The sequence below is a fragment of the Alexandromys fortis genome, unplaced genomic scaffold (genome assembly GCF_014885135.2).
Source record: "Alexandromys fortis isolate MF-2015 unplaced genomic scaffold, M_Fortis_MF-2015_v1.1 scaffold_9, whole genome shotgun sequence".
In the NCBI taxonomy this organism is placed as follows: Eukaryota; Metazoa; Chordata; class Mammalia; order Rodentia; family Cricetidae; genus Alexandromys; species Alexandromys fortis.
In genome coordinates this window covers 7,975,462-8,223,131 of record NW_026067892.1, presented here as the reverse complement: position 1 = coordinate 8,223,131, position 247,670 = coordinate 7,975,462, and the positions used below count along the sequence as shown (strand labels likewise).

General features: G+C 46.0%; 5 protein-coding genes, 1 long non-coding RNA gene, 1 other non-coding gene and 1 pseudogene across 9 annotated transcripts in view; 6 read left to right on the top strand and 2 right to left on the bottom strand.

The window, feature by feature from the left end:
* Bcr (BCR activator of RhoGEF and GTPase) overlaps positions 1 to 25,117 on the top strand; it is a 117,587-nt gene extending 92,470 nt beyond the window's left edge. Inside the window, exons 11-22 of the mRNA XM_050139908.1 lie at positions 303 to 591; positions 2,393 to 2,497; positions 3,080 to 3,154; positions 6,950 to 7,047; positions 9,261 to 9,392; positions 16,066 to 16,125; positions 17,296 to 17,405; positions 18,957 to 19,096; positions 20,357 to 20,491; positions 21,402 to 21,507; positions 21,833 to 21,995; positions 22,409 to 25,117. Coding sequence (XP_049995865.1) covers positions 303 to 591; positions 2,393 to 2,497; positions 3,080 to 3,154; positions 6,950 to 7,047; positions 9,261 to 9,392; positions 16,066 to 16,125; positions 17,296 to 17,405; positions 18,957 to 19,096; positions 20,357 to 20,491; positions 21,402 to 21,507; positions 21,833 to 21,995; positions 22,409 to 22,498 — 1,503 coding nt within the window. The 3' untranslated portion in view covers positions 22,499 to 25,117. The remainder of the gene's footprint in view (positions 1 to 302; positions 592 to 2,392; positions 2,498 to 3,079; positions 3,155 to 6,949; positions 7,048 to 9,260; positions 9,393 to 16,065; positions 16,126 to 17,295; positions 17,406 to 18,956; positions 19,097 to 20,356; positions 20,492 to 21,401; positions 21,508 to 21,832; positions 21,996 to 22,408) is intronic.
* Positions 25,118 to 44,918: 19,801 nt separating this feature from the next.
* Specc1l (sperm antigen with calponin homology and coiled-coil domains 1 like) lies at positions 44,919 to 148,669 on the top strand. 3 transcript variants are annotated; one of them, XM_050140580.1, is made up of 16 exons: positions 44,919 to 45,053; positions 63,125 to 63,314; positions 73,472 to 73,625; positions 77,635 to 79,268; positions 81,833 to 82,040; positions 92,985 to 93,058; positions 94,156 to 94,331; positions 97,602 to 97,765; positions 99,172 to 99,263; positions 103,875 to 103,965; positions 110,166 to 110,249; positions 112,964 to 113,120; positions 117,097 to 117,199; positions 143,894 to 144,010; positions 144,662 to 144,721; positions 146,131 to 148,669. In XM_050140580.1, exons 2-16 carry the CDS (start codon positions 63,162 to 63,164, stop codon positions 146,218 to 146,220), a joined length of 3,357 nt encoding a protein of 1,118 aa, XP_049996537.1. In that variant the 5' UTR covers positions 44,919 to 45,053; positions 63,125 to 63,161; the 3' UTR covers positions 146,221 to 148,669. The 3 variants fall into 3 exon arrangements, with proteins under 3 accessions (XP_049996537.1, XP_049996545.1, XP_049996531.1); XM_050140588.1 differs by lacking the exon at positions 44,919 to 45,053 and adding an exon at positions 45,337 to 45,355; XM_050140574.1 differs by lacking the exon at positions 44,919 to 45,053 and adding an exon at positions 56,317 to 56,431.
* Positions 62,579 to 62,697, bottom strand: LOC126502878 (5S ribosomal RNA). The gene has a single exon (XR_007592080.1). It is a non-coding gene; the product is annotated as a 5S ribosomal RNA (ribosomal RNA).
* On the top strand, positions 93,537 to 94,040 carry LOC126500588 (uncharacterized). The gene is made up of 2 exons (XR_007591389.1): positions 93,537 to 93,652; positions 93,728 to 94,040. It is a non-coding gene; the product is annotated as an uncharacterized lncRNA (long non-coding RNA).
* LOC126500030 (ATP synthase subunit f, mitochondrial-like) lies at positions 120,952 to 121,203 on the bottom strand (annotated as a pseudogene).
* A 5,061-nt stretch (positions 148,670 to 153,730) lies between the features above and the next one.
* On the top strand, positions 153,731 to 173,490 carry Adora2a (adenosine A2a receptor). The gene is made up of 3 exons (XM_050142301.1): positions 153,731 to 155,437; positions 164,319 to 164,884; positions 171,754 to 173,490. The coding sequence occupies exons 2-3, from the start codon at positions 164,562 to 164,564 to the stop codon at positions 172,655 to 172,657; spliced, it is 1,227 nt and encodes a 408-aa protein (XP_049998258.1). The 5' UTR covers positions 153,731 to 155,437; positions 164,319 to 164,561; the 3' UTR covers positions 172,658 to 173,490.
* A 63,631-nt stretch (positions 173,491 to 237,121) lies between these two features.
* Positions 237,122 to 247,670, top strand: part of Upb1 (beta-ureidopropionase 1) — a 27,290-nt gene continuing 16,741 nt past the window's right edge. Inside the window, exons 1-3 of the mRNA XM_050139893.1 lie at positions 237,122 to 237,276; positions 244,433 to 244,604; positions 246,062 to 246,149. Coding sequence (XP_049995850.1) covers positions 237,173 to 237,276; positions 244,433 to 244,604; positions 246,062 to 246,149 — 364 coding nt within the window. The 5' untranslated portion in view covers positions 237,122 to 237,172. The remainder of the gene's footprint in view (positions 237,277 to 244,432; positions 244,605 to 246,061; positions 246,150 to 247,670) is intronic.
* Positions 241,829 to 242,363, top strand: LOC126501592 (cyclin-dependent kinases regulatory subunit 2-like). Its single transcript, XM_050142350.1, has one exon. It carries the CDS (start codon positions 241,877 to 241,879, stop codon positions 242,114 to 242,116), a length of 240 nt encoding a protein of 79 aa, XP_049998307.1. The 5' UTR covers positions 241,829 to 241,876; the 3' UTR covers positions 242,117 to 242,363.

Here is a 247,670-nt window from a genome sequence, read left to right as displayed (position 1 = left end):
CTCTCTCTCTCTCTCTCTCTCTCTCTCTCTCTCTCTCTCTCTCTCTCTCTCTCTCTCTCTCTCTCTGTGTGTGTGTGTGTGTGTGTGTGTGTGTTCGTGTTCAAGACAGGGTTTTGTGTGACTTATTCTTTTGCACGTGACAGGGAGAGCAGCTGACCAGACTTTGTGAGCCTTGTCTTCTTATGGGCCTGTTGCATAGGTTAGATTCCCATCAGCCCTCACCCTAAAGAACTACCTCATAACCCCTCCCTCCATGTCCTTAAGCCGCACCCCCTCTGCCAGAGTCATGCTCTTAACCCCAGGCATTTCGGGTAGGCTTATGCCGGACACAGGCCTATACTGTGTCTGGGTACCATGGCCCACAGTATAGTACAGTAGAGTGTACAAAAGGTGGTGGTCAGTTTGGCTGCGGGAGAAAAGTGTGTCTCTCAGACTCTGCCCTCTGGGTTCCCCCAGAGCTGATTCATGCAGAGTGGGGAATGACTGGGGTCTGCTCTTCTTTTCCCTCTCTGCAGAGTTACACATTCCTGATCTCCTCCGACTATGAGCGAGCCGAGTGGCGAGAGAGCATCCGGGAGCAGCAGAAGAAATGTGAGTGGGCCCTGTACCCAGAGAACTCGGCCTTCAGCCACCAGGGATGGATGGGTGGGTGGGTGGGTGGGTGGACGGACGGACAGACGGACGGACGGACGGGTGGGTGGGTGGGTGGACGGACAGACGGACGGGTGGGTGGGTGGACAGACGGATGGACAGATGACTACTCAGTGGACAGTTCTCAGTCTTCTAACGCTTCTCCTTTCCCCCGTTTCTCTGCTCTACTCTTCTTTTCAGGGGGGGCTTTAGACTGGGAAGGGGGGATGTTGCATGGAACCCGGCCTAATTCGGAACGTCAGAGGAACTGCCCAGCCCTCTTGTGCCCTCCCAGTGCTCGCCCAGCCAGTATGCCCTTTGACCTTCCTAGCTGTCTGTTCGCACACCATCTACCCTTCCCACCTGTCCTGGCCAGGCCTTGATGGCCTAATCCTTGGGCCTGTTCACCAGTCACTGTCTGACCCCCTGGGGCTCCATTGCCCTCCCTCTCCAGGCAGTGAAGAAGGAGCCGTTGCCTGGACGTACCTCAGGAACCACACCATAATGACCCCACTGTTGCTCACCCCCAAACAAGACTTCATCCTCCCTGTAATGACTCCTTCCTTCTCTAGGCGCTTCCCTCTGTCAGTGGGTTTTTTTCTCTCTCTGAAATTGCAAGCTACACTCTGGGTCCTGGGACAGTGTTGGGAACAGAATGGTAGACCTCACCCACAAGTCCTTGGCCTGCAGCTGCCCAACACCCCATTTTCCAAGAACTGCGTCCTCAGAGAGATCAGCAGCTTCTGCTGAAACAGGAGTTGGGGTTCAGTTTCTACAGATACAGCTGGGGGGGCTCTGCACGCCTCTGACCCCTTCTGAGTTCCTGTCTCTAAGACTCATCATGTATGCTATGCTGAATTAAGACCACTTTTTCCTTTCAGTGCCTGTATGGCCTGGGAGAGACCAAGGGCTTATGCCCCAGCGATTCTTGGCCTAACATGGGATCAAAACCATTTCCAGTATGGCAGCATCTGTCCCTGCTCCAAGTGGTGTCCAGAAATAAACCCCTTTGCTTCAGCTGACTGGGAGACATCACCCACCATAGCCTAGTGAAGGACAAGAGCTACACGGGTGTTTGTCTGGGGAGACCTACCAGGGAGATGCTTCCAGGCCAATCTGTCTATTCCAGCCTGCCTTGTGGCACTGTGCCTGGGCGGCAGGAGAACACATGTGAACATGAGTTATCAGCACGAGAACACGTGTGAACATGAGTTATCAGCACGAGAACACGTGTGAACATGAGTTAGCAGCAAGAGAACACGTGTGAATGTGAGTTATCAGCAGGAGAACACGTGTGAACTTGAGTTAGCAGCAAGAGAACACGTGTGAACATGAGTTAGCAGCAGGAGAACACGTGTGAACATGAGTTAGCAGCAAGAGAACACGTGTGAACATGAGTTAGCAGCAGGAGAACACGTGTGAACATGAAGTTATCAGCAAGAGAACACGTGTGAACGTGAGTTATCAGCAAGAGAACACGTGTGAACATGAAGTTATCAGCAAGAGAACACGTGTGAACGTGAGTTATCAGCAGGAGAACACGTGTGAACATGCGTTAGCAGCAGCATTGCTGACCCTCTCAGGGGCCCGTGGGCCTGGGCTCTTCGGGGCTTTGCATTGCCCTGTGCTATCCCCACATTTCGCCTGGGAGTCAGCAAGGCCCAGGGGGCCTTTCTGACCTTCCTGCCTCCGTGTGTCAAGGGGGTCGCTTGAGAGGGCTAGTACGGACTGACTTGTCCCCGTGCCTGCTCTGCCCCTTCAGGTTTCAAAAGTTTCTCTCTGACGTCGGTGGAGCTGCAAATGCTGACCAACTCGTGTGTGAAACTTCAGACCGTTCATCACATTCCACTGACCATCAACAAAGAGGGTAAGGCTGGGATCCTGGGCTCCGGGTTGATCTGGTAGGAGCGGTTTCAGCTCCTGGGCACCGGGCTGATCTCTTAGGAGCAGTTTCGGCTCCTGGGCACCGGGCTGATCTCTTAGGAGCAGTTTCGGCTCCTGGGCATCAGGCTGATCTTTTAGGAACAGTTTTTCCCCTTGAAGCCACTGCCGGACAGTTGTAAAGACTGACCATGCACGGGCTTTGTCCCTAGCCATACGGTTTGTGACAGCCGGTCAGACTGTCAGTACAGTGGGTGTGAACCCTGAGCAGCACTGAAACCATGGCAAGTTTTGTGTGCATACGGACTCAGTTAACACACACGGGTGTGTATTCAAGCACATGTGCTCCGCTCATACCCATGTCACCCCAACCCCCTCTCCTGTCTTTGGAATTTTGTTTTGGTCACCAGTTTGCCTGTGTTTTGAACCCAGCTAGATCCTAAGATACTAAATACAGCATCCATAGTGGGTACCCACTGTCTGTGATACTACCTCCCCCTGCAGTCCAGTCACCTTACCCTCCCATGCAGGGAAGGCAGAAAGTTGTACTCTGTGGTCTCTCCTGCAGATGATGAGTCTCCCGGGCTCTACGGCTTCCTGAATGTCATCGTCCACTCAGCCACTGGGTTTAAGCAGAGTTCAAGTAAGTGGCTTAGGGAGGGAGGTGGTGGACCCTGTAAGTAAACTTTCCTAGGAACATGTTGGGGTCCACTAGAGGCGCTGTTCCCTGTGGGCCCCTGCTGGATGAAGCCTGCTGGGAATGGGATTGTTTTCTCAGCGTTTGCCCACATCCGTCTCAGAGAACGAAGAACTCATACAGATGACCTGCCACCTGCTGGCAGGTCTTTTAATTACTGGGTCTGGGATTTGAGCCCGAGGCCTGATCGCAAGCAAAATGCCAGGGAGCCTAAGGTCCAATTCAGGGAACTGTAGGGAGCAGTCCCCCAAGTCCTTCAGCAGAGCAGATTTAGCTGGTTCGAGACCACCCTTTCTCTCCCAGCGAGCTGCTCTGGCTGTCTAAGGGTGGCCACACTACATCTTCCCATCTCCTCGCCTAGGTAGGTCCTTCCAGCCCTCAGGCCCGTGGTACTGAAGGGCAAGTAGAGTTTTGATCCTCTCCACACTGCTGCAGAACAGGAAGCCTCAACAAGTTCTGGAATGGGTCCGATAAAGGACTTGCATCTAGAATATACAAGGAACTCTTAAAACTGAGCACTAGGAAGATGCAGTTTCAAACATTTTGTTTTTAAACGAGCCGTGGGCTGGTGAGATGGCTCAGTGGGTAGAAGAGCCTCCCGTGCAAGTCTGGCCACCTAAGTTCAGCGCCTGGAGCCCACGATGAAAGGAGAGAACCTCCTAGAAGCTGTCCTCTGCCTTCCCCACATGCACTGTGAGCACACAAAGACATCCGCTCACACACGTCATGCATACACATACACAACACACGCATTGCATACACACTCACTTGTGTGTGCACATGCGCACAAAAACAATGCTAATTTTTTTAACATGAAAAAGATTTGAATAGAAGACACACCTCACCAAAGGAATAGTACATAGGTAGTAAGTACATGGGGAAAAAAAGGCTTGTCATGTTAGAAAAATGAAACTTAAAACCATGTTGAGATATCTGTTCATACACCCTGAGTCAGTGATCATCGGAAAGATGCACACTCGGGCTGGAGGTGTAGCTCAGTGGTAGATCCCCTGGCATGAATGGGGCTCTGTCTATCTCAGTGTAGAATGCAGTAAGTCCTAGTTCAAAAAATCCCCATAGTTTTTTTAAATGTCAACCCTGCTTAAAAGCCTCAAGTCTCATCTCATCTGAACTCCTATAAAACAAAAACAAGTTACATGTTTCCGACATAAAATTGCACAGAATAAACATTCTCATAGCCAAAGGCCTAAATGGGAGCTATCAAGGAAAGATAGGAATAAAGCAAACTTCAGCAGGGCAAACAGTAAAGCCTGCAGTTTTGTGTCCAGCATCTTGGACTCATGATAGACCTCTCTGAACTCAAGAGGATTGGGTAACCTCTCTGCCCTGCTCCGCCACCTGCAGCCCCTCTCTTTTGCTGTAGCTTCTCCATAGCTACAGTTTTCCTTGGTGGCTATCCATGGTCCTGACATCTTCACCGTGCTGGGTCTCCATTGCAACTTAGCTTCTACCTGCACAGCTTCACCTGGTGGCCTCTTGAGGCCTCCTCGAAGAGACTCCACCTCTCTTATACATTATCTGGCCCAGGTTGCGCTTTGAAAGCGTTGTGCAAGATTCTATGACCTCTTCGATCTTACATCTTTCATGTCTGTAAAATCAGTAATGCCATGCGGACAGTATTACCAGGTTCCCAGCCTGGGATGGAGTCTGGACCCCTGCACTGCATCTGTCCCAGCTTCCCTGAGCTGACCTGGGGAAACACTTCCCCAGCCAGTGATTTTGCAGGAGCAGGGAACCCTTCAGCTGTACCCTAGGTTCAGACTTTCTCCTTTCAAATGAATTTGCATCTTCACACTGGAGACTTTGGGGGTTGGGGTCTTGGCCTCGGGGCGCCTTTTGTTTTGTCCCAGTTGAAAGCACAGGTTTGTCTTTAACAATTACCGCTACATGGTCCCCTTGGGTGTTGGCTGCAGCTATCAACTTGTTCAAGCTCCCTTCCTTAACAAACTGCTCGTGTTTTATGTCTGGATAGCAACCGTGGGCAATAGCCGTGCCACAGCCTGGATGTCATCTTTCCTTGAAACTTCTTCCACGAAGCAAATTAGTCCGTTATTTTTAAAATTCAGCCTCACTCAAGTTCTCAGGAGATGGGCAGAATTCGGCCCGATTATTTGCCGGAATGTAACCAGAATGACCTCTGAAGCCTGCTGAGGTGGCCTCCACCATCCCAATGTCTCTCAGTCTCCAGACTCACACCAGAGTAGTTTCTTCAACTCTGCTCATGGCATCCGAGGGCATTTCTAACCCAGAGTTCCAGGCACTCCACGTTCCTCCAACAAACCAATTCCAAAGTCCTGGAACCACAGTCCTGCTTACCACAGCAACACCCTGCTTGTGGTACCAAGTCCCTGTATCTCTCTCTCTCTCTCTCTCTCTCTCTCTCTCTCTCTCTCTCTCTCTCTCTCTCGTTGTTGTTGTTGTTGTTGTTTGTTGTTGTGACAAATATCCCAACAGAGGCAGCTTAAGGAGAAAAGGGCTAATTCCAGTTCCTGGTTACGTACCATCCATCATAGTGGGGAGGTCACAGAGGCAGGAGGCTGCTAGTCTAGTCACATGGCACCCAGTCAGGAAGAGAGAGAGAGGGGGGGGGGAATACTTAAGCTAGCTTGCTTTCTCTTCTTCGCCAGCCTGTGGAATGGAACCACCCACATTCAGGCTGGGTCTTTACATCTCAATTAACCTAGTATAGATAATCTCTCACAGCAGTCTGTTTGCAAAGATTCGCCATATGTTTGTTCCATGAGCATCTTCCCCTCCCCTTGCCAAGCCTACCCCCAAGACTCATCCAGTAACAGACCAACGATGCCCGAGCTGCCTTCCTAACTCTTGGCTTCTCTCTCCTGACCAACCGTGTTCATTTATATCTGATATTTTACTCTTTAAACTTCAGCTTTAAACCAAGGGTATCACTTGCAGCCTCTGTTGCACTGTGAGACTCCTTGCCGTCAGTCCGGGGCCGTTCTCCATCAGTGTCTTAATCTATACTCCTCCGGACTCTTGACACTCGACTCACTGATAGCTGTCCTGTTCCACTGTACTGTCCCCTTGCCCTGTCAGTCAGATGTCATTATTCATTGCAGCAGCATCTTGGTCCATAAGCATGTAGGTCTTTGGCGTGGCCTTCCCAATCCCCACTGCCAGGCCTCCCTTACTCCTCATCCAGGACTTCCCAAAAATGCAGGACCCCTTCCTGTCATTTACCACGTACACTTGGTCCAACAAGTACCCCCGCTTCTCATCTTTCTCAGCCCTGCACTGGTGTGGAACTTCTCCGTGCTTCATGAAGTTCCTGTCAGGGTCTGCTCAGATCCTCGGAGCTCCCCCTAGGCTCCTGTTTCCACCCTTTGTTACTTCCAGGGTAGGAGACATCTGCTGTGGCCTCTCCACAACGCAACGCTCAGCCCACCCTGGCTTCCAAGGCCACATCCGCCTTTCCCCCTGCACACCCAGCATAGGTCCCCGGTCCCAGAAGGGGCTTTAGCAGACTATTGCCAAGTGCTGTGGAAGTGGGTGTTTTGAGAAGTCCTGTGTCCCATCCAGCTCCTCTGACTGGCCCAGGGGTATTGCCTGAGGGGCCCGTGTTTCTGTCAGCCACCGTTTGGGTTACCTTAAGAAGGAAAGGTCATTTTTTTCCCCTGACGTTGTAATCATACCTGCTCTGACGCAAGCTGGCAATACAGAAAGAAGACCGGTCACCCTCACCCTGTCCCTTTCTCCCAGATCTGTACTGCACCCTGGAGGTGGACTCCTTCGGGTATTTTGTGAACAAAGCGAAGACCCGCGTCTACAGGGACACGACTGAGCCAAACTGGAACGAGGTGAGGAGCCGACCCCCACCAGGATGTTTTCCACAGATCTTAATCTCTGGGGGCTCCCCGAGGGCTTCCCCCGTGTGGTTGCCGGCATTCCTGGAATCTCCTAGAGGTTGGGGGGGGGGGCGTATGATACAGCCAAGAGATTTTATCTCTGTGTTCCTGAGACTCTTACCCACCCACGCCCAGGAGAGGAATAGCCCATTTCTCCAGAGAAACATTTCGAAAGAATACTTTAAAAGGCTTTTGAATCCTGTTATAGCCTATTGTATAGTTGTTAGGTTTCTGGCTTGCCTTTTTCCTCCGAAACCGAAATGAACTCCTGGGGCTATTCTGGCTTCCGGAGTTCTTAGGCCCTGCTTGCCAAGGTTGTGGGCCTGGTTCCCTGAGCCTCCCTGTTCTGTTTCCAAGGGTCCCGTGTGCTTGTCTTGAGGTACTAGCTTGGCGTAGTCTGTTGGCTGTACTCCCCAACTGTGGGCCTTTGGCGTGGCACAATCGTACAGAAGCATGAAGTTGTCAGACTCTGAGTTGTCCCCTCTGGTCTCCGCAGTTGCCGTGACCCTAAACAGCCTTGAGTTAGTTGGCACAGGTGGAACAGCCGAGCTACAGAGCTGCCTCCCACCCCTTGCGCACCAAGGAGTGAACCGTAAAACACCAGGCAGCTTGGTCTCATCTACCTTGGTCATGTGGTTAACAGTGTAACCATGTGGCCAGATCCCTAGTCTTGCTTCATTGTGTCCCCTCATCGTCTGTCCATTATACATGTTGTCTAAGTAGGACGCGGACACGAGGGGCCCAGTAGTTACCTCTCAACTTCTCAGGACAAAAAGGCCAAATATAATTAATCTATGATAGTGGCAGAATAAAACCACGTGAGGCTTGCTTGGTAATACATTCTTGCGGTCCCGGTACATAGGAAGTAGAAGCAGGAGAATTGCCTGGCTTTCAAGACTAGCCCGGGCACATAGTGAATACCAGGCCAGCTCCATCTTTAAAAAAAAAAAAAGAAAGAAAGAAAAGAAAAAAAGCCACATGAAACCCATTGTAGATGGCTTTCAGAAAATAAGGGGACTAGGGGATTGTGACACCCCACAGAGGCAACAAAGATGGATTCTAGGTAGGTTGCAAAAGGCCTAGGTAGGCGTAATGGGGAGTCTCGGTCACCTGATGTGTACCTGCAGGTCATAGAGGGAATTCACATACTCCTAATACAACTTCCCAAAAATAGCTACTATGCCCATCTAGAGCCATGCATGCATAAGCATGGATGGAAAATGCAGAATTCCCTGGAGGCTCTGAAGGTTGATAGAGGAGCAAGTTAACTCCACATTAAGTGGCAAAGCCTTCTGTCTGGCCCTTCCATGGATTGTGGCTTTTCAAAGAGAACGTACGGAAGCCAGAATTTGCACTTGCTGAACACTGAATTGTACCCCTAGCTTCGGTTTTATTCTTCCGCCTTAGTGTGACAGCAGAATTAAGAGGAAGGGCAGAAATTCCCATAGACTCCCCGCTATTACGATCTTATACAATGTAATCTACCTGTATCGCACACCCATCATCGCCCAAAGGCTGCAGTTAGCCGTAGATGTACATGCTGTGGGTTTTCACAGATAAATGACGATATGTAGCGCCACTCTAGCACTACCCAGAACAGCTTCACGGCTCTGAAAATGAACGCACTTCACAGGTCGTTACCACCCAAAGTTATCAAACACCTGTCTCTAACAATCACCCCGAGATTCTGAAGCCGTCAGTATCAAGCCCACTCTTTGGAGACAGATGCTGTTGTGCCACATTTGAGTTAGGTTTTAAAAGGCTTCTAGAAGCTGGGTGGTGGCGGTATATACCTTTAATCCCAGCACTTGGAAGGCAGAAGCAGGCATATCTCTGTAAGTTTGAGGCCGGTGTGGCCTACAAGAGCTAGTTCCAAGACAGGCTCCAAAGGTACAGAGAAACTCTTGTCTTGAAAAAACAAACAAACAAAAGCTTCCAGAAAATTCCAATCAGAGACCCACAGTGTGGTGACAGCAGTGTCCACAGGGATGTTCACAAGGATCCCAAGACCAAGGGAGGAGATTTATGTAAGGTCTGGGTCCTTCTTGGGCAGCAGGGGTACCATTTGTTGTTAAACCGTGGTTCAGACATGATGTTGAACCTGCCACATCCCTGGTTGGACCTGCTTGTTCGTGGGTAACTTTCTTTCTTTTGGGAAACCACAGGAGTTCGAGATAGAGCTGGAAGGCTCCCAGACCCTGCGGATACTGTGCTATGAAAAGTGTTACAACAAGATGAAGATCACCAAGGAGGATGGCGAGAGCACAGACAAGCTCATGGGGAAAGGTCAGCTCCAGGTGAGCCCGCCTCACTCCCACCCCTGGATGGAATGCTCCATGGCCTTTTCCACGTGAGGCTGATAAAACGGCCTAACTCCTGGGATGGAGGATAGCCAGCCCAGTCATGGGTCCTTCCTTCTTTTCTCTCTGTCTGTTATATCACACTGTCTTGTCCCCCAAAGATTTTCTGTCAGACTTGTTCTTGCAGCTGAAGCCGTAACTTCTCTGATGGTTCTAGCAGCCCCACAAGCACTTAGAAAGCCCGTGTTCATTCGGATTGCAGCCCGTGCTTTCTCATGGTGCTTACAGCAGATCTTTTCTTAGAAGGGAGTGAACCCAGGACCTTGCATATGCTAAGCAAGTGTTCTACCGCTGTTCTACAACCCTGTCCCTTCCTTGTGTTAGTCAGAGGCAGAGTCCTACTGACTTGCGTAGGCAGGCCTGAACTCACCTACAGGCCGACTGTCTCAGACTTTTCAGTAGATGGGAGCTGGTGTGCGCTACACCCAGCTGCAGCAAATCTTGAAGAAGGCTCATTTGACGTTCAAGGAGACACCTTCCCAACTATTTCCGGCCCTCTGATGAGCAGTACTGTCTGGAACTTGTTGGGGCTCCAGTTCCCTTCTCCCTCTTGGTATCTGCCCACAACCCAGGCTTTCTTCGTGCATATCCCAGACCCTGGTACCCTCTTGAAGCTCCTGTTACCCAGCCTCACTCAGGGGTGATCCCAAGGATCCTTCATGGTTTTATCAAGTACAGTAAAGAGAAATTCAGGCCTCACTAGTCGTCTTGAACCTCTGGAATCTTGGGAATGGCTGGATTTGAACCAGGACCTCTGAGTACCACCACTGGAAAACTAGGGATCTCAGTAGGAAGAGAGCAGAGCTACTATATCAAACCAAGCTTCTTTGGCACCCCCTTGCTGTGATGCTGCCATATAAACAAAATGTTTCTTGATGCATTTGCTTTTGGGGGGGGGGGGAGGCAGTCTGGAGTGCCCTGCAACCAGCCTAGTGAAGAGAAGAGAAATGTCCAGAGCTGAGAGCAGTGAAGGCGGCAGAGGCAGCTATGTTCAGGATGCTTCCAGGAGGGAAGAGATACCTTTATATAGAACAGGGCTCAGCTCCAGATACAGTGCAGACAAGTGGACATTCACAGCCAAGGAACAGAGTGAAGGTCAGTGGATAGACGATTACTAACGGGAAATGGCTGTGTGTACGGAGGATCCTGGCTAGACCAGCCTACTAGGGTTTTTTTCTGAAGGAAGGGCAGGTCAGCAGACATCACCTGGAGGAAGATAGGAGATAAAGAACCCAACCAGATATCCAAGGTGGCGGTGCACATCTGTAATCCCAGCACTTTGGAGGTGGAGGCAGGAAATCCATGATTCCAGGACCAGTCACAGCCACGTGGTGAATTGTTAGAGGCCAGTCTGGGCTTTATGAGACACAACAAACAAACACAAAAAAGCTAGTATGAGGGCGAGATAGTTGATACAGAGGCTTGAGTGTTACCTCCAACATCCATGTGTGAAAAAGAGGGGACAGGGATAAATGTCCCGTGTGATGACACGCTTCTAATCCCAGCACTGGGAAATGGAGACAGACAGATTCCCTGGACCTTGCTGGCCGGCCTGTCCTTACCTCAATAGAAACAAGGTGGCTGGCACCTGAGGAACGACACCTGAGGTTGGCCTCTGGCCTCCACAAACATATATACATACACACACAAAATAAAGCACCCCTAAGTGTGTGTGTGTGTGTGTGTGTGTGTGTGTGTGTGTGTGATCTCAGCATAGAGGTTTCTAATAATACTGACTTAACAGTATCCTCACTCAGACTGGGTTTCTGAACATGCCCAGGGATAAAGCCATGGTGAACAAAGAGCTGGGAGCCCGGTTAGTATAGTAAAGAAGCTAATCTCATCTCTGTCAGCTCCCCGGCCTGCCGTGCTCTGTGGGACCCAAGTGAGTCATAACCCCGTCACCCTTCCAGCTGTTGTTTCCTTACGTCTAGGCTAGAGTGGGAGACATGATACATCGGGGCTCGGTGACGTATCCCTGGGACCTGGTCAGCATTTGGTTCTGTTATTATTATTTGTTACCGTCATGGTTAGCGAAGAGGAATTGGAGACAGTTGGATGCGCCAGCCCCCCCCCCCCCCGTCACTGCTGTGGCCTGAGATGAATGGCTTCTGGAACCTCATTAAACAGGAAGGAACCCAAATGCTTGTATGGGTCTAGATGACTCATACCCGCCTACACAGTGGCTGCCCTGTCTCCTGGCAACGAGGGCTTGTTCGTGTGATCTCAGGAGGAAGGAAACAGGAGGAGGAGCTGTGACATGGTGATGCTCCAGTCTGGCTCCATCCTCCGGCCTGCTGGCTTTTTCTCACCTGCAGATGCTGTTGTCTGGGTTAGGTGTACCTAGGAGAGCCATCTGTAACTTGTTAAGGCTAGCCTCCCTTAGCCCAGGCTTCCCCACTGGCATCAGTGCCTTCCATGTGTGTCGTGTGGGTTGGATGCCAAGCTGTCCATTTCCTGCTGCTGGGAGTTGATAGGGATGGCAACCTTGGCTCAGACACTGAGTAGAGAGACTTGAGATAGTATGACCTTGCACTGAGATGACGTCACAGTCCTGGATATCCAAGGGAGGACAGAAAGAGAAGTCCAGTCCCAGGGAGGAGAGCGGGGCCCAAGGCAAGGGCCAGAATGGAAGCTGGGACTCTCATGGTATGGTCTATGCACATCCCAGGACAGGAGGTGTCAGATTCTTCTGAGGTTAAGAACCTGCCTCAGCATGCTTTTTGTTCCATAAATGTTATTATCGATCACTTACTTCAAGAATCATAGCCTGGTTGGGCATTTAAGAGCTAGGCAGTGGTGGCACATGCCTTTAATCCCAGCATTCAGGAGGCAGAGGCAGGCGGATCTCTGTGAGTTCGAGGCCAGCCTGGTCTACAAGAGCTAGTTCCAGGACAGGCACCAAAGCTACAGCAAAACCCTGTCTCAAAATCTTTGGTTTTTGCTCTTCCTGAAGATGGAGTTCCACAAGAGAAAGAGTAGAGGGTTCCCTCTTTCTGAATTCGATACACAGGTCAGGAAGAGGGAGAGGTGTGCATAACATACAGCCATTTATCCCCCAAGCTTTCTGATCCAGAGTGGAGAGACTCAAGACTACAGATGCACCACAAGCCAGGGCAAGCCTACTGGCAAGGTCACACTGGCTCAGATCAGGGCATAGGGGAAACCTTCACAGGAAGGGACACTAGGTGTATATCATCAGAGAGAGGCTTCCCAAGGTAATGTCATGAAGTTTTACACCCCAAGGCCGGCAGTAGCCCGGGATTTGTGGGGATACCTGTGCTGGGAGGATGCCATTCTGTAGCCTGGTAGGATGTGGTCAGGACAGGGACAGGATTCAGAGAGCACCATCCTCAGCTAGGGCCACCATTCAAAGGAAACTGTCAGACTCAGCGAACTGGAACTCTTGGGGCCTTGTATCCATCAGAGTTTTCTCCTGCCTCTTCTCTTCCCTCGTTTCCATTTGCAGACTTTCTAAGCTGATGAATTCCCATAGATGATGAACTACAAGAGTTCTTTCTTGGGGAAAAACATCATATCGAGTCATAGGATCTTGTCTTTTCCCATGTTCCCCTCTTGTGCCATCTCTCTTAACCTTCTGAGTCCAGCTGGGGTTATGACTCAGGTTCCCACAGAGCCTTCTGGGTCATAATAGTTTTTGTCTTCAGAGTTTTGTTTGTTCTGCACATTTTATATCAACAGAATCGTGCTAGAGGTAATCTTCCGTGACCATTTTGGTTTTTTCGAGACTGGGTTTCTCTGTGTAGCTTTGGCTGTTCTGGAACTCTTTCTATAGGCCAGGCTGGCCTCGAACTCACAGGGATCCAGCTGTCTCTGCCTCCCCAGTGCTAAGATTAAAGGCGTGTGCCACTACCACCCAGCTGACTGTTGTTTTTAAGGGTTATCTGCTTCTTGATATTATTAATAAGTAACTAAATGAGATTACCCTGTCATGGCCTACAGTTTTGTTTCTCTGATTATTAGGCTATTGTGGTTGGCGCCACTGTGACCCCGTGGCATTGGTATAAGTCAGTATGGATGACTGCTCTCCAACCATAGGCAGAGGAGGTTCCAGGTCCCATTCAGTGCCTGCCCTGGTTAAACTGAGGCATGCCCCTACCTGTCCTGGTGTGTACTAAGCAGTTTTCTAGGCAGGCCCCTGGGTAGCCGTCCACCAGATCCACTGACCACAGCTGTCCTTCTGCGTTCTTCCTGGTCCAGTCCCAGTGAGACAGTGGTGTTACAGGTTGCCCTTCTGAGACCACTGTATGAGCACGCACGTGCTGGCTGCCCAGTGGCTGTGTGGAACTTTGGCACCTTACAGCCCCAACGGCCCTGAGGGCTTTAGCTTTTCCCTGCGCTTCTGTTTAATAGCCCGTGCCCCTCGGTCATCAGTGTTTCCAAATCTCGGTCTCTTGCTTGTTTATTTCTCTGGAACTTTAAGTAACGGCATGGGAAGGTGTGCCAGCCTTGGCTCCCGTTAGCCGGGTAGCCCGTGGGAAGGTGCGCCAGCCTGGACTGCCGTTTGCCGCATAGCCCAGCCCTCCTTATCCTGTTATTCTTTACATGGTTTCTGCTCTGCTAAGCACATTCTGTTCTCTGAGGCAAATCTACTTATTCGAGGCTGCTGTTAGAACCGAGTGTCTAGACACCAGCATAAGCTACAGATGGGGGTCTGGTGTCTGACTGGCCGGATACCAGCAGCTCTGGGCAGTTAATACCGGTAGACCTCGGTGCTTAGGAGTGGACAGGGTCTAGATCAGCAAGGCCTTGGAAGCTCGTCTACAGGGGACAGGGTCTACACTCAGGATGCTCTCCGCTCCAGTCCCATTGACGGCAGTACATGCGATTTAGAACTGTCAGCAGGCCTGGAAGCATTCTAACAGGACCCTACCAGCCTGAAGCGGACTGACCAACAACACATGTTACTCAGTGTCTCTAAATTTGGACACAGGAAACCACCCACTCGAAAAGGAGACTCCAGCATAAGAGGAGACTGTGACATATCGGAGTTCCCGTAACCAATAGGCTCTGGAGCGGGAGCTGTTTTTCCCATATACTGACCAAAAAACAAAAGTGGAATGTGAGGATGATGGGAAGCTGGGACCTTGGCTGGCCCCACTGTAGGGTGGAGCTTCCCCGGGAGAGCCTGTTCAAAAGGAGATGGAGGCTAGGAGCTCGCCACTGTGCTGCTGTTCGGTTCCTCAAGCTCCTGCCGCCTGACCCCCGTCGCCATGCAGGGTTTCATTCGGTTTTTCTACCCCAGCCGGGCAAGCCGCAGCCGGGTAGCCTCTGCTGAAAAACAGCTGTGTGCCCGAGGCACTGCCCTGTGGACCCACATTCGATGTCTGGTGTGCAAGGGCAAGGTGGGCCAGTCAGGGCCTGGGGTCCCAGGTGGGCTGGGAAGGGGGGGGTTCCAGGCACCCATGGCTCAGGCAGCTGCTCTCCTTACCCCGCTGCTCTCTCAGTCTTAGGAATGCCAGCACTCGTGACCTTTGCCTATCCTGGGTCTTTAGGAATGAGGGGGGTCTCCATTATCTGTCCTGGGATGGAAAGGGAAGGTTTGCCTTTCTCAACTTGCTTCTGAAGAAGGAAGGGGCGCTGCTGTCCTTGGGCAACCAAGAGAGGTGGGCCCTGGGATTCCTACAAGGAAGTAGGAGGCAAGGACGGGAGTTTCCCCACACCACAGATTCCCACACTGAAAAGAGGTTAATTCTTTGTGTAAAGAGCCTGGGAAGCCGTGGTGGTTGTTTTTTAATCTCTGAATTTTGGGGTACTAGAGATAAAAATCCAAGGCTCTTTTTGTTCGTTTGTTTGTTGTTTTAGTTTTTGATTTTTGAGACACGGTCTCTCTGTAGCTTTGGAGCCTGTCCTGGAACTAGCTCTTGTAGACCAGGCTGGCCTCGAACTCACAGAGATCCGCCTGCCTTTGCCTCCCGAGTGCTGGGATTAAAGGCATGCGCCACTGCTGCCTGGCGAAATCCAATATTCTTGTACACACCAGCAAGAGCTCTCCCACAGAGCCACCCTCAGTTCATGGTGTGTTTTCAGAAGCCCTCCGGTTGCTTATGTAGCCTAGCTAGTGGCCTCTCCGAAGCTCCCTGTGAGAGCTAAGGGGTACTCATCAGGCAGGGGAAGCAGTGCCATAGATGGGGGCACGTGGCAGTTATGAAGACTGCTTATTCAGGTGACATACTACAGTAGGGTCCTATAGACCGGCTGCCAGACAGCGTTCTGCAGAGGTCAAAGTGGGAGGGTACAGTGAGGCTTCCGTCTGATTTTGGGGTGCCGCTCTATGCCTTGATGCTCTTGATGCTCCGCCCTCCCACAGTCCCCACTGAAATTAGTTTTCATCCCAGACTGCCCTGCATTCAGATCTGGCAGCCCCTCTGGCAAATACAAGGACTTATATTCCATCTGTGGCAGGGGTGGAGAGCAGGGCTCATGGCAGTGAGCTGTGGCACTCTGAGGTTCCAGAACTGTCTGACAGGTCAGTCCGCCTCTCTGGCCGCCATCGGAGAGTATAGGACAGCAGCAGGGGTGGCCACTGCTGGGCAGAGCCTCCAAGCAGACCTGAGGGCCTCTTCTAATCATTCATCCTTGGTTTCAGTTGGACCCCCAAACGCTACAGGACAGAGACTGGCAGCGGACTGTCATCGACATGAATGGGGTGAGTGCCCACGGGGCTCTGTTTGCGCCTGTCTCCCACTGAAAGTTAAAGCAGACCCAGTTCCATCCAGCACAGTCAGAAGACGGCTAAAGCCTGAGATATTAGCTGGAGAACGGGATCCAGAGGAGGCCGTGTAGGTGGGAGGGAGGGGTACCCCCAGGAGTCTCCAGGAGTGCTGTGTACACGGCAGAAGGGGAGACCTCCAGAGCAGACACACCGTACACAGGAAGGAGCGCTGTATCTGGTGGCCGGTTGCTACCCAGACCCTGCGTGTGTTCCATCCTGAAGGGAAAGATCTGTATTAGGGGCCCTGGGACCGCATCTCACAGAACACTTGAGATCCACTGCGGTTGTCTTTGGCTGTCTCAGGGAAATGGATCCAAAAAGATTGGGACTAGAGCAGTTTTAGAGACCCCCCCCCCTTTTTCTGATGATGAAATATTTGCAGGCACATAAGCATTCTTGGACACGGACCCAAACATAAATATGAAATTTACTATTATTTTATATATAACTTACATGCGTAGCTGGGGGGGGTTATTTTATGCATCTTAACTCATTAGCGGGGAGGTCAGTTGGGTGCAGAACCCTGCACGTGCATCACGGAGTTCAGGGACTTTACAGTTTGAGAACAGTTTAGATTTCCAGATGAGGACGCTTGACCTGTTGCTTTTGCTGTGGATCCTTTTTTGAGGGGTGGCGGTGGTTTGATTGTTTTGTTTTCTTTTGCTTTGTTCTGATACTTTGAATTGAAGGCTGTACCTTGTGCATGCTAAGTTTGTGCACCACCGCTGAGCTACTCACTCCAACCCCACCTATTTATTTTTTTAATTATTACTTCAAAAACTAAAGGGAAACAGGGCTGGAGAGTGGCTCAGGGGTTAAGAGCACTGACTGTTCTTCTAGAGGATCCAGGTTCAATTCCCAGCACCCACGTGGCAGTTCACAACTGTCTGTAACTCCAGTTCCAGGGGTCCAATACCCATGGCAAAACACCAATGCACATTAAAAAAAAATGACTCTTACTGACTACAACATCTCATTATGGGTCCTTGACTTATTTGCCCTGGGGGTGAAAAAGTTTCTTGGGCTAGGACCTTCAGGGACCCTGAGAGTTCAGCCCAAGAGGTCCAGAGGGTGAAAGACCCACGCCCTCTCTTTCTATTGCAGATCGAAGTGAAACTTTCCGTCAAGTTCACGAGTAGGGAGTTCAGCTTGAAGAGAATGCCTTCCCGCAAACAGACTGGGGTCTTCGGGGTCAAGATTGCGGTAGTCACAAAGTGAGTGGTGGGTGATGTGGGCTTGTCTGTGAAGGCCTTCTGCAGGCAGGTCTGAGGGAAAGGCCTGTTCTCTCAGTGCCTGGCCCTGCTGGCTGCCTTTTAGAGGAGGGGGGGGGGGTTATGGAGAGAGGGGTAGCCCCAGGGAAGACTACAAGTCTTTGCTTAGCCACCTCCTGTGTTTATTGCAAAACCAGCTCAGGAATGTCTCACCTCCTGGTCAGGAACTGCCCAAGTGCAGGACTTGCTTCCCTCGCTTGGGATATGTTGTGATCCTGAGTTCCTGTTGAACAATTTGAACCTCGGCCCTCTTGTTATGAGCCTGTTGCCAGGAGATGCCTGTTTGTTGGTTTGAGGGCAATTCTTGGGAATACAGGCCACTTCCTCCCAGACTTCAGCCACTTCCCCAGGATGGAATATTGGCTGCGCCATTCATTGTCCAGCACTGACATGTGTCCAAGCACACTCTTGTCCTCTGAGAGATTCCGCTTCCAAGCTGTTCCAGAAAATGAGGATGTGCACTCTCGGGAGGAAGACACGCCCCTCTCTTCCCCCATGTAACTATGGGGTTGGGGCTTGGAAGGGACCTGGTTGTGTGTGTGTCTGAGTCCGGCTATGAGTGAAGCTAAGTTCGTGTCTCCATACAGCAGTGGTTTCTAGCTTCAAAGCATTCTCCTTCCAGAGCTGTACCAGGAGGTCCAGAGGCTGTCGTAAGAGAAAGCCTTTAAAATGGCAAGGTACCTGGGTACATGCAGCATGTCCCAGGATTGCTATTGCTGAGATGAAACACCATGACCAAAGAAACTTAAGGAGGACAGAGTGTATCCGTATCACTGTTCATCACTGAAAGAAGTCGGGGCAGGAACCTGGAAGCAGGGGCTGATGCAGAGGTAGTGGAGGGGTGCTGCTTACTGGCTTGCTCTTCATGGCTTGCTCAGCCTGCTTTCTTATAGAACTCAGGAGTAGAAACACCCACAATGGACTGGGCCCTCTCCATCAATCACCCCATCGATCAGTTAATTAAGAAAGTGCCTTACAGCCAGATCTTATGTAGGCATTTTCTCAATTGAGATTCCCTCTTTTCAGATAACTCCAGCTTGTGTCAAGTTGACTTAAAACTATCCAACACACAACAAATGCACGGTGTTTACCCTATGCAAACCTTAGCTCTCGAGGAATTCACTGTGCAGCATTCAGGTGCCTGGGCCAATACCCTGCCCCACTTCCTGTCTTAGAGGTGAGAGTCTTTTTCAGGACTCCAGGAAGCTTTTGGTCCGTTCACTTCCTGGGGCATTGTTGCCTAGGAAAGCTCCTAGGTTGAAGATGAGCTCAGAGCACTTTCCCAGCATCTGTGAGGTATGCATGTGTGCCCTCCAGCACCATGGAAGAAAATAGCAAAGGCCTCCTGACCTAACCACAGCATTATATATAATTCAAAATATGATTGGCTGCTTCAGGCTCTCAGAAAGTTAAGAACTCGCAGTAGGAAGGAAAACTTGCCCAGGGTTACCTGTGTACCCTTGAACTGTACACACCTTCTTCTCCCCCCTGCAGGAGAGAGAGGTCCAAGGTACCCTACATTGTGCGCCAGTGTGTGGAGGAGATTGAACGCCGGGGCATGGAGGAAGTGGGCATCTACCGAGTGTCTGGAGTGGCCACAGACATCCAGGCACTGAAGGCGGCCTTCGATGTCAGTGAGTATTGCCTAGCAGTGTGGGACAGATGGTGGTGTCCACACTGAGACTCCCGGGGAGGGGAGGGGGGCTAGAACATCAGTCTCTCTCTTTTCCTTTCTTTCTGTTTTATTATTGAGGAGTACAAGGCGGAAACTGGATGCGGCAATATGAGCCTGTGCTTTAACATCCAGGAGGATAAGCCAGGAGTAGCTACTGTCAGCCTGGACTACATGAGTTCCAAGCTAGCTTTAGCCTCATCATGATTTCCTGTGTCAAATAGATAGATGATTGATTGATTGGTTGATTGATTGATTGATTGATGGTTGATAATTAGTACCTATAATCTCAGTATTCATGAGGTAGACACAAGGATTGCTGCAAATTCAAGAAGAGCCTACAGGCCTTTTTTCTTTTCTTTTCTTTTCTTTTTTTTCTTTTTTGTCAGGACAGGGTTTCTCTGTAGCTTTGGAGCCTATTCTGGCACTCGCTCTATAGACCAGGCTGGCCTCAAACTCACAGGGGTCCACCTGCCTCTGCCTCCCAAGTACTGGGATTAAACACATGGGCCACCACCGCCTAGCCTACAGGCCAATCTTATGGAAGAATTTTCTCGGTTGAGGTTCCCTCTTCCAGGTATATCTAGGTTTGTTTCACCTTGATGAAAACCAACCAACACAGGGTCCTTACCCAGCATCCCCAGAGAACAAGAAGATAGAAGCAGGACTTGACAGGACTTTGTACCACTTTCCTGGCCTAGGCCATCAAGCACCCTTTGATGAGCCTTGCTGCACCTTCAGCTTCTCTGGACAACCAGAGCAGGCCTGCTGTCCAGTGCACAAGACCCCCAGTGGCCACCTAAGTCCAAAGAAAACACCTAATAAGACCACAGAAATGACCTTAATAACCCCAGGGCCTTCCTGTGGAAAGAAGCTGCCACCCAGGCAGCTGTTCGGTACGGAACAGAGTTGCCTGATTCCTACCTAGGCTCCCTGAGCTCTGCCTTCTCCTGCCCTGGCCTGCCTGGCTCTGCACCTCGGTGGCTCTGCAGCTGGACTGCCCTTCGCAGCATAGAGCAGAGACATGGGCAGAGGTGTGAGATACTCTTGTTTCCCAGCAACTCTGCCCACACTCCGTCACACAGACACTTAGGAGAAAGTGGACAGACTACATAAAGGGGCCGGGCACACACATTTGGCAACATGATGGTAGTCGCATTAGCTCCGGCAGGGTTGCAGAAGCCCAGCCCGCATAAAGGCTCCGTCTCTATGATCTTTCCAGATAATAAGGATGTGTCCGTGATGATGAGCGAGATGGACGTGAATGCCATTGCCGGCACGCTGAAGCTTTACTTCCGCGAGCTGCCCGAGCCCCTCTTCACTGATGAGTTCTACCCCAACTTCGCAGAGGGCATCGGTGAGCATTGCTGGCCTCGGCCTTGCGGGAGGCGTCCCCCTCCCTCTTCTCTCTACTGCCACTGTTAGGAGAGGGAATCAGGGCCATTCCCCTCTCTGCTCTTCCATATTAGAACCCGACCTAAGAGAGCTGGCTGTGTGGGAGACAAAAGCCAAGCCATCTGTGGGTTGTCCGAAGCTACCTCTCCTCTCAGTACGGCCAGAGGGTATCAGTGTCTCCACTGTTGTGTCCAGCTGTGGGACCCTGATAGAGCAGCATTGAATGGATGGCGTGCCGGGCCAAAAGAAACCCCTAACACTTGAACCCCAGGTCCTGGCCTAGACAAGCAGAGGTTCAAGTCAACCTGAAGGATGGTACTCAAAGTGGCCACTGGCACAGACCAGCATAGCTCCTGCCTCGCCCTTAGGATGACCCAGCCTGTAGGGCCAGTTCACCAGAAGACCTGGACCGTCAGGCCTGAAAGTGCCCCTTGGGTGCACATGAAAATAAGGGAAACTCCCAGGGACTGGGGCAGGGGCCTTTCAACCCCCCAGTTCTCTTTATCCCGACTCTGTGTGCTTCCTTCAGAGTTTGGGCTCTGTAGGTCTTAACAGCAGCAGATAGTGGCCCTGAGCACAGTTCTGCCCACAGGCAGCAGCCGTCAGGATACCTGTTGAACAGGTGCCTAGGGTGCTGTTTACCCTTTGAGATGAGAGAAGGCTTTCCGGGTGTCTCCCATGCCATATAAACAGCCACCACAGGGTCCTTCTCAGTGGGGGTTAATCTAAGCGGTGTGAACCCAGACAGTGATGGGTCTGAACTCCATGGTGTCTTCCCTCCTAGGCTTTGGATACCTCATCTGACATGCTTAGGAGAGGGGTCTCTGGCTTCTGCTATATGACCCTGGAAACTAAGCTTCCTCTCTCTGTAGCTCTTTCAGACCCTGTTGCAAAAGAGAGCTGCATGCTCAACTTGCTGCTGTCCCTCCCAGAGGCCAACCTAGTGACCTTCCTTTTCCTTCTGGACCACTTGAAAAGGTAGTGCCTGTTCTCCCATGCAGCCCAAGACCCCAGGAAACGGGACACCAAGGGCCTTTTCTCCTCCCAGGTCTGCAGTAGTTTCCCACACTAGGGGCCAGAGCCTTTGCCATCTTGTCCCTCTGCACCGTGACATTAAGTCAACAGCCAGAATTGCACTTGAACTTGTCCTTTACTCCCAGATCATGGCCCTAGAGCTATCCCAGCTGCCCATTGGTCTTGAGTTCTCTTGATCCTGGGCTTCTCGGACCCTGGGGTGGAATCCTTACCTCTGCCCTGAGTGTGGGGATGTTGAAACAGGATCCTCTGCTTTGGCCTTACACAGGGTGGCTGAAAAGGAGCCAGTGAACAAGATGTCCCTGCATAACCTCGCCACAGTCTTTGGCCCCACGCTGCTTCGACCTTCAGAGAAGGAAAGCAAGCTTCCTGCGAACCCCAACCAGCCCATCACCATGACTGACAGCTGGTCCCTGGAGGTTATGTCCCAGGTAGAGGAAAGACTGTAGTCGATGTTACCCTAGCTTGACATAGGTGGACTCAGCCTACCCCAGCCTGGGTCTTGTTAGTCAGTCCCAGCTCTACTGCAGAGGCCTACCTCCTACCCCTGAGAGGGCCAGGAACGAAGGACCCTGGCTACTTCGATTCCCTCTGTACCTGACTAGATTTGCAAGGCCCAAGGCCCAGCCCACCTGCTGGTCTTTCGAGTGCACATAGCCTAGGTCTTAAGACTTCATCATGTGTAGTCGGACACCTTCCTTATCCGAGGTGTCTTGATGTGTGGGGCTGTTGTCACTGACAGGATCTCTTATTAACCCCTGAGCTGGGTGAGCCAAGGCGAGCTCCCCAACCCCAACCCAGTGCACCCTCTTACCTCTTTGCCCTCCCTTCTCTGCCGGGACAGGTCCAAGTGTTGCTGTACTTCCTGCAGCTGGAGGCCATCCCCGCCCCCGACAGCAAGAGACAGAGCATCCTGTTCTCCACCGAAGTCTAAAGGCCTGGCATCAGTCGTCTCAGTAAGAGGCCCGCAGAATGACCTGGAAACCTGTGACGAGAGAATCCATCCCCGGAGTGGGAACGGGACTCTTCTTGTGGTGTAATTTAACCATTCCCAAGCTCTGGGCCATCTGTCAAGAGACAAGTACCCAAAGCTGAAGGCCCAAGGGGGGCCTATACAAACCATCCAGGTGTGTCTGCAAGTCCCAGGCTGGCCCCAGACTGTACTCTTCCCTTGTTGCCGCCAGAGGGCACCCCAGGCCAGCCCATCCGCCAGCCTGCATACAAGGGAAAGGTGGCGAAGAGAGTGGTTTTTACGAATCTAATTTATCATAAGAGTTCTAAGGAAAAAAAAAATCTCTACTGGATCATTTGTTCCGATGCACCCTCTCTGGGGAATAGGGACACCACCAGATCCCTCACTCTTGTGTCTTGAATAAACACTGCTGCTGCTTCATATTGTGGGGGCCACAGCCATGTCCCTGTGTGGGTGGGGATATCTCCACTTCCCTGACTTTGAGTTCCACTGTCTGTGTACCAGGGCTTGAGATGCCGAGCCAGCGCTGTAGCATCTTGACTCCTTGCTGCTTGCTTTGTCTTCCTCCAAGGCTGTGCAGAAGTAGGTCAGGCTCCTGTTGGCTGATACTCTTGTTTTTGCTAGCTGTGCAGTTCTCAGGAGTATGCTCCATCGCAGCCCAGAAGTGTCCGGGGACCAGACACAGGGGGAAGGAGGTCCTGGCCGGGCATCTTATGGTTCCTTCTGCAGGGAGAGCGGCCGTGTCCACTGATCCCCATCGCCTGCCTGGCACCTGTCTCCCTTTTGGCTGACAAAGGCTGTGACTTCTCTGGCCTGGCTCTGACTACTCTCTCTGTCCCTTGTTGTCCCACATAAACATCACGTGATCACATCCTTTCCTTGCCCTCAACTGAGCAGACTCAGTTAACTTTTGTAGAGGTTTCTGCTCCGAAGCAGCAACTTGCTCTAGTGGCTTGTTTTAAAACTTTGATCCGAAATAGCTTTTGATACTTGAATATTTTTAAGTTTTATACATAGTTTCTAATTTTTTTCCTAATGGATTCAGACACCTAATATAAGATACTAGAATGTACACCGTGGACGGGCAGTGTCCCATGCAGCATTCTGTCTTCCTTCGGGAGCCAGCTTTCTTTTTGCTTGGAGTCATTTCTGATGTCTCTGGGACATCGGAAACATGGGAAGAAGATAAGGAAAGTCAGACCTGGGGTGGGAGCAGACACCCCAAAGCAGATTGGAAGCCAACCCACCTTCCGAGAACATCTGGGAAAAATAAAGCCTATATTCAGGCAAGAGTTGGGATAGTCTCTTCCTGACCACCCTAGAGAGTAAAAAGAGAAAGGAGACACCACCAGTTATTTTCAAGGAAGAAATCCACAAATCCTTGCATCGCTTTTAAAAAGGTCTTAGAATCCTACACTTGGGAGGCTGGGGCAGAATTGCCGTGAGTTCAAGACCAGCCTTGGCAGCATAGAGCTTATCGGGCCAGCCAAGGCTCCAGTGCAGGGCTGTGGGACAGGGACGTGGAGTAGACGGGGAGAGAAGAAAGACTATAGACTTGAATCCCAAGCTGCTCCTGCAGAAGGGGGTGTATAGATTGCTTGTCACGGAGGACTCTTGCACCTGGTCACATACCCCACGGTCCCTCCCATGTGTGGAAGGTGGTGGGTATGTCCACATACAGCATCTGCCAACTCCATAACCCATGGGGATTCCCAAGAGGCAGGGCCATGTATGTATTCCCCTACCGTCTGCTCTTGAACCTGCCCAACATATTGGGCAGGAAACAAAAGGCCCTGCAGGGTCTCCATCTGCATACAGTATTTGTTTAGTTGGCCTTTTTTTTTTTTTTTTTTTTTTTTTTCTCAGCAGAGCCACCCTTTGGTCTGCCCTTGAGCATTTTTGAACCCAGTGGGCTCCTCTAGTCTGGCTGTCCATCACAGTCCATCTCAGTGGCACTGACCACTGAGATGGGAACCCTGCTGCGAAAAGCCAAACCCAGCTGTTGATTCTGCTCCCTCTGTTGTCTCTTGATTTGCCTCTGTCACCTTGAACTGGAAAGCAATATATCAACGTGCCAATTTGCGTTCCCTCGGCCCTCTCCTTCCTCCGTTGCTCTTTATTTATAGAGGTGTTGTTTGATGATGGAATGATCACTCTTGCATTGTTCTAAAAGTGTTCCTCCGCCATCCGGCCATGATGGCACTGGCTGGGGCTGTCTCTGTTAACCGTCTCACACCCTGCAGGCCTGTAGGCTGGCAAAGCCACGGTGGGGCATGGAAAAGGCATGGTGTTCTGCAGGAGCAGGATAACCTGGCTTTCCCTCTGCAGAGAGAGTGATGGCCCAGAGTCCATCATGACTGTCCACCAAGCACGGCTGCCAGACTCTAAAGGAAGAAGTGGTACTTTCTTACCTTGGAACCTGGGTCCGGGGTACAGTGGGCGTGGCTTCATGGTGGTAACCTGGCCTCCCCAGCGGGTGGATGGTTTCTTAGCTGCAATCTTGCTTTTGAGCTCAGCTGTCTGTACTACCCCTGTGCCGGAAGGACCCACGGACACGCTCATTAAAGTCTCCTGAGACTACTTCAGTTTGTGGTGGTTTCTAGACGGTCAGTTTCCTCTGAGTCTGAACCCCCTGCATTCCTGGGGCTTGACAAAACTAGACACCGCGGGCATAGAGAGGTGCCAGTGGTACAGTTGCCCTCACTGTCCAATCAGGCCATGGGCCAGGGGGGAGGGGGAGAAGAGGCCTGCGTGGACCATGGTGGGAAGTCCTGGTTTAGTGGAATCGGGTGCCCACAGGCAGTTGCCAGGCAAGCAGTTGCAAGATTCGGAGTAGCAGCTGAGTCCTCAAGCATGGGGCAGTCTAGTTTGGGCAAGGAACATAGCCTTGGCTAAGGAGGAGAAAGAGGAACCACATAGGATGTTAGTCCTGACCCTGCAGGTGGGGGAAATGGCAATAGGGTAGCTAGCCAGTCCTGCCTACTCTGACGGGCCCTGGTTCTCACCTATACCCATACCCCCGTTTTAAGCCCCTTAGCCTGCTGGGATTGCAGGTTGGGGCAGCTGGACCCTACCTTTGTATGGCATGTAGAGGAGGTGACACTCTTAGCTGCCTCTAGCCTTGCCCTCAGAACCTGCTTATAAGGAAGGTGAAGCTGGTGAAAGCGGGCACGTGATATGGATTCTTCCTTTGATAGTGGTGGCTTGGGAAGAGCCTTGTCATATCCGACTATCCTTTGACAATACCTCTAGCAAGTCACCCTGCCTCTTCCTAGAACAAGGCTCACTCGACAGAGATTGCAAATGGCCAGCCAAGGAGGAGCGTTGAGCAATACGATGTTTCAGTGTGACTCCAGCCTGCAGGGTTGCTCAGAGTAGATTCTCACTGCTCCATTCACCGATTGGCAGGCTGGACAGTGATCACCCTGAAGGACCAAAAGAGCTGCACCCTCACTCTTGGATCCTGAGAGGTCTCAGATGCCCTAACCCCATTCCCACTCCACAAATACATAGATTGACCTTGGATCTGCCCTTCCCAGGAAGCTGTGTGCACAGTGACCAGGAAGGGCTTCTATTGGTATTTGACTTAAGTCCAGCCCCTAAGAGGTTCCAGTTTATGGCCTCTTCCATTGTCTGCCTGGCCCTGTTTGGGAAACTTACACGCATGCATATATTCATAGCCTGTTTTGCATCTCTTACTTTCAGGCAAAAACTGCCTGCTCACCAGGCTTCTGCATGCAAGGGCCAGGTCTGTCCAAACCCAGGTCAGTGATACGACCCAGGGGCAGGGTAATTCGCTGTACCTCAAGTCTGAAGTTATCAACACTTCCAAGAGCCTTTCAAGAAGAGGTTCTGAACCTGTGGGTCGTGACCTCTGGTGGAGGGGTTAAACAATTCTTTCACAGGACCATAGGAAAACAGGTTTGTATTATGATTCATAACAATAGCAAAATTCCAGTTATGAAATAGCAACAAAATAATTTTATGGTTGGGGGTCACCACAGCATGAGGAACTCTATTAAAGGGTCGCAGCATTAGGAAGGTTGAGAAGCACTACCTTAGAGGAAAATGGAGTAACCCCACTCGACATAGAATCCCAGATCCTGCCTGTGAGCAGACGCTGGGGTCTGTCTTGCCTCCCTGTCCCCAAATGTACCAACTTTCTGCTAGATGAGACCTCCACCAGCAGCCTTGGCCTGAATAGAATGGTGTTTATTGATGGGGGCACACGGGCTGATTTTCCGGCATCATGGTCTATCAGAGTCATAGGGAAATTGCAGAAGGGCTTTCCATGACTCTTCTACCCCCATGTCCCAGTGGTCTTAAAAGATGTTTCATGGGTCTGAAGATGGGCCCTTGCAGATATTTCTGGAAAGATAAACAGAAAGATCAAGGCGGTGACAAACTGCTCTTGAAGAGGTCCAAATGGCCTCTACTGGAACAGGGCCCACAGGCCAGCAAGAAAGGAGCAAGATCCCAGCAGAGGTCAAGAGAGCTGTTGGGGTTTGGCTCCCGCCCATCTGGCTGAATAGGAGTGAGAGAAGCTGACAGGCTACAGTCAACTTCCAGGCAGAGTTCTGCATCACCCCCACTCCTTACAGAAAGGCCAGCCAGGGATGTGACGGGCATGCACAGAAATGAGCTCTTAGAGACACACGTCACATTCGTAAGCAAATTAGAAAAGGTACCAGTTAAGTGAGGAAAAATGGTGCCAGAACTCCCTAAACTCAGCAGCCCGGCCTGATATCAGATGATAATAACATTTCAAGAAAGGCTTCAGAGCTCCCCAGGTTATGTCTCTAGCTACAGAAGTACTTCGGAGGCTTAATCTACATTCCTGTCCTATGTATGGAACCTGGGAAAGATCAAGACAGCTTGGGCTGTCGAGCAAGACCATGTTTCAAAGAACAAACCAGAAAGTACCATGCAAAGATGGAGGGGAAAATTTACAGGTCAAGTATTGTCAAGGTTGCCGGAGGTACCATGACCAGAGCGAGAGGCGGACTGGACCAAAATGCCACCCAGTGCCTCCACCTGCCAACAGATCAACTCGGCACTTCTGGCTTCTAGAACTGAGACATAAGTCAGTCCTGGTTTTCTGGAGCCCTGTAGTTTGTAAGTTTCTAACACGGCCATATAAAGCTAATATTGTCACACACCTAGGAAGTCAAGATGCTTCCATCAGTCCCAGGGCCCAGAGCCTAACGGAGAGAGACAGAAGCCAGCAAGGCAGGCATAAAGGTCACCCCCACCTTGGCAATGGTGCAGCACAGCATGCAGGCAGAGGGCTTGCTGACCTGATCTACAGGCCGTGGCTGCCCCTCTCCAACCACCGGCTGTGCTCACCAAGGCCCCGAGAAAGTGGAGAGTGTCTTCGCCTGCCGTGTCCTCGCTCGCCTCTTCCTGTCTCCTTGTGTTCACGTCCTTTCTAACCTTGAGTTTCTAACCATGAGTCCCACATGGGTCTCAGTCCTCTGCAAGACCCGCTAGTGTGGTTTGGAACTGGCCACCTTTGCCTCACAGACAGCTCCTTTCCCGCCCTCAGAAAGCATGGGAGAGTTGGAAATGTGGGCCAGTGGCTCAGCGCTAGCCTAAGACGCAGCCCCTGGGCTTTGTCACTAGCGCTGCAAAGGGTTGCGGCTGCGAGGGGGGGAGGGGAGGCATCCACCAAGGCAGCTGTTTGCTCTGAATTTGACATCAGGGAAATCTGCCTTGAAGTGGGATGTGTGTGTTGGTGTCTGCTGGGGAATCACATCAAGCACCAAGCTCATTACCATTGAGCTGTAGCCTCACTCTGAAAGATCAATTTTTAAAAGTTTTTATTACATTATATCTCAATTATACATAATAGCTCCATTATGACATTGTATGCATGTATAAAATCTATTTCAATCATACTCATCTTCCATTTCCTTCTCTTGCCCCTCCTACTTTTATCAATACCTTCCTCTTCCCGACTAGTTTCTACTCTTGTCATGTCATGTGCATGTGTCTGTCTGTCAATGACCCTGTGGTCACATGAGGTTTCTCTTTCTCATTTCATTAAGATAGGTATCTTTGCTGGGTATAGTAGTGTGGGCTGACATAGCTTTGCTGGGTATAGTAGCCTAGATTGCGTTGTTCTCTTTCAGAGTCTGAAATACCTCATTCCGAGCAATCCTGGTTTTAAAGTGACTTTTCAAGAAATATGCTGTAATTCTGAAGGGCCTGGCCTTTCTGAGTTGGTTCTTCTGGCTTGTCACTTTCAACAAACTTTGTTTGTTCTGTATATTCACTTATAGCTTAACGAGGGGAAGTTCTTTTGTGGTCTTGTCTGCTTGGTATTTTATATCTCTCCTGTATCTGGAGTGACATCTTTTTACCTATTTTCAACCATGATTTTGTTGAAATTGTTTCTGTACCCACCTTTAGGATGAAATTTGTTGCTCCTTGACCATGAGTCTTAGATTTGTTCTTTTCACAGTGTCCCAGATGTCTTGAAATTTCCATTTACACCATCTGACTAATTTATCTTTACCTTTGTTCTGATTCCTCTCCTCTGTCTTTGGGTTTAAATAGTTTGTTCTTTCCTGGGTCCTTTCTGTTGATGAAGCTTTCATTGTTTTCTGGGTTTCGTTTCCAGTATTTCAGTTTGGTTTTTCTTCAGTATTTTTCTTTATTGAATTCCTAGCCCAAATCTTGTGACATCAGTCACAATCAACTTCCTATTTCATTCACCTATTTGTGTGTGTGTGTGTGTTCTCTTGGAATTCATTTGGGATTTTATTCGTCGAGTTTTTTTTTAAATATTTATTTATTTATTATATATACAACATTCTGTCTGTGTGTGCCTGCAGGCCAGAAGAGGGCACCAGACCTCATTACAGATGGTTGTGAGCCACCATGTGGTTGCTGGGAATTGAACTCAGGACCTTTGGAAGAGCAGGCAATGCTCTTAACCGCTGAGCCATCTCTCCAGCCCATTCATCGAGTTTTTTAAAAGTATTTCTGATCCTTCTTTTGACTTATGTGTCTAAGATTTTTGTCTAATTTACCCTCACTGAAGGTCATTACTGTGGGATTAGTAATTTCTTTTTCGAGACAGGGTTTCTCTGTGTATTCCTGGCTGTCATGAAACTCATTATGTAGAGCTGGCTGTCCTTGAACTCACAGAGATCTGCTGCCTTTGCCTGCCTCCCAAGTGTTAGGATTAAAGGCATATGCCACCACTGCCTGGCCTTTTTATTTATGTTTTGGGATTAGTAATTTTTGAAGGAGTAGTATTATCTTGGTTTTTCATGTTCTTTATATTACTACCACATTAGGTTTTACGTAGCTGGGGTTATTTTATTGCTTGGAATTTTTTTTCCTAAGTTGTATTCTTTCATTTGAAGTATTTGCAATGTTCAAGTAAGATGAGAATGTGATAAAGTGAGGTACAGAATTCAGAAATCACACCCTATCTAGGAACTGTGTGTACCTAGTGTGATATAATCTCTACCAGAGTAGACCATTAACTGTGGGAGCTGCCACAGTGTTGGATATGCCCGCTATGTAAATGTCCTACTAGCTAATTAACAACACTGGTCCCATTGACTTTGGTAATTTTTTAATATTTAATTACTTACTGGTTGCACACACGCATGCCCCATGGGTACCCTAGAATGCCTGCATGTAGAAGTCAGAGAACAACTTGTGGAAGCTAGTTCCCTGCATCCATCATCAAGTTTGGCAGCAAGTGCCCTTACCTATTATCTCACACACCCTCATTAACTTTTGGAGTGAGTGTCTAACACGCCTGTGTGAACAGATCGGTGCAATTATCAAATCCCTCCCTGGTTTGGTTCAACTCAGCTCAGCTCAGGACTGTATGTAGAAGAAGCAAACAGGAGCCTTTGGCTCTAGAAGAATCCACAGTGTTCCATGGGTGTGCTTGTATGGAGGGAGGTGAGGCAAATTGCTGTCAGGTGGATCCAGGCACCTCAGTCCTTCTGGGTTTTCTGCTTCTGTTCCTCTGCTGTGTGGGAAAAGAGGCACTTCCTGGGTGAATTTCACTGCTGCTGCAGCTCAGTTTAACTGGGTGCTGATTTGTGCTGATCAATAGCAGCACCCACCTACTTCCTCACAGATATCTTCACTTGGCTTAACAAGTTCATTCACAGATTTTTTTTTTAAATCTCATTCAGGAAGAGAGATTATTGTGTGTCATCTTGTCTGTTTTCTTTTTCCAAGTATCACGGTTAAGGCTTCTAATCAACCATCTTACCTTGAAGGAACCTTAAGAGGTAACAGAGGGGGCTGGAGATGTGGCTCAATGGCAGAACACATACCTGCTGCGCATAAAAGTCCTGGGTTTGATGCCCAGAAACTTATAGGTTATTCTCCAAGAGCATGTGGGTGCATGGGGAGCCTTAAGGTGGTTCATAAGGGATCATTATCCACCAGCATGTGGGTTCACAAGGGATGATTATCCAAGAGCATGTGGGTGCATGGGGAGACTTAAGGTGGTTCAGAAGGGATGATTATCCAAGAGCATGTAGGTGCGTTGGGGACCTTAAGGTGGTTCAGAATCCTCAGAAAGCCCAGATACAAGAAAGCAACTGTGACTTAGAGGACTGAACACAGAACTCAGAGGCCAAGGTTGAGGTCTCCATCTCAATGTATCCCTCTGAGCCCCGCTTTCTTCACATGAGAAACGAGAGTATAAATGAACATCTGTATACAAGCTAATAGACACGACTTGAGGCCCTCTGAATCATCCTTCCTTTCCCGCGTCTCCACCACGACGTGTGTATAGTTGGTGTCCCGCTTTCGTTGTTTCTCGCCTGTGTGTGCCAACGCTAGGTATGCATGTCATCTTTCTGTTACTGTAACAAAGATCAGAGATAAGTCATGTTCCATTTGTCTCATCATTTCAAAGGTTTCAATCCCTGATAAATTTGGCCTGTTGCTTTGAGTCTATCAGAAGACAGTGCATCGCTATGAGAACACATGGCAGAAGAGAGGGTTTACATTTAAAGCCAAGGACAAAAATAAGAGGAAGAGAAGAGAATCCTACAATCCCCCTGGAAGATATGCCTCTCCCTCCAAGGCCCCATCTCTTAAGGTTCTACAATCTCAACATAGCACCAACCTGAGACTTTAGGCTCAAAGCCTGAGCACTGGCACTCTAGCAAGCTAGGTCAGCCACCCATCCTTAATCCACCCATTAAAAAGAGGCTCCAGTGGCCCTGTTTGGGGTCCCAGTGTGAGGGTTAGATTTAAATGGAGGGTAAGGGGTATGCATAACAAAACAGTCCTATATAAGTGTGCCCTGCTCGTTCCTGAAGCATCATTGCCTAGCACAGGAGCAATAGGAACGAGACTGAACCAAGTAGTTATAGGATACAGCTAAGGCTTTATTTAGCATGGCTTCAACCAGTGGGGCAAAGCTGATATCTTGACCGAGAAGTCTGCTGCTAAACCAAAGGAAGAAAGAAGTAGGCCTTTGTTGGTTTCCTAGGCTGGGTTAATAAGCCCTCTTACGGGTTCTCTATTGCTGTGAAGAGACGCATGACCACAGCAACTCTTACAAAGGAAAACATTTAATTGGTGCTAGCTTACAGTTCAGAGGTTTAGTCCATTATTATCATGGCAAGAAGCATGGCAGCATGCAGGCGGACATGGTGCTGGAGAGGTAGCTGAGATTTGTATAACTGGATCTGAAGGCAACAGGAGGAAAGAGACACTGGGCTTGACTTAAGCATCTGAAATCTCAAAGCCCACCCCCAGTGACACGCCTCCTCCATCAAGGCTACACCTCCTAATAATGTCACTCTCTATGAACCTATGGGGACCATTTTCATTCAAACCACCACACAAGCCATCATCCTCTGTTGTAGGAGGTCGCTTGTTTGTTCCTGGCTGCTCAGCCCCGAAATAATCACACAGAAGCTGTATTAATTAAAACACTGTTCATCCTATTAGCTTATGCATATTTCTAGCTCACTCTTAATCTCTTAAATTAACTCATTTCTATTATTTTATGTTTTACTGCGAGGCTCGTGGCCTATTGGAAAGGTTCCAGCATGTCTGTCTGGGGCGGCAGCTCCATGGCTTCTCCCTGACTCCGCCTTCTTTCTCCCAGCCTTTAGTTTAGTTTTTTTCCTGCCTAGCCAAGTTCTGCCTTGCTATAGGCCAAAGATGTTTCTTTATTCATTAACCAATAAAAGCAACACATAGATAGAAGAACCTCCCACACCAGCTATCTTGTCAGAAAGAGTTCAGGGATTCATGAACATATATGGTAAAACTTGAGATTTCCAGATATTTATGTTGCTGCTGCTACTCCTGCAACCCAAGCAGTGTTTGAACCTCTGAAAAGAAACCCAGGCAACTGTTTTCCTAACCTAGTCAGAGGTTTTCTCTAGCACAAAGCTGGTGAGAAAATAATAGATTGCCCAATTGTGTGGCCTCTAGAATAGTGATTTTTAAGTCAACTATGAGAAAGTAAAGCCAGCATATTTAGGATTTGTGCAGGTAACACGAAGATTTCTGATCTCTTTGAGCCGTGAAGGGCGGTGAATGTACTGGCCTGAGTTTTCCCCTGTGCTGCTTTTGGCTGCCTGTACCTTGACTGGGCACTGCGAGGAGCCTGTTTCAGTTCACAGATGCTGCATTTGGACCACATGGATTTGTACAAGGCAAACAGCTCGTTCCTGTACAGTGACACTTCCTTCCTTGGCTGAAGCAGTGTATTTCCCATAATCCATAGTTCCCTGGTCTTCTAGGGGAACATGTCAAGAATCCCAAGCCTGTGACCTGGTACTCAGACCTGATCACTTGACAATGGTTTGAAACAGTTGTTTTCTGACTAAAACTTGGCCTGCAGCCCCAGCTGGGTCCAGCTTCTCCATCAGTGGGTATAGATGGAGGGAGCTGGGCCCAAAGGCCTCAGTCATAGTGGGGTGGGTCTGAGGGTAGAGTGTTCAGCGTGAGAACACTGAGAAACAGAGGCATTGCATAGCTTGACCCATCCTGAGCGGTGGGGTTTGGCCTAATTCAGAGGTAAGGATGTAGGACAGAGCCAACCAGGCCTGATGGGAGAAGAGATGTCAACTCCTGATTTTGGGGTGCGTGGTAGCATGTGTCTGAGATTCCAATCATCTTGCGGTGAGAGGGGACGCAAAGACAGAATACTGAGAAGTTCATAGGGCAACCAGCCTAGGGCATGCAGTGGGGAAATCTCCGGCAAGGTGGATGCAGACCAACGCCTGAGGCTGTCCTCTGACCTCCACATCTGTTCCATGCCATATGCATCTCTCACTTTCTTGATTTTAAAAACCAAATAAGTAAATGAGATAACAAAGTACTTAAGAGGTATGTTAACTTTGAACCCTTCAGGCCTGTGCTAGTTAGGATCATCTGGGAAGAGAGAACCTCAATTGAGAAAATGTCTCCACACGACTGCCCTGTAGGGAAGTGGGGGGGGGGGGCATTTTCTCATTAATGACTGTTGTGGAAGGACCCAGCCTATTGTGAGTAGTACCATCCTTAGCCCTGTGGTCTTGGGTTGTATAAGAAATCAGGCCAGGGAAGCCATGAAGAGAAAGCCAGTAAAACAGTGTTCTTCCATGGCCTCTGCTTCATTCCTGCCTTTGGTTCCTGCCCTGACTGACCTCAAGTGCTGTAATATGGAAGTCTAAACCAAATATGCCCTTTCCTCCCTAAGGTGCTTTGGGCCATGGTGTTTAGCACAGCAACAGAGATAAACTAGGCCAGTGGTAGAGCAGGGTCGGACAGTAGTTTTGAACCAGAGAGGAAGATGGAAGATGGCCCCTTTGTCCGGGAATCTGGTTGAAGTCTCTTGTCAGCAGTGATTCGAGATCCAGCTGTCTCCATTTCCTAAAGCTGAGATTACAGACACACGGGGCCATCATGTCCAGCATTTATGGGTTCTGGGGATTCAAACTCCAGTCTTCATGCTTGCATAGCAAGTGTTCTCATCCGCCGGGTGGTAGTGGCACATGGCTTTAATCCCAGCCCTTGGGAGGCAGAAGCAAGTGGATTTCTGTGAGTTTGAGGCTAGCCTGGTCTACAAGAGATAGTTCCAGGTCAGTCACCAAAGCTACAGAGAAACCCTGTATCAAAAAAAAAAAAAAAAAAAACCAAAACAACAACAACAAAAAGAACAGATTCAGATGGAATCTTGAGAACAATTTTATTAAAATATGAGGAGGGAAAACAGGGCAGGCAGGCTAACAATCCCAGTGCTTGCCAAGAGGAGGGGAGATGAAGAAAAGTTATGGCTCTGAAGCCTATCACAGAGGTTAGAGAAACAGCATGAAAGCCCAGAGTGTCAAGGAAAATATGCTTAGAAGTGCCAAGTCACAGATCTGAGTTCAGAGTGCTCTCAATCCCAGGCTCTTGGGTCCCAGGGAGGAGAGTTGTACCAGGGACACAGAAATAAACAGAAATAGAGACAGCTCATTATGAAAGAGAAAGCTCTCCCCCAAACGGGAGTGGGTCACTGGGCTGAGGAAGGAGCCCAAAAGTGCTGGGCCACGTGGATCAGTTTTAGGACACTTCCTTGACACCTGGGCATGTCTGCAAGGTCAGTCTAGTAAACACTTAATGAGACCTTGTCTCAAAATAATTTTTTTTAAAGTAAGAAATAGTGCTAGGGATTAGATATATGGTAAAGTATTTGCCTAACATGCTAGAAGCCCTAATTCAATCTCTGTTACTGCAATAATAATGATGGTGATGGTGATGATGATAAAAATTTTTGTGATGCTGAGGACTGAATCCAATGTCTTTCACACAATAGCAAATGCTCTAATATTTCTAGCAGCAGAGAATACAACTTCAACTACTGGCTGTGAAGTCTAAAGAGAATCAAGTATTTCTACGGAGATACAGTTGATTTTTTTTTTTTCCTGAGACAGGGATTCTCTGTAGCATTGGCTGTCCTGGAACTTTTGCTCTGTAGACCAGGCTTGCCTCAAACTCACAGAGTGTCCGCTTTCATCTGCCTCCCGAGGGCTGGGACTAAGTGTGTACTATCACTACAGGCTGGTTTGTTTATTTTTATGTGTGTATGCCTGTATATGTATATACTGTGCACCACATGAGTGCAGGAGCCCAGAGAGGTTCAAAGAGGACACTGAATCCCCTGGAACTGGAGTTATAAGTGTTTGTGAACTGCCATGTGGGAGCTAGGAATTGAACCCAGGTCTTCTGAACAACCGACCAGTACTCTTAACCACGGAGCCATCTCTCCAGCCTCGCAGTTGACATCTTAACTTGGTTTATCGATGATCACAAAGGGCACCTACGTGTTGCAGAAGGAGCTGACTCTGAAGCCATACCAAGCATGTGGAATTTAGAAGATGACTTTTAGGAGTTAGTTCTCCCCCTCCGTTGTGGATCAGGGGGTCAATCTCAGGCCATCAGGTTTGCACGACAAGTACTTTCACTCACTGAGTCAACTAGCCAACCTTCTTTTAATTGTTAAGAGGCACTGCTTGGGGCCACCAAGATGGCTCCGTCGGTAACGGCACTTAATTCGGCAAGTGTGGTTAACCAAATTTGATGCCTAGAACCCACATGAAAGTGGGAAGAGAAGAGACTCCCGCAGTTGTCCTCTGACCTCCTCACACACAACTCCCCCTTATCATGCACATGGGCTTCTATTAGGGCACACCTAAATTTCTTGGTTTGGAGAGAATGTCTATGAATATTGCCAGTGCTCTGGGTTGTTCACCCTAAGTAGATGGCGAGACCCTGTTTGCTGAATAGGGTCGCTCACTTTGGAGGCTGAAAAAAAGAGAAACCAACCTCGACTAACCAAGAGCCTCTCTTCCTGCTGGCTAGCTTCCGGAGTGAAGGCAGGACTCTGAAGACTGCTGTGGGGGAGACGCCATCAGTGATTATACACAGGCCTGGCCCCCAGATAAGCACAATACCAACCTGTCTGGAAAGATGTGTCAACCGGTGAAATAGTGTCATGAAGGTTATGGGGGTGACCAACCACTTTCAGATTGAATATGAGGCTTGCTCCACACGAGATTTTATGGTTAGTACTATAAACGAGGTGGAAAGCCTTGACTGAGGAGATCATATGCTCTGGGGTAGGAGAACATACTGTTATTGCTGTGCTAAATGGTCATGCTGCCAAACTACTTCTGAATATTCATCTTTATATCCATGTGTAACAGCTGTTCTTGGTTGTCAACTTGACTACATCTGGAATGAACCAAAACCCAAATGTCTGGGTACACCTGTGAGGATCTGTTTTTAAAAATTTATTTTATACATGAGTACTCTGCATGTTCACCTTTATGCCAGAAGAGGGCATCAGATCCCACTATAGACGGTTATGAGCCACCATGTGGTTGCTGGGAAATGAACTCAGGACCTCTGGAAGAGCAGCCAGTGCTCTTAACCTCTGAGTCATCTCTCCAGCACCAAAGAATTTTTCTCCATTGAATCATTTGAAGGAGAAAGACCCACCTTAAATCCAGATCTTTCGAGGTGGGAAGATCTACCTTAAATCTGGGCCACCCCTTCAGGTGCAGCCTATATAAAGGACCTGCAGGGAAGGAAGAAGCTCTTGCCCTTTGCCTGTTTGCTTCTCACTCTTGCTGGCAAGTCCATCCCTTCACTGTATTAGAGCCTGCATCTTCGGGGTTCTGGTGTCTACTGAGGTCCAGCCGAGGCATCCAGCCTACAGCCCAAACAACTGCTGGATTCCTGACCTCCCATCAGGAGACTGTCATTGTTGGAACAGTCAGAACACAACCTGTAAGCCTAAATTATATATATTATATAATTATATAAATTATATATGGCATGCGCAAATTATATATGGGATATATAAATTATGTATATATATGGGCTATATAAATGACTTCTGCTTACCCATCGGTTCTGTTTCTCTAGAGAACCCTGACTAATACACCCATAGGTTTGCGTTGCTCTCAGCTTTTGGTCTTTTGGCAGTAGGTGGTGATTAATGTGGAGGCTCATAACTGGCCAAAGTGCTGGGGATCGATAACCGTGAGTGCTTAGCTGTGGATGAATCACAGGTGTCGATCTCCGCTCCCACCCACCTCCGAGGCTGAGGGAACATCAAGGGAAAGGGAGCAGAAAGAATCTAAGAACTGGTGGGTGGGGAGTGGACCTATAAAAATATGGACTCTGGACATGACATAGCTCTTGCACGTATCAACTCAGGGCAGCTGTGGTTACCTGCATAAAACCTACACAAGGTCAAGCCAGTCAACATTCAAGTATGGACACCACCCCTACCTTTGGTGGAGGAGCTAAGGGCAGTTGCTGACTGATAAAAGAGAGAGTCCCTCCCCTTCGAGGATGTGGCTACTGGTATGTTGCCCATGCCCCAGTGGATGGCCCCCATATACTTATGGATATAGATAGCACTCAATAACAACCAAAAGAATAACATGAAGTAAAGTGTGTGGGGTGGGGCTACTAGTAGGTGTTAGAGGAAGGTGGTGGTTGATCAATAGGATCAGACTACATCTGGGAAGGATGAGAGGCTAAGGAGAGGGTATATAGTGATGGGCCTGCTATACTTAAGTCTGAAAGGCTAAAGTCAAGACGTTTTCTAGAGAGAGCTCTTGAATGAAGGAGAGCAACAGGCAGAACTGGACAGGAGAACTGAAGAATTAGCTTTGTGAAGTATTGCTTGTGAAGAACCCTGGCATGGCCCACCTTTTCTGATGACTGGGGTCTATAGGGAATATGGAAAGAGAATTTAATATCTGAGGAGGTTGCCAGATGTTGAGTTATTTTCAAAACAAATGCAGGTACATTGTCAGGTTGTAGAGATAACAGCATGTTAAAAAAGAAGAAATGATTTGAGCTAGAAGGATGCAAGGGGCCTCTTGTGTATCCTCCGATCTAGTGTGGTAAACTATCCAAGCTGAGGAAGTGTCTGTGGGAAGACAGGAGAGGAGAGCTATGTCTTGAGAAAGGTAAGAAGTTGATGTCCCTTGAGAATCGCTCACGTAGGGTGGGAAGGATGTGTCACAAGAGGGAATAGTGGAGTCATGGTTTATATCTGGAGTCATTGATATGGCTTCCCCTTTTTCCTATGTGGAGAACTCATCATTATGGGGGTTTCTGAAACTGCCATGAGCAGCAGAGTAATGAATGCAATCCAGTTCAACACAATTCAGTAGCAAGTGTTCGTTCAAACATCAAGAGCCTGACACCGGGCAGCTTATTTTAAACATATTTAAGTATAGTACAATTTTGGAAAATTGTGTTCTAGTAACAGTTATCTCAAAGCCATGTGCACAATAAAGCTTAAGACATGACTACATCAAAACTCTTTGGCATAGTGCATGTGACCTCTTCCATAAAGAACACCTAAAGCTTAAAGGCCTAGGATCTGGTGTGGTCTTGGCCACACAGATAGTGTAAAGGTCACTAGGCTATAAAGTACGTGTGACATCCCTTAAGGATGAGTTTTATGCTGATCAAGATAAAGGTCTAGGGAGGAAAAGTCTGGGCTAAACACATAGTTTGAGGAACTGGGATGTGGCCTGGGCCGACAGACAGCACAGATCACAAGGTTATTCACAACTTCCATTTCCAGCCGTGTGGGTGGAAAAACTGTATGCACATCCCTTCTGTTGAAGAGACAAGCGGGAGGCATATTTAACATACTTGGTTTCCCCGGTGCTAATCTGTAAGCACAAGGACCTCAGGCCCTCTATACACCGTGGAGTTAGATGGGTTAGAAAGAAACAAAGGTTGGAAGAATATTAGAGTCAACCAATGAAACAAGTTTGAAAGAGCAGACTTTAGAGGGCTGGGATTATGTGACTGGGGCTGGTGTCTGTTCCGCAAGGGTGTCTTTTGGAGTGCTGCCATTGGCGGTCTGATCCAAAGCGCCTTGGTGGGTGTCACAGTAGATGACTGCTGCTATCAGAGGCACGTGGGTGGCTTGAAAGGGTTTATGTATTAATTATAGGTGTCCCCTATGAAGTGAGAGAGAGTTTTCCTCTTGCCAAATTAGGGCATGAAAGTGGAGGATGCCGCGTATGTAGTATGTATTTGGAGTCAACAGTAACCTTTTGGTTTTGGGCTAGTGTGCCAGGGAAGAGCAATGCCTGTCTGCTGTGAGGTGATGTGTAGGGGAGAGACTGAGGGCGGTGTGTCCTGTGACAGCGGAGCATTGGACAGGTGACCGAAAGGTATCAAAGAGTAAAGAAGACCAGGATAGGAATAGGGGTCTTCTGGAAGGCTCTGTAGGAAGGGGGTGGCTGGATTAAGAGGTTGACAACGTTGAAAAGTGATCAGGAGCTGGAAAGACGTCTCAGCGGTTAAGGGCACTTGTTCTTGCAGAGAACCTGAGTTCAGTTCCTAGCACCCACGTGGTGGTTCCCAACCTCAGTAACTTCAGTTCCCGGGGATCTGTTGCCTTCTTCTGGCCTCCGAGGGCACCCCACATGAACATGGTGCATACCTGCCACGCATATGGTACATATACATACATGCATGACAAATCCTCATAAATGTAAGATAGAATACATAAGTTAAAATGATTTTTAGAAAAAGGATATCAGGAGGTTTTGTATAAATCATTTATGTACCGCTGCCTGCAAGAGGGAAGGAGAGAGAGTGGGAAGGGGAGAGACTGGTTAACTTTTGAGTCACAGAGGTTGTGGAAAGCAGGGATGGAAAGGGAAAGGGGTTGATAGTGTCAGTTTGAAGACTTTCTATCATTAACAAAGAAGGTCAACCCTGTGCCATCCAGTCTAAGTGTTTATCAGGGAGGCCACTGTTTTGGCTGAATCTCCATAAAACTGACATAGACTTACGGCTCAGTTATGAGAGGTGTGTACAAACAGGGTGTAAGTTAGAGAGGGGGTTGGGAACATTAAAACAGGAATGTTCTGACAGGCTTGGTGCTTGAAGCATGAGGGTAGGATGGGGTGAGAGGGGTCCAGAGGACCATGAATGGCTTAGTAAAGAGGTTTAGGTAAGACCCCCAAAGTTGGGGCTCTGAGTATAAAAGCAACCTGCTAGCACAGAAAGGAGAGAAAGTCCCATTTAGTTTGGAGGGCTTGGTCCTGGATCAGAGCTTTGCAACTTTAGCTATGATTCAGAGAGAAGGGGTTAGGATGAGGCCAAGGTAGATTACTTACAGGGAGGCCATATTGGGCATAGAACAGGACACTCAGTATCCCTGGGCAGCCAGCAAAGGAAGGAAGGTAGAGGTGTGTTAAAGAGATAGATCATAAGAGGGTTTGAGAGAGAGAGAGAGAGAGAGAGAGAGAGAGAGAGAGAGAGAGAGAGAGAGAGAGAGAGAGAACGTCTATATATTAGAGGAGCGTCCTGGGAGCAACATTGAGGCTTAGCAGGTTGTGAGCAAGGGCCTGGCTAAATAGGAGAGCTATCTCAAAATCTCTGGGGTGGACTATCCAGGTAAACTGAGTGGGTACCTGGGTGTTGTGACTGCCCAGATAAATGCAGAAGGGTCTGGACAAGGTGGATGGATTGAGGAGAATAATAAAGAAAGCGAATGGGAACTGAGAGCTGGAGGAAGGCATATGGGATTCCAAGGTAAAGGGTTGGAGACCACCAAGTGGCTAGAATTACAGCTTTGTTAATTGGGTGTAAACCTTGAAGGGTTGTGGGGAGAGTTAGTAGGCTATAAAATGCAGGCTTTGAAGAGTCTGATAATTATGGGCTCCAGTCTCTCTAAGCCTTTAGAAGCTTGGATGTTGAGCCTGATGCACCAAGGTGGATAGCAACAGTGAGACAGGGTGGGGGCACGGGGGTGGGGTGGGGTGGGGTGGGGACGTGGGGTGGGGTGGGTGTATCCCAAGGGAGTCTGCACGACAGAGTGGTAGAGTCACTTCCACGGGGGCTTTGCGATGGACCGATTGTAGAGGTATGTACGAAACTTTTCCTGAATGTCGTGTTCTGGGTCAGGGGTCAGATAATGAGGAATGTTCGGGAAGGAAGGTACAAACAGGCTGCTCAGTAACGGACCTATCTATCTGGGTTGAGATAGAATGCCCTCTTCAGGAAATTATGGTTGAAAAAAAAAAAAAAGGAATAATCTGCCCCCCCCCCGCGTCAATGAAAAAAGGCACTATCTTGCTAGCGAGGGACAGTGGTGTCCCGGGATTGATAAAAGTGACAGTAATGCGAACGGCCATCTGTCACTTGGTAGCACTTGTCAATCCCGACAAATCCACCTATCTTAGGAGTCTGGTGTTTAAGATCTAGCAAGGACAGAAGCTTAGGGGGACTGGCATCTTTCTTTGCTCTGGGTGATTTCCAGTGTCCTTTTTCCCACACAGAGAGCTGGGGCAAGGCAGTGGCCCCGGACTGGGGCATGTTCTTGCCAGGTGGCCCATTTTGGCTACATTTAAAGCAGGCTCCAGGTGTCTAGTCCTGAATGGGGAGAGTGGCACTCCCATGTTTGAGTCGCCCTGTGAGGAATCATGGTATAAGGCGGCCAGCAGCACTCGCTACTTCCCCCATCTTCTTGAAGGTTTTTATTTTGAAGATCCTTCGGTCACTTCTACACAGCCTCTTTGGAGGGTGGAGAGCTGTCCTCTAGTCTTTGAAGCTGTTGTCACTATCAGGTGCCAATGGAAAGCTGACATGAAGGTGTTGATATCATTTCCCCATTGCTATCCAAGGTCAGGTTGGTCTATTTAGTTTCTGCTAAGTGTTAGTTCCAAAGCAGGGCCCCTTGAAGGCTTCCGTCTACCAGGAACCTTCCTTGGCCCGCCCCAAAGGTCAATTACCTTGGACAAGGGCTCTAGTTCCTGGTCAGTCTGAACAACTCTGTTGGCTCAAGGACCACACCCTGCTGACTGTCCAATAAACTCCGCTTGCTTTCCCACCATTTCCCCTTCTGTCTGCCGGCTGGGAGAAAGCCTTGACAGTTTGATTCCCAATAAACCTTTCTTTCCGCCCCTGGAGAGGTCTTGTTTGGTGATTTCACTGCGCCCTCGCATACAATAAGTGAGAGAAAAGTAAGTCTGGGTTTTCATAGACTCCCTAAGTCATTTCTTTCTTCTTCGTCAAAATTAACCACTGTGAAGGCTGCCACCTTCCTGCCAGCAGGCCAGTAATGATGAAGCCTTGTCTGCGGAGATCATCCAACTTGGACTGGTAATTCAATAAGGATGGGTGTGTGGAACCAACACAGTTCCTACTACATTATGGTATCCTGGACATGAAGAGTGTTGTCTCTGTCCTTGGGAGACAGGGTGGAGGTCAGGGTGACATAAATGTCAGGCCAGGTTTGGCTTAAGGACTGGGTAATATATTGAAATTGTAGTAGAAATGGGTGCCAGACAAGAAGCCCAAACATTTTTCTATTTGAGAGAGATCAGTGAGGGAGAAAGGGACATGGGCACATGGGGGGGGGGGAGGTTCAGGTCCAGCAACCCTGTGGAGTGGGAGATCAGAGTGGGGTGTGTGGGGGTGAAGGGAGGGGCAGACCAAGGTTGATGGCCGGAAGGAAAGTGGGTGAAAGTCTGAGGCTAGGCCTGGGAGGATGGCCCTGGGAATAGGTCTGGCTGGCAGGGAGAAGGGGTTATTGTTAGGGGGAGGCAGTGGCAGAAGAGGAGTCTTGAGGTTACCATGTACCTTGGAATCTTTTTATAATTCTAGGAATTGTAGGAAGCAGTCAGGAACACGCCTGATTCTCACTTACCCTAGGATACCCCCCCCCCCCAAACAGTGGAAAAGCAAGTTTGGCCTCGATTAGCAAGCTTATTTCAATATTTCCAATCGATGAATTTGGTCCTTGAATTCCTTGAAGACAGCAATTCCTTCATTTAATTAACGAATTCAATGAATGAATCCTCTAACCAATGTTTACTGTGTATTTGCACAAGGATCATGATTTTCTGAAAACTGTGCCTGAGTTTTGAGATGAAGGAGGGCCCTATGGCAGAAAACCACATTTGTAGAGCGTCTGAGGGTCTGGATTCAATTCTGAGCATCAGAATAAAATAAAATAAAATAAAATAAAAACTTCCTTAAAAATAAAGATCCTTGCCGGGCAGTGGTGGCGCACACCTTTAATCCCAGCACTCGGGAGGCAGAGGCAGGCGGATCTCTGTGAGTTCTAGGCCAGCCTTGTCTACAAGAGCTAGTGCCAGGACAGGCTCCAAAGCTACAGAGAAACCCTGTCTCGAAAAACTAAAATAAATAAATAAAGTTCCTGGGGCTGTAGGCGAGGATAGCTGGTTAAATGATAAAGGGATTCAGCCAAATGGCCCATTCAGTCTCCAAGTTCTGGGTAAGAGCAAGGACCCGGACCCTCTCCTGGCTCTGTCATTTCCTAGCTTGTAATTCTGGGCAAGTGACATTGAGTTTTGTTTTGTTTTTCGAGACAGGGTTTCTGTGTAGCCAGGGTCTGTCTTGGAACTCGCTCTCTAGACCAATCTAGACTTGAACTCAGAGATCTGCCTGCCTCTGTCTCCAGAGTGCTGAAATTAAGGATGCGTTACCACTATAACATTGAATCCGAGCTAAATTCTTAAAAAAGAAAATACCAAAGATTAATGTTTTGGCTAAGTTTGGTCAGTTTGATCTATATTAAGAGTTATCTGGGAAGAGGAACTTAAGTTGAGAAACCGTCTTTACCAGATTGTCTGTAAGCGAAACTGTAGGGCATTTTCTTGCTTAATGATTCAAGTGGAAGGGGCCCAGCCCCCCTGGGGGCGGTGCTACCCTATAGAGGTAGTCTTAGGTGAAGCAAGGCCTGGAGGAGTTAGCCAACGATCTGAGTCCCTCTAAAGCGTCCCTGATGGAGTGTGGCCTGAGACTTGTGTAAGCCCTCCCCTTCCCCAAGTTGCTTTTGGTCGTGGTGCTTTATTACAGCAATATAACTAAGACGAATTAAAAATGAAAATAAATCCACTGGGGGACTTAGATGAACGTATAGTCTCATTCCCTTCAGGAGGGTGGGTGGGGACAGGTGCTGCTCGCCCGTTTTTTTTTTTTTTTTTTTTTTGCGTTCCCTCATGTGCACCAGGAGCATCTGTTAAGTGCATTTTTCTCAGCTGTCGCGTTCATTAAGAGCAAAGTCCTCAGCACACTGTAAGCATATATTTCAACCGGAACAGACTTATTTGCCTGCGAGAGAAAACCTGGAACTTAGGGCTTGCGCACGTAGCACCCAGGAACCCTTACCTTCCTAGAGTGCACCTCCAGCTACAAAAGCGGCGACGGCGCATGCGCAGCCCCGGACCCCTGCGCGAAAGACAGCAGGCGCCTGCGCAGTGGAGGGCTGGGGTGGCGGCGGACACGGCGCGTGCGCGGGGGGGGGACTAGTAAGGGGGGGCGGCGCCGGCCGGCCAGGGGTGGATAAGGGGCGGGCGGAGGGCGGGAGCCGCAAGGGAGACAGGGCGGGCCGAGGGAGCGGCGCCGTGGGGTTGGCTGCTGCCCTGAGGCCGGACTCAACGGATCCGGGCCGCGCCACCGGGCAGGCGAGCTCGCCGCCCGGCCCCAGCCCGGAGCCAGCGAGTGAGCGAGGCGGTGCCGTGCGGTAAGAGCCAGGCCAGGGCAGGGTCTTCTCCGCTTATGCCGCGAGCATGCTCGTCTCCTCAGCGCCGCCCGCGCGGCCAGGCCCGGGCGGCCCCGCAGACCCTGGCGGCGGCCCCGCGCCTGCGCTGTCCCCCCCCCAGTCACCCCCCCACCCCCAGCCATCGGCGCCTGCGCCGTGTCCCTTCCCGGGCGGACCTCACAGCTTGCCGGGCAGACGCCCCCTCCCCCACGCCGCCCCCCCTGGGAGCCCTGGCTGGCGTGGTACCCAGCTAGCCGGGGATCTCATCCTTGCGGAGAGTCTAGGTGCGACCCTCGTGCTGGAATCCTTGTGGTGCCGGGGGAGACGGGACTTTCACCCTGGTCCCTTGCCCTGGGCTGGGACAGGTTGCCTCCCCGTCTGGAGGATTGAGGGTGGGGAGCAGGGGCGGGAAGCGGAGGAACCCTCCCCCCCCACCACCCCAAGGCTGCGTCCTACTGTTAGGACCTGGCCGTTTGCAGCTGGCAGTGTTCTTTATTCTTGAGACTTGGCTAATTGTTTCAGGTTGGATATGTGTTGTTGAAGAAATGATGCATTTCCAAGCAGTGGTTACGTTTGAGACATCCGTAGTTCTTTGTTGTGTGTGTGTGTGTGTTGTTTCTTGGTGGGTTTAGCTATTTATAAACCAAATGAAAATGTCGGTGATCATTCAAATCCAGGCAACCTTGATTTCTTCACTCTCTTGAAGGATCTGTCTGTCCTAAAGTGCAGGTGGGGAAGAAACCCCATGATAAAATGGAATATTGACTTTGTCATGGGAAAGAACCTTAAGCTTTGGCCCATACCTGTAATACTGGTACTTGGGAGGCTGAGGCAGGATGAGCTCAGAGTCGGGCTGCAGAGTGAGATACCTTGACTCAAAAATAAATAATAGACGGATCGTGGAGCCCAACAGGGCTTGCCCTTCAGGAGCTTAAATCCTGAGGTGAATTCAGCTGTGGACCACAGGCAACAGCAGTTCTTTCTAAAGATTTGGAACGAGGGACCTGTGTTGTTGCATAGGCGGTTCGGTCCTCCTTCAGTACATTAGGGAAAAGTTTGAAAAACGGTATGTCTGTGTTAGAGTCTGTGTTAGAGTGTGTTGGAGATTTTTCCCTATCCTTTCATTGTACTGGGTTAATATAAGAAACTATTAATGATTGAGGTGTACTTTGGGATTAAGGGCATGGCAAATGGCTAGATACATGCCTTTATAGCTAAGCTATACTAGCCTCTTAACCTTTAATTGGGAGATAGATGGAGGTCAGACCAAGTATCCCAGACCGCTATAACCCTCACTTTATTGCCACGCAGGCCTGGAACGTTCAGTCCTGCTTCAGCCTCTTGAGTAGCTGGAATTCGCTGCAAGCCTACCCCACACCACCAGCCTAACTCCATCATTCTGTAAGAGACTCGAGTGTCTACCCACTTTAGTTCTCTCCAGGGGGCCTCTCATGCCCTGTGCAACCAGAACAAGTGTAATTTTTTTCTTAATTAAAAAATATATAAGTAGTGCATCTATGTTGCAAAATAGTCAAACCATTGTAGAAGGGGATATGGAGAAAAAGAATTGGTTTCGTTATAGTTTTTCCTATTGAGAAAGAGCTGGTGTCCTCCTTCCCTTTATCTCCCATTAAAAAGTCCCATTTCCCCCTTTGGATTCCAGTGTACACCAAACAGTGTTCTAACCTCAGAAACTTTAGATAGCGTGAGAATGTTTTGTATGTTTGCCTATATATATTTCCTATGTATGTAAGGATGTTCTTTGATGTATCAGTAAGAAAGGTGATTGTCGTGCCGTAGAAAACTGTATCAAGCTGTCTCTTGGTACCAGTCAAAAATATCCGAGCTGATGCAGAGCGGACAGCTTAAGTGAAGTTTGCTCAGGCTGTGACCCTGTATTTCGTTTTCTTGACAGCACGTGACTTCTGAAGCAGGGGTTGGTTCACTTCCTAACTGACTCGGTGTAGCTCATTTGGTCAGATGACTCGGGTATTGCAAGGGTCAAAACTCTTGTCAGGGATGGGTTTTCTTCATGCTCACGACTGGCTAAATAACCATATGCATATTCAAGTCACACGTCTGACTTGCACCAAGTGTTCTGCAAACATCTCACCCCGATAGAGGAATGGTGACGGTCTCACGAGGTTGGAAAGATTTCTTTTGGCTTTATGTCTTTGGGCAAGTAAACCTTCCTTTCTGGTTCTCACTTTCTCCATCCTGTGTGCATGCATGCGAAGGAGCTCTTGGAGCTTGCCTGCAGTTTTCGGCAAGTGTCTACATAATGCTATGAAGTGTGGAATTATTCTTTTATCAATAAAAGCTCGGGAGTCAGATATGGGGGCATCTGTATGATCAGAGAAGCGGTGGAGAAGCAGCCCTTGACCCCCTTTCTCATCCTTCCTTAATCCAAAAGGCTGAGAATATTTGTAGGCTGCTCCCTACTACTTTCTGTGTCTCTCTATGTGTTCTAGGTTCTCCAAATCTCTATGGCTAATTTTGGTCAGCTAGTAGCTAGCTCTACCCTCTGATTCAAGGTAAACTTTATTGGCAGAATCAGGAGTGTGAGAGTGTGATCAAAATATCCCGCACAACACTGGAGTTTCCTCAAAAATTTGGGTGACGAGCCAGGCTATGTAGTAAGGTAGGTGAGAATGAATTTGGGACCCTCTGGGGTGAAGGAGTATTGAGTAGTCCTTTATATAATAAGAAAAACAAGGACAGTGTTTGGAGTTTTAATGATAGTGAATTCTAGCCAATTTAAAGGACCGTCATTTCTAAAAAAGAAAGTAAACCAAAACCACTCAGTTTCTTGGTGATAACTTTAAGCATTCAGGGACTGGAGAGTTGACTCAGTGGTAAAGAGCATTTGTTGTTCTTACAGAGGACCTGGGTTTGGTTCCCAGCACCCACATACATGGTGCCTCACAACCAGCTGAAACTCCAGATACAAGGGACCCAAAACCTTCTTTGACCTCTCTGGGCACCAAGCATGCATGTTGTGCACATACATACATTCTTGCAAAGCACTCATACATACATATAAACCTAAAGCAACCTTAAAATTCAGCATCTAGTTGGATATGACTTTACAAGCTTCTAGTTTCAGTTATTTTGGAGACTGAGGTGGAAGGATTGCTTGCTCTAGTCTGAGGCCAGTCTGAGCGATATAGGTAGGCCCTGGGTAAAAGAGATTTAAGTGTCATTTATGATGGTGTGTGGTGATTGCAAACGGTAAATACAAGATAGTTTGTGGATTTGAGTGTAGACCTAGAGAGAGCATAAAGTTGTGTTTTGCTGTTCTTGAGTTTAAGGGAAAATGTCTGGGCTGTTGCTTTTAGGAAGATCCAAGTACAGCTGCAGCCCTCAGGAGGCCCAGGCAGATGGAGCTCCAGGACAGCTGAGACTACATTAAAGAGACCCGGTCTCAGAACACCAAGGGGAAAAAAGAAAAAAGATGTACATTCATTTTGTCTGTTTTTTTTTTTTTTTGGCTTATTTTTGAGACTGTATCTTTTGTAATTCAGGCTGCCCTTGAACTCACTGTGTAGCCAACGGTGACCTCACACTTTTGATTCTTTTGTCTCCATCTCCCAAATGCTAGAATTATAGTTGTGGCACCGTGTCTAGGTTTATGTAGTGCTGGGGTTGAATGTGGGGATGTGCGTATGGTCAGCAAACACTCCATCAGCTGGGCTATATTCCTCTTTGGGGTGGTTTACCATGCATGTAAAAAGCCATTAAGTTCGATATTAAGCATGTCCTGTTTTAATTATGTTTAAAATAAAGCTCTTGGGCTGGGGGTTTAGTGGGGATTAAGGCTCTTGCTGCCCAAGATTGGGGACCGGAGTGTGGATCCCCAGAATCCACATGAAGTTGATGTGGTAGTGCTTGTCTGTCACCGCAGCACTGCGGTGGCAAGTTCTGAGGAGACAGGAGGATCCCTCGACGCTTGCTCCCTGGCCCGCTAGCTTGTGGTGTGTGTGCCACAGCACACAAGGGGCCCTGTGTCAAGATGGAAGGTGAGGACTGGCACCGAGTGGTCTTCTGACCTCCATATGTGCTATGTGGCACTGGATGTCTGAATGTGAGAACACACGTAGACACGCTATGCACAAACATCAGTGTGTATTTCTTGCGTTGATATAAAATGTCAGTTTTTTTCCCTCTTCCATTTGTGTGTCTGTCTGTCTGTGTGCATCATGTGTATAAAAGGTCCACTAGTGGAGGTTGACTGGTCCTTGGAATTGTGTGTGCCAACAAAATAATGCTAAGGGAAGTTCCTGTTGGTTAGAATTGTTAGTACTGAATAGATTCGCTGCAAAGTAAAAAACTCCTGTCAACTCAGAAGTTTTTTGTTGTTGTTGTTATTTTTTTTTTCTTGAATCTCTTTCTGATCTGAAACAGCATGATGATCAAATTGGTCTTGGGGATGTAGCTTAGTACTCAATATCCTAGAAATCAGGGACATGCAAATGAAAAGTACTTGGAGATACTATCTCGTTCTAGTCACTGGCTAGTGAGAAATCTGATATGGGGAAGAGGAACTCTTACTCACAGATGGTGGGAGTGCAAATTTATATAGCCATTATGGCAGTCAGTTTGGCAGCAACTCTGTACTACTACTGGGCATTTCCCTAAAGATAGCCTATCACAGAGATATTTTCACATCCATGTTGATTGCTGCAAGGGCGTGGAAGCAGCCTAAGTATCCATCAACTCATGATTGGACAATGAAAATATAGTGTGTACATACAATGGAATAATATTCATCTGTAAGTAACAGCGAAATCCTGACATTTGCAGGAAGGTGGATGAACCTGGAAAGCTTATTAAGTGAGGTGACCCAAACTCCAAAAAACCAGACCACATGTCCCTCCTCGTATGTCAGTCCTAGTCTGTGATGTGTTCATGGGTGTGTGTAAACAGGGGTAAGTGTGCATTAAATCCAGAAGTTAAGAAGGGAGACAGACTGTCAGGTGATGAAGAAATGGGCAAAAGGACATAAGTCATGAGGGAGGACTCAAACTTCCTTCCTCTGGTTTTAACTTGGTCATAGGTGGTTTCTGTGTGTGTAGGGGGGTGTGAATTAAACTTTCTGTATGTTGAAATAGCAATAATCATTTTGTTCCAAAAAAAGAATCTACCATGTGTTAGTCTTTTGAGGCAGTGATTGAGAAGGTTGGGCTAGGTTTTTAATCCCATTGATTAGCACACTATGACATGATTAGTTGCTGAGTACATTTGTCTCATTGACCCACTTAGAAAAAAATGATTTTTTTGTTGTTGTTCTTTTGGAGGGAGGGGTTCAATAACTGGAAATTTTTTCTGTTTTTTTTTTTCTTTTGAAGCTGTCAAATCATTCTATTACAGTGTTATTTAATGTGTAAATTGTATTGCTATTTATAAAGTATGGTTTTAAGAAAACTTAAGCTTGGGAAGTAGCCTAGTGGTAGAGTACTTGCCTAGTGTGTACAAGGTCCTGGGTTCAGTCCCCAGTATCACAAAAATAAGTCAAATAGGCTTAAAGAATTGAAGGGGCGGGAGATATTGGGGCAGCTTTGATCCATAGCAAATATAGAGGACTTTGATGTTCGTGAAGCTTTTACTACAGTTTATGGTAGTCTGTTCTGCGCTTACCCTCCAGAAAATACAGTTACAAAAGCATACTGTTTAAACAAAAAAAAAAAAAAAAAAGGAGAGCAGGGAGATCTCTGTGAGTTCACGGCCAGCCTGGTCTACAGAGCGAGTGCCAGCACAACTAGAGCTACACAGAGAAACCCTGCCTCGAGAAACCAAATAAATAAATAAATAAATAAATAAATAAATAAATAAATAAATAAAAAACAATAAACTATATCGTCAGTTTAAAGAACTCTTGTTGTAGTTCAGAATAGCCTTTCATAGTGTGCGAATGAGCGTAACTAGGTTTCAGTAGAAGTATAAGACTGCAGATTTTCATGTTGTGAAGTAGTCTAGATTTACTCTCCAATCTTTCAGTAACACAGTAATATAATCTGAGTTTGTGATACTGTACAATTTTGAGTTTGCACTTGTTCCTTGCTGTGTATGGAGATATAGCTAATTCTCACACACCTCTTCTGTACTCTGAGACCGTGCTGTGCTTAGATTCCTCAGTAGTGCTTGCTGTAGATTCTATCGGCTGTTTCATTCAGTGGGGTCTAGCAGTCCAAGCAGTTTTATTTCCTCCTCCCCAGTTTGAATACCACTTAGTTTTTGTGTTTGTCTCTCTTTCCTGGCTAGAACCTTCGATATGTAGTAACACAGAAGTGAGAGGAATGGGCTTTCTTTCTTTTCTCTCCTCACATGGAGGCACCAGCTCCCCTGGAACTGGAGTTACAGATGCTGTTAGCTGCCATGTGGTCCTCTGGAAAAGCAGCCAGTACACTTATCTGCTGAGCCATCTCTGCAGCCCTTCAAATTTTCTTCTAGGACAAAATTCTGTTTTATGGCATTCAGCATGACATTAGCTATCAGTATTTCATAGAAACTATATGTCAAGTTAAAGAGATTTATAGCTTTCTTGGGGTTTTTGTTTTACTGATTTTTTTTTTCTCCTGAACTTATTGTATTGCTTTTTTTAATTTACGTGGTAACTTTGAATTGCATTGAACTTTGAATGTTAAACTTTGATTTGTGGATTAAGTTACTTACATATGCTCTTAAAAATTATTTATCCAACCAAAAAAATTTTTAAAAAGCCAGGCAGTGGTGGCACACACCTTTAATGGGGAGGCAGAGGCAAGTGGATCTCTGTGAGGTCAAGGCCAGTCTGGTCTACAGAGTGAGTTTCAGGACAGTCAGGGCTACACAGTGAAACCCTGTCTTGAAAAACAGCAAAAATTTATTTATTTATTGGTTTATGTATGTATGTATGCGTGTGTATATATGTGAGGTTTGTGTATGTGTGTATGCATGTATGTGAATGTGTATGTGTGTGTGTGTGTGATATACATGCCATAACACAGTAGTACCAGAGGACAAGTTGTAGGAGTTGGTTCACATCATCAGATTTGGTAGCAAATTCCTTAACCCAGCAAGCTGGCTCACTGGAACTCATATACCGTTGGCTTTTTTTGTTTATTTTCAAAACAGGGTTTCTCTATGTAGCTCTGGCAATACTTGAACTCCAAGATCCACGCACCTCTGCTTCCTGAATGCTGGGATTAAAGGCATGTACCACCCGGCCTGGTCCTGATATTCATTCTTGATACATAATCTTTGCTTTGAATTGTTGAATTAAATTTGCTTCTTTTGTGATACAAGGACTCAAACCCAGGGTCCATGCTAAGCAAACACTGGTACAGTACCCTCAAGTCGGAGTTTTCTGAGATTTTGTTTAGAATTTATACATTCATTTTCTTAAGAAATATTGATCAGTAGGGTTTCTTTCTTTTTTCGTTGTTTTTTCTCTCTCTCCCTTTTCTCTGCCTTTGCACAGGCTAATTGATAAAATGAACTGGGAAATACTTTTTAGTTTTCTTGAAGAACATTATGATTTGGATGTGTTCTCCAAGAAGAATGCTTTGGAAACTCCATCTCCAATGCTACAGAATTAGGAGGCGAGGCGTAGGCAGCTCTTGAGTCATGAGAATTCGCTCCCTCAAATGGATTAAATGGCAGTTATAAAAGGCTTGAGGCTATGCGTTCAGGCTCTTGCTCTTTCAAGTTGTCTGTCTTTCACCTTCTTTCATGGGTGAGCCACAGGAAGAGCTGGCCAGAAATGGCTCTTCTAGACTAGACTTCTCTATTTCTGTGTTCCAGTCCATTTCTGTTCACAGTTACCCAGGCTGAGGTTTCCTATTAGATCAGTTCAGAACAAACTAGCTATAGAAAAGTGATACCAAGAAGTCGGACTGTTCCTATTATCAATACCTGACAGTATATATGCACTTTGGGGCCTGAGTGGAGGCTAGATGAATTTAGAGGAGCAATCTAGAGAAAAATCTACATTTCTGTGAATGGAACATTGCAAGCCCCATCCATAGGAGAGCCTGGATGTTAGGGATTGGCCAGGTGGTTGTCATCAGAATTTGCACAAGAAAGACCATTCTGATGAGGTCTCAGGTGGAGCTAAGGACTAGGTACTGGAAACCTGAGCGAAGGCTCTGTGGTTCCCAGCTGCAAAGACCTTAGTGGCATGCAAAACCTAAGAATAGTGGCAGGTGAGTGTCAAGGTGCAGGATGACCTTTGGGGGGGGGGAGTTGCTTATGGTGAAACAAGAGAAATGACAAGGATGGATTAACAAGAGAAGGAGAATAGAAAGGGCTGGAAAATGTAGAGACTAACCATTTACGAAAGCATGGAGCTGGATGTAGTGGTGCAGGTTGGAATCCCAGCACTCACGTGGCTGATGAACCCGTGTTACAGAGTGATACTCTTTCCTCTCTTAAAGAACCCAAAGAAAGCCAGGTGTGGTGGCTCACAGATGTGATGGCAACACTTTGGCTGGAGGCTGAGGCAGGAAGGTTCCTGTGAGTTCAAGGCCGTTTCTGAGCTACGTAGTGAGTTCCAGACTAGCTTGGACTACAGAGTAGAATCCCATCTCAGCAAACCAACCAACAAATCAAACAATGACAACAAAATTCTCCCAAAAGTAAAATTTAAAAGCGTGTTAGATAATACTCAAGGTGTGACCAAGGAAACATCTGCTAAAAAGATTAAAATGGTTGAAGAAAGAAGGTTGTATTTATGAAGAAAACAGGAGAAAGACCCTGAAGACATCTGAGAGACATTGAGGCAAAGTCTTTGAGGGTTGTGTTTGCCAGCAAGACACTGGGACGTCATTTGCTGTGCCGTGCTACCCGTGGACTCTGTTCCCTGAGTTTCAGTGCAGTGTGTTCCAGCACAGTCAGTGTCCCTTTGCCCCAACTGTGAGACATGTAGGTCCACGTCCAGGTCAGCTGTCACTCTGAAAGTGGAACCAGTAAGCCTTGGTGCCGTCTACGTGGTACCATTTGCAGAGGATGAGCTCAGTGCACAGGCCGTGGGCAAAGGGACTGTGCAGTCTCCTTTAGACTTGGGGTGGATCAGCCAGTCTAAGGGGCTTCGGCAGGAATTTCTTACGGAGTCTGCCCACGGCAGAGCCTTCCGCATGACACTAGCAAACTATGGAATTAGGATGCTGTGGCGACTCCCCGCACTGTAGGACCCATGAGAGAAGCAGGCACAAGGCTCCAGCCTGGGAGCTCTGTGGCAAGACCAGTGTGCACGAAGCCTTGTGGACAGTGCTGCTTGAAGACTCCACATGGCCAGAAGGTGGGGTGTGGAGTCGGAGATTACTGGGGACCTTATGAGTCAATGGAACTTTGCCTGCTGACTTTTGAACTTGGGGCAAGCGGCTGCTCTACTTCCCGCACCTAGTCTTCCTTACCATTGCATCGCCTTCCTAGTTTCTGTTTTAAGCAAGGTCTCACTATGTTCACTGTGTAGCCTCAGGTGATTTCAAAATCATCCTCCTATCTCAGCCTCCCTGATGCTGGGACTACAGGTGTGCTGCAATGCCCAGGGCAGTGAAGTGTTTCCTTCTGGTTTTAGTTGTCATTGTATTTCATTCTAGAATTGGAAAACAGATCCTATGAAATGTAGGAAGTGTTCCAGGTAGGGAAACCTTAACCATAAATCGGACTTCTCTCATAAATACTGGCCATTCAGATTATCTGCTTTCCACCCCGAGGCCATCTCTACTTTAACGAGCTTTTGTAGTCTGCCTTCCAAGGGATTTGTTTCAGCTAAACTTTTGAACTCTGTGCCTTAAAGTGAATCTTAGGTGTAGTTCTCTTTGGCTTTGCTGTTAGTCTTTCTTGTTTTGCTTACCTTGATTTTCATTGCTTTTCTTTAAAATATTTGAGTTAAATAGATTTATATGTGTATATATATATGTGCGTATATACATTATATATATATGTATATAGTGTGTGTGTTAGAGAGAAACACATATGTGGCTTGTAGATGTTGTTTTGTTCCCTCCACCGTGTGGGTACCTGGGATTGAATTCAGGTCATCAGGCTTGGCAACAAGTGTCTTTATTCGTTGAATCATCTTGCTGGCCCCTTTTCTTTTTCTCATTTCTTGAAGAAGCAACTGAAGTATTGCTTTGAGTCTTTTTCTCGTGTGTTGTATTAAAATTTACCCCCAAACATTGCTTTAATATTCCCACACATTTTTGTCATGTTCTCATTTTTATTCAATTCAAAATATGTTCTAATGCCCCATTGCTATCTCTATTATTATTATTATTATTATTATTATTATTATTATTATTATTATTATTGTGGAGGGCTCCTGTTGTCAAGCTGACCTTGAGCTCCTGGGCTTCAGCCACCTTCTGCAACCTTCAGAACTGCTGGCCTCCACCACTATTCCTGGCTGATTCCCCATTTGATTTCTCCTTTGATTGTTTAGCAGTGCCTGAGAACTTCTTAGAGATCTTTCTGCTATTTTCTAATTAACTAATAGTCTATTAGAAAGAAAACAGGCACAGTACCTCGGAAAAGAAAGCAGTAGTGCACAAGGATAGGAGATCTGTGTTAATCAGGGAACTGTGTCCAGAGGCCAGTGGAGAGCGTCCAGGAGGGTGGAGTGAGTTGATGGCTGAGAACAGGTGGACAGGTAGATGCCTGGGCAGCCAAAGAGAACGTAAGTGTCAGAACTGCCCCACAGGTGGAGGTTATGCTGAGAGACAGCGGCAGCAGTGATGGTTGCCTGCAGGAGCTCCCAAAGCCTCTCTGGTAAGCAAGTGACAGAGGGAGACCTGTGAGCCTTTCCAGTACCGCAGGGAAATAGAAAAGATTTGGAGTGAGCGCAGGACAAAGGACGTTGCCTACTCGCAGTGCTGGGGGCCAAGGTTTATCATGTCAGTTCCCACACGTTATTTAATGGGGTCCTTGTAGAGTCTGTGTCGTTTTGCTCTCGAACGTACCCAGCCCATGCGGTTTCAGATTCTCAGCTGTTTGCCCTGCTACTACTGAGGTATGAGTAGTTGTGGGGTGAGTTGTCGAGACCGTATGACAGGTCACACTGTAGTGGAGTGACTAAGTGACCTGACTCACGAAGCGCTAAGCTCTGACTCTGACTGCATGTATTAGCTCTTCAGATCTTAGCTTTTATTGTCTGTTTCTCGAGTGTCTGGTTATGGTTTTTATATAGTTGCTGAGTGGTGTCTTTGGCACATGCCCTGTTTGCTTCCTGTGCATTCTAGGAAGAAATGCATACATCACTGATGTATACTTTCAAGCCGCTGTTTGGGATTCCTCCAAGCACCCTAAGCTCAAGTCTGTTTCTGTTGGGCTAAACCAGCCGCTCTGCCAGCCATGCTGCCTGGGTCACAAGCCACTTCCAGGTGATGTATCATTCCCTCATTTTCCGCAGCCAGTCCCAGAGGACTACTTCCCCTTTCCCACATCCCACCCCGTGCCGGCCAACCCAGCTATGTGAGCTACAACTCAGAGGACTTAGTTTTTCCCCGTCTCACTGTCTGCTTTCCTCATGAAACCCCAAACACTTGGCTTTAACTCCCAGCACTTACCAGCAGCCCTCAGTGGCAGTTTTGGGTTGGTTTGGGTACAGGTATACAGATGTAAATTGATGTTCTTAATTAAAAGTGAATTTTTATGAATACTGTATTGTCTTGAGTTTGCTACTGCCTACCAAAATATCTGAGCATAAAGCCATCGTGATTTGAAGGGTCTTAAATAAAAATTTTCTTTTGATAAATGCACAGAAATTGTGGCAGAGGAGGGAATGGCCAGAGAAGACTCACAATTTCTTGGATTCTGACTTTAACTTTGAGAACCAATTTATTTTGGATTAAATCTGCAAAAATAATTTGTGTACTCTAGCCGTAAATTCTTTGAGACGATCTTTTCCCAGTCTTGTCGCGTTGTTAAGTATTATCAGCAGTTCAGCAGTCTTCCTCAGCGGTGCGCCAAAGCAGATCGCCAGGCCATGATTTCATGTCTGCTATGCTTTTAAAAGCAGTCACAGGAGAGGATGTTGCTGGAGCTTTGGAAACCCAGGCTCTTTCTATTTGTTTCTTGTATTTCAGTGAGCTTTTCTGTGCTAAAACAAAGAACTGAAGACGAACCCATTTCTTGTGGCATCTGCTTAGTTGTGGCTTAATGGAAAGAGCAGCCTTTGGGCAGACCAGTCGCTGAGTTCTCTAGCTTTTCTTTTCCACTTAGCCGTGAAACAGCTGCTGTCTGACTTGGACACATCCTTTGCTGGAGCTAGCTTGGCTCTGCTCACCAGTATTGACATCAACTGCAGGGCCATTTGCACACAGCTGATGAGTGTGCCCCTCTCCCGTGCCTTCCCCTCCAGACTCCCTTTACCATGGCCAAGCAGAGAGCAGGGAGCTGTGAGGGAAAGAGAATCTCAATGTGAGGGTCATTTGCAAAATTTACAGTTACAATCTTTTTTTTTTTTTTTTTTTTTTTTTAGTTTTTCGAGACAGGGTTTCTCTGTGGTTTTGGAGCCTGTCCTGGAACTAGCTCTTGTAGACCAGGCTGGTCTCGAACTCACAGAGATCCGCCTGCCTCTGCCTCCCTAGTGCTGGGATTAAAGGCGTGCGCCACCACCGCCCGGCTACAGTTACAATCTTAAATGCATACATGTTAATAATTTTAGATGTAGAACAAAACCTGGCTTTAAAAATAAGAAAATACTGTTATATTTTAAACATTCAAAACTTGGCTTTCTTAGACCAGTAAGTATTGAAATTTCTAAAGCAGCGCTAGGCTTTTGCTTGTGGATTTGGACAAAGAAGAGAAACCCATAGCTAAAGGTGCCTCATTCCTGTTTGTCTCCTTGTTTTAGGCATTTTGGCTATACACCAATCACATGTATGTAGATTTCTGATATGACAAGGCTTGATCATCCATCTGGGGGGTTCTTGTATTTGCTTTGAAGTTACATTCCACATTCTACTTTTAAAGTGGTTATTTTTAGTGTATTGTCTGAGTGTTTGTTATAATTCATAAGCATAATAGCTGTGGTGGAGTTGGGCTGGAGGACTGGATCAGCAGTTAAGACCACCTGCTGCTCTTGCAGAGGACCTGGGTTCAGCCACATTGTGTTTCATAGCAGAGTCTGTAATTCTGGTTCTAGGGGATCTAATGCCTTCTTCTGGTTTCTATAGACATTGCAAACATGTGATGCCCTTGCCTAAATACAGGCACAACATTCATACTCATAAAATAAGAAGGACTGGAGAGATGGCTTAGCTGTTAAGATCACTGGCTGCTCTTCCAGAAGACCCAGGTTCCATTACCAGCACCCATAGGGTCACTCACAAAGTCTGTAACTCTAGTCCCAGGGGATCTAATGCCCTCTCCTGGCCTCTAAGGGCACTGTATGCATGTGGTGCAGAGACATACCTGCAGGCAAAATACCCATACATGTAAAGGGAAAAAATGTTTTAAATCTTACTTTTAAAAACCTTTTGTTGAAGAATTTAGAGTAGAATTAGTTTATTGTATCATGAATGATTTAATAAAACATTTTTATTGGCTTTTCAAAATGAGTTTGGGTTTTGTAGGCATGATTTCTATCAGATTGACTTGGTTTTGATTCATTTGACACTGATTTACCCTTGGCACCTCCCATTCTGTTCTCCTTTGACTATGATTCCTTTCCAGTGTTTAACCCTGTTCTTACTTTATAATATTAAGATAATCTTTATATTTTAAGTACAGAGTTATGAAACTATAGAAAGATGTATTTAGATTGCCTGGGTCAAGACCTTTTGTAGATATTAAATGGGATTGTGCTAGGCATAAAAATCACAATTAATAAGCAATTAATTTTCTAAAGAATGTTTTGAGCACTCCTTGCTGGTGTGAACAAGTTAGCTGTTTACAGGATGTCGGCCTGGGATGTGATCTCGGTCTCTTGATCGTCATTCTGATGGCCTCCTTACCATGCATCTGCAGCATTTTCTGCTTTGTAATTTACAGTGGGAACGATCTAGAAGCTTCTGTTGTTTGTTGACATCTACACGCTAGAATATGTAATTTAAGTAGTAAGTCAAACAGTCTTTAGTCATTCCTTATAAAGGAGCCTCAGCCAGGCATAGAGACACACACCTTTAATTCCAGCATTTAGAAAACAGCTTGGTAGATTCAAGGTCAGCCTGGCAACACAGAGAGTTCTGGCCAGCTAGGGCTACGAAGTGAGACCCTGGCTTAAAGGGAGTAGGGAAAAGATTTCTCTTAAAGTACCCTTTGAAGTGCTGTCTTAAAATTTTATGTTTGCTTTATGTGTGTGTGGGGTTTGCTTTTGTCTATTCTGTACACGCCTGTGTGCCCAGTGCTTGTAGAGGCCAGAAGAACGCGTTGGATTTCCTGGAATTGTGGTCACAGATGGTCGTGAGCCACCATTTGGGTGCTGGAAATTAACCTGAACCTAGATCCTCTGGAAGAGCAGCCAGTGCTCTTAACTGCTGAGCCAGCTCTCCAGCTCCAAGTTCTGCCTTTCAGTTAATTGTTTTGAGGTGGTCAGGCTGCTCTCACAGCTGAAGATGGCCTTGAATTGATTTTCTCTGCTTCTCAAGTGCTGGGTTTCAGGGATCTACCGCTATGCCTGCCTGCCTTTATTTTAATAAGGCTTTAGTAATACTCGGGATTTGTAAGATGTTTTTCTATAAATTTTGATAGCTTTTACGTATCTGGTCGTCGTTGTGTGCTGTTGCCCTGATAAGCATACTAGGTTTATTATTTAATTATCTCAGCATCCTTACAAAGTACATACTGTTACTGACCCCATTTTATGAATGAGGGAACTAAAATTTCAAAAGTTAAGCAACTAGTCCCTGGATACAGATTTGATCTCAAGTAGTTATTAGTTTTATATTTTTGGTTGTGAGCCTAGCCTTTAACAGCTGAGCCATCTCTCCAGCCCTAGTTTTAAAACTAAGCATGGAAGGTTTTTTTTTTTTTTTTTGATTTTTTTAATCGTCCTCCTCAGCATGGAAGATCTTATGATAGCAGTTGGATTCAGATACTTTCCAATATCAGTACATCTCTTTTGCAGGAGGAAAAACGATTATAATGAAGGTTAATGTTTAAAGGAAAAGATAACATTCCGGTGTGACATAGAAAGTAGCTTGTATGTTTGTGTAATGTCCAGAAAGGCTCCTGTCCCTCACTGTTAGGTTGGAGGCACCCACAAGCCAGGGAGTGGCTTAAGAGCCCCTCTGGTTTCCAAGACAGTTGGTGTCCTTGATTCAGGGTGGCTTCTCTCTGATGAATTCATAGGGTCCCATTGGCATTGCTTCTAAAACTTGATTGGTATACCTCTAGGTTGGAGAGGCTCAGGTTTCTAAACCCCTCTCTAATCTTGGTATGGTGTAACATCTTTCTAACCCCTGGGCCTGGTGAAATGACTTCTAGAACTAGGATGTAAAGACTTTCCCTCAATGGTTTACATGTGTTATTTGTACCAGAAGTCTTTAAGCAAGACTTTATTAATTCTTATTTATTAGAGAGGAAGTTTATAAAGATAAGTGATTTGACCTTGGTAGCATAACTCATAGGCAAAGCTAGAGGTTGGATCCAGGCCTCCTGACTTTATCCTATTTATTAAAACACTATTATCACATTTAGTGTGTATGTATGTATGTGCACGCGTGAGCATATGAACATATATGTACATGGCATGTGAAAGACAGAGGGTAAAGCCTAGCTTGACTGTCTTCATGCTTCTTGCTGGAGAGGAATATCATTCTTCATTGGGTGAGAGGCCCAGAGGAGGCCTCTTTTGGTACACCACAGATGTTATTGTTGCTTTGTCCTATGTAACATTGTCAACAATTAGGTGAATATCTTAGTTTCTTCTCTATTGCTGTGAAGAGACACCATGACAAAGGCAATTTATAAAAGAAAGCATTTAAGAGCCAGGCAGTGGTGGTGCATGCCTTTAATCCCAGCACTTGGGAGGCAGAGGCAGGTGGATCTCTGTGAGTTTGAGGCCCGCCTGGTCTACAAGAGCTAGTTCCAGGACAGGCTCCAAAGGTACAGAGAAACCCTGTCTCAAAAAGCCAAACCAAAACAATGCATTTAATTGAGGACTTGCTTACAGTTTCACAGAGTGAGTCCATAACTATCGTGGCCTGAAGCATGATGATTGGTAGGCAGAGAGGGAGGAAGAGAGGGAAGGAGAGGGTGGGGAAAGAAGGGGAGAAAGAGAGTGGGTTCTGCTTGGGTTTCACACCTTCTCCAACAAGGTTACACCTCCTAATCCTTCCTGAAAAGTTCCACCAACTAGAGACCAAGCATTGAAATGTGAGTCTGTAGGGGCCATTTTCAAACAACTACAGTGAGTTACATTCAGTTATGAGGTTGCCTTACACAGATTCCTTACAGTGCAGCTTACTCTTTTAGTGCAGAAGTAATAATAGCATGCAAGGCAAGGATGGCGAGATGAGTGAACAGTGGCTGATCTTCAAGGGGTCCTGGATTTGATTCCCAGTACTCGGGTGGTATCTCACCCTCTTCTGGCCTCCACAGGCACCCAGCACACAAGTGATGCATAGACATACATGTGGGCAAATTATCCATGTACATACAAAAAAAAAATACATATATGTTCAGAATGGTGTGTTCAGGTCACCTAATATTGACTCTGTCCTGTGGTCATTAGCCATTACTCTTATGCAGATTTACATTGAGAAAGAGGATACAGGGCAAAAAGAAAAATACAGAATGTACAGTTTGAGGAGAAAAAGAGCACGGGGAAATTTGATGTTGGCACCAAGGTGTAAGCTGTGCTGAAAGAGGAGGAGAAGCCTGGTGGGAGAAGACCGGAAGGGAGTGCTGCCCTCAGGGAACGTGCCACCCAGCTAATCCTGCAGTGTGTGAAAGGAAACGGTCTGAGGGGTTTCCTCCACCTAAAAAGCAACTACAAAGGAATGCCTATGCAATTGTAATTCGAGGAAGGTTCAGGTTCCCTCCAAAGCAAATATACTTGACAGCATCAGCCACTTGATTCTGGCTTTAGAACCACGAAAGATACCGGAGTAAAGGGGCTGTGGAATCTTCCTCAGTGTTTAACAAGAGCTGCAGAGGCTGGGCAAGTGGCAGTAGAGACATGGAGACCCTGAGAGGTCACTTTGTGAAGATAAGAATGTGAAGCCTGAATTGTGTTAGAGACCACAGAATGTTGGAGGTGCAAGAGCCATGCATGGGACACGCGCCAGGGAAAATTGAACAGGGAGTAGAACCAGCTGGAGAGGGAGAAGTGTGTTGTGGTTGGTAAAGCTGGGAGGAAAGAGCCATATAAGTAAGCCTTTTGACACTGGACACAGAGCTGCAGGATTTGGAGTTTGCCCTGCTGAGTTTTGGATATAGAACTATCCAGCACACAATGTAAGGTGTTCTTCCTTCTTTTCTTCTCTCAGTTTACCTGTCTGTCCTCCCTCCCTCCCTCCCTCCCTCCCTCCCTCCCTCCCTCCCTCCCTCCCTCCCTCCCTTTCTTCCTCCTTTTTTTTTAAAGCCTACAGCACCCAGTATTCCCAGGCGGTCTCCCATCCAAGTACTAACCAGGCCCGACCCTGCTTAGCTTCCAAGATCAGACGAGATCGGGTGTGTTCAGGGTGGTATGGCCGTAGACCCCTTCCTCCCCCTTTTTTTTTTTTTTTGTTTTGTTTTGTTTTGTTTTTAGACAGGGTTTCTCTGTGTACCTTTGGAGCCTGTCCTGGAACTCACTCCTTATTCCAGGCTGGCCTTGAACTCACTGAATAAGTTCCTTTGCTGGGGCTAAAGGCGTACACCACCACTGCCGAGCTTAAGGCGCTCTTTCTACTTAATGAAATAAAATACATTATAAATCAGTAAAGTATTACATTTTGGTAATGTAATTTAAGGATTGAAATTACATTTTGATAATGTGAGTTTAAGGATTTTTCAGCATTGTTTTCTGTTGTGTGACGTCTGTCTTTCAGATATTTTTATCACAGGGTGAAATTCTTTAGAAATAAGTTTTAAAGAGCTGTTTCCCAATTCTTTTTCAACGTGACATTGTTTCTTTCTTCCCACAGGTTTGATTGTAAATGCATCACCAAGAGGCAGCCCAGAATGAAGAAAGCAAACAGGAGTGTTGGCTCAGTGCCTAAGGTGTCTGGCATAAGCAAACCACAACCAGTAGAAAAAAGCAAACCTGAGAATAGCTCTTCTGCATCCACAGCAGGCAAACCTGTAAAGCCGGGAGCCGCAGCATCTTTGTCAAAGGTATTATATTAGCATAGCAATATTTGAATATGCAGTGGATTCTAGGCCTGTATTTTAATATGTTGAATTTATTAAATGAATATTATTTGGGGTTCACTCTCTACTAGGACTAGGAATATAGTCTTTGAAGGGATCTTATAGCAGGGAGCCTTAATTGGTGTTTTGGTGTATCCTTATGAATGGAACTAATAATAGGCTCTGCATGAAAAATAACCCAGTGCCTGCTTTATGCAGGGTGTCGTGTGCAGGTGAGCTGGAGGTAGAGTCTGCCTTCAGGGAACTTGAGGAGGGAAGGATGGCCACCATGAGACGCAAACAGGAATAACTGACCCACCACGAAAGGCCAGATGCCCAAGACAGTATGGACAGTAGATGATGCTCCTAGCTCAGGAGGACTTTGAAAGGAACTGGCAAGCTGTGTGTTAAAGGATGACTGGCTGTCGTGTTTCTTCCGTCACACACACAGCATAAATTTCTTTCTTTTTTGTTTTTGTTTTTTTGTGACATGGATTCTCAGTGTAGCTCCCTGTAGTTTTTGACTGGTCTGGAACTCTCTGTAGACCAGGCTGACCTTGAGCTCAAAGATCTGCCTGCCTCAGCTTCCTCAGTATTGGAATTAAAAGTGTGTGCCACAACACCTAATTTACAGTATGGATTTCTGTCTTGTCTTTTTTTTTTTTCCCCTTTATTTATTTTTCATTGGTAGAAGGCTGTTTGTGGGCGTCAGTCTGTTGTGGGAGGCTGCTTGCCTTGCTTGTTTGTTGCCAGCTGCCCAGACTCCAGAAATAATCACACAAATACTATATTATTTAAGTCACTGCTTGGCCAATCACTTAAGTGTATTGCTAGCTAGCTCTTATATCTTTGATTAACCCATTTCTATTAATCTGTGTATCGTTGTGTGGCTGTGGCTTACTGCCAAGGTTCCAGTGTATTTGTCTGCAGCAGCAGTTACATGGCTTCTCCCTGACTTGGCCTACTCTCTGTATCTCTTTCAGCCTGACTTTACTCTGTTAAGCCATTGGTCGAAAGCAGCTTTTTTATTAACCAATGGCAATAAAGCATATTCACATCATACATCACCTCCTGCATCACTTTTCTTTTCCATTTTATTCCCCCTGGTTTTTGAGACAGGGTTTCTCTACAGCTTTGGAGTCTGTCCTGGAACTAGCTCTTATAGACCAGAATGGCCTTAAACTCACAGAGCTCTGCCTGCCTCTGCCTCCTAAGTGCTGGGATTAAGGTGAGTGCCACCACCACCACCCAGCTGGATTTCTGTGTTTTTTTTTTCTTAACAGCTGATCCAGTATTAGTCCTAGTCAGCATTGGGTTTTAATCCAGTAAGAACTTAGTTAATTTTCTTTAGACTTTCTTAGAGAATGGATTAATTCTTTTTTAAGAAAGAATTGTAATTAGACCAGAATCTTTGGGGACAGAGGTGAATCCATGGCTTCAAAGGATGGATTTTGGGAACATAGCAGTTTTTCAGGGGTGTTCTTTATTGGCTTGGGCTATCCAGGGATGCTCCACGCCAGTCAGTCTGTCCGTCAGTCTGTCTGCTATGCACCTGAGTACATGTGTGTGTCCCTTCCTGCTACAGTATGGAAGTGGGAGTCCATCTTGGTGTTACAGGGCTTGAACTTAGGTTGTTAGCCTTGGTGACCCACATCTTTACCTGCCGAACCACAGCCACTGTCCTCAACCTCTACTTTTAAAATGTCTTTATTTTTTTGTTGCTGTTATGTCTTGAGACAGGATCTTGCTGTGTAGTCCAGGCTGGTCTCAGATTCCCTGCAGTCCTCCTGTCTCAGCTCCCCAGGTGCCAGGATTACAAGTGTGTTGTTCCACTAGACCCAGCTCCTAGTTGGATGCTGTTACACAGATCCACACGGGCTTCTCCAGCCCTCACTCATTTAGCACTCACTCATCCCCTTACTCACTTGCCTGCTTCCTTGCTGTAGTGTTGGGATGTTGGGGTCAGCCGATGACACAGGCTCTAGGAAGGGCTTCTGCTAGTCTGACAAGGAGAGACCAAGCATGGCCGACCTCTCCAACAACCCCTCGTTCAGGCAGAGGGTTTTAGATTGGGGATTAATTTTAAAAGCATGTCAAGTTTGGCAGTGGTGTCACAGGCCTTTAATCCCAGCACTCATGAGACAGAGGCGGGCGGATCTCTGTGAGTTTGAGGCCAGCCTGGTTTACAGAGCGAGTTCCAGAATGGGTTCCAAAGCTACAGAGAAACCTGTCTTGAAAAACCAAAGGGGGAAAAAAAAAAAGGAAAAAGCACTCAGAGGAACAACATGTGAGGGATTTCCATGCACGTTCTCAAAGACCTAGCAGGAACTTTCAAGGTTATTGAAACTGAACCTGGGCTGATTCAGTGGGCGTGGAGGGCCCTAATTTTTTCCTCACTGTATCGTTGATGAAGTTGCTAGTTGTCATCCTGTGGCCTGGGGGGCAATGCCAGGAATGACCTTTGCCCTACTTCCGATAGTCTGAATCAACATCCTGAAGTGTCCCCTGGGTGTCAGAGCTGCCACTCTTTCATGTAAGAGAGGTGGCATGTTCTGACCTAACTGGTTACTCGCTTGCTGGGCTGTCTTCAGAGTGGAGTGCCTGTGTCACAGGAGACCTGTTATTTGTGTGACTGGAAGAACAGGTTGAAATGTTGTTGTTGGATGTGTACCACTGCCTGCCTTCTGTGTCCTGTGTGTCAGATTCACTATGGTATGTGCACTGAGCAGGCATGCCGCATCTGCGGTGTGGGCCTGAAGTTGCTGGGAGTTCGGTCTTGAACGGTGAGTACTTTTCCATTGTAAAGCCAGCACGCACCAGCTGTGCAGGCTTTAGGCTCTGTTACATTAGCAGCTTTGTTTGAGTGTGTGCATGTGTGTTGGGGGTGGGGTGGGTAGATTTGTATGTAGTAGGGAGGGTCAGCTGTCATACTCTCTGGAACACTTTGTGTGAACTGGATCAGTTACTGTCACTTAGAAGAAAACTGCTGTTGATTAGAAATTGAAGAAAAGATAGGAAAGAAAAAGTAAAATAAGCGAAAGAAAGAAAGAAAGAAAGAAAGAAAGAAAGAAAGAAAGAAAGAAAGAAAGAAAACATTAAAGAACTTTTGAGAGGCTTGGAATTTAGCTCAGTACCAGAGTGCTTGCCTAGCATGTGTTATGCCCCAGGTACCTACCATCCCTAGTACTGTGCAAAAGAAGGGGGTTGCCACATCTCTGGCTTGTTTATATTTTGTTTCTCAGAGTTACTGTAGTTCACTGTTCCTCTGGCACAAACCTCCCACAGTCTTCATTCCTGGGACTATAATGGAGCATTGATGAGTGGCAGGATAAATGAAGGGTTTTGTTTCTGGTTATTTAGGCATCATGTGTACATACTTAACCCCATTCATACATTTTTGTCATTGATCAATTTTCCCATGACCCCTTTCTCGTAGTGTCAGGGTAAAAGCCCTTGAACTTTTTAGTATCTCATTTCAGATGCCAACTCTAGCTGAGAGTTGGAGGATGATCTTGTGACTTAGCGCTCCGGTCACTGCTGATGGTAGAAGATGAGCAGTCATAGCTCTCCTCAGGGAGATAAGGGAGGTCATTCTCACTCCAGCCAGGGGAGTGCAGATCCCGCTGGGGCTTGGGTTCTCTTCCCTACTGAGGCTGTTCCTCAGTGCACATCTGCCAGTGTGCATACTGCGTGGTTCTTCCTAGTTAGTACTTGTAGAAGCAGCAGAGTTCCCATTATACTGGGAGATGTTTTTTGTAAAAATTGATGGAGGGAACTAATCAGCATCAGTCAGAACCCAATACTGACAGTACTGTGTAATTATTTTGATCATATCTTCTGCGATTATATTTTGTAGTACAAAATACAGTATTGTAGCTTAGAAACAGGCTGCGTGTATAGTATGTAAAAGGCCCTGGGCAGATCCTTAATGCTACACACACACACACACACACACACACACACACACCACACCATATATACACACTACACCACACCACACACGCATAAAACATGCACAGAGGGCCAGGCCGGGGGAGAGAAAGGAGAGGTTAAAGGTGCACCAGTTTATGTCTGAAATGTACAGTTTGGAAAGTAATCTTAAAATTTAGGAAAATATGTAAATTAGACTTGACCATGAGGTGTAGGCAATACTTTGTGGGATTTCACTGTCTGAACCTGCAACATTTTTGCCAAATTAATTTAATCTTGCATCTGTTGTTAAAGGTGTATTCATAACATGCTCCTTCATCAGGCTCGTGTTTTGGGATGTTAATGGCAGGGAATACTTACGGGGATGTTCATCTCTTTACAGAGTCTTGTAGTGCAATCAGAAGAAATGGACAAACAGTAGTGAACATACAAGCAGTTTACTGTAGAAGGCAAGCTGGAAAACGCAGCACTGTTTTGAGCGTGTTTGTACGTTGTTGTGTGGCTGATGCTCCCAAGGCATACCTTGAGCTTAGCGAGTCCTTGTGCAATGAATGTATCCTGCAACCAGCACCCAGATCAGGAAACAGCATCCCTGCTTCTTAGAAGCCTCTCCAGCGCCTCCCCAGAAGGAGATACTGCCCAGAAATTAATTTGCCAGTTTTGAGTTTTATACAAACGTAACATAATAGGTTAGTTACGTTGTTTACTTCCTTTGTTTTAACCACTCAGGGCTGTGTAGAGGGCTGTGTAGGAGGAATAGTTTGCTTCTGTTGTGTTATGAATGAGATGGGGCACCTTTTGGTGTGTTTTGTTTCTTCCTTTTAGAGACAGTCTTTCTATGTTACTGAGGTTTTAGACTCTACATGTATTCTTTGCTAAGAATCACCACATGCTAACTTTTATTTCTGCAGTTTAATCATCGTCCTGTGTATACATGTGCAAACATGCGTTTATATATATGTACACATACAGTTTTTCTTTCTATTTAATTGTAAATTATAGACAGTAATGGTTCTTTCCTGGTGAATATTTGTATTTTATAGCCATAGTGTAATTATAAAGCCAGGGCATATATCACCATAAGCTAGTAGCAGGTGTATGGCCTATTACATTTGTTAATGGCAATAGTGTTCATTACCAAAAATGAGAATTTCTTTTCTCTTTAAAAGAGATTTGCTTTTGTGTGTGAAGGTGTGTTGCCTGCATGTGTCTCTGTACAGCACATGCATGCAGTGCCCACAGAGGCCAGAAGAAGGTGTTAGGTCCCTGGGAGCTGGACTTAGCGCTCCATTTAGAACCTCAGCCCACTTTAAAAACTTTAGCTGGACTTAGCGCTCCATTTAGAACCTCAGCCCACTTTAAAAACTCAGTCTTTTGTTTCTTCGACTCTTTGATTCCTGAGTTTCTTGTCTCTGCTGTTAGTCTTCTGTCAGAGGTGGAGCTGGCGCTCTCCCCACCCACTGGTTCCTTCTTCCTCATACAGCGGCTTTTTAGTTTCGTGAGGTCACACTTGGCGATTGTTGGCCTTAATTCCTGAACAAATGGAGTCCTCTCAGGAAGTCCTTTCCTACACCGAATCTTGTCGATACTGCCACTGTTTTCGCCAGCAGTTTCATTGTTTCAGCTATCACATTGAGGTCTTTGATCCACTTAGATATCATTTTTGTGCATGGTAATAGATGTAGGTCTAATATTGTTTATCTGTGGACATCCAGTTTTCTCTGCACCATTTGTTAAGATACTGTTTCTTATCCAGTGACTTGGACTTTCTCTCTCTTTCTTGTGTGTGTGTGTGTATAGAGGTCAGAGGACAACTTGTTGGACTTAGTTCTTTCCATCATATATGTTGCAAGGTTAAACTCAGGTCTTCAGGCTGGGTGGCCAGTGAGCCATCTCTCTAGCTCTCTGTACTGTTTTTTAATAGCTGTATCCCACATTGTGTTGTGTGCCAATGCAGTTTAAACCATCCTTCTCAAAAGAGTGTGCTATCACACTTTCTGTGTTTTTGCTAGCCTGGTAGGTATCAAGTATTTTACTATCTGCTTTCTTTTCTTTCCTTCCTCTTCCTTTTTATTTGTTTGTTTGTTTGCTCATTTATTTATTTATTTTAACTATGATAAGGATTTTTTTTTTTTTTTTGAGACAAGGTTTCTCTGTAGTTTTGGAGTCTGTCCTGGAACTAGCTCTCTTAGACCAGGCTGGCCTTGAACTCACAGAGCTCCGCCTGCCTCCGACTCCTGAGTACTGGGATTAAAGGCGTGTGCCACCACCACCCGGCTGGATTTTAATACTTTCTAAAGTTTTGTTTTTGTGTACTTAAGTTGATTGAGTTTTTGTTTAATGATTTCAGAATTTCTGGTTGTAGTTAGAAACAGTACACTTTATTTCTGATGTGTATATACTTCAGACTCATTCTTTTCCTACTTTGTGAATACACAGTTGCATGATATTTTGTTTGTGTTCTGACAAGTAAAGTTTGCCTGGAGCTCAGATAGCAGAGCTAGCCTCTAGATAACCTTGGAGTGCAGGCAATGGTGGCACAGGCCTTTAATCCCAGCACTTGAGAGCAGAAAGCCAGTGGATCAGAAGTTCAAGGCTACTCTGGGCTGCAGGTGCTTGAACCAGTCTAAAAGAATGCCAGGCAGTGGTGGCTCACACTAGGGAGGTGGAGACAGGATTATAAGGCAGGTGGAGACAGCACCTGGCTCCAATCAGTCTGAGGATTTGTAGAGACAGGATCTCTCCCATCCAGTCTGAGATTTCGTAGAGGTGAGAAGTGACTGTGGCTGACTGCTCTGCTTCTCTGCTCTTTCAGCTTCCATCCCCTAATATCTGACTCCGGGTTTTTATTTAGTAGACTAATTAGGATCCCACTTCACACAGTTGACCTAGCACGGTTTCTTGTAAAACCTATGTCTTCCGAATTACTTTTAAAGCCATAAATCAACTATCTTCCTATATGGTTTCTTATAGGATTTTTTGCTTATTACTTTGGTTTTTTGAGACAGGGTCTCTTCATGTTAGCTCTTGGCTGTCCTGGAACTCGCTATGTAGACCAGACTGGCCTTCAGCTCACGGAGATCCACCTGCCTCTTCCTCCTGAGTGCTTACACTGTCTCCTGTGCCGCAGCTCCTGGCTTGTAACCCAGGACCTCACCTGTGCTGGCTAAGAGCTCTGCTGCTGAGCTGCACTCTCGCTTTCAACTCTTATTCTGCTTCACCGATTTCTTCTTGTGTTCATAATGTGTGATCTGAGTTACACAGTAAGAGTTTGTGATTTGGTATCCCAGTGTGTGTTTGACTTTGTCATTACCTGAAGGCAAATTGCAACCAGAGAAGTGTGACTAGGATTAGTTTCCCTTTTCACCTGACTTAAAGGAAAATAGTTCAGCCTGGTCTACAGAGCTAGTTTCAGGACAACCAGGGCTGCTACACAGAGAAACCCTGTCTCTGGAAAGAAGGGGGGGTGGGGCGGGGAAGGAAAGAATCTTTAACATAATGGGAAAGAAAAATTAGTTTGAAGATAGCTTTTTTAAACATATGAAAGGCGATTTGAAATAGAGTATGTTGCTTTTATGTAACTGCTAGTGGTTGAAGATTGATGGAATAGGGAACTTGAGATTGAAAGGTATTTTGTGCCATAGTTGATGGCAGAGACAAGTCTTAAAGAATGTACATATTTCTTGGTTAATTTCCTCCTTTCTCTTTACTCTATGTTTTTTAAGTATCAAACAGTATGACAACCCTTAATTATCAGAGTTTAATTCTTTGTAAATGTTTGAAGAACTGATCCCTTTTCTAATTTTATTTTATTTTATTTTAAAGATTTATTTATTAAATATACAACATTCTGCCTCCATGTATGCCCATATATCAGAAGAGGGTGCCAGATCTCATTACAGATGGTTGTGAGCCACCATGTGGTTGCTGGGAATTGAACTCAGGACCTCTGGAGGAGCAGCCAGTGCTCTTAACCACTGAGCCATTTCTCCAGCCCTAATTTTAGTTTTTAAATGGAAAAAAAAGAGTGTTTTGCCTGAATGTATGTCTGTGCACCTGTTGTGTGTCTGGTGCTCACAGAGGTCAGAAGAGGTCATCAAATCCCCTGAAACTGGCATTACAGACGGTTGTGAGCCACCATGTGGGCGCTGGGAATTAAAGCTGGGTCCTGTGCCTGTGCTCTTAACCACTAAGCTATCTCTCCAGTCCCCTATTTTACTTTGTATCTTGGTGTTGGGATCAAACCCAGGTCTGTGAGCATGATAGGTGAGCATTCTATGACTTAACTGACTTAACCTCATCCCTAAGTCTTCTCTTTTTTTTTTTTTTTTTTTTTTTGAGACAGGGTTTCTCTGTGTAGCTTTGGGGCCTGTTCTGGCATTTGCTCTGTAGACCAGGGTGGCCTTGAACTCACAGAGATCTGCTTACCTCTGCCTTTCAAGTGCTGGGATTAAAGGTGTGCATTACCACCACCTGGCTATTCCGACACTATTGACTGTTGAAGGACAGGAGAGATGGCACAGTGATTGGAAGGACATCCTACTTGTTCAGAAGATCTAGTGTGGTGGCTTGACTGGGAACTGCCCTCATAGACTTGTGTTTGAATGCTTGACCCATACAGAGTGTCACTATTAGGAGGTATGGCCTACTTGGAGTAGGTGTGGCCTTGTTGGAGAAAGTGTGTCACTGTGTGGGTAGGCTTTGAGGTCTTACTTGCTCAAGCTATGCCTACTGTGGGACACAGTTCACTTCCTCTTGCCTGTAGACCAAGATACAGACCTCAGCTCCTTCTCCAGCACTATGTCTGCTTGTGTACCACCATGTCTCTCCATAATAATAATGGACTAAACCTCTGAAACTATAAGACACCAGTTAATGTTTTCCTTTATAAGAATTGCTGTGGTCATGTTGTCTCTTCACAGCAATAGCAACTCTAACTAAGTCACCTAGGTTTGATACCCAGCACTCATATGATGACTCACAACCATTTGTAGCTACAGTCCAGGGGATCCAGTGCACTCTGCTGGCCTCTGTGGGCACCTGCTCAAATGTGCTGCACAGCCACATATGAAGGCAAAATATCCATACATATAAAATAAAATAAAGATATTTTAAACAGTTGAGTGATGAGGACAGACATTTCCCTATGGAATCCTTGGTATTGAAAACTGGAAGAAACTTTAGAGATTACTCATGTATGAGCCATTTTAACTTAAGAAGTCAATGATAATTTAAGAGCATTGCTTTAGCCAAAGATAGAAAATCGATCAGCTAATGTGTGCTTTCACCTTAAGTGGAGAAAAGCTTTCGAGACAGGTTTTCTCTGTGTCTTTAGAGCCTGTCCTGGAACTAGCTCTGTAGACGAGTCTGGTCTCGAACACACAGAGATCCGCCTATCTCTGCCACTAACACCTGGCTTTAGTCATCTTTATAAGGTATCAGTGTTAGGAAATAAACCTTTTTAGGTGTGAAATTAACCCTTGATGTCCCTATGAAGTCCCAGTTTTTGTTACTGTATTACTTGGGTCTTGAAAAGTTTTCCGGTTTTTGCAAATTTAGCACTAGAGAATTAGATAAGCTAAGGTGCATTTCAAAATCATTTCTTTTAGAGTCATTTTAAAGTAATGAAGCTTTACTTGAGTGTTAGTGGCAATTTTCAAGCTTACGGCAGTGTAGGCTATCCTCATTGTCGCCTGTGTAGTTTTACTGAGGTGATCCCGTTCACGAGTGGCGTGCCTAATGAAAGTTTAATGTGAATGACGCCTTCCTGTCTCACTGAATCTGGCTCAAGTGGGCACAGCAGGCAGCCATAAAATCTTCTATCGTGTGCATGATTGAGAATCTAAAGAAAGACTTGTGTGGTTGCCTGCAGCTGTAAAGAGACTTGGTGTCTGATTGTGCAGCACAGTGGTGCACTGCCTGTTTATTAAATGTCAGGAAGTCTTAGTAAAGTTCTGAAGGATAGAATAAAAGTCAAGAGCCTTGCTTAGCCTTCAAATTAATCTTTTTTTCTTTCTTTTTTTTTTTTTTTTGGTTTTTCGAGACAGGGTTTCTCTGTGGCTTTGGAGCCTGTCCTGGCACTAGCTCTGTAGACCAGGCTGGTCTCGAACTCACAGAGATCCACCTGCCTCTGCCTCCCGAGTGCTGGGATTAAAGGCGTGCGCCACCTTGCTTCATCTAGTCAGTGTCTTTTTATTTTCTCCTGCTTCTAGACCAAGAGCAATGATGACCTTTTAGCTGGAATGGCCGGAGGAGTAAATGCGACTAATGGTGTTAAAGCAAAGAAGAGCACCTGCTCATCCGCAGCGCCTTCAGCCCCTGCCCCTGCCATGACCGTCGTGGAGAACAAATCCAAGATTAGCACAGGTATGGGTGCCTTGTACTTATCTGCTTTGGCTCACTTCAGCCTGACACCTTCGTATCCACCCTCCTCCAGGTGAGAGAGAGAGAGAGAGAGAGAGAGAGAGAGAGAGAGAGAGAGAGAGAGAGAGAGAGAACACGCATGTTTTATTTGTTTATGTGTAAATGGTTTCAAGGTTGACCACTTTGTACTAAGTGACAGTGAGGGGCTGACCCTGGGAGTGGTGAATTTCTTTCTCCCAGCAGCCATTGTTTGCTGGAGTGGGACTCTGTGAGAATTATGCCCCCAGGTTAGCCCGTCTAGTTATACTGTATTCTGTCTTCTTGTTGCAGCTGTTTCTAGAGGAGACAGTCTTATAGGAGACTTCCTGGTATTCTGTGATGTTCCCTGAGTCCAGATGCAGGAGCTGTGATGTAGATGGATCCATTTGGGCTGGGTTCCCTACAATTGTTAATCTTTGCATTGTGTCCTGTTGGGATTTTCTATAATGGCTTCAGTTTTTTGTAGAGAGGCTTCTTTGAGAGTGATGGCCACGGTTACTTACCTGTGGCATAAGGGTAAGATTTAGAATAAAGTAAGGAACTATGCTGGGTTAGCAGAGTGGCATAGTAGAGTCTCTTGTGTGACCTCACTGGTCCTGGGGAGTTCAGTGGGTTTCTAGTACTGGCATAATTTCTCCCATTGACAGCTGTGGGTTACCACCAACGTGTAAGAGCCACTGTAGGGTACCTTTAAGGATATCTTGCCACGATGGTCATTGTTGTGTCTCGTGGTTGTCACAGCTGGCTAGGACTGTTAAGTGCTCCCCTCCCTTGGCAGTTTGCATAGTACTTCTGGTACCATGGAAGCTAGACTGCCCGAGAAGGCTTTTAGGTTAGACCCAGCTTAAATCATCGGAGTTCAGTGAACTGTGTGTGATTTCTTCAGTAGCAGGGCCTTACCCTCAACCTCTGTGGGAAACCAAGAGCAACAGCCATAGCCTGTATAGTTTTGGGAGTCACTTAGACTACCCTGACCAACCACTCAAAAAGGAAGTTTCTTGTTTCTGGTACTGGGTTTTTGTTAGTCTATGGTTCTTATGGGTAATGCACAAGTGGCATTTCTCTCTCTCTCTCTCTCTCTCTCTCTCTCTCTCTCTCTCTCTCTCTCTTTCTCACACACACACACACACACACACACAAGTGTATCTTCTATAATTTTAGGTGAATATTAAATATGATTACTTGAGGCTTTTTTAGTCTTGGAGTTATTTGTCCCTCTTCCTTTTCCTTAGCTCTTTGTTTTAGATTAATAATATTAATCTAATGATTTATATTATAGTAAAACTAATCTAATTAATAAAGTTAACAAATGAACTTAGAAAATCCTACCATCTAAGGAGAAATATTACCATACTTCACTTCTTACAGTTACAGGGGAAAAAAAGCTTTCAAAACTGTCAGTAACTTTAAGATCATGTGATGAAACCCCTAATTTGTACAGTTAATATGTACTAATAAATAATTATAAGCCATGAAAATGTCACTTTATATGATAAGGCATATGAAAGAAAACTAATTGGCCACCATTTATAGCAGACCCTCTTCAGTCATTATGTAGTCTCAGCTCTTTTGTTTGTATTGAACTTTCCTAGCCCAGGGTCCTGCTGTCCTCTTGCCCCTTTGAACTTCTGCAGTTTCTTCTTACATTCCAGATCCCACTCCACCATTCGTTTTAGATTAGCAAGGGAACGTTTCCGTCTTTTTTTTTTATAAGCATTATTTTATTTGATCGTCATTGTAGCTTTTGAAGTTTAGGCTGTATTTTCTTCATTGTAGATATGAGATAACTATACTGAAGTTTAGCCTAATAGCCTTGCCAAAAGCCATCCTTTGTTTCTTGGGAGCTCATTTTGTACCAGGCTATATAAGGTACAAACCTGCTGATGGAATGAGGTTTGAACCTTCAGTGTATTACTTCCAAGCCTGAGGTCATCACATTTAATGCTCTACTCAGGACAAGGATGTTAAGAAGAAATACTCTATTCCCATCTCCTCTTTGTGACTTACAGAGCTGAGCAGGTGGTCATCCCAGTATTCATGCGTGGTTGCCTATTGACGAGCATTCCAGTGTGCACACGTGGTTGTCTACTGATGGTTACACTGACCTTAGGATTCATTCATTACTAGGTACTCTAGTTCAGATTTGTGTGTCTCTGTCAGTCTGCTAATACACTGTAATAAAACACCACAGACTGGGTGGTTCACACAACAGAAATTTATTATTATAACGTAGTATGTAAATCAAAGTCATGACAGTTTGGCTGCTTTCTCACTGTCTCCACGATGTGTCCCTATGCTTTTGTCCTCATCTCCTCATTTTGTAGTCACAAATCACACTGAAATCACACTGGATCAGGGCCACCCTAACAGCTGTCTTAGTCAGTGTTCTATTGCTGTGAAGAGAACCATGACCACGACAGCTCTTATAGAAGAAGGCATTTAAATTGGGACTCGCTTACAGTTTCAGTGGTGTAGTCCATTATCAGCATGGAGGAAGCATGGCAGCGTGCAGGCAGACGTGGTGATGAGCAATAGCTGAGAGTTCTGCTTCTAGATCTCTAGGCAGTAAGAAGAGACTCCAGGTCAAGCTTGGGCTTCTGAAACTTCAGAGTCCTCCCCCAGTGACACACTTTCTCCAGCAAGGTCACACTTCCTCTGACAAGGCCACACCTCCGAATCCTTTAACTAGTGCCACTCCCTAAGCATTTAAATCTTTGAGCCTATGGGGCCATTCTTATTCAAACCACCACACAGCTCTACCTGAGTTTTATTGACTGCTTCAATTACCTGGCTACAAAGTTTACTGGAATGGAAGTCTTAGCAGTCCCAGTGTAGTGCTGGAGTCCTTGAGATTGAATCCTGAAGTAGTAGGCTCTAATACCAGCCTTGGCTATAGGATCGATAAGCTTACCAGAGAGAGAAAGGGCAAGGATACACAGGCGAAAGCTGAGATCAAAAGTGTGCCCCAGACGGAAGGTGGGTCTTTCCACCTCAAATGACCCAGCCAAGAAAATCCCTCACATCTGTGCCCAGCTGGTTGGTGTCTAGTTGATTCCAGATGTAGTCAGCTTGACAGTGAAGATTAGCTGTAATAATCTTCTAGATTAATTTCCATAAATATCCCCTTTCCTTGTTGCTTTTTTGTCGTCCTTTTGTGTGCCATGCTCACTTCCACTTCCTTGCCTTTGTCTGTCTTGTAACCAGTCTGACTTCTACCTTACTCTGATTTTGTGGTAAAATGGACGAACCAAGATTTCTGTCAGTGAGTGACTGTAGAATCTATAACTTAGCCAGTAGTCACTGTTGCCTCTTTTGTAAAAAGTGTGTTACACACATTAATCAAATTCATTGAACAAATATACTTTGGAGTTGAAATAGAACCTTAGCATGTATCCCCAACTAGCCTGGAACTCAGTATATTGAATCCTCCTGCGTCTGCTCTGCCTCTTGTGTTAGGATTGCAGGTATGTGCCAACCACTCTATAGTGAAAAATTTTTAACTGCTAATGTTTTAAACTTTTGAAAACTGACATGATTGTTTTGTGTGGTGTAAAAGAAATAGAAAAAAATATAAAGAGCAGTATTTTTTACTTCAAAAAACAAGAGCTAGACCTGATTTTGTAGTCCTGTGTCCTCCTACTGTTTCCCCATGCTGGGATGGAACATGAGGCCTAGCAGCTGCTGAACCCCAGCCTCCGTCCTCTCGTCTTGAGACAGGCTGCCACTGAGTTGTCTGGGCTGGCCTTGAATGTGTTCTGTCCCACGTGCCACCAGGCCCAAAAAGTCCTTGAAACCAGGGGATCATCTTCTAATGAGAAGCTATACAACTGATTTTATACAGGGGAAGGGTAGATTTTATGGTCTGTGTCAGTGTGGCTGGCTGCCCGGCTTTCATCTCAGTAGTCCTGGGTTCTGAACACATGCATTTTGTTTTTAATAATTTTATCTTAAATTCTTTGTTTGAAACATGTAGGCACTAGTTCCTCAGCCAAACGGAGTACTTCAGCCGGTAATAAAGAATCCAGTTCTACCAGAGAAAGATTACGTGAACGCACACGGCTAAATCAGAGCAAAAAACTGCCTTCCGTAAGTCAGGGAGCTAATGACGTGGCCCTGGCTAAGCGATCTCGGAGTCGCACTGCTGCGGACTGCGATATTCGCATGAGCAAGTCTAAGTCGGACAATCAGATCAGTGACAAAGCTGCCTTGGAAGCCAAGGTGAAAGATCTCCTCACACTGGCAAAAACCAAGGATGTGGAAATCTTACATTTGAGAAACGAACTCCGAGACATGCGCGCTCAGCTGGGCATTAGTGAGGACCCTCTGGAAGGCGATGAAAAGTCTGCAGAAAAGGAAACCATTATTGCTCACCAGCCAACTGATGTGGAGTCTACTCTACTGCAGCTGCAGGAACAGAACACAGCCATCCGAGAGGAGCTCAACCAGCTGAAGAATGAAAACAGAATGCTGAAGGACAGATTGAATGCATTGGGCTTTTCCCTCGAGCAGAGGCTGGACAACTCTGAAAAACTGTTTGGCTATCAGTCCGTGAGCCCAGAAATCACCGCTGGTAACCAGAGCGATGGAGGAGGAACTCTGACATCTTCAGTAGAAGGTTCTGCCCCTGGGTCAGTGGAAGATCTCCTGAGTCAAGATGAAAATACACTCATGGACCATCAGCACAGTAACTCTATGGACAACCTGGACAGCGAGTGCAGCGAGGTGTACCAGCCCCTCACCTCAAGTGACGATGCTCTGGATGCCCCCTCGTCTTCAGAGTCAGAGGGCATCCCGAGCATAGAGCGCTCTCGGAAGGGGAGCAGTGGGAATGCGAGCGAGGTCTCCGTTGCGTGCCTGACAGAACGGATTCACCAGATGGAAGAGAACCAGCACAGCACCAGCGAGGAGCTTCAGGCAACTCTGCAAGAGCTCGCTGATCTCCAACAGATTACCCAAGAACTCAACAGTGAGAACGAGAGGCTGGGAGAGGAGAAGGTCATCCTGATGGAGTCACTGTGTCAGCAGAGCGATAAGTTGGAACACTTTGGCCGACAGATTGAATATTTCCGCTCCCTTCTGGATGAGCATCACATTTCTTACGTCATAGATGAAGATGTAAAGAGCGGGCGCTACATGGAACTAGAGCAGCGTTACATGGATTTGGCTGAGAATGCCCGTTTCGAGCGAGAGCAGCTTCTAGGTGTCCAGCAGCATTTGAGCAACACTCTGAAGATGGCAGAGCAGGACAACAAGGAAGCTCAGGAGATGATTGGTGCCCTCAAAGAGCGCAGCCACCACATGGAGCGCATTATTGAGTCTGAGCAGAAGGGCAAAGCAGCCCTGGCAGCCACGCTGGAGGAGTACAAAGCTACCGTGGCCAGTGACCAGATAGAGATGAATCGCCTGAAGGCCCAGCTGGAGAATGAAAAGCAGAAAGTGGCCGAGCTGTACTCCATCCATAACTCTGGAGACAAATCTGATATCCAGGACCTCCTGGAGAGCGTTAGGTTGGACAAGGAAAAGGCGGAGACTTTGGCCAGTAGCCTGCAGGAAGATCTGGCTCATACCCGGAACGATGCCAATCGATTACAGGACACCATTGCTAAGGTATTGCCCAAGTAAAGATGCCCTCATTTGGCATTACACAGTTGCCATACAAAGCAAGCTTGTTGAGAAACAGAAGTGGTTGCTTAAGGTGCCATTGCCTTTTATTGACAGTCATCTCAAGTTCTAAAATGTGCTGCCTTAAATAGAGTAAAAGTTTTCTTTTCACTTTTCATTTTCTTCCCAGATGCTTTATAGTTAAAATGAATTTGTGCCTTTTTCTGGGCAATAGAGAATTTTATATCCTCATCTTTATCATACTGGCACGGGGTAGATGCTGAGTCAGGATTTCAGTTTTCAAGGATTGGCAGTGTCTGCTGCCTTTTGTCTTGCTATAGTTGTAGTTTTCTCAATATTTTATTGTGAGTTAATTCTACTTTTTAAGAGCATGGTTGCTCCTGTTTCTTGAAGGTGTGGGATTTGTTGCTGGCAGAGAGCTTAGAGATGATTCCTTCCGTTGCTTACGTCACAGATGTTCAGTGTAGTGGTTCCTAGTTAGGGTTTCCGTTGTGTTACCGTGACAACCCTTCTAAAGGAAAACATGTAATTGAGGTGGTGGCCTAGTTTCAGAGGTCCATTGTCATCATGGCGGGACATAGCGGCATGCAGGCAAATGCGGTGCTGAGGAAGGAATGAGTTGGCTACATTTTGCAGGCAACAGGAAGTTGACTGAACAGTGGGTGGTATCTTGAGTGCATACACACACACACGCACACACACACACATGAGACCTCAGAGCATCCTTTTGTAATGATATACTTCCTCTAGCAAGGCTATACCTCCTAATAGTGCCTTTCTCTTTGGGGGCCATTTTCTTTCAAACCACCGCAAATAGTGAAGACTCAGTCAGAATGGCTGGCTAGGTTACTGGTGTTCTGACCAGGGTTCTATATCCTGAATGATCGTGGAAGTGAGTGTTTTTGTACAAGTTATCTATTCTATCTGATATTTTGGTTCTTTTTTAATGTGTGTGTGTGTTTGTGTTATTATGACGCATTTGTATGTGCCCAGCCCACAGAAGCTAGAAGGGGGTGTTAGAGTCCTTGAAGCTGGAGTTACAGTCACTTGTTGAGACTCTTGACATGGGTGCTGGGGACTGAACTAGGGCTGTAGAAGGACAGGAAGTGCTCTTGATTGCTGAGATCTTCCCCACCCAAGTGCCTTGAGTTTTAAAGAGAGAAGTTCTAGTTCATCTTTGGTTTACATCAGAGGTGGGGAGGTAGAGTATGTGTGTGTTGCTGGGGGTTCAGGACATCAGAGGTGGGAGGTAGAGTATGTGTGTGTTGCTGGGGGTTCAGGACGTCAGAGGTGGGGAGGTAGAGTATGTGTGTGTTGCTGGGGGTTCAGGACATCAGACGCAGGGAGGTAGAGTATGTGTGTGTTGCTGGGGGTTCAGGACATCAGACGCAGGGAGGTAGAGTATGTGTGTGTTGCTGGGGGTTCAGGACGTCAGAGGCGGGGAGGTAGAGTATGTGTGTGTTGCTGGGGGTTCAGGACATCAGACGCAGGGAGGTAGAGTATGTGTGTGTTGCTGGGGGTTCAGGACGTCAGACGCAGGGAGATAGAGTATGTGTGTGTTGCTGGGGGTTCAGGATGTCAGACGCAGGAAGGTAGAGTATGTGTGTGTTGCTGGGGGTTCAGGACGTCAGAGGTGGGGAGGTAGAGTCTGTGTGTGTTGCTGGGGGTTCAGGACATCAGAGGTGGGAGGTAGAGTCTGTGTGTGTTGCTGGGGGTTCAGGACATCAGACGCAGGGAGATAGAGTACGTGTGTGTTGCTGGGGGTTCAGGACATCAGACGCAGGGAGATAGAGTACGTGTGTGTTGCTGGGGGGCGGGGGCGGTGTCAGTCAGGACAACTTGTGGGAGTTGGTTTTCTCCTCTCATGCGAGTTCCAAGGATTGGACTCTGGTATTCAGTTTGGCGTGGTGCCCTTCCCTCCTGAGCCATCTTGTCAGTCTGATAGTCATCACTTTCAGAGATACAGTTAGGAGGTACATGTTGAGGGGCGCTACGACTAGAGAAAGACTAAAAAGTGAAAAGCTATGTTTTACTTACTTTTTGTATGTGTGTCTGTGTGAATGTGCTGTGAGTCACATGAGGAGGCCAGAAGGTGACTTGGAGTATGTCCTCTTCCTCCACCATGTGGGCTCTGGGAATTGAACTCAGGTCCTCGGGCTTGGCAGCTAGCACTTAACCTGCTGAGCCAGATTGCTAGTCTTAATTTTTTTTTAATGGTTTCATATTTGATTTGAGTTTTTTTTTTTTGTCATAAGTACAGCATTTTTTTTAATGGTAGTGTCAGTTGTTCATCAAATGCACACTTTAAGTCCAAACTGGAGAAGAGGAAATGTCACCAAAATGCTTCATAAATAATCTGGTTAAGTTCAATGGTACATCAGTGTAATTCCCGTCAGTGACATAGTGGGGTTTGTCCCCATGTTGTGTTTAGCTAGGTTTTCAGTCTGTCTGAGGCTGCTCACTCTTAGCCTCCATCTCAAACAGTAAATACTTTGCTTGTAGAGTTTATCTTAAAAGATCTCTCCCTTTAACTGCTACCATTTCTTTAGGTAGAAGATGAGTATCGAGCTTTCCAGGAAGAAGCCAAGAAGCAGATTGAAGATTTGAATATGACGTTGGAGAAAGTAAGATCGGAACTGGAGGAGAAGGAGACGGAAAGGAGCGACATGAAGGAGACTATCTTTGAACTTGAGGACGAAGTAGAACAGCACCGAGCTGTGAAGCTTCACGACAACCTCATCATTTCTGATTTAGAGAGTGAGTAGAGGCAGGCTCTCCATTTCTCTCTGTTCCACCCTTTGTGTGCTTGTGTTTAGTGTGGGAAATAATAATCCGACTGGCACGCAGTCTGGGCACAGCAGCACGGCTGACTTTCAGAAGTGTGCTTCCCACGTGAGGGAAACTTTGGGTCTCTGTTTTGTTCTCAAATGTTCACTAGAAGCATTACTTGAAAATTATATCTAATTAATCATTTACACGAAGAGCTGATGGCATCGGTTATTATCTAGACCATAAGAAAAGCCATTTATTTTCTTTTAATGATTGTGTCTGTACAGAACAAAAAAGAAAGGCCCAATCCTGTAACACCCTGATTATGGAGCACTGGTTTCTGTTCTTTTTAAATTTATTCTCTTATTACCCTGAAGATGTTGCATTATGGTAGAATGGAACCTCCATTTTCAAGTTTCATTGTACTTTGCATGAGTAGATTTTTTAAAACTTTTATTTTGTAGTTATTTTGGATTTGTAAGAAAGTTGAGAAATCAGGTTTTTATATGAACCTAATCTGTTATCTTATGAATTGCTTGTTTATTAGTTACAAATGAGCAAAAAGAAAAACAACTGCTTGTGCAGTAGAGAAAGCTGAGCAGTCCTTAGGGTTTTCATATGGGTGATGGAGGCACATGGCTACGAGGCCCAGCACAAGTAGATGTGTTCTGAGGTTTTCGTATGGGTGATGGAGGCACATGGATATTAGGCACAGCACAAGTGAGATGTGTTCTGACTGAGGCATGTACTGACCACTGAGAAACATTAGACAAACAAGGCAATGCATGTCTAATAGCAGAGGTGTGGAGAGTGCTGCAGCCCTGAACACATTAGTATCATGAAAGAGAAAGGCTATGGAAATGTCAATGTCCCAGACAACAGAAGATTCAGGAGACATGATAATTAGATGTCTAGACAGGTCGATTACTACAGGGAAAAAATGACATAAAGGCACTAATCAAAAATTGAGTTGCGGCTAAGAGATTAAAGATATGTTAATAATACATTTAGGATGTTGATAATTACACTGTGTTTGCATAAAATATCCCTGTTCTTAGAAACCACACACCGAGTTTTCCAACGAAGGGCTGTGGTTACTGCACCGTCAATGAGTTCTGGGAAAAATGAAGTTAGTGGGTAGTAGATACAGAGACAAGGGACAGCGGTTGATAGAACAGTCGAGCACACTGCTGACAGCAGGGCCGTCTGAATAGTGGGTTTGTACTGTTTGCCACTTCCTGTGAGTTTAAATTATTTCCAAACAGTGCATTTAAAAAACTCTGTGTGTGCCTTTCATCTAGCTCCTAAGTTATTAACAAGGGTTACGGTGTATCACTCCTGCCTCCTTCTGTGGTGCTGGAGATGAAGCCTAGGAGCCTGTCCATGTAAATTGCACTTTCTCACCACTGAGCTACAGCCTCACTTTATACACTGTCCTTTACATTACAGAGCTGGAGGGAATGGGGTGGTCTTTTCTGACGCAGTAGTTAAAGTCTTCAGATTATTGGATGTGTGCAATACTTCTTTAGACACTATTCGTTTATTATTCCTTGACAGCGTTGATTAGCAAGTACAGCATTGGGTCTATTCATAGGTTGGTGGGGATATTTGAGATTGTCAAAGAAGAACAGGTCATTTGTGGGAAATTTTCAGGTTATAGCTTGGGAATTCTGAGCTCTGGTTAGCTGACCCTGAATCTGTGGGTTGACTAAGGTTTTGTTAAGTATTCTCAGGCCTGTCTGTTGAAATAACCAATGACAGGACAGAATCTTTTTGAGAAGATGATGTGACTGTGTACTCTGGCTGGTTTTCTGTGTCAACTTGACACAAGGCTGAGTCATCAGAGAGGAAGGAACCTCAGTTGAGGAAATGCTTCCACAAGATCCAATTGTAAGGCATTTTCTCAATTAGTGGTCAATGAGGGAAAGCCCAGCCCATTGTGAGTGGTGCCATCCCTGGGCTGCTGGTCCTGGGTTCTCTAAGAAAGCAGGCAGATCAAGCTAGAGGAAGCAAACCAGTAAGCAGTATCCTCCATGGCCTCTGCATCGGCTCCTGCCCTGCTTGAGTTCCTGTTCTGACTTCCTCCAGTGATGGACTATGATCTGGAAGTGTAAGCCAAATAAACCCTTTCCCTCTCCAGCTTGTTCTTTGTTCACGGTGTTTTGTTGTAGTAATAGAAACCCTAACTAAGACAGACTAACATGAACTTTCTCATCTTCAACTTAAAAAAGCCTTTGGCCTGATCTTAGTGACGTGTGTGTGATGCAGGGCTCAATAGTAATGGGTTAGAGTTCTGAGCCATCTTCAGCTACTGCAGTGAGATCTGTGGCAGAACAAAAAACAGACAAGAAAGTCAAAGAACTTAATACTTAAAACTTAAAAAGCATATGTATTTAGGTTTTTTTTTTTTAAAAAAAGATGCATTTTTATTTTCTAAATTGTATGTGTGTGCGCATGTCTCTGTGTGGGTCTATGCATATGTGAGTTCAGAGGAGGATGTCAGAGCCCCTGTAAACTATCTGACACGGGTGCTGGAGACTCTGGAGGAACAGCAAGTGACCTGAACCACTGAGCCATCTCTCCAGCCCTAGATTGAGTTTATATTTTATATTTGAGAGAATTTGTTTAATTTTGCTTTTCTTTATTACACATTTTAAGGTTTTATTAGCATATATTAATCTTACATAAGGATGTTTCATTCTGACCTTTTTATGTGTATATAATATATTTTGACCATATTTGCCTATTATTCTACTATTTGTCTCCTGCTGGTGTCTTCCTCTTTCAGCTAATGTGTGAACCAGTGAGTTTCATTATGTTTTTTTTTTTATAGGAATGTGGGTAGATTTTTAAAAAAAAAAAATGAGGTTGTTTATAGGCACATAGGCAAGCCACCCGTGGCTACACTGCTCTGTCTACCCTCTGCCAGTAGCTGCTTATAAATCTTCAGAGAGGGGCGGGGCAATTTTGCTTCTTGCATGTAAGAAGGTTTTACGTTTCCAGATTAACTCCGGTAGTTCACTCAGTGAGTGTCCTGTCCATCCAGTAAACCAGTGCGGCCCTAGTTCTCAGGCAGTCCTTTTAGTTTTGAACAGGGGAAGAGCGACATCTTGTGGTAGCTAAGCACTAGCTAGAAAAATGTTAGATGATGAAGATTTGGGCAGCAGAACTCTACAAATCATTCATTTTCAACTTAAGGAATTTAACTAGAAAATGACTAAAAATCCTGAGTAATTAAAACATCTTTATAGCTTCTTTCCCAGCTTTTTGAGATGAAAAGTGTGAATATGTATCATATTGGAAGTGCTTACAGCCATACACCGTCTCTTGTGTGTTGAACTACTTAATAAGTTCCACCCTGTGACACTTCATTCTCAAATACGTCTAGGTATGACCCCTGAAAGAAGAGTTCCTGAGCGCATCTAGCAAAATTACTCTTAGTTTCCTACTATCAACTAGTAACTATAACTAGATTTTTTTCAGATGTCACCAAAATGTCTCTATAGCTTTATTTACTCCCAACCTTTAATGATTTTTAAAATAATGCTACGGATAGGTCCCAGGGCCTCGTGAATGTTAGGAAAGCTTCGTACCAGCAGTTTGGGGTTTTGGCCTGAGACCAGTTTGAAACTCCTCACCTTTCTACCTCTGAGTTTCCACAGTTCTAGGACTATATGTGTGTGCTGCCCCCCCCCCCCCTCTCTGTCTTTCAGATGATAGTCAGGGTCTAAACAAATTTGACACTTTATGTTGGATCTCTAGAGTTTGATGGTAGTCAATTTTTTTCTCTAGAAAATCCTCACATTTGGAGTTAACTCAGCACATGCTACGTGAATTTGATGACAAAGAATTTTTATTTAAGAAAGCAAAATTTTTTCTGTAGAATAATTTAACAGTTATCACCACAATTTGTCAGTCCCTAAATAAGCCTTGTATTCAATAGTAGTAGCTCCCCAGTCATCCCAAGAAAAACCCCATATTAAGTAGAGTAACTTTTTCACCCCAATGTAAATTCTGGAATTGATACATAGGGATTTACGACAGCTCCTAAACTCAAGAATGTGGAGGGACGTATGCTCAGAATGAAAGGACAAGTAGAAAACTACAGGGAAATAAAAACTATAAAACGTAACAAGTAGACACTTTACAACTCCAGATTTAGCATGTATTATAAAAAAACTTAAAATCCTTTAAATATCAAACTAAATGAAGAGCAGTGGAGTTGAGGATTAATCTGCTCATTCTGCAGTATGAGGTATAGGGAGAAAACAGTTGAGGAAAATAAATGGAGATTAATGACCTATGAAATACTTTCAAATTTGCAACACATTTAGAGTCCCAGGAGACTCCCAGATCATACTGGCACCATACAGTATATACCTGGCCTTCTGTGCTCTAGGCCATGGCTTTAGCATTTAAGCCAGAGAGGTGTGGTGTAAACTCACAACTTCCAGTTCAGAACATGGCTTCAGATCGCCACGTTTCCCCCCCCACCACCAAAAAAAGAAAATGAATGAAATATAAAAGCCCCGTGACGCTTAACACTGAGATAGAAAACAGTTGGCTTGTGCCAGTAGACAATGGTTTTGAGTAATTTCTGGAATATGGAAAGCAGATAGTATCGGGTATGGAGAAATAAATCAGAATAGAAAAACCTACAGACCAGGAGAACGATGAGAATCAAAGTAATGTTCCCAGCAAGCTTTGGGTGGAAGGGGAGCATGTGACTAGAACTGCCCGCCCAGGACTGGGCACTGTACCGAGGCTCCCGACTTAGCTGGCTCCACCCTTGTTGGGCTGAGAATCTTCTGGATAAAGGAGTAGAACTGGGTGCCAGGACTCTTCTCATGACCTTGGTGTCAGAAAGGAAAGTGAATGGTGCCTACAGAAGTGCAGGCTACCATGTGGTCCAGGAGAGAGGACCATACAGAGGGAAAAGAAATGAGTTTGACCCTACTGTAAAATGGATGTACCACCCAGCAGTCCTCCTGTTGGTGCGTGTCATCACAGAGCCTTTACTGTTGCTGTACCGTGAATGGGAAGCCTGTGGGTAGAAGAGTGATTCCTGCAGTCATTAAGAAATGTGTATATGTCGCTAATGCTCAAATAAATAAATAACAACCAGGACTTACTGGGCATTTTATTATCTTAAAAAAGAAACAGCCGCCTAAAGAAAATCAACTGAAGAACACCCCAGATAAAGCTAGGGACTTCATCATCTCCCTAGCAAGCCGGAGCTGACTGTTATTCTGGGTGTGGTGGTGCAGCATTACCTTTAACCCCGTCGTAGGCAGCTGATCTCTATGAATGCAAGACAAGCCTGATCTAAACAACGCGTTCCAGGCCAGCCAAGGCTACATAGTGAGACCCTGTCTGAACATGACGGTGGTGGTGAGTAGCATCAGGGTCTCGTTGAGACAGAGCTGGCACAGTGGGTAAAAGAACTTACTCTGTAAGCATGAGGGCCTGAATTTGAATTCTAGCAATCACATAGAAATTTGGGAAGGCTGTGTGTGCTTGAGAGAGCTCACTGGCCAGCCAGACTTAAGTGAAGTAGCAAGCTTTGGTTCTGTGAGAGACCCTGTCTCAAGGGAATAAGACAGAGTAATGGAGTTTAATATATAATATATTGAAGTAAAAGTTTATGAAAATACAAATCAGAAAAAGTCAAAACAAAGATATTTGACATAGAAAAGAAAATAAAGGGCAAAACAAGATGCCAGCATTCATTGAGCAAATGTGAAAAATTAAAAAGCTTGATAGCATGCAAGAGGAGAGAGAGCGATCCTCTTCCCCTCCCCCCATCCCTCCGACAGGGTGTCCTGGCACTCACTCTGCAGACCAGGCTGGCTTTGAATTCACAGAGATCCACTTGCCTCTGCCGCCCAAGTGCTGGGATTAAAGGTGTGCACCACTACCGCCCAGCTGGGAGCGATATTTTTATGTGCAGTTAAGGAGTATGACCACTGCAGCTTTTTAAGAGTGTTGATAAGAACTCCCTTAAAAGACTAAGCAGTTGTCTTCCAGGAACCTTCTGTAGGAACAGCATTATAGGTTTGCAGGTGTCTTGTGGGTGCTTGCTGCAGGACTGCTTTGTTAACACAACATTTGGAAATAGTCTATTATATTTTTTAAAGATATATTTTATTTTATGTGCATGAGTTTACTTCCATGTATGTAAGTGCACTGTGTATGTGTCTCGTGCCCCAAGAGTTCAGATGCGGGTGCCGAAACCCCTGGAACTGGGGTTACCATGCTAGTTCTGGGAACTGAACCTGGATCCACTACAAGTGCATCCATCCAGTGCTCTTAACTGCTGACCCTTCTCTCCAGTCCCACAGCTTAACCGTTGTAATCTAGTAAATAGCTGTGGAAGCAGTGTGGGTCTCCTCTGATCTGAGTCTGTTGGCTAGAAGACAAAACAGAACCAGCCATAGTGCACTTCTGTAGTTTAGAACCACTTAAAGTTTCAAATGTAACGTGGAAATGATAGCCAGACACAACAGTGTTCCTTTTAAAACTGCTGATTTCATTGTACTCTATCAAGCCATAAGTAAATTAGTAATTTTTCAAAAAAGCAGAAAAACAAAACTTCAAAAAACTTAACAAGTCATGTTCTAGTATTCCCTGAATTAGCTCATGTTGCTTTTTGTAAGAGTTCTGTCATCATTTCTACTTTTGGAACTTTTCTCCAAGTATTTTCTGAACAACTTTGTAAAGACATGTGCTGTATTTTAACAAAAAGTTGGAACTATGTTAACTCCGTTAGCAGATTTTAAAAGCTACTGATATGTTCCATTGATGGAATACTCTGGGGCCATCTAGCTGGTACTACACATCTGGCTCTTTCTCCGGGGCTATCTAGCTGTTGCTACACATCTGGCTCTTTCTCCGGGGCCATCTAGCTGGTACTACACATCTGGCTCTTTCTCTGGGGCCATCTAGTTGGTGCTATAAATCTGGCTTTGCTGATAGTGGATTCCATTATTTACTACAGGCTTGTGAAGCAGTACAAACATAATCTTACTGTGCTTAAAAAAGAGAAAGCTAGCCAGGCGGTGGTGGCCTACGCCTTTAATCCCAGCACTTGGGAGGCAGAGGCAGGTGGATCTCTGTGAGTTCGAGACCAGCCTGGTCTACAAGAGCTAGTTCCAGGACAGGCTCCAAAACCACAGAGAAACCTTGTCTCAAAAAACCAAAAAAAAAAAAAACCAAAAAAAAAAAAAAAAAAGAGAAAGCTAGCCTGGTGTGGTAGTACATCTCTAGTTCCGAAACAGGAAGGACATCTTGCCACTGCAGGAATTTAAGGCCTGCCTGGGCAACACAGCAGGACCAAGTTCAAACCAAACCAAACCAAAACGATAATATTCATATGAAGTCTAGAAAGATATAAGTCAAATGCAAATAAAGGTAATCTTATTTTGTTTCAATTTCTGTTTTCTTATTTTTTTTTTATTGTGAACATATCTTTGAGAATTAAGAAAAAAATCTTACTTTTTTTTGGAGAAGGGGAGAATAAAGACTTGAGCAAAACTTAAAAGTTAAGTAAAACCATATAAAGTTCATTTGGAAGTCGTTGTGTCTGCCAGGTTCTGCGCACAGCTCCCAGGTCTCTTCACAGATTATTTTGCTCTTGACTTTCCTTTCCTCTGAAAATCGCATTTAGTTATTCACTGGGAAATGCTGGACCAGATGGAAGCAGCTGATGGCACCCAGAGAGCTTCCTGGGCTTTGGAGGCTAGGAAGGTTGTTATGGATGTTGTTGATTTTAATAAGTTCTTGAGAGTACCGTAGCCTGGGCCCATGGTAATTCCTGGTAACATCTGCATGATTGGTGGGCATGGAACCAGAGCTAGCATGGATTACTCTTGATTTGTCAGGGGCAACAGGTCACTGGTGGCGAGACAATTATGGAGCCATTACTAAACAGGAAGGGCAGTGCACAGAACTGCTCAGAACAAAGACGGAATAATAATGCAACAGCAATTTATCTGATTCCTCGAACAAAAATAGCACTGTAAAAATAGAGGTTTAATCTGTAGTTTAAAAACAAGGAGATAATAGTTTTTGGTGGAATTTGAATTGAAGACAGTAGGTGGCAGTGTCGCTCACGTTAGGAAAGCTGGAGAGGAAGGGAGCACGTTTGAAGGTTCCCGAGTGGGGGGGATGCTTCCTTCTCCTGTGACCCCCCCCATTGTGCTAAGTGGCAGTAGTCCATAAAAGAACTTAAATAGACACCCCTCCGATATCGGGAAGGAAAAGCTTGTTGCCATTTCTTAACTTTTTATCTCAGAGGAAAAGTACAACATGATCATAAAGTTTAAATCATATCCCTGAAGACCCGTTTCATACAGTTTATGCTGTCTGAACATGTCCTCTGGCAGCTTTCCTTCCATTTAAAAGGAATAATGACAGGGCAGTAATTCATATGTAGTACCAGCTACAGCGGATGCCTCGTTAAGAAGGACTGTGTGCCATCTGTGGACACGAATGTAGAGGTCGGTGGAAAAAGGACCAGAGCAAAAGGGGTTGGTGAAATTAGACTGCGTGGGAGTTTAGTGGGCTGCAAGAATTGTGACGGCAGGTGCTGAAGGTGAGCTGTCCTGCAGTCGGCTGTCCTGTGAATTGTGTCTGACGATGTCCTCTGTGACCAGAAGAAAAGGAAAACAAATTTTTAAAATTGAATTTTGTTTGTATATGAGTGTTTTGCCTATTTGGATGTGTCTTGAATACCCTGGAGCTGGAGTTACAGACAGTTGTGAGGTGCTATGTGGGTGCTGGGAATTGAACCTCTGTCATTTGGAAGAATAGCTAGTGTTCTTAACCATTGACCCAATTCTCTAGCCCCGAGAATTCAAAGAGAATTTTGTTTTGTTTCACTGTTTTTCTTATAAAATATCTTGGGCAGGTAACTCTGTGAGTTCAAGGCTAGCCTGGTCTCATAGCAAGTTGCAGGCCAACAAGGACTAAATGTGGAGGTACCCTGGAATCAAAACGAAACAACAAACAACTCTGTCCATCAGTGGACCTAGTATACAGAAAAGCAGACTTCCCAGTGTCCTCAGCTTCTGTCCTTCTGCTGTCTGTGTCCGGGTGTCTGCATTCACCCCCTGGGAGCTGACAAGGAGCCAGGCTTCCCTGCTGGTTTCATCACCTTTGTTTCTGTCGGCAGGGAACCGGGCCTTAACTTGTCCACTCCTCATGTTCACCTAGCCGTGATTGGACTGGGAGGCCTGTCTGGCCCTCAGCGTCCAGGTTCAAGGAGGTCTGAAGTAGCTTGTAGCTTTCACATGAGGCAGCCTCTAGTTGAATCCTTTGACCACGACCACCATCCTGCTTTGCTAGTTCAGTGCAGTCATAACTTTTTTTTTTTTTTTAAATCTCTAAGAATGTGGAAACTATGTCTCTTTTTCTTTATATCTTCATTATTTAGAAAATACCCTGCCTGATTCATGGTTTATACTTATAAGATGATAGTTGATTAATGAATAAATTTTGAACACTTTATTTCATGGGCCCTGACTTTACTAACAATTTTGGGGTAATGTTTCCTAGTGGAGACATTAGCTATTGGCTGCCATAGGCTGTCCCTCTGTCCCGTACCTCATTTTATTCTGTCCTCTCCATTGTTTTGTCTCATTTTATCCAACTTTAGAAAATATTATGTGCTTTAATAATAATTCATACCATTATTTTATTACTGAAGTTAATTCATATCATTTAACAATATCATGGGTTTATGAGTGACTGGGTTAGAAGTATTTGCCATGCATGCCTGATTAATCTGAACTCACTCTTGCAACCCAAGGTTGAAGAGAAGAACCAACTCTTAAAGGTGTGTCCCTGACCTGTACACCTGTGCTCACTTGAGTACACACACACACTCTCTCTTTCTCTTTCTCTTTCTCTTTCTCTTTCTCTTTCTCTTTCTCTTTCTCTGTCTCTGTCTCTCTCTGTCTCTGTCTCTGTCTCTCTCTCTCTCTCACACACACACACACAAACACACTGATTTTAAAAAGTTCAATGTGGTGGTGCATGTCCTTTAATCCCAGCACTTGGGAAGCAGAGACAGGCAGATCTCTGAGTTTGAGGCCAGCCTGATCTACAGAGTGAGTTCCATATATATAAATCATGGCTGGGATGTAGCTCAGTGGCTGAAAACATGTGTGACATATATGAGGCCCTGGATTTACTTTCATTTTATGTGGATGTGGGGGGATGAGAAAGAATATGGATGAGAGTGGAGAGGGAACTGTTAACATCAATAGGCAAAATCTTAATAAAGGATTATCATCGTACGTATGAGGCCTTTCTGGTGCATAACCGAGAAGTGACGTATTCCTGAGCTGTCAGAGTTCCGAGTGTGACAGCTCTCCAGAGGGACAGTTACAGCATGGTGCCCGCCTGAGAGATTTCTCTTTGTGCATGACTTTTAAGGCAGTGTTTCCTTCCAACCAAACAGTATGTGATTTCCTATTGTGTTTACTGCTACTAGTCCATAGACTAATTGGTAGCTCTTTGGATATTACAAATTAGTTGTATAAATAATTTTACTGATTTCACTTTTCTTGAATTTATTCCAGTGTTTAAAGGGAATAATGCTTACATGGTTGACAGTGGTAACTTCTCTGGTTAAAAGTTTACATTTTAATAGCAGTCAATGTTATTTTGATTGACTCTGTGCCAATAGTATGTATGTTTATAACAATTGCTTTCAGTTTACTTAGGAAGTGAAGCAGAAACTGTGATCTTGGATTGAATATTTTTTCATGCTTTTAAGTCCTGTGATAAAAGGCAGACAAGTCTTAGCTCAGGAAAACTGTTTTGATGGTCATATTTTAGCACCTCTTTTATATCATTTCTTTGGAACATGTAATATCATTAAGAACTTGAGGTCTAAGGAGAAATATTTAATCTTTGTGGTCTTTTCAGATACTGTTAAAAAGCTCCAAGACCAAAAGCACGATATGGAAAGAGAAATCAAGACCCTCCACAGGAGACTTCGGGTAGGACGGATCTTCATGTGCTGCCTAGTACTGATATACTAGTGATTTATGGGTAGTAATTTTAGGGAGATTACTATGGGAAGGTATTACATTTTGAAAAGAAAATTTATTAACTTTTGATTTTAAAATCACAAACAAGGCTGTTTCTGTGTAAGATTTCTGCATTCTCTGGGTTGGGTTAGCTGCCAGCACCCAGGCTGCTAGGATGTGGAGGGAGAGAGTGCTAATCATAGACCTTGAGTCCTGACGCAGTTGTCCTGACTGCTTTCGTGGTATTAGAAAATTGCTTTGAGGTTGAGAGGGCTCATGCAAGGCCCAGCTGTGGCTCTGGGGGAAGTGAAGCCCCCGGGGAGACTTCTCTGCCCAGCCACACCCGCATCCTTCTTGTCTGTGGGAAGCTGCAGACCGCTCAGTTCCTTACAGTCTCTTTGTATGATTGTGTCTGCCTATATTGAGTTCAGTTTTTCTTCTGGCTTCCTCTTCCTTTTCCTTTACTTTAGTTTTTTTTTTCCTGCTGGTTTTTGATGTCAGAGTATTTATAGATTTTCACTGTATGTCTCACATACCATTTACACACCTTCACAAACCGCTTAGGTACTTTCTCATGCCATTTATAACAATTGTGAAGTGCCTTCCCATGCCATTTACACACCTTCACAGACCACTTAGGTACTTTCTCATGCCATATATGTACCATCACAGTACAGTTTATATACCTTCTTAAGAGTTCAGAGGTAAAGCTCTAAGTTTTTGATGTTATTTATTTTTGTAAGACTTGCTTTGAAATTTGCATGAGGAAGGGAAGGCTAACATTTTTTTCTCATTAATATTTAATGAGTACTCTGAATACTTGATGGCTCAGTAGGAAGACCAGATGGCAAGTCTTCCCTTCATTTAGAACAAATTCACTGATAAGAGCTGCTTTGTCTGTTAAAATAAGATAACAGCACTCTTGGGATTAAAAAAAAAAAACAAAAAAAAACTCACCATTCAAGAATATGACTCGCGAGGGCAAACTAATCATTAACAAATTTTACTGCTTTTAAATAAATCTCCATTACTCCTTTTTGGAAATAAAAATTAATCTTTTAATGTAGGAAGAATCTGCAGAATGGCGGCAGTTTCAGGCTGATCTCCAGACTGCAGTGGTAATCGCAAATGATATCAAGTCCGAAGCCCAAGAAGAGATTGGCGACCTAAAGCGACGGTTACATGAGGCACAAGAAAAAAATGAGAAACTCACAAAAGAATTGGAGGAAATAAAGTCACGCAAGTATGTTCTGAGAATCCAGTTGTGTGTCTCGGGATGGGCCTGTCGCTAGTGCTGTCTTGTCTGGACTCTGGCAGTCCACCACTCGTGCTTCTTGTAGACTGCAGTCTGGAAGCACACAGTCGGCTTTGGTCTGACCCTGCCTCTTGGTAGATGTGTGATCTGTTAACAGTCCTTGCCCTGTGCCTCGGTTCTCTCACCTGTGAATGAAGGCAATGTGAATTGATTTATAGTCTTATAAGAGTAAGTGAACTAATGCCTGCAAAGTGACCGAAAACTCGAGTTACTGGTTTTGGGAAAACAGCTGATCTGTTCAGTGTAAGTTTCTTTCCCTCACTCACTGTCGGAATTTCCATTTTTTCAGTAACCTGCAGAGTAGTACCCCCCACATCTCACAAAGGGATTACTGGAAATCCGTAAAGATGACTATATCAGGTGATACCTGTGACATGCTCAGTTACACAGTGAGGCTCCACCTGAGCGGGGGAGAGAACTTATGTGTTTGATGTTGTTATTATTAAGATTTGATTTTACTTCACTTTAAATAATTATTAATTAGGCATAGGGAAAGGCAATATATCTTTGAAAGGCTTTTATTTAATTAGTGCTTAGTTCTAATGTGTTGCTAAGTGTTTTTTTTTATTGGCATCCTTAGGCAGAACTTGGAATGAAGCTTAATGAATCTTCACTGGTATAAAGCTGGCATTACTCTTTTCTCTGTATATTATTAAATAAATAGTTTATCAGAAATGTCTCATTTGATAGTTAACCCTGAGTGATTGAACTTGGTTCTGCCTGTCCATCCACCCATCTGTCCACCCACTCACGGCCCACCCATGACCCACCCACTCATCCATCCGTCCATCAGTCCGTCATGCGGTGGGTTAATTTAAGGCCTTACACATGCCAGGCAAGTGCTCTATCACCGAGCCCTAAGATTCAGTTCTTGAAGGATCTTTGCACTGGATCCTGAAAGTTTACTTGTCTTTATATTTCAAAGAAATGCCTGTTAAAAGAGGCAGCATCTTGGGGCTGGAGAGGTAACTAAATGGTTGAGAGAACTTCTTCTCTTCCCAGAAGATCTGAGTTTGGGTCCAGCCCCCTTATCAGGTGACTCCAATTGAGGTCACCTGTTGCTCTTTTCTGGCCTCTGTGGCCCCACCCCCACCCCGTGCACGCACGTGTATGTGTGCACACACACACTATTGAAAAAGGAAGAGATAGCATCTTACAAGTAGTGATTATCAGAGTGATGTTTTTAAGTACAAAACTACCTAAATAAAAAGTGTGGGTTTCACTTAAAATATCCTTCTTAAAGGGGAAAGTGTTACTTTTACCAAATCCAGTCTTGTGTGACAAAATGGGAAGTGTGGGCAGGCACTTCCGCTAAACACAGTGTTTCCAAGTGTGAGGTGGCCTTGAGGTGGACACTGTGTGACCTTTCCAGTCTGAGCTGCTTTCTTCTCATGGAACAGCGTTTTTTTATTTGAGAATGATTGGGAGAGAAACTGGCTATTCAAACTCTGTTCTTTGACATTTTCTTTGAAAGTGATTAGGACCCTGTCCCATCGAGGAAAACGCCTGGTAGTATATGTTGTTGTTAATGAAATGTAGGTATTCAAGGGAATGGAAAACCTTTATCTGCCATTGCAAGATGACTTAAAAAGTTTTTTAATTATATTTCTTTATTTTGTGTGTGCACCATTCTGCACATGTGGAAATGAGAAAGCACCTTGTGGAATACACGTGTGTATTCTGAGCAGCACACTTGGGTTGTCAGCCTTGGTAGGAAACACCTTTGTCTGCTGAGCCATCTCACTGGCCTTAGAGCATGTTGATACCATCATTTAGCAAGTGTGACTCCAATGTATTATATGATTCAAGGATTTGAAAAGCCTCTGTATTGCCAGTATTTTTCTTATGATCAATATATGATGTTGCAGAATCAGATGGATAAAAGTCTTTCAGCGAATTTTAGTGGATAGGGTAGGAGAAATTTATTTACATGGCTTCATTTTCCACATTGAAGCTACTTTTTTCTTCTTGGCGTGCTGGTTCTCAGACACAGGGCCTCATCCATGCTCAACACGTACTGTCGTGCTACACCACGGCTCCAGCCTGCAGCTAAGCTTACCACTTTGGCAGTGCAGATTTAACCCAGGGCCTTCTACCTTTTTAGTCAGGGGCTCAGGACTAAGTTACTTTTCTAGCCTAGCAAAAATTTGGTAACTACCCATTGTTTCATTTTATTGTACTGAAAAGGTTATTAAAATATTCTTCCCTATTCCAAACACACGTTTGTTTGAGATCTGCATTTTTTATATCTCAGAAGATCGAATACAGAAGACATGAGAATACAGTTTTCTTCTAAGCAGTTAAATACATACATCATTTCTGTTTATCTGTCTATTTATTTTGAGACAGGGTCTCTGTAGTCTTGGCTGTAGCTCACTATATATATATATACCAGGCTAGTCTTGAATTGGCAGAGATCCACCTGCCTCTACCTCATAAGTGCCGGGATTAAAGGTATACACCACCACACTTGGCTAAATACATATTTTTTTTAAAATGTAAGACACTGTTATTTTTCTTAGCAATTTTTTTGAATTTGGAAAATAAAATTTTTAAAAATATTCTTAGATTTTTATTTACTTGCCCTTTTTTTTTTTTTTGAGATAGGGTCTCATTGTGTAACATTTGCTGATTTAGAATTCCCTGTATGTGGACCAGACTAGCCTAGAACTCAGCTGAATAAAATATTTCATGGTCTTAATTAATTTAATGAGCTTTTCCAGTCTTTGCAGGGATTCTCTTTCTGTGACAGTTTTGTCTCATTCTTAGGGAACTGGAACTTTTGGTTCTGTTCCGTTGTATGTGTACGCACAGTGCGTTGGCCTCTGTGATCTGCTGGTGAATTCCCAGGTGACTGAGAAGGGCTGTGCCTTCCTGGCAGCACAAAACCAGAGATTCCCAGTTGAGTCAGGCTGCGGCCAGTCTGCCTCCCGATTTACTGCTAATTGATTACTGATGTCCTCACCTGACACTTTATGAAAATGGAACTTGATGGCTATTTAACTTGCTTAGGATAACCTGATAGGAGCATTTCAGCATCATTTCCTGGTGTTTACCAGGCAATTGCTGTGTTCAACTGGTACAACTTATAAAAACAAAAAACAAACCCTGATACCCTTTAATGCTTTTTAATCAGGAATTTTAAAATGTATATATTCTCATACATGCAGATGTCTTTATTCCACTGTTTTTTGTTAGGCAAGAGGAGGAGCGAGGCCGGGTCTACAACTACATGAATGCTGTTGAAAGAGATTTGGCAGCCTTGCGGCAAGGGATGGGACTGAGTAGAAGGTCCTCGACTTCTTCAGAGCCAACTCCTACAGTAAAAACCCTCATCAAGTCTTTTGACAGTGCATCTCAAGGTGAGTCCTTGTCTGTGGTTCCCAAGACTTGTGCTTCTCTGTTTGCTTGACTTAGTTGCCTGATGTAGTTTGCTATTCTGTATCATTTTGTTCTGTTTCGTCAGCTTGCATATAGGGTTTATCATACAGTGCCATGTGCATGTACTGTCACATACGTCATATTAGGTGTCTTGAGCCAAAGCAAGTTCTGCAGGGGTTGGGATGCCTGGTCTCAGCTGCGCACCCTACTTCCCTTGCCCAGCAGTATCTTTTCTCCCTAGATGGATCACACTCATTCCTGGTTTCTTCTTTATGCGCAGACTTCCTGATACGTAACTCTAGCTCCTAACCTTCCTCCAAATTTCCTAATTCTGTGTACCCAAGTGCCTCATTGACATTGATACTTGAGCGTGTGTAGGCATCCTGTGTTTTCCAGCCTCATGGCTTCTCAAGCCTAGAGTCAGCACAGGTCTACTGAGTCACTGGGACCAGAAACCCAGGACTCTGACTTAAACCCTTTTGCTCACTGTCTGACTTCCAACGTGGACTTCTTTGTTCTGGTCTCTTTCTTCACTCTCAGTGACATCGACTTTAGTTCAGGCCATCTTCAGTTAGTAACCGGTAAGCTTCTAGTTTCCTCTTTTTGTCATCAAGAAAGTCTTTCTTGTTTCAAATGCTGTAATTATCTTATGATAGAAGGAAATGCAGATCAAGGTTGTGTAACCGCTGGGCTACTCTTCTTTTACCTTGTACAGCCCACAACACTGCACTTCAGGGTGAGAACCAAGCTAGACTCTTGATGAGGTAGCTCTTACAGCACTGACCCTGAAGACACATCTGCAGTCTTTCATAAAAGCTGTAGACGGTCTTATGTGACTGTGTGTGCGCACCTTATTGAGACAGGATCCTTCTGTGCAGCCCAGGATGACCTAGAATACTCGCTAAGTATCTCAATCTAGTCTGAACTTGTTATCCTCTCCTGCCTCAACCTCTGAAGTGCTGAGATTATAGGTGTTCACTGCCATGTCTGCCGTTTATTCTACTTGTTAAAAAGACATAAATAATGATGCTGGGGATAGAACCTGGAGCCTCTACATGCTACAAGTGCTCTACCCCTGAGCTGCGCCCCATCCCTCTTGTTTCCTTTCTTTAGAGTTCATTGATTTATGGAGTATTTTAGTCATGTTATTAAATAGCAGAAATGAAGTACTGACCTAGGAAAGCATTTGTCTGGTAGGAAAAGAAATACCTGTGTCATAGGCTCTGCCTGTGAGTATTCAGCATAGGTCAGGCATTGTTCCCAGGATACAGTTTGTAGGAAATTAGGAGCATTGCTAACAGGCGAATCCTTCCATGGAGATGAGTAGGAAACTCCCCCTGCACTGTGGTAAGTTTATTATTAACTTTCTCATTTACTATTTTTGTAGTGCCAAATGCTGCTGCAGCTGCAATTCCTCGAACGCCCCTGAGTCCAAGTCCCATGAAAACCCCTCCTGCAGCTGCTGTTTCCCCCATGCAGGTGAGTGCCCAGGATTATTGAAGGCTCAGAAAGGTTGATTTGCACATTAGATCATCTTTTTCAGTTGTGCACATGTCTCAGGTGGTGAATGGACTACTTCAGAAGAGGGAGTGGTAAGGTTCGCTTGGTTAAAATACCACCTGTAGCCTTAACGGAGGCAGTTTATAAATTGTGACGCTCTTCTGGAAAACACTGATGTCTGAGTGAGTGTGTAGCTGCCATATTTTATCTTTTGCTGTCTAACAGATCACTTCAAAACTTTGCTGACTTAATGGCTGGAGAGATGGCTGAGCACTTCAGAGCGCTTAGTGCTCTTGTAGAGGTCCTGAGTTCAGTCCCCAGCACTCGTGTGAGACAGCTCACAGTAGCCTGTAACTCCAGCTCCAGGGGTGGATCTGACTCCTTTTCTGGGTCTCCTTGGACACCTGAACTCAAGTGTACACCCAACATGAGTTAAATGTGGATCTCCACAAGGCATGAGTGGAGAGAAGAGTTGTTCATGGGAGGCCATTTGTCACAGTTGAGCTCAAGGATATGGCGTTGCTGATCTACTATAAATGACTTTCAGAGTTGCTATTCTTTTCTGTTGTTGGGAATAGAGCCAGGAGCAAGGCAGAAGGCTTTTCTCTGTGGAGCTCAAGAGACCCTCTTGTTATGCCATTTCCACAGCCACTTTCAGAATATGGCTGAAGTGAAATACTTTAACATGGGTGAGAGTAGCCAAAGGAAAAATAGCCCTGAACTAGTATTCTGTGATAAGGATAGCCAGGGCTGCCATTTACCTTAAAATTGAGAGCTTGGGGCTTTTTTTTTTTTTTTTTGACTTCTATATTGGGTTAATGATTGGCCCTGTGGTTTGAGAGTGGACTTTTAAAGTCTAGGATAAGTGAAGTTTCTCAGACAGTGGCTTGGCATTTGAAAAGTAAGGAAGCACCATGGTTTGGCTGCAGATTTAATGCTTTTTAGATGTTCTCTATTAATCAGACTTTTAAAAGAAAACCTAAAGGTACAAAGCAAGATGCCAAGTAAAACAAACCTCAAATAAGATGAATAAGACAGGGCTGAGAGATGGCTCAGAGGTTAAGAGTACTGCCTGCTCTTCCAGAGGTCCTGAGTTCAATTCCCAGCAACCACATGGTGGCTCACAACCATCTGTAATGAGATCTGGTGCCCTCTTCTGGCCTGCAGGTGTACATGCAGACAGAATACTGCATACTTAATAAACAAACAAGTAAATAAATAAATATTAAAAAATGAATAAGACAAAGCTTCTCTAGCATTTATCTGTTATATTTCATGTCTAAGATTTTGTAACATCTTTTTGAAGATAGGAAGATTAAAAATACCTGTAGCTAGCAACAAAACTTATTATAATGCTCTTTAATACGTAGTTAGTCTGTCTAGTGTCTCTCAAGCCTAGCTGCACAGAAAACTGCATAAAGAGTTTAGAAATAGATTCCTAGACATTGTCTTTGTGAATGGAATCTCTGGGACAGCACCAGGGTTGGGTGTGTTTTTAAAACACTCCATGGGCAGGAATAATTCTTGTCATGTGTAATAACAAGAGTTGTCACAAACAAATGGAAAGCTGGACAAAAGCTAGGAAACAGTGGTTTTCAGACATTGCACTGCTGTGGTCCCTGAAAAAATTCACAGCAGATGAGGGAAGCCCTGGTGTGGCTCGCATTGTTTGCCTGGAGGCAGTTTCTAGGTGGCGGTTTAGGGAGGATGAACTAACTTAGGACAGAGAGGGCAGACCAGTTGCATCTGAGGGTACAAGCCAACATTCATGGAAAATGAGACCGCCAGAATTTTAAAGGGCAGAGTCCCATCCAGACATTCCCATGGGTATCCTTTTGAATCTTTGCCTGAGGCTGGCTGCCGGAAGCCCTAGAAGCCAGGCTGGAAGAAGTCTTCAGCAGCAATTGTGGGGACTTCTCAGACACTCAATAGTTTACGTAGGGTAGGGAATCATGTGAGTTCATATCAGCCACCATGAAGAAACTTCCTTGAACAGGTAGGGAATAAAGTACACCTAGACAGCTTTCGAGTCTGGATGCTCTAGGTCTGCCCCAAAGACCTCAAAGGTACCTTCCAAAAGGATTAGCAGAGCTGGAAGTAGCCATGCTGTAGGCAGTCTGTAAACTCCAGTGAGCTCATCTGCTGGTAGTTAGCGTTTGTGTTCTCTGCTCTTGTTGAGTGTTGGCTGACTTCGTGATTTGTTTCTAATAGCAGAAGTATGCAGTGGTGCTTTCGAGAGAAAGTTATAAAATGATTGTGAGTGTGCCTCTTAGGTTCGCTCACTCTGAGGGAACCCTCTGTAGTTGCCTTGTGCTGAGCTTATTCTTGTGGAAGACCATGGAAGTAAGCTTAGCAGTCACTCTGAGACTCACCATCAAAGAGACCTCTACACCTTCCTCCTGCCTGTCTTTGTGATAACCTGATAGCTTGATTTGTCTTCTCACCGAAGACCTGGAGCTACAATTATCCAGCTAAGCTTTTGGACCCATAGAAATCATGAGATCATAAATGTTTATTGTTTAAAGTCACTGGAAAGTATGGGGATACTTTGTCATGCGGCATACATCAGTAACATAGGTTATTTTCCTGCCAGAATGGTCGTCTTTAGTAGAATCCAACAAAATAAAAGGTGCTTTTGTATTTATATGGAAATGCAAAGGGATTTGAATATGTAAAAACATTTGAAGACTTAGAGTGCTTGATTTCAATATTTACTGCATGACACAAACATTATGTTTCATTGAAGAGAAATCAGAGAGTGGATAGAGTCCTGGGGTAGACGAGCTGATTTTCAGCACAAATGTCAGGATTATTTAGTATGATGGCAGGAGTTGTCTACACGGGATTCTGAGTAACTAGATAACATAGGATAATACTGTCAGGATTATTTAGTATGAGGGCAGGAGTTGTCTACACAGGATTTTGAGTAACTAGATGAACATAGGGTAATACTGTCAGGATTATATAGTATGAGGGTAGGTATAGATTCTGAGTATGAAATACTGAGGTTGACCAGTAGACCCAAACGATATATAACAGTATATAATATAAAGCTTAAAGGTAGGAACATTAGTGACTGCTTCTTCTTTAGGACACACACACACACACAAATGAGTCATAAAAGCAACTGATACTTGAATATCAGGATTTTTAAAATTTGAACCCAAAGACATGACAAATAAGCAAAGGCATATTTTATATAGGAGAATATATTCACAGTATTTACTTGTCTTACAGAAGCCTTGCATGTGATAACTTGAAAACAGCATGTAATAAGGGGCAAACAATTTATATGAAAGCATAGAAGAAGGAGTTCAGCATCATTAGTCATCAAGGAAATGAAAATGAAATTCACAGTAAGCTATTAGTCCTTATGGCTAAAATTAAAGGTTAATGATGTAGCAAAGCTGTACTTTTGCATAGGTCTTTTGGGAGAGTGAAATAAGTAGCTAGAAGTTAAGTAGATTTTTTTAAAAATATGGCTGAGGGTTGGGGTGTGGAGACAGAGGCAGGTGGATCTCTTTGAGTCTGAGAGCAGCCTGGTCTACATAGCAAGTTCCAGGACAGCCAGGGTTACATAGTGAGATCCCATCTTTAGGGTGTGTGTGTGTGTGTGTGTGTGTGTCGGCTGGAGAAAAGCCAAGGAAATGGAAGCACAAGGAAGAAGGGTGGGTGGCCTGTTGTGTATATTATGGGTTAGAGCAGTATAGAGCAGTAGTGGTAGGTATTTTAGGCTGCTGTGTGTGTCTACATCAGGGCATCAGGAAACTCCGTATATTGCTGTTGGCAGGAGTTCTGAGTTAAAGACTACAGCCTGGACCGGGACAGTTGTCAGATAATCAAGTGGGAGACATAGTTGAGGTCTGTTTGGAACCAGGACAAGAAAAACCAATAAAACCACAATAGAAACACATCCATATTTTGGTTTGGAACCTAATTTTGTGTTTAGCACATTGGCATATGGTAGTTCAAGAATCTCTTTAAACAGAGGAATTAAATTATATTCCGAGTGCCAGAGGCTTTCAGGGTCAGTGGTATGCGTAACTATAAAAGGCCCCAGGGAAGCATCTTTGTGGGGAGCAAGTGTCCTGCATCTTGACTGTCCGCATTCTGGTTGTGATGCCTTAATACAGAAGTATAAGAAAATCAAGTGAAGAGGGTGCTGACTGTTAAAACTGTATAAGAATATACATTTTTCTTAGAAGTTTATTTACTTTAAAAATGATTAGTTTAATTTTTAATTTTATTTTCTTATCTAATTTGTTTATTTTATATGCAATTATGTTTTGCTTTCATGTTTGTCTGTGTGAGGGTGTCAGATCCCCTGGAACTGGAGTTGGAGACAGTTGTGAGCTGCCATATATTTGCAGGGAATTGAACCCAGGTCCTCTGGAAGAGCAGTCAGTGTTCTTAACTGCTGAACTATCTCTCCAGCTCTCAAGTTTATTTATTTTTTTTAAGTACTGATCACACACTGTATGTTTATATCAAAGGAGTTATGCATTGTTTGTAACTGACATCTACTCTCTGAAGTGTTTGTTTTCTCTGTGAGTCTTAGTACTAGATTTAACATAGCTGCTTTTATTTCAGAGACATTCCATAAGTGGACCAATCTCAACCCCCAAGCCTCTGACAGCCCTGTCAGATAAGAGATCAAACTACGGAGAAATTCCTGTACAAGGTACAGCTAATGCATCCTTAGCATTTCACTTTTTTGTTAATTTTTAGACTCTTTGGCTAACAGCTTATTTTCTTGGTGCTGGCATTATGCTTGCCAACCTTAAGTTTTTCCTAATATGTCTTAACTACAAGTAGGAAAATGAGTTATTAGCAAATGAAGCTTTCATGACAAATATATTTTTTCCTTTTGTTCTGAGACAAAGTCTTGCTGTATAGTCAGACTTGCATTGAACCGAGTTCTAGGTCTTCCTGCCTGATGCTCCAGAGTGTGGTGTTACAGGGGCATGCCACTCTCCAGGCTGGTACCTTTAAATAATGATAAGTAATGCAGAGTGCATGTCACTGCAGGACATGGTTCACAGCTCTTCATGGAAAGTGTATTGCTGTCGTCTGTATTTTACAGACATCATCAGAACACATAAAGCCTTTAAAAACCCACACTTTAATATACAGGCATAGATAAAAGTAAAACAAAGGAAAAGATTGACCATGGAAGCCAAATGTGGTAGCGCATGCCTGTGATCCCAGTACAGCAACAACAACATAGAGGTCTGGTGTTAACCTCCTTAGTCTGACATAAAAGGCATTGACCTAATCACTTGGGTTATGGAACTCAGCCCATATTGCAGTCTCCTCTAGGTCCCCTACTTCTGTAATACTAGTAGGTACCCAGTAATGTACAAACCAAAAAGAGAAATTTTGGGAGAAAAGGATTGGAGCATGTAACTGAAAGCCTGAGGTGCAAGGAATTGTAAAAGTGAGGCTGTCTTCTGAGGGTTTGGTGGTGCTGTGAAGTTGGGTGTCACTCTTTTGTTCATCCCTGTGGCACATTAACCAAAGTGACAGTGAACTCTCATAGTCATTGCCATCTTGATGGTGTCATTAACCAAGGTAGTGACAAAACTTTTTGCTTATGGTAAGCTCAGCGTCATGGTAATACGAACCTATTGTAGGAGGCTGCTTGTTTGTTCCCGGTTGACCAGAAATAACCACTCAGAAACTGTATTAATTAAATCACTGCTTGGCCTATTAGCTCTAGCTTCTTATTGGCTAGCTCTTACCTCTTAATTTAACCCATTTCTCTTAATCTGTGTAATCACCATGTGATTGTGGCTTACCCGCAAGGTTCCGTCCAGGGTCTGTCTCTGGCATGACTACATGATGTCTCCTTGACAACACCTTCTTCCTCCCAGCATTCAGTTTAGTTTTCCCCGCCTAGCTCTATTCTATGCTATCACAGGCCAAAACAGTTTTTTTATTCATTAACCAATAAAAGCAACACATATACAGAAGGACTTCCCACACCATGAGCCCATTTCCCATAGGGCACAGATCTTTTGGGCACCATCTTTCTCATAGATTAAAGATAGACAGTTATCCCTTTCCTTTAAAATGACACCTGAGTTAGGTTACCATGGATATAGGAGGAGACAGTACATTGGCCTAGACAGGTAAGCTCCAAATAACAAAGCAAAGAAACAGGAGGAAGGAATTTCATGGCGTTGGTGCAAGAAAAGTGAGTGTGTCTTACCACAGAAATTGTAAGTGGGAACACTAAGCGGTGCCATCTGGATCTGGCTTTGATCTCCCGTCAGCTGCCCTCCACAAACTGTTGCTGGGAAAGGAGCCTGTGAAGAAATCAGAAGGAATAGGAGGTGTGCCCACCATCCATAGCTTGCACTGTTGCTCTGGGAGACGTGGAGAAACTGGGACAGAGTCATGACCTTGGTATCATCTTATTCCACTTGCGCATGACTTGAGCTGGGCCAGAAAGATCTGTGACTATTGAAAGGGTCAGAGGAGTTGGTTATCTCCTGTCTGGGAAAATCCCTTTCCTTAGAAATCTTTTTCCAGAATTGTTCTACATCTTGGCTTTGTGCTGTTAGCCCATCGGAGCCTCAGCTTCTTGTCATGGAGGTTTCCTATCTCTGGTAATGGAGGGTTTTTGTCTTGCTGTGTATTCTGAGTTGGAGTGCTTTGTTCATCTCCAACCACTTCCCTCGCTTGGCGGTGTTCTATCTAAGGAGCTTTTTAGCAAGCTGAAGTCATCAAGGACACCCATGGAACTATGGACCAGGACTCTCTATATTCACTTCATGCCAGAGATATGTCTCATTTACTCTCTTTGTCACCCTCCAGATGTCTTGATCCATCAACACATACTTTGTGATTCTTTGCATTTGCTACCTTGGTCTTGTATATAAGAGTTGGTTCAGTATTTTCTTGTGCCTTCTTGACATTGCCAAAAAAAAAAAAAAAAAAAATCTTTCTGTCCTGAGTCCTTATCGATCCAAAGAGTCACTCACCCTAGATCCTCAGGTCCTTATCGATCCAAAGAGTCACTCACCCTAGATCCCCCATCACAACAGGGGTAGGGCATGCCTCCTCCAAGGGAGGGGATCTCAACCTTGTTCCAAGTACATTTGAAATCCCCTAGATCCCCAAATTGTAGAAAATAAGTACTTGTGATGCCACACAACAAAACAGAGTAATTTGGCAAGTCAGTTTTCCATTTTTCAAATGGAGGAGAGGTCCCCACACCAGGCTAATGAGCGCCTGCCAGAATGGCTTCTGTCTTTCCCTCTGGTAGGTGATGACTGTGTCTTCCCATTGTTGGGCACTCAGCTTCACAGTCTGACATACTGGCTAATTGAATTAAAGGGGGAAATGGGTAGGTCCTTTTCAGGCTGCCTTTGATAGAAAACAGACCAGCCAGCCCGTGTCTCACAAGTGCTGTCTCCTTAGGCTTTTCTAGACTTCTCAGACTAGTCTCATCAGCTCCTGGGTCCCAGAGCCCTTGCTTTTCCTCCCTTGAATACTTTACTCACAGAATAGTAATTGTCTTGTTCTAGATTCCAAGTCCTGCAAGGGCAAGCTTCGGTTTCCTTTCCTTGACCCTTGCACTAAGCTTTAGCTCCCAACAAGTGGTAGATGCTCAAATGATAATGAACGATTTAAAGATAAGGCCAGTGGGGTTTCTCATCAGATAAAGATGCTTGCTACCAAGTCTGGGGACCTGACTTTGGAACCTGGAACCTGCATGGTGGAAGGAGAGAACCAGACGTCAACAGAGTAGACTCTGTCTCTGTAAAATATACACCAATCCTATTTCCTGAAGAAGGCTAACCCAACTCTTACCTGCAGGTGGAAAGCAGCTTGTTTACTGCAGACATAAACAGTCTGTGTCTTACTGTGGCAGGTGTGTCTCAGCTCAAGTTTTTGGAGTGAAATGCTTTAAGAAATGCCAGTAGACTGCTTTGACTGTTGAGTCACTATCGATGATTTTTTTTTTGTACCTGGGGATGGAGCCTGGGGTCTTTTTGTACCTGTCAAACACCATTGTGGAGCTGCTCCTCTTGTCCTACTACACATAATCTTAAGAAGAGTGATTTAGCCAGCCCTGGCATTTCATCCCTGTAAACCAGGGACTTGGGAGGCTGATGCAGGAGAACAGCATTTGAGACCATTGTGGGCTACATAGTGAACTTCTGCCTCAAAAAAATAAAATAAAATAAAATAAAAATTAGTTTTTGATACATTTTTGGAAAGGGCAACTGGGTTATGGCAGGGAGCACATGCTGAAATGAGACATGGGTGTGGACCTTTAGACACGCAGTATGAGAGCACAAGTGGACTCATGTGTCCTCTTGAACATTTTCCCAATTGTGTGCATGTGGGGATAAGATTGCATAAGGGGGCACTTCCATGCAGGGAATGAGCGAGTTGTGCGCTACCATCCATAACTGACACTCCTTAGTTTGCTTTTTGAGACAGGGTCGTATTACATAAATGGCCTGGGACTCTCTCTGTAGACCAGACTGGCCTTGAACTCATGAAATTCATCTGCCCTGCTGAATTAAATGTGTGTGCCACCACAGCTTGCTAGACACTACTTGTTTTGTCGTTATAACTTTGGTTTTACTTTCTTAATTTGCTTTGTTGTTTTTTTGGGAGACTAGACTTTTAAGGAAATGATCCTTATTATTGACTAAATTTAAAATATTACAGAACTAGAGAGTTCAGTTGGTAAAATATTTTCTGTGCAATCTTGAGGTCTTCAAATCAACCCCAAGCACCCATGTGAAAAATTGAGCATGGTGGTGCACACTTTAAGCCAGCACTAGGGAGGCAAAGACACAGATACTTGGGGCTGGCAGGCAAGCCAGCCAGGCAGTGGCAAGACACTAGTATCAATGAGATCCTCTCAGAAGCCAAGGTGAATGGCTTCTGAGGAACAACACCTGATTCGACCTCTTGCCTCCACATGTACACACACACACACACACACCCCACAACACACATATATAAGTAAATAAAACTTTGATTTCTATTTCCTCTTTCTGTTCTGTCTGTTAGAATTTGTGCATGCTATATTTTTCCTTTAAAAGCCGATAGGGTTTGGAACTCTGCTACTTGTAAGCTGTTTGCATAAAAATGATGTAGGCTAAATGATAAAATCACTAATGATTTTAATCTGCATGTGTCCTATTCTTATGTATAATTTAAGCTATCCTTCCTACTCCCTGGGCCTCGTAAGTAAAAAGGATCACTTTTTATTTCAACCTAGATGCTCCGAAGACTTTTGGAAAATATTGCTTGGGGACTATGGAGATGGTTAAGTGCTTAGGAGCATACACTGCTTTTGCAGAGGACTTGAGTTTGGTTCCCAGTATCTATCTCAGGTGGCCCATAGCTTCCTTTAACATGAATAACCTGTTATTTAGAAACAATGTTGTATGCCATTGCTTTTCACATTATGATGGTTTAAGAGTGGTATCGTTTAAATTGATAAATTCTTTGGTTTTCCCTGTTTGTTTTTTGGTGGTTATTGTTGCCAGTCATTGATCCCAGGGCCTCATGCATGCTAAAACATGCTTATTGTTGACCTGCTTTTCCAGTCACTAAATAGTTGCTATGTTTAAAAAAAGAAATAGGTGGACATTCATGGAAAGCAAGGCTAATAATAGTCCTTATTAAATAAAAGCCTTATTGTTTAGTTTTACACTGGTCATTTATCCCTAACATATCAGATCCTGGCCAGACAGAACACGTACATTCATGTCTTCTAGGCCGAGGACAGCCAGTTGGGTTTGCAGTTGTAGATAAGACATGTACAGGAAGAGAGAATTAGCAGGAACAAAGAGATTTCCCCAGTGTTCCCAGAAACTAAAGAGACTCCTAAGATAGCTTGTGTTCAAGAACCAGACTGAAGCTGTAATAGAGGCGGTATCTGATTGTGCCCTTCCAGCTGCTCAGGAGAGATGAGACTAGACTGGCCCTCAGACTCAAGCCCACAGATGAGGCTGTCGAGGCTCTCAGTTAGCACCATCCTCTCTGGAGGAGCCCCTCCTTCACACCCTGTTGTCCATATAATAAACTCCATGTTTTATCAAACCAGGCTCTTGTTTCTTCTTATTTGTGTCTTTGCTTCTATTATTGTGTGACTGAAGTGCAGTTCCCAGCCCTTTTTCTTTTTTTTGCTAGTAAGGCCCAACTTGATACCATTATATTTTTCTTTTTAAAAAGAATTTATTTGACTTTATTTTATGTGCATTGGTGTGAAGGTGTTAGATCCTTAAGAACTGTAGTTACAAACAGTTGTAAGCTGCCATGTGGATGCTGGGAATTGAACCCAGGTCCTCCAGAAGAACTCTTCCAGAGGTTAAGTGCTCTTAACCTCTGAGCCCTCTCTCTAACCCTATCCATTATATTTTCCCATCTCCTATCTCAAATAAGAATGAACTATTCTCCTTCTGTAGTTGTGTTATGTGTTGCTGTTATGAAATTCTAACCATACGATGGTTATCCAGGTTTGTTTGTGGATACACGTATAGGGGATGTTCCCTCTAGATAGGCACAGAGGGGCAAGGTTTTATTTAGTTTGTTCCTTAGGCCCATGCAATAAGGGACCTCTTAATTTTGATTGAGTTGCTTTGAAGAGCTAAGTGGCACAAAATGATTTAGAACAGTCGTGTGTAGCGTGTCTCACTGTCATCTCCAGAAACACACTATTGACCTGGAGTGTTTTACACAGTCCTTGTCTATGGAGGTTATTTTTAATAAACATGCTGTCTGGGGGTTGCAGGGTCTTGGATTAGGAAGAGGCGTGAGCCTCAAGGTAAAGAAAAGTCAGTCACCTTTCTTGTACTCTGACCACCTCAGCACTCATAGTTCTGTTTCTGACCTTTCCACTTGGTGCAGAGCATCTTCTAAGAACGTCTTCAACTAGCCGGCCTGCTTCTCTACCCAGAGTCCCTGCCATGGAGAGTGCCAAGACCATCTCCGGTAATGACTTTTATCTGAAAGTTGTTTTAAAAAACTCCTGCAGGGGTTTTCAGTCGCCTACATCATGGTAGATGACACGTGAAGGCACATCTTTGCGGAAGTTGATAGAGCTAGGTGTGCAACGACTGATCTGAAGAGTCAGAACACCAGAGTTTCTGGGAACTGAGTGTGCCAGTGTGATAAAGCCAGGCTACAAAATGACTTCGAAGGCTTACCGTGTTTGTCTTCTGGTCCATCTCTTCTGTCTTTCAGTTATTTATACTGTTTTCCCTTGTGCCCTTTCAGTTGCACCCGGAAAGGAAAACTGATAACCCTGCCGTGCATGGCTAATGTCCTCCATTACATGGCGTGAGCGCACACACCTGCCGCCTTTCCTCTCATCCTTGCTCCCAGCTTACTCTAATGAGGCTTGTCATCACTGATAGCCTCAGCGGACGTGTCACTTCAAACACTTACTGACTTAAGACATGCAGCGTACTTGAGAAAAGGAATAGCCACAAAATTATGCTGAAAAACGTAGTATGTTATCCTAAGATCTGTTAATAGGAGAAGGCATCTGCCCCTTCCAGATCTTTAATGTAGCACATTCCTAACGCTGCCCGTGTTTGTCCTGACTCATCCAGACCCGGTATGGCAGCCAAAGTCAGTGTATGCCACAGGCAGCATATCTGTGCCCGCTTGCAGAGGCGAGGCAGGAAGGCTGCAGAGTTCCAGGACAGTGTTTTGTTTTGTTTTTCCTATGTCAGGCTTGCAAAATTATAGATGACTGACTTGTTACCTTTTAGTTTTCCGTCTTCCTTGTCTGTCTGAACATGGAGCCTGGCCCAGAGCTGCATGGAACTCTATGAAGAAGCATTTTTGCTTCTGCCCCTTTAGCAGTGTCTTGCTACATTTAGAAGCGATGTGTTTAATTGTGGGTGCTGGGTAGAGGTGACTAGTTGCAAATGTGCTCCCTCTGACTTTTAATTGTGTCTGTATGGTACTCATTGTGTCCCAGGTGAGTGCTGCAAGGCTCTTGTTCACAGAGACATAAGACAGTTCATATTCCACTACCAACCTTTCACAGATTGTAAGTTTTTTATTTTTTATCATAATGTCTCATTCTGACCTCATGTTCATGGTAGTCCTCCTGCCTCAGTTTTGAAAGTATAGGGATTCTAGTTATAAATTCCCAGCTGTCTAAGTGTTGTGAATGAAAAGTAAATACTGTCCAGTCATCAGTAAGATCAAGTATTAGTTTTTTCTTTCACAAGGTATTATTTGTTCTTTAGGAATCGTCAGAAGAAAATGTCAAGAACTCAGACAAAGATATATATGAAAACATATATATCACTTTATGCTTCTTAAAGATATATAATTATAATTTTTCAATATATTCACTACATTTCAAACATTTGATGACGCATTCTGGCCTTTTCTCTAAGACAGCCACCTAGATGTCAAAAAGTAAGATAACTATTAATCTTTCCAAGATATTTTCTTCACAGAGTTTTCATACCTTTTAAAAACTGAAATAGATTTCATACAGTATACTCTGATTCTATTTCATACTGTACATTCTTACATTTCCCTATCCAACTCCTCTCAGATTCTTCCCCACCCACCTAAGTCCACACCCTTTCTTTCTCTCTTATTAGAAAACAAACAGGCATCAATAATAATAGTAATATAAAAACAGTCCAGAATAGGGCAGAACATATACAGAAGCTCTCTCTCTCTCTCTCTCTCTCTCTCTCTCTCTCTCTCTCTCTCTCNAACTAAGGACAACTTTCAGTGTCCACACTGGGGAAGTCCTGGGGAACCAAGACATGATGGTCTATAAAGGCAGGGTTTTCCTTGGCCTTTGCTTCTAAAGCAAAGCTCATCAGCTGTACTTTTAATATTTATACATAAAGTCCTCCAAGGACAGAGGGTCACAATGCAAATCTCTTGTCTGTGAGCTTTCTACCCTGAATGGCTGGTAGATCAAGACCCCAGACAGTTGCAGGGTAGAGAGGCACACAGTAGGAGTTAAGGAGGTGCTCACATTGGTTGCTAGTAAAATCAGAGATGGCCACTTTCAGGATAGAGATGAGATGTTCTCTCTCTCTCTCTCTCTCTCTCTCTCTCTCTCTCTCTCTCTCTCTCACACACACACACACACACACACACTCTCTCTCTCTCTCTCTCACATAGAAACCTTTTCTTCAATTAGAAAACACATTGTTCATAGCACATGGCACCATGTCACATAAGGATTTTCATACAACTCTAAGTTGATCATGTTCCCCATCTTCCTTCTCCATGATTTGTTTCCCTTTAGTTCTGTTTGTTCCCCTGGACAGTTCTGTTTCATGTCCTGTCTTCTTCTGTTAGGACCTGTATAGCATCTAGAAACCACAAATGAGAGAAAACATGTATTTGTCTTTGTGAGACTGACTTAATTTGTGTAAATAATATAAATGTTGTGAGATCATCTTACTGCATCCCTTTCCCTGTAAGTGGTGAAGTCTTGTTCTTTTGGCTGGGAAAAGAAATCGGCTGTGTATATACACCACAGTTGCTTTGTTGTTTGACACCTGGGCGGGTTCCATAGCTCAGCTAATAGTGCTGCTGTCCACAGTGACAGACAAGTAGCTCTGTGCTGTGTTGATCTGAACAGCCGGTAGTTCTAGCTGTAGTTTGGCGTGAAGCCTCCGTGGCTGGACTGCTTATACTCATGATCACTTTCTCAGTGTCACGGCGAAGTAGTGAAGAAATGAAACGGGACATCTCGGCGTCTGAGGGAGCGTCACCAGCCTCTCTCATGGCGATGGGCACCACCTCACCACAGCTCTCCCTCTCCTCCTCCCCCACGGCATCAGTCACTCCGAGCACCCGGAGCCGAATAAGGTAGGAGACATGTCCTGCGTATCTTTCCTGGCCTTTCCAAGCAAAGGGGCGACTTACAGATCAGTGCTGTCCGAGCACTCCCCTTTCTCTCTATTATTCAGTGTTGACTAGCCGCATGCTTTTGTTTGGTTTCAAACTAGAAATGACGAAGTAAGTACAGGTGAAGTGTCCCTGGTGTCAGAAGCCAGGGGCCTGCCTTTTTGTGTACCAGCGTGAAGGCCAGAATGTTTCAGACTTTAGATTTTCAAAATAGAGATGTTCTACTGGTAAATTTGGGGTAAATGCAGATACCCCAAAATCTGGTGCTTGCTTTTCGGGAGGGTGTAGCCCAGTGATTAAATACTCGTTAGTAAGTGAAAAGGCCTTGGGTTCAATTCCCAGTGTCATAAGTAAATAAATGAAGTTAAGGGAGGGCGAAGAGAAATAACCCCAATGTGAGTAGAAGTAGGGCGTGCCTGCGGTCTCAGCCTTTAGAAGATGGGGGCAAAATGGCTATATGTGTGAGCCAACCTTGACTACTTAGGGAAGCTTTGTCTAAGAAAAAAAATTAAATTAAAACAAGCTGAAAAGGCTCTGAAATCTGAACTACTTTCTAACCTTATTGTGAAGTTGAACCACGGGCATCCTGTTAGAGTATTAGAGAGAGCTTCCTAGGTAGGTAGAGCCTTGGTGAAGCCTTGAGGGTTGTGCATAGGGACATTATTGGCAGGATGCATAACTTGAATAAACATGGGAAGGGGATGAATAAGCATATAATCAGGGATGTGATCCATGGGACAGATACAGAAAGTCACAGAACGATGTCTCTACTGTCTCGGGGTGGAGAAGATGTCGTTGAGTAGCTAGCGTTTTAGGAAGCTTTTCAAAGTCATAACAGGTCTCTCTGGTGTGGTTACGGGTAATCAAGTGGAGTGAATGAACCGAGACAATAGAAGAAGTGTTTTCTTCTCCAGGAGAGCCCAGGAAACCGTCTCAAAGGATACTTGTTCTGGTATTGTGGGTCAGAGTTATCAGGTCTGGTCAGGGTCATAGCAGAGTTGGAGAGCTGAAGAAAGGCGGGCTCCAGGAAGGGTCTGCAAAGGCGATGGTTTTAGCAACAGGCTTTTATGTAAAGAATCCAGGCATAGCAGACATGGCAGACATGAGAGGCAGCTCTGATTGTTCATCAGACAACACGGTATTATGTTAATCATTGTCAGCAGGACTTGAAAATGTGAATTTATGTTTTGTTTCTAGTTCTTTCTGGCAGAAGCTGCTTAACTAAGTAAGAGTTCAGAGGAAGGCAGGGATGGCGACACATACTTTAATTATAACACACAGGAAACAGAGGCAGGGACCCCTGAGTTTGGGCTAGCCAGGACAGATAGTGAGACCTTTTTTCCCTACACAACACACAAAGTTTAGAGAGAAAATGTCAGAAATCTAGCATGCTTTGTTTGTAGGAATGAGAAAAACCGTTGGCTCTGTAGGATTAAGAAAAGAAGGACTAGGAAAGGGGCTTCAGAAACTTAGCTGTATATCAAGTTTTAGGGTTAGCTTTAAATTAAGAACTTTTCAAAAAAAATATCATTGTAAAGAAAGGAACTTGCTTCATAGCCTAGGCTGGCCTTGAACTTGAGATTCTCCTACCTGTTTCCCAGGTGCTGAGATTACAGGCTATGCCACCATGCCTGGTATATGAACTTAACTTTTATTTGTATTTATTTATTTTAAAAATTGACTTTATGTGTGTGTGTTCCCTGTATGTATGTCTGTGAACAATGTGTATGCAGTGCCCATAGAGGCCAGAAGAGGGCGTTGGATCCCCTGGGCTGTCAGTGTGGTTGCTGGGAATCAAACTTGGTTCCTCAGAAAGAACAGCCAGCGCTCCTAACCTCTGAGCTATCTCCCAGCCCCATGAGCTAACTTTTAAAGTCATACCTCTTGGGTGACCAACCTCTGAGGAGTGTGCAGTTTTATTAGTAAGTAGACAGTTGAAGGACAAAGTAGCTTGGCCTTGCAGTGCCAAGGACTTGCCAGGCACAGTGGAGTTCACCTGTGTCTTAGCACTCAGGGAGAATGAGGCAGAGTGCTGAGCTCAGGAGTTTGAACACAACCCGGGACGTAGTGAACTTTCCTCTCAAAAATCGGGGTATACAGCTAGCAGTAAACACATGAGATAATTTTTAGAAGTTTTGTTTGTTTCATTTGCAGTGCTAGGGATTGAACCTAGGGCCCTGTACATTCTAGGCAAGCACTCTAGCACCAAACAGCAGCCTTAGCATTTTTTTATTTTGTTTTATTTTTAGGTTAGTTCTTTGTTGTTTGTGTTGGTTTTTTTTTTTTTNTTTTTTTTTTTTTTTTTTTTTTTTTTTTTTTTTTTTTTTTTTTTTTTTTTTTTTTTTTTTTTTTTTTTGAGACAAGCCGGGCTAACCTAGAACTTTCACTAAAGCCTAGACAGGCCTTGAGCTTGGAGTCTTTCTGCCTCAGCCTCAGAAATGGTGGGAAATGTGGGATTACAGGTGTTTCCCACCATGCTGGGCTTGTATATGGTTTTGGAGTATTTGTGTATGTTGTTGTTGTTTTGTCTCATGAACTTTCTTGGTAGACAAGACTGGCTTTGAACTTAACTCTTCCTGCCTCTGCATCCTAAGTACCCACACACAATGTAATATGTGTTTTTAATGTTTATTGCCATCTCTTTCCCCCCATACCTTTAAAAAATAAAGTAAATTATTTTTGTTATTTTACTTTTTTTTTTTTTATTTTCGAGACAGGGTTTCTCTGTAGCTTGTGGTTCCTGTCCTGGAACTAGCTCTTCTAGACCAGGCTGGCCTCGAACTCACAGAGATCCGCCTGCCTCTGCCTTCCGAGTGCTGGGATTAAAGGCGTGTGCCACCATCGTCTGGCCCTTATTTTGCTTTTTGATGTGGGTGTTTTGCCTGAATGTATAGCTTTGCATTGCATACATGCATGGTAGCTGTGGCTGCCAGAGGAAAGGCATTGAATCCCCTGGAAATGGAGTTATAGATACTTGTGAGCTACCATGTAAGTGCTGGGAGTTGAACCTGGGTCCTCTGGAAGGGCAGTCAGTGCTCTTAACCACTGAGCTATCTCCAGCCCTCTAGTTGGAGGCTGCTCGTTCATTTTCTGACCACCCAGACTCGTTTCCTGGTGCCCAGACTCCCGAAATAATCACACAGAAACTATATTATTTTCAATACTGTTAAGTGTATTGTTAGCTAGCTCTTACATCTAGAATTAACCCATCTCCATTATTTTATATTTTACCACGAGGCTCGTGGCCTATAAGCAAGGTTCCAGCTGGTGGCTTGCAGTCTCCATGACTTTTCCCTGACTCCGCCTACTCTCTGTATCTCTCTTTCAGCCTGGCTTTACTCTGTTAAGCCATTGGCCGAAAGCAGCTTCTTTATTAATCAATGGCAATAAGACATAGTCACAGCATACATCACCTCTCACATCACCTTCAACATCACAGCCTTATTGCCATCTCTTTTCTGTTTTATTGGTCTAGTTTTGACCTAGGCAGTGCTTTAGAATTTTCCATCTCATATAACCTTGTTCTTTATACTTATAATGAGTGATTTTGGAATTGATGAGAGAATTAAGGCAATAAAAAGAAGTAAAACAAACCAAGCATGTTATGTTAAGTAAGATATTGAACCAAAGACCTGCAACAGTTTTCGATGTCACTGGTGTCACGTTGAGCACCCCAGAGTGCATCCTGTTTCTTGTGACCGCACTTGATGCAGGATCTCTGTTGCTATGTGGATGAGGAGTAGTGTCCCTCCTCTTAGACTTGACAGCTGTGGGACCAGACTAAAAGCTGACTGTGAAATTAAATAAAAAAACTATGTCTTTCTGCAAAACAGCCTTAGTTTGTGCAGTTATCTATTCAAAGGTGTAATTAGTGCTGTGGTCTCTTACTGTGGTGCTCAAATATTTCAATTTTGTGTTTCTTATTTTCACAAATTAGGGAGGAACGGAAGGACCCCCTCTCAGCTTTGGCAAGAGAATATGGAGGATCTAAGAGGAACGCCTTGTTGAAGTGGTGTCAGAAGAAAACAGAAGGCTACCAGGTAACCATGTGTTCTCTTTCTCCCTGTGAGCGAATGCTATGCCAACTGTCATGGCTGACTTTGTTCTTACAAGAAGTTCAACATGATTCTTACCCCGACATTTAGGAATACGTTCTCAGAGTCCATACTGGACTTGGTTGAGTGCTCCTGGGACAAAATAAGTTTCTTATGTTTGAAAAGTAACCAGTTTTCCAGGACTTTTGATGAGCACCTTTTAGAACGTCCTCCTTGCTTTGTGCTTGTGAGTGTGTGAGGGGTATGCCTTCGACTCCTTCCGCTGTGGGCTCCAGGCGACTCAGGCTTGCGCTGTAGGCACTTTCCCCCCTGAGGGCTTTCACTGGCCCTTACAGCATTTCTCAGGCCCAGGTGAAGGGCTTCTGTTGAGATGACGTGCAGATTAAAATGGAAAACATGTGTATTGTACTCATAATAGGTTGAGGTGTTTTTGCGTTCATAGCATTTTGCCTTTCCTGTTGTAGTTTATGCCTCACTGTTTCCTATCTGAACTGTTTGGTATCTTGTCACTCCTTCCTACCTTGCTTCCAGCATCTTATTCAGGTTTTATTTGATGTGATATTATATACGACTGAGAAACAGATCTAATTCCACACAAATTGAATGTATTTATTGTATTCCTAAAAAATGCGATTTAAATTTACCCAGGGTCTTCACATAGGATCTAAGTTAGAGACCTTTCCAGATTGCATCTGCTTTTCCTCATGATTGTGCAGGGGAATGCCGGAAAGTGATTGGAGCTCTATATTCCTGGGTTCATGTCAACAAAGTAGCCAAGAGAACTAACTATATTCACAGAAAACTTTCCTGTGGAAGAAATAGCAAAGCAGTAGAGGAATCGGTGAACATGATCTACCAGTAAGAAGCCTCCTGTGGACTTTAAGCAGAGACTTGTCAGTTCATTTAGGATTAATGAGCCAAGTGTGTGCAGGAGATGCAAGGAGAAGGCAGTAGTCACTGAGAATCTGCCACCAGTCTGCCCGTTTCCGCCTCTTGTTAGCGAACGTGAGAATAGCATGAAGGTGTGAACAGGGAGCCGTGCATTGTTAGACAAAATGTGAAGTGTTATAACTGCTGTGGGAAATAATTTAGCAATTCTTAAAAACATTCAGAATTGCCATATTACCTGACAGTTACATCTCGGGATATATATAAGCAGAAGACTTGAAAACAAGGATCCTAAGAGATAACTTAGATGTTCCTATGCCCATGGCACCATAATTCACAGTAGCCAAGAGGTGGAAAGTATAAGCATCCCAGGGACTTGGCAAATGAGTGGATGTATAATGTTGGATCTCTGCCTACAGCAAAATGTTGTATGTGTATAATGAAAAAACTCTGATACACATTACAATATAGATGAGCCTTCAAGGCTGGAGGAACAAACCTGATGCAAAAGGACCAATTCTGCATGATGCTTATGTAAACACCCACAACAGCGACAGAAGTACACACAGACAATAGAACCATCTTTGTGTGGGTCTAGGAGGGGTGGGAGCTACTTTAGTAGTTGCAAGATGAGATGGCAGATGGTGATGGAAGTAGAATAGTGCAAATTTCTCATACCGCTGATGGTAAAGATTGTAAATTGTATGTATACTTCATCAAATAAGATAATTGCTGTTAAAGAAAGCAAACGGTTGTTACCCCCAAGCTAGGAGGTTATTGTGGATGTATTGTTTCTCTGATTCTGATTTTGTTTTTCCTTTGTATATAAGGAGGCTGCTGGTTTTTAATCTGTTAATGTTGTACCTGCAACTTTACTGAAAGTGTTTATTAGCTATAGAAGTTTCCTGGTGGAGTTTTTAGGGTTATTTATGTATAAAGTCATATCATCTCCAAATAAAGGTATGTAGACTTCTTCCTTCCCATTTATATCCCTTGATCTCCTTCCTTTCTTACTGCTCCAGCTGTGACTTCATGTACTATATATTGAAGTGCTATGGAGAGAGTGGACATCCTGTCTTGTTCTGATCTCAGTGGAAATATTTGAGTTTCCTGCTGTTTAGGTTGGTTGGCTCTAGACTTGGTGTAAATTGCCTTTATTATGTTGAAGTATATCCCTTGTATCCCTAGTCTTGTTGGGTTTTGTCAAAGACTTTTTCTGCACTTCATGAAATGATCATGTGGGTTTTGTATTTCAGTATGCTTATGTGGTTTATTATGTTTCTAGATTTATGTATGTTGAATATATATAACCCCTGTATCCCTGGGATGAACCTAACAAATGATTATGCTGGAAATTGTATTTGATCTGTTCTTGGATCCAGATTGCAAGTATTTTATTGAGAATTTTTGCATCTATGTTCATAAATGAGATTGATCTGTGTCTTAGGATTTCTTTTGCTGTGAAGAGACACCAGGACCACAGTAACTCTTATAGAGGAAAACATTTAATTGGATGGCTTACAGTTTCAGAGGTTCAGTCCATTATCATCTGTAGGTGGGGGCTGCTTATTTGTTTCCTGGCTGCCCATACCTGAAACAATCACACAGAAACTGTATTAATTAAAACACAGCTTGGCCTATTAGCTCGGGCTTCTTACTAACCAACTCTTACATCTTAAATTAGCCCATTTCTATTATTTTGTATTTTACCACGAGGCTCATAGTTTACTGGTAAGGTTCTCAGGGCATCTGTCTTCTTTGGGCGGTTATGTGGCATCTCACTGATTCCACCTTCTTTTCTCCTCTATCTCTGCTTGGAATTTCTGCCTTGCTCTATTCTGCGCTGCAGTAGGCCCAAAGCAGCTTCTTTATTAACCAGTGTAATAAATAAATTCACAGCAAAAAGAGGAGAATCCCACATCAATCATCTTCATGGGACATGGCAGCGTGCAGACAGACATGATTCTGTAGAGAGACTTAAGAATTCTACATCTTTAGTCCATTTGGAACAGGAAGTAAACTGAGACACTGACTGTGCCTTGAGCATATATGAGACCTCAAAGTCCACCCCACGGTGACGCACCTTCTCCAACAAGACCAGCAGAGCCACACCTCCTGATAGCATCACTCCCTGTGAGCTTATGGGGGCCAATTACATTCAAACTACGATCTTCTTTTTTTGTTGGGGCTTTATGTGGTTTTGGAGTCAGGGTAATTGTTGCCTTGTATAAAGAATTAGGAATTGTTCCTTTAGTCTATAATTTTTGGAATAATTTTACAAGTATTGCTACTAATTATTCTTCAAAGGTCTGGTAGAATTCTGTGCTGACTTCATCTGACTTTGTGTGTGTGTTTGATTGGGAGACTTTTAATTATTACTTCTATTTCATTCAGAGCTATGGGACTGCTCGAATTACTTATTTGTTCTTGATTTAAATTTAGTAGATTGTATATATCAAGAAACTCATCCATTTCTTTTAGGCTTCCCAGTTTGGTAGAGATTTTTAAAGTCTGTCCTTACGATTCTCTGAATTTCCTTAGTGTCTGTTGTAAAATGCCCCCTTTCGCCTCTAATTTTATTAATTTGGATCTTCTGTCTTCTTCATTTCATTGATTCTTTGTAGTATTTTTTTGTTTTTATTTCATTGATTTCAGCTTTGAGTTTATTTCTTGCCATCTACTCTTTTTGAGCCAGTCAGTCACCTTTTATTGGACATTAGTTCTCATGATTTGAGTCATGATTTGGAGATTCAGCCATTGTAGAATTCTGCATGGATGGTAGCTGGGCAGCTAGTTGTGCTCAGGTGTGTAGCGTTCTTCACACTGACCTCTCTTTAGTGGGACTTACGTCACCACTCATGTTTGAGTTCCTTGTAAGAGATGCAGTCAGTAGCTGAAAACCAAATAGGCTGCCAGCACCATGCTAAACCCTATGATGCTGCCTTTCCAGATGTTGATATACTTGTGTTGCTGGCTGTATCCTCTCTGAAAGGCTCCCACAATGTCACTGGAGCTGAAATTCTGTATCGATAGCAGCTTGGCAGCTCTCCATGTTTAACCTCTATGAGCTTCTCCTTCAGCAGCACGAGCATCAACCTCATGCAGTGTCCCAACAGTGTGAATGCTGGGAACTGATTTCAGGTCCTCTGCAAGAACAGTACGTGCTCTTGACTGCTGAGCCATCGCTCCAGCCCCAGCCATAATCTCTTTATACTAAAAGACTGATCTGTTAGAGCTCTTGATGTGTCAGACACCACGTAAGAAGTGCCAGAGCCCCTCTCCAGACTGGCTGTGTGTGGGGGTGAGCATCTGTGTCCTTAGGCACCAGCAGGGGTTCAGGCCTTGGGTCTCTGCTGCCTCACAAATCTGTTTGACTGTTACGTGACACTTAGTGTGCGCTGTTCTCACAGACCCCCAAATGAACCACGAATGCTTTATGTCAAAGAAGCTGGCTAATGAATGGAGATAGATTCCCTAATACCCATATCTTCTTTCATGAACTCTTTTAAGTGGCATCCTCACATTACTGTGCTGATCACTGTAATCTTATTAACCATCCATTAGGAAAATAAACTGCTGTGAATATACCTGTTATCTAACAAATACTTTTGTCTCCTTTAAATTGTGCTCTGCCATTTATTAAGCTCTGTAGTTTTAGAACACCAGAGTTAGCATCGGAAGGACCTTGGTGCCCTGACTTTTGAGGGAGAGGAACTTATATGTATCTATTGAGTTGATCCTATGGTTTTTCTTTTTTAGTTTGTTGATAGAAGAAATTAAAATCACTCCTCTTTGACTGTTAAGTCATCTGGATTCCCAGGGCAAACATTAATGGTTAACGGAGTGTATTTTCTCTTTATTTTTAGAACCTGTTAAGGATTTATTTAGAAGTTATGTCATTTTGTTTCTGTCTACTTTGTCAGTATATGGCGTCAAGATATGTTGACTTCCTTGAATAAATTGTTAGGAATTACCTCTGTAGGCTTATGGAGAGATCTGTGTAGAACTGGCATCATTTTTGTGTGTGTGTAGAATTTTCCAGTGAAGCCTCTGGACCTGGGCCTTTCTTTGTGGGGAAGTTTTTGATATAAATCTGATTTCTTCAACAGATACAGACTGTTTGTTTCTTTATCTATGAATGAACTTAAGTTTTAAGAAATCTGAGTTGTTGAATATGGACAAAGGTATTCATAGTATTTGTAGGATTCCTTTTATATATAATAGTGTAATTTTTATAGTGTCTTTTTTTCTCAGATGAATCTACCTAGAAGTTTATCAAATATATTTTTCTTATCAAAGAATTAGTGTTTGGTTTTTGTTTTATATTCTGTTATTTTTAATTTCTGTTTTATCGATCCCACTGTATTTGTTATTTCTTTCTCTTTCCTTTAAGTTTTTTTTTTTTGTTTTCAAAGGAGGAATAGCTTATTTTGGCTCATGTTTTCACAGTTCAGAGCTTGATCACTCAGCTCTATGAACTCAGGCAGAGTGTCGTGGTTACAAGAGTGTGTGGTCGAGCAGCCGTGTGTGGCAGATGGAACTGAGGAAGGCTCATTTGCATTTCAGTTTCTTATGGTGAAAGTTGCTATCTTGGTTTGAAGACTTTTATCTTTTCCATTAACATTCTATAAGTTTGATGTGTTGTACTTTAGTTCAGAATGCTCTAACTTCATTTCTTTCCTTTTTATTTTTATTTTATTTTGAAACAGAGTTTTACTGCATTTCTTAGGCCTGGACTCCTGGACTCAAGCCATCCTCCTGTCTCAGTATGTCAAGTAGTTGACTAATTTAGTCTTCTGACCCATGGGCTACTTAGAAGAGTATTGTTTGGTTTCTAAATATTTGAGGATTTTTCCAGCGATCTTAGTGTTCCTAGTTTAATTCCATTGTGAGCAGAGAATCCTTTCCAAGTTATTAAGACTCCGACTATGGTCTGGCGTGTTCAGAGGAGCTTGTTTGCTGTGCTGGAGACATGCTTTGTAGATGCCACTTAGTTTCCTTGTGAGAGTAGTGCCCACAGCTCCCCATCCGGCTTTTGCTTACTTACTATCACTTGTTGAGAGGAGGACGTTAGAATCTCTTGACAGTAGTAGCAGGTTTCTCTACCTGTAGTTCTAACGGTTTGGAGCACTTTGACACTGGTTGTTGGCTGGTTGTTAGTTTGTCCCTGTATCTTAGGCTGGCCTAGAACTCGAGACCATTCTCTTGCCTCAGCCTACCACATACTGGGGTGGCAGGTATGCGCTGCTTGCCTAGCTCCAGACACTTACGGATCCACAGATGCTCAGGATTCTTTCTCTTGAGAAATTTGCCTCTGTTGTTATGAAATGACATTTTCATTCCTGATGATATCTTCTATTCAACTTTCCTTGTTTGTTAATAATATGCCTACTTTCACTTTCTTTTATTCATTCAGCATGGTATATGTATTTCCGCATGGTATATGTATTTCCGTGTGTGCGCATGTGCGTGCCTGTGCCTGCACCTGCTGCATCTGTATTTATGCATGTGGAGGCTGGACATCAACCTCAGACATTGTTCCCTCTGTTGTCCACCTTTGCTAAGAGGATTTATTTATCGATTATGTGTATATGTATGTGAGTATGTGCATACGTTACAGGTACCCTCAGAGGGCATAAGGAGCTGTTAATGCCTTGCAGCTGGAGCCGTCTGAATGGGCGCTCAGAACTGAACTTGGGTCCTGGAAGAGCACTACACTCTTTTAACCACTTCTCTGGCCACCACCCTCCCTCCCTTCCTCTTTCCTCCTCTTTTTTTAGAGTCTCTCAGTGGCTTGAGCTTGCTGATTAAGTTAGGCCGACTGATCAGCGAGCCCAGGGAGCCCTGTTTCGACTTCCCCAACACTGGACTACCGGCATTGCTGCCTTGTCTAGGTATTTACTGGGCACTGGGCCTCATACTTGCGCAATAAGCACTTTCCCAGCCTTGCTATCTACCCAGCTCCTCTGTGGTGCTTCTTTTTGGTGGCAGATAATTTATTAGTATCTTTATTTTGTTACTGATTTTTCTAAGGTTTATACTATAAATTTTATCATAATTTACTTAAAGCTTGTTCTAATTTTCTTTAAGAAAAAAAAAAGATAGCAGCTTTGCCCTCTTTGCTTCTTCTTTCTCTGAAGTATTAGTCTCCTATGTGTCTACATGTGTTACAGACCTGAGAGTATAGTATTGGAAGAAGACAAGGAGAGCTGTTAGCAGGAGGACCACACATCCGCTATTTTTATCTCATATTTTAGCCTCTTTTCATGAAGAATATTTCTTAATTTATTATTTGCCTTTAGATGATTTCCAGTGTTCTAAATGGTTGTTTTTGAAAATTTGGTCTTGTTTTGAATTTGCTTTTTAGGCGAAGTATTTCTCTCTCCTTTGCTCTACCACAGCCAAAAATTTCCTAGCATGCTTTATTTTGGTATTCTCCCTGTAACCTCAGTCCTCTTTTGACTAAGCAGAGTCAAAGACAGGAACTTAATGTTCATTCTTTCAGGGGTGTGTGCCTCCATGGTTTAGAGTCCACAGAGTCAGAAATAGTTGACAGATAAACTTTCCCAGCATCCTTTGTGACAATAGACCATTCACAGAAAAGCAGAGGAAGGGGAAGTTCTTCCATAAACTGTCTGAAGTGATCACACTCATCTCTCCAAGCTTGTGAGTTGTGCATGTGTAGGCGACTCTGCCTTTAAAGCTCAGGTTCCTCCCCTTCTGTCGTGTCCACATGCTGGAGCAGAGCAGGACTCAGTAGGAGTTAAAGCCTTTTCAGCCGACCTGTTCCTTGTTCTTGTTCCTATTCGTCCCTTGGGTTTTACAAAGAGGACTCTTCCAGAGAGACAGGGCAGTGTGTGCCGCCCTATCCATCCTTCTTTCTCCTTTCTCTTCCTGAGACTGCACCCCCCCCCCCTTCATGATGAGGATTAGGGCCAGGCAAGAGAGGGTGGATTGAGTCAGGGTCGGCAGGCTGGAGTCCTGCTGGAGACACACAGTCACAACTGCATATTATAATCCATTTCCTCTCCTACAGCTGACCCCCAGGTCACAGGAATGCCTTCCCAGAGCTCAATTAAAAAGGTGCAAGTGTAGATAAGGTTTTGATCTGAATCAAATCTAAGTTGAAAGTCTAAGTCTCTTCATTTTTCATTGTGTTTTACATGAAAACTGAGTATGTAAAATAATCTTATTGTTTGTAAATATTACTGTGTTCCAGGGGTTAAAAATACTTTAACAAGGGGAGAAAGAATAGCCCAAATCGTAGCTCCACCTTGCTTTCTGTGGGATACTCCTGCTAAAATGCGGCACCATGAAGCACAAAAACGCCAGTAACGCCTTCTGCCCTGACAGCAAGAGGTCATGGCGGACAGACGAGAGCTTCACATTTCTGTAAGGCGCCACCAGGGAGTAGGAGCAGCCAGGGCTTTTCCTGGGCCTGTGTGCTCTGTGTGCTGCAGAGGTTAGATGATGGCTTCGTGGTCACAGTAGAGTGAAAGAGCTGTTTCCTGTTTTCAGGGGATTCCTTTTCATGCCAAACATAGCAGCTGGGAAACAGAGTTTTCCCAGAAGCAAGTGTACTTACTGCGTTTTGTCTAAACATGATTTTGACAGCAACTATTAACATCTATTTCCAGAAATGTCAGTGCTATAATTTTTAAAAGTTAATTTCTTAGTACTGTTACATAAATTACTTTGATCTGTGTCTTGTGTTTTTGTTTTTGAGAAATGAGCTCTCACATTGTAGCTCAGGCTGTCCCCAAACTTGCAGTGTCCCAAGTGCTAGAGTTCAGTTATGAGCAATCATACCTTGCGCGTGTGTTTTAGCACATAGATGAGACTGCTCAGTCACCTTTTACCCTCCCTGGCTGACACAATTTCTGCACAGGTGAGGAAGTAGAGAAACAAGACCTATTCTTTGAATACCGACTTTGAATGTTTTCATTGTAAGTATTTTTGGAGTTGAGGAGCTGTTTGGTAATGATGCCCTTCTAGCCGCTTGGTGGTCCTGCCCTGCATACAGCAAGAATAGCTGTGTGGAGATAAGGGTTATTACTTCACCAACCGGGTGGCTTCTCAGAGCCCCAAAGAGAGGCCTGGAGCGTTCAAATGGATTTTTGGGTCCTTGTCTTTCCGCTGGATGCAGAAGTTCTGTTCATTTCCCATGCATTTTGTCTCCATGTAACTTCCACCCGTGATGTAGAGAAAACCTGATGAGCGTAGTAAAATGCTTGGTTTCCAGTGTTCTCAGTTAGCTTTAAAATAATTGTCTTAAGGATGAATTTTCTTAGATAAAAAGCAAGGCACTAAAGCCACACATGGTGGTGTATGTCTGTGAATCACTGAGACACTGACTCAAGAGAAGATAGAGTGGAAGGAAGGAATATGGCTGTCTCAAGTCTGACCTAAGAAATTACATAAATGTGGTCTGTGACTTTACAGTTGGGCCTCCAAGCTCTCAGCTGCTGCCTGTTTATATACTACACTACCCCCCAGCAGCATTCTGATTCTTCTGTAAGATTCCATAAGTAGGTATTTTTATTATGAACAATGCTCAGAGATAGAAGGGAAACCAGCTAAGCAATGTTTTCAAGATATGCTTAATTTTATTAAAAGCAGAATCATTAAGTTGCCTGATTCAAATAGTTTTTAAAATATCATTGAAAATAAATATGTGTAGTGTGTTTCATCTGGTTCAGGATGCTAGCTCAGTGGTGCGGCAGCTACAGAGAGCTGAAGTTTGACACATTGATTTCATTATATACATGATTGCCTTGGATTTCATAAATGAGGTTAACCCGAGGGCATCCTGGCTATTTAGGGTGACCTCTCCATTTGTAGAAGCAGCTTACTTATAAAGATTGCCACGTCCTGATAAATAATTATGGAAAGGACAGTCAGCCATTAGACTTTGTCAGGAGTGGAAGAGAAGGAGGTTTCTTTCTGAATGGGCTTTTTAGGTCTTAGAGAAAGACGGCTGGCCTGCACATCTACAAGCACCATCCAGAACTTAATGGCTTCAGATCATGACTTCATCTGTTTAGCTCATCACTCTGCAGCCTGGGTGGGGCATAATGGGCTTATCTCTTCTTCATTTACTTTACTCAGAGGTGGCTCAGTACTGCCTGGAGCTGGAATCAGCTCTTGGCTACCTCCCTCAGGACTGGTGGTTGGTGGCTAATGCCTATAACAGAGGCTCTATACCTAGTTCTAGCCATCCCTGTCTTCAGGGGGCACGCGTCGTGACAGAGACAGGTAAAAGTGTCTCTCCTTCTGTGACCTAGCCTTGGTCAGAGGGGCCTTTCTGCCCTACTATTTTTCAGGCAGTAATGAAGCTTTGCCTGTTTGGGTTGGGGGCAGGGGACGACGACAGGAAAACAGGTGGCATGTCTTGAGAAAGTTGTGACAAGTTCTAAAGAGAATGTGGTCCAGAAAGATTGCTGTAGCTGTTTGCCCCAGAGACTTCTTTCTCTTATATAAGTAAGCCAAAAAGATAGTAATATGACAGGCTGGACAAAGCCTTATACTCCTTTTTAAAATAAACTTTATTTATTCATTCATTCGTTCGTTCGTTCATTCGTTCATAAGAAGGAGCAATCTGGGGAAGTAAAGCAGTACGAAGGTGAGAATAACTGAGAGTCTAGGAAGAATTACACATGAGTCAATCTGATGGGTCTGCAGGACTCTGAAGCACCTTACCCAAGTTGTAGCTTGTATGCTGGAACACAGAGGGAGGTGAGCCCTGCTCCTCAGTAGCCGTCCAGAGTGTCTTTTTATCGGAGGTACTTGGGCTGTGTCTGTGCTAATCATAGACCCTCCTACCGTGGTCTCCGGACCTTGGAGTGCAGGTGCACATCACCACCATTGGCACAGCTCTGAAAATGAAAACAGAATTTCTGAGTTCCTGACTGTTGTTGGTGGACCCTGGAATGCCTTTTAAAAAGAGATGTGTTAAGGCATAATTGATAAGTACTAGTAAGCTACATATGAGTTTATAATTTAGTAACTCACGGCGTTTTGTATACTTGTTAGACTGTAACCACAGCTGATAGGCACATTAGTACATGAAGGTCCTCATGCATTTTGTACTCCCTTGGGTCCCACCTTTCATCCTTCGTTTCCAGACAGCCGTCCATCTGCTGTCACTGTGTATCATTTGATGTAAGTGGAGAAGATTTACAAAGAGGGAATGTCCTCTTTCACTTAGCATTATTGTGAGAATCATTTCTGCTGTGTGTATTAGTAATTCGTTTCCCTTTCTTCTGAGTAGTAGCCCGTTTATAGATGTACCACAGTGTGTCTGTTCTTCTTCTAACGAGCATTTGCGTTATTTCCCATTACTGCTACTGCAAGTTAAACTCCTAGGTACCTTCCTGTGCATGTGTTTGTAAACGTAGCTGCTCTTATAAAGTATCATAGATAAACAATGTATCATTTACAAATAAACAAAAGTAATTCTTTTAGATCCAGAGGTAAGAGCCAGAGTCTGAGATCAGGGTTTCCAGTGGCCAAATTTTTATGAGGTTTATGCCCCAGGTTGCAACTTGGCATCTTGTATCTTCACATGACAGAAAAAAAAGATCTGGGAGTCTTTTTATGTTTGGTTTTGAGATAGAGTCTGTGTATCTCTGTCAGGCCTGGAACATGCTGGGTAACCAGACTGGTGTGGAGCTTTCATTGATCTCCTGTGTCTGCCTCTCAAATGCCAGGATTGCAGATATTCACTGCTATATCTGACTTGGAATTTTTTTTCTGTTGTTATTGTTATTATTATTATCGTCATCATCATCCTTTTCCTCCTCCTTTCCTCCCCTTTCTCCTCTTTTTAAGGAAACATACAGATTCAAGCAATCTTCTTGCCTACCATACCACTACCCCCCCCACACACACACACACACTTGAGATCACAGGCATGTACCACTGTATCTGGCTTGGAATCTTTTAGGACATTAATGCCATTCAGTGGTCTACTCTCATGACTCGATCACTTGTCCAAGCCCTGGCTCCCTATGCTATCACCATAGAAGTTCAGGTTTGAATGTGTGCGTTTGGGGGGACAAGAGCATTATCTGCGTATCTTAAATACGTGTGTGAAGGGAGGGATCTGAGGTGAGTTGAAGCAGTTTAAGAAGCTGCCACGCTGTGTGTGTGGGAGGGGCAGCATCACTTTGCTTTTCCACAAATGTTGGAGGGTTCGGTTCTTTCCTATCCTCACAACACTCTGGGCAGCTCAAGGCTTTCATAAAGTGTGAAGGGAGCTTCCTTGTGGCTCAGTTCTTATGGCATCTTTCCATATTCTTGTTTGCTACCATATAATTACTTTTGCTTGTTTGTTATTCTGTGTTGTCTGTCGACCTTTTTTTTTTAATGTTCTGAGTTCAAGCCCTTCATAAAATGGCTGGCTTTCAAACATTTCCTCAATTTGTACAACTTGCCATTTTTGCTTACTATTTTTTGGAGGACAGAAGTTCTTGATTTTAATAACATCTAATTAATGAAATTACTTTTAATGAAAATCTTTTATGGATTCTTTGGTGTTACATATAAATGTCTGACTAACCCAAAATCTCAAAGAATTGTTTCTCCTTTTTTCAGGTCTGAATTCATCTCTGCATGTAGTTTAAGACATGAATTGGAGTGAACTTTGTGGCCTGTGGCCTCTTAAGTTGGGGAGGATTGTAGATGGTAAAAAGATTTAGAAGCATCTTAAAGACAGAGTGCATGGTCACACTGATGCATACAGGATGTCCCACAGTATCAGTGGTGGAGCAGTGTGAAGCAAAGAGCATAGACCTTTCTGGAGAGAAGGATGGCTCATCGGCATTAGCATGGTGGCTTCAGAAAGGATGCAGGGGAAAAACAGTGTTTGGAAGCAGATTCTAGGTAATGAATGAACTTTCGAGTTCTTACTGTTTCAGTGCCCCGTGTTTTTATCTCCACACTCCGCAGAGGAGATTAAGTGTAGAGCTAAGTGCCAAGTGGGCGAGGTGTTGCTCTCAGTCTTGGTACTGAGTGACAGCGATACTTTGGGGTTCCACCTGCTAAGTGGGGTGCTTGTTAGGAGCATCTCTGTAATGCCAACCCCTTCAAGTGTCTCAACTTGTGAAGAACATTTTCTGTTTCTGTTCTAAACCATGACCTATGTACATAACCATGAGCATGGGCAGCTGGAGAGGTAATTAGATACAAGTAGAAACAACTTAGAATCTAGAGCATGACCTTTGTCCTCAGGAACTTTCAGATTATTTCTGAAACTATTATTTCCCAGTGTTTTAGAACTGTGCCTTTTCCTGGGCATAATTTAACTGTTTTTTAATGGCTCAGATTTATCTTAGCAAATATTTTTACTTACATCAGCATCGAGTTTTGCGTTCCCTTTGTACTTCTGTTGGCCTTTGCTTTTCTTTTATGGTCCTCAACCCTTTATATCTTGTTGTATCCTGTGTTGTATACCAAGAAAATAGCAAGAAAAACTGGTAACGAACTCATCTGCAAAATAAAATCAGAAACATATGAAGCGGCACACACGGGGCATCTGTGGTGGAGTATATGTTCCCCTCTAAGAGCTGGGTGAGCTCTGTCCACCATAACAGCAGTGTCCACAGCAAAGTCTCCTGTGCTTTCTCTTAACAATCTGTTGTGTTAAAGGAAAGTGAATTGCGAGGTTTGGGACTTAAAGGAAGCCAGAGGCGGCAGCACGTTGCCACCTTCTCAAAGGTTTTGCCATTTCCTTCTGCCAGAACTGGTTGGTAAGGTGTGCAGAGTAACACTCACAGGTTTAAGAGGACAACTTGGTCCCTGCTGCACACAACAAAAGAGGTTCATCGTAAGGTGAGCATGCTACGCAGAGCATCTCTTTCCTGAGATCATTTCCTTTCCGAGCTCCTGTGAGACCACAGGCATTTCACATCCAGGATGTCTGCACTTGGATGGCCTTGGTGTGCTGGGTCAGGCTAAATGCATTACCCACATTTCAGAACTAGGAAAAGAACAATGGTCCTCCCAAGTCTCCTGTGCCATCTCGGTGTGAGAGGTTGGGGCAGCAGGTAAGCTTTCTAAGAGAGAAAGTGATGTGTCCAAGTTGCAGAGGAGCTCACCGTCAGTACAGTGGTCCAGATCTTCTCACTTTGTATTGACTAGTAGCATGCTGTGGTCTTGGGGTTATATTCAGCCTGTACTTTTAGATGCTCTGGGCTTTCTGAGTTTGTACGTCTTTTGGTGTTTTCTTATGGCTGCATATTATTCAGCAAGTCATGGCTGACACTAGAAAACCATCCAATTTTCTGATCAAGTCCTTAGGTAGGATGAAGCCCACTTTTGAAGAGTCGCTTTGGGAAGCAAAGTCATGTAAGTGCTATTCCCTGAATGTACACTGTGAGGGCCTGTGACAGAAGCTTTCTTCATCTCTGGGCGTGGCTAGAGAAGAGGAATTGGAAACTACTGTGGCTATCTTTTGTTACCCGGAAGCCTCTCCCATGGGTGGGGAAGCAGAATTTTATATTTGTTCTATGCTTTTGGTTGAATCAACACTGTCTTGTGGTCAGGAGCAAGGAAGGCAAGAGATGGTACAGTAACCCAGCTCCAGTAAGAAGAGCTTTACCGACTGTCCTGTTGGTCCTTATACTTTGTTCTTGTTCCCCTTTGCGTGTGAGAAAAGTGAGGCTCGTATGAAAAGCCCTGTGTTAAGGTGGCACCAACATCAGAGGCTCTGCCCATAGGAGACTGAAACTCATGACACTCTGACCTCACTTGCCCTTTTCAGGGATGTTTACTGAGAAGGTGATTTCACATCCATATTGATTTACAATAGAGAGCAGTTAGCTTCTAAAGAGGTGCATCCCTTAATGGGAGTTCTAGCATGGATTGAAGAGCCTTCATGGAGAAGGTGTTTGGACAAGGTTTCTGTGATGGTTGCATGAGGTGCCTTGGTAGAATTCACATGCCACACTTTCAGAACCTGAACACAAAATTGATGACTCTTTTCTTCTAAAAGTAAACTGAAAAAGACCCCCAGGGATGTTTCATAATGCTTAATTTTCTTCCCCTCAAACATGACCTATTCCCTTAAGTGTTTGGGACAGGTAGTAATTTCCACACAGTCGCTCTCTCATCTTGCCCTGCCAAGTCCTTCCCAGAGCACACACCAGGGCAGATGTTAGAGTTACTGTGTCTGCTCTCTAAAGTCAGAATTACACCTGAGTGGTTAATAACCCCTGGCAAAGCAAAAGTAAATGGAAAGCAAAACTCGTTCTTAACTTGCTAACAAACCTGCTCACACACAGTGTGCCCTTAGCTCATCCTCAGCTGCGGCCCAGCGCCAGTCTCTTCCTAGAAACTCCTGAGGTCTCAGAAAACCAACATTTCCAGTCCTCTGTGCTTGTTAGCAGGGTTCATGGGAAGCAAAAGACAGGGTCCTTATTTCTTAGGATGGCATTTGCTAACTGTCCTCTTAAAATAGTTTAATTTGACTGAAAAAAAGTTTGCAAAGCCATTAACACCCCCAAACATGCCTCATTTTATTTTTAAATTGTTTTTATTAAGCTATATATTTTTCTCTGCTCCCCTCCATTCTTCTTCCCTCCCCCTCTACCCTCTCCCATGATCCCCATGCTCCCAGGAGATCTTACCTATTTCTACTTCCCATGTAGATTGGACCCATGTATGTCTCTCTTAGTGTCCTCATTGTTGTCTAGGTTCTCTGGGATTGTGAATCGTAGGCTGATTTTTCTTTGCTTTATGTCTAAAAGCCACTTATGAGTGAGTACATGTGATATCTATCTTTCTGGGTCTGGGTTACCTCACTCAGTATGATGCTTGCAAATTTCAGGATGTCATTATTTTTTTCTGTTGTGTAGTACTCCATTGTGTAAATGCACCACATTTTACTTATTCTTCAACTGAGGGGCATTTAGGTTGCTTCCAGGTTCTGGCTATCACAAACAATGCTGCTATGAACATGTCCTTGTTACCTTGAGCATCCTTTGGGTATATACCCAAAAGTGGTATTGCTGGGTCTTGAGGTAGGTTAATAAATTGCCATACTGATACTATGTTTTATTTTTTATGATGCTTCAATATATTTGGAGCTTTGAACTAGCTGGGGGTATTATTATTTGAACATGGTTGTGCCTTTCAAAGTTAGGGGACAGCGTCTCACTGTTGAAGTTTGGAGAAGCTGTTCACAAGGTCGATGTGTCAGGTTTCTGTGAAGGTACTAGATCTGCTCAGTCTCCCACTGGTGAAGAAAGCCATTTGATACTCTGCCACTTACCCCATAATATTTTGTTTTGTTTTTAAGAAGTAATTTCTTAGGGTTGGGCCATAATCCATCCCCATAAATAGCTTCATGAAGCAACTACATTTAAGCTATGTGACCTTTTAGTAAATATTCTGAAGAACTAATTGCTACTGAGCTCTACCTGGCATATAGAGGTACTGGGTGTAAAGTACTGCAGGATATGTGATCATTTAAAAATTGTGGGAAAATACATTTAATAAGGGTTACCATTTGTGAATTTGATATCCAGTGATATTAATTATGCATACAGTGCTGTGCATGGCCACCACTCCCTAGCTCCAGAACTTTCCATCAGCGCCCAGTGGAAATCTTCCACACAGGAAGCTGTCACTCTTCTTTCTTCTAGTACCCTGCAGCCACTAATCACGTTCTGTGTGTTTCGTTTAGTGTCGAGACTCACTCATGTTGTAATGTGTCAGCACATGGTTCCTGTCTGTGCCTGACAAATATTCTCTTGTGCAGAAAGACTACACTCCATTTACCCATTCGTGGTTATATGGAGTGTTTCCTTTTGGAGGCTGTTGTGGTTGCAATGTTGCTTTGACTGTTGCTATACAGGTGTTTATATGAACATCTGTGTTCAGTTCTTCTAAACCTTTAATACAGGAGTACAATCATTAGTCATACAGTGGCCATGTTTGGCTGGCTGAGGACTTGAGAGGCTCCTCAGTGACTTCAGTTTTGGTCAGGAAAGTCCTTTTGGGTTTGTTGTCTTCCTTGATTCTCCAGCTTTCAGGCTGGTCTGGTGGGTCCCCTGACTAGCCTCATGAATTTAAGGATTGCATATTCTGGACAGCCGTTTGTTGTACTTACTGCCTGATCTTGGTCCTCTCTCACATCACCTAAAGAAAAGTTTTTGCTTGTTTTTTTTTTTTTTTTTTTTTTTTTTTTTTTTTTTTTTTTTTTTTTTTTTTTTAATGGTGCCCTGACCTTCACAGCTTTAGGGTTGAGCCAGTGTGTTGAAATAAGAGCGGCGGCGGGGCTGCGTCCCCAACACCCCGGCCGCTTGGCTAGCTCATGCCCGAAATAACAACACACAAACTGTTTTCATTTAAGAACTGCTTGGCCCCTGAACTCTAGCCCTTACAGGCTAATTCTCGCACCTGGACTAGACCATTTCTAATGATGTGTGTAAGCACCCCAAGGTGCGCTTACTGGGAAGATTCTAGCCTAAGTCCATCGTGGGTTGCAGCTGCCTGGGAGAGCAGAGCATGGCGGCTGTCCGGTCCCTCTGGAAGCAGTGCAGAGTCTGACCTCACTTCCTCTTCTGCCCAGAATTCTATTCTGTTTACTCCTCCCATCTATGTTCTAACCTATCAGGACCAGCCAAGCAGTTTCTTTTATTGCTCAGCCAATGAAATCAACAGATTGATATGATACTCCCACATCACCAGTGTCTTAGGGTTTCTGTTGCAGTGAAGTGGCAAAGAGACACCATGACCACAGCAACTCTTATAAAGGAAAACATTTAATTGGGGGTGCCTTACAGTTCAGGGATTCAGTCCATTATGGTCATGGCAGGATGCAGGCAGGCAAGGTGCTAGAGAGGTAGCTTAGGGTACATCTTTCAGGCAGCAGGAAGCGGTGTGTCTCACTGGCCAGTATCTTGAACATATATATAAGAGCTCAAAATCTGCCCCCACCATATAGTTCCTCCAACAAAGCCACGCCTACTAATAGTATTTATCACATTCAGACTACCACAGTCAGGTGGAAGAAAACCTGAAAAACCTGGAAGGTGATTGATTGTGCTGCACAATGAGGACTGAGGGTCTCCAATAAGACACGAGGCCCTGCCCTTGGAGGCTCGCCAGTTCTGTCATGGATGCCTGACAGGAACTTGAGGAGAGATATTTGTTGATGGTTTCATGGCTACTTGACCCCATGTACTTGAGCAGCTGGAGTGCGTGGTAGAGACGGCTGTTTACTTTTGATGATGAGCGTTCACAGAACATGACAAGGAGCCAGGGATTAATGTGAGAACTCACTCCCAATGGGTCTCTTCCCTCCAGGGTAGGCCCTACCTCCCGCAGTTTCCACAGCCTTCCCAAATAGTGCCACTAACTGGGAAACAGGTGCTAAAAACGAGCCTGCGGGGTCGCTCATGTTCATACTGACACCAGGTCCCAGCGGCTGACTTCATGGCGTATCTTCTTCCCCCTGGTTGGTCTCCAAAAGGAAAGAACATACATGGTGGCTCAGGGCTCCCACACCTCCCCTCTGGCCTTCTTTAAACAGCACTGGGGGAATGATTAAAAAAGTTTATTTTCAGTTTTGTTTTTATAAATCCCTCCCCCCAGCATTTCATACCCGAGCTCCCAAACAGCCTACAAGCCCTGCCCCCTGGTGAGAAGATGGGCACCTGGAGAAACTCACTCCTGCTCCTGCCTCTTGGGTTTCTTTTTCACTTTATATCACAAAACTGGTTGTTAATGAAGATGGCTGTACCGTGTGTGTGTGGTCTACAGATTGTGCTTTCCATAGCCAAGGGCACACGGAAGTAGATGATGAAAGATGAGTCATGCCCTCTGGCTTCTTGCCAGATGCCCATAAAATGCCATTTCCTTAAATAGATCAGACCTTTAATAGCTATTTAAAGAACATGTGGTCTTTCTTTAGATGTGTATTTGGTGGCCCTTAATTAAATTTCAGACAAATTCAAACATTTTTATAAGTGTGTGCGTGCGCGCGCACATATGTGTGTACGCTTGCATGCGTGTATGTGTGTGTGTTATGTATGTGCGTGTTTGTGTGTACCTGTGTGCACATGCATATGGCTAGAGGTCTATGACAGGTATCTTCCTTAATTGCTTTCTACCTTATCTTTTTGTAACAGGCTTTCTTACTGAACCTGGAACTCAACTATTAGACTAGATTGCCTGGGTAGCAAGCCCCGGGAGTTTTTCTGTCTCTTTCTCCCTGGTACTGGGATTTCAGGCTTGTGCCACTGCCCCCAGCTTTGTGTGTGAGTCCTGTGACCCTTGTTCACATGACAAGCACATCACTGACTGAGCTATCTTCCCAGTCCCCAGTTTTAGGTATTTTGTGGCATTCTAAATACATATTGAGATTTCTGTACGTCTTGGCTTTCATATCCTACCCCTAAACTCCCAGTGCTTTCAAGGGAATAGGAAGACAGGCCCATCTGATGGCCACTGGCAGAAGTTCATTCCCTGGAAAAGTAAAGGTACAAGGAACTGGGCTTCTCTGCTCCAGGCCATCTAAGGTGAGTGTCAAAGGTGACATCACATTTAACTGAGGAAAAGGTACTTTCTATATTCGGCACGTGTCTTAGGGTTTCTGTTGCTGTGAAGAGGCACTATGACCATGGCAACTCTTATAAGAAAACCTTTTCATTGAGGTGGCGGCTTACAATTTCAGAGGATCAGTCCTTTATCATCATGGCAGAGAGCATGGCAGCACACAGACAGACAGGGTGCTTGCTGGCAAAGTATCCGGGAGTGCTACATCTTGTAGGCAGCAGGAAATGATCTGAAAATCACACTGAAAGAAGCTTGAGCAAAAGAGATCTCAAAGCCCGCCCCTACAGTGACACACTTCCTCCAACAGGGCCATGCTTCCTTTTAGTGCCACTTCCTTTTTTAAAAAAAAAATTTATTTATTATGTATACAATATTCTGTCTGTGTATATGCCTGCAGGCCAGAAGAGGCCACCAGACCTCATTACAGATGGTTGTGAGCCACCATGTGGTTGCTGGGAACTGAACTCAGGACCTTTGGAAGAGCAGGCAGTGCTCTTAATCTCTGAGCCATCTCTCCAGCCCAGTGCCACTGCACATTACTGTAGACATTTCCTGACTGAAACTCTCTGTGACTTCTTAAAGACACGGTTTCACTATGTAGCCCAGACTGGCTTTGAATTCTGGACCCTTCTGCCTCGACCTCGTGAATGCTAGAAGCATAGGCCTGTGCCAACACATTTGGGCTCTTGTTGGACCTTTCTTGCATTTCCTGCTTTCTTTTCTTTTTTTTTAAATATTTTATTTATAAAACCTATTAAATTTTTATAATTTTATTCTCTCATACAGTACATCCCACCTACAGCTTCCCCTCCTCCCAGTCCTTTCCCCCATCTTCTCTCTCCCCCAGACCCACTGCTCCTCCATTTCCCTCCAGAAAAGAGCAGGCCTCCCAGTGATACCCACCAAGCTCAGTATAATAAGACGCAGTAATGAAGGCTGGATGGGGCAGCCCAGTAGGGGAGCACTCCTGTTTTCACAACCATCACGTACTTTTGTCTCTGTGTTCTACTCCAGACATAGAACTAACTGCTCTGTTGGGTGGGAAAGCCCAACTCTGGTGGAAACTGAATGCAAGGTGAGAACTCGCACTAAGAACTGGAACTACTAGAATATTTCTTAGCTTCCTCATAGCTTGTTTGTCTTAGAAACAGACTCTCATTCTGTTGCCCAGGCAGGCCTCAAACTCAGGATCTTCCTGCCTCAGCCTCAGAGTACTGAAATTGAATTTTGGTGGATGGCTGGTATGTGTCACCTTGCCCAGCCCCTGCTGCTTCTTCTTGTTCTGTTTCTTAAAGCTATTTTTTAAAAATATTTATCTTTTTACTTCTAATTACATGTATCTGTGTATGGGATATGTGCATTTGAGTGAGGTGTAGATAGAGGCCTGAGACATTGGAGCTAGAATAGTAAATGACCTCATGGGTGCTGGGGACCAAACTCGGGTCCCTTGGAAGAACAATACATGCCCTTAAAAGCTGAGCCATCTCTCTAACCCCAAGATTTATTTTAATTTAATTATGTGTATACGTCCATTGATTGCCAGAGAAAGCCAGAGGTGCCCAGGTAGTTGTGAGCTGCCTGATGTAGGTGATAGGAAACTGCCAAAGGATTGGCGGTGTTGCCTGCAACCAGTAGAAACTCTGTACAGAAAATTGGTGTACATGTTTTTCTCCAGAAAAGTAACTTTGGGCCTGATGGCATGGTTCAGTGGGTAAGTCTGAGTTTGGGCCTGATAACCTGAGTGTGATTCTTGGGATTTACATGGTGGAAGGAGAGAGCCAACCCCTACAAGCTATCTTCAGACTTATAGGGCGCATGCGCACACACACACACACTCACACACACGCACACACTGGCAGCTGTTCTGTATGAGTTGGGAAGTGACACCTTCAGCCAGTAACCCTTTCTTAACCTGCAGTGTAGAGGCACCTCTGGGATGAGCCCTGCAAGATTGGGATTTGCCTGAGCACCAAAGGTTGCTTTGTAAAACCTAGAAATTCCATTGTAGATCTTGTGAACTAAAAGCCTTGTAGAAAGAGTGGCTGAAAGTCTGGCACTATTACTGTTACAGGCTATGGCCTTTGTGCTGTGCTCGCCTCTTAATTGGCCATTGCTCACTGGAACGTCAGAGTTTTCGTGTAGCAACACTACTGCATTGGTTACTCTCTCCTTGGCCTTTCGTTTCCACTCACTTTGGTGGTGCTGGGGATTACACCCGGGGCCTCATGCAGTGATAGGAACATTCCTACCACTGAGCTGCACCACAGCCCTTATCTTCTGAGCACCGCCTTCCTTCGCGTGCTAGTTCCCCTCCCTCCCTTTGCTCCTCTTCATGCCCCATCCAAGGTTCTTTTCTTCAGCATGGCCAAGACCTCCTTTCTCCATCTGCTCCTCTGCACCATCCCTGGGTAACTGGGACAGTGGTGTCCTACATTTTCTCCTTCGCTCAATTCTCTCATGACTCCTGCACCCGTATCGGTGCTACTAGGCCCCTCTGTCTGTTTACAAAATAGCTTTAAATTACTGCATCTAAATTGTACCTCCGGTGTGCTCAAACCCTGTTTCCAGTGAGTTCTACTTCTACGAAGGTCATTACAGGTGTTTGGCTCTGGGGAAGCCAAGGGTTATCCTTGGTACAACATGCACTTCCCCTTCGTGCCTCTAACTTGTCACCAAAAGCATTTGCTTTAGCTCTCAGTTACCTCTGTACCCTGTCTCCCTTCCCTCCCGCCACAGACCTCTGCAGTCAGCAGTGCCCCCACATACATACACAGCCCCAGCCCCCCCAACTCCCACTGGCTCTTCTGATTCCCTTTTGATTCCTGTGTAGCCACACTTCCCCCGTGGCCTTCTTTTGGCCCTGGACTGTGTCTGTCCACACGTGGGCTTGTTTTATTTGTTAGCCATCCCTGAGTGCCAAGGCCTAACCCCAGGACCTGGCCTCTGGTGAGAATCCATCAGATGGGCAAATGGTCCTCAGAAAGAAGAACTGTGCCCTGTACTCCCCCCCCCCCCTTTCCTGTCATCTACCCAGGTTCAAGTCCCCTCATCCAGGCGATCCCAGGTGCCGGCTTACACATAAGCCTTTATTTAGACACAGACCTGAGGTTGTCACTGTCCTCTCAGGGACTCTGGGCCCTTCACTCATTGCTTGTTTCGTCCCTTGAGAATTTCGTACAGTGTGTTTTGATCATACCCCGCCACACACCACTCCTTCCAGATCCACTCCCCAATTCCCTACCCATCCACCTTGTGTCTTCTTTTTCTCCTTGTTCTATGGTGACCTCATAAAGCCTTATTTAAGAGCTGCAGAAACATCCACTTAGACGGCCATGCCAGTCTTGCTGTTTTGAAACAAATGATGATAGATTGGGTGTCCTAGTGTCTGCCTTCTTCACAGTGAATAGGCAACTCGAGGACTCTTCAGGTGTCTCCTAGAGACATAGCAATTCATCATGTTGGGCTGACATTTCTGTATCGGCTTTACTGAAGCCAGGGACAGCTGCTATCAGTTATGTGTCCAGGAAGTGTGAGACCTGGCCCTCCGCCATCCACAGACTTCACACAGTAGTATTGATTTGGGTTTTCCTGAGTCACAAAATGGTTCAGTTTTTACTAGTTGCCAAACCAAAGGGTAGCATTTTATTTGGCCATTGTGGGCAGGTGAAGTGACGGAGATTGTGTAGAGCAGCAATCCCCAGGATGGCCCATCTGTCTTTGCCGTTGGCCTCCGAGGGGATGTTTAGCTTTGTACTGGTAGAGATAAAACATCAGGCTGCACCTGCTACACTGTGCAGTACAGACTGAGAGAAACAGTAAGAAACAGCTGGTTCTGGTCGCAGCAGACTTGGTGAGGGGCCCAGGATTTCCCACCTCTCCCGGCAGCCTGGAACCTACTCATAGTTCAATTTTGGGGACAGGTGGCCGTCTCTGCAGGGTGGGGCCCTTGGGCCTTCACTGGGTGACGAAAGGAAAAGCTGTTTCTCTGGTGACTTGGTGTGACTTTTTATTAGTCAGTGTGTTTCTTCTCCAGTCTGTTTACCAGTTCTGACATTGTATCGCTGGACTGTAATAAACAGTGGTGGAGAGCTTCACACGTGGGCAGGGGTTTCCTCTCTGACTTTTTAGCACCGAGCTCTTTTTTTCCTTTGCAAGCCAGCCTGGTGTTTGCAGACCTTTGTAAATTCAGCTGACATTATTTTATTAGTAGCAAGACTTTCCGCCCTGACCATTAACAAGAGTTAAACATTTGGAGTGGCTGAGGCAGGAGACCTGCTGTCTCAGCTTTCAGGCTTCTCCCCTCTGTCCAGGCAGCACTCCTGTGTCCAGGCCTGGCATCCTTCCCTGCTGAGTGTTTTAGGAGTAGGTCTGGGCAGAGGCTAAGCTGGTACTTAGGGTTCCTTTGGGTTCAGTGCTTAATGGCCTCACAGCCCTTAGTCACCACCTCACCCCTAAACAGCGCACTTCCAGCCACCAGGGGGGTGGGCACTCAAGACTCAGCCAGCATATCTAGATTTGGGCATTATTTTGATCTGAAATGTTAGCACAGAGTATCAAACAAACACCTCTCCCCTGGAAGCCCAGGATCCTTGCCTGGTCAAGCCCGGAGCTGCATCCTGCCTCTGTTTGGAGAGGAGGAGCAGGGGAAGGAGGCCCAGGGACAGCAGCAGCAGCTTCTCCCACAGCAGGGTGGGGCTTGTCTGGAGGAAGCGGGCCTTAGCCAGGCAGCTGAGGTGCAGGAGCCTCTGCTGCGAGGCGCAGTGACGTTAGGCACGTCCACAACCCTGTGAGAACTGCCTCTGTCTCCGGGAGCAAAAGGGGGCACCGACACAGGAAGAAGGGGTTTGTCTTTTTCCAGCAGTGAATGACCTCGACTGATACTGCCACAGAACTCTGTGTGTCACTAAAAAACTTCCTGCCCTGTTGTCTGCACAAAGCCTAGGCCTTAGCTTCTACATCAGTCACTTAGATGCGAGCCCGAGAAGGATGATGGAAAGGTTTTTCTTTTTTCTTTGTAATTTAGTACCATTAGTGGCCTTTTCTCTTTGGCATTCTGTAAACAAGAGACCTTTCATGTTTATTTTATACCAGACCTTGTATGCCATGTCATTCATCAGTCCTGACCCATTCAGTTCTCCCGTGTACTTCATTCTTGCCTCTTTCCTGTGCCAAAGTCTGGACTTACTTTGTAAATGCAGCGCTTTCCTCTGAGCATAGGATCTTTACGCAGATACCATCTGCACAAGCTGCCCGCCAGTGAGAACTAACTCTGCAAGCCACTGCCCTCTTTTTAAGACTGGCCCAGAATGAGCTTTCCAGTGGTAGAGCACTAGCCTAGCATTTGTGGGAACCCCCAGCCCACCACTGCAAAAGTGACAGTGACCAAGTACTCCAGCTAAGCAAGACTTTAGATGCTTCCTGTGAAGTGTTTGAGACAAAGTCTCAGTCCCTGTCGTCTCTACTGCTGCAGAGAACCTTGGGCACATGTTTCATCTCTCAGGTCCCTCAGATGGGGCTGGCTACTTGTCTGCTTCCTAAGATTCAGATGAGAAAAGAGACAGCCAACTGTGCATGAGTATATTCTGGCACCTCGTGTACACTTACACCTGAGGGGGGGGAGCGTGTTGAAGTCAGATGGGAGAAGCAGGAAGCAGCAGGTGGTCAGGTTACCCACTGCTCTGTGAAGGTGCTGTCAGAGGGCAGTGTTCTGTGTGTGCACCGTCAGGAGCAAGAAGATGCACTTGGTGCTGAAGCTGACGGCCTCATGCTGCTCCGTGAAGGGACCGCCTAGATCAGGAGACACTAGCCAGCTTGGGCACAACTCCCAGCACAGAGAGCTTGGTCTCTACCGGTTTTAGGGTCATCGTTTTATAAAGAGGAGTGAAGATGGTGAAGTGCCTTGTCAGCCAGAAACCACAGCGCTGTGCAGCTTTGAACAGTATTGGCGTACGCTGCTGACCACCCACTCCTGGAAGATTCTCAAAGGCTGGGTGGTTTGTTTTACATAGTGGAGTGTTTCCCAGCCAGCCTGACTTGAAATAATCACACGGAAGCTATATAATTGCAATACTGTTTAGTCAATGGCTTAAGTGTATTTCTAGCTAGCTCTTATATCCTAAACTAACCCATCTCCATTAATCTGTGCATCACCATGAGGTCGTGGCCTACCAGTTCCTGTGGGCTCCAGCCAAGGCGTCTGTCTCTGGTAGTAGCTACATGGCTTCTTTCTGACTCTGCCTACTCTGCATATATCTCTTCCAGCCTGGCTATATTCTGTTAAGCCATAGGCCAAAAGCATCTTCTTTATTAACCAATAAAAGCAACACATATACAAAAGGACTTCCCACGCCAGTGGAATTGAACTTGAATGCAGTTGAAGATGGCATACTGAGATGTGAAATGAGGTGTTGGGGGGCTGTTCATCAGGTGTGTGCCAAAGCCTGGTGGATTTGGGGTGCCTTTCACCTTCAGTGCATGTGCCGGTCCCCGAGCAGAGCATGTCTTCTGAGATGTGTGCGGTGTCTGAAAGGGTGGGGATGTTGTTGGTATTAATATCCCTGTCACTGAAGTGAACCGGTGAATTTACTGGAGTTCCTTAAGGAGTATGAGAGTCCCCTCCAGGAGCATGGCTTATTCAAAGGCAGCAGTAGCATCACAAAGCCCCCTCCATTGTAGATTACTCGTGAAAGCGAAATCTCTGCAGCTCCCTACTCAATTTGCAGGCAGACAGGAGAGTCTCCTCAGTGTTACTGGTGTGTGTGACAGTCTCAGTGACTATATATCCCAGGCTGGCTTTGAACTCACAATCTACATGCATAGTAAGATTCCAGGTGTGATCCATTGTGTATCACAATGCCTAGCTTGAAAAATCTTTGAAATGCTTTAATAAGTAATGAGGAGCCTCACTGGTTGTCACTGGCATCTGGCAGTCAGTATTGTTACCATAGCAAGCCTTGGAGAGGCCTTTCCATGTGTAGAACAGCTTATAGATCATGTCTCTGGCCCACGCCTTACCAGGCAGGAATACCAATCTTCAGCTAGTAGGTAGGTGGGTTGCGAGATCATAAAACACCTAGTGATGGTCACAGGGTAAGTACTGGGACACGGCCCACAGTATGCTCTGGTTCGTCCAGAGTGAGGTCACGATGGGAGGCCTCGTTGTCCTCCTTACACAGCACTCCTCAAAGAAGACCAGAGCTCACACCGCGTTTCTCTTCTCTCTTCCCTCAGAATATCGACATCACAAACTTCAGCAGCAGCTGGAATGATGGGCTGGCTTTCTGTGCACTACTCCACACCTATCTCCCGGCCCACATACCCTATCAGGAACTCAACAGCCAAGATAAGGTGAGGCAAAGCTAGGGATGGTGCCTGGTTAGTGGGTCGCTCTCTCCTGTCTTGCCTCACAGCAGCCTGTCTGGGCTTGTTACCCTGTAATTGGCTGTTACCACTCAGCCAGTCAGTCCTGGATCTACCCAGAGCTGCCCATGTAACATCATTCCTAGTGGGAGTAATTGGTTCTTCCTGAGTGACAACTTTTAGGATCAAAGACTAAGAAGTTCAAGAGGAAGCTGACTGGCATGAGCAGTCAGGGCAGTGCCAGCTAGCCTGGGCTAACCTTCTGCTTAAAGCCTGTTCTATACCATGGGTCTCAGAAATGAGAAGGCAGCCATTCTTCTAGTCCAGGCTGTAGTTGCAGTATCCCACTCAAAGGGTTCTGCAGCTCCCCCACTTTACCTTACTGCAGCCTAAGCCCTGTAGAAAACCCTTGAAGTTCCCAAGGGGGAGAATAACCTTTGGGCAGGCATGTGCTTCAGCTTTTGGGACCTGTATCTGATTAGCTGAGGCCCTTGTGCTAGAATGCAACTTTCTGAGTAAGGAAAGAATAAGTAGATAGAGCTGGAGCTGATGGAGAGGGGTTGTCAAGACCCATAAAGGGTTACTGTCTGTCCTTCCTGATCTTCATATGTCTATACACTGCACTGATTTCTTTTTCAGAAAAGGAACTTCACCCTGGCTTTCCAGGCAGCTGAAAGTGTTGGAATCAAATCCACCCTGGTAAGCCCACAACTTACTGAGGAGTTGCTGGCAGTGCCTTCTGCCTAGGCAAAGTGGTCACAGGTGGGCTGGGCTCAGGGTGTGGAGTGCTCGTGGGAGCTCAGCTGTTGCACCAAATGCTTCTCTAAGGAAGCGTTCAAGCTTGTGATCATGGTCCCAGCAGCTCTCGTGTGGGGCTATTCCTCATGGTTCTCTGTTCCTTAGCAGAATCTCTGGGTTCATGGGGGGAGCTTTGCTGTTTACTGCACTCTGCACAGGGCTGTGTGTCTTTTGCTGGTCTAGAGGCTGAGGGCCAGGAGCATCCTGAGTCCAGAAGACATTCTGTAGGTTGCACAGCCCTGCCCACAGTTCCTCACAGGACATAGGAAGGTGCTGAAGATGCTGCTCTTGGTGCAGGACACCAGTGGTGGGAATGACGTCTTTTCTTAGGCTTCTGTCCTGCTGACCCCAGCTGGGCTCTCACAGACAAGAACCTGACAGCAGCTCTTGGTGCCCTCTACAAACAAGCCTATTGCTTCCAGATGCAAAGAGATGATGCTTCACCAGCTAGAGGGACAGTGCCCAGATTTGCTCCTGTGACCCTGTGAGACAAGAGCATTCTTAGGGCTCTAGGATGCCTGCAGGTCTGCAGGCCTGCCTCCTCAGCCCTGGGTACCCATTACCTTGACCTGCAGCGACCGTGTGGGCTTTGAAGAAGTATTTACATTCTTAGTAATACTATAACAGTGTTTGCCTGTAATGGCATCTTCTGAATTCATAGAAGCAGGCTTGCTTAGGGTAGCTTTTATCGAGCCGTGTAGGAAGAGATCAGGTGTAGTAGGACATTTCACACCACATACAAAGTATTCTCATACATGAAAAGTGGCTAGGTGTTTGAGCCTAAAAAGGAAGAGTTGTCGAGATTTATTCACCAAATCTTATTTCCTGAAGTCTTAAGTTGCTCAGGCTAGCCCTTCTCACCCCATACGCTCAGGGACACTTCTGGGTTCCTCGGCTGTGAAATAGCCCTCAGACTACCTGCCTCTGCTTTTTAGTTTGCAGCAGGCACTTGTGACAGGTGCTCAGGTCCACACCACAGGTCACTAGTACTCTGCAAAAGGAACTAAAAAAGAAAATCTTTGGTAACTTCTGACACACCGTGGTATTGTGACCCCAAAAGGAAGTAAGTCTTTCAGGCCTTGGCAAACCATGGCTGGAACCCTGGTGGTGCAGGAGTGTGACTTGGAATGATCCTGATAGGAAGGCGTGTTCACAGGGGCTGTTGTGGAGGTAGAGCATCCACTCAAAGCCTGTCCTCTGAAAGAGGGAATAAGCCTTAGACTAAAAGCTGTCTGTGTTTGTTGGGACTAGAAGCCCACGGGATGACCTGGGAAGGCAGATGAGTTCTAACTGAGCCTCTTCTCTACCAGGACATCAATGAGATGGCGCGCACCGAGCGACCCGACTGGCAGAACGTAATGCTGTATGTCACAGCCATCTACAAGTACTTTGAAACCTGAGCACACAGGAGGAGCTGCTGCTACCAGCTACGGACCTCTGCAGTCACCAAGTGACAACACCATTAGCTAGAACCCCTAAAGCTTTCAGCGACTCTGGGCCTCTCTGCAGGGAGTGTGCTCAGCTCTAGGCCTCTGCATCGGAACTGGAACTGCAGACCAGGGCTCTTCCATATGGCCATCCTCAGGAGCAGGAAGCACAGCCCACAGCCATCTTACTTCCAGAGACCCTCAAGCTCCATCCGTGCCCTGAAGTGTAAACATCAGGAAGGCTTGTGCCTGGCTCATCTTAGGAATTAAACTGTGGGAACCAGGGGTTAGTGAAAGCTTTAGCCATTGCAATTCTTGACTGTCATCTCTGTGATTCCCAATGCTGGGACAAAGCTGGCCTTGGTCCCTTTGTGTGGGCCTGGGTTCTAGAAGTGTGTAAGAAGAGAGTCATTATCCTTTCCGTGTGACAGGACTGTCCTAACCACCACAGTTTAATTTAGGAGTGTCAAAAACCCAGCACCCAGGCCCACAGCTAGCTGAGTCTGTACTGCCACCAAACAGACTTTGTCATTGTCAGAAAGAAGCAAGTGGCACATTCAGTGGGTACTTAGCTACTTGCTTCTGGCCCCAGGCAAAAGACTGGTCCCAAGGAGTCCTAGTTAAAGTTGCTGTTTTATCAGAAGCAATATTGGGAAAATAGCTCCTATTCTGTTAGTACCAAAGTTAGTTGTAGCATAGAAATAGAACACAAAATGCGGGTGTTAGCATGGTGAGAATGAGGATTCATGCAGTAGGGCATGGAGGAGGCACGTTAGGGAGCCAGAGATTCAAGTCATTGATGGCTGCCCCTCCAGGGCAGGAGTTAAGACAGTGCCTTAGCCCTGCACCAGGACAGCCGCACCCACGCCTACATGAGTATCCTGCATGTTGGTGGGGACTCTGTGGTAGAGGTGGCTCCATGCTGTGCCTGGCATGTGGGGCCTACATCACGAGCCAAGGCCTTACTCAATTCTGTTGATTTCTGGCTGGAATTAAGCAGCCCCTTTTTGGGAATAGGAAGCCCTTATCTCATGTGCCTGACACAGAACTGTTGTTTGAACAGTGTCAAGACCTGTAACTTCCAGTATACACTTGTTTGCCACCTGCAAGACACCATGAGGAAGACCAACCATCAGTAGAAATGGGGCCACAGCCTCAGTAACTAGATGGATGCAGGAAAGGTCTCCCAGGAGGCATGCCCAGTTCAGACATGCACTGAGTGAGGTTCTGTGTTCAAGCGTAATGCTTTATGCTGGGACTGTGGCGTGTCTGGAACCTAGAGAAGAGAGTAGTTATTAAGACATGGGCTGTGTCTAGGTGTTCATCAGACAGCCAGTCCTTCCCATCCACCCTGCCCAAATGTCCAAATCTGGCAGCTCGCTTTGCAGTCTTCTGGTGACAACCCCTATTGTTCTGGCTGTCCCAGTGCCTCTCTGGTCTTCCTTGGCCTAGTTCTGTTCTTGCTCTTGTTCTGCTGCTGACCACCTGTCAGGGTGACTGACTCTCCATGAGAGAATTACTGTTTCCAGATGAGTCTCCACTGACGTCTCTGAGCTTCCAGTGTCTGCTGTCACTTGCCTTCATTGAGGCCTGTCCACTGTGCACCACCAGGGTGTTGGACCTGAGGCCAGGCTTTATTTATTATGTCATGTTAAAGAGACTTTTCTGGGTTTGTGGTCCACAGCTTCTGTCCCTTGCTGACTAATATGAGCCTAGCCTCGTGCCAGAGTAGAAGTTGCCAGAGTTTTCTGAAAGTATCTGGAGTAAGTTGACTGCTGCTGAAGGGTATGTCCGTATAGAGATAACGTTGATCCAGAATCTGTGGGGCTGGTATAGGCCTGGAGCCAGTAGCAGGGATTGGATGCTAGATGGTGGACTAGGAGGACCCCCCTCCCCCAGGCTGCCCATTTTGTGTGAGGGGCCACAAGTCTTTTGCCTTCTGTAATAGGCCCCTAAAAGAGCACTGTTGGCCCTGTGAACAAGCTTGTAGATGGCCATGTGTGTTTAAAAGTAGTATGTGGGAGTTGGTAGAGTGCCTGTCTACAATGCACGAGGCCCTGGGTCGATCCCTAACACCACGTGAACTGGGTGTGGTGGTGTATACCTGTAATTCCAATCCTTGGGAAGTGGAGGCAGGAAGATCAGGAGTCCAGGATTACTGTTGATGGCATGGTGGATTCAATGCCAGCCTTGACATGGGAACCTGTCCCCCCAAAGAGTGATATTTGGAGGGTCCCTCATTCTAGGTGACTTCCTGGGAAACTCCAAGATGTAAGCTTGCCCCTCTTCCCTAAAGCACAAATTCACTACAGAAGGACCAGTACCTTTCTACTTTCTCAGTCACAGGCCTCTGCTGATAAATGATACTTTGTCATTTTGTTCTAGTAAATACTCTTGAATGTATTAAATTGTTGTGCTTTGATTTCCTAGTTTGTTCTCCTTCTCTGCTACCCCTCTGATCTTACACAAGCCAGAGCTCTCAGCTCTGCTGTGGAATTGGAGTAGAAGGCATGGGTGCACCCGCCGTAGTACCCTGCCATGTGGGCTCCGGCAGCTCTGGACAGAGGGTGGAGGAAATGGATGAGCCCAGAGGTTCTGGCCTGCCCAGAAGCCACATGGTATCCGTGGCCAGTCTCGAGATCCCATCTATGGCTAACGTGCCCCACGGTGGAGTCCCTGCATGAGTGAAGCCTCCAGCATAGCCCACACATTGGAACAGGATGTCCCAAATGTTTTTGTTTGCTTTTCTTTTTATAAATGTTAGCTTCTTAGAGATGGATTTCAGGATATATAAAGCTATGGGGTTAGGGTATTCTATCTAGAGGCAGCTAGTTAGGCATTTTTTTTTCCTGTGCATCTTTTTTGTTTCAGTGCTGGGGTTCAAACTGCAGGACCTCGCATGTGCTATAACAAATTCTATACCTCTGAGCTATACTCCAGCTCCGAGTGTGGATTGTGCAGTGTTTTCGAATCCAGTGTGCTGAGGTTGGACGCTTTCTCTCCTCTTTGCACATGTCACATGCGGGAGAGATCTGTGGACTCAGCATCTGTACACAGGGCGCCTATGTTGAGCATCCTGCCTAGGCATGATACTCTCCAGGATTTGGGGTCCCGTGGCGGCCAAGACTCCAGCTGGCCTGAGTTTGGATACGTCCTTAGAGTGCCCACAAGCCATGACCTCCAACATTTCAGGTGCCCAGGACAACCCACATGACCCTAACTCAATCCTGGAGCAGAGGGCTCTGCTGAATTTTTGGAGCCGTCGTGGCAGGGACTGGACCGGGACTATTCCAGCTCTTCCTCACTCTGAACACTGAATTTGTGTTCTCAGGACATCAGGAACCTGTTGCAAGGCAAGAGGAGTGCTGACCTGCCTGTGGCACTTTGATCTGCCCCTGAGAAGGCATCGGGGCCCCTCCAAAGAAGGGTCTTCTCAGCCCTGCAGACTGCATGTTGTATGCTGACCCCGAGGGGCTCTTATGTAACCTAGTTTATCTGCCAAGAGTTCTCAGTGACAGTATCTTTTCTTCTTTATCATAGATAAGGGATTGCCAGTCCCAGCCAGTACCTTGATAAGGGAGGTTTAGAGCTGTGAGGGGCAGCTCTATTGGAAAAGGAAAATAGGTTCCTAGGAAGAAAGGACTAACTAGGAAGCTTCCAAGAAACCTGTATCTACAGCCTCTGGGAGCCAGGGCACCCAGCGGCCACCTCATGCCCCATTTTGACAGAGTTGGCACTCCCCCCAAAGTCTCAGAGGGGCTGCATTATTTGAGGTGGTTCCTCCAGCGGGAAGTGGTCAGATGTGAATGGTCTCAGTGTGTGGCCACTATGCTCTGTGTCGAGTGGTGAAGGTGGAGTCCCAGACTGCTGTGACTCCATTCTGGTGAAACTCTGACAGCAAGCAGCAGGTTGGACTCCCCAGGAGACCAGGCAGGGATAGGAGAGGAAGCCACACTTCTTGGGGGTGAATTAGTATGTGGTTTACCAATGACTACCACCAGGCCCAAAGCTGGGAGGACTGGTCTTTGTCACCAAAAAATGCCTAGAGGGTGTCTGCATTGCCCTGAGTGTGAAAAGGGACCATCAGGGTATCTGAAGTTTGGGAGCTGAGTCCTAGGAAGAGAACGAGATCTTGGAAAGACTACAAGCCAGCGTGCTCTTCATTTTGTTTTATGTGGGCTGGACCACTTTTTGAATATGCTGGAGCTGTTCTGACCTCTGTGGGCTCCTACTGTCAATTACGCTTTAATGGGAGAGAGGCCTGGTGCATCCCCAGGACTGGGGACACAGCACAGGGAGGTGACTTCGGGCCATCATTGGGGTGATAACTGCAGAGCACAGTTGCTTCCCACCATGGGGCCAGGACAAGGTTGTGGACACCTCTGCCGTTGGCCCGTCTACAGTGCTGCACCAGATGAGCTCCACGGTTGCACTCCAGGGCCGCTGCTCTGTCCCAATGGTAAGAAGTAAGTGGAGGATGGAGCGTTTTCTTGCAAGGCCATAGGTTGGGAGGGAGTCACCCTCCTGTCTGCCTTGCTTTGGACAATTTGGACTGCTTCCTCTCACAGTATTTTGCCTTTTCAGGGTGTCCCTCTAAGGATGAACTTAGCCTCTGGCTCACAGGAAGAAAATTGAGCACTTGGGGTGGCGTGGGGTTCTCAAGGGACTTGGCCCAGAGCCGACTAGGTCCATAGTCCCCAGTCTTGGCGTGTCTTGTTCCCTGATGTGGCCCAGCTGGCCCTAGAGCAAACAATGAGGGCCAGAGGCCACGCAGGTGCATCCTGGGCAGGAACAAAGGGCTGGGGGTAGGGTGGAGGAGTAAGCTGAGAGTGGAATTCTGGGACACGACAGAACCCAGCTGGCCCCACACTTCGGACTGAGGGGCTGGGACCTGGCCTTAAGGAAGGGTGGCTGCCTGAGGCTATGCGGGGAAACCAAAGCCCAGAGCTAGAAACCGGGCAACCAGGGACCAAGTGCGCTCTCAGGCAGGATCCGCTAGGAACCCTCTGCCTTTGAACCCTATTCAGGAAGGCCCAGGCTCCCGATTGATCTCAGCACCCGCGAAAAGCCCACATAACTAGGAAGGGAGTCAGACCAAGACCAAAGTGAACCTTTATTGCCTAGGAAGGCCTGAGTCAGCCTCTCGTGGCTCAGCACAGCTCTTCATGGCCATGTGGGCCTATGGAGTTGAAGCTAAGCCAGGCTCTGCCTTACTGTGCTGGCCTTAGGGCACAGTTTTCATGGCGGGTTTCTCTACCCATCAGAACTTAAGGGTGAACTGCAACGACCACTGGCTTTACTTTCCTGCGGGCCGGTATTGGAAAGGAGGCCTTACTCCTTGGGTAAGACATTCCTGCAGTACACCAGGCAAGACCCTCTAGGGCAGCGGTTCCCAACCTTCTTAATGCTGTGACCCTTTAATACAGAGTTCTTCATGTTGTAGTGGCCCGAAGCCATAAACCTATTTTCATTACTACTTAGTAACTGTAATTCTGCTACTGTTAAGAATCAGTGCAAATATCTGCTATGTCCAATGGCTTTAGGTGACCCCTGTGGAAGGATCATTGGACCCATTAAGAGTTGAAAACCACTTCTCAGCCGGGCGGTGGTGGTGCACGCCTTTAATCCCAGAACTCGGGAGGCAGAGGCAGGCGGATCTCTGTGAGTTCGAGGCCGGCCTGGTCTACAAGAGCTAGTTCCAGGACAGGAACCAAAAACTACGGAGAAACCCTGTCTCGAAAAATCCAAAAAAAAAAAAAGAAAGAAAGAAAGAAAGAAAGAAAGAAAGAAAGAAAGAAAGAAAGAAAGAAAGAAAGAAACCACTTCTCTAGAAGACTCCTGAAGTGTAAAGCAACCTCTGCCCTCCGCACTAGGAGCTACCGCTACATGCTACGGTCATGGTCCTGTAGCGCCTGCACTTCGAGACAGGAACTAGGCTGGAGATTTAAAAACATACAGAAACAGATATACAGGGACACGGGTCATCCTTGATGCAAGAATGCCCACTTTATTGTGTTCAGGGGCAGCTTATATAGTGCTCTGGCCACATCCCAGCTCTCGGGATCTTTCAGCTGCAACCACCAGAAATCATTCCCCTGTCTCATGCTCAGAGCAGCTGCAAACACAGGAAAACAAGTTTTGCTCAGAGCAGCTGCAAGTTGTTTACAGGAAATTCAGGGTCTGGGGGTCTACAGTCCCCAACAGCTCCCTGTTTTCTATATAAGTAGCACTAATGTTCTTAACTGGCCCTAGCGTGGCACAAATATGTAAAAAAGGAGAGCAACGAATTAACCACATGCAAATCGCACAAGAAATCCAACTGCTCTTAAAAGCTGGAAAATGCCCTAGCGAACATGCTCATTCTACGTTCAACATGAATGATATTAAATGCTGGTGCTGGCTACAAGATAGTTACAGCAGCCGTCCGGCTGATGGCAATTCCAGCTATCGCGAAGGGGGCCCGCAGCGGTGACAGTAGCAGCCGCTCGTGGTGATCCCGAAGTCTCGGCCAGGATGGTCGGCAGTCATCCTCAAACTCCAGATCCTCCTGCCTCTGCCTCCTTCAGCAAATCCTACTGGCGAGTGCTACCCACAACCGGCCAGGGCTGTAGGCAGGCTCAGGGACCTTCGTGGCTACTGTGCGGGGTCCTCAGGTCCTGCCGGAAAGCCTGCTGCTGGCGCTACAGTGCTACAGACTCTTGGGTGCGCAGAGCCGGGAACCACCACCACCTTCTCCTCACCCCGCTGCAACCTTCTCCATTGAGGCGGCCCAGAGGGGTCTGAGCAGCTCCGGCTTGCCTCAGCTCCAGCACTTGTTGCCACGCCGATGCTCCTGGCACTACTGCTGTGTCCCCCTGGGCCCCATAACCTCTATTAAACAATTTTGGGAATTTGAGTGTCATTCTCTATACTACTTCCTGCTGTTTATTGGGCGAACTTTCTTTGGGGGGCATTCACAGCAACATTTCATGGGGTCTTGTTGCATCAAACCACATTAGCCTGGAATGAATCCACAGGTTCTCATCCTCTGTGGAAACAAAAGCAGAACCTCTTTTCTAAAGCCACAAATCCTTAGACCTGTATTTTAGAGTCAAGACACCTTCCTTAGCAGTCCCCAGAATCAAATGTCTCTCTCCAGTCAAACCAAAAGAAAATATACATCTGTGCACATTCTTCCATCTTTTCGAGGCTTATTTCTTTACTCCTTTTAATCTGACTGTCTATACTCTTTAAAGACTTACTCTTTTTCTTCCATACGCATATACACATACCCATCTTCAATCCAAGGGTGATCTCTCATTATCTCCCTAGTTCCTGTTGTCACCGAGGGCCTTGTACTGTCTGCCTATACTACGGGACAATTCAAGTTTGCAAGTCTCGAGCAAGGACCTGGAGCTTTAAACACACAAAGATACAGAGCGAGAGAGAGAGACGGGACACGAGTCATCCTTGAGGCAAGAATGCCCACTTTATTGTGTTCAGGGCTCTGGCCACGCCCCAGCTCTCGGGATCTTTCAGCTGGAGCCACCAGAAATCACTCCCCTGTCTCGTGCTCAGAGCAGCTGCAAACACAGAAAAACGAGTTGTTTTGCTCAGAGCAGCTGTAAGCAAGTTGTATGCAGGAAATTAAAGGTCTGGGGGGGTCCATAACCCCCAACACTGGAGGAAGGTGCTGGGCCTTGGAATTGTAAGGGCTGGGAAGAGAAGCCTGAGGAAAAAGGAGGAACCCTCAGAACTGGGCAGTAGTTGACTTCTACTTCATGAGTCCCCATAACGCCTTCAGGGTGATTTTCAGGATAGTGTTCCCAGGACATAAGTCCAGGGGGATGGCACTGCTCAGGCATGAGGAGGACCAAAGCAAGCGTGCAGTGTCACCAGATTGAGAATAGGCCCCAGCTTGGTTGTGTCCCCATCCTTAATCCTCTGGTAGTAGCTGTTGGCAAGACCCAGGAGATGGCTAAACAACCACATCCCTGGAAGGCATATGGCAATGCATGCCGGTGCCAGGGCAGCCCCAGCAACTGGTTCTGCTTGATGAAGCCTATGGACTTCTTCACCTGAAGTGACAGTACCTCAGTCTCATGTGCTCCTCCAGGGGGTCTCAGGTTTAATTCACATTGCATGCAGGTCCCTACTCTAACCAGATCTACACATGTGCACACATACACGCATGCCCACTCTCCACCCTACAGTTACTCTAACACTAATAGAGCCTCTGGAAACAAGAGGCCAGACTTTGGAGGGATGAGCCCCGGAAAGCGACAATTACCATTTTACAGGCAGGCATTTGGCTTCTCCAAGGGCTAGGCACCTGCACACTCGCTGCCCACCTGTTTCTGTGATGGAGCAATGGGCTGCTTCTGAATTGCTCCTTCACATCCAGACCTTAGCCCTGGGGTCTAGCCTGGTTCTCAGCAAGCCTCTCCACACTTGCCTCTAGACGGCAGTCTGTAGGTTCCAGGAGGTTTCCAGAGAGGCCTTGGCCCTCAGTGCCTGGGTGTATGAAGGACTTCTGCTGGAAACAGATGGAGATTCGCAAATCCATCCAGAGACATGCGTCCAAGGCAGGCTTCGTCGTCCAGCCACCTCCAGAACCAGGGTAGTGAGAGGAGGGGATTCCCAGCCCAGATTTCTGAAAGTCCTAGTTAGTCTGTGGTGCAGACGCAACTCCCTTCTTGCTCTGTAGTGAGGATTGTGGGGAGGAGTCAAGGTCCCGTAGGCGTCAGGGGTGAAAGAACAGAAAAGGACCCCGGTCTAAAGTCGGGTGTGGAGCGGTAGCTGGAGTAACAGCATCAGGGCAGCCTAGCTCCGATAGAAGGCAGAACCGGGAGCCCCAGAGTGGCACAGGCAGCCAGCCTGATGCCTTGTAGAGGAGCCACCGGAGAGGGGTGGGGCGCCAAGGCTTCATGGGTGGGGGTGGGAGTGGCGCTGGAGGAGGCGGTCAGGATGCGTAGACCAGAAGCTCCCATACTGGGACAAGGGGTGCTTTGCTGCCAGACCCGTCACGACTTAGCCCTCCCGGGGCTATTTCCTCTGATTCCCGCCTCGGGGCCTCGGTTTCCCCAAGCGGCGGGGCGGGGCGGGAGCAGCGCTGGTTTCAAAGTCGCCTGCAGGGTGCGCCCATGAGCGGCGCGGCCGGAGCCGGAGCCCGAGCCGCCGCTGAGACGGTGGGAGCCAGCGCAGGAGACAGGTCAGTCGGGGGCCTGGGTCTGGGGAATCCGGGGGAGGAGGGTGTCGCGGGCCGGCGTCTTGGCGACTGTAGCCGTCGGTTTCCGAAGGGCCAGGAGGTCTGAGCGGATTAGGACCCTCCCGCCCCTTGGAGCGCCCGCCTCTCCCTCGGACCGGACCCTTCCTTCCTGCTGTCGGGAGGAGAGTCCGCGGGTATCAGGGTCCGAGCCTGTCCTGGCTGCCTCTGGAGTGGCCGCAGCGGGGTTCCTTGGTGAGGGTCACCATCCTAAGAGCCGTGCCTTCGGGGCGGTCCTCAGCGACCGGAAGGTGAGCATGAGCAGGTTGCTCGAATAAGGCAGGGCAGCGGGGTTCCTTACAGTCAGGCGATTAGACCTGCAGGCGACGCGCGGCGACGGCCGTCGATTTGTCCGTGCTGAGGACTGAACCTGCAAGCTCACAAGTCGCTTTAGGGCGCGTCCCTGCCAAAGCTAGGCTGCGGACGTCGAGGCGCGGCCGGAGGTAGGCGGGTCAGACTCCCGGGTAAGGGGTTCAGGCGGGCACGAGCTTACAGCCAGGAAGGCACGAAGAGAGCAGGGGAGTTTGGAACCCGGGGGAGGGGAGCATCCTGTTGACAGTGGTGGCGGGAACCCGACTTAGGACACTGGAGAGGCCAGAGGACAAGAGGGTGGGTGAGCGTTTGGGGCTGCCCGAAGCAGGGGGCAGAAATGGCGGGAACGGTGGCAGCTCTCAAGGGTTTGGCAGAAGATGGGCAAGGGAACATTTAGACTAATTTTGCCAGTCCATACAAACGGAGCAGCAGGGATTCACAGTGGTCCAGGGCTACAGAAGCAGGTGGTCTCCAGGACTCCTCCCCACAACCGGGGCAGGCAGAGCTTTTATTCTCCTGATGACTGGGGAAGGGATTTGGACCCCTTCCCTTACCCACCCAGAGGCCGTGCCTTGTCTCCCTGAGAAAGGAGCCTGCTTTCTGTCCTTCTACCTGGAATGTTCTGCCTCTGCTGCCTAGCTTTCTCTGGACTCCTAGATTCCGCATGCCTTTCAGAAGAGTGTCACACCCAACCAATCTTGTTCTTGGTGTCAGGACCTTTAGGGTGATGGTGGAGAGCTTTTGGGAAGCACGGGATTGGGAAGGCCCTGCTTGTTTGGGTCCTCGAGGGCTCCTTAAAGACTGATGGGTCTGTGACTGTGATGTCAAGATCTCAAAATTCAGCCCTTACATTCTGGAAATTCCCAGGTTCTCTCAGGTCCTGGCGTCTCTTGGGCAAACCCTAGCCAGTGTGCACTCTCTCAGAGCTGACCATGACTGTGCCGAGCTGAGCCGATCTCCCTGTTCGTGGCTTGAAGTTAGACTAAGGGCAGTTCACACATGTAGCAAAAGACAAACTTTGGGTCAGGCAGAAGAAGCAGTGGCTGATCTCCAGGGCCCTGCAGAAGGACTAAAGATTTGGGTTTTGCTCTTGTCCTCTAGATGTGTACTAACTAAGTGGCCTTGCCACTGCCCTGGGAATCCATTTTCCCATCTGTAGAGTAGTGATGTTCTTAGTAATGCTGAACACACAGGTATAGAGGAAGAGGGGGAAGATATTCTTTGGCTGGGTATGGGGATAAGTTCAGGGGAAGGGGTGGTGGCAGTGGAGGTTGTGGTCAGGATATGCCAGAGGGCAGGTCAGGGATCTCTGTGCTTAGGTTGGGTAGTCCTGGAGGAAGAGGCCCAGATTGCTATGAGCGGAGGGAAGTGTGGACAAGCGTTAGCTTGGGAGCAAGCATGTGGCATCAAGGTGTCAGGTTCTGCAAAGTCCAGGACCTGTGAGGGGAAGCACAGTCCCTGGTAACCCGCTTGTTGCCTGAAATCAGCAGCTCTGGCCTCTAACCTGACCATTCCTGAGCTAGCGCACCTCATAGAAGTTACGGTCACCATCTCTGTCCTTTTGATACAACCCAACAGGGACCCTGCCTAGTGTGTGCATATGAGAGTAGAGGGAGAGAAAGCTAGGCAGAGAGAGAGAGAGAGAGAGAGAGAGAGAGAGAGAGAGAGAGAGAGAGAGAATGATGANGAGAGAGAGAGAGAGAGAGAGAGAGAGAGAGAGAGAGAGAGAATGATGATGATAGATAGATAGATAGATGATAGATAGATAGATAGATAGATAGATAGATAGATAGATAGATAGATAGATGATAGATAGATAGATATTGGATGATAGATGTATGGATGATAGATAGATAGATAGATAGATAGATAGATAGATAGATAGATAAGGTTGATAGATAATAGATAGATATTGGATGATAGGTGTATGGATGATAGATGATAGATAAATAGACAGATGATAGATAGATGACAGATAGATAGATAAGATTGATAGATAGATAATAGACAGACAGATAGATAGGCACAGGTAGGAAGGGTTTTGATGAATATGATGGAGGAGCTGAGGAGGTGGGGCAGATAGACAGATAGATGATGGATGGGTGTATAGATAGATAGATGGACAGACAGACAGATAGATAGACAGGCACAGGAAGGAAGGGTTTTCATGAATGCAGTGGAGGAGCTGAGGAGATGGGAACATTCAGGTGAGGATGCTCTACCGGCAGGTAACTGAGCTGGTAAAAGAGACTCTCCCCAACTACCATGGAAGACTCTGGTCCCTGGGACACACTGGGGACCACAGAAAGGTAGATCATGACCTGGGAACTCAGGAGTGGTGAGGGAGCAGAGGTGATACAGTGCTTGAGGAACTACCCTAGGTCCATACTGGGCCTCCAATAGGAGGAAAAGATTAGGGGTACAGAAAGGGGACCCTGGAGGCTGCTCATGTTCAGAGCAAGGCCCGGAACCATGAGGTGCAGAGAGGAAGGTCCCAGCTCTGAATCTGGAAGCCATGGGATCCTGCCAGGTGCTAAGCAGGGGTGGAACGGGTTGGGGGGGGGGGAGAACAGCCACCCTTACTCTAGGCCTCACAAGGGGTTAGACACTAGGATGACAGGCCCTGTGCGGTGTCCCGGGGCTACCTCTAACTTTATGTGACAGGTCTCTTCCCGAGGCTCTAGCTGGAAGAATCTTTACATTTGACCTCGCAGTGACCTCTGAGAGCCATGAGCCCTTCATCTTCTACGGCTGCATCATCACACCCATATCCTAGGGATATGGATAAGCAGTGGGTTTGAACCCCTCATGTCTAGTGTACAGGCCAGCCCCCTGCCAGGGTTCCACCCGGGGATCCCTTGTTCCCTTTTCAGGAGGAACAGTACCTGTTGTCCACTATTTATGGCAGGCACAGGGGCTGCTCATATATATGATGCTTTAGCCTGTGCACATGGGAGAAGCCAAGGCACAGTGCAGGGGAGTCTGTGACGGACATGGCATGGACCCCGCCGCAGGCTGATCCCACCGCAGGCTGCCCTCTGGGCCCCTCTGTAAGGCCTGGATCCCGGGAGGGGTTATATCTGGAGAAGCAGCCTGCAGTGTGTGAGTAGCCCGAGGTGAGGACTGGGAACCTGTGATCTTTCTGGGTACCAGACCTGGACAAGTGGGCATGTCAGGGTCCATTCTAGGACTCTCAGTGGGAGAGAAGGGAGATCTGACCAGTAGCCTTTGAGCCTAAACGAGGGTAGCCTGGGTCCTGGCTGGTGATAGAGAAGTTGTTTAGAAAGGCAAGCTAGTGCCCTGGCCTCCAGCTGCAGAGAGCTGGTTCTCCCTTCCTGCCCACATCCTGTCCCCAGGAACATAACAGCAGCCACACACCCTGGTTGGTAGGGGAAGGACATACTGGTCACCTACTTGTATTCTTGAGGTCCCAAGCCTTTACCAGGTATTAGAATGTGGGTGCTGCACAACTCTGGAGGGATCCAGGAAGGGGAGGGAGGCCCAGGCCATGCAGCATCGGGCAGCCTCAGAGCGCACCTGTCTTGTTGATTGGTGTGTTAGGGAGGAGCTCAGTGGGCTTGGGGGGTCTTCCTGCAAGTCCAGCTACTGCTGAGCAACTACAGGGCTGTGCTTCGGGTGTAAGAGGTACCAGTGCATCCCGCTGTGACTGCTTCGGGTGTAAAGGTACCGGCACATCCCACCGTGACTCTTGCTTGGTGCTATTCCACGCATCACCCGCTTCCCAAGGACAGATGTTGAATCTCCTCCATCTAGACTTTGTCTCTGGTTCCTGTAGGAATTCCTCGGGATTCTCTTCCATCCACCACTGCCTCGGGCCTCCGCTGCCTGCAGGGCTGATGTCTATCACGCTCTTTATGATGGGCTCTTTATTTTGACTCCTGTTTGTCCTGCCCACGATTTCATGCTGCTTCTTTGTATTTGCTCTGGTGTGCCAGAGAGTTTGCTAGCTCTCCTTCTCCTTTATGGCCCTTCCTTTGTAAAATACCTAAATTATCACTACATAGGCCATATCCTCTCCTGTGGGTTTGATACTTTTATTTTCTCTTTCACGGACTTCCCCCCCCCCCCCCAGGGAGTGTCATCATGTAGACTGGCCTGGCCTCCAACTCAGCCACAGAGACCCGCCTATCTCTGCCTCCCGAGTGCTAGGATCTTTTCTTCTTCCGTCTTGTTTTCTTCTGGCATCTTAAATCTAGTGTGCAGCTCACCTGAAGTGGTGGATGAGGTCCTGGGGGTCCTGGGTATGGCTTCTAAGTCTCTGAATCTCATAGGTAGCAGCTGTCATTGGAGAATTCCCAGGTTCTTGTCTTTTGAGACCCCTGCAGTAGATTCCAGGACAGCAGGGAGCAAAGGTGGCAGCACACGGCTCAGAGGTTCCCCGTGGCCCAGAAGGTTAGGTAACTGGGTGAACATTGCCTATGAGAAAGAGGCAGCCCGGGCACAATGGCACAGGCCTATGTTACAGCACTTAGAGGTCAGAAGCAGGAGGATCACGAGTTCGAGATTATACTTGGCTACATAGCAAGCTTAAGGCCAGCCTGGGCTACAAGTGACCCATCTCACAACAAAACGAAATCGTAAGGCTGGGGTTCTAGAGCCCAGGAAGAAGCCCAGTGCCGCTGCAGTGGCCTGTCCCTGCGCTACTCTGTTCTGTGTGCTAGGCTGCACCCCGGAGCAGTACATGGAGCACTGTCTGGGAGCACGGAGACACAGCCAGCAGGGTCCGGAGGCGCCACCTGGGCATGTGTACACGGAGCCTGGGGTGGGTCAGGGGATATGCGGGTTGGAATTAAGTGGTTTTAATTAAAGTGGCTGGATCAGGGTGGGAGTGGATGGGCGGGGAAAGACAGCATGGAGTCTGACCGCTGGGACCCTAAGGCGTTGTCCCTTCAAGTCTACTGATACGTGTCCCGTAGCATGTGCCTGTGGTTTACACGGGACAGTTTCTACACCCTGCCCTGTCCCCAGCAAAGGACAATCATAAGGAAATGCAACATTATTAATATTTAATTTCCCCTCTTGGCTAGCAACAGATGACTCAAGGATTAATTCGATGGAGACAAAAGATAGGGATAGGAAATTGCTAGATCCCGGCTCTGCACTGGCCCCTTCCCCTGGGCCCCCAGGCTTCCCGTGACTCTAGAGCAGAGGTTCTCAACCTTCTTAATTCTATGACCCTTTAATACAGTTCCTCATGTTGTGGTGACCCCCCCAGCCATAAGATTATTTTCATTACTACTTTATAACTGTAATTTTGCTCCTGTTATGAATCGTAATATAGATAATTTTTTAGAGATAAAGGTTTGTTGAAGGGGTCACCTCCCACAGGTTAAGAACCACTGTTGTCGCAGAGAGGGATGTCGGCTACCGTATCCCTTAGCATTCTCCAGGGACTATGCCACCCTCTAACGTCCCTGATAAAGGGGAGAGTCTTTTCACCTGTTTGGGCTGCAGCTTCTCATCTGAAAAATGGAATTCACCAAGCCAGCCAGAACACAACTTTCAGGCATTTTCCAAACTCCCAGACAGCACACAAAAGTTCCTCAAGGGGGCTCAGTGTAGCCTTGATATTCAGATCCATGGCCACCTGGAGAGCACAGGACTTAACAGTGCAGGGTGGCTGACATCTCTTGGCCCTGTCTGTGTGTGGCTCCGTCTGGTCAGTGATACATTTGTAGGTCTGAATTGGCCCAGTGGGAACATTCATACTACAAAGAAAGGCTCCAAGTCAGGGTGCCCTGGCCCTGGGCTATTTTGCCTGCCTATAGCTAGACAGTCTCAGCCTTCCCCTGCAGGGCTCCTCCCTCCTGTCTGTCCTGAGAATGCCTCTGGCTCCTCTGATCTGCTGGACTTGGGGCTGGGGAAAGCACAAATGAAAAGAAAGATTCTGGTTTGGCAGCTGCCCAGGTGGCCCTGGGATCAGAGGAGCTTCCCCTGGGATGCGCTGTGATAGCTGAGGCAGGCTGCAGGAATGCTGAAGGAAGGGCAGAGGAAAGGGCCCTGGGACAGGAACCTTTGGCGTGTCCTCAGCCCACGCAAGGCAGGCCTGGCAGGAGGGCCAGCTGTGTTGAGACTGGAGCGCAGCAGGGTGGCCTCAGGGCAGTCAGGGAGGGTGCTGGTGTCCAGAAATATCCAGCGCGGACCCAGCACAGAACGTGAGGATCCTTGAGAACTGGGACGACTCAGTCAGGTAGCGAGGCTGCTGGGAGAACCTCAGCAAATACAGGCCTGAGTTAGGCACTTCCCAAGCCAAGGTTCTGGAAGCGATGGAGTTAGCGCCATCACTGGCGGGTCAGCCCTGGCGGTGTGGCCATCAGCAGGGCTCTCGGCTCAGGGAAGGAGCTGGCTCACCTTGACAGAACTGTGTTACATTCCACTCTTCCCACTGGGGACCTTGAAGATGGAGGATGTTTAGTGTCTAGGCTGGCTTTCTAGCCATGGGCTGGTCTAATTCCAGACAGCTTCAGTGCCCATCAACACAAATTCCACTAGAGCGGGCCCAAGGGATATGTGGTTACCCCCCCCCCCCAGAAGATACCAGTTGGGAGTCAGGATTCTTGGAAGGCAGTAGCTCTCCAGGGGCTCACTGGGCCTGGTTGAGCCTGGTTGGGCCTGGTTGAGCCGACAGAGGGCTGCTGCAGCCCCACGCGTTGAAAGCTACAGCCCAAGGTAGGAGCTGCTGGTCCTGGGTTTGCTGTGGACCCCTGATGCATGCTTCTGTAAACTGTAAGTTGTGTGCACAGAGGGACACGAACCCAGAGGCGGCACACGTCCCGGCTCTAGCCATTCTGCTGGGGAGATGCATTAAGAACGACTAGTTGGCCATTGGCTTATGCAAAGCTGGGATTCATAAGGGCTTAGCTATAGCTGTCTCTGCCTTACCCTAAGGAGCCATGGCGCCTCTTAGGTAGAAACGGTAATACCGTCGGCTTCTGCAGACTTTGGCCTCCCGTTCCTAGCTTCCGTATCCGCTTCCTCACTGGGTAGAAAGAAGGGCTTCCACACCTGCACAGCTGCAGCCGTGTCTCCCCTGGCTCTAGACTGAAGCCCTGGCAACATCACAATAGGGAGCTTGGGGTTTATTTATTGCAGCCCCATCTTACCTCTTGGCCAGATTCGAGTGGAGAAGACCCTTCTTCCAAGGCCTGGAGTTCCACTCACCCTCAGTCCTGGCGTATAGAAGTAGGAAAGATGTGTTTTCGTGCAGGCACAACCTGGGGTCCTATAGAGGTTCAGAACTGAAGAGGATGAACTGGGAGTGGAGGGATCTCTTGGTTCTTGCCTGGGGGATGGCAGGCTTTTGGGAGAGTCCTGCTTACACTGAGTTTTGCAAGCTCAGGGAGTAGGGCAGGAGTTTGGGCTTGACTGGGTCCTGCTACAGAGAGAGCAAGACTTCCCGTTTCTAGGGGGGTCTCAGCTATTCCTGTGATCTGACGTTGAGACTCTGGGGTAGTCTTTCCAAATCTGTTATTCTTTTCTCAAGGGGGCTATGGATAAGCACGGGAGTGAGCCCATGGTTGTCATCTGGGACAATGTAATGGTGTTACACTCTGAGTGGAGAAACTGAAACCCGGGGAAAAAAAAATTCCTGCCCACAGTCCTCCAGTGGGTCCTCACAGAGCGCCTGTTTTCCTAAAGCTGCAATCCCAGCAGCAGCTAGGCACAGGGACAGGTGGGAAGAGGCGTGGGAGGAGAGCGGGAGGCGGATCCCTCAGAGAAGGGAAGCAGCCACAGTTCCTGCCCTGCCCCGGTGCGCAGCCTGCTGGCAGGAGCTCTCGGAGCGGTGGCCTTCGCTTGGATCCTGTTTGCCACCTGTGAGGGTAAGAAAGCTTAGGACATAAGGCTCCCAGGTTCCTCCAGAAAGGAACTCCAGGAGTGTCTGAAGAAGTGTCTGACCTGAGTGACGGTGGTGTCCCTCAAGTGGGGATGGTAGTTCCCTGAGGGGATGGAGCAAGATGTGCTGGGCTGGGAGGCTAGCCCAGTGTGAGAAGGTAGATGGGATTTGGGAAGCCCGATAGGGAGAGAGCTTTGCTGGAGGGAAGGGTCTCACGGGACTGATCATGGATGCAGGGACCCAGAGGACAGGACAGGCTGCCACAGAAGATCCGAAAAGCTACAGAAAAGAGGAGCCAATAGAAGCATCATTTTGCCTTGACTTTAACTTGCTTCCATAGCGCCAGCTGCTAGTCTGGGCTGGGACGGTGGTAATGCGGTACCCGGAGTGAGGAAAGTGGCATGTTGGGTAGAGAGTCCTCGCTCTGACTGTTATCCTTCCCATGTCTGTCCTGAAGAGACTGGGGGAGGAACTACTTCCCCGAGAAGGGTTGGGTGAAGATCTTGACCAGAATTATTTGGAACCATTGAGTTCTTCAGGCCTGTGTCCTGACTGACGGCCACAGATAGGGCAAGACGGGAGTTGTTCCTGGGCAGACACTAGGCAGAATCTGGAGTGGCTGGGGTGGCTCAGCCGCTCACTGGCAATCTCTCTTTGCAGGTACTTCAGAAGCCTAAAGTCGAGCGGAGCCTGGCTGGATCCCTTGGCGTAGTCATGATTTTAGGAGACGCGGAATCCTCTGTGAGAAAGCCTGTGGCAAACTCTCTCTGGGAACACTCGTGGCTCTTGTGAGGAAAGGGCTGCGAGACTTGAGTAGGTGGTCGGCTGGGCTGCAGCTATGGACCGAGAGCTGGCCCAGACCCGCATCCTTGCTGAGCCTGCCCAAGTGTGGCTGCTCCCACCATGGTCTCCTCGGTGTACATCACGGTGGAGCTGGCCATTGCTGTGCTGGCCGTCCTGGGCAACGTACTTGTGTGCTGGGCCGTGTGGATCAACAGCAACCTACAGAATGTCACCAACTACTTTGTGGTGTCACTGGCAGCGGCTGACATTGCAGTGGGTGTGCTCGCCATCCCCTTTGCCATCACCATCAGCACCGGCTTCTGCGCCGCCTGCCACGGCTGCCTCTTCTTCGCCTGCTTCGTCCTGGTCCTCACTCAGAGCTCCATCTTCAGCCTCTTGGCCATTGCCATTGACCGCTACATCGCCATCCGCATCCCACTCCGGTGAGCCAGGGCTTGCATATCTGTGGGCACAGAGGACAGGCCTCTGGGTCTTGGGATGATTCTTGATAGAACTGGAGGTGGCCTACCTGTCCGGCTTATCCCTATAGGTACAGGGTACCCTGGCATCTCCCCAGGTGCCAAGCTGAGGCTGTCTACAGGCAGCCATGTATGGCTCCTGTCAGATGAGGGTGGCCTGGCTCTGATACTGCATGCTGGTGTGTGTGAGCTAGTCTTCATACCTCTAAGCATGATCTGAGGTGGGTGGGGAAGCATGGGAAACCACAGGGCCTTAGCTAGGAACCCGCCTCTGTCACCACCAGCCTTCCCCCAGTGTGTGCTTTAGAAGAGTGACCCAGGGAGGGGAAGTGACTTGGCCAAATGCCACAGTGAGTCATTTGGACTTCTATGCAAATTACGTTGCTCTTAAGGCTGAGAGGACTTTGCCTGCTTTGGGGGCTGGCTGTGCAGAGGGGGTTTTCTGGTGATTCTGTTGTGACGTGACTTCGGCCAAGTGTTGTGTAATGAAGATCTTCCCAGAGGCCTCTTCCCAGCCACCCTGTAGATAACCCAGACTCTCCCAGGGACTGTACCTCTGTTCTTCTTACCACAGCTCGGTCCTGTAGCCAGGGTGGCTGCGGACCCTGAGGAGGGAGTCCATAAAGGGAGATTACAACGTATAGCCCCCAGAGTGAGTTTTTCCTACCCCAGTGGTGTTCCCACCCACAAAGGAAGCATCAGTAACTTTGCTGTGGGCTGAGGGCAGCCAGCGATAGGGACCAGGCTTGGTGAACGGTGAAAATTCAGGGTCAGAGGCAAGAGGGCCTTTAGAGGTCATTTCCTTCCCCCTCATCTTCTGGATGGAAAAAAGAGGCTCTGAGAAGGGGGCTGCCTCTCTCATAGCCATCCAAGGAGTGGGTAGCAGAGCCTGGGGAGAAGTGTAACCCGCCATCACGATGACGCCAGGCTTCGGGGGCCTTCCCGAGTGACTTCGGGGGGTGTCCTGGACAGTACATCACACAGCTGTTGCTATAAGCTGAGCCCTGAGGGAGAAGCGAACACCCACGCTAGGTTACTCAAAAGGATGGAGCCTGTGCCTTGTGTTGCCTTAAAGACTTCGTCAAAAGGGACTCAGCCAGGCCTGGTAGCAAGCACACAGACTTGTATCTGGGAACTTGGCGAAAGCTAAGCATCGCGAGTTGCAGGCCAGCGAGGAGTCTGTCTGAAGACCCCTGTTCAAAGAAAAGAAATGAAATAAGCAAAAACAGAGGGGGGGGAGGGACTTCCAGCAAGCTCTACGAAGGGATGGAGTTAAAGGTCGCCTGTGGGGACAGTCTGCCCCATTGCCTCCACCCCATACTTCTTAAGTAGACCAAGGTCTAGGTTCCTGCAGTGACAAACTAGAACCCAGAGGCCTAGGGGAAATCTACATGTGGGTCCCCAAGGGGTCAATGGCATCTACCCTCTACTCTTGGAGTCTCCAGTGGTCAGTGGCATTTGCCCTGGGAGTCAGGCTCAGCCATGCAGTAGTAGGTCACCAAGAGAAGCAGAAGCTGAGTGTTCTCTCTTTTCCAACTCTGAGGAGTGGCATAGTGGGAAAGATGAGGCTGGCTAGTCTTGGTTTTAAAGGCTTCGGCTGGCTCTCCTCTCCTTGGCCTCTCTCTGTCTTTGTCTTCTCAGTATCAAGAGACTGAATCCCTGAAATGGGATGGGATGAGGTGTGTGTCTGTAGGACGCTAGCCGCCCTGTGTGGGCCTGTTTTCTCAGGTGTGACAAGAAGACACATTTCTGTGTTGTCCCTCTGAGCTCATAAAGAAAGGTCTGCGGCTTCAGTAAATGGGCAGGAATGACTAGGCCGGGCGGGGTAATGGGGGAAGGATGCAGCTCTTTTGTGAGATGGAGGCTTAGAGCCATTGCATCCCTGACCCCCAGGACCTCCTGACCTCAGTTCCGCTTGGACCTTGGGTCATCTGAGCTCTGAGTGGGGCTGCGAAAAGCACAGGCTGGTCTCGGCCAGGAGCCGAGTTTTACAGCTGCTGTGGCGTGTTAGTACAGTATATCCTCTGAAGCATCCTGGTCCAGCTTTTCAAGCAGAGCAGATGACATGACCCTGGTGGGAGACCAGAGCCACGAAAGGACATCTCTGTGTCTCCCAACCTGTCTAGAATCTAGAGCCTACCATTGTGTTCCTGGCCATTGAGCCCCTTCATTTTCCGATCCCTTGAAGTTTCTGGTTATTGAGAATGTGGAGGTAACTGTAGAGCAAGGTATCTGAGAGCAAGCCGGGCATGATAGGGGCATAGAGGACACCAGAGGACCAGGCATGGGGGAGGGTTCTAGATAGGGAGCATCCAGGCATGCAGGGTTTCTGGAAGGGACCAGGGGACCAGGCACAAGGGGGATCTCGAGGGGACCAGGGGATCAGGCATGAGGGGGACCTGGAGAGGGCTAGGCACCCTTTGGTAGCTCTGGAGGTGTTCTCTAGCTTGAACTCTCATTTTCTTCGCACAGCCAGGAATTCAGCCTCTTCTAAGGTACTTCTTTTCGTATTGGCAAGGTCTACAGGCTCTGACCTTTGATGGAGGCTTAGTCCCAAGCTTGCACCAGGTACCAGGAATTGGAGTGATCAGTTCCCTCCTTCCTGAGTGTAGGGACCCTGTTCAATTAAGGCAGGGTCTCTTGGGTGATAAAGAAAATGGGTCGGTGGCAGAGATGAAGTTCTGTGCCTGTAAAGAGTGAAAAGCGAGGTGTTAGAGACCAGGCTCCCTCTCCTAGGGACCCTTCACACCACTGTCTGCAAGTCTCACATTGGCCTCAGGGGCTCTCAGACCCAAAGAACGGGCCAAAGGACACACAGGAAATCAGTTGGTGCAAGACCTGAAGTCCTATAAAATACACTTCTCTATTTCCAAAAGGGCACGAGGGCCAGGCATTTGCACAGTGGGAGAGTGTTTATGTAGCACGCCTAAGGCCTTAAGCTGTATCGCTAGTACCACAAAAGGGAAATTTGGCCCTAACTCGCTGCTGGCTTGGCTCAGTGTTCAGTGGTAGAATACTAATTGCTTAACATATTGTGAAGCCCTGACTCCATTCTTCCCTCCATGAGGGTGCTGGTGAGGGTGCAGAATTGGGAGGCGGTGTGCCCTGAAGGAAGTCTTTCTGTATTAGTGTTACAGGGTGTGCATGGTCTTGATAGGTAAAGTGGAGGGGGGTCTCCAGAGAGTAAAACCTGCCAAAGGTCACCAAGGAAGGAGCAAGCGAGGCAGGTGTGGTGTGAGGCTGATTTAGGCTGGACTCTGCCTATGGAGGGATTTTGAGTTTCTTCTTTGGTCAAGATGCTCTTCAATTCTTAGGTCGTTGCCCCTTAAGGAGACTTAGAAAATCCCACCTTCTCTCCAGTGTGGCAAATACACATGGAAACTCCACCTGGAATTGTGGGTATGTTCTGGAGCCATGGGGTGAGCCCCCAGGATGGGTGATGAGGATTCCCAGGGGAGGGCAACTTCTACAGATTGGAGGATATACGGATGCAGAGGCCACTTGAAAATAGGGTTGCTGGAGACTCTGGCACCCACACCCTATATCTCTGAGGCTCCCTGGAAGGATTCCACATCATGTTAGACAGCCTGGACATCATTATGGCTGCACAGAACGTATTTCTCCAGAAAGCCTCGATGAGAAATGTGTTAGTCACAGATACAGGCCAGGATGTGCCCTTGAGACAGCTATGGTCTGTTTGTGATTCCATTTGGGTCCTGATGCTGTTCTAGACCTCAGATTCTAGCCCTGTGACCTTGAATTCTTGATTCTCCTGCCTCTATTTCCAAGTGCTGAAAATATGAGCATGGGGTCCTATTTGTGTGTGTGTGTGTGTGTGTGTGTGTAAAAATAAAGCTTGCATGCACTTAAACATTCAAGAAGACCAAAGGTCATATAACCAAATATCTCCAAGACCGTCAGTACTTTGCCAACATAGGAAAATACATCCATAGGGGCTTTCTTTCTAGAATCCAGGGGAAGACTTCCCCTTGTGGGTTCCCTGCCTGTAAAAGTAAACTGGACAAACCAGGGATTTCCATGGTTTATTCCCAGAAGCTATCAGCCCTGACCCATTGTCTCCCACAACATTATTAACTCAGAAGCTACTTACTACCGCCTTTTTAACTCCCTGGACAGGGTCAAGAAGGCCTGTTCTGAGAATAGTTTGAAAGTCACGCGGTGGGGGACCCTACCCCATTCCTAGAAACCCATCAGTCTCCCACATAGCCCATTTCTCTGAACAGCAGCTGAATAACTGATCCACCCTGAGCCGTTTCTCTGAACAGCGGCCGAATAGCTCTGATCCACCCTGAGCCACAGAGTGGCTCCCTGGGGTTTCCAGCCCACTAAATTCAGCATCTTGCCCTTACAGAGCAGTGGCGATACATCTAGAATTCTTAGTTTCGGTTTATAAAGGAGGAAATTGAGGCCCAGAGAGGAGAAGTGACGCAGCATTCCCTGCTTACGGGAATGTACCAGTACTAGGACCCAGGAAGGGTGTATTTGTCCCAGGAAAGATGTGAACAGTAACATAGCTTCCTCAACAAGTAAAGCACTGTTGAGGGGTGCCTGGCACAGAGTAAGTGTGTAAGTATTAGATGGGGTGGGGGCCCTAGGACTTCGTGTTTGAGCCTGCAGAGAGGCACACATACAGTGCTTGGTCTGTGATGGTTGGTGGGCAGAGTTAGTCTGTGACCCTCCTGCAGAGGCGCTGTTACAGGTGGCCAAGGGCCCCACTCGGCAGGCCTGTGAAGCTCCTCAGAACGTGCTGAGGGTTCTGAGGAACATTACTGTCTGGGTTCTGAATTGATAGGGTTGGAATGATAGCTCAGAGGGAGGACTCTTGCCTCTCATATGCAGGGCCTTGGATTTGATCCCCAACACCATGGCAGAAGAGACCATAAAAGATTCTGAGAAATTCATTCAGGCTTCAGTTGCCCTAGGGCCTGTTCATAGGAAGTCCCTGTGTCTCTTTGGGTCTCAGTTTCAGTTTCCCCTAAAACAGAGGAACAAATTAGATAAGTGGTAAGCAACTACTAGGGCCTGTCTGTCTGTCTGTCTGTCTGTCTATCTATCTATCTATCTATCTATCTAATCTATCTATCATCTATATATCTATCATCTATCTATATCATCTATCTATCTATCATCTATCTATCTATCTATCTATCTATCATCTATCATCTATCTATCTATGTATCTATCTATGTATCTATCTATCTGTCTATCATCTATCAATCTATCTTATCTATCTATCTATCTATCTATCTATCTATCTATCTAACCTATCTATCATCTATCTTATCTATCTTCTATCATCTATCTAATCTGTCATCTATCTATATCATCTATCAATCTATCTATATATATCATCTATCTATCTATCTTATCTATATATCAGCAACATTTAAAATGGGAGATATTTTTGCCTCAAAAAAAAAAACCCTCCGGTCCTTCTCGAGATCTAGCAACACTGGGTATACATTTTCCTTCTTCCCTTCCTTCTCTTTCTTTCCTCCTTTCTTCCTTCCTTTCTTTTTTTATGATACTTAGGGCCTCACACATGTGAGGTAAGTTCTTTAACTCTGGGCATACATGTTGCATCGTGACGAAGATAGGGCGACCACATACCTGCTTTCCTCCTATGTCTTACATCAGTAGGTGCCTGTGTCTGCCACCCGTAAGCCTTTCTGGAGCTGCTTTCAGTCTGGACTCAATAGGTGTCCGTGTTTTCCTTGTTACCTGCTGTAGGCCCCTGTCCACCAGCTGGCAGTGTAGACATAAATGCAGGAGATTCCTACCCTAAGTGGGCTCCCGGCCTCAGATGAGGCAGGAAACTTCTCCAAGATGTCTAGCCTGAATCTGAAGAGTGGAAGTTCTACTGGGCACCACTGCAAGTGGGCAAGATCGTCTTGTTTGGCCAGAATTGAAACCATTAGACTTATTCCTTAGATGTTACCAAAGCTCCTTTTTATCAGCCAGAGACTCTTACTGAACAGCAGCTGAATGGCTCTGATCCACCCTGAGCCACAGAGTGCCTCCCTTCTTTCTCTAAAATAATCATGTATTTCCAATGGAGCGGAGTCTACTTTCTGGTGGACAAATCAAGCCCTGCCCCCATCCCCACCCTGGGAATCAGCACAAGAATATTTCCATTTACTGCCTTATTTCATACCCCATTCAGTACCTCTTGATTATTAAGATTGCCAGGAAAATGTCAAGACATAATTGTCTCATTTCCACCGAGAGGATTGTGGGTGGGTTTGGAGGGCAGGAGGGATGATATCTCATCTGGCCTGGGACTTCTGCTCCTCCTCCATGACCTGGACAGCCTTTTCTTGAGGCCGGTGGAGATTCAAGTCCGATGGGGAAGAACAAGCGTGGAGTATAAGTGGCTCTGACCATCTACAGGTCTGATCTTGCTCGCTCTGTCCCCACGCTGGGCAGAACTAGTTCTTCTCTAAAGGAAATCATGTTATCGAAGGAACCACGATTAACCAAAAAGAAGTGGCACTTGTCCCCCTAAAATCACCTATTTCTCCCAAACCAAACTCCAGGTGAATCTCATACCTAAGACTAATAACCCCCGAACATTTGTGGGATCGCGTCCATGTCCTGGATGACTACTTCCTGTCACATCCCTACAGCTATGATAAGGACGAGCCCAGCACCTCACCTACAAGAGATACTACTGAGGCTAGGAGAAGGAAGTGCTCAGTGAAGACCCTGTAAGCGAAAGAGACAGGAACCGTTGGGGCTTCTGTGGGCTTCTGAGCTCGCGGCTCCGCTGACCTTTGTTCGTCAGGCCTCTAATGCTGGTCCTCTCTCCCCAGGTACAATGGCTTGGTGACAGGCATGAGGGCAAAGGGCATCATTGCAATTTGTTGGGTGCTGTCGTTCGCCATCGGCCTGACCCCCATGCTGGGCTGGAACAGCTGCGGTCAGGTCAAGGACGGCCAGAACTACACGCAGGACTGCGGCAAGGGCCAGGTGGCCTGTCTGTTCGAGGACGTGGTGCCCATGAACTACATGGTATACTACAACTTCTTCGCTTTCGTCTTACTGCCCCTGCTGCTCATGCTGGGCATCTACTTGCGGATTTTTCTGGCAGCCCGGAGACAGCTGAAGCAGATGGAAAGCCAACCCCTGCCAGGGGAGCGGACCCGGTCCACGCTGCAGAAGGAGGTCCATGCTGCCAAGTCCCTCGCCATCATCGTGGGGCTCTTTGCCCTCTGCTGGCTGCCACTCCACATCATCAACTGCTTCACTTTCTTCTGCCCCTCGTGCCAGCACGCCCCTCCGTGGCTCATGTACCTGGCCATCATACTCTCACACAGCAACTCCGTCGTCAACCCCTTCATCTACGCCTACAGGATCCGCGAGTTCCGCCAGACCTTCCGGAAGATCATCCGCACCCACGTCCTGAGGCGGCAGGAACCCTTCAAGGCCGGGGGTTCCGGTGCCTGGGCCTTGGCGTCTCACAGCACTGAGGGAGAGCAGGTCAGCCTCCGCCTCAATGGCCACCCCCTGGGGGTGTGGGCCAATGGCAGTGCCCCGCATTCTGGACGGAGGCCCAATGGCTATACCCTGGGGCTGGTGAGCGGAGGGAGTTCCCAAGGGTCTCCTGGGGATGTGGAGCACCAGGAAGGCGGCCCAGAGCATCCTGGCCTAGGGGAGCAACTGGCCGAGGGCGGAGTAGGAACGTCCTCGTGGTCCACAGAGTTTGCCCCTTCCTGAGGGAAAGACATCTTTATCGTTTTGGTTGGCTGGACCAATCTCAGTGAGAGAAGACAAGGAAGACCATGCCAGGAAACACACTGGGCATCTGGTTCCCACTTTGGACTAAGAAGAGGGAGCATTGAGCTGGAGCAGCATGAAGCCCAGTAAGAGAGGCCTGGGGTGGAGGAAGCAGATGCCTCGTGCCGTGGGGCCCTGCGTTAGGCCCTAGTTAGAGCAACATCAGCGGTCTTTGAAGGCGGGGCCCAGTTCCCCAACTCCAGAAGAATCAGAAAGTTCTATCTTGTCTCTGTAGAGCAGCTGTGGCCTGAAGGACTGGCCTGGCCTGATGTTGGGGTATGGCTGCTTCAGGCCTCCCGCCATAGTACACTACCCTCCCCAGACCGTCTCGGGCTCAGGGAGCTGCTGGCCTGGAAGTTGGCACTTGACTACTTTTTTTTTTTCTTTCCAGAAGATGAAAATGTGAGGAAACCCTTTCTATTTTATTGACGTCCCCTCTCCGGCTGCTGGATCTGTCCTCGATCCTGCCCGTATCCCGAGGAGTCACAGGCAACCCTCTCGGGCTGCCACAAGCTGCCATGCACTTAGTCATAGGGCCATCTCGGGGCAGCAAAGCTGGGCTTGAAGACAGGGAATGGTGCCAGAGTGTGGGCTCTCAGGTCCCAAGAGAGAGGTTAGAGCTGTCAAGCCATGGACCTGAGCCTGGGAAGCTCAGAGCTGCCCCGTCAGAGGCCCTGTCTACTGCCTTTCCTCCTGGAGGGACTGATTTCTTTGTTTTTGTTTGTGTTTTTTTTTTCCTGAGATAAAATAAAATGAGCCACACTCGTGTTTTAAATTTATCCGCGAAGAATGATGTCTGAGTTCTTTTCTCGATTTCCTAGCCAGGCCTGATGCACACACGTGAGCTCAATGCGTGAGCTCTCACACACGTGAGAGAAGGTGTATGTGGACAGACAGACAAAAGCTACATCACTCATCCTGGGGGTTTTCCAGGCTCCTATTCTCCAAGGGGACAGGCTGCCCGGGTAACACCAGAATCCAAATGCCGGTGTGTTAGGGTAGAGTGGGGTAGCATGGGGCGGCAAACTTATATTTCCTATGGAAGACACGCTATTCCTCACAGTCACTGTGGAAGGTGGGGGCTGTTTGGTCATGTCTTTAGGGTCTTTAACCCCTCCTGTCCTAAGGACTGAAAATGAGAATACCTAAGGCCTTCCTCCTATGCTTCAAGAAGACCTGTCTGTAAGTCACCTCAGAGCGGGGCCATCAACTCCCACCGTAGCCAAGAGGCTATTGAGGTCCCAGAAACAGATCTGGGCTGGGGCAGAACTGCCTTCCCTTACTTCCAACAAAGAAACTATGAGACACTGTCCCTTGCTCCAGCCTTGGCCCCTGGGTCCCTGCCTAAGAAGATGCTGCTTTCTCACGGTGATGGATGGTGATGACAGCTCGGGATGGGCAGGGAGCCATGAGTAGTTCTGACAGGGCCCCGAGGGCCGCTTGAGTATTTCTTGGGCTGTGATTTGGGGAAAAGGGTGTTAGAGCTTCAACACCACCCCAGGAGCCTTGTTTCACACGCGATTAACAAGCCCAGAGAGGGTAAATTCTTGCCCTGGGTTACACAGCAAAACAAGCGGCAGAAGTGGATCTAAGTCCAGGTCCACTCAGCTGTGACACTCACGCTTTGTGAAATTGACTGACAATGATCTCGACCAAGCCAAACGGTTGTGCAATAATAGCTGTCTCTTGAACTGGCGTTCGCCTTTAATCCCACCACTCAGGAGGCAGGAATCTCTGAGCTCGAGACCAACCCGGTCTATAGAGACCAACCCGGTCTATAGAGTGAGTTCCAGGACAGTCAGGGCTACATAGAGAAACCCCGTCTCAAACAAACAAACAAAAGCGAAGAAGATCAAAGAAAAGAAACAGATTACTTCATTTGATCCGTCTGACTCTCCCATTACCCTCTTCGCTTTTCTCCTTCACACAGAGGCAGGAACAGGTGCAAATTGCTCCCAGCCTCTTTTCACAAGCTCATCAATTAAAGGTCCTCCTGGCTGATTGAGGAGAACCATCTAGAACACTTCTCAGCGGCTCTGAAGCCTGAGTGAACCGCCCTGGCTGGCTCTCCACCGTTGTTAGTAACCTAAGCCTCTTAGAGAGGACACAGCGAAGCCAGGAAGTGCCGGTATGAACGTTGAGTGTGCCCTCGTCCTCACCAGCGTCTCCCTCCTCATACCTTAGGTCTGTACTGACTGAAGACAGAACAGCGAACGACCCGGGCTGTGTGTGAGGAGGCAGAGAGCAGGGACGTTGCTGGTCATCAGTTGGTCCCCAGTTGATAGGAGAAGTCCAAAGAGAACCACAAACGCTGAAGAGGAAGAAATCTCATTGCCCCAGCCTTTTCTGGCAACTGAGCTTTCGGGCTGAGCTGCATAGGTGTAGGCTTTGGGGTTAGGAGATCAGGATGAGGGGCTGAGAAAGGACTTCTAGGTACAGCTGCGATGCTTTCAGTCAGCCAGGCCCAGCTCTGGAACCCAGGCTTCCTTGTGTCTTCAGAATTCAGTGTCCCATGTCCACATCTACCCCATACAGCCTCCCACTATGAGTGGAGAATTTCAGTGTGAGGACACATGTCTAGACACAAACGTATACATGTTGTTCCTCTGATCATAACTGTAAGTGTTCATACATGGACACTGCAAGTGGGTACAGTAAAAAAAAAAAGAATGAAAGAAAAAACTGCCACCGGGCAGTGGTGGTGCACGCCTTTAATCCCAGCACTCTTGGAAGACAGAGACAGGCGGATCTCTGTGAGTTCGAGACCAACCTGGTCTACAAGATCTAGTTCCAGGACAGGCTGAATAGCTACAGCAAAACCCTATCTAGAAAAAAAAAAAAAGAAAGAAAGAAAATGAAAGAAAGAAAGACCCCCCCCCAAAAAAAAACCAAAAAAAAAAAAAAACTGCTGAGGTGACCAGTCCATTGTATGACTTAGGTTTTTATTCTGACTAAGAGAGAGCAGAGAGAAAAGGCAAAGTGGACATAGGTCGGCGGGATAAACTTGAGTTGGAAGTATAAACCAAGTGACCTCTCGAATAAGAGTGACAGACTTACCCACTATCTGGACAGCCAGCCTGTGATCCTCAGTGGAGATCTCGAGGACTCTGTTGGGGGGCAGAGGTCACCAGTCTTTGGCTGCCACACAGGACAGCGTCAGCTCTCGGCCGCCAGACAAGAAGATCTGAGAGATTTTTCTATGGGGGAGGAACTTGAACTGGCCTGCTTTAATGAGGCAGAGATAGCCATCCATCCCACAGTGTGGCGAGGCATGAAACAGTTCTTTGCCCAGTGGCACGTGTCACCACACTTGAAGCAGGCTCAAGGTGGCGTCTGTTGCTGCTCGTGTTCTTTGGAGATAGCGCCAGCTGCTGCGTCCAGAAGCTAGTATTCTGTCTGCCAGGGAAGACCTTTTTCATTAAACACCTTAAATACCATGTTCAGATCTCTTTGAGGGGTTTGAGGGTTCCCCATATAATCTATTAACTATACCAGATTTGAAACAAACTTTAATTGGTTTTAGTTCATTGCTTCAGGCTTAACCTTGACAACATATACAGAAGGCTAAAGCTTGTCCCTCTAAACAAACTAATTTGTGCTTGGCATATATATATGACTACAAGTATAATTCAAGCATGCTATAAATAAGTTTTATTTATTGAATCCAAGTTACAGATATAATATATATATAATATATGTAATATTCTGTAGCAAATTGATTACCTCTGGATAGAGCCGCCAATACTTTTTGTTACATGTTTTCCACACTGCCTCCAGCCTCTCTGTTGGAATCTTTTTTTTTCTTTTCAGTTTACTTAGCTTTATTTTATGTGCATTGGTGTGAAGGTATCAGATCCCCTAGAACTGGAAGACAGTTGTAAACTGCGAATTGAACCCAGGCCCTCTGGAAGAACAGCCAGTGCTCTTAACAGCTGAGCCACCTCTCCAGCACCTGTTACATGTTTTAAGTTAAGTATTTTGGTACAGATTTTACAGGCTTTTTTTTTTTAAAAACCACACTCAATGAACTTACAAATCCTGAGATAAAGTTTAAATAATGGTCTTAGTTTTCCGGGTTTTTTGTTGTTGTTGTTGTTGTTTTTATTTTTTTGTAAACAAAGTATAAAGTCTTAGCGATAAGAGATTTTTGAGACTGGAGAGTAGAGAAAGCTTAGCGATAACAGATTTTGCGCAGGGGAGTGGGAAAAAGATTTGGGGGAATCATGGTGTTGTGCAGTGGCCGAAGCTGTTACAGTTTGATGCACAGGCAGTGGCCACCTCAGCAGGAGTGTCCGCGGCAAAGCAGACAGTGAAGGACATTAGCCACAGCATGCAGCTCCAGGCAAGGACCCCCTCGGCCTTTGAAAATGTTGTTTGGAGACAGGGTCTCACTATGTCGTCCTGGCTGGCCTGGAACTCACAGAATTGTACTTGTCTCTACCTCCTGGGTGTTAGCATTAAAGGTGTATGCCACCAAGCCCGCTCCCCAAAGAGCTTTTCTGAGCACATGGGACCATCATATATTCATGTCCTCTGGCTACCAGGCCATCTCCAGGACAAGAATGATAGGACCACAGGGAGGCCCAAAACAAAGACCTGACTCGGGTCAGGAGCTCAGCCTATCTCAGTCCCCTGAGAAACAGGTTTCTGGGGCTTCTCCTTGTTCTGCTCCTTGCCAGACCTCAAAACCCTACCTTGGTAAATCTCTCCATTTGCCTGAGGCTCCTTGGTTCCCCATGGGAGGCATCGTGAAAGGGGACCCGTGGAACTTGGGGAGTGGAGGAGAGTCTCGGGTCTATGTGTTGACCATGGAGCGACAAACCATTGGACATGGAGGAAGAGCTTCTGAGTGAGGAGAAATGGACTATTGATGACCCCCGAATCGGTTCCCCACAAACGGGAAACTGACCTTCTTTTAAACTCTCATGGGGAAGTTGAGCATGGTAGCTCATGTCTTTAATCCCAGCACTTAGGAGGCAGAGGCTGGTGGGTCTCTGTGAGTTCAAGACCTGGTCTATATAAATAGTTCCAGGACAGCGCGTCAGGGCAATGTAGGGACTCTTTCAAAATAAAAAATAAAAATAAATCAAAAAAAGGTCCTTGCCCTAATCTGCTATTCTGCTCACAAAAGTCCCTTCTGCATTTTCGGGTACCCCTCCCTGTAGCTGTATTGGTAGTAACTGTCAGCTTTAGGACAGCCAATCAGGCCCCAGAACCAAGAAAGATGACCTCTAAAGAGGGGCTAGCGAGAATGTGGAGCCCAGGTTATGGGGGTGCCTTTCTCGACCTCTAGCTCTGCCTTTTCTTCCTAAGGAAGTTTTATTTATTTACCTTATGTGCATAAGTGCTTTGCCTGCATGTATGTCTATGTACCACACGTGTGCCTGGTGCCCGCGAAGGTCAGAAGAGGGCATCAGATTTCTTGGTGCGTGAGTTAGAGATGGTTGTGAGCTACCGTGTGAGTGATGAGAACCAAACTCGGGCCCTCTGCAAGAGCGCTAAGCAGATCCATCTCTCCAGCTATCTGTCTTTTCCTTCCCTGTAATAAAGTACAGCCCGGTCTCCTCTGCCTCCAGCTGCCAGGCTAGGGAAGGACCTGGGCATGGGGAAAGAATGACCAGGCATGGAGTGGGGGTGAGTAAAAGTAGATAGTAGCGTCCCCAATCAGGGACAACGTTACAAGGATCCACCTCTATTACTGTATTTTTGAAGTGGAGGGGATTCTGTCTGTTTAGCCCTCTGGACTGGTACCTAGCTAAGAGCAAAGTTCTAGAGAGGGCTGCTTAGGAGCTGAGTCATAAGCCCTGCTCTGTTCCACCTCTAATCACTCAGGGATCCTTGCTGGTCCACACTGAGCCTGGGGCTGGCAACATGCAGAAGGGTCAGCAATCAGTCTAGGAGAATAAACCAGACCTGTGTGATGAGGGCCAGGAGAGAGACATGAATTTGTAGAGTTCGGAAGAGGAAAAGGTCACATTTCCAGGGTTTCCCAAAGTGAGCCATGTTGAGTTAGCCATGGTTGGTGGTGGTCAGCCACGTTGAGTTATCTATGGGTGGTGGTAATCAGCCAGTGAGTTAGCCATGGGTGGTGGTGATCAGCCAGGTTGAGTTAGCCATAGGCGGTGGTGATCAGCCAGGTTGAGTTATCCACGGGTGGTGGTGACCAACCAGGTTAAGTTAGCCATGACTCGTCCAGGACTGTGACTCTCCAATGTGTTAAAGATAGGAGACCCAGGGGAGTCTGAGTAAGTCTACCTGACTTCCATCTGCCTACGCAGAATTATGCCATCCATTTAGAGGCAATTTTCAAGTTAAAATGTTGTCAGGAGGTTGTCACGGCTTTGATGTCTCTTTTCTGTTCCTTTCAAACCACCCACATCAATAGTTGGGTTGGAAATGGGAACAAGTGGGGTAGAACCTAGTTTAGACTTAGAGATTTTTTTTGCAGTTGTTAAAGGTGGTTGGGACTTTCGGGAATGACTGGGTTTTCTCTTCAGAAACTTGAACCACAGAGCCCATTGCCACAGCTGCTCTGTTGCCTTCAGGACTTTTAGGGCAACTGGAGAGACCAGAACAGGCATTCGGTGGTTATCTCACACTATCTCCAGGGGTTTCATCTGGCTCGTACTTTCTGTCTCACACAGCAATGCCAGATAACCCCACCACTGTGTTTCAACGAGGCCTCAATGGAGAGTCAGGGTACCAGGTCCCCATAGACCTCTTGACTATGAGCTGTCCCTCTTGAAGCTGCCGTGCCTCCTCTCCGATAAAAAAGGACAAGAAGTGTGAACGTGCAGGAGATGGTAAATGTGACCTAAGTTCCCAGGATTGTGATGATTACAGCTACCAGTCAACTGATGAACAGCTACAGTGTCCTTGGCATCGAAGGGGAAAGGAGGCTGTGAGGGGAGAAAAAATAGGGACAAAGCCAAGAACTGGTGGCCTGGTTTCTGTGTTTCAGTCACCGCCATTGCTCAGCTCCTCCTAGATGAAGAAATAGGATGCACATAAGCATAAGTTTCAGTCATACCCAGAGGGTTCTTGTCACAGGGGGCTCGCCCCAGGTTCAGTGTGGACTGGCAAGGATCCCTGGGTGGTTAGAGGTGGGACAGAGGCAGGGGGTATGGGTCAGGTCCTGGTAGCCCTGTCTCACACTTTGCTGATAGCTGGGTGCCAGTCCAGGTGAGCAGGTGACTGAAACAGGGATCATTTCCTGCTTCCAACCCTGCCCCTTCCCCTCTGCTAACAAAACTCTAGAAAAGAGAGGCGCTCGTACATGTGGAAAAGGTGAATGAAGAAGGGACAGTGCAAATATCTGTACATAAAAGAAATCAGATTTCAGAATAGCCTCAGCTGACCAGGCTGATAAAACTGAGCCAGGATCCATGGAAGCCCCACACAAGCTTGACCAGGCAGACCTGTGGAAGGAGATTAACTTGACGGACGGCTCCTTCGTCCAGTTCAGCACTGGATAGCTCCAGGAAGCCGACCTGGGGAAAAGCATCTGGGGCTTGAAACAACTGTACCTTCACCCCCAGCGGGATGGTACCAGGCAAAGGGGATTGTGGTGTGATCAAGGCAGGAAGGGTCTGGGAAGCAAAAGTGGTTGGAGGAAGTGACGTCGAAGACCTGGCAGAGTGGCGGCAGCAGGCGAAGGGATGATAAAGCATTAAGAGTCGGTTTTCAGGTAAGTTAGGTGGGCTGTGGTTATCTGGTGGAAGACAGAAAGGAACCTAAGGGACCCCGAGCGCCTGGGCTCGGAATCCAACCTTGCAGTGGCTCTCCAGGGGAAGGTCGTTTACTGCTTGCTGGACACAGCATAAAGCTTTGTTGGGTCTACACGTGGGCAGAGAACTAGAGACGGTCACGTGCAAGATAGGGCTAAGCAGATTTGCCACCTTTAATTTTTTTTTTTTATTACATTGGTGTACTATATGCAGAATGTGTGTTGTTGAGGGGAGGATCAGAGGACAATCTTTTGGCCACATGGGACCCAGGGATGGAAGTCAGGTAGTCAGGTTTGACAGAAGTGATTTTACCCACTGAACCGACTCGCTGGGTCAGGCTGGGTGCCTTTACAAAGCGTGGTCTTCTCCCCCCGTGACCAGCAGAGGGGTCTCATTGCCTCTTCCATCCTGCTGCCACACTTCTCCAGCAGGCTCTTTGGGGGGCCACCAACCAGCTCCCAGATCGTGACATGAAGACTTACTAATTAATGCCTGGCCTTAGCCTACGCTTGTCCCACTCGCTCTTAGAACCAGGTGCCTTAGGCAAGCAAAACAACACATCTTTACATCATTGAACCAATGCAGCATAAACAAATGTAACATAAACAAATGTAACACATCTTTACCTAGTTAAAGTAATAGTCCACAACACACTTCACTTCCCTAATGCTACTGACAAGGGCTCGTTCCTTATAGTCCCAAATCCAATTTATCACATCTGCTACTTCCTCCTGAACACCTTTGAATCTGTTCTATTTACCCCTGGATGAACTAACCCTCGAATGTAATAGTCTCAGCTGTGACTCTGTCATCCCCACACAGGTGGGTAAAATTCCTTCTCAGGGTAAGATACAAACCATATCTATTTCTCCTCTCAAGGTCCCAATGACAAACCCAGGCACAATTCCATCAGAATTCACTCCGGGGAACGAAGAGTTTCTTGAGTGATCTTAAATGAGGGGTTTGTGGCTGCTCCTGCCCCCAACAGGCAGCACCTGAAAAACCTTTATCCAGCAGGGAGGAGGTCTTTCCCATAGCCGTAGAAATGGAGCCATACTCCCCTAGTCTTTTCTGGCCTATAAACTAGCCCTTCCCTGAGGTCACAGGCAATTAAGGTAAGGAACAGCTGGACACTCAGATGAAGGTCTTATGGCCCTCCCCATCCCCCCACGATGGGGCAAAAACAGTTAAGAAGCCCAGCTGGGGCAATTTATTTGCAAGAGGATACAGCTGCATTACCTAAGATGGTGGTTGCGCGATTCAGGAAAGAGTTCCTCACAAGAAGACTGACCTCTCCAACCGACCTTGCATGCTCACATTTTCTCTCTGTCTGTTCATTCCACACAATCAAATGAATCTTCCTAAGGCTTCCATTGTGGACTGGCTAGTCTTATGACACTTGACACAAGCGAGAGTCATTTGGGAAGCAGGAACCTGGACTGAGAAAACACCCCTACCAGACTGGGCTGTAGGCAAGCCTGTGGTGCATCGTATTGAGCAATGATTGATACACGAGGACCCAGCTCACTGTGGGTGGGGCAAGTTCTGGGCTGGTGGCCCTGAGTTCTTTAAGAAAGCAGGCTGAATAAGCCACGAGGAGCAAGCTAGTAAGTGCCACACCCTCTATGATCTCAGAATCAGTTCCTGCCTCCAGGTTCCTGCCCTGTTTGAGTTCCTGTCCTATGTCCCTCAGTGATGTACTGTGACCAGGAAGGGTAAAGGAGAACTAATCCTGTTCCCTCTCAAACTGCTTTGGGTCATGGTGTCTCACTACAGCAATAGTAACCCTAAGATAAGACATGGCTTTCGTTTGCTGGAAATCATGTATTTCCAACCAAATTCCTAAAAATGTATGTGGCATTTTCTGTTAGTTGAATATAAAATGGTTGTGTGTTGGGGGCTGGTGAGATGGCTCAGTGGTTAAGAGCACTGACTGCTCCTCCAGTGGACCCGGGTTCAATTCCCAGCACCCACATGGCAGCTCAGAGCTGTCTGTAGCTCCAGTTCAAGAGAATCTGACATCATTATACCAATGCTCATGAAATAAAGTTAAATAAAAAAAAAATGGTTGTGTGTTGGATGCTTGGTCCCACACCAGGTACAGATAATGTCAGAGTTCTAGAAACTTTAAGAGGGGGCGCTGGAGAAAGTCAGTCACTAGAGACATGCCTTTTCCCCGTGGCCTGTCATCTTCTGCTTCCTGTTCCCCATAAGGTGAAGAACGATTTCTGTCACACGTTCCCCCTACCATTTTGTTCCGCCCAATTACACACGGATTGAACCGTGAGACCATGAGTGAAATGGGATGAGAAAGGACTTAAAAATCTCTGCTGAGTGCCTCTTCCCCTCGGGTCTCCTTTGGCCCTCATGCCTGCCACACATGATGGAAATTTGTTGCCTGCTGGGAGCTTAGCTTCAGCCACTGAACCCCAATTTAGCTCCTGGATACTGACTGGTTTTCATTGGGGGCATGTTCAGTAGACCAAGCATCCTGATCTAAACTCCAGAGTCTCAGAGGCTACAGTGCAGAGCCTCCTTCTGAGGTCAACCCCAGTGAGCACTTGAGACATGTCATGCCTGTGGTGAGAAAGCAGAAAGTACAGCCATGATGTCAAGAGGTCTAGGTGGTCCTCTCCACACATTAGCTGGTCATGTGACTCTGGTCTTGAGAAAAACGGTCCTTCCTTGCACAGTGAAACGGATGGATGGATGGATGGATGGATGGATGGATGGATGGATGGATGGATGTGTGTGTCCCTTACTGACTGCGGATTGACTCAGCTTTAGGACTGGCTAAGGAAATAGTAAGAGAGGCTACGAGAAGCCCTAGGAAAGGGAGAGGGAGATGGGGGAGCTAACAGCTCAGAGGAAGGAAGGGCATGCTGGGCTAATGGGATAATTGGATGATCCTCTGAGCTGGGGGCTGCCAGGCTGGGGCCAGCTGGTAGAAGCAGACACAGAAAGCACAAGCAAAACAGGGTGCTGGTGCAGGAAGCAGCTTGCTGTGAGAGGTGGGGGAAGGGCAGTGGGAGCCCACGGTGGAGGGCCTTGGAGGGAAACAAATCCCGAGAGGACACAGAGGACAGGCCCTTGGGGAGCTTGAATTCTGATCCTGTGAACTAAGGGGACAGTTAGGGACCCTGAATCCCTTTCTGTACCAGAGCCCGTGGACTCAAAGGGTGTCCTGGCCACCAAAGACTTGTAGACACCATGAGGCCTCATGCTTCCCTGTTGGGGATTGCTACAGATGGGGCTTCTGTTTGACATGCCTGTGAAATATTGCTGGATTCTTGTAAAATAGTGAGTTTAGATTCAGGGTTCAGAGAGGCCCTCTATTTCAGGTTGTATTGGGTCTGCGTTGGGCACAGGACAAGACACATTTTTGGGGAGAGGCCTGATGTAGTCAGAAACCTGACTTCAATTCTTGGCTTGGGTGGGTCACATAATGGGTGATGTGAGCTCAGTCTATTCATATGATGGGAGCAATAAATGGTCCCTTCCTAAAGGACTCCATTATAAATGGGACCATTATGAAATCATTTGTCAAATACTTTGCTCTCAAATCTGTACGTAACTTGTGTGATTTGAAGAGGTTGTGTTTTGTTCTAGGAGTCCTAGTTTCCTTTGTAAGATGGTTCTATTAGACTGGGTATCCTTATTCCGTTTTTCAAGACGGTATCGCCATTAGCCTAGACTGACCTCCAACTCCTGAGCCTCCTCATGGCCCCAGTTGCCAGCATTACAACCATGGTCAGTCATCCCTACCTGGATTGGGTGTTCTTTAAGTTCTTTTCTAATTTTTAACGACCCCAACTCTTACTTAAAAGACTATCTTGAGATTTGAATACAGTATGAAGAGAAATGTTAATTAGAAGCCAGCTTTATCTATGAATGTAGATATACAATATTAGATATTAACAAGATGACCCTAGCAATGTAGAAAAGGCAATATAAATCATGACCAAGGGGTCTGAAGAGATAGATGGCTCAGAGGTTAAGAACCATCTAACCAGAGGACCTGAGTTCAGTTCCCAGCAACCACATGGTGGCTCACAACCATTTATAATGAGATCTGGTGCCTTCTTCTTTTGGCAGAAAACTGTATACATAATAAATAAATCTTAAAATAAATAAATCATGACCAATTAGGGTTTACACTAGGGATGCAAGAATGAGTTAGGTAATTAATTGGTACCACTCCAATTAATAAATTAAAGAACACAACAGGAACATCTCTGGACATGCAGAAAACATTAAAGAAAGTCAGCACTGATTCAAGGTTAACACTTGACCAAGTAGAACTACAAAGATGTTTTCTTAATACAGTAAAGGGTAATTTCCTTTTCTCTTTTAAGTTTTTTTTTTTATATGTACATGTCTGGTATGGGCATAATGTGTGTGCAAGTACCAGCGGAGGCCAAGAGAGGACATTCGACCCCTTAGAACTGGAATTAACAAGCAATTATGAACCACCTGATATGGGTGCTGGGAACCAAACCTGGGTCCTCTACAGGTGTAACAAAGGTTCCTAACCACTGAACCACCTTTCCAGCCCCCTCTTCTCTTTTTAAAATTAGTATACAAAGTAATGGGTTTCATTATGGGATTTTTCAAACCGTTTTTAAAATGATATTTATTTACTTACTCTATGTGTATGTGTGTACACACACACGTGTGTGCCCCCTCGGGTTTGCCACAGTGCATGGGTGGAGGTCGAAAGAAAAATTTTCAAGAGTTGATTCTCCTCATGCACCATGTGGGTCTCCAGGGATGAAAATCAGATTTGGCGGCAAGCACCTCTACCCACTTGAGCCATCTTTCCAGCCCCATATTTTGTTTTTGTTGCTCCTTCATTCCTGCTCTACCCCACCCCCACCCCTGTGCCTTCCTGCCCTGGACTGTGCCCTTCTGCCCTCAGTTGTGCCCTTTCCGTATTACATATATTCTGTTACCCTCTGTTGTGGTCTGAATAAGAATGGCCCCCATGGGCTGATAGATCTGAACGCTTGGTCACCAGGGAGTGGCACTATTTGACAGGGACTAGGAGTTGTAGCCTTTTTTAGAGAAAGAGTGTCACTTGGGGTGGGCTTTGGGAACTCAAATGCTCAAGCCAGGCCCAGTGGCTCTCTCTTCCTGCTGCCTGCTGATCTGGATATAGAGCTCTCTGCTCCTTCTCCAGCACCATGTCTGCCTGTGCGCCGGCCACGCTTCCCACCATGATGATAGTGGGCTAAACCTCTGAAACTGTGTGCCAGCCCTGATTAACTATTTTCCTTTGTAAGAGTTGCTGTGGTAATGGTGTCTCTTCACAGCAATAGGACACTGACTAAGACACCCTCCCTCCTCCTCCTCACTTTCTTCAAAACTCTTTGTCCCCTCTCCTGGTTTTCTGCAACACCTGTAGAAAACACATGAGATGGTCAGAACTGCGAGTCTTCTCCCTGCGGTGGAGATCATGTGCTCTCTTGTAGGGCAGCACTAAAAGCCCCCAACACACAAGAAAAGAAATGCGTACCTGTTAGGAAGGGAAAGAACGTGCCACGATATTTATAAATTTATGGATTTATTGTCTTTAGAGAAAAAAAAAACCTAACCTTTTTCTTCAGAGTATTATAGGAACTAAAAGGGTTTAGTCAAGGATGTTGACTGTAAGATCAACATGAAGACTCAACAGTGTTCCTATATACCAGCGAAAACTGTCACCAGAAGTAATCAAAACAACAATAGCTACAAGAACTAGAAAGTATCTGGGAATAAATTAACCAATAATGCACAAGACAGATGACAAAGGCTTGATGGACAGCCCAGTAGTAGAGGGCATACTTAGTGTCTGCAAGCATGAGTTCACACACCATACACACAAAGAAAAGATCTCAAATAAATATGTGTTATATTCATGTGTGTGAAGATATGACAGTATAAGATCGGCAGCTCTTTCCAACGCTACATAATCAGCAAAGAAAAGCTCTCAAGTAAATAAATATGTGCTATGCTTACAGATAAACAGAGTGAAATTCTCTCCACGTCTGTAGAGCAGTTGAAAGCTCTTGAAATTAGTAATCGGAGTTTTTCATGAGACCAAAAAAAATGGAATTTTAAAGATTCATTGCATTAAAAAAAATGGTCAGAAAGAGCCAGAATAATTCCCGTTCTTTGGAAGAAGGTGAGGACTTGCTTTACTGGTTTTTCAAACTGAAGTAAAAGTCAGTACAGCAATGCTGTTCACAAACAGAAAACAGAGGATAGATTCCAACAAGACAGTTGGAAGTAGACACATCTACCCATGGGAATGCCGTGTGCGGTAGAAGTAGACTGGACATGGTCAGGGCTATCTGCAAGAGAGGGGAGAAGAGCAGGGGATAGAGAAAAGAAAAAACATAGTAAGAGAAGCAGGATCAGAGAGCATAAAGAACACAGCAAAAATAACAGGGTTCCAAGGAGAAGGGGTAGCTGGGTGAAAGGGGAAGACCATGAGCAGGAGGACTGTAGGGTGGTAGGGACGAGGTGAGAAGGGGCTAGGGTGCCAGCATGGACTTTGAGATGTGTAGCACGTGATGGTGATACCAGCATGAACTTTCGTATGCCAATAGGCACCACAGGTAGCCGCACAGGTAGCCGTATGTCCCGTCTGCCAGAGGCAAGGGAAATGATTCCTTTTGGTACCGAGGAACCAGCTCCAAGGTCCTGAGGAGCGCTGGCTTCTATCTAACCACCACAAATCCCCCTGCAGTTTGAGCTCATTCGGGATGTTTGAACTGCCTTCGGGGATTTGGGAAGTTGGAGATCTGACGGCATCTAGATTTGTATCACTTCTGCAGGTGGACACCTTTGTAAATCTCCTCTCTGTGTTCTTCTGGTTTGGCCTTTCCTTCTTTCCTGGGTTCCATACAGCTGCCACCCCACCCCCATCTACCAGCCACTCTTAGAGGCCCCTGATGTTTAAGGTTTACTGAAGCACGAGGTGGAGGGCTGTGCCTGACCCAAGTGACAACAAATGCTGAACCAAGCCCAGTGAACAACAGCCTGTGTCTTCTCCCTTACCCAGCTGCTGAGCGCCAAGCAGGTCCTCCTGCTCACAGAAGGATGTCTGATGGGTTCCTTGCTACGGAGTATTGGGACCTTTTCATTTCTCTTCCTCTTCAGACTCCATATGGTCAAGCTGACCTCGGGAAACAATGGTAAACTTGGCCATGGGTCACACAGGACAGTGGAGAGAGGAACAATGGGGGTGGGACCTTGCAGGGCAAGGACCGCACAGGCTTCTGCTTCCCAGCCCAACTCCTCCCCTAGCCTAGAGGTTTCACACCATGTCCCCTCACAGGGGCAGAGCGGAGGCCTGGAGACCCCTAGACAGATACAGGGTTAGGACTAAGGAAAGCTTTGAAGTTGAACAGTCTCTGCTCCCTCTCTCCTTTCATTTTTAATTGAAAAACATTTCCTGTTCTTCTGCTTCGGAGTACTCTTAAGAGAAGTAAGACAAGACAGAAGGGAGCTGAGAAAGTGCCTCCCGAGTCCACCGGGCCTGCTAGGACCTCCTGTCTGCGGCACTCAGACCGCCGTCAGTTTAGGCTGTCTCTGAGGGCCCTCCCCTCACCTGCTCCAGGAACATACAGACTAAATGCCAGAGACCAGGCATCTCTAGTGACCTTTTATCTACACGGGATTGTTTTTGTCTGCCAAATGGAGCAAGAGGAAGGAAGGTCAGCAAATTCTTTTCTTAGCTCCTAAATGGCTAACATTTCAGGAAATCAAAATTCTGAATGGACAAGAGGGCATTTCAATTCATTCTGCCTTGGTGTGGATGGGGCAAGTCCTAAATAAGCTTTCCAGCGTGCAAAGGTGTGGTTTTCCTTGCTTAGGGACATGTGTGAACGTGGGCTTCTCCAGGCTTAGGGACACGTGTGAATGTGGGTTTCTCCAGGCTTAGGGACGCATGTGAACGTGGGCTTCTCCAGGCTTAGGGACACATATGAAGGTGTTCTTCTCGAGGCTCGGGGCATGTGTGAACGTGTGCTCCAGACTTAAGGGGAAGCCCTTCAAACTTACTGTTCCTGTCTGGACACTCGTTATTAGAACTTTTTTGTTTGTTTTGGTTTTGGCACAGAACAAATGTATGTTTCTGTCTTCTATAAAATTAGACAAAAGTCATATGAAACCACATAAATCACATGTATAAAACTGTCAGGAGCGTGGGGATGTGGTTCGATGGCTCATGCTGGCCTAGGTTGAGGGTCCAGGTTCAGTTCTACAGTATCACACAACCAACAAATGATAGGAAAACTCACATCCGTCTCTGCAGCGTGTATGGAGGGAGATGGTTTCTCCAGAAACCATGCTCAGATTGAAGAACGCTGAAGGCGGTGGTCCCCAAAGCTGTGTGGGGGAAGAAAGCATGTGAAGAGGAAGGACAGAGGGGAAGATGGCAGCCCTCCCCCTGGACAGTCAAGTGTAGGCTCTGAGCATCCCGAAGAGGGACGTGAAGAAAATGAGATCATTCTGCCTAATTCCATTTGAGTCCAGCGAGTGCAACTGAATGCCTAGTGACAGAGGGAAGATCAGTGGTTGCCTGGGCAGGGCCAGGGAGCGAATTACCAAGGGACGTGGGAGACTTGGGCAAGACTGGTATTTGGACTATGACATTGCTTACAGGATTATATATGTACCAAAATATATCCAATCAGATACGTTTGTATAGTTATTTTATTCCAGTTATCCCTAAATAGCACTTTAAAAAAAAAATCAATCCACAGAAAACTAGGTGCCTTTTCTAATCATCTCTCATGATTCTAGTTAATTTCAGTTTAAAAAAAAAAAAAGGAATTTCCCTGGCTGATGTCATAACTTTCTGAGGATAAAGTTTTGCTTCTAAGTTGATAGAGCTGACAAAATGAGCCCAGGACAAACAGCCCGGGCCGTAGCCGTTATCCATCAGCCGAGAAGAGAACATTACACAGACTTGACGGGATGCATTGCAAGCATTAGGCCAGGATGCTCCTCAGGTTTCCCTTAGTCTAACAAGGTATGTGAGGCAATCAGATTTTTGAAAGGAAAGGTTGGTTTGGGCTTATTGTGGAGGTCGGGGTCCAGACTGGCTAGCCCCAGTGCTATGGACCCGGAGCTATACAGCACATTCCGTCAGGAACGGAAGCCCACTGAAGGGTCAACGAGAGTCCAGTGCCTCAGATCACATAGGGCATTCCCAAGAGCTCTCTCACTAGGCCTTACCGCTATCAGACACCCCCTGAATAAGTACTGTGGGTTAGGAACTAATCCTTTGACACGCAGGCCTACAAGGGCCGTTCCATATCCATCCATAGCACTCAGAACTATTAAGGGATTTACGCCTAGAGTACTACTAGGTAATGATACTGTGTCAGACCCAAGTATTTAATTTTATAATACCTAAAATTTCACTAAAATGGCTTTCAGTAGCAAGGTCTGCAGAGGAGTTCTTAGGAAATCAAACACTTAGCATCCTGGGTCCAGAGGACGGAGTGAAGACACTTCCCAGAAAGGCAAGCGAAAGGGCAGGGGCAGAACTAGGGAATGAACAGAGGCAAAATTCATCGCAACGTCAGAATAACAGGAATTTTTTAGAAGCACAGCAAAGGAAATGAGACAACTGAAGAAGACATCCCAGAGCAAAGGACACGAGTTTTCAGTATGAAAGGGACTCTGAGTGGCCAGCACGATAGGTATCTCGTGGTGACGTTTCCTAATGCTGAGACAAAGAAGCCCTGCAAGGTCACACACGCAGTCAGGGATCAAATTGACTTTGGCCTCTCAACAGCAGCTCCGGAGGCTCCAAAGCCCATGGGCTGTGCTGGGAGATGATGGCTGCCCTATTCCGAGGCAGGATGGCTTCCCACCTGGAAGTGTCCTTGTAAGCACACATTCGATACCTTCAGACAGGCAAGACTTTGAAGGACAGTGTCCCGCATGTCCTCTCAGGAAGCTCCTACAGTCTGCATGGCATCCAGGAGAAGGAAGGGGAGAGCACAAAATGAGAAGACATGGGGTCCAGGAAGCAGACGTCCATCCCCGGAAGGAGGCACAGGAATTCCCCGGTGATGCCGGCAGGAGATTCCAGCATGGCAGCCACACTGCAGGTCCTCGGAGTAGGAGCACAGACTCTAAGGCACGTCCCAAGAGCGACACATTGAAAAGAGATCAAGATAATGGGCAGAGATCAGCTGGTAGGAAGGACCGCTGATAAGACCCTAGACACATAAATGCATGGAAAAACAAGGTAATCAAAACAAAAACATGTTGGAGAGGAAAAGCCCTTGTAGCTGACAACATGGCTCCGTGGTGACCAGTATATGCCTTGTCATGCTAATAAACACTATTTTGAGTACTTTTTTAGTAAATATAAAAACAGCAAGCTTCTTTTACATTTTTAATTTTTTTATTTTTGATTATGTGTACGTGTGTGTGTCTGTGTGGGACCATGTGCACACGCATACCAGTGCCTATTGAAGTCAGAAGCAACAGATCTTCCAAGAGCTGGGGTGACAGGAGGCAGTGAGCCACCCAATGTGGGTGCTGGGAATTGAACTGTGGTTCTCTGTAAGGGCAGTCTGTGGTCTTAGCAACTGTGATATTGCTCCTGCCCCTAAAAAAGTAGTATTATTTTTACATTGTCATGCATACATATCGTTACAGCTGGCCTATATTAACCCCTTATTAACCACGCTTGTCCCTTTCTTCAGAAAGAGAGAGAGGAAGAAGGAAAGAAAGAAGCACATAGATCTTGATTCTGAATATGAGAAGAACATGTAGTAATCTCCCCTCCTATTATTCTTTCTTTCTCCCTTTCCTTATAAACCCTTTTCTCATTTCATAAGGGTCTTCTTTCTACTTTCATATTTTACTTAACTGTATTTATTTGGACAGAATCTCTCATAGTCTAGGCTGTCCTCAAACTCACTGTGTAATCAAACCTGCCTTTGAACTCCAGGCGCTCAGCCTCCACCTTCCAAATGCTGAGCTGAAGCGTCCTGCTGCATCTGTTTTCATACTTTTGGTGTGTGTATATTTTGCAGTCTACATATGGTACCTGGGAGAAAACGCATGCCATTTTCCTTCCTAACGGCACCTTATTTTGCTTAACGCACAATCTCTAGCTTATTTTCCGGCAAATGTCATACTATTTTGTGGCCAAATAAAATTCTATTGCAAGCATAACTGGAGTTTTGGAACTTTTTCTACTTTTAGTTTTTAGATGGGGTCTCACTATGTAGCCCTGGCGAACCTGGAACTCACAGAGATCCACCTGCCTCTGCTTCTGAGTGCTGGGATTAAAGGCGTGAGCCATCGTGCTGAGCTATACTGCACTTTCGTTCTCCGTTCATCTGTTGACGGGCGTCCAGGCTGGTTCCGTGTCTTGGCTGTTGTGAGCAGTGCTGTAACAAAGATGGATGCTCAAGGATCTGTACCTTGCTGGCTTTGATTTCTTTGGGCGTAACACAAATGGTAGCGCTAGATTAGACGGTGGTTCTATTTTTAACTTTTGGATTTCCATAGCGGTTACACTAACTTTCATTCCCACCAGCAACGTATGTGTTCCTCTGCCTTCCCACATTCCGACCGACATCTGTTTCTTTTCTTGATAACAGCCATTCTGATTGGAGTGAGATGAAATCCCAACATAGTTTTGTGTCCCTAAAGGCTAAGGATTTGGAATATTTTAAAATACTTATTGGGCTGCTGTAATTGTTCCGAGAACTGCCTGATCAATTAATTTATCTACTTACCGCTTGCTTCTTTATTTTCTTAACTATCTCGGCTATTAATTCTCTGTTGTATGCATCGTCAGCAAAGATTCCCTCCATTCTGTAGATCGTTTCTTCCACACCGGTAATTATTTTGTCACATGGAAGCTTTTAATTTTGTGAAATTGTATTTGTCAAATTTCACAATTGTTTCCTGAGCTACTACAGTCTGTTTTGGAAAGGCCTCGCCGATGCCTCTACATCCTGAAGTGTTTTTCTTGTCGTTTCAGAGCTTTGATCTTATTATACATTAAAGTCTCTGATCTATTTTGAATTGATCCTTACCTAGGGTGAGAGTGAGATCCAGTTTCAAGCTTCTGTGTGTGGACATCCGGTTTTCCCAGCACCATTTGCTAACGAGGCTGTCTTTCCTCCAATGCATTATTTTCAACAGCTTTGCCTAAAATGAAGTGAATAGCAATGTGGTTTTTCTTGCTGGTTCCTCTGTTCTGCTCCGTTGATTGACATATCTGATGCTATCAGATACTGTGATATCATTAGCATTTGCTCTTTCTGTCCAGTGTTTAGGCTATCCGAGGTCTTTTGTACTTCCATATGAATTTAAGCATTGTTTTTCCAAATTCTTGGGGGATGCCATAGAGATTGATGGAGATTATACAAGATCTTAGATCACTTTTGGTAGGACAGCCATTTTCACACACCACCCTGATGAACCGTGAACATCCAAAGATTTCCCATCCGCTAGCATCTTCTTTAATGTCCTTCCGTTTTTCAAAGATTTTGTTGTGAAGGGTTTTTCACCTTACTGGTAATGTTTCCTCCTACGCATTTTGAAGTTATACTATTAATATGCCCAAAATTAAGCCATAACTGTATGGAGCATACGGGGACTTAGAGATTTCTGGCACATATAGAAAGTGGGGGAAAGGGCAGCCAAGTCCTTATTTCCCATAATGTGTATGAAGTCAAAGAACATGCCTAAACCGAAAGATCAGGATGTAGCATTGTAAACATGTCATTTAGAGATAAGTAAATTCCAGAAGAATTAATTAAACAAGCTCAGAGTGCTTCCTTGGGGAGGGAAAATGCCTTTGAGATGGGTCAAGGGAGATCGTGGACCACTCTTTTTTGTTTGTTTGGTTTTTGGGTTTTGGGTTTTGGTTTATTTTTTGTTTTTTCAAGACAGGGTTTCTCTGTGTATCTCTGGCTGTCCTGAAAATCACTCTGTGGACGAGGCTGGCCTTGAACTCACAGAGGTCCACCCGCCTCTGCCTCCCTGAGCACTGGGATTAAAGGTGTGTACCACCTACACCCAGCTCAGAAACCTTGGAGGACTAGCGTACTTTTATACTTTTACAACTCCGTGCTCATGGTATTGGGGAGAGCATTTCAAATCACAGCTATGATAAACAGCAGTAAGCACTGTTTACAGACGCCTGTATGTGGGTGCTGATGTTGGCACCTAGGTTTTAGGAGCAGCCAAGGATGATGCTCCGTGCAGGCGTGAAGCCTCCTCTTCATTTGGGAAACAGCGTGGGGTTGGGCCTATGCTATGCTGACTGCCCTATGCAACAGCCCTATGCAACTGCCCTATGCCCATTGTCTACCAGACTGTCAAAGTGGTGAAGCTTTCCTGGGCAGACAGTGCCAACAGAAAACCCGAGCAGGGACAGGGCTACAGCCTGCTATTGAGGAGCCTTATTTGGGAAAAGGGCAGAGGGTAGCAACGCACTGAAGGGTGGTTACCAACATGCAGACTGGCAAAGGAGCATGAGAAGAATGAGGTTTCTTGCTAGGGCAGAGCAGGGTTCCCTGAGGCTGGCTACTGCTCTCAGGATCCAACCTTGACTGGACTCCTGTGTTTTTAATTCTGTTAAAGGATGGGCCCAAAGAGGGTGGCTTCCAGCTGAGTTCTGTTGTGTGCTACTAGCAGCAGGTACTGAGGTGGGGAGCAACATGAGATCACAGGACTAAACAAAGAGCAGAGAGGCTGACTCCTAGGGCCTGAGACAACCCACAGTTCATGAAACTCACAGGAACACTTCAAACCAGAGTTTGAAACAAAAGACCCAGAGTTCCCGACCCTTTCTCAGCTACTTCTTACTTTGTGACTCCGGAGAAGTTAAAATACTAGATTAGATGCTTCTGAGGGTCCCTCCCATCAGGTAAGAAATTAAACTCCATGAAGACAGGAATCCTGTTTGTCTTATTTGTTGATCCTCCCCCCTGGTACCTAACACAGTGTATCTAAAATAGCACAACAGCAGTATGAAGAGAGGAAAGACGGGGAGCCAAGGAATCTTAGATAGTGAGTTTGACTGTGCAGAAAAATACACAGCAAAAGACATACACAGGGAAATGGAACACACCTATAATCACAGCACTCTGGAGATGGAGGAGCCCAAGACTGCTTTAGTCTATGGAGCAAGCTCAAGGCTCACCTGAACTACCCAGCAAGGCTATGCTGAAAAGCAAAGCCTAGGCAAAGTAGCTCAGAGGTTCAGCGCTTGCCTGGCATGCTCAGAGCCCCCAAAGCCAACCCCTAGCACTACAAGGAGCAAAACTGAATTAGCATAACAGCAGGTTCACGGATTCAAGTCCCATCTCAGCTACCCTGCCCTGTGATCTAGCCCCAGATTCTCCTTCATTGTATGGAAAGAGATTTTGTCCACTTTATGCAGTTTTTGCTACACTTAAAATGTTAGATGCTTTGAATGTCCAGGGAATATTTTTCAAGCTTTAAATTGCCATACATACAAGTAACACTATACACACTGAGCCAGTTGTATGTGTGTGTTTAGGAATATATATGTCTTTGCATACACACACACACACACACACACACACACACACAAAACACGGGAATCCAATCAAGGTTGGATTCTGGGAGGGTGGTAGCCACAGGGAACCCTGTTCTGCCCTAGCATATATAGACACATAAATATGTAACAACCATTAATGGGAAAAAGAGGTCATGAATTTGAAAGAGAGCAAGGAAAGGAACATGAGAGGATTTGGAGGGAGGAATGGGAAGGAGGCAATAATGCAATTATATTATAATCTCAACAAAAGAAAGGAATAATTAAAATTCAAAAGGTGTCATAGACTGTGAGCCTGTCTGGTTGGATCCTTGCTAAGTAATACAATCATTAACACATCCACAGAGCTCCTCGACGGCTCAGCTCGTCAGCTACTTGTACCGCTGCAAGTCAAATGTAAAGATCGGGGAGGGCTGGGGAGTTTTGATGGAGTAGGCAGGAGGAAGAAGTGAGCTTTACAATCAAATGGGTGAAGTGCTGGGATAATCTCAAAAGGATGAGGGTGGGGAATGCCAAGATGAGCACAAGAAGGGTGGTCTAGGAACCCAATGCCATATTGCACACGCATGGCCTTCTTTGGGCTTGAATTCTTTCAGACATAGAAAACAGATAATATACCTTTATTATTACTAACAAATCAGCTTTAGGGCTTTTTTAATCAACAATTTTTTTTGGAACAGCCTTGCTACGTAGTTGAGCCTAGCCCCTAGATTGCAATCCCCCTGCCTCACTCACATACTTCTGTAATCAGAAGTATGTGGTACTATTCTTGGCTCTCAAACACGTAGAATGTCATGCCAGCCTCTACCCAAAATCATAAGGATGCAGTAGAAAATAAAACTAGCATAATTTCTGTTCTAGAACCTAGAGTTGAGCGAGAGGTAGAGGTAAGAGCGTAAGGACAAAAACTAAATTCTCTGGCCTGGCATTGAAAATCTGGTTCAGTCTGAGGCCTGTCCACCCCTGCTCAGGTGACTTGCTAAAACCAAATCCCCTTCATCAAACCTGACATCTATTTCTTACCCAGCATGCTGCTTTTGCATTATTGGAAGTAAACAAACAAACAAAACCCACCATGGCTAGGATAGCTTAAGGAAGAGTTTATTTTACTGACAGCTCCAGAGAGAGCTAAGAGTCCATAATGGCAAGGCTGCAAAGAGTCTTGTATTGGGGGACCAAGGCCTACAAAAGACCATGTTGGTGAACCTGACATCGGAGTCCCTTCAACCACAATCAGCCTTTACGCTGAGAGCTCAGCTACAACCTGATGAGACGCTCTCAATCAGAGGCGGCCAGTCCTTGTAGCTGATCCTTGACCAAAGAAAGAGCTGCATAATACATGTGTGTTGTCTGAAGCCGCAGATATTAAAGTGATTTGTTACGCGGTAATAGACGGTGACACCCAGCGGAGGTAACATGTGACACGGCAACAAACAGCAAACACATAAGACCCGGCCCACATTGTTAATGAGTTCCCTGGACTTCCCCTCGCCCAGAGCAACCTTTGCCTCATTTGAATGTGATGGATCCGCTCTCGTTGGTCATTTTGCACACGGGTGTCACCTCTTCCTTCCTCTCTCGGTGTTTGTCCTTTTCAGTAATTGGAGGCCAGGAGCAGCTTCGATTCCTTTTGGCCCCGTGTTTGGACAGAGCAAGTGTTTGTAGAGAGAAAGAAGTCTGGAAAGGTGGGGGAAATGGGAGGGGCTCTGCTTAGAGAAGGAGAGGCAGGTAAACACTAATGTAAAATTGTCTGAAGCAGTCATCGGAAATCATAGTCTTAACTATCCATCAGAGACTGATAATACCTGTAAGTCTGTGTGTAAAATGTACATATATAGTTTACATGGGAATTTCTCATCTGAGTTGACAATGCATTGTCCAACAGCCAAAGACCAGTTATAATAAAAAGCCTAACACCAGGCATGAGAAACCTTCTTTTGAGTTGTTGGCCAGGGTTTGTCAAAGAGACTCCCAAGACGTTACAGGCTATTGCTGCTGCCACTGGTTGCCCCCTGCCCTCAGGGATGGCAGGCAAATCCCTATTGCTGAAGACACCATGCACTTCAGACACAGGGCCCAGAGGCCCCTGAGCTAGAACTGACCTGAAATTCTCCTCTCTGAGGACTAGATTTCATGTTACAGAAAGCAAGCAACCAGCAGTCCTACCCAGTTAGGATGCCTGTGGACCACAACAGTGACCAGCATGGAGCAATAACCCTAAGTGTGCCCTAGTGACGCTCCTGATGGTGACCAGCAGCTCTCTAGTTAGACTTAAGACTCACTCCAAAAGAGGGAAATCCTGCCTGGTACTGGAAACCCAGCTAACTACTCAGACTGTAAAGTCATGGATCTTGAAGGAGAACCTACAACCACCAATTTACTAAGTCAGCATCGTCCCCACCTGCATCCTAAGTAGTTGCCCTTAGATACACAGATAAGTGCATCTTGTCTCCGCTCTCATCAAGGAAAACGTGCTCTGTAGCAGACAGAGGCCATTACGGAAAACCATAATCAATCAAAATGCAATTGTGACAACCCTCCTTCCCCGCCCCAGCTCTTCGATCCTTGGACAAATTTGTTGTGAGATTGTATCTCCTAGGATTGTCAAGCACTAACCACCCCCTAAAAGTCTCACCAACGTGACTGCTTAAATATGAGATGAACAAGGACAACTACAAAAGACATGCCAAAATGGATGGGGGAAAACTCACAAGGCTTTAGCCCTATACAAAGAACTACAGGCAACCGAGGAACGCTGAGAAAGAGAGAGATGGTCTTCCCCAGAGAAGAACACACTAACTGGGTATCCCACACCAAGTGGTCAGCCCCAAAAACATACAAGGGCATGGAATATGTATATATATGCATACAAATAGTTATGTGTAACAACAATTAATGAAAAAGAAGCCATAAATTTGAGAGAGAGCAAGGAGGGGTATTTGGAACGTTTTGGAAGGAAGAAATGATATAATTACATAATAATATCAAAAAATAATAAAATTAATGAGGCTTCAGAGGCAAACACGAGCGGCCTATCCTCCCCGCAACTTGTTTCTGATGATTTCACCCTCCTTGTGGACAGTTTAACCTTGTTGGCACTTGTGACCGGCGACAGAGAGAGCAGCTCTTGGTCACTTGAGAGGAAAGGAAGCCAATTATTTTCTCAGGCCTCCTTGTCTCATGCTTCTTCTTTCTGGGGCCTCTGCAGCGGGACTGGCTGAAGGCTGCTTCCTACACGTAGCCTCACTTATTAAAACACAAATCACATCCACAACAAACCAAGTGCAAAGGGAAGAGGAAGAAAGGGCTGGAGAGCAGAGTCACTGGGAGTTCAGGCTAAGAATAGAGAGGAACTCTGAGAGCTTCTTGGCTGTGTGACCTCCTGCAGGGACTTGGCAAGAGGCCGGTGCAGCTTTGTTTTTCTAGGCTTTTTACAGAGAAAGAGCTGGGCTAGGAGGCAGGAGACTAGGTACCAGGCTGGGCTCTGATGGGCCTCTCTCCATGTGTCCTTGGGTAAGTGTTCTTTCTAGGCCTCCCTTCCTTGTTTGTAAAATTAAAGGGTTGGAGTAGGCTCCAAGATGATCCAGACTAAGTGTGGGGAGACACAGAAGAATGAATGCTGACGACCAAGGTGGAAGAGCCTGCCTTTTCACCATTTCTGTCTCTCTTAAAAACCTGATTGCTGTGACCGCCACTTCCTCCTGTAGAAAATAAGGTGTCGTGCCCATTCATCCAATACCTGGTCCAATGTTTCCTCGCCACCTGCCATGTGCTCGGCTTTGTGGCCTAGACGCAACGGTGAGTCACATGCTCATACAGTTTCCGGTTTATTGGACAGAAGAAGGGAAGGGTGTATGAGTTGTAACCAATCAAATAAAAGGAAGTGTCATTGAAGGAGGGACGATACTTGGCCACCGTCTCCATCAGTTCCAGGGTCTGTGACCCAGTCTGGGAAACACAGACAAATCGTTGGAACACGTCACTTAAGAGCCAGTTACCCTCACCCACCTCTGGGAATGAGACAATTTAAGCCAATCCACTGGGGGACTATTGGAGGTGGACTAAGTGAAATCGACACCCTCGCTCCTATCTCCTTACCTAAAGTTTACACTAGAGGCCACAACGCACTCACAAATCGGCAAGGGTATAAAACGTTTCACGCCATTCTGTGCTTGAAACTTTTGAGTTCCAAATAACCTGGTTGATGAGCTAAGAACTAAAGAGCGAGGAGGGTTCAGGGCAGGAGAGCTGCTCTTCCACAGGACCTGGGTTCGAAACCCAGCACCCACTGCTCGGCTAACAACTCTCTGTAACTTCAGTACCAAGGAATCTGACACTCTCTTCTGCCCTCTGCTGGGTGCTGCTTACATGTGGTGCACAGACAGGCATGCAGGCAAAACACTCATAAACATAAAATAAGTTTTTAAAGAGGACTAATTGGGGATTTGGGTTTGGAGGGGCTACCAAAGGGAATTTCTTAGAAAGAGACACTAAGGATGTCCCTGAGAGTTTTCTGTGTTTCCAAGTGCCCTTTTCTGCATGGCTTTAGATAAACATGAGCAAGGATGTCGGGAGACAAAGCTCCGTTCTCCTTTCCTAGACCTGACAGGTTCCCTGGACTTCTAAGAGATATCCCAAACCAGAGGCAGCTAAGTCCATGCTGCAGGAAGCAATGCAAGCCCCACTTTCTGTTAAAGAACAAAACATCTCTTGATGATTGACTCTGAAATTGGACTGGGAGGCCCTGTTAATGACAGGCTTCCTTAGCTCTGGCATCCACTTTGCCTCTTAGACCTGCTTATGTAATACAAAATGGGGTGTTAGCTGACATCAAACATCCCATTGAGTACCCGGAAGTATTGGCAGAAGTTGAATTTCTATAGGAATCTAGATTACTTTATAATAAGCTTGCTGCTATGCAGTATGGTTTGTGAGACCTTCGGCATGCTGCCAAGTTTTCTACATAGTGGGTGTGACGGCTCATGCTAATTGCCAGCGTTTGGGTGAGAGAATCAATAGGGTCAGGAGTTCAAGATCATCTTCAGCTGTACAGTGAGTTTGTAGTCACTCCCTCCGAGCTATCAGTGATCCCATTCAAGAAGTCAAGGATAGCCGGGCGATGGTGGTGCACGCCTTTAATCCCAGCACTCGGGAAGCAGAGGCAGGCGGATCTCTGTGAGTTCGAGACCAGCCTGGTCTACAGAGCTAGTGCCAGGATAGGCTCCAAAGCCACAGAGAAACCCTGTCTCGAAAAACCAAAAAAAAAAAAAAAAAGAAGTCAAGGTTGTACTAGGCTATAAGAGACTCAAAGTTGGCCTGGGACACATGAGGAGATTCTACCTCAAACAATAATACATAATTTTTAAAAAAAGCATAACCCACACTAAAATTGGTTACAGAGTTCCTATTGGAGGTAACAAGGACATTTTGGAAATTGTGGCCATTTATACAATATTGTGACTGTCATCAATGCCAACCAGTCATGTACCTCAATGGCGTAGAGAACGAGGCAGGTATGAGGCCGAGATAGAATTACTGTGGGCTCGTGGCCAACTTGTGTACATACATAGTGAGTTCAGAGACAGCTTTAACTACAAGAGATAAAATGTGTAAAAATGGGTAACTTTGTTTCATGTATATATATTTTTAACATAATATGAGCCTTAACTAAATATTTGAAATACATATTGCATACGCAATTGCATGTGTATTGTGTGCTCTGTATTCTCTACAAAGGACTTGCTGTGTGTGTCTTAGCCTGACCTGGGACATATTTTTCTTCCTCCTCTGCCTGTCAAGAGCTTCAGTTACAGGCTCGTACCCCCCAGTTGAGCTATTAATTATATCTCGGTAAGAACCCTTTCTCCATACACCTAGAACTCTGATCCCTTTCTCAATGGCAATTACTTTGTTCTTGCCTTCTAGAAAGAACCCAGGCATACCAGGCACTTTAAGGTGCCTTTTAAAGTCTACCATATACTTTTATTTTAATACAAATACAAAGAAGTGTCGTGTCGTTCTTTGATCTTTTTTCTTACTTAATGGTACACCTCTCAGATGGTGTGAACCGGCACGGGCACATCCATGCCTTTCCTTGCACCTCTCTAGAACCCATCTAAGAACCTAGGGGCTTCTTTGATGAGTGCCCATATTGATGAACATGCTGCTTGCTTCTAGTCTTTCACCAGAAAGCAATAGGGTTGTAAACATCCATTCACTTATGATCTCAGGCGCATACATGAACCTTTCGTGTTTGGGATGATTTCTTAGTTATGTGGTGCAAGGTCCAAAGTCAGGGCATATCAGGTATTGCATGGTTGAACTTTTTCCCTACAATCGAGACCAATTTTTGTTACATTCCTAGTTATTTGTTTGGGGAGGGGGCATGGTGGGCTGAGGCCCATTGTGGAATCAGAGAACAGCTTTAAGAAGTTCATTTTCTCTTTCCGCCACGTGGATCCCTGGGACTGACCTCATGTGGTCCGGATTAGCAACACGTGCCATTAGCTGCTGAAGCACCCTGCCATCCCTCAGATTCCTTTAATTTAATCCGAGTAATAGGCTTAATTATGGACCTTGGGAATAAAATAACCAAGTAGTAATGGCAGCAGCAAAGACAAAGTTCATTTCCTAATGAAACTTACATTATTGTAGAAGTGAGAAAAAAAATTTTTTTTTTGAGACAGGGTTTCTCTGTGGTTTTGGAGCCTGTCCTGGAACTAGCTCTTGTAGACCAGGCTGGTCTCGAACTCATAGAGATCCGCCTGCCTCTGCCTCCCGAGTGCTGGGATTAAAGGCGTGCGCCACCACCACCTGGCTGAGAAAAAAAAATTTTAATGTAACGTTTTAAGCAATACTAAATTCTAGGACCAAATAAAGCAAGAAAGGAATTTCAGGCAGAGGTAGCTTAGCAGAAATGCTTTTTGAGACAAGGGTTTGCTGTGTCGTTCAGGTTGGTCTTGAACTCTGGGCTCAGGTGGACTTCTGCATCTGCCTCTCAAGTAGCTGGGATTCCATATCATATCACCATGCCTGGACTGGGCCATTGCTTACATGGGATGGCGAGGGTTATGAAAATCTATGCGGCCTACAGGATTTAAGAAAATCTTTTCCATCTGTATGGAGGATAGATAAATATCTAGACTATATAATGAACTTAAACTAAACATAAAGGAAACAAACAACTTGATTTTTATTTTTATTTTATTTTTTTAATATAATTTTTTATTGAAAAATAAAAATTCCGCCTCCTCCCCGCCTCCCATTTCCCTCCCCGTCTCCCTTTTCCCCTCCTCCTCCCTCTCCTCTCCCCCTCCCCCCACTCCTCTCCCCCTCCCTCTCCAGTCTGAAGGGCAGTCAGGGTTCCCTGCCCTGTGGAAAGTCCAAAGTCCTCCCCGCTCCATCCTGGTCTAGGAAGGTGAACATCCAAACTGGTTAGGCTCCCACAAAGCCAGAACATGAAGTAGGATCAAAACCCAGTGCCATTGTCCTTGGCTTCTCAGCAGCCCTCATAGAACCTTCATCTGGAGATGGATGGAGATAGAGACAGAGACCCACACTGGAGCACTGGACTGAGCTCCCAATGTCCCAAGGAGGAGCAGAAGGAGGGAGAATATGAGTAAAGAAGTCAGGACCACGAGGGGTGCACCCACCCACGGAGACAGTGGGGCTGATCTATTGTGAGCTCACCAAGGCCAGCTGGACTGCGACTGAAAAAGCATGGGATAAAACCGGACTCTCTGAATACAACTTGATTTTTAAAGTGAACTGTGGGACAGAATAGGGAGTTCTTAGAAGAAGAAACACAAATGGCTAATAAGGGGCTAGAATGATGGATCCGCAATTAAAAGCACCGACTGTTCTTCTAGAGGACTTGGGTTCTGTTCCCAGCACCCACTTGGTATTTCATAACTACCTGTAACTCCATTCTAGAGGATCCGATGCCCTCTTTTGGCTTCAAAAAGCTCCTGCATACACCACATAAACTCATGCAGGCACATACCTATGAATTCTTAAAAATCTTTTAAAAACACAAATGGCTAATAGACTCTAAAGTCTTCAAGATCATGAGTCGTTGTTGATGTGCACACCACGACTGCTTTGGGATTCTACCTTACCCCCGTCAGAATGCCCATCATCAAGAAAACAACTGCTAACAAATGCCGGTACAGATGTGGGGAGCTGGGCAGCCACTGTGGAAACATGTATGGAGTTTTCTTGAAAAGCTGAAAAAAAATATAGGGGCTAGAGAGACGGATCATCATTAGTAGCCCTGTGGTCTTGCAGAAGAGCTGGTTTCTGTCCTGGTGACTCAGAACCTCCTGGAACTACAGGTCTGGGGACCCAACATCATCTTCTGGCCTCCAAGGGCCCCTGCATGGGTATAGTGCACACATACTCATTCAGGCACATAAATACACATACATAATAAATAAGTATTTTAAAAGCTGAAGATTTGTATCTACTATATGACCCAGTAACACCACCCCTGGGCGCATAATCAAAGTAGTTTATATCCTGCTGCAGAGGTACCGGCGCATCCCATTCATGTGTGTTGCTTTTATTCCACAGTGGCAAGGAAATAGAATTAACCTAAATGTTCATCTACTGATGAATGTCTATTGGAATGGTGGTATACATAACAATGGAATTGTATTACTCTATAAGGGAAAATGAAATTATGTAATTGGTAGGAAAATGGGTAGAGCTGGATAATATACCGAGTGAAATAACACAGGCCCAGAAAGACGAACGCCACGTGGTCTCTCTCATGCGTAGATTTGTGTGTTTAATCTAGGGTATCTGTAGAGGTCAGGAAACCAGAAAAGACCCATGAGTGGAGGGAGGGAAAGAGGTCTTAAAGGGAAAGGAGGTAGTGGAAGGCACGGGATATACAAGTGGGGAGGATACTGGGGGCATTGACACTAAGTAGGGATGGAGAAGGGCAAGATAAGAATAAGGAGTCTGGATGGGGCCACCTTGCATGAATGTGCTGTGCTTCTTCAAGATGACACGAAGCCTTAAGTGGGAATCTCAGTGCTGGGCGTGGCAGGTGTTGGATACCGCCCTACCTGGTTTTGGTCAAGGATGCTCCAGAGAGACACGAGCCACGGCTCTTGGGAATGTCCACCAGAATCAAATGGTGAGACTCTATCACCAAAGGCAACACATACTCTGGTTGCAGGATTTAGAGGAATCAAGCTGGAACTGACCTGACAGGGTCCAGAGGGCCAGAAGGGGTTGCGTAAGCTGCTGGGAGAGAAAAGTCATCAGCGGTTTTAGACAATAGTGAAGTTGCTGTCTAATAATACCAACCTGCTGGCAAGATGTACCCATCGGTGCCATAGCGGCATGATTGTTATGGGGATCATCAACCATTTTCTGCTTCGATTTGAGGCTTGGTCCATGTAAGTCTGCTACCCTAAATCTGGTCAAGAGCCCACAGCTGGGGAAGGTTATAGGCCCTCTGGATAAGTACTAATGTTTTGCCAAGGTTTTGTCAAACTCTCTTAAGTATTTATACCCATACATGCTTCTTTCAACCTTGGTTAGGAGGTAGGCTTCTTTTTGTAGTGGTCAGTGATCAAGCAGAGAGTCACAACAGGTCAAAGTGCTAAAAAAAAAAAAAAAAAGTGACTGTGGAGTGCTCATCCATAAATGTATGTCATCTACACAAGGCCCTCAAGGCTCACGGAAAACTGTGGTGAAGTATGAGAGGCAGAGGATGTGGGAAGGCGTGCTGGGGTATGATACCCTTGGGGCATGGCATAGCTGTTGCTCTGTGGACTTGCAGCAGCCATGGTTGTCTACATAAGACCTGCAAAGCCAGTTGTTGTGGCACATACTGGTAGGATATGTAGAAGAGGCAGAGGAAGGAGGATCACGGGTTTGAAGCCAGCCTGAGTTCAAGTTGGGCTGGTAAAATGGCTCAGGAGGCAAAGATGCTCGCCGCCAGTTTGATCCCACCTCCTGCCTGCAACCCACACGGCAGAAGGAAAGAGCTGACTCCAGCAAGATGTCTTCAGACCCCTGCATTTGTGCCAGGGCAGGTGCATAAATGTAATAGAAATAAGACTTGTACAAGCTCAAGCCAAGCAACCTTTCAGCAGGAATAGGAGAGGAGCTCTTGAGGTCCCACCCCTCGCTGACTAGCTACTGACTTATGATATCTGCTGGGGGAGTGGGACTACTTTTTCTTGGGGACATAGTCTGGGGTAGGTTGTCCATGTTCTAGTGGTTGTCCCTATACCCATGAACATTCAAACATATGGACAGAACTAATTGGATTTGATGGGCATGAGGACAGGAACCGGAAGAAGTTGGAGAAGAACATGATCAAGATACATTGAATACATATATGAAATTATTAAAGAATATAAAGCAGAATTCTAAGCCTCCATTTCCTTATCTGTGAAGTCAGACAATAATAGCACACACACCAGAGACTGTTGAAAGACTCCAGTGAGATTACATAATTTATTATAAACAGCCCTTATAGTGGACAGGGAAGGACAGTTTGGCCACAAGGGAGCAAGATCCTGGGGGAATCAGCAACTGCACAGCAACCAGAACCCAGGCCCCCTGAGCCTGAGCGCCATGAATTTGTGGATGCTCCAAGCAACCAACAGCACTGAGCTCTAACGAGCACAGAAAGGCAGAAAACACGGGGAACTGCCTACAAGCTAGCTGCCCAACTCAGGTCTATTGGCCGAACCTGCTGGGGTCTACTCACAAGACATCCACTTCCGGGATGGTGCTCTCAGCCAAAGGCAACAGTCTTGCTGGCCTCCCTGGCCCATCTGCTCTGATGAGACTCTCCCAAAGCCTGGACTCCCATTGGGTTCCGTCCAAAGACTCTCTTGGAAGATAAGCTCTTGAGTCGCAGCTGTGGAAATACACAGACCCAGCAGAGCATGTGCATCTGCCGGCCTGGGCGAGACTCTCGAGCCCACTGAGGGTGTGGTGGATGCTGCCCCTCAACTCTCCGTGTGTCCTTGTCTCACCCGGTGGCATCTCCTCTTCTGCCCACAGTGAGATCCCTCCCTCTTCTCTCTTCTTCTGTTCCCCAGAGCCCTGTCCTTGGAGGGCTCTAACCCTCCTTCAACCCCTTCTAGGCCTCATAACTCCATCTTTGGATTTGGGTGCTTGGTGGATTAAAGTGTGAGTGTATAATGGAGTTCGGAAGTTGGTTTTCTCTCTCTTAATCAATGCTCTTATGAATTAGGGGAAAATGATGATTGTTTGGGGACTTCAATTGTATATTATATGTTATTTCAGACAAGAATGGGTACATTCAGGGTACTATGGGTAGACCATTAAGTAGATTTTTTTTTTCTGAACAGGTATTCTCAACCTAAATTTAAAATATTTTATATATAAACATACATATATAATATTATATATATACACAAATAGCACATGGTTCAATTCTATGAGATGTAAAAATGTTTGCCCTGTAGAAGGAGAGTAGGAACATGGTTACCAGACCTTGGGAAACTAGCAAGGAAGTGTGGGAAGGCAAAGGGGGAATCAGGGCTACTGCATTACAGCTAGGTAAGAAAAAGAAATGATCATCTATTGTAGAGTAAGGACCAAATATAATTACATTGATACTATGACTATAGATAATATTATACTTTAAAACTATGTAAAAAGGGGTTTTGAATATTTACATCATGAGAACATGATGTTAGAAGTCTTGCCCCGATTTGAACACCAGGCAATGTATTTATGGATCAACCCATCGCATTTTATTACCTCATAATTGTGTACAAGTTTTAAGTGCCAATCAATAAAACAAAAATATATACAATTTAGATAAATTTGCATGCACAAATTTTTCTTTAGAGAAAACAGTAAAACTGTGTTATAATGACTAATGTCTAGTGAGAAGTATCCAGTGTCTAGTAAGGGGCCTGTGTTTTGGAGTTTATTCTTGCACTGAGTGGATCCCAGGGCAGAGGTGATCCAGACCATCACCACTCTTTAAAAAGGATCATTAGAAGTAGAAGATTCTTTGGTCCAGATAACTAGTATATCAGTTATTGGAACATCATGGTATACGATGAATTACAGGCTTCCTTTGTGTCTTAGTTAGGGTTTCTCTTGCTATGATGGCATGCTGTGTCCAGAAAGCAAGGTGGGGAGGGAAGGGTTTATTTGGCTTACACTTCCACATCATAGTCCATCACTGAAGGAGCCAGGCCAGGAACTCAAACAGGGAAGGAAGGAGCTGGAGGCAGGAGCTGATGCAGAGGCTGTAGAGGAACCCTGTTTACTGGCTTGCTTCCCATGCCTTGCTCAGCCTGTTTGCTTACAGAAAAGAGGACCACCTGCCCAGGGGTGGTGCCACCCAGAATGGACTGGACCCTCTCCCCCATCAACCACTAATTAAGAAATTACCTGTTGCCCTATAGGCATTTCCAGGAGCCCGATCTTACAGAGGCATTTTCTCATTGAGGCTCCCTCTTCCCCAGTGACTCTAGCTGTGTCGAGCTGACATAAACTCATCAGCACACTCTGTAAGTCTAGAAAGAGATAATACAAGGACTATTCATGTTGTGCAATGATCGGCTTTATTTGTCAATCTGACAGAGTCTAGACTCTCAAGAGAGTCTCCATAAAGGGCTGAATAGATCAGGTTAACCTGTGGGATTGTTTTGATTACCTTCATCCGAGTGGGAAACCCCACCCACTATGAGTGGCACCATTCCCTATGCAAGGAATTCTGAACTGCATGAGTGAAGAAAGCAGCTGAGCCTTGACCTACAGCCTTTGCTCTCTGATCGTTGACTATGGCTACAATGTGACCAGATGTCTGGAGTTCCTGTAACTGCAGGCAATGACAGACGGTCACCTGGAACTGGACCCACGGGAAACTTCCCTTCCCCTAAATTTTTTAGGGTATCTTATCACAGCAACAAGGAAAAAAAAAACAAAACTAAGACTGACTTTTAAAATGACATCTATTTTCTTTAAGACAGGGTCCAGCTGAGATGCTCAGGTTGACTTGAATGTCCTGTGTCCCGGGCAGGTCTTGAAATTATGATCATCTACCTCTGTTTCTTGACCATCCCAGAAATAAAGATATCAAATTTGTAAAAAATGATCTAAAAAGATTCAAAAGTTGCTAGAATTATAGACAGATAACATAGATTATTCCCCCCACTTCTGCTTCAGGTGTAGAAGTTACGTTAGGCTGTGGTGAGATTCAGAAAACTGAAAATCAGGGAAGGTCACTAAATACACGCCATCTTTCAAGGAGTCTGTGTGTGTGCATGTGTGTGCGTGTGCGTGCGTGCGTGTGTGTGCGTGTGTGCGCATGTGTGTGTGCGTGTGTGCATGTGTGTGTGTGTGCATGTGCGCGTGTGTGTGTGCGCGCATGTGTGTGTATGCATGTGTGTGTGTGTGTGTTGCTGGAGATGGGAGCCACAGCTCTGAGCACGCCAGACAAGCACTCTGCCACTAATGTACACTTCTAAGTTGGCATTCCTTCCTCCCCATTCTCTGAAACAATCTTCCCACGTAGCCCAGGCTGCACTCTTCTTGCCTCGGCTAACCAAATTCGGTGCTACCACACCTCTAGGCATCCATGGTCTTTACCCACCGAGAGGAAGGCAGAGAATAGTCTGAGGACAGACACAACGAAATTCTGAATTCTGAAATAGCCTGTGATAATTACTATGTCCTTTTCCCTGTATGGAAGACAGTCTGGACTCAAGTATGTCTCTCTTTATCCTTGAAATTGGCCTGAAAACAAACTCTCGCAGGCTGAGTCTCGCGGCTTCATTGGTTTAGCAAAACCCTGCTGTAGACTCTTAGCGTTTAGGTTGGAAAAATCTACCTAGCCTGCTTAGAGTCCTGTCTCTGTCGGGACAACAATGTGCCCGACCTCTGGAGTCAGCAGGGTATCCTGGCAGATGAATACCGACAAAGGGGAACCACCGTTTGCATGGCGCTTCCAGTGACTTTCCACTGAACCATGGGAAGATTTCTCAGTGGGCTCTGACCGAATGGTAACCCAGAGGTCCTGACCACGCCATCTCTCCAGATTCCATGCATTCCCGGCAGACTCCACTGGCTCAGCTTCGTTTACCTTCAGTGTCTTGGAGTTTGATGCTGTCGCTGGTGCCTGATGGGTATTAGAGGACTAGCAGCTACAATTGCATTGACAATCGTTTCTCTCTCCTGTATTCCCTGGGTCAGGCATTTTAAAAATAGCTCCTTTTTATTGATTCCTTACACACATGAGTAGGCGTATCTTCACTGCCGTCATCCCTAGTCTGCAGATGAGGAAGCCAAGCTCCGGGGGCGACGACCAACAGCTTGCCCATGGCCATATAGCTAGGACTGAGATGGGGAGACCAAACCTAAGCATTTGAGTCTGTGCTTCCAACCGTTAGGCTATACTATGTACTTATGCTGATATTCCGAACTCAGAGGCACCTTAGACATCACAGATCACATGCCCCTCTGGATTTTGCAGCTGAGCAAACAGACCCAGTGAGATGATGGAAATTACCCATTGACAGAGCTAGGATTCCAAGCAGTTCTCTTCACACCAGGGCTCGATGCTCTCTGTTGAATGCCTTCAGTTTTCACATAGCCTTGAGAGTCTCGAGCTAATACACACACATACACACACACATACATACATATGTATATACATACAACAAACAAAAATGTCTTCGGCCCTACTATTTATAAAGAATTTCTATTTGGATAAACATAAATTTGTTTCTATTAATTTTCTATAATATACTGACTTCCCAGTCCCCCCCCCCTTTACAATATAGGATTTATTTTAAAGAGTGTGTTTGTGACACATTGTAGTATCGTGTGGAATAGTTTCACTACTCTAGGAATCCTGTCTCTTCTGTTTATCCTTTCCTCTCCTCTAAAACCCCTGCCGATCGCTGATGTCTTTCTATCCGAATATTTTCCTGACTATCTATCATGGGGTGCACAGTCTGGTGCCTTTTCTTTTTTTTGGATTGGCTTTCCTGCACTGTACTATGTATGTAAGGTGCCTCCCTGTCTTACCATAGATGGAGAGCTCGTTTCTTTCCAGGACTGAATATGCTATACGATACCAGTGTATCCGTTCATTTTACCCCCTAAAGGGCATCTTGATTGCCTTCGAGCTTGGTCGTTTGCAGATGATGTCGCCATAAACACGTATGGACAAATGTCTAAGTAAACGTGAGATTTCTTCTCCTCTAGGTCAATGCTAAGGGCCACGACGACTGGAACACGTTTCAAGATTAATCTCACAAAAACCCTGCCAAACGCTCTCCCAAGGTGCCTGTACTCTGCTTCTCTAGCGCTACAAGGAATGGGAGCTCTTAGCGCCCACCTCCTGATCAGCGTTTCACACGTCGGTGTTCTGGATTTTAGCCAGTTCGCAAGGTATGTTGTGGTATATAGTTATGTTTAATTTCCAGTTCTCTAATGATACTCAATGTCAGCAGTTTCCGTGTGCCTACCTGCTGTCTGTCGGCACGCTGTGTGGTGGAGTATGTTTTGATACCGTGCTGGCTATTCTGATGTTATAGTTGTTGGCTTGTTGACCGTGGGTTTCTCAATATTACTCAGGCTGGTGTGAAACTTGTAGGTTACAATGATCCTTCTGCCTCGGCTTCTGAGAAGCCGGGACTCCAGCTGCATGCTGCCATGGCTGCTTTACTTTGTTTTTGGATGTAATATTTTTATTGATCTTTAGGAATTTCATGCAAGGTATTTTGATTATAGTCATCCCTATTCCTCTCCCTCACTCTCCCTTTCTCACGCTCTCCAAACTTTGTGTCCTCGTGTTTTAAAGCAGGACTGTTCCCTACTTAAAAAAATGGCCCAGGGATAGAGAGACAGCTTAGCAGTTATGAGTCTATGCAGGACTGAGCTCAGTTCCCAGAATTACTTGTAACTCCATCATCTAGAGGACCTGGTGCCCTCTTCTAGATGGGGTGCACACTTGTGTGTGAGTGTGCATGTACATACACACACACATGCACACACACACCAGTTTTTAATAATAATAAGAAGTTTGGGACTGGAACGATGGTTCTGCAGATAAGAGCACTGGGTGCTCTTCAGAGGGCCTGAGTTTGACTTCCAGCACCCACGTGGCAGCTCACAGCTGTATGTAACTCCAGTTCCAGGGATCCCTGTTCTGGCCTTCTTGGGCACTGGGCATGCACATGGTGCACAGACATACACATGCAGGCAAAACACATACCCAAGAAATATAAATAAATCTTTTTTAAAAACTAGGCTGTTACTTTATTTTCAAATAAAGAGACTCATTTTTTTAATCCTCTGAACGCTAAAGAAATTTCAAGTAGTATAAAAACTGTTTTCACCAACTTTTCCCCCATTTATCAAATACTGACTTCCAGCTGTGGTTTCTAATTATTAATCATCTAGCAAGTGTTTCCTGATGTCTTCATGACGCCCGCTCCTACTTTCCCTCGGAAGAGATGACCAGCCAAAGCTTGGTGTGCCCACTCAGCTCCTGTGTTTCCATTTCCTGGCCTTACTGTGTGCAGGTTTGCTTTCATATCCTGCCTGCTGTCGAGGACAATGCCCCATTCTTCCCAGGTAGTTTTCCCACGGTGACACTGGCCCCTCTAGCATTCCTTTCCCCTTCCATATCTAGACCAACAAATTATTCATTCTCCTTCTCTCTCTCTCTCCCTCTCCTTCTCCCTCTCTCTCTTCCTCCCTCTCTTCTTTGTCCCCTCTTCCTCTCTCCCTCCCTTGCCCTCCCTCCTGACCATTCTCTCTCCCTCCTTTTGTCCTTCCTTCCTTTGATTACTTCTCTGACAGAGTCTCACCCTGGCTTGGAACTCACAGTGTGGCCCAGGCTAGCCTCACACTCACTCCTCCTACCTCATCCTCCCGAGTGTGGGGATTATAGGTGTGAGCCACCACTTCTGGTTTTCCCTTTCTTTTGTGTGACATTGGAGATGGGTAATGGGCTGGAAACAGCTACATGGAGTGGAAAGATTGTTTCTGCAATCAAATAAATCTTAGTTATCCACACTGAGCCCTGAGCCTCAAGAGAAGAACGTAGAGACCACTGGGGATCATAAAGTATGGAATGTGAAAAGGGTTAGCTCTATAGCCTAGAATGCAATACATACCAGGCTGCCCCTCTTTCATCTCCCCATACCAATGTTTTCAAATATGGCCCACAGGGCTTCATTTAAAAAAAAAAAAAACGCAATTCTCATCTTCAGTCAATGACCCAGGCTTTCTCCTTCCTGCTATTACCAGCTTTTTGAGAAATTATTCTCACCGCAGATCCCTTCAATGAATTTTGCCGACCAGTTATCGCACTCCAACTAGGAAATACGTTGGCCATTTTCAATACTCTCTCAAGTGCTAAATTTAGTAGATAACTGGGAGTCAGTCCCACCTAGGCATTAACTAGCGGCTGGCACACGGACCTCAGGCGCCCGCTTGTTTCTGCAGCTAACCTCTCTGAATGTTTGTTTCGGGCGTGGAGTCATTAAATAACTGGCTCTGAGTCACATAGCTACTTACAAGGCCCTGCATTAAGCATCACTGGCATCGATAAAACTGTGTCCGGCTTTTAAAATGCTAAAATTTTAATCAAAGAGACAGATACACAAGCCTTTGTGGGTAGGGTAGGATGGTATGGGAGTTGAAGTGCAGAATCTTTCACGGGGCAAGTATTCTGGCACTGGACTCCATTGCCAGTTTACTCTTGTCATAAATCATCTTTGTCATAAATCAGGTGACTGTAACTGTGTAGGATTGTATCTAGGTCCTTTGTTCTATCTCACTGGTCATCTGGGTGTTTCCCTGTCCGTGCCATGCTGCTTGTGTTACTATGGTTCTGGTAGAACTTCCAACATTGTTTATATGGGAATGTACATTAGTTCAAACACTAAAGACATCCGTAGAGAGAGTCTTCAAACAAAACTCTGGGGAGAAAGCACAGGCAGAAAAGCTTTTCCGCAGAAGCATGGGTTGGATCTGCAGCACTCACATAAAAGCCAGTCATGGCAGCATGCACTTGTCATCTCAACACAGGGAGGAAGACAGGAGGCTACCTGGGGCTTCCTGGCCACCTGACCTGATTAATCTGCATGTCCTAGGTCCCAGTGAGCCCCTGCCTAGAAAAAAATTAAGAAGAATGATTCCTAATCAAGGACACAGGAGGTGTTTATCTGGCCTCCACACACACACGCAAAATATACATGTATACCCGACACAGACTTTTCTGTACACACATGAACATACACATGCACGCACACACACACACGCACCTTCCCCCTGCAAAAAAAAAAAAATAACTCCTAAAAGTAGAACTACCTTATGACTCCGTTATACCACTTCCAGGTATCTCCACTAGTGTGATGGCTATTCTGGGGTTGTCACCTAGACTGTATCTGGAATGAACTACAATTCAGCACACCTGTGAGAAATTTTCTGCTTGGTTTGAAGTGGGTGAATCCACTTTTAGTCCAGACTGTTGAGGTAGGAAGACACACACCTTTGATCCAGATCTTAAGGCTGGAAGACACAGGCCTTGAGTCCAAACCTTGAAGTACAAAGACACACCTTTAATATGGACCATACCTTCTGCTGGAAGTCTACAGTAAGGAATAGAAGGAAGGTTCACTCCTTGCCTGCTTGCCCTCGTCTTGCTAGTGCATCCATTCCTTCCCTGGCCTTGGAGCCTACTTCTTCTGGACTCCAGCACATACAGAAGACCAGGTGAGACACCCAGCCTTGTGGGACTGAGCAGCTGCTAGATTCCTGGATTTTCCATTCACAGCTAGTCATTGTTGGACTGAAGCCTATAAGCCATTCCAATAAATCCCGTGTGTGTGTGTGTGTGTGTGGATGTGTGGAGAGAGAGAGAGAGAGAGAGAGAGAGAGAGAGAGAGAGAGAGAGAGAGAGATTCGTTCCATAAGTTCTGTGACTCTAGAGGATCCTGACTAATACACCCGAGTAACCCCAAGTCAAAGTCAATGTATCATAAAGATGTGTATGAGGGGGCAGAGTAAAGACAATGCCAATATGGCTGCTCCATTATTAAGAAAGGTTTGTATTGTACATAAGAGAGAGAGAGAGAGAACAGCCAGAGACATCTGGGAGAGTTCAGAGCAGAAAGGAAGGAAGGCAGACTGGCCAGGTCAGGGTTATCTTCAAGAGGAGGACTAGCAGGAAGAGAGAACAGGGGAGAGAGGAGGGGAGGAAAGGATGGAGGGGGAGGAAAGGATGGAGGGAGAGAGGGAGGGAGAGAGAGAATAGTGGCAACCGAGGAGTAGCTGTGGGGTAGGAGGTGTGAAAAGAACAGGGGACCTGAGAAAGGCCAGGGTAGAGTCCTTGAAATATATAACAAGTACTTGTGACTAGGGACTGAGGGAGCCTGGAGGTTGCAGGACCACAGATAAGTGTCAATGGAGCTATGTCCTTCTGCCAGAGGTAAGGGAATGACTCCTTGTGACACATGGGAACTGGTTCCACAAGTTTCTGAGGATCTCTGGCTTTTATCTAGCTGCCAGAAATCCTCCGATAGTCCAGGCTGAGCTAGACCTAGACTTGGTTTTGGACGAGTCAGTAGGCCTGCCCTTTTGTGTGCACAGGGGTTGCAGGGGGTACCCTTTGGACCTTACAAGAGATATTTGGCCATAGACGTTTACTGTAGCTCTTCACACAATACATAAGTTAGGGGACCGATCTAGGTGTCCCTTAACTGAGGAGTGGATTTTTTTAAATGTGTTATAATTACACAATGGAAAGTTTTCAGCCAGAAAGAAGAAGGAAATCATGCCATTTGCAGGAAAATGGATGCGACTGGAGATGGTCACATTAAGCAAATTGAGTCAGTCTGAGAAAGACAAATGTTGCAGGTTTTTCTCCTTTGTGAGGCCTGGATTTTTTCCCCCTACACTTTGAGCAATTGTGAGTCTCTGGATTAATCTCCGTCTGTGGCAAAAATAAGCTTCTCCCAGCTTCTCCAGTGACAGCTGAGAGCTACACCAATCTATGGCTATAAAGATATGTATTTAGGGGGCAGTTTAAAAGAGTCCACTTAGCAAAATAGAAGCTGTCGGTCTCCCCCTAGGGCAATGACATGCCCAGCCTTGAGTTCTTGGCCCAGTTAACAGTGCTGTGCATCAGTTCTATCCTGTAGAGCAGGCCACAGGTACTATCAGAATGCAGGTATCACTCCTGGAACACTTGTGGCATTATTGTACCAATAGGCATAACTTTCCAGGACAATTGTATTGTAGCTCACATTTAGTGTTGGTTGCCCCTCCATGTACCTTCTCCTTTACCTTACCCTCTTATTCCCCCACCTCACTTAACCCTTTCTGTTCCATTATTTCCACACACCCCCTCCTCATACCATCTGTATTTCATATATGGTTCATACCTAACTTCTTTTGAGGTCCTAAATTTTTAAACAGATATATAAAGTCATGTATGACGTGAAAGTAGCAAGTATGACGAGATAGCAGAACTGTCCATAGGAACAAATGGGACTAACAGGAGGGAGAGCTGGAAGGGGGAAGATGGGAGTAAGATGGAGGGGCATACTCAAAGTACATTGCTTACTAGAATGAAATGTGCGTATGTAACCTAGTACCATGTACAGTGAACATGCAACAACACACACATACAAACTCAGGAGACTGGGTACGATGGAGCACTTCAGTACTCAGGAGTCTGAGGCAGGAGCATAGCTAGCTTTAGGCAAGTCTGTGCTACAGGACAAGGCCCTGTAGTCCTTAATACAAATAAGCAACATCATCTTGTATTGAAGAAACACAGGGTAGTCATACTGAAGCAGCATCCAGTCTTGGCTTCTCTGGGAGCAATCTCAACCATGACAAAAAAAAAAAACCAAAACCAAGCAGATAGACACACCATAAAGGGATTCCATCAGTTCCATAATTTGCTCAGTTATCAAAGTAAGTTGGAAATGGAAAATTTATGACTTTGAGCCAGGCAGAGTGGGACAGACCTCTCTTTTCAGTACTGGTGGTGGAGGAAGAAGGATCAAGAGGTCAAGGCCAGCCTTAGTTGAAACCCAACTTGACTACATGAGACCCACATTGCTTCTGCCAAAATAAAAATCTACTTTCAGTGTCTAGAAAAGTGATTAGTGTATATAACTTGAGCCACTGTGTGGGTGCTGGGAATCAAACCTAGGTCCTCTGGAAGAGCAACTATGGGCTTAGGTTTGACCTTCCTCTGAATATAATAGTGTAATTCTCTGCTGGTCAGATTTTGTCAACTCGACTCAAGCTCGAGTCCCCTGGGAAGAGGAAACCTCAATTGAGAAATTGCCTCAATCAGATTGGCCTGTAAGCCTGTCTATGGAGCATTTTCTTGATTAATGACTTATATGGGCAGGCCCAAGTCACAGTGGGTGGTGCCTCCCTGGACTGGTGGTCCTGGATTGTATAAGAAAGCAGGCTGAGGAAGCCATGGGGAGCAAGCCAGTGAGCAGCATCCATCCATGACCTCTGTTTCAGTTCCCGCTTCCAAATTCCTGTCTTGAGTATCTGCCTTAGCCACTTCCATGATGGACCATGACCTGGAAGCCAAATAAACACTTTCCTTTTGAAGTTCTTTTGGTCAGAGTTTTCACACATTTAAGTGTGGTATAGTTCAGGTCAACAAACCAATAGTGTTTCCTTCCCTGCATACCAAGGCTGAGAATGAAGGCTTTTGTTTAGTTGCCACCGGGGACTTTGTTTACTCATTGATTCTTGTACAATAAGTTTTACTTATTCTTCCTTTGAACTCTTCTCACCCACCACTCAAACACTCCCCACATTTACATGTAACTGACTCTCACACCATACTAACAGCGTCGGAAGCCTGCAGACTTGAGTTACCAAAAAGAAAGAGCTCAGCTGGCCTACCAAGTGCTTCAATCGATGCACACTTAGGTGACGGGATCATCTTTCGTTTTGTAAGCTCTCCTCTCTCCAGAGGTCACCGAGCACGGCAATAATGTCGCCTTCCTTTGATGAGACAGCTTCAGAGATGGGCCTTATTCTTCTAGTGTTTACAAATTCATTCAGTCCTTTTCCTCTGTAGTAGCTGTGTCGCTACTACAATCATAATCAGTGGAAGAGGCCCTGGTGATACAGCGATGGCTGATTCATATGGAGAATTGAAGGGTGGAACTGTAGTGCTCACACAGACCCGAAGGCGAGGCACGAGGGCCCTAGGATTTAGCGGTGGCTCTTTAGGAAGCAGCTTGAGCTGTAAACTCTAGTGAGAGGTAACAGGCCAGGGACCAGGAGGACACTCAGACTCCAGTCGTGACCAACATTAAGCTTTAAAGCTTTGTGTTCACCAACAGAAAGAGACTTGGGTATATAGAAACAAGACGGAAATTAAATGAGTGACTACAGAGATTTTGGATGCTTCAAACATAAACAACTACTAATTCAATTTGGGGTCTTATTGTAGGCAGGGATGGCGGGAAGGCTGAGATCTGCATGAGAGCTGGGAGCTAGGGGACCCAGACTGGACAAGCACTTAAGCTTGGGCTGAACTTGCCAGTGGTAGAGCTGCTAATAGGGCATTGAGTGTGGTGAGTCATTGCAATGTTTTGGCATACATCACAGCTTTTCAGCATACAGTGTGGCAGGCTTTAGGATGCCAGTTTCTGCGGATGGTGAAGTACTGAGCATAATTTTGAGTCATGATAAAAATCTCATCACTTGGTCGTTCACATTTCTGGACTTCTGTGTCTTCAGATACCAGCTGTCTGTTATTGTTTTATAATTTGTCTGTGGTTCTTTTGGATTAAATTTTCCATAAGGGATTTTTGTTTGCTGTTTGTTTGTTTTGTGGTTTATGTTACAACACTACACATAGGTCACGGTCTTCTTAGTTCAAGGAACCATCTCCTAACTGACTTTCTTCTACAATACTCCCACCAAGTGGCCATCTGGACTGTACCTGAACATGATGAAGGACCAATAAGTCATCTCCTGCTGGCATCCTAACTCAGCTTTTGACACAGTCTGTTGGAAATAATTATCCTGGTTTCTATCGATGAACTTCACTCCTATTCTTGGGGTAGACAGAACAAATTAAGACCTTTTATATATGACCTTCCCTTTAGGAGTCAAGGTCAAGTGGTACTATCCTTTCCTGGCTCATTGCTTGTTTTGTTACAAACATGTTCCCGCAGTTTTCTACCCTTGTTGTCAGAGAGCCCTGTCAACAGCTTCTTCCTTTCTTTTCCACATAGTTAAGACAATCTATATACAATATTATCTTACCTAGAGATAGATGCCTGCTGCGTAAGCCCAGAACAGAGTGAGACAATCACATCTTTTGTATCCTAGACACTATAACACAATCTAAGACTACATTAGCTCTTTGGACAGTCAAATGTCTTCACTTGTGTTAAGCTTATAACCAAGTGGATATCTATCCCTAAGTGCCACATATAGTACTTTTAAGACACGTATTTATGCAATTGTTTGAGAAGGAGGCAGAAAGAATAGCTTGTTTACCATATTGCTATGCTCTGAATTTGAGATCTAAATATTCTAGGGTTTTGGATCCCTGATGATACCTAAGCTTTCATTCTCTAGGTCAAATTATAGGCAAATGATCTATGGGTCATTGGCTGGATTTCAGCATAGGCTAGTCAAGTTTTGCTTTATTTCATGGTCTCAGACTTGTAGCCTTCTTCAAAATTATCCCATCTTTCAATTAACTTACTTTATCACCAGAAAAATTGGCATAAAGACTACAAATCTCAGTTTAAAGCTATCTATCACCCTTAGAAAAAAATAAGTGTAAATATCTACTACATTTAAGATAGATTGTTTATAAGTACCTGTGGACAGATTCCATTCAGATGCTTTTCTGTTCATTAGTTATGGCAGCTATAACACTGCATAGATTATGAAATGCCTCCAAATGTGGTGTTTTTGATTCTTTCAAATCAAAGGAAGTGGAGTATTAGTACTCTTATTTTTCCAAGAGAAGAAATTAAGATAGAGACATCCAGTGACTTGTCTACAGCTGCACAGCAAGAAAGGAGATCCATGAGGGCTGGCCCCTTGGATGTTGGGCAATCCTTCTACCCATGTTTCCCAATAAAAAAAGAAGCAGTTCTTGACCTGAGACACTAATAATATCCAAAGTTATCCTCCTGGTGGTGGGTAACATGATACAGTTGCTCTTGATAACCACATTTTTAAAAAGGCCCCCACTTCATACTCCCCAATCACAGAATTTACATTATTACGATGCTTTTAACTTAGAATTTATGACATACCAAATAATTTTCCCAAATTAGATCTAATAGTAAAACTCAGTTTAAAACCTGTTCATGTGCTCAGCCCGATGTTCTTTCTCTTCAACTACTTTTCAAGATAACAAACAGGTATTTTAGATTCTCGTTTCTTAAAACACAAGCAGAGAGCTGTGTTACGTGTAGTAAGAGGTCAGATGTAAATTCTCTATAACTCAGAAGCAGCATTGGATAAGGAGCCTTCCAAATTCATAATCTAAGGAAATGTGACCCAGGAGGCTGATCAGAGAGAGAGAAATGATCTATGTTTACTTCTGAGTAAAGCGTCGGTCATATGAAACAGCATAAGGGTGTGGACCACCTCATCACTCCCAATACCTACAGTTTCTGGAGCTACTTGAGGACTCAGACCACTTCCGTATCAAATATCAAGTGTGCAAATATCAAGTGTGCAAAGACGGTGAAGAGCCTTGTTGGAATGAGACAATTATAAATCCCCCCAAGCTAAGCGTAGTCTTTTGTTAAAGCAGAGCAGATAAAAGCGATTGAGTTAATGTGTATAAAGGAGCCTTAAGCGATTACACATACTGACAGCGGTGTTCAGTGTGACTCAATAATTTCTGGGGTACCAGTTATATACAAAGCACTGTAGATGCAAAGACAAGCTGTGTCTCTGGATGTGGGTGGCGGCATTTCATGGATAGGGCCACAGACTGAATGAAAAGAAGAGAGTGAGAAAAAGAAGAGAACGAGGCTCTCAGGGCCACTGAAACTTCACGGATGCATTGTTTCCGTAGTCTGATAGTCAAAGGTAGGGAGACAAGGCAGGCAGGCGTGTTACAGTCATGGCTTGTGGGAGCATGAGACAGTGCAGATCTCTTTGTCTCTACAAAGAAGGTTGTATTATGCTCACACTCATCTGGCTTCCTCCTTTTCATGTAGTCCACACCCAGGCCTGGGGATGATGCTGTCTTCCTTTTAGGGCGAGCCCCCGCCAAGTCAACCTAACCTAGATGATCCCTCATGGATACGCCCAAAGGCTTGCCTTCTGGGTGATTCTAAGATCCTATCAAGTTGGCTGACATTCTTAGCCATCGCCATAGCAGGCCAGAGGAAAGCTCAACGTCATCCGAGCCACTCTGACTTGGCGATGAAGCCTCTTCTAGTGTAGACCTTCCTAGATCTCCCTTTCTGGGGTGGGAATCACGGCCTCCGTTTACCAGTCAATGTGCGGTTCCTCAGTTCAGGGACGTACCATTTAAATGAGGCTTTAGTGGGGTTTGTGCTCAGGTGTCAAGGAAATAATAGCACACCCGACGGAGTTCTTGGTCTGGTTAACTCCCTGAAGTGAAGAGAAACGCTTGCATTTGAGGCGCTCACTATTGTCACCCCAGGAATGGGCAGAGCAGGCATCCCGTGATGCAAGCTTCAGAGGGGGCATCTAGTACAAGTGATGGAGGAGGATGTCCTGGGATGTGCATCCTATAAAATCCTGCTTTTCCTCAAAGACAGAGAAACCCCATGCTCTCATTACCCCTATGAGAGGTTTTTGGTTTTCCTCCTTAATCTTAAAAGGTCACAGGCAAAGGTTGTTCTTCTCCGTAGCTGTTTGGTGCAGTCAGGAGACTGTCCGTATGGTTCCTTGGAATTGTAAAAAAAAAATCACTAAGTGCTATGTGTGGGCCCAGTTCCTCCCTCAAAATTCCATAGAAAGGCAGGAGTCAGCCTAGGCAGAGAAGGCCTGACCACCTCTCCAATGGAGGTGGCCATGGGCTGATGGATCTGAAGTTGTGAACCGCTTTGCTTGGTTGCCGGGACCAAGCTACGCCCTACTCTACATCACTCCATGTTGTATAAAGCAGTGTTGCTTTTGAGAGTGTGGTTAATTCATTGTTCTAGACAGTGGTTCTCAACCTATAGATCGAGGCCCCTTTGGGGAGTCGAACGACCCTTTCACTGGGGTTGTTTATCTGATATCCTGCATATCAGATATTTGCAGTACGATTCATAACAGTAGCGACATTTCAGTGATGAAGTAGCAACGAAGATGATTTTTATGGTTGGGGTCATCACAACGTGAGGGACTGTATTAAAGGGTCTCAGTGTTAGGAAGGCTGAGAGGAAATTCTTTAGGAAATTCTATTTTACAAGCAGGTTTGTATTTCACTTTGAGAAGAAAGACTGCAGCCCCTGTATGAAACCAGACACTGAACCATCTATTAGGCAACCCTGTCCAGCAAAGGCTATTCTTCCAACTAGAAAGGGAGCCACCCTGTAAGTTTATTGGAGAGAATTAAAATTGCGAGGATACATGAACATATTAAAATCATATCAGGGAAACCAGACCCAAGAACTTAATGGACACACCAGATTGAGGAAAAAGTATAAGTTCATTGTCTGGACCCCTTAAAGCGATGGACACTTAACGCTACGATAGCGTGGCCCTGCGTCAATTTATCACCCAATACCGTGTGTTTGAGCAAGACCCAGGGCTCCTCCCGGACTTGATTCAGGCCCTGCTACTGATACAGCCTACTTGATTGCCTGCACATCCACCTGTTGGCCCATCTGGACCTGGGCCTGACCACGGCTTCCTGCTCTTGACTCATTTCCTGCTCCGGACCCAGTGTGGCCTTTCACCTCCCGGCTGAGTTCTGCAGCTTTGTTCTCTCTCCTGACTTGCCCTCTTGTCTCCCTCCTGGTGTGTGGGTCTGGCTCATTATCTTATCTATACAGAGTCTTTCTCGCCCGCTTCTGAAACCGCTGGAGTGCTGCTGTGGCCTCTTTGGTGTGTATTTTATTCTGTAACCCGTCTATATTGTGTAGAGATGTATTTATTGTGTGCTATGCACTTTGGGAGTTAGTAATGAAGCTCGGAATAAAGAACTTGTATTTGCTTCTGTCGAGACACAAAAGTAGACATTTTTTTATGACAAATTGCTGTCATTGAAACTGCTGAACTCTGTGAATTTATTGTTTGATAAATTCTGACTCTGTGGAAAGAGACAAACGTGTTGGTCTACGTCTCTGGCAAATCCTTATACAACCTTCGGTATCCGGATGAGGTGAAGACCTGAGACTTTTCTGATGCAAAGCTTTGGTACACAGAGGCAAAAGAGATCTTTCTCTGAGTGACACCTCGCTAAAGTGAGGATGAGGCAGGGAAAGGCAGGGGAATGGAACTGACTGCGTGAACACAGAAGGAGGAAGACAACGGAGCCACAAAAGTGGAGACAGGAAGTCTGCTCGCACAGGCTCACTCATCCACCCCTGCATCCTCCTGCTGTAAGGCAAGAAGCCTCCTCTGCCACCAAGTCCTACAGCTATCCCGGTGGGGTGCGGGGAGATGGGATCATCCTCCTTCCCTCCATTCACCTCCTGTAATGGCATTTCTGCTTCCCTCTTCCTTCCTAGAGACTCTAGTTTGAGCTGCGTTAGAAGTCCGCTGACTGCCAGCTGCCTCTGCTCTTTCCTTTCCTGTCATCCGCTGCCTCATCTGGCCAGTCTCTCTCTTCTTTGACCAGCTCTCTTCCAGACTGCTCTCTGAATACACGTTGTTACTCAGGATCTATCCCTAGCCTGCTTTTAATCCCATTTGAGTTAGTTTATCCGTTCCTCTGACAAATGCCTGAGCTGGGGGTGGGGTTGTAGAAAACACCTAACCAAATAACAACAAAAATAACTCAAAGTGAGAGAGGCTATTTCATCTCGGTTTCAGACGTTTTACACTGTGATGTCTGGACGCATTGCTTTAGGTCTCGGGTGAGCGCGGCTGTCTAGTTCCTTCTGGGTTAAATGTAGGTTCCATGCAGGTGACGGCTGTTCTTGGTTGTCAGCTTGACTCCATCTGGACTCAACTAACGCTGAAAGGCTAAGCACACCTGTGAGGGACCTTTTCTTATTCAACCATTTGAAGTGGGAAGACCCACTTTTAATCCAGATCTTATTGAGGTGGGAAATCCCACCTTTAATCTGGACAGCCTATATAAAGAATGTGGAAGAAGGAAGCTTGCTCACTCTCTCTGCCTGTACACTCACTAGGAAATCCATTGCTTTGCTGACATTAGTGCCGACTCCTTCAGCATATAATGTAGACCAGCTGAGACATCCAGCCGCCTGGACTGAGCAACAACTGGATTCTTGGACCCACCACTGGGAGACAGCCATTGCTGGAGTAGCTAGACCACATGTAAGCCATTTTAATAAATCACACAGACACACACATATGTGTATAAAATCATGCTATCAGTTCTGTTCCTCTAGAGAACCCTATATATAGAGAGAGAACTAATATAACACGTGACGGGAAGCATGCAGTCTATGTCTTCACACGTAATTTCCATTGCCATCCCTTTTCCAGTGAGTGCTATTTTTTTTTTAACCATGGTTGAATAAAATCCCACTTTCTTTATCCATGTATCTGCTGATGGACATCTAGGCTGGTTCCACTTCTCAGCTGTGAAGCGAGTAGCAATAAGCACGGTTGCACCTATATCTTTGTGGTATATTGACCCACAGTCCTTTGGTATATATCCGGGAGTAGTGTAGTTGGGTCCTGTGTCAGTTATCTTTTGAGTATTTAGGAGAGCTTGGTACTGATTTCTATAGTGGCTGCCCAAGTTTACAGTCCTATTAGCAATGAGTGAGTGTTCCTTCCCACACCTATCTTCACCAGCATTTGCTGCTCTTTGTTTTCTTTCCTTCTTTAACTGAACACAATCTTTTTCACACAACATATTCTGATCACCATTTCCCTTCCAAGATTCTCCCTACCTCCCCACCCACACGACGCCAAATTCTTTCTTTCTCTCTTAAAAACATAAACAAAAAACAAGCAACAAAAAATAAACACAAACACATACACACAAACATACAAGCAAACGACCAATAAGACTCTTTTTTAAATGCCCAAACAAAGCGATAGGAGACAAAGCATCTACAAAAACACCACTGAGTTCTCTTTGCTTGCATAAACTACTCACAAGCCTGTCCTGAAGTATGGTGGACATACCCAGTCAGACTCCACTGGAGAACACTTGGCTCTGCTTTGTGTAGTCATTGGTCACCTCTGGTTCTTACAATCTTTCCACCTCCTCTTCCACATAGCCCTAAGCCCTCAGAAGTCTGGTGAAGACATCCCCTTTAAAACTGAGTGCTCCAAAGTCTCTCACTCTCTGCATCTTGCCCATTTGTGGGTCTCTGTGACAGCTTCCATATACGGCAAGAAGAAACTTCTCAGATGATGGCTAAGCAAGGCACTGATCCATGGGTATAGCAGAATGTCATTAGGCATCATTTTCTTCTATGTTCCTTTAGCAGGCAATAGTATTTGGTTTTCCCCTAGGCCCACAGTCTATGTAGTCTCAGAATCTTAGCCACCCCCAGCGGTGTCAGGCTTGGGTTCCGTCTCATGGGGTGAGCCTTAATTCTAATCAGAGAGTGGTTGGTGATTTCCACAATCTCTGTGCCACTATTACACCAGCAGAGACAGGTCACTGTTGTAGATCACAGGGTTTATAGCTGGGTTGGTGGTCACCTTTTACCCCATAGTGGTACTAGTGTACTGTCTGCCTGTACTACATGTACTACGGTACTACGCCTGTAGTGCAATGCCTACACTACTAGACGGTAAGGTACATGAGTCTCAGGCAAGCCTGAAAATTTAAACACACAGAGACACGGGTCATCCATAAAACAAGAATGCCCCCTTTATTGTGTTCAGGGGCAGCCTATATAGTGCTCTGGCCACGCCCCAGCTCTCGGGATCTTTCAGCTGCAGACCCATCAGAACCCACTCCCCTGCCATCAGGGTCTCGTGCTCAGAGCAGCTGCAGGCTGCTTAGAGCAGAGGAAAACAAGTTGTTTACAGGAAATTCAGGGTCTGTGGTCCGCAGTCCCCAACATTCTAGCACCACAAACACTGGACAGTAGGGGTGAAACTCTAGATAGGCCCAGCTTGACTTCTCTGTGTTAGATGCAGTTGTTGTCAGCAATAGGTCCTTACTGTCAGGCTATGGAGAACAATCAATAGCCTGAGGTGTTTCAGGGTTTCCATGGAGCCCTTTGGCCAGTGACTCAACCAGATGTAAGCCATTCCTGGCACAAGAGGCTTCACTTGGTGGTGTGAGATGGCTAGGTAGAGCATTGTCTCCGCCACTGTTTGATGACTCCATTTAGATTCCTTTCACATATGTATAAATTTTAGTAGACTTTTACAGTAGCAGGTTTCATACACCCTATCAACGGCCTTTAGTGTTAGCTGGTTCTCCCCATATTCTCTCCCTTACCCCTTTCTTCCTTCCCCCACATTGAATCCTTCCATTCCAGTCTCAACACCCTCCCCCCCCCCCGTCTCTCTATAGTCTACAGAGTCTATAATAACATATTCTATTTCTCCCTTCCTTGGGAGAGCCACCCACCCCTGTCTCTTCCCAAGGTACCTGACCTCTGTAGTTAGATGAATTGTGCCATGCATACTGAAGACTTAAAAGCTAATATGCACATTTAGGAGAAAACATGCTGTTTGTCTTCTTGGTCTGAGTTCCCTGAGGATGATTTTTTTTTTCTGGCTCCATCCATTTACAGGCTGCACTAGTCCAGGTTCTTTAGAGAAACAGAACTGATAGGATGGATGAATACATTATACGCATGCACGCGCGCGCGTGCTCGCGCGCGCGCGCGCACACACACACACACAGAGGACTTATTCAAGTAGCTTACAAGCTGTGGTCCCATGGAAAGTCTAAGAATCCAGTGATTGTTCAGTCCATGTAGCTGGATGTCTCAGCTGGTCTTCAGTAGGCCGGAATCCAGAAGAAGTAGACTCACTACCAGTGAAGGGATGCTCTTGCCGGTGAGAGCGAGAGCAAGCAGGAGAAGAGCAAGAGCTTCCTCCTTCCATGTCCTTTATATAGCCTGCCATCAGAAGGTGCGGCCCAGATCTTAATGTGGGTCTTCCTGCCTCAAATGATCCACTCAAGAAAAAAAAAATCTCTCACAGGTGTACCCAGTAGCTTGGGGTTTAACTGATTCCGGATGTCGTGAGGCTGGCAACCAAGAATAGTTGTCACATCTGTGAATTTCATAATTTCAGTTTTTAAGAGCTGAGTAGTATTCCATTGTGTAAATGTACTACAGTTTCCTTACCCATTCATCCTCAGATAGATATCTAGGCTGTTTCCAGTTTCTGACTAATATGGAAAGAACTGCAATGAACATGCGTGAGAAAGTACCTCCGTAGTAGGATGTAGAGTCCTTTGGGTATATGCCCAAGGGCGATATAGCTGGATCTTGAGGTAGATCTACTCCCAGCTTCCCAAGGAACTGCCACACTGATTTCCACAGTGGCTTTAAAAATTTGCAATCCCACCAGCAATAAATAAGTGTTCTATTTTCCCCGCATCCTTGCCAGCCTGTGCTATCATTTGTTTTATTGATCTAGGCCAACCTGACTGGTGTAAGATGAAACCTCAAAGCAGTTATAATGTTCATTTCCCTTATGACTAAGGATATTGAATATTTCTTTAGATGTTTCTCAGTCATTTGCGTTCTATCTTTTGAGAGCCCTCTGCTTAGTCTATAAACCATTTTTTAAATTGGGTTATATGTTTTCTTGATGTTCAGTCTCTTCATTCTTTTTAATTTTAGATATTAACCATCTATCTGTTGTGTTTGTAATTGGTTTAAATCTTTCCCCTTTTTCTAGGCTGTCATTTTGCCCAGATGATGATGTCCTTTGAAATATATTTACCTTCATGAAGTTTTGTTTATTAATTGCTGGATCTAGTGTTTGTGTAATTGGTGCCCTGTTCAGAAAACCCCTGCCTGTGCCAATGAGTTCAAGCCTACTCCCCATTGTATCTTCTATTAGTTTCAGGGTATCTTACTTCGAGGTTCTTGGTCCATTGGAGTTGAGTTTTAAATATGCAGGGTGATAAATATGGATCTATTTGCCTTCTTTTACATGCAGCTGCCAAGTTTGACCAGCACTGTTTTTTTTTTTTTTTTTTTTTTGAAGATACTGTCTTGTTTCCTGTGTGAGTTTTCAGATTTTCTGAAAAAAAAAAAAAGTGTGGCGATTTATGTCTGGGTCTTCAGTTTAATTCTGTTGATCAACGTGTGTTTCTTCGTACCAATTCTATGCTGTTTTATTACTATAGAGCCCTGTAGCACAGCCTGAGATCTGGATGGCCATACCTCCAGCATTTCATGTGTTATTCAGGACTGCGGTGTCTATCCTAGGCTTCTGTGTTTCCATATGAATCTGAAAGTTGTTTCTTCTCTTTTTCAATTTCCATGAATTGTGTTGGAATATTGATGGTGATTGCATTGGATCTGTGGATTGATTTTGGCAGGATGGCCATTTCTAAAATATTGATTCTACTAATTCATGAGCATTGGAGATCCTTCCATCTTCTACTGTGTTCAGTTTCTTTCGTCAATGTCTTAAAGTTTTTGTCGTACAAGTTTCTCCCTTGTTTGGTTAGAACTATCACACAATATTTCTGAGGCTATTGTGAAAAATACTGATTCCCTGATTTCTTTCTCTTGCATTTATATATAGGAAGGCTACTGATTTTTGTGTGTTAATTTTGTATTATACCGAAAGTGTTTATGAACTCTGGAAAATTTCCTGGTCAAGTTTTTAGGGTCTTCTATGTATAAAACCACCTCATCTATAAATAAGGATACTTTGACTTCTTTCTTTCCTATTTGTATCCCCTTGATCTCCTTCAGCTGTATTATTGCTCTAGTTAAGACTTAAACATTATATTGAACAGGTATGAAGAAAGGGACATTCTTGTCTTATTCCTGATTTTAGTGGAAATGTTTGAGTTTCTGTTTACATTGATTGGCTGTGGGCTTGCTGTAGATTGCCTTTATTTGTCGATCTATATCTCTTGTATGCCTAGCCTCGCCAGGACTTTTTATCATGAAGGGATGTTAGATTTTGTAAAATTTCCTTTCTGCATCTCATGAGATGTGATTTTTGTCTTTAGCCTATTTATAGGGTGGATTATATTTATTGATTTAAGTATGTTGAACAATCCCTCTATCTCTGGCATGGATGAGCTTGATAATGGTCTTTTATCATGTGTTCTTGAATCCAGATTGCATGTATTTTATTGAGAATTTTGCATCTCCATTCATAAGGGATATTGGTCTATAATATTCTTTTTTGTTCTGTCTTTGTGTGGTTTTGTTATCAGGGCAAGTGTGGTTTTATATAAGAAATTAGGAAATCTTCCATCAGTTTCTATTTTGCAGAATTATCTGAAGATATAACCATTAATTCTTCTTTGGAGGTCTGGTAGAGTTCTGGACTGAATCCATCTAGCCCTACATTTTTGTTTTTGTTTGTTTGTGGTGAATTTTTTTCTTTCATGAGGGTATAGTGTTCTTCCCTGCCTCTTCTGATTAGTTGATAGTCCATTTTATCAAATATTAAAACAGCTGCACCTGCTTGCTTCTTGTCCGTTCGCTTGGAGTATCTTTTTCTGTCCTTTTACCCGGAGGAAATGTCTGTTCTTTACGGTGCGGTGTGTTTCTTGGATGCAGTAGGGAGATGGATCCTGCTTTCTAATCCAGTGTGTTAGTCTGTGTCTTCTTATTGGGGAATTGAGACCACTAACACTGAGTTTTCAATGAGCTGTTTTTATGGATTCCTGCTACTTTATTGTTATGGTGTGGCATTTTCCTCCCTCTTTCATTGAGCTATTCTGGGATTATTTATTGCTTGTGTCTTCTTGGGTGTGGTTAACCTCCTCAGATTAAAGGTTTCCTTAGAGAGTCTTCTGGAGGGCTGATTGGCAGAGAGATGTTGCTTAAATTTGGTTTCATCCTGGAATGCTGTTCTTTCCCCCACCAACTGAGATGTATGGCTTTGGTGGTTAGAGTAGTCTAGGCTGGCATCTGCAGTCTCTTAGATTTTTGCAGAGCATCTCTTCAAACCTTTCTGGCTTTTAGAGTCTCCACTGAGAAGTCAGGTGTGAATTGTTTTTGTGTATGTCTCCCCCTGGCAGCTTTTAATATTCTTTCCTCTGTACGTTTAGTATTTGGCTCATGCTGTGTCACGGGGAATTTCTTTTCTAGTCCTATTTGGTTCTATATGCTTCCTGTACTTTGATAGGCCCCCTCCTTTTACAGGTTGGTTTATTTATTTCCTATGGTTTTGTTAACCGCATTTTCTAAGCCTTTGACCCGGGTTTCTTCTGTTTCCTCTATGCCCGTTATTCACATATTTGTGCTTCTCACAGTGCCCCAGACTTCCGGGATTTTTTTTTTTTGTGTGTTTGGAGTTTTTTTAGATCTGATATTTTCTTTGGCTGAGGTACCAATTTCCTCTACTTTGTCTTAAGCACCTGCGATCCTGTCTTCTGAGTCTTGTACTCCGTTGGCGGGGCTTACCTCTGAGGTTCTGTTTGACATCCTCAAATTTTCATTTCCAGTTTTATTTCAGTTTGTGTTTTCTTCAGTGATTCTATTTGTTAACCCCTACTTTCATGTTTTGAATTATTTTCATTATCTTATCGAACCGTTTGTGTTTTCACAGACTTCATTAAGGCATTTATTCCTATCCTCTTTCAGGTCCTTGAACATATTCATAATTGCTGTTTTGAAGTCCTTGCCTTGTGCTTCCAAGAGCTCTAGGGCATTTTTGGGTGTCTTCTGCTATTGCAGAAGGCTTACTGACATCTGGTGGAGGCATATATATTGTCTTGGCTGGTCATGTTTGCAGTTTTTGCCCTGGGGTCTAGGTGTCCGTAGTCATGATGTCTGAGGTGGTTCTTGGTGTCCGTATCTGGTCTGGTTAGTGGCTGTTCTACTCTTTGGCTGTTGCTGTGTCTGAACTCTAGGCAAGTGTGGCGGCTGCGGTGGCTTTGATTAGAGGGTGCTTCTGTGGGTAGGCGGGTGGCGGAAAGGAATGGAGACAGTGGAGGGGAAAGGCCTGAGAGGGTCTGTAGGAAAAAACTAGAGGGACTGAGTTAGCGCCAACAGGGTGTCCCCAGGGAGTGGAAGTGTTGGGAGGAGGGGCTCCTAAAAGCTGAGGGACAAAGAATAAGACTGAAGAGACAGGGATGTAGGTGGAGGGGGACCCTGGGGCACACCAGGAGGTGGAGTTTCCAGGGAATGGAGTCTGAGAAGGGACTCCTCCTACAAGCAAGCCTTTCTTGATGGTGGCCATTCTGCCCAGTGTGAGACAGACTCTCAAAGCAGCCTTAATTTGCATTTTCCTGATGACTGAGCACATAGAACACCTTTTCAGTATGAATCACCATTTGTATTCTTTTGAAAAACTGCCTATCATCTTATTTGCCCATTAACTGAATAGATGATTTGGTTTTGGCATTTAGTTTCTGCACTTCTTTATATATGCTGGATAGTCGGTCCCTGTGTGATATATGCAATTGGCAACATTTTTCTCCCATTCTGCGGGTTGTTTCATCCTCTGATGATTCTTTTCTCTGCTAAGCAGGGGCTTTTAAACTTCATCTAATCCAGTTTGTCAATTCTTGGGATTACCTCCTGTGGTGGTGGAGTTTCTTTTCAGAAAGTTCTCGGTTATACTTGTATCTTGAATGTTTTGCCTGTGTTTTCCTCTGGAACTGTCAAGAAGACTTCTGGCATTACAATAAAGTTTTGATCCATTTTGAGTTGGTTTTCGTGTAGGATGAGGGGGAATGTTTTCACCCTTGTACATATGAACGTTCAGTTTTCCCAGTACCATCATTTGAAGAGGCTGTCTTTCTCTGATGTATATTTTTGACACCTTTATAAAATTTTAGATGGCTATAGCTGTGTGTGTTTATCTCTGTTCTACTCCATTGGCCAATGTGCCTGTTCTTGTGTTAATACCACTCAGTTTTTAATCATTATGGCTCTGTCGTATAATTTAAGGTCAGGTACTGATACTAACAATGATGCTTTTTCTTCTTGGAATTGCCTTAGTATCCTTTTGTGCTTCCACATGAATTTTTCAACTTTTTTTCTCTACTTCTGTGAAAAATGTTGTCGGAATTTGTGTGTGGCTGTATAATATGTGTGTACACATTGGAATTTGTGTGTGGCTGTATAATATGTGTGTACACATTTGTTGAAATAGGAGCAGCGGCGGGGCTGCATCCCCAGCACCCCAGCCGCCTGGCTAGCTTATGCCCAAAATAACAACACACGAACTGTATTCATTTAAAGACTGCTTGGCCCATTTCTATCTAGCCTCTTCTAGGCTAATTCTCGCACCTGGATTAGCCCATTTCTAATAGTGCATGTAAGCACCCCAAGGTGCGCTTACTGGGAAGATTCTAACCTATGTCCATCTTGGGTCGGAGCTTCATCGCGTGTGCCTCAGAGAGCAGAGCTGTCGGGTCTGACCTCACTTCCTCTTCCTCCCAGCATTCCATTCTGTTTACTCCTCCCACCTATGTTTTAACCTATCAGGGCCAGCCAAGCAGTTTCTTTATTGCTTAACCAATGAAATCAACAGATTGATATATGACACTCCCACATCACACATTGGAATTTGTGTGTGGCTGTATAATATGTGTGTACACATTGGAATTTGTGTGTGGCTGTATAATATGTGTGTACACATTGGAATTTGTGTGTGGCACCCATGAATGTACAGAAGTCAGAGAAGGTTTCAGCTTCATCATTCACCACCTGACCACCACACATTTGCGGTGGCGTGCACGTATGTGCCCATATGTATAAGCACAAACAAAACAATAAGAACGAATAATAAATGTATTAATAAGCTGTCAGAAGACAATTTGTGGAAGCTGGTTCTCATCTTCCACAGTGTGAGTTCTGGGATAGATGCTGGGCCATCAGGATTGGTGGCAAGTGTCTTTACCACTAAGCCATCCCTCTGGCTTTGTCATTGGAACTCTGATGGAGGGAGACTGTGCTGAATCTGCAAATCACTTTCAGTGACATGGCTATTTCAAAAATATTAATTCTTTGCACAAGGGGGGGGCGTCTTACCTTTTCGCACCTTCTTCTATTTCTTTCTTCAATGTTTTAAAGTTTTCAATGAAGAAATATTTCACCTCCTTGACTAAATTTACTTATAGGTATTTTCTTATCTGGGGGAATAGCTTTTTGGTGTTTTTAGCACTGCAGTATTTAAGCAAGAAATCCATAAAGGATATGAGTATTTTGTTCATCAAGAAACGCAGCTGCTTGTTGTGGGGTGTATTTGTAACCACCACGGCCAGCAGAGCAAAGAACCGTGTGAGATAAGAAGGTAGTCTGGTTCAACAAGGTGTTGGTTCAAATAGAGTCTGATGCTGAACTGTTTCTTTTTTTTTTAGGTGCATTTAAGCACAGCACAGTTGGGTGGAGTGAGGAGTTTCTTGGTACAACCAATGCAGTTCCATGTGCACAACAGAGCTTAAGACACCACAGCATTGAACCTCTTTGTCAAGCCTATGTGATCTTCCATAAAGATGGGTTCGATAGATTAAGCACACGTGACATCTTCCATAAAGACAGGCTCTGTAAACTGAGAAAAACGAGCTCATGATAAAGGTCTGGGGAGGACCTGGTGTGGTTGAGCACACAGCTAGCACAAAGGTCACCAGGGCTATTGACTAGCTCTGCTCCCAGCCTTCTGGGCATCTCTCTCTCTCTGAGGAGACAACCCTGTGTGTTTGGCATTCCTGGTTTCCCTAGTGCTTCTCTGTAAGCACAAGGACTTAGTGCCTCCTGCAGCTTTTATTAAACTAATATAATATAATTCCAGGCATCTGGGGACAGACTTAACCATAACGGCACTAATGAGGCTGAGGCAGGAGAATTGCTAGTTTGAAGCTGACGTGGCCTTCATAGGAAGCTCCAAACCAATTCCAGTGAGTGTATCTCTAAAAACAAACAAATATGAACACGTTCTTTCTACTTAATTTTTTCTGAGTCATTTAAACCTTGCCAAGTATTAGGGCTCATGTCTTTTTTTAATTTCAGAGTTCTCACTTACTTTTCAGATGGCTTTGATCATCACATTAATGACTTTTAAATATGAACATTTTTTTGATTTAACATATAACACATATACATAAAATAATTTTCTGATTTGTTTGTTTTTTTTTTTTTTTTTTTTTTTCCGAGACAGGGTTTCTAGCTGTAGCCCTGGCTGTCCTGGAGCTCACTCCATAGACCAGGCTGGCCTCGAACTTACATAGCTCCACCTGCTTCTACCTCCCAAGTGCTAGGATTAAAGGTGTGCACAACTACTGCTAGGCAAAATCTTCATATTTTATCATTTGCTAGTTTTTCAAAAACTTTGAATTATCAACCTAATCATTTTCTCCAGAACATAAGCAATCTTTAGCCCAACATTTGCATTTCTGAATACTGGTTACAAACAAGAAACACCTAAGTCTCAAAGACACAAAGCTTAGCCCAAAGAAAGGTGTAAAGGCCTAGTGACAGCAAACACGTGAAAGTGACCCTTGTTATAAACTGGGTTCCTGATTTTAAGAGGTACTCAGCAGGAGCAGGAGAGGTGGCTCAGTGGTTAAGAGCACTCACAGGCTGAAAGGACCAGAGTTCAATTTTGAACACCCCCATGGCAGCTCACAACTGGAACTCCAGTTCTAGGGAAATCTGACGCCCTCTTCTGGCCTCTGCAGACACTACACACACGTGATGCCTGGCCATACATGCAGTTTGTACCCAGAAGTGCCCAAAGGCATAAAATAAAAACCAATAAAAAATAAAGAAATAAGCAGCAGAGCCGGGCGGTGGTGGCGCACGCCTTTAATCCCAGCACTTGGGAGGCAGAGGCAGGCGGATCTTTGTGAGTTCGAGACCAACCTGGTCTACAAGAGCTAGTTCCAGGATAGGCTCCAAAACCACAGAGAAACCCTGTCTCGAAAAACCAAAAAAAAAAAAAAGAAAAAGAAAGAAAGAAAGAAAGAAAGAAAGAAAGAAAGAAAGAAAGAAAGAAAGAAAGAAAGAAAGAAAGAAAGAAGCAGCAGATAGAACAAGGAAGAACAGGCTACTTGATAACTCTTGCCCACCTCTGTGTGTGTTTGTTTGTTTATATTTTTGAAACAGCGTATCTCTGTGTAACTCAGGTTAACCCCAAGTATCAATCATCCACCTTAGCCTCCCACTGCTGGGGTTACAGACCTGGGCTACCACCGCTTCACCTGACTTTAATCTGTTTTCTATACAGACATAACCCTTCAACAAGTAGGGTAAGGAGCATTTTCTATGCCTATCCAACTTGGGAAAGCCTCCTTTGACCTCTCTAAGGGTTTCCTTTTATATTTTAATTTATTTCAGGTGTCATTCATTTTAGAAAGAGTTTGTGCTTAAACCCGGCCCAGTTAGCTGGCAGTCAGGTACCCTAAGGAGGCATCTGTCAGGTCCTGGAAGGTTCCCCACGGAGCAGTGGTCCTCAGCCTGCAGGTCATAGCATCAGGAAGGTTGAGGACCACTGCTCTAGAGATAACAATTAAATATGTATGTAATGAACACGTCAGTCACATAGAATGGCCTTGAGTAGCTTGTCTTTTGCGTGCAAATGGACTCATCAATGAGAGAAACAGTAGGGCGTTGAGACCATAAAGAGTAATTTACAGGTGAATGCGAAACTACTCAGCGCAATCGACAATTGCCTCTCCACCGGACAGACCTGATTTGCATCTGCGAGTCATCTTCATCACTAGTGTTTCCTACAAGCTACACTTACAAAAAATGTCTAAAGGAATGGAAGGTGCAGATGACAAGGTAGCGTGTTCTGGATAACACATCCACCAGCCCCTCCTCCCCTTCAAAGTCTTGACTCTCTGAACACAAACACAGTCCCTTTCCCGCGGCAGCTACGGGTTTTGTCATTACCAACGAGCCCAATGCGTCATGATGCTATTGCTTATTGGACTCGATCAAGTTTCTACACTATCCAAAACACAAAGACTTCTAGCCATTCCCTAGCAATTAGTGAGTAGGGCAATGACAGACGATTCCGAAATGCGATAAGAACATTTGAGAGTCCTCAGGTGGGAAATAAGGAGCATTTTCTGTCATTGCTCTAGACAGTTATTTCACGTTAACAAGACAGTTTAGCTTTGCAAGTGAGGCTGGAAGAAAACCCATTAACTACTGGTCCTGAAGATACAGAAGGCTGCTGACCTTGAGGGATGCTATGCCCAGTTCTTCACTGTGAGCAATCACTGTGTACTTTTAAGAGAGTGCCCGCTATGGGCGGTGCCACCTCTGGGCAGGTGGTCCTATAAGAAAACAGGCTGAGCAAGCCCTGAGGAGCAGAGCAGTAAGCAGCTCCCTTCCCTGGTCTCTGCATCAGCTCCTGCCTCCAGGCTCCTGTCCTGTGTGAGGTCCTGCCTTCACCGCTCTTGACAATGGACTGGTCTATGGAACCAGGAGTGAAATAAACCCTTTCCTCCCCATCTTGTTTTTGATCATGGTGTTTCATCACAGCAATAGGACCCCTGGCTAAGATTAACACTAACCCCAATGGAAAGGCTATTACTTAGGGAATGGTGTGAAGAAAAACGGCCCTGAAAATGGGTACAACTTGGAGGAAATTTTTTTTTTTTTTTTTTTTTTTTGGATTTTTCGAGACAGGGTTTCTCGGTAGCTTTTGGTTCCTGTCCTGGAACTAGCTCTTGTAGACCAGGCTGGCCTCGAACTCACAGAGATCCGCCTGCCTCTGCCTCCCGAGTGCTGGGATTAAAGGCGTGCGCCACCACGCCTTTTTTTTTTTTTTTTTTTTTTTTTGATCAAGGTTGGTTGAACATGCAGCTGTGGGGCCTCTGTGGAACCGGATAGCTGTCTTTATCTCTCTCTCCATCAAACCACGGTACCTGTCTTTGTCTTACACTTTGTGAAGTCTCACACACAAAAGCTCCGAGTTTCTGGCAAAGGAAGAAACTGGAAACCATCAGATACTATCAAAGCAGTGGGAAACCAAGTATCTTAAGCCCCACCCTCTCACTCCAGGGCCTGTAGCAAGGAGGCAGCGGGTGCTCTCCCACAGAGCTGAACTCCAGCAAGGCTGTGAAGTGGTCACAGCCTTGCAGGTTCACAGATAAATCAACAGATGACCCCGGCTAACAGGATAACTGCCCAGGCCCCAGAACTAAATTAGCGTCTTGCTAATGGTGAGGGTGGTCTTCCCTCACCATTCGGTCTGGAGCAAAGCTGGCCGGGCTTTCATAATTCACAGGAGGTTTGTAAGCATTTCAGGGAACAGCAGGAGGGACCTTCACCACTACCACCTGGGAGAAAAGTCTAATGCAGCTGGCAAAGCGCCCACGAGGGCACGCGTACTGCAGAAGGCAGAGATCCTGAAGCAGCATCGGAGTACAGGAGAGTCCCGTGCTCAGGATCCGGGATGCTGCAGCACTGACTCCAGGGAAGTACCGGATACCAGCCTCGCATTGCCTGACTCCTGGGACCTGTGGCTCAAAGGAAACTGTACTGTTCTGCGGGATAAGACCCAAGTCAAATGACCTCAGCCCAGGTCCCGATAACCGCCTATCATATACCTGGGGCAGGAGAGGGTGAGTTCCAGGGACTAGGGAGAGCAAGAGAGAAGGAAGAGAGAGGAGAGAGGAGACAGCCAGGCTAGGGAAAGCGTCCAGGGAAAGCCTCCAGCTGTGACCCACACTGGACCAGAAGGCAAGTCTGGCCAAGTCTGGCACTCGCCCCATGGTGAGCCAATGGGGCGGTTTCACTATGAAGATCCTGAGCACGGATTGGCTGCTGTCAGCAGAGGCGTGAGAAGAGTGTTGTCTGCCCTCCTCCTCGCTGAGAATCCAATACACTGCAGTTGAAGAGCTGCCAGAAGTCCACGGTTGTCTCCTCCCAATCCTGGGGCCCCTAGGCAGAACATTCTATTCCTGTGGGACACGAGAACCTGCAGCCTCTGGCCATGGCGGGACCTGAGTGGCAGTCCCTGGAGCAGTGCCTGGAGAAGCATCTGCCGCCTGATGATTTGGGCGAGGTGAAGCGAATTCTCTATGGCAAGCAGACTAGGTCAGGGATCCAGAGGCTGAGTTTGGGGGTGGTACGGGGGGTGGGATGGTAGCCACCATGTGTGGACTTGGGGAGGGCTTCTGGGCTGAGAATGGCTCTGTGGGGGCTGGGATGAGGAATCATGTAGGCTGGCAGAGGCCATAGACCGAACTGTGAGGAAAGAGCCCTTAGAGGGTGACCCCTACAAACCGCTTTTCGGCCCCCCACTGCCGCCACCACCTGACACACACCTTGTGTAAAACAAAATAGGAAGAACGGGAATTTGTCTCTTCAAGTTCTTTCTGTAAGTTCCTAGCTCTGACCCGACTCCCAGCTTCCTCTCTGGGGTTCTGTCCAGAGCCTCCGACTAGGGTCCTCTGATCTCTCCTTCCTGCTGTGGCCCAGCATCTTGGAGGTGGAGGCTTGCTCAACCAAGCTAGCTAAGACGCTTCCGAACTGTCAAGCCAAGAGAATTGGCAGCACAAATTTTCCCACAATGGGCGATCTGGCAGTGGGTCCCCAGACTTCTATTTTAAGAGTAGTGTGCTATTTGGCGTCTGGTAAAACGGAGCTGGGCAAAGGACCCCCTCCTGGATGTTCTTTTCAATCCGTTTTTCTGGAGCAACCAGAAAGTTGTCTTTAAGAGGACTATGTCCTTGTCCTGGGCTTCAACCCTGTACCCTGTACGGGGTTTTCTCGGCTGTTAGAATGAAACGTAGACTCTGAACCTTGCTAAATCTCTTTCCACCCCATTGCTCACAGCAGAGTGTTCAATCCAGCCTGTTTGCTCCGTGACCTCTCCAAGGGCCCATGACCTTGTAGTAGGACCTTGATCAGCCAAAGAGAATTAATGAAATCAAGTGGTTCCCAGCAACTTTAGAGTCCTTGCAGGGAGGCCTCATCCACGAAATCTAACACAGCAAGTGTGTGGAAGAACAATGTCTTTGGCATTTTGGGGGGAAAAAAAAGAAAACTCCAACCTCCCCGCCCCACCAAAGAACAACTCTCCATAAGCTATGAGGGGCTAGGTGACCCCCAAAATGCTCTACTTCCTACGGTGTTTGCAAGACCAGTCAGTCATGTGGATGGATAGTGTAGTTCAGTGGCCTTCCAGGCGTATCAGAGCTGGCGTTCTACAGCCCCATAGAAAACCATACAACAGCAGGAAATTAGCCACATGAGAAGTACAGAATCCAGACTTCCAGGGAAGGCTTTTGTTGTTGTTGTTGTTGTTTTTAAACAAAACAAGGAGTATCCTACCCCAATTTCTAGGGATGGCCCAATTGCTTTGCTTTAAGGGTAAAGTGAGTAACCATGGAATTGGCACTGTTAGCATCAGAGGTAAAATTGAGGGGCATTATGAAGACAGACATGTCTCCCCCAGAAGTGACTGGTATACACCCTGGGTAGGGGAAGGCCAGGCCATGGACTACCAAGTGAGAGGGATTGTATCAGCGTTTGGAGAACCACAGAGTAGGCTAAAATGCTAACCAGGGCTAGCCTGTGACTGCCAGGCCCTAACTCTGGGGCCTGACTCCCACCAACTGAGCAAGGCCCTTCTCTCGTTTTCCATTCTTCCCTTGGGTTCTGTTTCCCTGACAGCCTTTTCACACTTTATCTCTTAAGGTGTGAACGGGCATGCTCAGTTCTTGCGCTTGGGTGAGGTTTGGCTGTGAGCAGATTACCACCTGAAGACAGAAGATTTCTCTATCTTTAAAATACACAAAAACTCTTCCTACTTAAACCCTTGTTCGTTCTTCAGAGGCCGGTTTGTACCCGGCTACTTCCCTGCAACGCAGTATCTCCAGATTTGTTGCTGTGCCCAGTACACTGACAATGCTTATTAAATATTTGCCAAGTGAGAAAGCCTACACCAAACAGATGAGATCCTCAGAGAACAGAACCGAGGAGCGTTCGCTAATCCCTTCAGCATTTGCCGCTCGCTTATTTCTGCCTAGGACAATCAAAAGACCATTGGTAATGTGCAGTTTCTGCCCTTGATGGGGTGTTATTTGTTGTTTGTTTGTTTGTTTTTGATGGCACTGAGACCCAAACTCGGGATCTCTTGCAAGCTAGGAATTCTTGGGAATGTGAAAGTTCAGAAACCCACGTTCTTGTCTGTATCAAAGACTTCCCAGGAGATGTGAAACCTGGATGTTCAGAATGTAGCTTACAGAAATATTAAAGAATGACACAAAGGGCATCCATGAGGTTCCAGGAATATCATATTGAGCAAAATGAAGCCTTGGCAGCCAACGCAGGACTCTTTGGTCAGCGTGATAGGGACCACATAAGAAGACTGCCAACAGCCTTGCCTGGTGGAATCCGCTGGGTGCAGTAGCAACGGTGGGAAAGCATCTCTCGTGACTGTTTGGCGAATAGAAACTGTTGGAGCAAACAGACTCACTGTTCCCCAGAAGTCATCAAAAAAGGAATCTTACTCAGTGAAAATGGTAGGGTGTGCCAGGCGGTGGTGGCTCACGCCTTTAATCCCAGCACTCGGGAGGCAGAGGCAGGTGGATCTCTGTGAGTTTGAGACCAACCTGGTCTACAAGAGCTAGGTCCAGAACAGGCTTGATAGCTACAGTGAAACCCTGTCTCAAAACACCAAAAGAAAAAAAAAAAAAGGAGTATGCAACATTATTGAGGCTTTACTCAATTGCTTGATCACTTTGACTAGAAAAATATACAGTTTCTTCATATGTGGCAGTGAATTTTAAAAGCCAAGTATGTGTCCAATAATGCATGCCGTAGAAAAACTAGATTTACTAAAAACATTACAAAGAGATATGAACGTGTTCAGTCTCCTGTAGGCATGAGTGAGGTCTCAGGTGGAAAAGTCAGTGGTCATTTGCTGTACGGCAGTGTGTCTCACAGGGATCGCTGGGAACTTGGGAACTGTGCTTAGATGGTCAGGACAGGAACTAAAGGCAGGAACATGGAGGCAGGAACTGAAGCAGAGACCATGGAGAGGCGCTGCTTACTGGCTTGCTCATCACAGCCTGCTCAGCCTGCTTTCTTATAGAACCTATGACCACATGCCTAAGATTGGCACCACCTATAGTGAGCTGGGCCCTCCCACATCAATCATTAATTAAGAAATTACCCCCATAGATTTGCTACAGGCTAATCTGATGGAGGCACTCCATCAATAGAGATTTCCCCTTCCTAGATATGTCTAGATTTTGCATCAAGATAATAAGAAGCAGCCAGCAAAATAAGTAGGGACCACTGACCTAAGCTGTAGCCCTTTACCATAGACACTTGATGCCTTCAGGAAGGATTATGAATATGAGATATTATGCTGGAGCAATACAGTGTCCTGCTTTATATTAACCGTTATGGTCTTCTATTCTAATTTAAAACTGAAGCATTTACGGAAACCAGTAACACAGTTATTGGTTATTATGATCAAGTATGATGTTCTATGCATAGCTGTATATGCTGGGCTTTTTAAGACTGGCTCTACTGTGTGTGCTGATATCGGGATCACGACAAACCCAGTAATATAATGTATTATAATGTCATGACAACTAAGATGTCACTAGGTGATGGGACTTTTTCGGGTCCACTACATTCACAGGGAGCTGAAGTAATCCATGCAGTCCCTCACTGATAGAAAAATTATGCCCGCGTGCCTCTGTGTTACCAAGAGAAACAGGCAAGATGAAGAGCCGAAAATGCAGAAGGCCGCCAGTACATCTGGCGTTTCTGAAGCTCTCTGGAAGCATGCACAAAGATTAAGAGCGCTGGCTGCCGTTGAGGCTTGGAACCAACACTTGGAGAAGACTTATTTTTCCTTTTCTTCCCCCTGGGCTGCGATCTGCCCCCTCCGCAAACACGTTTCCTCTGAGCCAAGGCTCTACTTGAATAATTGAAAGAACGAACGGCGAAGAGCCAGCGCAGGAAGAGAGATGAAGTTCCCAATGCGAGAGGTTGCTAAGGAAGCAGAAGCCTAGGGCCCTGAAGGCAGGTCTACCTCGGCCCTAGTAAGGAGAGAGGGACCCAGGGGTGTGGGTTGGAGCCAGAATGAGAACTAACAGGCCTTCTTCCTTGAAGTGGGGGTAAGGAGAGGGGAGTTGAGGCTCTTCATAGCAAGAGAGGCAGAGGAAGGGAAAACAAGAAGTGGTTCTCAACCTGTGGGTCGCAACCCCTTCGGGGTCACATATCAGATGTTTACATTACGATTCATAACAGTAGCACAATTACAGTTAGGAGGTAGCAACAAAATGACTTTATGGCTGGAGGTCACCACAATCATGAACTATATTAAAGGGTCGCCACATTAGGAAGGTTGAGGACCACTGAACTACGGGGACAGACAGCTGTGTGCAGCCTGAGACCCCCCGAGTAAACTGGGGGTTTACTCATTTTCTGGGTCCCATTCCTTCACGGGCTATGGCTGATCAGAGCCCATCATAGTTATCCTGAGCTTTGACATCATTGAGTGGGTGGCTCTTTCAGGAAAATATATTGCCTCATAACACTGGAGACTCATTGGTAGGTGTAAAGTCTGGAGAGGGCCCGTTTCTGGATTTGTAAATGGTGACTTCTTGTTCTGTGGATGTGTGGTCAAGAAGCAAGCCATAGGCTCCCTTTCTCCTCTCCGCGCGCCGGCAGGATGGCCCACAAGCAGATCTACTATTCTGACAAGTACTTCGACAAGCACTACGAGTACCGGCATGTCATGTTACCTAGAGAACTCTCCAAACAAGTACCAAAAACTCACCTGATGTCTGAAGAGGAGTGGAGGAGACTTGGTGTCCAACAGAGTCTTGGTTGGGTGCATTACATGATCCATGAGCCAGAACCGCATATTCTTCTCTTTAGACGACCTCTTCCAAAAGAACAACAAAAATGAAGTACAGCTGGGATCACCTAATCTTTTTGAAATTAAATGTATATGTGTATATAAGGGTAGTATTCAGTGAATACTTGAAAATGTACAAATCTCTCATCCATACCTGCGCATGAGCTGTATTCTTCACAGCAACAGAGCTCAGTTAAATGCAACTGCAAGTAGGTTATTTTAAGTTGTTAAAGATAAATTTTCTTGTAGTTTTTTTCTTAATATAAGTAGTGCCTGTTTTACTTTATCTGTTACTTTGTTAAATAAAGTTTGTATGTTGCATTTAAAAAAAAAAAAAAAAAGAAGAAGCAAGCCATATTACCCTGGACTTTAATGGCAGTGTTAATGCCATTTGTAGGGGATCTGCTTTAATCGCCTCGTCGTATTCTAGGCCCTCCAAGAGGCTAGGGTTTCAGTATTTCAAATGACGGTAGGGACACGATTTCAGTTGTTCACAGTGTCCACACAGTGTCCCACAGACCCCTCCAAGTCAAGCCCTTGCCCTTAGAGGCTTGAAATTCTTGAATGCAAGTGCTGGGTAGGAGGGGGGAGGGGGGTCTAGCTCTGAAGAGCAGGATGGAGGAGAGAGCCTCCAGATGGTAACCAGAAAAATTGAAGGGGTCATCAAGATGCAGAACCTGCCAAAAAGGCAGCTGATCTGCAGGATGGAGCAGCCTGGCCTGCCCTCCCCTCAGGACCAAGGGAATGACTGTCTGCGGGAAGGGAGCTGGGAATGACCCAGTGCACAGTCTCAGGAAGGCAGAGGTGGGGACAGCAATGGACTCACAGGGAACTCAGGACAGAAGGTGAGATTAGCACAGCAGGACAGCGGTGCTCAGAAGGCGGACGCTGAGGGGTGAGGTAGAGAGAGACGTCCACCCGCAAGCTGGGCTTGCTGCACCTGCCATCTTCCTGGACTGAGTCCATAGGACGCTCTGGAAGGGCAGCCTGGCCCCTGAGCCCATAGCCTTTGGGAAACCAGCACACACCCTGTGACACGGGTGTCCGCATGTTCTCAGCGTGTAGCTCCCGGGAAGCTGTGGGGCTATTTCCACCATTCCCAGGGTCTGAGATCCACAAGAGGGGCCCCTCCACCTGAGGGTGGGAGGACTCTGTGAGGCAGTCACAGTGAGGGGAGGCCAGGTGTGGGCACCAGAGCTATTTCTAACCTGCAGAGGAAAGGGAGCCTTGCCTGTTTGAAAAGCAGGCTGATTGTCAGGGGCGGAGCCCAGCTCACAGCTGTCAGGGAGAGCTCCTGGCAGGGGGTGGAGACAAGGGGCTTGGGCTGACAGGGCTGTGATTTTGAAAGAAATGTCTTTAAGAGAGCAGCTTCAAGTAGGAGAGAAATATTATTATTAGGTAATGCCTGTCAGGTTATTTTTTGATGTGTTCTTGGTATTTCATAATCGTTTTGCCTTTAGATGGTAAGGTCTACCTGGCCCTGGGCCATGAACTGTGCCCCTGGGGTTTTACCCCAGGCCTGGGCATGCAGCAGGCCCCAGGAGGTAGCTGCTGCCTGACCTGTGGTCTCTGTGGTAGAAGGGAAATAGTCCTCTAGCGGCTGATGATGAACCACAAATTTGGGTAAACATTTACACTTGCACCCCATCAAGCCAGCACCCACCCAGCACCCACCCAGCACCTACCCATACCAGGCATGGAACTAGCTGAAGGAGTGTCAGAGAACAAGGCTCCAGGCTGACTTCCTGAAACTCAGCTTCCCGAGGGCCAATGAGTGCAGGGCCTCTCTTTCCTTTAGCAGTTCCTGGCCTCCATCCAGCCTTCCTCCTGAGCCCCATCGCCCCTCTCTGGTAGCACAGATGGCCCAAACCCTAGGATCCACACAGCCCTCTGATCCTGGTTCAAACGCTTTTTTTTTTTTTTTTTTTTTTTTTTTTTTTTTTGAGCCAATTCCTTCCTATCTGGGTTGGCCGCTGGGGCTGTCTTCTTTGCCCTGATCCTCTGTAGTTCCAAACACCAGCCTGTTGATGGATAGCACTTCCTCCCTTTGCCAGGCCTCCTGCATGCTAGGTCCCCCAGTTCACAACAGGGTAGCAGTGTTCATTCATATCCCAGCCTGACCATTCCACAGGTCTCTTGGCCCTGTTGAAGGCTTTCCAAAAGAGACACTCCACAGCTCTTCTTTATCTGAGAAGCAACTACAGAGGGGTGGTGGGGTGGGCCTGGGTTTTTGTCAGTGCTGGATCTGACTCAGGGCTTCACACATGCTAAGCCCACACTCTACATCTGATCCCCCAGGGGTCGGGGTAGGGGAGTAATATATCAGACACTTCAAAATCCTCTCTCTCTTCTCTCCTGCCTTTTCAGAAATCTTGATCTGCCCAGAAAAGCTTTAGAAACTGCCTCAGAAAGAAACTTTGAACTGAAGGGATACGCCTTCGGGGCAGCCAAGGAGCAGCAGAGATGCCCCCAGATCGTGCGTGTGGGGCTCGTTCAGAACAGGATCCCACTCCCCACATCTGCCCCTGTGGCAGAACAGGTGCGGTCTTTGTTTTAACAATGTACATATAAGGGGGGCTCTGGCTCTGGCTTGTCCCATGGTGCAGTCACCGGCAGGCTGTCCTGGGGTTCCATAGCTAGAGCACCGGAAGGGCATCTGAGTCACCTCTCTCTGCCTCTTCTTCCTTCCTTCCCATCTTGTGCCTAGCTCTTCTCTTCTTGTTCTTCCTCCTCTCCTCTCCTCCTCACTCCTCCTCGCTCCTCCTCGCTCCTCCTCGCTCCTCCTCGCTCCTCCTCGCTCCTCCTCGCTCCTCCTCGCTCCTCCTCGCTCCTCCTCGCTCCCCCCCACTCCTCCTCACTCCTCCTCCCTCCTCACTCCTCCTCACTCCTCCTCACTCCTCCTCACTCCTCCTCATCTCCATCACCCTTGGCCACTTCTACCACCCCTGACCTGAAATTCCTTTCTCTCGCCAACTGGGAAAGTGCCCCTCTGGAGCTCGAGCTGGCTCCCCAGCATGCTTGCTTTCCCAAGGCCGCCTTTGCCAGGACACACTGACTGGTCATACCTGCGTCTTTTCCTGCTTATCATAAAGCCAGGAGCTCACTATGCCTAGATGTCTGTTTACCCAAAGTCCCACAGGTTATGAAAGTATGATAGACATTCCTTTATGGTTATGGTACTATTTTACAGTCCTCTAAAATATCATGTCACAGATGCCAGTGGTTTATTTATACAGCTTGTCATAGCTGTATCAAAAAGAGAAGGTTTTGCTGGAACTTTGGCTTTGTCTATCGTGGTAATCTCCAGACACTTTGATAATTCTTTTTTTTAATATTTATTTATTTATTTATTTATTATGTGTACAGCATTCCTTCCATATGTACCCGCAAGCCAGAAGGGGGCGCCAGGTCTCATTATAGATGATTGTGAGCCACCATATGGTTGCTGGGAATTGAACTCAGGACCTCTGGAAGAGCAGTCAGTGCTCTTAACCACTGAGCCATCTCTTCAGCCCCCCACTCTGATAATTCTTAAGTATTCTGCAGGAAACCTCAGGTTGCTTGAATTCCAGGGTGTGTGTGTGTGTGTGTGTGTGTGTGTGTGTGTGTGTAGGTGTCCCTGTACATGGACACACCCCTGCTCTGTGTACTGGAAGTTACAGCCATACTCATTCACATTGTTCAGCAACACCGTGAGAAAGATGCTGATTCTCCATCACAAGGGGGTAAGGTGGGATAGGGGATGATGGTATAGAGAGATGAAGGGTGGAGAGGGGCCGAGTCCATATCTGGGGGAGTCTAGAGGTGCTTTCATTCCATCTACCTTGTAGGTTTTGGTCTGATGAAAATAAAAGACACTAAAACTCCCACCCCCTTCTTTCTTCTTCTCTGGGGGTCACATGGGGGAATTTTGCTGTTCTAGCTGCACCTGGGTAAAGTCTTTTGCTTCAACAATAGCACTGGCTATATTCTAATCCTTGCTATTTGACTTGCCAGGTCTCTGCTCTCCACAAACGTATAGAGGCTATTGTGGAGGTGGCTGCCATGTGTGGGGTCAATATCATTTGTTTCCAGGAAGCATGGAGTAAGTCTCTGTCATGATTTTTTTTTTCTCAACCACCTTTAAACCAATGTGCTTTATCTCAAGACTATCTGCTGCCTGAGGTTTTCGTTTTTGATCTCCTCTTTTTTTTTTTTTTTCTTTCTGTCTGTTTGGTGGTGGTGGTAGTAGCTTTTGTTTGGTTGTTTTGTTTTAAAGACAGTTTCTCTGTGTAGCCCTTGCTGCCCTGGAACTCATTCTGTAGACCAGGCTGGCCTCAAACTCAGAGATCTGCCCGCCTCTGCCTCCCAAGTGCTGAGATTTCAAGCATGTGCCAGGATGGCTGACCTAGACAATGTATTTAACACTACTAGAAGCCAAGAAGCCACTGTCCCTCCCCTCCCTCTCTCATGGTGGATCCAGATGAAAGTACCAGGTACCCGACAGTGTCAGCCTTTTCCCTTTTAGCCCCAGGGAATCAAAGCTTGGCTCTGCATAGGCTAAGTACACCCTCCCTGACTGTCATCCACACCCTGCAACTTGGCTTTTGTGAATTCCTTCAGCTACTCTCCCTTGCCTCCTGTCGCAGCTCAGGGTCCTCTTCTTTATGTAAAACAGTCTTCTGTTGTTTATAGTTTAGTGCTATGTACCTTTTCTTCTGCTGTTATGTCTTAATTGTCAGAGAAATAAAATGAGTCCATAATCTGTGATCAAAAATAAAAATAAGTGGGCTGGAGAGATGGCTCAGAGGTTAAGAGCACTGACTGCTCTTCCAGAGGTCCTGAGTTCAATCCCAGCAACCACATGGTGGCTCACAACCATCTGTAATGAGGTCTGGTGCCCTCTTCTGGCTTGCAGGTATACATGCAGGGAGAACACTGTATACATGATAAATAAATAAATCTTTAAAAAAAATAAAAATAAGTGTTCTCCCTGACAATGCTTTCGACACTCAGTGGGTTCCGGGGGAATTTCCTCTGGTTTCTGTAGCTACTTCTTAATTTTCAGCTTTTCAAACATTTATATGTGATGTGTATACACACACACACACACACACACACACACATGCACGCACATATATTCATCACGCAGAGGTCAGAGGACAACCTGCTGGGCTCGCTCTCTCCCTCCAGCATGTGGGACCTGGAAGTTGAACCCAGGCGGTCAGGCAGGCTCCTTTGTCTACCGAGGCATCTCTCCAGTCCCCTGATTTTTCAGTTTGCATCATCCATGCGCTCTTTACCGTAATGAACACAGCCGCCCTCCACACGCGTGCGCACACCTTCCCCGTGCTCTCCCCATTCCGTCTCGGCCAAGCCATTTTGTCCTGATTCACTTTGCTTCCCCTAAAATTTGCCTTGTGTTCTACATCTAAGTCTTGTCTTACATCTTTTCTATCAGTTTCTAAATCCCTTGAACATTAAGCAGTCTATCACTTCCATACCAGAGAGAATCCACAGGCTTCCGATGGCTTCCGTCTGAATTAGTTGCCCCCTCTGCTGGCCACTCAGAGATAGCGCGTAATAGCAATAGCCCACTCTTGGTACGGCAGTCAGACTCTCTTTC

Bases quoted from the DNA above. Each gene is read 5' to 3' on its own strand.
- Specc1l (XM_050140574.1), top strand. From the start codon at position 56,403: ATGCTGCCTGGGTCACAAGCCACTTCCAG. The intron at 82,041-92,984 runs GTGAGTAGAGGC...TGGTCTTTTCAG, and splicing joins CATCATTTCTGATTTAGAGA to ATACTGTTAAAAAGCTCCAA. The intron at 113,121-117,096 runs GTAGGAGACATG...TTCACAAATTAG, and splicing joins AGCACCCGGAGCCGAATAAG to GGAGGAACGGAAGGACCCCC.
- Adora2a (XM_050142301.1), top strand. From the start codon at position 164,562: ATGGTCTCCTCGGTGTACATCACGGTGGAGCTGGCCATTGCTGTGCTG. The intron at 164,885-171,753 runs GTGAGCCAGGGC...CTCTCTCCCCAG, and splicing joins GCCATCCGCATCCCACTCCG to GTACAATGGCTTGGTGACAG.
- LOC126501592 (XM_050142350.1), top strand. From the start codon at position 241,877: ATGGCCCACAAGCAGATCTACTATTCTGACAAGTACTTCGACAAGCAC.